The sequence below is a fragment of the Eleutherodactylus coqui genome, chromosome 3 (assembly GCF_035609145.1).
Source record: "Eleutherodactylus coqui strain aEleCoq1 chromosome 3, aEleCoq1.hap1, whole genome shotgun sequence".
Taxonomy (NCBI): Eukaryota; Metazoa; Chordata; class Amphibia; order Anura; family Eleutherodactylidae; genus Eleutherodactylus; species Eleutherodactylus coqui.
This window is the reverse complement of record NC_089839.1, coordinates 3,960,653-4,170,652: the sequence shown is the minus strand read 5'-3', so window position 1 is coordinate 4,170,652 and position 210,000 is coordinate 3,960,653. Positions and strand designations below refer to the sequence as shown.

The 210,000-nt window shown below is 46.5% G+C and overlaps 1 protein-coding gene across 2 annotated transcripts; it reads right to left on the bottom strand.

Annotated features, from left to right (window-relative positions):
- Window positions 1-39,351: 39,351 nt before the first annotated feature.
- On the bottom strand, window positions 39,352-206,274 carry KCNK2 (potassium two pore domain channel subfamily K member 2). Of its 2 annotated transcripts, none has more exons than XM_066594460.1 (7): window positions 206,082-206,274; window positions 184,229-184,539; window positions 135,594-135,711; window positions 85,343-85,503; window positions 82,582-82,768; window positions 78,329-78,468; window positions 39,352-40,255 (listed from the first exon to the last, which is right to left on the bottom strand). In XM_066594460.1, exons 1-7 carry the CDS (start codon window positions 206,086-206,088, stop codon window positions 39,938-39,940), a joined length of 1,242 nt encoding a protein of 413 aa, XP_066450557.1. In that variant the 5' UTR covers window positions 206,089-206,274; the 3' UTR covers window positions 39,352-39,937. The 2 variants fall into 2 exon arrangements, with proteins under 2 accessions (XP_066450557.1, XP_066450558.1); XM_066594461.1 differs by lacking the exon at window positions 206,082-206,274 and adding an exon at window positions 205,233-205,319.
- Window positions 206,275-210,000: the final 3,726 nt, after the last annotated feature.

The window sequence follows — 210,000 nt, the reverse complement described above, 5'->3', positions numbered from 1 at the left end:
GTCCAACCCCCTGCACAATGTAGGACCAATCATCCCAGACAGATGTCTGTCCAGCCTCTGAACACTTTAATTGATGAGGAACTCCCCACCTCCCGTGGCAACCTGTTCCACTCATTGATCCCCCTCACTGTCTAATATCTAATCTGTGTCTCCTCCCTCAGTTTCATCCCATTGCTTCTAGTCTTTCCTTGTGCAGATGAGAATAGGGCTGATCCCTCTGCACTGTGACCGCCCTTCAGGTATTTGTAGACCGCTATTAAGTCTCCTCTCAGCCTTCTCTTCTGCTAAACATTCCCAGATCCTTTAACCATTCCTCATAGGACATGATTTGCAGACCGCTCACCATCTTGGTAACTCTTCTCTGAACTTGCTCCAGTTTGTCTATGTCTGTTATAAAGTGGGGTGCCCAGAACTGGACCCAGTATTCCAGATGGGGTCTGACTAAGGAAGAGTAGAGGGGATAATGACCTCACGTGATCTAGACTCTATGCTTCTCTTAATACATCCCAGAACTGGACCCAGTATTCCAGTTACGGCATATCCTAACCTGGGAACCGGCCCGGCGTTCACTCCTTGCATCAATTCCTGGTCTCCAATCATGCGCATTCCCAAGTCTAAGTGGTGGTGAGTGGATTTGTGTATTTCTACTTCCTGCTTATCCTGGGTGTGACTTCTCCTTCTGATTGACAGCTCCGGCCAGCAATGCTCTTCTGATGTCATTGCACTGCTTGCCTGAATGAGCGCACTCTCGCTGCCAGTATACAAGCTGTTAGCAGTATGGTTAGCATGAAAACCTGCCTGCAGGGTGCAGCCAGCAATAATAGTGATTGCCTCATTCCTTGTTACGTCCAGAGCAGACATGCTGGATCCGTAAACCTGAAATACCTATTCTACTGCGCACCAAACAGTGCTAAACAATAAAGCCAACAGGAAAAACACTGTTCTTAATGAACCTTACCCAGGCAAGGGAGCTGCCTAAGTGCAGGTAACCCGCCCTGACAAGAACGAACCTGACCACATACCTCGGCCACTATTAAACCCTATGTGGGACAGGGGAATAACACAGGAAACAATGTGGAGCCTAGACGCAGGTAAGTAGGAGATCCAGAATGAAGCTGTGTCTGCTATCACAGAGACTGAAGATTAAGCAGCAATTGAGCTAAGCACAAGGCAAGGCTAAATAACCCTGACAAATACCCACAGGTGAGACCAAGCACCTTTCACCTAATACCACTCCCACAAAAGATGGAGAAAAACCTACTAAACCTGCACCAGACTAATAGCAAGGCATCGATCCTAGAACCGCTGCAACAATCAATGCAATATGTGCTGCTGAGCCAAAGGTGTGCGAGGACTGACCTGCCGACTGGAACCACATATGGAGTTACACTGTATAACTTACATATATAGATACCAGTCTGCAGACAGGTGCCCTGTGAGAGGTCAGCAGTGACAGGGGGATGGGAGAGCTCTTTAAGTCAATAGGACAGCTTCTATGACATCGTGTATGCCCAGAAGTAGTGATGAGTGAACTTAGGAAAAGTTCATTTCAGCCAATTCACCAAATTTCAGCAAAAACTTTGGTTCAGCCAGAATTAGTGCAAACTGAACCAAAACTTCACTAATACCCCTGAAACTGGTGTATAATGCTGTCTAAGAGTAATAAAAGCCCTGTATAATACAGTTAGGTCACCGTGGAGGGTATCTGAGGACCTTTGAGCTGTTTTTATGGCAAAGTTAATGAAGAAAAAGAAGGAAGAAGAAAAAAGTAGGAAAAAAAGACGTAAAATTGTCTCTTTCATTTTCCTTCTTTTAACAAGGTTTGACCAGAGAACAAGATTCCACTGCTTCAACCCACTCAACACTACCAAGAAGTCATCCCATTGAGATGAATGGCCCAACAGTGCCTGGAATGAGAGTTTACTGTACATGCCTATAGAATCGCTTCCAAGATCCTGGCAGTTCGTGAAGAGACCGCTTGGAAGAATTTGCGCCAATAATGATGGCCGAACGCCATGACAACCAATGGTAAACAAAGACTATACAGAGACAAGAAGATCAGGAGAATGGGGCAGTTTAGAAAGAAGAACCTTATGGGCAAGAAAGTTATATTTACATTTGGAGCGCATTTAAAGGGATCTGGATGGCCCAGATGGGAAAACCCCTTTAAGATAAGATAACGTGTTGCAGAAAGTTTTCACAGTCAGATTAAACTTTTCTGCAGCTCCACTTACATGGTCCTCTTATAGCGGCTCACCGCGGAGGAACATCCCAGATAACAGATGGGTTTTCATCTCTACTTTTCCCTGTAGAAGACGCAACAATGTATCCGGGAACATCAGAGCTCAAAAGTGGAAATACAGAATGACAATCAGTGTTTATTGCTATCCGTCTCTTCGTCAGTCTGGGGGCGTTCCCTGTCGCTCCCCTCTGCAACAATTTAGCAGATATCGGCGTTCCATAGGATACAAATTAATTAAAAAGTCTACAGAACTGTTTTCTTCATCACAGCCGAGGGAAATAAAGTCAGCGAGCGTCTGTCTCAGTCCTGAAGTGCGGCGCTGCCCGCGGCTGATAGATGCCCTCCAGGTCCGTTGCTTCCTCTTTCGTGGCACAGATAGAGTTATAATGGATCCTGCAGCTGTTGTTGGAATCACGGCGGTGTGAAATTAACAATTCCGAACTGTAAATAACACGGTTTTCATTACCGCTGCGCCGGCCTGCGACGGCAAGACAGAGAACTGCGCTTTCTTCCCGGCACTTTATGAATGAAGTTGTATTTGCCTTGAGACAATTCCCTGAGATCACATTAATGGGATGGCGTTTATCTTCAGCTCGCGACATTTTTCAGAATATGTTTGCGAGATAATTAATGTGTCTGCAGTGGAACTGGAGCCGACCAAAAATCCATTACATTCATATGGATATCTGATCTTACGGATACAATGACTGGAAGGCGTTACAAAAAGCTGGTACATTATACAGGCAGCATAAAGCCAGCCCAATACATGCACTGAATGGCCCTACTAGAGACCCCACTCCTTTATTATAGACCCCACCCTTTTATTAGAGCCCCCGGCCCTTTATTAGAGACCCCACCCCTTTATTAGAGACCCCACCCCTTTATTAGAGCCCCCGGCCCTTTATTAGAGACCCCACCCCTTTGATAGAGACCCCACCCCTTTATTGGAGACCTCACCCCTTTATTAGAGACCCCACCCCTTTGTTAGAGACCCCACCCCTTTGTTAGAGACCCCACCCCTTTGTTAGAGACCCCACCCCTTTATTAGAGATTTCACCCTTTTATTAGAGACCCCACCCCTTTATTAGAGATTTCACCCCTTTATTAGAGACCCCACCCCTTTATTAGAGACCCCGGCCCTTTATTAGAGACCCCACCCCTTTATTAGAGACCCCGACCCTCTCATGGTTGGTGCTTCCTAAAATCACGTGACAAGTTTTCAGTGTGAATCCACATTAGATGGGTAAATAGGCCAATCTGAGCGACTTCTAACGAGGCCGGTCAGGACTAGCAAGGACACAATGGGGAACATCTTCCTGGTCCGGTATTTGATAAGCAGGTCTAAATAAAGTATGCACCCGCAAAAGTGTGACAGATGTATTAAGAGGTGGAGTGGGAGGAGTCGCGTGAGGCCCGGGAAAGGGAGCTAGGGGAAGAGGAAGTGAGTCCGCAAGAGAAGAAAGAGTGCAAAGCAGCCGGAAGGGGGGAGTGGGGAGTCAGCGCGAGAAGGGAAAGGAGCCAGGGAGCGAGAGAGCAGTGCCAGAGCGGAGTGCCATTGACCCGACAGTGCCCGGAGCGGGCCCGGAGCCTTATTCATCCCTGCTGGAAGGAACCAGAGCCAGGGCAGACCCTGCAAAGGCTGTACGGAGAGTAGTCAACACAACCGTGACTGCAATTTATCCCTGAATAGTAAAGCCACGGCAGAGCCTGAACTAGTTCCTCCATTCATCCACAAATAACCTCCTAATTCAGCAAGACTGCAACTTAGTCTGGCAGACGCCACGTTAGAGAGGGAGAGCGAGTCAAGGAAATCACTGGGTGCTAATGCATGTACTTCAACAGCTGTGGAAGTTCTAACTGCATGCCAAGATCCCAATTGTGAACTGTGTGCTTGAATCCACTAGAATCAGTAAACTGTGTGCCTTCGGTTTTACTGCAGCCTATTTGGATTTATCTCTTTATTGCTCTACCGCAAGAACACTAGCATTCAAAGGCACCACTGTCACATTAGACATTACACCAACCTCAAATGGCTACGCCAAGACGCCCCTGGACATCCAACTACTCCGCGAACCACCATCTTTGGTAGAATAGCTACCACCGTGACACGATTAGAATTGGCACAACTGCTCGTGCTACCCTTCTGTAGACTCCTGCTCACTGCAGTATGGGGAGTTTTGGTGTCACAAACAAGATTGAAACCTTTGTGACCTATTCTGGAATTGTGCACACAAATTCTCAAAATTTAAAGGGCCAGCGTCCTATTTACAAAAGTTGTATTAAATGTGAAGCGGATTCTAAGTAACACCTCAACATATCTGATAGTAGTGATTTGGAGCAGGCTAACCCTCCTCCAGCCCCTAGTTCCTCTGGTTTTACACCTCTGACGATGTACTATTGTCTTGGCGCCCCATGGCTGCCGCTTTACAGTGGAGAAAGGCATATGCTCCAGGCGTTCAAGAGTAAGATAGGAGCCATCTTCCAGCTCTAGCAGCTTGCCATGATTCAAAAGGTTGAGATGCTAGTGGGTCGACCGGAAAGAATTAAAAACCTGACCCTGAGAGCAGAAGAAAACAGTGGAACAGATCCCAGATAAATTACAAGGCATCTTTAAGGTCCACACTATGGCCGAAATTAAAAAACATTTCTTCAACAAAAGTCAGGCTAGTCTCTCAGGGATTACGCCCTATCCCAGCAAGAAGACATGAAAGCAGTGGTCCACGCTGACCATAAAGAGGCTGACAGGGGAGATGAAGCCCTCTGTGAACAGTTTATAGAGGGAACATAGATGAAAAAACTCTGCAGCCAGTTAAAAGCGCTGTCAGTCCAGCTTTCTGGATTTCAAAGAGCTGGACATCCAGGTACTGGAAACGGGAGCCCAGGCGGCCGAGACAAAAGACCCCAAAACCTTCACTGGCTACTTCATCCCCGCAAATGGGACCAGCACTGACAGGCCACCCAGGCTGGTGCGCCGGCAGAAGAGCCACTGTAGGAGAAGAAAATGTAAAAAGATGGGGAAACTGGAGAGCCAGATGTCATCCCCACAGTCGGTGCCCCCAGAGTGTAGGTCCCCTCCTGGGTCGCTGCGACCTGCAGGGAGTTACCCCCAAGGACAGCGACTGTACTGCTAAGACTGCCACCGCTACAGTCATCAGGAGAGTATGTGCTGGGCGTTAAACGGGCATCCCCAGGTGGAACAAAAAGGTAGGTCCAACTTCATCCAAATCGATATCAAAGTATGTCGGTCCTTGTCCCGAAATCATTATGTACGTGGATGGCACACCTCTTTGCTAGATACTGGGTCCCAAGTGACCACCATTAACCCCTTCCCGCTCCATGACGAACCAGTACGTCATGGAGCGGCAGGGTATGTATGAAGAGAGGTTGCGTGGCAACCTCTCTTCATACAGTGCGGGCGTGAGCTGTTTATAACAGCGGACACCCGCAGGCAATAGCCGCTATCGACCGATCGCGGCTATTAACCATTCAAATGCCACTGCCAATTCTGACAGCGGCATTTAAATCCCCCGAACGATGTTCGGGGGTCCTGCACGGCCCCCGCCGCGGTGAGATTGGGCGAGCCATGCAGGTGTCATGGCAGCCGGGGGCCTAATGAAAGGCCCCAGGGCTGCCTTACCAGACTGCCTATCAAGCTATCCCCGTGGGGTGGCTTGATAGACTGCCTGTTAAATTGCAGTATGACGTAATGCTATAGCATTACGTCATACTGCAGGAGTGATCAAAGCATCGCATGTTAAAGTCCCCCAAGGGGACTTCAAAGTAAAGTGAAAAAAAAAAAATCAATAAAGTTTTTTTAATTGTAAAAAAAAAAAAGTTAGAAAAGTTTAAATCACCCCCCTTTTGCCATATGTATTATTAAAAAATCTAAATCATAAAATAACACAAGCCATACAGAAGAAAACATGACTGCTCACCCTGGACACCAAACAGGTATCGACAGGGGCCTGTATTTATATATGAGCTCAGACCCTGGGGATTGGCTGGCAAGAGCAAACCACACCCTGCCAGCTAAACTATCTCTCACCTGTGAAGGTGTGCTCCTAAAAAACCCTGTAGAACAACAGACTCTAGCAGCACAAACCTGACAGTGATGTTTGTTTTTACTTCTTATTTGTCTCTGAAAGACACAGTATTCGGGGACCGCAAGGTGCATCCTGAACTCATGGTCTGTGTGCCCCTTTAAACCAGGGAACGATCTTCATATTTGTGATAAAAAGGCAGTCACCCTCAGGACTCCTGATAACAGTGAGGTTTATGTGCTTTTCCCTTCTAGGTTGTCTCCTTTCTTTGGACTTTTTGGGGATTTATAAGGTATAACCTTTGTCTACAGTTAACCTATGGATTCTTCCTTTCCAGGTTACTTGACTTACAATTCATTGGAAATGTCATTGTATGCATAACTGTGATATATGCAATCTTCAGAATGTGGGGAGAAGAATAATGTAAAGGCCCCATATCCAGCTGGGACCTAAGACCTCATCCTAGCCCAACATGTTACATCAAAAACATATACTTGCAAGCAGTCCAATTCTCTTTCCAATAATAATTAACTGTCATTAATATAGGTTGGTAACCTGGCTTGTCCTTTGGATCTAAGTTCATACTGAGGACGACTGTGTTTTAAATAGGGGGGGAACTTTAGTGACCTGAAGGGTCCTACAGGGAAGTCAAAATGGTTAATAAGTCCTAGGGAAAAGGTTGTGAGCCCTCTGGGGTCATAGGTGGCACCCTGCAGGAGAAAGACATCACAGGCTGAAGCTAATCTGCCTAGCAACACCTAATTTGCTGATTGGCTGCTTACACTCGATTTTCTGAATGGTGGAGTAGGAGGAGTCAAGTGAGGCCTGAGGAAGTGAGTTAACAAGAGAAGGAAGAGTGGGAAACAGCCGGAAGGGGGGAGAGGGGAGCCAGCACAAGGAGGGAGAACAGCTAGGGAGAGAGAAACAGCACCCGAAACGGGCATGGAGTCTTTCTTATTCCTGCTGGAAGGAATCAGAGCCAGGACAGACCACGCAGAGGCTGTACAGAAAGTATTCGACACAGCCTGTAGTAGTTCCTCCATTCCTCCACAAATAACCTCCTAATTTAACTTAGCCTGGCAGCCACCATGTTAGAGAGTGAGAGAGTGAGTCAAAGAAATCACTGGGTGTTAATGCCTGTACTTCAACAGTTGTGGAAGTTCTTACTGCATGCCAAGATACCAAGTGTGAACTGTGTGCCTTTTTTACTGCAAGTTTTACTGCAACCTGTTTGGACTTATCTCTTTATTTCTCTACCCCAAGAACACTAGCATTCAAAGGCACTGGCGTCACATTAAACATTACACGAACCACAAACAGCAACACCAAGAACCCCCGTGCAATCCAGCTGCTGCATGAGCCACCATCTCTGGCGGAGTAGTTACCACCGTGACACAATTAGAATTGGCACAACCGCTCGTGCTGCCCTTCTGTCGACAGAACGCCCACTGATCAGCAGGTTATTCTCTATCCTGTGCCTAGGAGATGACTTGTAATTCTGGTATGACCCCTGTAATTCATATGCCCCTCTGTTCTGTTTCATTTATTAATGTAGTGAAACCTCTTTGAGACGAACACCACAAATTGTAGTGAAAAGTGGTCTTCTAGGGAGGTTGGGTGGGGGTCTTCTCCAAGAAGATGGCCCGTATGGGGAACATATGGAGGAAATGAAAATCTGGTCTGGATATGGGGGGTCGGCATGCAGAAAGGATTCACTTTCCTTACACAGAATCCGTCCAACGACATGGCTCCCGATACCTTCCTAGTCAAGATGAGGATGGAACCAAAAAGTCAGTGGATGGAGCAGAACGAGTCTAGAATCTTAATAAGCCGCACAATATTTAGATCTGCTGATATCATCTTTGTTTCCAGCTCATTGCTTGTAGTTTTATGTTACGAAGAAGATGAGGTCGTTTCCAAGCAAAGCTATTTCCAGTGTCTGTTTAATATGGAACAGTCATAAAATGTGGGGCCGACACACAACCATTCGGGCCCTAAAATATCCCGAGTATCCAGGATGATCTGTCCATCTCCAATTACAGATATATAGACTTCTGAGGAACTCATTTATTATAAACCTCTTAAGAATGTGCAAGAATAGACTTGAGGAAGAGGTATGGAGAGTGAATCCACTCCATTAATCATCTGCACTCTCATTAGTCCAGTGAATGGCACCCATGGTGATTAATGTATGAAGACGTACAACACCAGATCGCAGCTGCGTAGATTACATCAACGGCATACGAAGATATGAAGGGCCGGCCAACTAAATACACATGATTGTTTTGTAAACATTTTGTTGGGAAGTGATTTACCGCACTGATCCACGGACAATATGAACTTTGACATAATCAAAATGTTATTTTTTGGGGGGTGCATGCTTTATTACAACTCTAATTCAAAAAAGTTAAGCCACTGTCTTAAAAACACTGTAAAAAAAAAGCCTCTACTGTGAATGAAATATGGTTGGATGAGATTTCCAAAGCATTCATTCTTTATTTCTTTACATTTATATACATTTTACACAGCTCCATAATGAAACCAATAAAAACTACAGGCCACCCTGCAAACAGCGCGCCCTCAGACAGCTGCATCGGAGGACAAATAAGAACATGGGGTCAGAAGATGGTGACGGAAGGGACATTTTTTAAAGTAATTTTTAAGTAGTATTACAGAAAAAAACTTTATGACTTGAGCATTGCCCAATCGTACTGACCCACGGAAAAAATATATGATGTCACTTTTACTGCATCGTGAATCTCATAAAAAAAAAAACTAAAAAGGGTGCAATTACTTTTTATTTCATTTCATAGAACTTTTTTTACATTTTCCTATACATTAAATGGCATGTAAATAGTTCCATTGAAAAATGTAACTCATCCCGTAAAAAATAAGCCCTCGTGTAGATGAGCCCCAGGAAGAGTAAAAGAGTTATGAAAAACAAAAATGGCTGCAGTGGGAAGAGGTTGAAGCTGCATGAGGGACCACCCAGGTCGGGGTTACACTGGGGAGAACATAAAGCACTGCACCAACATTACCCTGTGTACAAAGGCCTTAAAGCGACTCCGATTTGGGGAAAAAGTTCTAGAATGGAGCGGAATGTGTTTCTTGCAGTCGTTGAGATCTGATGGTTCTGGGCCCTGTTTTGGCCATCCAAGATGGATGCAACAATATTTCAACTAACTAATACACACTGTGCACTGTTCTCTGATTGGGCAGTACTGATCACATGAGTAGCTCTGGCCAATCAGAAAGCAGGTGTCGTGCATTAATAGCGTAAACCCTGCAATGTACTGTAGGGATTAGGTTGTCTGGAGATTCTGTTGGCGATGTTGGATGGCTGGGAACAGGAACCAAAACCAGTGAATTGAAGAGACATCAGAAAAGTGAAGCTGCAGGTAAGGACAGGATTCTGCCCTAAAACTGGAGGTCACTTTAAAGTATCCAGGACTTTGATGTGGGGCGAGTGTTTTTCTTAATTAAGGGTTTCTCTATTTTGGCACCTTGGAAAGTCCAAAAGGACTCGGACAGCTGAGAGGAGAACACGTTAGCGCCTCCTTTTATGTTATATCTATATGCAGTCTCTAAGACCAAAGTATCATCTGATCAGACACTATTATTATACGGATTCTGAGGCGAGAAGCCAGAGGATTTCCTCTCCTGTCTTCCCTGATAATAACCCGACTCCCCGCAGAGCTTTTATCAGAGCATTTGTTCCTGTGATCCATGAACATGGCAGATGAAATCCCATTAGAGGGCCCTCTTGTTCGTGACGCCACCTGTTCTTGCCGATGGTTTAGTTTTCATCCATATCCAATTTTAAAGCAAAGTTGCCTGTTATAGTCACTGATACTATTCATGCGGTATTACCGGGATGTCACGTCTGTAATAACACCGCGGGGATAGGAGGGGATGTCTAGCAATCCAAGTAGAAGTTCTTCAGCTTTAATAGTTTTCTGGTATAACTGCATTCATTCTGAGCCGCCATCTGTGCAAGGCCACTTTATTGAATATGGCACCCTGGACAAGAAGCAAAAAGTGTCACCGCTCAGAACGTTTAGTCAGTTTCTCTCATAATTTCCACAGCTGTATGTATAGATACCTGTAAACTATTTATACTTAAGACTTCTATACAATGCTCACACAATACACTCATCCAATGCCCAAATAATACCGCCATACAATATCCTAGTAATATTACCATATAGTGTCCATATAACACTGCCATGTATTTCCAGCACAATAACACTATTCAGTGCCCAAATGACACTACCATACAGTGCTTATATAATACCGCCATACAGGATCCAAATAATATTATCGAATAGCATCCACATAGCACTGTCATGTATTACCGGATCAATACTGCCATTCAGTGCTCAAATTAAACTGCCATTCGGTACCCAAGTAATCATGCTCAACTTCACCTTCTTCCCTTGCAGAGATCGTACAGAGCAGTACTCAGCTGGGGACAGGATTGTACAAATTGAACAACCTAGGATACTGAAGGAAGCAGCGGACGTAATTGCTGAACCACTCGCCATAATCTGTGACAATTCCTGGAGAACAGGAGAAATCCCAGAAGATTGAAAAAGGGCAAATGTTGTCCTTATCTTCAAAAAAGGGAAGAAGGTGGATCCAGGAAACTACAGACCTGTGAGCCTGACTTCTATACCGGGAAATATTAAACAGCATGTATGCAAGTACCTGGATGAGAATGGAGTAATTAACCAGAGACAGCATGGGTTTGTAACAAACAAGTCATGCCAGACTAATCTAATTTCCTTCTGTGACAGAATCACCGACTGGGTTGATCAGGGAAATGCGGTGGATATAGTATATCTTGACCATAGTAAAGCATCTGACAAAGTATCTCATACCATATCCAGTACCATTACCCATATTGAAAAAATGCCCAAATCTGGGATTGACAAGGCAACTGTTAGGTGGATTCACAACTGGCTGAGTGATCGTACTCAAAGAGTGGTCATAAATGGCTGCACATCCAAGTGGAAGAATGTATCAAGTAGGGACCACAAGGCTCTATCCTAGGCCCAGTGTTGGTCAACATTGTTATAAATAATCTGGAGGAGGGAATTGATGGGAAACTGATCAAATTTGCTGACAACACAAAGCTAGGAGGGATAGTTAATAGAGATGAGCGAGCACCCTCGGATAAGTCAGTTACTCAAGCGAACCTCGCTCTTCTCGAGTGAGTGCATTCTTGTCCTAGCATGCTTGGGGGGCCAGTGGGGGTGAGCAGGGGGTTGTGGGGGGTAGCGGGGCAAGAGAGAGAGAGATCTTTCTCACTCTCTCCCCCGCTACCCCCTGCTATCCCCCGCCCCCTCCCCCCCCCCCCGCTCCCCGCCGCCCCCCCGAGCACACTCGGACAAGAATGCAGTTACTCAAGAAGAGCGAGGCTCGCTCAAGTAACTGACTTATCTGAGCGTGCTCGCTTATCTCTACTAGTTAACACTAAAGAAGAGAGAGAGAGTATTCAAAAAGATCTAGAAAAGCTTTAATTGTGAGCGGTGACTAACAATGGTATTTAACAAGGAGAAATGCAAAGTCCTACATCTGGGCAAAAAAAATGAAGAAAGCACATACAGAATGGGAGGAATTGGGCTAAGCAGCAGCACATGTGAAAAAGACTTGGGTATACTAATAGATCATAGACTGAACATGAGTCAACAATGTGATGCAGCAGCCAAAAAGGCAAACCCAATTCTGGGATGTATTAAGAGAAGCATAGAGTCTAGATCACATGAGGTCATTATCCCCTCTACTCTTCTTTAGACAGACCTCATCTGGAATACCGGGTCCAGTTCTGGGCACCCCACTTTCAAAAAGACAGGCAAACTGGAGCAAGTTCAGAGAAGAGTTACCAAGATGGTGAGCGGTCTGCAAATCATGTCCGATGAGGAACGGATAAGGGAACTGGGAATGCTTAGCTTACAGAAGAGAAGGCTGAGAGGAGACTTAATAGCTGTCTACAAATATCTGAAGGGCTGTCACAGTGCAGAGGGATCAGCCCTATTCTCATCTGCACAAGGAAAGACTAGAAGCAATGGGATGAAACTGAAAGGGAGGAGACACAGATTAGATATTAGACAGTGAGGGGAATCAATGAGTGGAACAGGTTACCACGGGAGGTGGGGAGTTCTCCTTCAATGGAAGTCTTCAAACAAAGGCTGGAATAAAGTCTCCAAAATACTTCCCAAAATAACACTGGGGCATCATGGTGACTTCAGACCTCGTGTCCATGATATTCTGGACCTCTTTATTTTTGAAGTAGCCTAATAAAAAGGGGCATCCAGCAACTAGGTCTACTGAGCATTGTGGTTCGCCTTGATTCCTAGAATCCCTGTAAAGCCCTGCACTATCACAAGGGACAATCATTCTTCTTTTAGGCATAGGTTCTCAGACTGACACTGCCGGTCAGTGTGCCCCTATTCTCCACAGCTCCAACACTGAAATCCTCTTCAGGCACTTCTACCTTCACATCCTCTTCTTTGAGGCTGTTTGAGATTTGGCACGTTGAAGTGAACGGTTGTCTCACTGCACCAGCCGGCAACTCCTGTGATACCTGAGTACCTACAGAATCTGTGTTTTGACTTGACTTAAAATCTGAGAGAGATTCATGTGATTCTTTTACTAACTTTTCCCAGACTACTTCTTTCCTCTACAATTTTTTCACAAGGGGGATGGTACTCGTAATTACAGGCCACCAAAACTTGAATATCTGGCTGTCGGTCTACCTTCTCTTGCTGCTGGTCTCTCTTCCGGTCACAGCTCAGCACTTGTGAGCCGTAATTGCAGCTGATGTTTCATTGGATGATGGGCAGACCTTCTTCTGGCACTCACATTGCAGCAGCTGGGTAGCACAACTCCAGGATGAGCATGAAACCTCTCCCTGATACAGTATAACCAGCTCTCCAGCAGCATTGGAGCAGCTCACTCCTCGCAAGGCTCTCTGCAAAAACTGTTGAATCACACCAGAGCCTGGGAACAGCACCTGCATTTTATACCCAGCCCATCAACCAATCAGCATTCAGCTCAGTCCTCTTAATAGATATCAGCAAAGTTAGAGTAAAAAACAGCCATGTGACCTTGCTGATGGTCCTAAAAGGGACATATATAAAGTCCACCAATAATATGTATAGATATGTATGCATGGGTATATAACCGCTTACATGTGCATGGCAGCAAGTGTTTCATTCCCCTATAGTGCACCCACAGGTGAGATGAAGCATTACGCATACGCAGTCTCCATTGAAATCAGTGGGTCCTCTGTAATGCACGGATGTGCTGGGTCCTCCAGAATGAGAGACACTCTTTGTACCTTTTCTGGCTAGAGGGTTTTAAATGGGAACCCTCTCCCTATTAGCTCAGCGCTCCCTTACAGGGTGTTTCAAAATGTGATTTCTAATCCAAATAATGTCTTTAAGAATCTGATTTTACTGCAATTAAATTAGAAGTTGGCGACCGACCGAGCCGCATGCAGATGGCGAGGACTGCAATCCTGTGCCATAAAGCAGTAAGCCGCGCCACCCAAGAATTTTCTTCAAAACCTTGGCTGCCTGCCTTGAGAGTGGATCCCAGGTGTTCCGTCTCCGAATCAAGCGGCTCCTGACCTCAAAAGAAACTTTCTCAACTTGTTCTTAATTTTTAAGCTTAAAATGATACAAACAGAAACATTGAGTGAGCGGCGGACATCTGTGTTCTGAGCTCTCCCGGTATCCGGGCCATATGGCACTTCCTCTGCGGCTTGTTTCCTCTTATGTTGTTGCACGACGCAGTAATATTGTATCTTGAGACGGATAATCCTGTTACCAGTGAGCATGTCTTGTACAAGACTGCAGGAAATATTCCAATGGAGAAGTAAGAAAGTCACTGAGGCAAAACAACTGAAACATCAAACGTATCCTGTATGCGCAGTAAAACAAAGCGGCGCTCTGGTCAGCGGCATAAAAGACAAGGGGCCTCGTAGCAAACATCCCAGCGGGCTCCGCACTATGATGCCAGACTCTGCCACCAGTGATCAAAAATCAAATCAAATCAAATCATGGTATTTGTATAGCGCCAACTTATTCCGCAGCGCTTTCAGGTAATTATTACTTATTACCCCCCACCAAGCTGGGTTCTCATTTTACCGACCTCGGAAGGATGGAAGGCTGAGTCAACCTTGAGCCGGCTACCTGATTCTTGCGGGGATCGAACTTGCAACCTTCAGAAAAGATTAAAATGGGTTGTCGCACACAGGAGGGGCGAGGAGAGGAGACGATACCTATCTCTGTCCCCGATTACTCACAGATGGGCTATTCCGAGCGCACTCGCCGCTACCAACCGTCACGGCCGAGCCTCGATCCTTCACTCTACAGTGTTGCAAGCGTGAAGTCATTAGAGTACAGGCTGATTTGCATCCAGCTTTCCCGAGGTGCTGCACATGCAGAATGGAAGCACAAATCACCACCTACCTGTTCTGGCGCCTAGCAAGGGGGAATTCAAGTCCTAGTGTCCTGAACGGCAGCTGATTGATACTGGACAGCTGGGGGACACTTTATCAATCTCTTTATATCACATGGACATATGGTCAGAAAAAGAAGAATCTGCGCTCAAAAATGGAGTAAACTAAGGACGAATTCACATGAAAGTAATAGTGAGATATGACACTTACTTGAAAGGAGGGGGGTATGATGCACAAATGCCCCCTCCACAGAGTGTCCTCAACACAGTGCAGAGCTATGCTCCAAGATGCAAAGTAGTAGTCCAGGAGTTTTAGAGTCAGAAGAAACTTTTAATAAGGCGACGCGTTTCAGGGTTGTGTGGTTTCAAATGATACCTTTTTTCTGACTGGGAATAGGTTTAAATAAAAAATAATAGCACGTACTCACCTGTCTTCACCACTGCTGGCTCTGCTGCCCCTCTGATTGGCTGAAGAAGTCACCTGGCTTCCGGCGGCAGAGGATGGAGACAGGGCAGCAGAGACAGGTCAGCAGTACGCAGGAGGGCCAGAGACAAGGAGTATGTGTTGTTTTTTTATTTTAATCCAAGCCCAACAGATTAAATGTTTCATTTGAAACCAAACAACCTCTTTAAGACATTTCCAACTGCTGTGTGTTTGAGTAATTCAGGTCCTCCAAAGAGGGGGGGGGGGCTGCAGTGGTGCCAGCCGGTAGAAGAGGGGCTGCAAGCAAACGTCCCTGGGCTTCCTCTCTCCATGGACCCCATAGCAGGTCTATCTTTATGATAAATATGCCTTTGTTTGTGACTCAAGACGGGTATGAAGAGCATCTCTATCTCTGGAGGACCCAGTATGTCTGTGATTTCAATGAGAGCTGTGCAATGCTTCAGTTCTCCTGTGGGGGCTCTGTAGGTGTATTGAACTCTTGCTGCAGAAGGACATCCTGTGATTAGCTTATCTTTGAACGGCTATTCTGATAAAAAGGGACTCTTCAAAGCAGACACAACCATTTGGGGCTCCTTCACACTAGCGGTTTTTCGACACATTATGTGTTATTAATAGAAATAGAGATGAGCGAACGTACTCGTCCGAGCTTGATACTCGTTCGAGTATTAGCGTGTTCGAGATGCTCGTTACTCGTAACGAGTACCACGCGATGTTCGGGTTACTTTCACTTTCCTCTCTGAGACGTTAGCGCGCTTTTCTGGCCAATAGAAAGACAGGGAAGGCATTACAACTTCCCCCTGCGACGTTCAAGCCCTATACCACCCCCCTGCAGTGAGTGGCTGGGGAGATCAGGTGTCACCCGAGTATAAAAGTCGGCCCCTCCCGCGGCTCGCCACACATGCGTTCTGAGATAGCTGAGGGACAGTGGTATCGTGTTGGAGCTGCTGTAGGGAGAGCGTTAGGAGTTATTATAGGCTTCAAGAACCCCAACTATCCTTCTTAGGGCCACATCTAACCGTGTGCAGTAGTGTGGAGGCTGCTTTTAGCAGTGTTGCACATTTTTTTTTTTTTTTTTGGTATATCGGCCGTGCAGAGCATTGCACCCTGCAGCAATACTCCAGGGATAGAATTGTGTAGGCAGGGACAGAAGACATATATTATAGATTGAATATACGCAGTGGTCCTTTAGAAAAAAATATTTGAAAAAAATCTATTTGGCCTGCCTGTCACTGTGCTCAGTGTTCTGGGTCTGTGTCTGCTGGGGGTAGTATTTCTCCAAATAAATACGCAGCCAGCTAAGTGTTACAGCAGGCGTGCGCCAAATTATTTCCTGGCGTTCCGTAAGCGAAGTCATCCTCCAACCACAGGCCAATAAGCGGCACATTTAATTACAGCGTTCTGTTTCTGCACTACTGCTAATACACCATGCTGAGGGGTAGGGGTAGGCCTATAGGACGTGGGCGAGGACACGGAGGCCCAAGTCAGGGTGTGGGCACAGGCCGAGCCAGTGCGGTGGCCAGGGGTAGAGGCAGGGCCAGACCGAATAATCCACCAACTGGTTCCCAAAGCGCCCCCTCGCGCCATGCCACCCTGCAGAGGTCAAGGTGCTCTACGGTGTGGCAGTTTTTCACAGAGACGCCTGACGACCGACGAACAGTGGTGTGCAACCTTTGTCGCGCCAAGATCAGCTGGGGAGGCACCACCAACAGCATGCGCAGGCATATGATGGCCAAGCACCCCACAAGGTGGGACGATGCCCGTTCACCGCCTCCGGTTTGCACCACTGCCTCTCCCCCTGTGCCCCAACTTGCCACTGAGATCCAACCCCCCTCTCAGGACACAGGCAGTACCGTCTCCTGGCCTGCACCCACACCCTCACCTCCGCTGTCCTCGGCCCCATCCAGCAATGTCTCTCAGCATAGCGTCCAGACGTCGCTAGCGCCACAGTTTGAGCGCAAGCGCAAGTACGCCGCCACGCACCCGCACGCTCAAGCGTTAAACGTGCACATTGCAAAATTGATCAGCCTAGAGATGCTGCCGTATAGGCTTGTGGAAACGGAGGCTTTCAAAAGCATGATGGCGGCGGCGGCCCCGCGCTACTCGGTTCCCAGTCGCCACTACTTTTCCCGATGTGCCGTCCCAGACCTGCACGACCACGTCTCCCGCAACATTGTACGCGCCCTCACCAACGCGGTTACTGCCAAGGTCCACTTAACAACGGACACGTGGACAAGCACAGGCGGGCAGGGCCACTATATCTCCCTGACGGCACATTGGGTGAATTTAGTGGAGGCTGGGACCGAGTCAGAGCCTGGGACCGCTCACATCCTACCCAACCCCAGAATTGCGGGCCCCAGCTCGGTGGTGGTATCTGCGGGGGTGTATGCTTCCTCCACTAAACCACCCTCCTCCTCCTCCTCCTACGCAACCTCTGTCTCGCAATCAAGATGTGTCAGCAGCAGCACGTCGCCAGCAGTCGGTGTCACGCGGCGTGGCAGCACAGCGGTGGGCAAGTGTCAGCAAGCCGTGCTGAAACTACTCAGCTTAGGAGAGAAGAGCCACACGGCCCACGAACTGCTGCAGGGTCTGACACAGCAGACCGACCGCTGGCTTGCGCCGCTGAGCCTCCAACCGGGCATGGTCGTGTGTGACAACGGCCGTAACCTGGTGGCGGCTCTGCAGCTCGGCAGCCTCACGCACGTGCCATGCCTGGCCCATGTCTTTAATTTGGTGGTTCAGCGCTTTCTGAAAAGCTACCCCCACTTGTCAGACCTGCTCGGAAAGGTGCGCCAGCTCTGCGCACATTTCCGCAAATCCCACACGCACGCTGCCACCCTGCGGACCCTGCAACATCGGTTTAATCTGCCAGTGCACCGACTGCTGTGCGACGTGCCCACACAGTGGAACTCTACGCTCCACATGTTGGCCAGACTCTATGAGCAGCGTAGAGCTATAGTGGAATACCAACTCCAACTTGCGCGGCGCAGTGGGAGTCAGCCTCCTCAATTATTTACAGAAGAGTGGCCCTGGTTGGCAGCCATCTGCCAGGTCCTTGGAAAATTTGAGGAGTCTACCCAGGTGGTGAGCGGCGATGCTGCAATCATTAGCGTCACCATTCCTCTGCTATGCATCTTGAGAAGTTCCCTGCAAAGCATAAAGGCAGACGCTTTGCGCTCGGAAACAGAGCCGGGGGAAGACAGTATGTCGCTGGATAGTCAGAGCAACCTCATGTCTATATCTCAGCGCGTTGAGGAGGAGGGGGAGGAAAGTGAGGAGCATGAGGAGGAGGGGGAAGAGACAACTTGGCCCACTGGTGAGGGGACAGATGCTGCTTGCCTGTCATCCTTTCAGCGTGTATGGCCATAGGAGGAGGAGGAGGAGGAGGGGGAGGAGCATGAGGAGGAGGGGGAAGAGACAGCTTGGCCCACTGCTGAGGGTACAGATGCAGTTTGCCTGTCATCCTTTCAGCGTGTATGGCCTGAGGAGGAGGAGGAGGAGGAGGATCCTGAAAGTGATCTTCCGAGTGAGGACAGCCATGTGTTGCGTACAGGTACCCTGGCACACATGGCTGACTTCATGTTAGGATGCCTTTCTCGTGACCCTCGCGTTACACGCATTCTGGCCACTACGGATTACTGGGTGTACACACTGCTCGACCCACGCTATAAGGAGAACCTTCCCAGTCTCATTCCCGAAGAGGAAAGGGGTTCGAGAATGATGCTATACCACAGGACCCTGGCGGACAAACTGATGGTAAAATTCCCATCCGACAGCGCTAGTGGCCGAAGGCGCATTTCCGCGGCCCAGGTAGCAGGGGAGGCGCAGAGATCAGGCAGCATGTACAGCGCAGGCAGGGGAACACTCTCTAAGGCCTTTGACAGCTTTATGGCTCCCCAGCAAGACTGTGTCACCGCTCCCCAGTCACGGCTGAGTCGGCGGGAGCACTGTAAAAGGATGGTGAGGGAGTACGTAGCCGATCGCACGACCGTCCTCCGTGACGCCTCTGCCCCCTACAACTACTGGGTGTCGAAGCTGGACACGTGGCCTGAACTAGCGCTGTATGCCCTGGAGGTGCTTGCTTGTCCTGCGGCTAGCGTCTTGTCAGAGAGGGTGTTTAGTGCGGCTGGGGGAATCATCACGGATAAGCGTACCCGCCTGTCAACCGACAGTGCCGACAGGCTAACACTCATCAAGATGAACAAAGCCTGGATTTCCCCAGACTTCTCTTCTCCACCAGCGGACAGCAGCGATACCTAAGCAATACGTAGGCTGCACCCGCGGATGGAAGCATCGTTCTCTATCACCATCCGAAACGGGGACATTTCTGCTTCATCAATCTGTGTATAATATTCATCCTCCTCCTCCTCCTGCTCCTCCTCCTGAAACCTCACGTAATCACGCCGAACGGGCAATTTTTCTTAGGCCCACAAGGCTCAGTCATATAATTTTTCTAAACAATTTTTATACGTTTCAATGCTCATTAAAGCGTTGAAACTTTCACCTCAACCAATTTTTATTTTAACTGGGCTGCCTCCAGGCCTAGTTACCAATTAAGCCACATTAACCAAAGCGATTAATGGGTTTCACCTGCCCTCTCGGTTGGGCATGGGCAATTTTTCTGATGTACATTAGTACTGTTGGTACACCAATTTTTGGGGGCCCTCGCCTACAGTGTAATCCAATAAATTTTTGGCCCACCTGCATTACAGCTGACATAACATCAGCTGTGATGGGCAATGCAATGGGACATTTTTATGTACCGCCGGTGGGTTCCAGGGAGCCACCCATGCTGTGGGTCCACAGGGATTTGTAACTACATGTGTCCACTTCTAAAGAATCCCGGTCTGACTGGGGCATGCAGTGTGGGCCGAAGCCCACCTGCATTAAGCACGACATTACATCAGCTGTGATGGGCACTGCAATGGGATATATTTATGTACCGCCGGTGGGTTCCAGGGAGCCACCCATGCTGTGGGTGCACACGGAATTCCCATTGCGGAGTTGTACCTGCCTGTGACTATATATAAAAAAACGTGGTCTGACTGAGGCATGCAGACACCTTGACAGAATGAATAGTGTGTGGCACATAGGTTCCCCATTGCTATGCCCACGTGTGCAGCTCCAGATGGAGGTGGCACAGGATTGGATTTCTCATTGCTTCTGTACAGCATTAAAGAGGGTCGCTGCCTAGCCGTGCCAACCCTCTGCAGTGTATGCCTGCTTTTCCTGTGGCAGACGCACTTATAAATAGACATGAGTGTGGCGTGGCATGAGGGCAGCTGAAGGCTGGGCAGGGACAGTTTGGTGTGCGCTGTGGACACTGGGTCGTTGGGGGGGGGGGTTGGCAGCATCTAACCCAGGAGAAGTGGCAGCGGAGTGTCATGCAGGCAGTGATTGTGCTTTGTTGGAGGTAGTGTGGTGCTTAGCTAAGGTATGCATTGCTAATGAGGGCTTTTCAGATGTAAAAGTTGTTGGGAGGGGGGGGGCACTCTTGCTGCTATTGTGGCTTAATAGTGGGACCTGTGAACTTGAGATGCAGCCCAACATGTAGCCCCTCGCCTGCCCTATCCGTTGCTGTGTCGTTCCCATCACTTTCTTGAATTGCCCCGATTTTCACAAATGAAAACCTTAGCGAGCATCGGCGAAATACAAAAATGCTCTGGTCGTCCATTGACTTCAATGGGGTTCGTTACTCGAAACGAACCCTCGAGCATCGCGAAAAATTCGTCTCGAGTAACGAGCACCCGAGCATTTTGGTGCTCGCTCATCTCTAAATGGAAAGCATCCATCATCTCTCCACTTCCATCTGTTTATGAGCATTTACAGCAGGCCTGTTTCTTGTGCAGCTGCTAGACATGTGGAGGTTGTTTTGTAGTTTTGGGGATTCAATGAATGTGGCTTAGTGGTTAGCACTGCGGCTTTGGAGAGGAGAAACACAAAGAGAACTTAGAGATTCCATGCAAATGTTGTCTATGGTCGAGTTTGAACCTAGGACCCCAGCGTGACAAGGCAGCAGGGGGAATGACTAAACCACCATGATTTTTTTTTTCTTTTTTGCTTTCTTTCTCCTCCAGAGGAGATGGAGAAGAAGAAAGTAAAAGAGAAGAAGGAGATCTCTTCCTCCGAAGAACCTAGCGGAGCGGCGAGGGAGCGGGCGGGAGAGAGGGAGAGGGAGATCTCTCTCTGCCTCTCTCCCGCCCGCTCCCCACCACTCCCCACCGCAACTCACCTGTCACCCGCGGCGGCTCCTGAATCTTTAGAGACGAGCGGGGAGATACTCGGCTAAGGCGCTACTGGCTCGAGTAATGTGCCTTAGCAAGTATACTCACTCATCTCTAGACACAACACGTCTTTCCTGCGATCTGCTACGATTACAACAATACCTCATTTTTGGGGGGGGGGGGGTTTGCACTTTTGCACAATAAAACCTCCTTTTTGAAAAAATATTATTGCATCGTTGCATTTAAAGTCCCATAATGTTTTTATTTTTCCTTGGACGGAGCTCTGTGAGGGCTTTTTGTTTGCATGATGAGCTCTAGTTTTCATTAATACCATTTTGGGGTACGTACGGCTTTTTTGAACACTTTTATGTGTTTTTTTGAGAGTCAAAACTTAGAAAGTAAGCGTTTTGCCTCTGTATTTTAGGGTTTTCCTCCATGCAGGATAAATACATGTACGGGTCGTTATGGATACGATGATACCAAATATGTAATTATTTAAAAAATTGTTTCTATACAAAGAGGAGAAAGTGCGCAAAAAAGCTTTTTTTTTTTGCTATTTTTTACACTTTTAACTTTTACATTTTTTATCTCCCTGTACTTTTGTACTGCGATGCATTATCACTCACATTAGTGATCACAGGCCATGACAGGCTCGGATAGCAGTGTTTGGCATCCAGTTGCAATGGCCGATGTAGTTACAGAGGAAGCACTCTTCCTCTGTGAACCATTTGCATGCCATGATCTATATCATCGGGGATTGCTGTACTCACTGATCCCTGCTGTTACAGAGAGAGGCCGGCTGTCAGCAAAAGCCGACTATCACTACGCGATGGCATGGGCTAACTTTTGAGCCTGTGCAATCCACAGGACATAAGTTTTCATCCTCCTGCATAAAGTCCTGCAACGTGCATCAAACGGAAAAAGGCCAGAACTCTCAGAGCGGTTTCTAAGAGGAGCCGTGACTTAAGGTCTCTAAGTGGCTGAGGAGCCGTGTCACGGTTGCGATGAGTGCAGCGCTCTCTATACAATTTTGTGCACAGTTGAAGGTAGATAACAGGATATGGATGACTAATGGAATTAGGTGAACGTGACACCAGTGCCTGACTTAAAAGATCTTGGTAGAGGAATAAGACCTAACACATGTATTTGAGTAAACTGCAGGCACACCATTTACTTTTGGAACATCTGCAAGAATATTAAACAGTAGAACTTGCATATACACAGTTTAACAATTGATACACAGATAAACAAGCCCTGGGGAGGCAGAACCTGAGACAAGAAAGAGCTATAGAGAGTGACTGACTATGACGGGCAAAACCCCTATCAATCCCTACTGACAGCAATCGCCAACCTGAAAACATGAGTGAAAATTCTCCAGTACTCACTCTGCATAGTGGGTGATTGATTAGCTGTACACAGCATTTCTTGAGGTTAGAAATAAAAGTCTTTAGTTACAGGACAGGGGAGGGAAGCAAGTCACACAGCTTCACCTAGCTGCAAACATCCCCCCCTCCCTACTTCTGTCTCTCTTGCTCTCTTTCCACTGACTCTACACAGCTCTGCCTCCAAACACTTTTATAATTATCTCCTAGCCACAGATGAGAGGAACCATACAACGCCTCTCCGTCTAGCCCCACCCCTCAACCAATCAGGGAACTTCTTCCTTTTGCTGGGTCACGTGATCTATGAGAATGGAAGGTCTCTTAGCCAGATACAGACAGTTTTTCCCCAGGTCCTTCAGCCATTACAGGGAAATAACTAAGCTAAATTAACTATTTAGTTCCCTATCCTGACTCCATCTTCTTATTAAATGAAGTCCAGCATAACTACCCTTTGCTAAATGAATTGTAGTTAGGACAGTTGCTCTTGACTTGCAGTTAGGTACTTTTATACTGTAGTGCCACACTTCAGGTCACTATTACCCTGCCAGGATGTAAACTTATGTACTGTGGCATTAAGGGGTTTAAAGGAGTCTTTCGATCTTGGCCAAACATGCAATACAAGGATGATGAAAATATTTGAGTTTGGCTGAGCTATGTTGTTAATATAACTCTTATAAAAGACAATGGGAGTTATGCAAACAGTGTAGCACAGTGAGCTCCGCTGTTTCTGCAGCTCTTGAGTCAAGGAAATAGTGTAACACGCTATGCTATGCTGTTTGCGTAACTCCCATTCATCTTACAGACATTGAGAGTGCCAATACACACGATACCAAACACATATTTGAACCATTGAGACTTGTCTGAAGTGCAAAGTAACAGTACCATAGTAATAGCGACCCATTTAGTGGCCGCAGTAGTGATATTGAACCACTTAGTGGCCCCAGTAGTGATATTGAACCAGTTAGGGGTCCCAGTTGTAACAGTACCCCCCAGTAGTGGCTCTAATAGTAATAGTGACACCTTAATTGCCCCAGTATGAGTCCCATGTGGCGCACAGTGGTAAGTCCAGCAGAAATGCAGTCCTAGACTTCCACCTGTGACCTGAGAGGTTCAATCCCCACTTGGGTCAGGTAGCCGGCTCAAGGTTGACTCAGCCTCCCATCCTTCCGCGGTTGGTAAAATGAGTACCCAGCTTGCTGGGAGGTAAGAGATGACTGGGGAGGCAATGGCAAACCTCCCGCAAAAGCAGTCTGCCAATAAAATGTCACAATTTGACCTCACTGTCGAAGCTAGTCATGACTCAGTGCTTGCACTAGGGGACTTTTACCTTAATGGCCCCAGTAGTAATGGTGATCCCCGTAGTAATAGCGGCCTACTAGTGGTGACAGACGGAGGCAAATACTGGAACAGTATAAATTACATTTTGCTCCTTAGGAGGGTGAGTGTACTTTGCATAATAATGCATGTCATAAACTCTTAAAGACACAGTAATCAGTTTCTTGTTGTAATCCAGAAATGACATGCTCACCACCTGGTTCATCACACAGTCCTTCACATCTCCGTACCTCCTTCCACCCTATCTACAGGGTAGGTCATAAGTAGTTGATCGTCTGGGGTCCCATCGCGTTGATTTCAATGAGAGCCGTGCCTGCAGTTCCAAGTGACGGCCGCTGCACATAGGTTGGCATGGAGACTTCCGCTGCTTACGCTCCGACCTCTGTGTATTTGCAGTGCTGACAGCATACGCCCGTTCTGCTGATTGGTTGGGTCGATGGACCCCAGCCGATCAACTATTGATGAGCTGCCCTGAGGATAGGTCATCAATAGTATTTTCCGTGAAAAACTCCTTTAAGGCAGGAATTATTGAGATTTCTTCTTTCTTGTATCGCCGGATGCTTCATTACTCACATTAAACTTTAAGGAGCCGAGACCTAAATTATAACCTGCGCGGCACCAGCGACCCGCGGCGCATAAATAAATCACACGTTTTACCCTCCTAGATGTTTTCTGCTTATGTTTTCATTCTGCACAAATTCCTGCAAGATTCGGCTGACGTTGTAGGCAGCGACTTGATTATATCAGAAGGAAATTTGGTATTTAGTCTAGAAAAATGCCCAAAAGTCGGTTCCCTCCAGTTACGCAGTAGAGCCGCGCAGGGGGGGAGGGGGGGCGTATTTCCTGAGACCGGTGTTTTATATGTGTTTAAGCAAAGTACAAACCGACAGAAGTGCAACGAATGTATGAAGGCCGGCGCACACAGGCTGCAGCGTATTAGCGCTGCAGATCTGCATGTCGGCGCGGTATTTTTGCACGCTCTGTGTGTATTTCACTGCAGTTTGGCACACCTATTGCGCTGCCTATTTGCACGTGACATAAACCACACAAGCACGCTCCCTTTTATATCAACGGACAATTCAGTTTAATTAGTTTAATTTGGGCTATTTTCATGCGCAATACACACTAAAATAGGACACGCTGCAGTTTCTTCTTGCATGATTGTGAGCGCACAAAATGCACGTGTGTCCAAACCCATAATGCGCAGTGCGAATGCATACGTGAGAACAAGCCCTATGGGGCACCAGCCTGGTGATACAGCAGTCTCATGTAAAGGGGCACCGTGCCAATGTGAAATCTACCCCAGATACGAGTTGGTGAAACCGTCGGTTATAATTTATGTCGCTCTCTGGGATAGATTATAGTCAATTTGATGGACTGTCTGCGGTCACCCCAACACTATGCGCCCCCCCCCCCCCCAACACCACCACCCATACTTTTCTTTAAAACATGTCAGGGGAGTTTTTAACCCGTCTTTGTCGGATCTGGTGGAGGTCAGATGATACATTTGTTCCATCAGCAAAGCGATGCGTTTTTAACATTAGAAAGTCCTATTGATATTTGTGTTAAAAAAAAATCTCAGCGACATCGCGATCGCCAGCGTGAAGGCGCCCAACGGAACAAATCGCGTAGTCTGCACAGGCTTCTACCAGTTCTCAGCTGAGGGCTCTGATGGACATCTTCCGATTCATCTGCTGCACTAAGTTTCCTTGGCCGACCGCTGTGTCTACGGTTCTCAACATTGCCCATTTCTTTGTGCTTCCTCAAAATAGCTTGACCGGCACATCCTGAACCCCCGTCTGCTGGGAGATCTTTGCCTGGGAGAGACCTCGCTGATGCAGTATAACCCCCTGAGTTCTGTGGCTGAGCTCAGTCTTGCCATGCTGTATGACCTGTGACATGAAACTGTCTTCCACAACCTCACCTTTTTTGCTCACCCAGTTTAAGCCTCATACACAGCTGCTCTTGTTTCAGCCTAATGATGATGATCATCACCTGTTTGGTATAATTGGTTAATCACACACCTGACTATAATCCTACAATATCCCTGACCGTGTGCGAGTGTTCCTAGAAGGACTGATGAAGGTAAAGGGTGCTCGCACCAAATACTGATGGCATTTACATATGGGCAGTCACTTTGCATTTTGCTAATTGACAAAAATAAACTATTAGCACTTTTATTTTTGAAAGCATTCTTACTTTGCAGCATTTTTTTTCACGCCTGCCTAAAACATTTACCGTATAGACTCGAGTATTAGCCAACCCGAGTATAAGCCGAGTCAATAAGTTTTACCACAATAAATTGGTAAAACTTATTGACTCGAGTATAAAGTAAGTAAAAAAAAAGCAATACTCACCTATCAGCTGACGTCTGTGTCCCCAGCGCGATGCTCTCCCCCGCAGTGCGGCCAGCTGCTGCAGTCTTCTCCCCGCTGTCTTCTCCCTGGCTTTCTTTTGAAATCCCTGCCATGAGCACTGTGATTGGATCAAGCGCTGGCCAATCACAGCTGGCGCTTGATAAACCAATCACAGCCATTTAGAATGACATCACTGAATGGCTGTGATTGGTTTATTGAGCGGCAGCTGTGATTGGCCGACGCTCAATCCAATCACACCGCTGATGGCGGGGATTTCAAAAGTAAGCCAGGGAGAAGACTGCAGCCGCTGGCGGCACTGCGCGGGAGAGCATCGCGCCGGGGACACAGACGCCGGCTGATAGGTGAGTATCGAGGTTTTTTTTTTAGTATAAGCCAAGGGGAGCTTTATCAGCACAAATTTTTGTGCTGAAAAACTCGGCTTCTACTCAAGTATATACGGTATATAGTAGTGTATATATCATATATATATATATATATATATATATATCATTCAGTATAACTTGTATTGTATGCCTTTATATCCCTGCTGATTCGGTGATGAAGAGTCCGGTGGGCGGTCTGATCAGGAATTTGCCGGCTTTCCTGTATGACTGTGCAGACAGCGAAGGCAGCAAATAGAATAGAATGAGCCATTATTGGGGGATTTTCTTCTACAACTTTCATGGTGCAGAAAAACTGACTTGTTACCTTTTTTCTGCACATCATTAAGATTACATTTCTATAGGTTTTTATGTTTACTATAGTACTTTTAAAGGGGCGCAGTCCAGACTCTGATATGGAGCCCAATGATTGCTATATACCCGCTGCTCACAGAGGATTGTCTGTACTGGATGTAAATGTAGTAGTTACAGTTTTAGGGATTATTCACAGGGGCGTATATTGGACGCCGTTTTCACAGCTGGCCGATATACGCTTCCATTTGAGCTGTCTTACCCCTTCGCTCCCTCACCAACTCTCTGCCTCTCTCCTCCCTTTCACTGCTTGCAATGGAAGGGGGCAGGATGGGGCAGAGCTAAGCCCTCGCCCCCTCCCCGCCCCTTTTCCGCAGCCAGCAATGGGAAGGGCGGAGGCGGATCTTAACTCCACCCCCATCCCGCCCCCTCCCATCACAAACAGCCAGAGGGAAGAAGAGAGAGGCAGAGAGCCAATGAGGGGGAGGGATGGGGGGACTGCTCAGGTGGAAGCGTATATTGGCCGGCCGTGAAAACAGCAGCCGATATACGCTCATGTGAATAAGCCCTTATAATGAATATGGCTGCCTGTGCTATTCACTGACAGCAAACAGATATTTTGACCATTTTAATATCATGAGTATTATTTGTGAAGGGCATATAAACAGGCATACAAGATGCAGCAGATGGGTTTTCCAGGGTTCTCCGGTTTCATGATGCTGAATTGAAATTGTCCGCACTGTGTGTCCGAGAAAAGGAAATTAATTTAACCCCAACGGCAGCAGCAACTGATGGCCATCACTGTACAGGATGCAGAGTATGTTGGTACTATGGGTCAGTGGCACACTCCAAGCTGTTCTCATGGCAGCACACACCTCTTAAATAAACTGACATCTTTTGTATGCCTTCACAGTAATAGCGCCCCTCAGTGACCCCCTGACAGTAATAGTGCCCCTCAGTGACCCCCTCACAGTAATAGCGCCTCTTAGTGACCCCCTCACAGTGATAGTGCCCCTCAGTGACTCCTCACAGTAATAGTGCCCCTCAGTGACTCCTCACAGTAATAGTGCCCCTCAGTTCCCCCCTCACAGTAATAGCGCCCCTCATTGACCCCCTCACAGTAATAGTGCCCCTCAATGACCCCCTCACAGTAATAGCGCCTCTTAGTGACCCCCTCACAGTGATAGTGCCCCTCAGTGACTCCTCACAGTAATGATGCCCCTCAGTAACCCCCTCACAGTAATAGTGCCCCTCAGTGATCCTCTCACAGTAATAGTGCCCCTCAGTGATCCCCTCACAGTAATAGTGCCCCTCAGTGACTCCTCACAGTAATAGCGCCTCTTAGTGACCCCCTCACAGTGATAGTGCCCCTCAGTGACTCCTCACAGTAATAGTGCCCCTCAGTAACCCCCTCACAGTAATAGTGCCCCTCAGTGACTCCTCACAGTAATAGTGCCCCTCAGTAACCCCCTCACAGTAATAGTGCCCCTCAGTAAACCCCCTCACAGTAATAGTGCCCCTCAGTGACCTCCTCACAGTAATAGTGCCCATCAATGACCCCCTCACAGTAATAGTGCCCCTCAGTAACCCCCTCACAGTAATAGTGCCCCTCAGGGACCCCCTCACAGTAATAGTGCCCCTCAGTGATCCCCTCACAGTAATAGTGCCCCTCAGTGATCCCCTCACAGTAATAGTGCCCCTCAGTGATCCCCTCACTGTAATAGTGCCCCTCAGTGATCCCCTCACAGTAATAGTGCCGTTTAGTGACCCCCTCACAGTAATAGTGCCCCTCAGTAACCCCCTCACAGTAATTATGCCCCTCAGTGACTCCCTCACAGTAATAGTGCCCCTCAGTGACCCCCGCACAGTAATAGTGCCCCTCAGTGACCCCCTCAAGTAATAGTGGCCCTCAGTGACCCCCTCACAGTAATAGTGCTCCTCAGTGACCCCCTCACAGTAATACTGCCCCTCAGTAACCCCCTGACAGTAAGAGCGCCCAGTGACCTCCTCACAGTAATAATGCCCTTCAGTGACCCCCTCACAGTAATAGTGCCCCTCAGTGACCCCCTCACAGTAATAGGGCCCCTCAGTGACCATCTCACAGTAATAGTGCCCCTCGGTGACCCTATCACAGTAATAGTGCCCCTCGATGACCCTCTCACAGTAATAGTGCCCCTCGGTGACCCTCTCACAGTAATAGTGCCCCTCAGTGACCCTCTCACAGTAATAGGACCCCATTAGTGACCCCCTTACAGCAATAGTGCCCCTCAGTGACCCAATCACAGCAATAGTGCCCCCACAGTAATAGTGCTCCTCAGTGAGCCCCTCACAGTAATAGTGCCCCTCGGTGACCCCCTCACAGTAATACTGACCCTCAGTGACGCCTCTTACAGTGATAGTGCTCCTCAGTGACCCCATCACAGTAATACTGACCCTCAGTGACCCCCTCACAATAATTGTGCCCCTCAGTGACCCCCTCACAGTGATAGTGCTCCTCAGCGACCCCCTCACAGTAATACTGACCCTCAGTGACGCCCCTCACAGTAATAGTGCCCCTCGGTGACCTCCTCAGAGTAATAGTGCCCCTCAGTGATCCCCTCACAGTAATAGTGCCCCTCAGTGATCCCCTCACAGTAATAGTGCCCCTCAGTGACTCCTCACAGTAATAGCGCCTCTTAGTGACCCCCTCACAGTGATAGTGCCCCTCAGTGACTCCTCACAGTAATAGTGCCCCTCAGTAACCCCCTCACAGTAATAGTGCCCCTCAGTGACTCCTCACAGTAATAGTGCCCCTCAGTAACCCCCTCACAGTAATAGTGCCCCTCAGTAAACCCCCTCACAGTAATAGTGCCCCTCAGTGACCTCCTCACAGTAATAGTGCCCATCAATGACCCCCTCACAGTAATAGTGCCCCTCAGTAACCCCCTCACAGTAATAGTGCCCCTCAGGGACCCCCTCACAGTAATAGTGCCCCTCAGGGACCCCCTCACAGTAATAGTGCCCCTCAGTGATCCCCTCACAGTAATAGTGCCCCTCAGTGATCCCCTCACTGTAATAGTGCCCCTCAGTGATCCCCTCACAGTAATAGTGCCGTTGAGTGACCCCCTCACAGTAATAGTGCCCCTCAGTAACCCCCTCACAGTAATTATGCCCCTCAGTGACTCCCTCACAGTAATAGTGCCCCTCAGTGACCCCCGCACAGTAATAGTGCCCCTCAGTGACCCCCTCAAGTAATAGTGGCCCTCAGTGACCCCCTCACAGTAATAGTGCTCCTCAGTGACCCCCTCACAGTAATACTGCCCCTCAGTAACCCCCTGACAGTAAGAGCGCCCAGTGACCTCCTCACAGTAATAATGCCCTTCAGTGACCCCCTCACAGTAATAGTGCCCCTCAGTGACCCCCTCACAGTAATAGGGCCCCTCAGTGACCATCTCACAGTAATAGTGCCCCTCGGTGACCCTATCACAGTAATAGTGCCCCTCGATGACCCTCTCACAGTAATAGTGCCCCTCGGTGACCCTCTCACAGTAATAGTGCCCCTCAGTGACCCTCTCACAGTAATAGGACCCCATTAGTGACCCCCTTACAGCAATAGTGCCCCTCAGTGACCCAATCACAGCAATAGTGCCCCCACAGTAATAGTGCTCCTCAGTGAGCCCCTCACAGTAATAGTGCCCCTCGGTGACCCCCTCACAGTAATACTGACCCTCAGTGACGCCTCTTACAGTGATAGTGCTCCTCAGTGACCCCATCACAGTAATACTGACCCTCAGTGACCCCCTCACAATAATTGTGCCCCTCAGTGACCCCCTCACAGTGATAGTGCTCCTCAGCGACCCCCTCACAGTAATACTGACCCTCAGTGACGCCCCTCACAGTAATAGTGCCCCTCGGTGACCTCCTCAGAGTAATTGTGCCCCTCAGTAACCCCCTCACAGTAATAGTGCCCCTCAGTGACGCCCCTCACAGTAATAGTGCCCCTCGGTGACCCCCTCACAGTAATAGTGCCCCTCGGTGACCTCCTCACAGTAATAGTGCCCCTCAGTGACGCCCCTCACAGTAATAGTGCCCCTCGGTGACCTCCTCACAGCAATAGTGCCCCTCAGTGACTCAATCACAGCAATAGTGCCCCTCAGTGACCCAATCACAGCAATAGTGCCCCTCACAGTAATAGTGCCCCTCACAGTAATAGTGCTCCTCAGTGACTCCCTCACAATAATAGTGACCCTCTAACAGTAATAGTGCCCCTCAGTGACCCCCTCACAGTAATATTGACCCTCAGTGACGCCCCTCACAGTGATAGTGCTCCTCAGTAACCCCCTCACAGTAATATTGCTCCTCAGTAACCCCATCACAGTAATACTGACCCTCAGTGATGCTCCTGACAGTAATAGGGCCCCTCAGTGACCCCCTCACAGTAATACTGACCCTCAGTGACACCCCTCACAGTGATAGTGCTCCTCAATGACCTCCTCACAGTAATACTGACCCTCTGTGACCCACCACTCCCACAGAATTAGTGCTCCTCAGTGACCCGCTCACAGTAATGCTGACCCTCAGTGACGGCCCTCACAGTGATAGTGCTCCTCAGTGACCCCCTCACAGTAATACTGACCCTCTGTGACCCCCTCACAGTAATAGCACCCCACAGTGACCCCCTCACAATAATAGTGCTCCTCAGTGACCCCCTCACAATAATAGTGCTCCTCAGTGACCCCCTCACAGTAGTAGTGCCCCTCAGTGATCTCCTCACAGTAATACTGACCCTCAGTGACCCCCTCACAGTAATAATGACCGTCTGTGACCCCGTCACAGTAATACTGACCCTCTGTGACCCCCTCACAGTAATAATGACCGTCTGTGACCCCTCCCGCAGTAATAGTGCCCCTCAGTGACCCCCTCACAGTAATACTGACCCTCTGTGACCCCTCCCGCAGTAATAGTGCTCCTCAGTAAACCTATAATATGGTTACAAAGAGTCGTCGGCTGGTTGTGTCTATAGATTTGCAATTGCACCAAATTTGTGACACAAAAGTGAGGTGCAAAATCAGGCATAAACTAAGCCAACTATAAGGCAGCATAAAGTTATACTGAGGTGTGGAGCCAGCTTCATCCTCCCGCAGAGCCCCTGTGATACATGCAGGGCATGCTAAGGTCCCATCTGCATCGAAGCCTCCGGCTCAGATTTGGCGCACAATCCAGAACATAACACGCTGTGCTATCCTGTCCGGGAAAATGTCTTCCCACGTGCCGCAGGGACCTCATTATAACGCCCCCGGTCTGGCACTCTGCAAGGCCCACATATGCCGGATCTGGCGGCTCTGCCTTCTGCTGTTTGGTTCCAAGGATGGAGATGCACAACGGAAGGAAAGGCTAAGTGTGCGCCCTACTATACGGAGCTGGTAACTGCTGCCTTGTGTCCCCGGGCGGCTGTATGCCGGACATCTTCAGCACGAGGCCAAAACTCCAATATAATAAATAATATAATAAAATGAATAAACAGGAGGATTTTGTTTTGTAAAATATAATTTAATAACATTAAAAATTCTTCCATGAGTTCCGTAAATCATCGCTGCGCCTCCCGGCGGGCGGCAGTACAATCTCTGCGGTCCGGTCACTACTTGTGCTCGCTGCTTCAGCCTTCTACCTGGAAGCCTTGCTGACTCGAAACGACAGGAGCTAAAACAACTAAAATTGGCAAAGTCCTAAATCCAGGGGAAATAACAGTGCGCTGCCTGCGGGTATTGCTCATCCTGGATGCTACAAACTGCAGGCCGCCGCCGGCGCCTTATTGCAATGTAGCTGTGGTCTTCCTTGGAGACTCATCGGTTCGCAGTTGGAGCCATCGGATACATTTGGTCTGCTGCGGTGACTCGCCGGCGTTCGGGTCGCTACCGTCTCACTAGGATGGATTAGAAAACTTGCATATTATAAGCAGGAAAGGACGCGACGCGTATTTAAGCGGTCGGCACCATCACTTTAGATGTAGCAGAGCTGAGCCCACCCTTGGGTTGCAGTAAGTTTACCTGATGGCCTGCTAAAACCAGAAGTGTTATGGCAATGGACAAACTGAACTCTGCTACATCTGCACCGCTGCGCAGCGCTGGAGCTCCAGGATCAGTTTTTGTGGCCCTATGATTATGCAATGCATGGAGGAAAACCGTCTCTTAAAGGGGTTGGCCGCCTTTTATAGAACTAGTAGAGGGCGTAGATGTGCGGTATTTGGGCAACTAAGGCTGGTGTCACACAAGTTTATTACAAGCACATGTATGCGTTCCAAGGCCTCATTTACATATTTGCGTTCCGTATTATATATTCTGGACGTAATACGGAGAGCCTAAACCCCACTGATCTGCATTGGAGTATTTAGACATGTAGCTTTCACGAGCGTAAAACAAATGGCAGCCCGTCCTGATTTGGTCCGTATAACGATATTGGGTAAATCCGCATTCACTGCATATTTATACATCAAGGCGGAAGAAATTAATTGGCTTTCTTGCAGTTTCTTTGTGCGTGTGAAAAACGCAACGACCGCACCTACAAAGAAATGCGATATGCAATGAATACACAGAGAATTCCCGGACCGCAGCCGCATGCATCCATGTAAATGAGGCCATATTGCGCTTGTATCAGGGCGCACACACTCCGCTCATGTATCAGGGCGCATGCACTCCGCTCAGGTATCAGGGCGCACGCACTCCGCTCAGGTATCAGGGCGCACGCACTCCGCTCGTGTATCAGGGTGCACGCACTCCGCTCGTGTATCAGGGCGCACGCACTCCGCTCGTGTATCAGGGCGCACGCACTCCGCTCGTGTATCAGGGCGCACGCACTTCGCTCGTGTATCAGGGCGCACGCACTCTGCTCGTATTTTAGGGCGCACGCACTCCTCTTGTGTTTTAGGGCACACGCACTCCGCTCGTGTATCAGGGCGCACACACTCCGCTCGTGTATCAGGGCGCACGCACTCCACTCGTGTATCGGGGCGCACGCACTCTGCTCGTATTTTAGGGCGCACGCACTCCACTCGTGTATCAGGGCGCACGCACTCCGCTCGTGTATCAGGGCGCACGCACTCCGCTCGTGTATCAGGGCGCACGCACTCCGCTCATGTATCAGGGCGCACGCACTCTGCTCGTATTTTAGGGCGCACACACTCTGCTCGTGTATCAGGGCGCACGCACTCCGCTCGTGTATCAGGGAGCACGCACTCCGCTCGTATATCAGGGAGCACGCACTCCGCTCGTGTTTTAGGGCGCACGCACTCCGCTCATGTATCAGGGCGCACGCACTCTGCTCGTATTTTAGGGCGCACGCACTCTGCTCATGTTTTAGGGCACACGCACTCCGCTCGTGTATCAGGGCGCACGCACTCTGCTCGTATTTTAGGGCGCACACACTCTGCTCGTGTATCAGGGCGCACGCACTCCGCTCGTGTATCAGGGTGCACGCACTCCGCTCGTATATCAGGGAGCACGCACTCCGCTCATGTTTTAGGGCGCACGCACTCCGCTCGTGTATCAGGGCGCACGCACTCTGCTCGTATTTTAGGGCGCACACACTCCGCTCGTGTATCAGGGCGCACAAACTCCGCTCGTGTATCAGGGCGCACGCACTCCACTCGTGTAAAGCTGGCCTTGTCAATGTAATTAGGAGGCATGCGACGCTTTGTGAAGCCATTGAAGTCGTCCTCCTGTAAAGTGTTGCTGCTCTGTCCTGAGAGCTGCTGCAATGGAGGGGGACATGATGCAACCCGTCCATCATTGCCCCCCACTCTGTGCCTGCAAGCAGGAAGACAACTAGCGCAGGCGCAGAGCGAGCAGCACCGATGGACGGGGATCATGTGCGACGCTCTGCACCAGTTTCTTTCCTGGATGCGGTCCAGATGGGCAGGAAAGGGGTGCGGGAGGAGAGTGGGGGGCACTTATGGACAGGGTCTCATCATTGGCCCCTCCATCAGCGTCAGCTTGCAGGATGGCACGGCAGCACTGTGCAGGAGGATGATTTCGATGCTGAGGGGCGTGGCTTTAGTTGCATCATGTGCCCCTCCATCAATGACCACTTGCAGGATGGAGGTACAGGAGGACAAGGGGCGTGGCTTCATAAATGAAGAAAATAGCGCTCAACTCCTAATTGTATTAAATCAGTAAGTTGCCCACATACCACAATATGCCGCCCTGTACTTATACCATATAAGGTAGCCGACCCCTTTAATGGTGAACGGACACCACAGAGCCTAGAAAGGCGGAAAACTAAAAATGTGGGGTCCCAGCCAGAGGATTGCTGTGCTACAGTAGAGTTTATTACATGGTGATGGAGAGTCTGATGTAGGGCTGTGGATTGCAATGGTGTTGACCCTCTAGAGCTCCCCATGGTCATTACCGCCCTGATATGTAAGAAGGGGAACCGTGCCTCTCCGACCCGCCAAGAGTCCCAGTGGGTGGAATCTGCATGCAACAAGCGGGATAGCCTATCTGGAAAGCTGTGTAAAGCGGTTGTCCACTATGGAGAGTGGTCTGGTCTCCATGGAGCTCAGTAGAGGGGGTCCTACTGCAGGGATCTCCATGGAGCTCAGTAGAGGGGGTCCTACTGCAGGGGTCTCCATGGAGCTCAGTAGAGGGGGTCCTACTGCAGGGATCTCCATGCAGCTCAGTAGAGGGGGTCCTACTGCAGGGATCTCCATGGAGCTCAGTAGAGGGGGTCCTACTGCAGGGATCTCCATGGAGCTCAGTAGAGGGGGTCCTACTGCAGGGACCCTCAGCTTTCTACTATTTTTATGTGGAAAATGTGGCATCACACAGTTCTCATTGTGACCAGAAAGCAATAAATGGAGGTGTAGCTTCAACATAACACCCATAATAGGGTCCCCCAAATATCATGCATCAATCACAGAACTGGCCTCCTCCCATGGGGTAAAGGGGCTTTTTGGCCTTTCATAGGCTTCAGAATCCTTCATAGAAACAGCAATAGAGACGGCAGTTCTATCCCTCATATTGGACCACCATTATATACAGTTGAACCGGAATGGGTGGTTATAACAACCACAACATAACTATTATCACATACGGTAAAATCATTGGTGGAACAACACAAAATAATAAAGTTACTGTGCCGAAACCATGAGCGCAAGTACGGCAGCAGAAGATAGCCACATCATGTAGACATCAGCAGCGTCACATACCTAACCCAATGCAAGACGGTACCAGAATAAGTCCGGATGCATCAGTGATGGTGATTTAGTTACGGTGGTGACAGAAATATGACAATCACTAATCAATCACCAAATTACTGCCAGATACTTGGAAAATCCTTCTGTAAGGAACTGTCCTACGCGTCTCGCAGTGTTTATGGTTGGACGTTCCCAAGGACCTCATCTTCCTGCCCACTATGGTCCAACACGTCTCGCCCTGATTAGGGTCTCATCAGAAGACAGATGTAAAGAACAGCCGACACAGCAGAGGTGACATGTTCAGAGAATACACTGCGCACCTGAATGTGTAGGTGACATATGATGCATCCGGGGGCGATCTGCATGGACTTATTCTGGTACCGTCTTGCATTGGTTTCTGTATGTGACGCTGCTAATGTCTACAAGATGTGGCTGGTTGCTACCGCCGTACTTGTGCTCATGGTTTGGGCACGGTAACTTTATACTATTGTGTATAATAAAAGTTTTGTTTTAATTGTTAGACTCCCCCATTCTGGTTTTGGCCCCACTTCCATAGAGATCTTGTCTGCAGCCACTTTAAACCTGACTTGTAGAGAGGAATCCAAATAGGAGGCCCTCCCTCCCATAATACCTCATGGGTGGAACTATAGTGGATGCAGGCGGTGCAGAAGGAGCCTTGGGGGGCCATAAGGCCTTTCACCATTGGAGGAGACCAGTACTATACGTGAAGCATTAAAGTTAGGGGCCCTGATAGAGATTTTGCCCTGGGGCCCCACAGCTTCAAGTGATGCCTCTGTCCTAACAGAGCATCCAGAAAAGGGATACCCAAAGAGAATACTGCGGAAAAGTTGATTCTCCGGGGGAGATTTATTAAGCTAGATGTGTCACAATTCTGGCTCCAAAATTTGCTTAAAAAAATTGCCATACGTGGCGGGCGTCAGATTTATTACTAGATGCTCCTTGTGCCTCACTAGACGCGGCTTAGATGAGAAGGGGCAAAGCGGAAAGACCGTGTGGCTGAAAACGCATGCCAAAATTTTGGAGCTAAAAAACTGGTCTAAGGGAATTCAACCAGGAGGTGTCATAAAGTTAGACGTGTTTAAAGATATGCCAAGTTAATTTACTGGCGTGAGCCACTGTGATAAATATGGCGCATCTAATCTAGTTCTAAGCCATCCACATTTAAAGGGGTTGTGCCAAGATGGCATCCCCTCTCTATGTGTCCATACTTAGAGCCATTGGATACATTTATCTGTTGTGGTTACTTGATACTGTAGTTACAAGATGGCATCTTGGTACCCCCTCTATAACTGAAACAGAGAGTTGTTCTTACACTGCGGTCTCCTGCCCAGGAAGACCTCATGCCATCCTTGTACTTACAGGACAACCATTAAAGTGAATGGCCATCCGGTAACACTACATCCCCATGCAGCAGCCACTACAGGGCAAATGTCTCGTTGGTGGCGGCTTCCCCTCCCACTATCAGCTGCTAGGCCAGGGATGCTGGTAGCTGGACCCATGGCATTCAACTGTTCACTCTGGTCTTCGAATTCTAAAAGGGGTTGTACAAGTTGTTACAACCCCTTTAAGACAGTACAAATAAATGTGCTCCCCTGTGTTATTCCTGCTGCAGGGCCAGATGGGGTGGAGCATGACACAGGCATTCAAAGAAAACCAAAGAGAGGCTCCCTGTGTCATGCTCCGCCCTCTCAGGGCCTGTAGTAGCTATGACACACTGTTTCAAATTTGCCCAGAGTCTTTCTTTAAGTAGCATTGGATATTATGTATCATATTTTTGCTCCATTTCATCTACAAACATTAGCATTTTCCGGTCACTTGTGTATTGTCACAGGTTCCCCTGCTAAGATATTCTATATTAGATACTTGTATGTGCCTAAATGTCTTCTCTGTAAGCTGACCGGTTATCATTGGTCTTGTTGAGGACTTTTTGGTTTACTAAAAATAATCTCAGATTTAGTATTATTATTCCCATTAGTCTGAGGCCGACCCTTAAAATGCATCAGAGTCCCAGACGGTTCTTTCCAGTATAAAATTGCAAAACCAGGTAAGAATGAGAGCTCAGAGCCTTAAAGTGGATCCACCATCACCCAAACTTAAAGCACCCTCCCACCTCAGGACAACATTCTGTCCACGGGCCGAGGTTTTCTTACCTTGGTCTTCTGTGCTCTTGTCCTTCTCATCCACCAATTCTGGACCTGTATTTGGTTGTCCAAAATGGCAGATACAATTTTCCAACTATCTAATCCCCACAGTGCACGGTTGGTGTTGGACTACCAATGTACTACGCCTGTTGTCCGATCGGCCAGCACTGCACACATCATTAGTACTGGTTAATCAGAGAGCAGTACAGTGTGCATTAGGGAGTTAGAAGATTGTGGAGGCCATCTTGGACAACTGAAGTGGTGGATTGCAGAGACAACAGCACAGAAGACCAAGAGGCTGGTAATTTAACCTCCCTCTTCCGGTCCCAAGACCCAGAGGGTCAGTTTAACGTAGGCAGCCATTTTTGTGTGTCAAACATTGAGACATTACTGGTTCAAGCAAGACAAAAATGGCCATTTCCACTGTGTTTGGTCATAGATCCCATATTGATATGTGTTAACATGTTCTATTAGCACTAGGGGCTTACATAAAGGGGAGGTGACTTTATTGAAAATAATGGGTGCTTACGCCTTCACTTGCCTACATTCTCTGAAAGAAAGGCAGTGTGTTATCTGGGCCGGTTCCTCCTCACTTGTTTCCTAAAATTGTTATACCCGTGGAAAGGAGGAGCAGCCAGAGGTTCACACCCATGAGGAATTTAAGACAAGCTTCTCATGTGTCTTTGGTCACCTTCGACTACCAATAAGGGAAATCAAGATCATGGCTTCGAAGAAGACACTATGATTCCTCATCAGGGCTAGATAGGTTCACCAATTATTTCAGCAATATAGATTTAAATATCCCCCCCCCCCCCAAAGGAGAAAAAAAAAACATGAACATTCTTTAGCATTCCACTAATGACTGCCGTGGCTTTAAAGTTTCAGACATCTCTCATGCTTTCCTGACCAGTGCATTGAGGCACCATTGTATGCCTTTTTCAAGCAAAATGGATTTGCCAAAAAAATACATTCCTCAGGCCTAAATTAAAAAAATAACAGCTATGGAGGTTGTATGTCTAGCGGAGTAAGGCACTGATAGAAAGTTTCTTAGGTTAAAGGCTGTAGAGTAATTCGTAACGACTTCTCCAGTTACAGAAACTTCGTCCGCGGACTGTCCGTTCCATTTGCCAGTTGGATCCCGATTTGTAGGTTTTTGTGTTTTTTACCAAAATCATTAAGATTATATTATATAACATTGCATGTATTATGGCACGTTAGAAAAAACTGAAAACAGTCTGGGCACCGAAAGGCATCAGACGTCGCGGGATTGAAGAGTCTTCTGGAACTACATATTGGATCGTCTTAACAGTACTGATCGGCAGTCTTTGTACGTCATTTTTCTGAGCTCATGCAGGCTTTAAAAATGCTGGTAGTCTTAATTATGGCAAATGTAGTATTTATGCGACAGTGGACCCGGTAGGTGGAGCTACTTAAAGTTTTCAATGACAGCGATCTCTTCGGTGGCACAGTGCGGAGTTAGACCATTCAGGTAGATGCTGTCACATTTCATCACCGAGGACAGCATTTCCTTCTCGCTGGTCAGGTGGTTGACGGATAAGGTTCTCTTGCATGGAGTCATTTCTTGACTCGGACTCATGCCAAGCTCTGCCGATAGCTTTCGTTTAACAGAGGTAGCCCGTTGGAACTTGTCGTAGATCTCAACACTTAGACGCCTTCGGGTCTCTTTGAACTCTGCTGTCACATTTGCCGTCCACTCGGCAGCGTGCGCCCTGAACTCTCCAACCTGCAGAGAGAAATGGAGGAGAGTATAAACATGAAATGGTCATTGAAGGGGCCGTCCGGACTAGAAAAAAACATTCTCTAATACTCTATTATGCATTTTTAGTTTGGGACCCCCATCTGGAGGACTTGGCACAAGCAAACATTACATCAAAAGCTCATTGATATCGATAGCAGCCGTGTGATACTTCACTTCCCTGGTGGAGGTGCTGTAAAAGAACTGATCACTTCTTGTTAGGTTCCCTAGCCAATCATAGGTCATCGTTGGTGGTCCCTGCAGCAGGTCAACATGAGACTAACTTACTGTTGGGGTCTAATCTATCAAAAAGGGATTATACATAGAGGAAGACGACCCCTCTATAAAAGAAGCCGGTCTGACGATTGGTTGATCACCGCACGTCTCACTTCCTTAATCTCCATCTGTTAGGGTGTGTTCCCATGTAACAAACACACTGAGATCCTGCCCATCCGCTGCAGCCAATGGCAGCACAATCTTATGGTTGGCAACATCGTGTGGCTATTGGTAGTCACAGGCTGAGTCTCAACCGAAACAGTTTTTTGTTATGTGGAAACATACCCCTATTCCTGGGGAAAAGACCAATGAATGGCCGTCCATGTAATGCCTGCAGTAGAGCGGGGGGCAGTCATAGAGCATCTCCTGTCTGTAGCTCATATATAGTGGTCCTAGGCAGCCGACCCTCCTCTGTGAGCTCTGTATGCACAAACAATGCTAATCACACATATGGACAGGTGTTATGCAAGGGTACAAACGTTTCATTATTCAGGTACTTGTAATACAGTGGGTGTGGACTCGGATTTGTCTTTGGGCTAATCCTAAGGGCAGCTTGAAGACGTCTCCTGGTTTTCACCTTTTAAACCCTTTTTCGATGGCTCTTCGTTTCAGAGAACCTCCTGGATGTTACCTCAGTAGTAAACTCAGTTCAGTGACAGCTGACCCGGACAAGTAAAAAGGTACCGAAGCGAGGTACTAGAGATCAGGCTAGGATGGAGTCAGGTAGCAGGCCGAGGTCAGGGCAGGCACAGCTTGAGCACTACGGTAGGGAGGCAGGAGGTCAGGGCAGATAGTGTTGAGGGAAAACTGGATATTCAGGCAACAGGTGAAGACCAGCAAGAAAGCATGATACAGAAATACCTTTGAATATGGTTGCTCATCGTGATCACCAGCGGGTAAACTGGGCTGATATTTGCAGAATTGGATGGGGTCAACCCGACCGGATCTTTGGCTAAATTCATTGGAAAATCAGCTTTCCCATAATGCATGGTGAATGATGATGATGAAGGTGGTGGCTCTTTAACGAATGGGGCTCAGTGGTTAGCACTCCCGCATTCTTCATATGTCTGGGCTGTGGGGTAGGGGGGCAAGATATAAGTCTTTTCTAAACAAAGAAGAACATCCAAGCCCAGCTATGTTTTGCCAAAACGTCCATAAAGCCTGCCAGAAGTATGCGGGGGAACATGTTCTGGTCTGAGGAGAAAGAAAGCTGTTCTGAGCAACATGACAGAAGTATCCAAGGACCTTCATCAGCTGCACCAGGCTTCAATCAAATACAATTCAACGACCTCATAAGAGACAAAAATCTTCCAAAGAAAGCGTCTGAGTTGTCGGCTTCCCGGCTGGCAGAAAAAAGTCTACTGTTTACCGGGGACTAAAATCACAGTTTACCGCAACCGAGAAGAAGAGTTTCTGCCGTTCTTCACAAAAGAACATGATTTTGTTTTCTGCAACAACCGGCAAGAGTTCCTCATGAAGCTGAATGTGAGCGAATGCACACCAAGACAATGGCGGTTGTTCTTCACTCCAAACGCAGCCTGAAATGTGCACTACTATATAATGGAAACAGATTCAGGCCAATTCCTATTGGTCACTCAGTAAGATGCGGGAAGATCAGTTAACAATAGCCAGAGACCCACAGAACACAGCGTATCGCCATCACCATGGATCATCTGGTGGATGTCCTTCTAGGCCAGCAGGGCGGGTACACGGAGTACCATGCTTTCTATGTCTGCGGGACAGCTGAAGATCAACACCGGGTGAGAAGACAGCGGCCTCTAAGAGAAAACATGGATCCTGGAGAAGAAAAGATCACAAACCCTTTAGGGGACGGAGAAGAGATTATATTGCCACTAGAGATGAGCGAACGTACTCGTTTAGGGCGATTTCGCAATCGAGCACCGCTTTTTTCGAGTAACTGACTAATCGGGCGAAAAGATTCGGGGGGCGCCGGGGGTGAGCGGGGGGGTTGCAGAGGGGAATAGGTGGGGGGAGAGAGAGAGAGCTCGCCCTGTTCCCCACTGCTACCCCCGCTCCACCACACCCCCCGGCGCCCCCCAAATCTTTTCGCCTGAGTAGTCAGTTACTCGAAAAAAGCGGTGCTTGATTGTGAAATCGCCCTAAACAAGTACGTTCGCCCATCTCTAATTGCCACCATTGGTTGGATGAAGCTATTTGTAAAGGCTCTCAGGAGAGACAGATATGTTTCCTGGGCTGAGCATGGAGAAACTAAAAGCAGGTAAATTCAATGGAACGCAAATCAGGGAACTCATGAAAGACCGGCGTTTCCAAGATTCAATGAACAATACTGAGGCGCGTGCGGTCGTCGTTCTGTGCGGTCGTCGTTCTGTGCGGTCGTCGTTCTGTGCGGTCGTCGTTCTGTGCGGTCGGCGTTCTGTGCGGTCGTCGTTCTGTGAGGTCGTCGTTCTGTGCGGTCGGCGTTCTGTGCGGTCGGCGTTCTGTGCGGTCGGCGTTCTGTGCGGTCGTCGTTCTGTGCGGTCGTCGTTCTGTGCGGTCGTCGTTCTGCGCGGTCGGCGTTCTGCGCGGTCGGCGTTCTGCGCGGTCGTCGTTCTGCGCGGTCGTCGTTCTGCGCGGTCGGCGTTCTGCGCGGTCGGCGTTCTGCGCGGTCGGCGTTCTGCGAGGTCGTCGTTCTGTGCGGTCGTCGTTCTGTGAGGTCGTCGTTCTGTGCGGTCGGCGTTCTGTGCGGTCGTCGTTCTGTGTGGTCGTCGTTCTGTGAGGTCGTCGTTCTGTGCGGTCGGCGTTCTGTGCGGTCGTCGTTCTGTGCGGTCGGCGTTCTGTGCGGTCGTCGTTCTGTGCGGTCGGCGTTCTGTGCGGTCGTCGTTCTGTGCGGTCGTCGTTCTGTGCGGTCGTCGTTCTGTGAGGTCGTCGTTCTGTGCGGTCGGCGTTCTGTGCGGTCGTCGTTCTGTGCGGTCGTCGTTCTGTGCGGTCGTCGTTCTGTGCGGTCGTCGTTCTGTGCGGTCGGCGTTCTGCGCGGTCGGCGTTCTGTGCGGTCGGCGTTCTGTGCGGTTGTAAAGAGTTTTCTTGGAAACAACAAGGCCGCTAACTACAGGGCACTCATGGAGAAGAGGCCGATGCATTCTGTACACTTGATTGCAACATTTGTATCAGAGTTCCTCTATCTGTACAGTCATTTGGATCGATTTCCATTGTCTTGGTGATCTCAGCGACGAACATGGTGGATTTCACCAAGAAATGAGAATTATTAAAGGAAGGTACCGTGGACGATGGCATACACACATGAGGGCAGACCACTGTAAGCGTCATGGAATACATCCCTCCAATACCATAGAGATTTAAATAATAGAGTTATTAATAGTTAATGGGGGTATAAAATGGCAATCAAATAGTTTGTAGTGAAAAGGAGACCCGATGGGAAAAAAATGACACTACGACCCAGAAATATCCAATAAATGTTCTGGCATCTCAGGCAGGAAACGTTGTGCTGCCCCGTGGAATGATAAGGAGTGCTGTGACCCCAAGTGTAAGTATGCCGACCCTCCTGGGGGTAATAATGTCAAGAATGTTTCAGTGGAGTTTCCTTTGATACAAATGTGCTGCTCCATCTCCGTCGGTCATCGCCCGTCACGTACCGCCCGCTTGTTACATATGGCCCACTTGGGATGGCTCATTGACTGGAGGCGAGCTACCAGCTATGGTTTGGCTGCCACTCACTGCCTCCCATGAGCAGCACGTCTGACGCCTCCGGCACGACCACAGGGGCCAAGTGCACTATTATATTCCTGGAAATAACAGACAAATATGTTTAACTCCGGTTCCAGGTATTCCGTTGCTGCGTCCTCGGAGTCAATGAACACTAATGAGTGAAGCGCCCGGATAAGAGGGTCGGGGGGGGGGGGGGGCTTTAATACTCGGCTCACATCACGGCCATAAGCATTATTTTTGAAAGGCTTGTATCCCGGAACGCTGGACAGCAAATCATATTGAGGTTCTCTCGTCTCTTCTACCCATTTGCTTCACGCCATAATTACGGGAGCACTCAGTACTCAGGTTGATCAAGCGAACATTTGTTGCATTAGGGAAGATTGGATTTAATTTGCCTGGCGCACGCGGCCGCTATATATCCTCGGAACACGGAGATAAATGGCGGCGGAATTACATCTCATTTCTTTTCCATTAATATAAAGCATTTCTTAATGAAGGAGTGCAGCGACCACAGAAAGGATGGCCGGGTCTATAATACTGTGCACAGAGGGAGCGGGGTGCACAGATCTAGCAAACTTGAAATTGACTCTTGCCATGCAGGTCTTTTTCCCTCTCAGGTCTTTTTCAGAGGCTTTTGCAATGCTCCAACATAAGATAACTTGTTGCAAATAGTTAGAACAGTCAAGTTCTACTTTGCTACTTCTGTAGCTGTAAGGACCTCCCATATGGCAGGACTTGGGGTCCCATTTTTGTGCCGTCATCTATAACACACATTATGAGCCCGTGGCGCCTTATAGTCGCTCATATTGATTTGTGATACGGCTGTGAGCATGACAACCAACCAGAGACGCGCTCAGTAATATGACCTGGGGAAAGGCAGATAGCGGCCCGTGTCAACTACATATACTGCAAACGGGAAGATGGAACAATTCCTCTACAGCGCCACCTATTGGAAGGCAGCATTCCTGCAAGTCAATGTCAGACCTTTTAGCAAGTCTTGTAACTATGACTGGGAATCTGAGCCAGAGTCTTCTCCAGAAGGATGCTAGCCCCGGATTGGCTAGTGAGAGACCTATAAATGTGGCTCAGGGAGGGTATGGTTTCTCCTTCGGGAGAGCATCTTGTAAGGAGACATATAGGCTAGCAAAGCAAACAAAACCCCCAAACAGTCTGCCTGTACACGGTTATCTTTTCCTTCTGGAGAAGACTCTGGCTTCGTCTTATATGCCCAATCATTATTACAAGACTTGTTAAAAGGTCTGACATTGACTTGCAGGAATGCTGCCTTCCAATAGGTGGCACTGTAGAGGAATTGTTCTATCTTTCCATTTACATATTTCCCAGAGGAGCATGCACGGCCTTATAAGTCTCCTCACACCTTGTGTTCTCCCTAAGGAGAAGCCACACCTTCCTGACCTACATACACTGCCGACACCTGACTTCATGGGATAACAAAGCTCCAGTAGGTGTCCCTAACCCTCCAAGGATGGCCCAACACTATCCTGCATGACTCTTATAGCGCACAAGTCACATTGTCATCAGCGACCAACAATGAGGGGACTTTATTAGGACTGATACTCATATGCTGGAGTAAGACCACCCAACGCCTCATCATATATTAGGACCCTCTAGGCTATCCGGCACCTTTATAGACTTTAGCTTGGGTTGATTTATGCTATAATTTAATCTCTCGCCGCGGGGCGGCCACGTTCCCCTCACAATCTACGGCCATTTCTTTAAGGTAGTGCGAGTTGGCATATATTTAAAAAGCTACAACTTTGTGCTTTAACGATGCTTTCACCAAAAGTCCAGATAAATAGTTCCATACATACACGGCCCAGATAAATGGCGCCAAACGTCTCACGGTGACTGTAAAAAGAAAGCTGAGCCGTACAAGCCACCGATCAACTGCCCCTTTAATAGTATACTCCACCAATTAGGGATACATTGCCCAGATAATTAGTGCTAGTCTCATAGAGGGCCTGTATGCGAGGCCATACAAGCCACCTTACTAGTGTCCCTTCAATGGTATACACCGACAATCAGTGGGATACAGCGGACAGACTGCCTGCGTGCACCGGGGCCCCTAAACCTGACAGCCTATGAAAAGTAAAGCTACCCCATAGATGGGCCAAAAGTAATTCCAAGAAGCAGCCAGCGGAGGAAGGTTATATCTGAGCATATGGGCAGAATGTCCACCGTGTGGGTAACGCAGCGGCCGGGGGTGCAAACTGTTACCACAATCACCCCTCAGGCCGGCAACTATTCTCCGAATAGTCGAATTACCCAAGTGAGTTGTTGGCATTCGAGGGAGACGGACACCAAGTAAAGTCATTCACAAGTCGGCCAGATACAAACCCCTGTGATGTGGAAACAAAACAACTAAGGACTTGTAAGTGAATTATTGCTCCTCGCCCTGTTGGTGGCCGCGTTCACATGGAACAACTGTCATTGGATTTTGCTTTTACAAACAATTATGTGGTGGACAGTTGTCTCATGTAAAGGGACCTTTAATTAGTGAAATAGTGTAGATGTCACTGGCTCTATGTTGACAAAAGTATGCCCCCCCCCCATCAATCCTGCGCTGTCAGGTGAAGGGGATATGCAAATCAGATGTGTGAGCAGAAGGTACAGAGGAGGGGATCACACAGGGGATCCCAGTACAGAAACCATCAGATGCCCCCATGTGAAGGGTTACCAGGGACGAGTGTCGGTAAATGCACAGCGGTGCCTGCGAGAGGGCTTGGAGCGACGGACTGTAAGTGAGTGGAAGCAAGTGTTGTGTATAGCTGAATCGCAGGACACCATCTTCCAATCGGATGGCTGCACTTGGGTGTGGCAGTTGCCTGGAGAGTGATTTTTACATGACTGCATCGTCCCTTAAGTTTGGAGGAGGTTCTTGTTAGGTTGGCTACCCATGTCTGCCATCCTCTTGCTAGTTCAGGCTAGCACAGGCATCACTCTGCTCCCCCTGTATGATTGGACTCTTCTAGCTTCTACTTTCCATCAGCACTGCAGGAGTTAATTCTCCACAGTGCTATCAGCCCAGCTGCAGGGTAATAGGTTATTGCCCTCCTATTTAGTTGAGCTGGGAATCGTCTCCCTTTGCCTGAGTGTTGGTGTGAGTTTGCCGCAGTCACCCAGCAAAAGTCTCCTGTCTCCGACTTCTACGTCAGCCCTCATTCCTGGACTTTTACCTGGATAACATGTGTTCTCTGCCTGCCCCAGCCCGGACCAGATTCTGTTTATACTTCGGCCTGTTTCGTGGTGCTATGTACTGGTGTATGAATCCCATGGGTCAACTGCCAACCACACCATGCCTACTCCAGGAGCTAGTGGCCCACTCGGTTTCCAGCAGCAAAGTTCAGATCCCTGTACAGGGACTAAAGGGTAAATGCCAGGGAACCATCAGGATAACGCCCTTAGGATTAGCCGAAAGCCAAACCAGTTGATTGGCACAGTGGGTCCACACTCACTCTCCGTAACAGTTCTGTTATGATGTGGGGGTGTTTCTGCTGGGAAGGACTAGGGCCATTAGAGTAAAGTCTGGTTAGAGTGAAGTCCAGCCTCAATGCCAATGGGTACAGAGACATCCCGGACAATGTGGCATCCCCTCCCCTGTGGTAATACTTTGGTACAGCTCAGTGTCTCCACCAACATGACCGAGCGCCATGTCATACGGCACACAGTGTGGGGAGCAGAACGTCTGCAGACTTCATGGGCTGCCCAAAGTCCAAATCTAAATCCCATCGAGTGGGGCGAACTAGAATGCCGTATCCGTGCGCCCAACACACCCATCATCGCCCCATCACTATCTGAGGTTCCTCCAGGAATGGAGGCAAATCCTCCACACATCTATGGGGATCTGGTTGGAAGCTGAGGGGGACTGCAGTCATGGAGGACGATGGTGACCCATTACAGGGGGAAAATGGGAATTTCTTCCAATTTCTCCCCCTTCTATGCGTCCTGATACTTCTGTTAATATAGTGTATTCGTCTGTCATCTGCAGATCGGCACAAAGTAGTTCTTCTGTAACGGCGACTGAGCCACTTCAAGCAGACGTAATAATGAATCTTAATTACACAGAGCGGCGGCGGCGGTAATACGGTATATACTTAATAGACAAGAGAAGACGTTTTTCTTGCCAGCAGCACATGCTTTGCTCACAGTTAGGGAACAGCTTGCTTCATTAACAAGTATGTAATGTTCTCCATATCCATTATGTAGAGTGAATTAATTCCTCGTGGGCTGTTAATCCACCTGCGATATGAGACGTGGGGAGAGAAAGATGCAGAAAGAACTCGGCACCATGAAATGTCCCTAAAGCCGTATATATGTGCATGGGTTATATATAAAACACATGGATAGAAAAGCTCTTCAACAGCTCAGTGAATGGACAGTAAACATTTGGTTTTGACCTTTACACATATATTTATACTCCACTGCTATGTGGGCGCCATGTACACCACCGTCCCCACCAATCACCAACCAGCATCTGCTATATCGGGCATCCTTCCCCTAAGCAATTGGTCTATTACCATTGTGATAAAGTTTTGTAAGAGGGGTGAGAAGTGCCCAACCCCCTCTTATGGATACAGCTGCACTGCTGCCATCTACTGAGCTCTGGAGCGAGGTCCCGTCCTCTGCCTCTGTCAGTCACTCTGTGGCATCTGGGACTGCTAACTACAATATCAGCTTTGGCCACAAGAGGGAGCTCCAACACAGCCGAAAGCTATTACTAATACAAGTGAATAGAACAATTGGACTACATGAAAAATTTTCCAGAAGGAGTTCTGATTGGTTGTGAGACCCCATGTGGGGACAAGCCAGCAGACATCCTGGAACTGTGATGCAGCTGAGAATTCAGGGTGTGTGCGAAGAGGGGGCAGCACTGAGAGGGTGAAAGTAGTGGCGGAGGCCGTGACTAGGGACAGTGCAGCAGGCAGTGTCCTCATGCTGGCCAGCTGCCAGGGATGGCGCTGTCAGAGACCAAACGGGCACTGACAAACCAGGGACTGAAGAGACGGGTGAATCACGGGGTCAAAGGATCTCGCAGCACGTGGGAGGGCGTCTCCCTCCCCGCAGATGATGGATACTGAGGCTGCGGTTTTGACCGGACTATGAGCTGCCGTTAGTCGTGATGAGATGCTGGCACTTGTAAGTGTGCAAATTCCCACCGGAACCATTATTGGTAAATCCCTGGCCAGCGTGTGGAGGTCCCAGACACAAGGCAACCGAGGCACCGCTACTGTCCCAACACTGGATGCCGTTAGTCAAGCAGGACCTTGCAGGGGTTCCAGGTTGCAGAATTACAGTTAATGTTTATGTAAAATGTAACATCAAGGTGTATTATGTGATGTCATATGTTACATAGGGGCGCAGCAAGGACCTGAGAGCGAGCCACGTGTGGGCTAGAGCCGGGCGTTACATGGACGTTACAAGAGTGTTCAAGGCACAGATTGTGTCCATCCTCACAATAAGTCACTCTAGTAGGGCCGCTGCTCCCGTCCAGCTACCTTCTTCATCCTCTATCTATGTCATGTGACCCTCCACTTCCTCTGACATCTTGTCTGCATTTGCTGCAGTCTGTTGTTACTCCAGAAGTGATGCATGTAAACACGGCGGCAGATCGGCGGCGGCATGGGATGAAGAAGCGGCCCGGAGCTGCAGATAACGGGGATAGGTTGCCACTTCTAGGCTCAACCTCCTGAATTTCAGCATTTTCTGTCTTGCCAGCCCTGACCTACAGCCCGGACCGCCTATAGCTACATTCTTGCAGGACTTTGTAGAGAAGGCAAAGGGGGAGAGAGAAGGCACCTTGGCTTAAAGGGGTGTTCTGGACTTGGATATTGATGCTTATCTTTAGAGTTGGTCATCAGTAGAATGGTTGGGGTCTGCGGCTTGGCCTATCATCTGAAGGGTGAGAGCTGCGGCCTCTACCCTACATACCGGGCACAGTGCCATTCATGTCGTAGCGGCTGTGCCCGATTGGACGGAGCTGCACACATTCTTGTGACAAACCGCTGTCTGTGGATGGAGTCTGCCTCGGTTTTCAATTCCAAATTCTTGTTGTGAAGACCTGTATAAAGGGTGTGACATTGATTTGCAGGAATGCTGCCATCCAATAGGTGGCGCTGCAGAGGTATTGTTCCATCTTCCTTATTTGCATACATTACCCAGAGGAGCATGCACGGCCTTATAAGTCTCCTCACTCACCATCTAGGTGCTCTCCTCAAGGAGTGATGATAACCGACAAATGAACCTGACATCACTGACCACAGAAGAGGCCACAGTGCTCACCTGAGCGCCACGGATTCTTCCATCAGCTGATCAGCGGGGATCCCAGCCAGCGAGCCTCTTATAACCTGTCCTAAGGAGAGCTCATCCGTATTTTAGGAGGCGGACCCCACGATGCCAGCGGGCACAGACCGCGTTTGCAAACAGTTGCTGATATGATGGTAACATTTACGGTTTCTATATTCATAGTAAACAGATCCGACTATAATGTGATAAAGCGAAGCGCTCTCCGTGTAGCGGCACTTCAATCAATTACATTTTCCAGTTCATCGGCTCTTCGGCTTCCAATTAGACATCCTGCTTGTGTTTAGTTACAGATCTCTAATGAGTTTTCACTAATGCCATTCACTACGCCGAGGAGTCGGAGCGCCGCGCTCGAAGCGGTAATGAATTCAGAAGCTTCCCCTTCATTCATCTGAAGCCGCTGTTTATAGAACCCGATGTTCTCGCAGTTGATGACAAGCGACATTTTTGTGTATAAAATCACATTATCCTTTAAACAAATATATTTACGGCTCGCACTGAATCTTCTGCAGGCGCCATTTATAGTGATGAGATGGAGAAGAATGATGGCTGCGCTGTCTTTTATGGAGGAAGCGGCGCGGGGACATGTTTTATTCCGACTTGCAATGACTCCGCACTTCACCTCCCGCTCACCTACAAACCGCTGAACCCGATTTGTCATCCATTATGCCAGTTTTCATATTTGTGACATAGACGGCCCGTTCTGTTCTCGCAGCTATCTGCTGAGGTGCAGAGCTGAGTCTGTCATTTGGTATAATTCATACTTTTGTGGTATCATAAATTATAAATCTAGCCGTGAGATACATTTACATATCATGCTAGCGGGCATCTCTGTGGGCTGCAATGTCGATGACATTTATGGGCAACTACAGTACTGCTCCCTCTAAGCACAACTGCGCAGCTCCGAATCTACCCCTACTCGGAGAAAGACTTGTAGACTCCTGGGGCTCTTCCTTTAATGATCAGGCAGAGCACTTCTGAATCACTCTGCCCAATCAGAGAAGAGAGAATTGAGCAGCACTCATACAGTTACAGCAGCACAGTCTTCTCTATTCCCTGCCTGCACTCATCTGTATTTTCAGTGCGGGGTGGAATCATGAAGCCGCACCATCAGAGTTCAGCCTCTTTCTACAGCTTGGACAACACTGGAGTGGTGAGTAACCAACTGGACCTCGATGTGAAGCATTACCACTTCCACTGCCCTCCACCAGGGATCTTAAAATTAACAATGTTGACTGCCCTAGACCACCAGGGATCCTTCACTGCTGTAGGCCACCAGGCATGCATGTGTAGTGTACAGGACTGTACACTCCATAAAGGACTCTGAGAAGATGTCATTAAAAATGTTCATGTCACCTTAATATGTAAATCTACTGTTCGTCAACCACACTTCATTGGTACAAAGTGCAGCCTAGTGTAAGGGCATGAGTCGGGTATTTAGATGAGAAATAGCCTGTGATAGGAAGAAAGGTTCTACACATGGGTTGGTGGAGTGTAGAAAGGTTGGAGGAGTCTAGGGGGTCTGTGGGGGGCACACTACAGACTGGAAGACAGAGAAGACCAAAAGGGTGTGGTGGAGAGACGAGAGAGAGACTGCGAAGGAGAGGAAGAGATGGAGTACTAGGAGAGAGGAACAAAAGCGGAGTACCAGTGCAGTGGGGAGGAGAGAAACAGTGCGAGTACCCTGAGAGTTCTATCATTCTAACTAAGAGGACAGAAAGGAAGAGAAATAAATCAGCTTTAGCAAGAATCTAGAGTAACTGAAAATCACAAGGAAATCACAGTGCTTGAAAGAATAGAAGAGAATCAACCAAAGACTAAAGTAACTGTAACGCTCGCTAGGAAAGGAAGCCTAGAAATCAAGAGAATAGAAGAAAATAGGGAAAGAGAAGCAGGAGGGCAAAGCATAGAGGATGCTTATTCACTGAAGAGCCCATGTGTAGCCCAGATAGAAGGTCTGCACCTCATACCTGCACGGGCTCTAATTGTGCTGTTACTGCCACTCAGTAAACTAAGAAAAGCACCATAAAGAAACGTCAAATCTGAATTGTGCTGAGAAAATGCAAAGTAAAGTAAAACTGCACTAAAAAAGCTGACGCTGCTCGTTGTTTGAAGGTAATAACTAATAAACTTAAATGTTTGCACCGTTCCCTCTGCCTCCGGGAGTCCCTTCCCACCATTCACCATCTGCGCTTTAGGGGAAAGAAAAGTTTTATTCTAGTTTTCTCATTTTATATTCCTATTTTGCCCGGCACAGGCCTCGGCTTGTATGCAGACTGGCATCACAAACTTCACAATTACCCTTTTTCCCTGTGAAAAGCCGCACCAGAAACGCACCTTTCCTAGTGTGAGAGAGCAGCGGCGCCACCATGACAACCCTGTTCTTTTCCGCTGCTCCCCACCTGTCTGGTCTGGCTACCTGCACACATACTAATCCATTCACTGTGATAAATGACCAAGAATATTGACATTAAATCTTTCACTGCCCTAGACCATCAGAAATGTACAAATCAACCCCTTCGTTGCTCTAGGCCACCAAGAATGTTGACATTAAACCTTTCACTGTCCTAGACCTCTAAGGATTCTTACATTAATGCAGCCACTGCCCTAGACCACCAGGGATACACACATTAACCCCTTTCACTGCCCTAGACCTCCAGGGATACACACATTAACCCTTTCACTGCCCTAGACCTCCAGAGATACACACATTAATCCTATTACAACTGTAGACTACCAAGAATATTGACACTAAGTCTTTCACTGCCCTAAATTACCAGGGATACTTATTTTAATCTCTTCACTGTTCTATACCACCACGAATACACACATTAACTCCTTCACTGTAAAAGATGACCAAATATGCACAAATCAACCCCTTCGCTGCTATAGGCCACCAAGAAAGTTGACATTAAATCTTTCACTGTCCTAGACCTCTAAGGATTCTTACATTAATCCAGTCACTGCCCTAGACCACCAGGGAAACACACATTAACCCCTTTCACTGCCCTAGACCTCCAAGAACATTGGCATTAAGCTTTTCACTGCCCTATGCCCCCAGGAATGCTGACAGCAACAATTTTACTGCCATAGACAGTGAGACATACAGGCATTAACACCTTCACTCCCCTAGACCACCAAAAATCCAAACCATAGCCATTACTGCACTAGACGTGCAAGCTAATTAATATCATTTGCTTGGATGCTATGTGGTCCTTGTATACCTGGCAGCTTATTGCATTTCTGTATTGCTGAGCGACAATTGAGCAACGATCATGCCCCTTCTACCCTGCTTACTAGCTACAAACTTTAGAGAGAACATTGCCGGCAAATTACAGTTCTGACCATCGAGCCAAAAATAAGTGTCCGCTGTCCCCCTCTGCAGGCAGAGCAGTGAGGAGGAGCTTAAATGGAGCAGCAGATGAGCAAGCACACTGCTGCTCCATTCATTTCACTGTGATTGTTCTCAGCAAGAGAAACGACGTAATCTTGTAGATATGATACCTTTTAATGGCTAACAAAAATACATGATGTAATAATAGCGAGCTTTCGTACCAACGCAGGGTACTTCTTCCGGCTTAAATGGATTGGATCTGAAGAGGCATGCATATTTAAACACACTTATAACATACATACTTATGACAAGGCACAGATATGGATGTGATTGGTTCGCACTTAAAAGGAGTTCTGCAAAACAGAAAACAAACTTTTTTTGTCTAGGCACTGACAGCGGAGTGAAAGTTTTATGGTCTCTAAATTACTGTTGGAGGGGGGGAAAAGGTCAACAGGCTCGAATTGTTATAAGAGATACACAAACATTTTTAGCTAAATACTGATAAGGGAGTGAAAGTTAATGGCCCCTGAATTACTGTTGATGGGGGTCTTATCTGTGCAATCAAGTCTCACACTTCCCATTCACGCATAAATCCTGGGGAATAATTTAACCCCGTATTCAGCGTGTCAAAGGTTGTTATCAATTTATATTCCCAAATTCTTCTGTGGTTTTGTGACTTGAAACCACCCTTCAATATCAAAACTCTCATATCTCCTATGTCATGTCCATGGTTAGAGAAGTGCTCGGCCACAGGTAACTCTCTTTTTCTGTGTTCAATCGTGTGGCGATGAGATCTCATCCTGGCTTTGAGTTTCTGTCCTGTTTCTCCAACATAAAGACCCCCAACAGGACATTTACTGCACATGATTAGGTACACAACATTGGACGAGGAACATGTAAATGTCCCAGGGATCTTATAGTCCTATATATATGTTGGAAAACTTTCACTCCGCTGTCAGTGCCTAGACAAAAAAAGTTTGTTTTCTGTTTTGCAGAACTCCTTTTAAGTGCGAACCAATCACATCCATATCTGTGCCTTGTCATAAGTATGTATGTTATAAGTGTGTATAAATATGCATGCCTCTTCAGATCCAATCCATTTAAGCCGGAAGAAGTACCCTGCGTTGGTACGAAAGCTCGCTATTATTACATCATGTATTTTTGTTAGCCATTAAAAGGTATCATATCTACAAGATTACGTCGTTTCTCTTGCTGAGAACAATCACATTTTGCTCTACTGGCTAACACGGTACCAGATCTTTGTTTTCATTATTCATTTCACTGGAACTGCTGGAGATAGACAACTATAGGCACTTGGCTATCTCCGACAGTCCCGCAAAGTTGAAAGCAACAGCAACATGCATTGTTTGTCCAATACTGCATTTAAGCTCCTCCTCACTTTAGGGCACCCAATGAGGAGGCGGGAGGACTCCTGACCAATGGTGAGAACCCCGCGATAAGACTTTTATCAGCTAACCTGTGGTTAGGTGATTGTTTCTCTTTAGGGAGAGCACCTAGAAGGTGTGAAGAGACTTATAGGGCCATGCAGGCTCTTCTGGGAAATATGCAAATAGAAAGAAAGAGCAATGCCTCTGCAGCACCACCTATTGGAAGGCAGCATTCCTGCAAGTCAGTATCTGGCCTTTTAACAAGCCTTGCAACCATGACTGGGAAATGTGAAGCAGAAGGAGAAGGTAACCGTGTACAGACAGCTGCTTTGGGGTGATTAACCCTCATCAGTGTGCAGCAGGTTTCTGGTTAGGCTAGTTAGAGGCCTGTATACATTTATGGGTTGGGAAGAGTATTGATTCTCCTTAGGGAGAGTACCTAGAAGGTGTAAAGAGACCTTTGGGAAATAAGCAAATGGAACAATGCCTCTACAGCGCCACCTATAGGCTTCTCATTAGCCAAACCAGGAACCTACTGCACAGGAGGGAAAGAGAGACCTGCTGCTGAAGCTAATGGGGAGGTATCTGCTGCTATTTATTCATATCTCCACTGCTCAGTCCTTCTGTATTCTGTCAGACGTAATTAAGTTTTTTCTCCCTGACTGTGTTACAGACGGTTAGAAAGCAGAATCTGCAGTTCTCTGCACAGTCTATAGGACACAGTACACATAGCACAACAGTCAGGCTCCTCCCACCAGTCCAGAGAAGCTAGAAAATCATAGGTTTATCCTGCAGAAGGAAAATGGATAAAAGTCATATAATGGACTGATACAGGGGGGAAATGATTAAGGTTGGCATTTCAAACACCAGTCCTAATATTTCCACTGGCACATGATGCGGCTAATACATGAAGAGGTCATATATTTGGCGTACATCAGCCACTCCGTGGATCTGAAGAGAAATGTATGTCAGATCTGATCTAATGTTCATTTCTGGCATAATTTACGCCATTTTCTTTGCCCCCTAAAGACAAGACACGCCCCCTTAAAAAAAGTGGAAAATGACAGTGGAGACAGCAAAAAGTTGCAAATTGTTGCACAAATCCCCACTAGTGCAAGAATTTGCAACTTTTTTTCACCAGAAAGTGGCGTAAAAGCCTGTATGAGTGTCCCCCGTAGTGTTACTGCTCACACACAGCAGCTTATACTAAAAAGCCATCGGAAAAGTCTAAGGAAATCTTCCCCGGTGACGCGTCCCTTTAAGATCAGCTTAGCTATAAAATGCTTAAAGGTCTATTTGCATATTTAGAATTTATTATTATATCGCCTGTTTGTTCTTTTTATTTCCAGCCACGAGAAACGCAACCTGCAAAGCAAAGAGAAAGAGCATGAAAATACATGACGGCATGTGATAATCTGCAGCGCCTTCCAGCATCACCTCCCCATCGGCTGCTGTTTACCAAGCAAAATGTGTCTCCGCGCACAAGGCGCAGGCCGCTTATTAACTCGACACGGAATTCTCCTCAGGCGTAATACATTAATTGCTTGGACTCTTTTCAGCGGCATTAAGGAAAAAAATCCTTCAACATGAAGCGATTATCACAGAGTACACCGGCCCGCGGGGCTCCGAACAATCACTGTGCGCAGTTTATCTAGTTGTGTTCCGATCCATATATCCACAACCCCGCTATATAACTTGTATCTCTCAAACGCATCTGAGATGAGCAACAAAGTCACTCTGCAAACAATGTCCTGTTATGTGGCCCCTCTGACAGGGTAGGCCCCCGGACTTTACGCTGCTTGAGGTGAAGTGCGATCTGCCCCCCCCCCTTCCCGCAAAAGAAACCATTACTCCTTACAGGCATTAAAAGTGCCAATATACAAGACACCGAACAAGTATTTGAACCACTGAGACTTGTCTGAAGTGACAGAGTGATACTGACCACAATAATGGCCCAAATAGTAAGTGTTCCCCTCCGTGACCCCGAAAGTAAGTGTACCCCATAGTGGTCCAAATAGTAAATGTAACCACCATAATGGCCACAGTAGTAATAGTGCTCCCGTTAGCAACCCCTGTAGTAATAATGACCCCAATAGTGTCCTATAAAAGCCCGGGTAATAATAAAGACCCCATTAGTTGCCCCAGTACTAATAGGGACCCCCTAGTTGACATTGGGCAGCAACCTGAAAATCATCAAACTCCCTCATCCGCAGCTCACTTCTGCTGTTGTATTCAGTCTGCGACCCCTTACCTCTCCCCCCAGTGCCTGTTGTGCATGCATATATATTGGCGGGAGAAGTCAGGGGTCACCGACCGATTCCAACAGTGGCAAATGCTGGGAGGCAGCTGAAGACAGAGTGAGTTCAATAATTGTCACGTTGCTTCCTGCCCTTTGATGTCCAGCAGAGGCAGCAGTCTCAGGTCACCTCATGAAAGGGGCGCCCCTGGTTGCTGCTTATCCGTGCTGCTGGGAGTGGCTCTGGACAGAATCAGTCTCCTTTCCCCTCTGGCAGCTGACAATATACTCCTTTCTTACTTTCCCTGGAGGAGTCTTATCATCTATAATGCCATGTACTACAGAGATTCTACTCCACCTGACAAGCAGGCAGGCAGCTACTTCTATTGGTCAGCAGAGAAGAGAGGATCACTATGCAGAGACCTGGTTATGAGGAAATGACTGAGCATGTGTGTCCACCAGCCTCAGCTCATTACTGTACTGTGTGAACACCAGGTGGCGCCATACTATAAATGTCATAACTATTCAACGGGTCGTTTACGTAAAGGGGTATTTCCATCTCAGCCAATCATGACTGATGAGAATACCCGTCTGCATGCCCCCGGTACCCAGGATTATAGAAACAGCTGACCTGGCCGCTCTTCTTCCAACAAATGATCACATCCACGTATCCTTTTTCCGAGAACAGATGAACGCAGATTGTTTAAGACAGACAATCTATTTTTAAAATGAAGTCAGTGCGGCAATCAACTGATCGCCACGGGCTTCTCCAACCCTGGCAAACAGCTATTACTGCTAGGTAAAAAAGGGAGATGGAATAATACCTCCACAGTGCCACCTATTGGAAGGCAGCATTCCACAGCCAGGGCCATTTTAATACCCAAGTGGGCAAAGTACCCCACCCCCTTTACTACTGCCCCGCCTCTGTACCCAAACTTTTTTGTGGCAAAAAAAAGCTCCCGCTCACCTAACCCAGGCGGAGCAGTCTGCTAGCTTTCCTGCGGTCTCTGCTCACCTCTGGATCCAGCAGTCATGTGGCCAACTAAGCACATGACTGCTGTGGCCAATCAGTTGGCATCTGCAATGGGAACTGAGACCAGTGATTGATCTCAGTGGTTGAGTGGGCACATGACTGCTGGGCCCAGAGTAGAGATCAGTGGTGGATACACAATAGGCCAATGTAGTTTATTACTTCTTTAACAGCCAAATACTTTTCTACTGTATCTGCACCCAGAAGAGCGGGATACAACGGAGATTGTTGCCACAGCCGGGGGGCTCATGCAGATGCGCCGTCCTCCCCATGGACATAACAGGCACACATTCTGAAGAGCGTTACAAGAGGAAAACAAGAGTGGTGATGAAATGCCTGGAGGAGGGGGAGACTCCTGGAAGAGGGAGAGACCTCCTGGAAGAGGGTGAGACTCCTGGAAGAGGGGGAGACTCCTGGAAGAGAGGGAGAACTCCTGGAAGAGGGAGAGACCTCCTGGAAGAGGGGGAGACTCCTGGAAGAGAGGGAGACCTCCTGGAAGAGGGTGAGACTCCTGGAAAAGGGAAAGACTCCTGGGAGAGGGGGAGACTCCTGGAAAAGGGGGCGATTCCTGGGAGAGGGGGAGACCTCCTGGAAGAGGGTGAGACTCCTGGAAGAGGGGGAGACTCCTGGAAGAGAGGGAGACCTCCTGGAAGAGGGAGAGACCTCCTGGAAGAGGGGGAGACTCCTGGAAGAGAGGGAGACCTCCTGGAAGAGGGAGAGACCTCCTGGAAGAGGAGGAGACTCCTGGAAGAGAGGGAGACCTCCTGGAAGAGGGTGTGACTCCTGGAAGAGGGGGAGACTCCTGGAAGAGAGGGAGACCTCCTGGAAGAGGGAGAGACCTCCTGGAAGAGGGGGAGACTCCTGGAAGAGAGGGAGACCTCCTGGAAGAGGGTGAGACTCCTGGAAAAGGAGGAGACTCCTGGGAGAGGGGGAGACTCCTGGGAGAGGGGGAGACTCCTGGAAAAGGGGGAGATTCCTGGGAGAGGGGGAGACCTCCTGGAAGAGGGAGAGACTCCTGGGAGAGGGGGAGACTCCTGGGAGAAGGGGAGACCTCCTGGACCCCCCATTCAGTATTCTCCTGCATGGTGGCCACACAGTTATTGAGGCTAGAAGTCGGCATTATATGTTGCCTGCTCTAATCCTTGCCCTACAGACACACGTCATGAGAGGGGGCGGGACCAACAAAAATTTGTATGAAATGGACATTCCAGGGCGTTTTAGGGTCCACCTGGGTAGATTGGAGGCAGGGCTTAGAAGTTACCTTGGAGTGGCCATACAAGGTGTTGGAAGGACTGCTCTGCCCATGTCTATGTTATACGTTAGAGGAAGCACTCAGCTTGTTGTGCTACTAGGCGGCTGCGGTCACTGTATGGGCTGCTGGCCTGTGTGGGTGTCCGGTGTCCGGTCTGGTATCTTAGATTGGTTTTTGGCTCATACTGTCACATGCTACGCCAATTATGTGGCTGTTCGCTACTCAACTTCTTGGCGCATCTCTGGAGGTTGCACCACGTCTCTAGGACTACCGTACACACAGCTGCATTCTTGGCCAGGACAATCAGGTTTTGACACCATGGTGCACTGTGGCAATGCACTGGTTAACTCTCCCCAGTCTTTGGTCTCTATTGCCAGAGTTGTTCCTGATTAACTCATGAACTACTTTATCTGTATCTTGGAGATTCAGGCAAGCCTTGCCCAAGTATCAATGCAGTTCCTTGGTCTGGTCGTGTTACTGCTACACCATGTCCCCCTCTGTTACCTGCTTGGCTCAGCTACATCACCCTATTACCTGCGCAGCTCTGCTACATTAGTCTGCTACTTGCCTGGATCATCATCAAGTCCCGGCTGCCCGCCTGCACTACTGGGCACTCTATGATCGGGCATCTGATCACAATTCCAAGTGCCCACGAATCAGCGCCTAAGGTTGGTGTCATAACAGTAACTTATCGGAGTGTTTGGTACAGATCAAAAAAACAACTTGTGGTTGTGGGCGTGGCCTATACATGGGTGGGCGGGGCAGATCTGAAGACAGTTTTCAAATGCAGTCAAGTACAAGACACTTTGAGTCTTTTTGTCTCTACTGATCTGCGGTTATTTGGAATTACCCAGTAAAGGCACGGCATTAGTAACGGCTCTCGGTAGTTCCTGACATGATGTTCGCTGATCCTTTCTCTCTTGGATGTAAGGCTCCCCCCCTCTGCGCTAATTGGCTTCCAGGTCCATCAGTCAGACTTAATGAGATAGTATATTGCTTGGAGACTTCCAAGCCACAACAGGTGGGTGAGATGAAGCTAATAACCATCTCCATCAGTGCCAGCTAGTCAGGAGGTGAGAGCCGCTCATCACCCACCGAGGAAGGAAGAATGGCATTATTGTAACACGAAACCCCATGGGTGCCCGCAGCACCGCTCTACCCGCAGGCTGATCACCGCTAATTGCTGGGTGGAGCCTGAATTTGTTATCCAAGAGATTTGCATGTAGTTAGAACAGATTAACCTCAGTATCTATCTATCTATCTATCTATCTATCTCATATCTATCTATCTATCTATTTATCTATCTATCTCCTATCTATCCATCTATCTATCTCATATCTATCTATCTATCTATCTCATATCTATCTATCTCCTATCTATCTATCCATCTATCTATCTCATATCTATCTCTCTATCTATCTATCTATTATATCTCATATCTATCTATCTATCTATCTCATATCTATCTATCTATCTATCTATTATATCTCATATCTATCTATCTATCTATCTCATATCTATCTATCTATCTATCTCATATCTATCTATCTATCTATCTATCTATCTATCTATCTATCTATCTATCTATCTATCTCATATCTATCTCATATCTATCTATCTCATATCTATCTATCTCATATCTATCTATCTATCTATCTCATATCTATCTATCTATCTATCTATCTATCTATCTATCTCATATCTATCTATCTATCTCATATCTATCTATCTATCTCATATCTATCTATCTATCTATCTATCTATCCCATATTTATCTATCTCCTATCTATCTATCTTCTATCTATATATCTATCTATATCATATCTATTTATCTATCTCCTATCTATCTATTTATCTATCTAATATCTATCTATCTCATATGTATCTCATATCTCTCTATGTATCTATCTAATATCTATCTATCTATCTCCTATCTATCTATCTATCTATCTATCTATCTATCTATCTATCTATCTATCTATCTATCTATCTATCTATCTATCTCATATCTATCATCCATCTATCTCATATCTATCTATCTATCTATCTATCTATATTTGTACCTATATATCTCTCTATCTCATATTTATCTATCTAATATCTATCTATCTATCTATCTATCTATCTATCTATCTATCTATCCATCTATCTATCTCATATCTATCCATCTATCTATCTCATATCTCCTATCTATCTATCTATCTATCTATCTCATATCTATCTATCTATCTATCTATCTATCTTATATCTATCTATCATCCATCTATCTATCCATCTATCATCCATCCATCTCATACCTCTCTATCTATCGATCTCTATCTTTGTATCTATGTATCTCTCTATCCCATATCTATCTATTTATCTTATATTTATCTATTATATATATATATATATATATATATATATATATATATATATATATCATATCTATCTCATCTATGCCCGCAGCACCGCTCTACCCGCAAGCTGATCACCGCTAATTGCTGGGTGGAGCCTGAATTTGTTATCCAAGAGATTTGCATGTAGTTAGAACAGATTAACCTCAGTATCTATCTATCTATCTATCTATCTATCTATCTATCTATCTATCTATCTATCGTTCCCATATCTATCTCACATTTACCTATCATATATCTATCTATTTATCTTATGTTTATCTATTAGATATATATATATATATATATATATATATATATCATATCTATCTATCTATCTCATATTAATCTATCTATATATCTATCTATCTCATATCTATCTATGTATCTATTAGAGATGAGCGAACGTACTCGTCCAAGCTTGATACTCGTTCGAGTATTAGGGTGTTCGAGATGCTCGTTACTCGAGACGAGTACCACGCGATGTTCGAGTTACTTTCACTTTCATCTCTGAGACATTAGCGCGCTTTTCTGGCCAATAGAAAGACAGGGAAGGCATTACAACTTCCCCCTGTGATGTTCCAGCCCTATCCCACCCCCCTGCAGTGAGTGGCTGGAGAGATCAGATGACACCCGAGTATTAAAATCTGCCCCTCCCGCGGCTCGCCTCAGATGCATTCTGACATAGATCAGGGAAAGTGCTGCTAATGCTGCTGCTGCTATAGGGAGAGTGTTAGGAGTTATATTAGGCTTCAAGAACCCCAACGGTCCTTCTTAGGGCCACATCTGACCGTGTGCAGTACTGTTGAGGCTGCTTTTAGCAGTGTTGCACAATTATTATTTTTTTGTATATCGGGCGTGAAGACCATAGCGTCCTCAGTCTGCAGTCATTTTACTCAGTATAGGGGCAGTACTGGTGAGGCAGGGACAGTGGTACAAGGAAAGAGGTATACTGGCTATATAGGCAGTGGGCTTTTTCCCAAAAACTTCCAAAAAATACAATATTAGGCCTGCCTGTCACTGCCTTCAGTTTACTGCGTCTCTGCTGGGGGTAGTAGTTGTTGAATTAATACCCAGCCTTGTGCATAATTGTTGCCTGCCTCTGCAGTGCGTTACGTACGCGAAGTCAGCCTCCAACTATAGTGGAATAGCCTCCAGCTATAGTGGAATACCAACTCCAACTTGGGCGGCGTAGTGGGAGTCAGCCTCCTCAATGCTTTACAGAAGAGTGGGCCTGGTTGGCAGACATCTGCCAGGTCCTTGGAAACTTTGAGGAGTCTACCCAGATGGTGAGCGGCGATGCTGCAATCATTAGCGTCACCATTCCTCTGCTATGCCTCTTGAGAAGTTCCCTGCAAAGCATAAAGGCAGATGCTTTGCGCTCGGAAACGGAGTTGGGGGAAGACAGTATGTCGCTGGATAGTCAGAGCACCCTCATGTCTATATCTCAGCGCGTTGAGGAGGAGGAGGAGGGGGAGGAGCATAAGGAGGAGGGGGAAGAGACAGCTTGGCCCACTGCTGAGGGTACCCATGCTGCTTGCCTGTCATCCTTTCAGCGTGTATGGCCTGAGGAGGAGGAGGAGGAGGAGGATCCTGAAAGTGATTTTCCTAGTGAGGACAGCCATGTGTAGCGTACAGGTACCCTGGCACACATGGCGGACTTCATGTTAGGATGCCTTTCTCGTGAGCCTTGCGTTACACGCATTCTGGCCACTACGGATTACTGAGTGTACACACTGCTCGACACACGGTATAAGGAGAGCCTTTCCACTCTCATACCCGAAGAGGAAAGGGGTTCGAGAGTGATGCTATACCACAGGACCCTGGCGGACAAACTGATGGTAAAATTCCTATCCGACAGCGCTAGTGGCAGAAGGTGCAGTTCCGAGGGCCAGGTAGCAGGGGAGGCGCGGAGATGAGGCAGCATGTACAGCGCAGGCAGGGGAACACTCTCCAAGGCCTTTGCCAGCTTTCTGGCTCCCCAGCAAGACTGTGTCACCGCTCCCCAGTCAAGGCTGAGTCGGCGGGAGCACTGTAAAAGGATGGTGAGGGAGTACGTAGCCGATCGCACGACCGTCCTCGGTGACGCCTCTGCCCCCTACAACTACTGGGTGTCGAAGCTGGACACGTGGCCTGAACTCGCGCTGTATGCCATGGAGGTGCTTGCTTGCCCTGCGGCTAGCGTCTTGTCAGAGAGGGTGTTTAGTGCGGCTGGGAGAATCATCACGGATAAGCGTACCCGCCTGTCAACCGACAGTGCCGACAGGCTAACAGTCATCAAGATGAACAAAGCCTGGATTTCCCCAAGACTTCTCTTCTCCACCAGCGGACAGCAGCGATACCTAAGCAATACGTAGGCTGCACCCGCGGATGGAAGCATCGTTCTCTATCACCATCAAAAACGGGGACCTTTTAGCTTCATCAATCTGTGTATTATATTCATCCTCCTCCTCCTGCTCCTCCTCCTGAAACCTCACGTAATCACGCCGAACGGGCAATTTTTCTTAGGCCCATAAGGCTCAGTCATATGACTTTTTTTTTTTAATTCGTTTTATTTATTGGTAATATGCAGTTTGCGAAATACACAGTAAGATAAACTTTGCATTGTACATGGTAATGTAAACAGAAATGGTTGCATACATTGGATTAACATCGCTTTTGGTTGCTGTGTCTCTCAGACTGTCTGTTCGTATAATATAACTTTAAACTTTTTAAATTTATAGAAGAAAAAGGGAACAATAAAATAAAATAAAGTAACACAACATCAGGCTCTGCTCTTCCTTTTTCCTTTTGGAGTTAGGGGATTCGGGGTTGTGGATCTTCCAGGCGCTTATCCATGGGGGGGGGGGGGGAACGGGGGGGGGGGGGGGGGAGGGATTGGCGTGGGATAAGTTTTAGTCTATGGTCAAAGTAGAGTGAGATTCTAGCCAGGCTCCCCATACCTTTAGGAATTTGGTCGGGCATCCTCTTTTTTGATAGATAATTTTTTCATATGAGGTTACTGTGTTTACGGACTGGACCCATTGTGGGACCGAGGGGGGCTCTGTTGCCATCCATTTCATGGCTATTTCTTTACGGGCTAGGAATAGTGTTTTTTCGAGAAAAACGCGGGTATGATATGGCCACACTTCCTCTTCTAGCAAGCTGAACAGCACCACCTTGGGGTCTAGTTCTATGGATAGTGGGGGCCGTAGAAGTGAATTCACGAGGTTTGTCACCTTTGACCAAAACTCCCCAACGAAGTGACATTCCCATATCAGATGCCAAAAGTCCGCCCTTGGTTGGTGGCATCTCTGGCATGAGTCTGAGGTGGTGCTACGCATTTTGTGTAATCGGTTGGGGGTAAGGTAGGCTTGGTGAATAATGTACAGTTGAGTTAGCTTATTGTTTACAGCTGGTGACACTGATAGGTGAGATTCAGAGATATCCTGCCAATCTTCAGGTGTGAGGGAGGTGATGGCAAGTTTCCATCTGTCATATGCTGGAGGAGGATTAGGATTTATCTTAGCTGAAAGGAGGTGTGTATATAAAGCTGATATAAGGCCTTTGGGTCCTTGGGATCTGAGGATGCCTATTGTGGGGAACCTGGATATCTGGGCCGAGGGGGGATGGAATTGGGAGTTTAGTGCATGTCTTAGTTGAAAAAACCTGAATAGCTGGAGGTGTGGGGCTTGCAGCTTATCGCGCAGTTGTGTGAATGTGGGGAGTGTTCCATCTATGTATATATCATTTAGTGTATGTGCCCCTTGAGCGATCCAATATTGTGGGTCTGGGACTGACTGTAATGCAGTGAGGCCCGGGTTGTTCCAGAGGGAAAGTTCTGGCAACACCCCTCGATAGTTCTGCAGTGCCTTCACTTCTTTCCATACATTGAGAGCCAGTTTGTGAAATGGGATTAATTCAGTGGTTTTGGTGCGTTCCGGGAATTCTAAGAAGTTCAGGAGATTGTGTCCAGTTACTTGTTTCGCCAGTTGTCTGTCTGCTATAGGCAGTTCCTTTCCCAAAACCCAGGGCCTGATGTTTCGTAATTGTCCTGCTAGGTAATAGAGCCGGAGGTCCGGGAGGGCCATCCCGGCTTGGTCTTTGGGTCTTTGCAGGATCGATAGGCTCAGCTTGGAGCGTGAGGAGTTCCAAATAAATGTTGTAATTAGGGAGTTTAAAGTCTTGAAAAGGCATTTGGGGACACTTACTGGCATGTGTTGCAATATGTATAAAGATTTGGGCTGGATGACCATTTTGATAAGATTTATACGCCCGGCTACAGATAGTGGCAGCTTAGCCCATCGTTTCAGTTTGAATTTTATGTTTTCTAAAAGTGGATTTATATTGTCTGTTATTGCATTGTTGTGGTCGTGCGACATAATAATTCCCAGGTATTTGAATTTGGAGACTGGTTTTAGACCATATTTCTCGACATGGGGGTCATTTTTTGGGTTAGCCTCTGTGTAAAGGATTGTTGATTTGGTCCAATTGACATGTAGTCCGGAAAAATGGGAGAATCTGTCTATGTGTGTCATGGCTTGGGCGAAGGAGTATGATGGGTTCGATAAGAATAGGATAGTATCGTCTGCGTATAGTCCTAATTTGCTTTCGTAGTCTGCCCATTTAATACCTGTCACATTAGGGGAGTCTCTCAATCTAATTGCCAGTGCCTCAATGGCTATGGCAAACAAGGCCGGGGATAGAGGACATCCTTGTCGGGTGCCTCTTGTCAGTTGGAATTCTGCCGATGGGATACCATTGACTATGACATTTGCGCTTGGGGATTTATATATAGTTTTGACCCATTGTCGGAAGTTAGGTCCGAATCCAAAGCGGATCAAGCAGGCTTCCAGAAAAGCCCATTCCACCGAGTCAAAAGCTTTTGCCATGTCAAGCGATACCAGGGCCCAGGGCATGTTGTATTGTGTGCCTAGTTGGATGGCTGTCTGGACTCTGCGGATATTTATAGTTGTGGATTTTCCTGGCATAAAGCCCGTCTGATCAGGGTGTATGATGGAGAGGATCACCTGATTCAGTCTGGTGGCCAGAATTTTGGTTAGGATCTTATAGTCTGCATTTACCAGTGATATCGGCCTATAGGAGCCACAGTCTGTAGGGTCCTTTCCAGGTTTCAGAATCACTACTATTGAGGCTTTGTAAAATGAGGTTGGAAGTGTTTTGTCTAGCTGCGCTTGGTTTAGTACTTCGAGGAGTTGCGGGCCTAGTTGTTCGAAGTATTTGCGATATGTCTCTATTGGGAGACCATCGGGGCCTGGTGATTTGTTAAGGGCCATTTCTTGAGTAATTAGTTGGATCTCTTCCAACGTGAAGGGCGCCTCTAGGAGATCGACCTGCTCTTCGGAGAGGGTTGGAAAGTTTAGGTCGCTTAGATAATTCAGAATGTCTGTCGTCGTGTTGTGGGAGGAGGAAGTATATAGGTTAGCGTAGAAGTCTTTAAAGCTGTTTGTGATGGATGGGGCGTCGGTGACCTCTGTTCCGTGTTGATTTTTAATCTTAAGGATCGTGTTTGTATGGTTTTCTCGTTTTATGAGATTGGCGAGTAGATGGCTAGATTGGTTTCCTAGTTCAAAGTAATGCTGTTTGGTGAAGAATAGTTGGCGTTTGGCTTTGACGTGTATTTGTTGTTTATGGAGTCGGGATAAGCTAAGCCAAGCTGCTTTATTGGATTCGGTGGGGGTTGATATGTATGTTTTTTCGGCTTCTAGGGTTTGATTTTCTATCTCTTCATCGGCTTGGGACGTTGTTTTTTTAATGTATGTGATGGCAGATTTAAGGAATCCTCTGATATAGGCCTTAAGAGTGTCCCATTTCAGGGCCGGGTGAGTGTTATCTTGGTGGGCGTCCATAAATAGGGAGATGTGAAATGGCATCTGGTCATCCGTTCCAATAAGTTTGAGCCAGAATGGGTGTAGCTTCCAGGTGGGCCTTATTTTAATTTGGGGAAATGTTAGAGTTAATAAAATGGGGCTATGGTCTGAGATGCCTCTCGGGCAGTGTGTTATGTTTGTGAGGAATATCGCCAGTTCTGTGGAACTAAATATATAGTCAATTCTTGTCAGCGCGTTGTGACCCGGTGAGTGGCAGGTGTATTCTCGTTTTTCGGGGTGGTGGTGTCGCCAGAGGTCAACCCATCCGACACTCTCTGTTAGTTGTTTTAGGGGAGAGTTTGAAGTAGGGGCGGGTTTAGAGGGTGTGTGAAATTTGTCTTTCGTAGGATCCATTATCATATTAAAATCGCCTAGGCAGATTACCTCCGCCAATGGGTAGTGGTGTGCGAACGCAATAGCAGTTTGCAGGAGGTGTAGGTTATTATGGGGTGGGTTGTATATAGATAGGATTATGTATGGTTTAGAGTCTATTTCTCCGTATATGAATATAAACCTTCCTTCAGGGTCTCTGCGGGTGACAATTGGGTTCCAGCGCACCGACTTATGAATTAGTACGGATACGCCCCTAGAGAAAGAGGTATGAAAGGAGTGGGAGGCCCATTGGATCCATGGTTTTAAAAGGGTGTTGGCCTTTTCTCTGATGAGATGAGTCTCCTGCAGGCTAATAACATGTGGACTCAGTTGTTTAATATATGAGAATACCATTCTGCGTTTGAGTGCTGTGCCGAGTCCACGGACGTTCCAGCTAAGACATTTTAGAGACATCATTGTTTGCGTGGGTGTAGATTTTAGCTCCCATGTCTATGATTTGGGGGTCGGGGGGGAGGGAGGGTGTTGGTGGATGTGAGAAGAGGGGTTGTGTGGGCGCCTGTTTGTGAGGGGTTCTGGTGGAGAGCAGAGCATAACAATTCAAATCAATAAACATTGACATCTTGCTAAACTTATACCGCAGATATCAAAAATTCAGCAACAATGGAAAAGTTGTGGAGGGGGGAGGAAAAGGAGGGAAGACAGGGGGAAAGACAGGGGAATATTAGGGGAAAGGAAAACCGGAATGAAAAACAATTTAGCTACACTCTGATTAGAAGTAGCAGTTGTTGTGTTGTTAGGGGGGGAATTCTGGATGGCCTTTAGAGGCTTAAGATTGACCGTTGGGCTCCAATAATAACTTTAAAGGTGTCTCGGTCATGTTGCGCATCGATTATGCATCAAGGGATGTTGAAGGTCCAAATCGCGACAAAGCTTAGAGTCCTTCCAGCGAGTGTGGGGGGGGGGGTTGGTCATCCCTTGGAGGTTTCGGCGTGCATCTCCAGCCACTCCATGGCTTCCGAGGGGGATTGGAGGAAGACCACCTTTCCCTGGGCCACTATTCGTAGACGTGCAGGGTATGCCATTGAGTAGGGGATCTGTCTTTCTTTAAGTTTCTTTTTCGCCTCTGTGAAGGTGGCTCTTTGTTTTTGTAATTCGGCCGAGAAATCAGGAAATATGGAGACCGTTGTGTTGTTATATTTTAATGGGCCTTTTAGTCTGGCCTGACGTAGTGCTGCATCCCGATCTCTGCAATTCAGAATCCTTACTAGGAAGGGGCGCGGGGGGGCTCCCGGCTGCGGTGGTTTTGCGGGGACTCGGTGGGCTCTTTCTACTGTGAAGTGGGTAGAAAAGGCGTCTTCTCCCAGTAGCGTTTTGAGCCAGGTTTCTGCAAATGTTTCTAGGTGGGAGCCCTCTGATCTTTCGGGCAGGCCTATTATGCGCAGGTTGTTTTCCAAATCATCTGTTTTTGATTGGCAAAATTCTATTGCTCTTGTTGCTTTTTTGACCGCTGTAGTTAACGGGCGTAGTGTGTCTTCTGCGTTAGAGACGCGGTCCTCCATTTCCCGCATTCTGTCACGCATGTTGTGTAGGTCTTGTCTTAAGAGGGAGACATCGGATTTAATTTCCTCTATTTTGTTGGTGAGAGAGGATTTACAGATGTTAATCGCGTCTAGGAGTTGACGCATAGTGGGTTCTGGGCTTTGCCCCGTTTCACTTTCGGACTCTTTCGCTTGTGTGGGTCGCGTTGCACGCGGGGTGTGGTCAGGGGTTTCAGAGCGAGAAAATTCTTTTAATTTTTCGGCGGCGGAGCCGCCTTTCGCCCGTGTGCTCATGTTGAAATTCTTTGGGTTGGTATGACGGGTTATTGTTGTAGTATAGACGGTATCAATGCTTGCTCGCAGAGATCGGGAGTTTATATCTTTGTATTATTATGGGCTGTAACGGTGTGCGGGTTGCGCGGGGAATAACAGTCCGCCACCGCGGTTCAAAGACAGGGGTAGGACGTTGTTCACTACGGGGACCTTTATTTGTGGTCCCGGTGCAGTAAAGTCCGTTCGTAGGAGAACAGTAGGGTGGTCAGTCTCTTGGTTGTTCCCTGGGGGGGGGCAGGGTGGTCTTATTCCGTCGCATGCCCCCTATTCAGGGTCTGCAACTGTGAGGGGTTTGTACAGTCCTGCGTGTTGTCCCCTGGCCCCCCGCAGAAAAAACTTACGTTTTCAACGTCGCCGGCTCCGCAGGGCCGGTTTCGAGGGATGATCTTTTCCAAGATAGTGTTTTGTGGTCCGGCAGCGGCAAGGCGGTCTGGAACCGGAGCGGGTCGCCGTGAGAGAGTCGTCAGGATTAGCCGGGTGCGCCGCAGGCGGCGATGGACGCTGACAGATTGGCTTTATCGGCCCACCAAAACAGGAGAGGAGCGGACCAGCCCGCAGGTCCGCGCTCGGTGCGCCCCGAGGCGCAAGGTGTTCCGCTATATAGCGGTAGTAAAGTTCTCATGCGGTGGGTCTTGCCGAGTGCAGTCCGCGGCGGGTCCTGCGGCAGTCACACCGGTCCGGAGGTGCTCTGCGCCGCCCCCTCAGGTGTCGGGGACCCGACGGCAGCGCTCCGGAGCAGGGTGGAAGAAGCGCGCGGCTCCGTCACAGGTGCGGCTGGGAGCGGGCGTTCGCCGACAAGGAGCGGGCGGTGAGCCTCGGATCACTGAGCCGGGTGCCGGTGAGTAACGCCGGGAGGGACGGAGTCGGCAGCCAGTCCGCGGCTCCCACGGCAGCGGTCACGGCTCGGGTGCGCAGGGAGCGGGGCGCCCTTCCCCTCAGGTGTGAGCCCGGCCGTTTCAGCAGGGGGGGTCGCCCCCAGCTGGTTCGGAGTCGGCGTCGGCTCCCGCGGCACGGAGACAGCGCAACGGGACCTCGGTGTGGGTGAGGTGAGGTGGGGGTGGCGGAGCCGGTCCCGATCGCCAGGGAGGTCCTCCGCTGGGTGGTAGGTGAGGGGATGTAGCTCACCAGTACTTCACTGCAGCCAGGCGACAGGGCAGGATGGGGAGGTAATCCGTGTGTGAGGCGCAGGAAAATGGCGGGTGTTGGCGCCCTTTCTCTCCCGTGGCTCCGCTGCCGGGATCAGAGGTCCGTACCCGTTTTCAGTCGTGGTCTAAACCGTCTCTGGGGGTTGAGGAGCCCGCTGGTCTTGGTTGGGTCGTTCTGGTATCAGTTAGGCCAGGATTTTAAAGGATTTTATCGTTCCCCCTGGGGAGCACCTCTTATGTGCGACTGCTCATGCTGGTCGCAGGCCACGCCCCCCAGTCATATGACTTTAGTAAACAATGTTTATACGTTTCAATTCTCATTAAAGCGTTGAAACTTTCACCTCAACCAATTTTTATTTTAACTGGGCTGCCTCCAGGCCTAGTTACCAATTAAGCCACAGTAACCAAAGCGATTAATGGGTTTCACCTGCCCTCTTGGTTGGGGATGGGCAATTTTTCTGAGGTACATTACTACTGTTGGTACACCAATTTTTTTGGGCCCTAGCCTACAGTGTAATCCTAGTAATTTTTATGGGCTTCGCCTGCACTCATGGTACAGCAAGGTGTCTGGGGTTGGCCTACACGTTTGCTGCATAAATGTAACTGGGGCCTTGTCTATACTGCAACTACTGAAATGTGAAAGAGACTGTTATCTCCCTAAACTGCTGCAACGGGAATTGTTACTGTGGCCTGTCTTGACTGCTACTACTACTGAAATGGAATACTGTGCTCCCCCTATACTGCTGCTAGTGATATGTTACTGGGGCCTGTCTAGACTGATACTACTACTGAAATGGAACTAAGACTGTGCTCCCCCTATAATGCTGCTAGTGATATGTTACTGGGGCCTGTCCAGACTGCTACTACTACTGAAATGTTACTAATTCTGGGCTCTGCCTATACCGCTGCTAATGCTATGTCACTGGGGTGTGGAAACGGAGGCTTCCCAAAGACATGATGGTGGCGAGGCCATTTCCCACCAACGCGGTTACTGTTAAGGTGCATATAACCACGGACACGTGGAGAGGACACGTAGTGCCTCAAAAACATCCTCCTCCTCCTCCAACAATGAAAACATTCTTGGCAAATACCTTTGCATTGGTCCGTCTGGTGGCAGTCCAAGAATTTCACCTTTACCGACACAACAAGAGAGCCCCCCCACCATCCCCCCGCCACGGCCCACTTAATCCTGGACACATTCCGAAAACCAACTAAATAAAACCGCGCTACTAGGTCCGCAGTCGCCACCACATTCCCACCAACGCGGTTACTGTTAAGGTACATATTACCACTCTGACTGGGGCATGCACTGTGGGCCGAAGCCCACCTGTATTGTATCTGACGTTAGCTCTGCTGAGCAGGGCACTGCAATGGGATACATTTATGTACCGCCGGTGGGTTCCAGGGAGCCACCCATGCTGTCGGTCCACAGGGACTTCACATTAGGGATTTGTACCTGTCAGTGTCTATGTATTAAAAACCCCGGTCAGACTGGGGCATGCAGTGTGGGCCGAAGCCCACCTGCATTTAATCGGACGTTACCTCAGCTGTGATGGGCAATGGAATGGGATATATTTATGTACCGCCGGTGGGTTCCAGGGAGCCATCCATGCTGTCGGTCCACACGGAGTTGTAACTGCATGTGTCCACTTCTAAAGAACCCCAGTCTGACTGGGGCATGCAGTGTGGGCCGAAGCCCACCTGCATTAAACCTGACGTTACCTCAGCTGTGCTGGGCACTGCAATGGGATATATTTATGTACCGCCGGAGGGTTCCAGGGAGCCACCCATGCTGTTGGTCCACACGGACTTTACATTAGTGAGTTGTACCTGCCTGTGTCTATGTATTAAAAACCCCAGTCAGACTGGGGCATGCAGTGTGGGCCGAAGCCCACCTGCATTCCATCGGATGTAACCTCAGCTGTGCTGGGCAATGCAATGGGATATATTTATGTACCGCCGGTGGCTTCCTGGGACCCACCTATGCTGTCGGTCCACACGGAGTTGTAACTGCCTGTGTCTACTTATAAAGAACCCCAGTCAGACTGGGGCATGGAGTGTGGGCCGAAGCCCACCTGCATTTAATCTGACGTTAGCTCTACTATCCGGGGCACTGCATTGGGACAAACTTCAGGAGCAATACAGCGCTAATGAGACGTGCACAGCTACGCTAGCATAGGAGTCCGCTGTAGGCCTGTGATTGCTGACGATTTGTGCAGAGGCCTATGTCCTGGGTGCAGTGAAAGTCCGCTTCCTGCCTAGGATTGCTGAACCTGTGGGCCGAGGCCTATGCCGTGGGCGCGGTGCAAGTCTGCCATGTTTGGCCGCTCAGATCAATTTTTTGCTCATGTCTTGGGCTTCCTAGGACCCCCCCCCCCCCCCCCCCCCTATGCTGTTGGTGCAAACTTAGTTCCCATCGCGGTGTTTGACCTGTCTGGCACAAAGGCACTGACTGACTTGGGTAGGGGGCAGAGCGCAGACGGCTTTCCCCTTGCAGTGTGGATTGAGCTATGCGACACCTTGACAGAATGAATACTGTGTGGCACATGGATTCCCCATTGCTATGCCCACGTGTGCAGCTCCTGATGGAGGTGGCACAGGATTATATTTCTCATTGCTTCTGTTCAGCATTATGGGCTATCGCCCCCCCCCCCCCCTTTTAAAGAGGGTCGCTGCCTGCCCCTGCCAACCCTCTGCAGTGTGTGCCTGCGGTTCCTCCTCATGGCAGACGCACTTATAAATAGACATGAGGGTGGCGTGGCATGAGTGCAGCTGAAGGCTGCGCAGGGACACTTTGGTGTGCGCTGTGGACACTGCGTCGTGCGGGGGGGGGGGGGGGGGGGGGGTTGGGCAGCATGTAACCCAGGAGAAGTGTCAGCGGAGTGTCATGCAGGCAGTGATTGTGCTTTGTTGGAGGTAGTGTGGTGCTTAGCTAAGGTATGCATTGCTAATGAGGGCTTTTCAGAAGTAAAAGTTGTTGGGAGGGGGGGGGGCACTCTTGCCGCTATTGTGGCTTAATAGTGGGACCTGGGAACTTGAGATGCAGCCCAACATGTAGCCCCTCGCCTGCCCTATCCGTTGCTGTGTCGTTCCCATCACTTTCTTGAATTTCCCAGATTTTCACACAAGGAAACCTTAGCGAGCATCGGCGATATACAAAAATGCTCGGGTCGCCCATTGACTTCAATGGGGTTCGTTACTCGAAACGAACCCTCGAGCATCGCGAAAAGTTCGTCTCGAGTAACGAGCACCCGAGCATTTTGGTGCTCGCTCATCTCTAGTATCTATCTATCTCATATCTATCTATCGCATATCTATCTATGTATCTATCGATCTTATATTTATCTATCTATCTATCGATCTCATATCTATCTATCTATCTATCTATCTATCTATCTATCTATCTATCTATCTCCTATCTATCTCCTATCTATCTATCTATCTATCTCCTATCTATCTCTCTATATATCTCCTATCTATCTATCTATCCCATATCTATCTATCTCCTATCTATCTCATATCTATTTATCTATGTATTTTATATCTATCTATCTATTTCTCATATCTATCTATGTTTCTATCTAATATTTATCTATCTATCTAATATCTATCTATCTCATATTTATCTCATATCTATCTATCTCCCATATCTATTTATCTAATATTTATCTATCTATCTACCTCATATTAATCTATCTATCTATCTATCAATCTATCTATCTATCTCCTATCTATCTATCTCATATCTATCTATCTCCTATCTATCTATCTCCTATCTATCTATCTATCTATCTATCTATCTATCTATCTATCTATCTATCTATCTCCTATCTATCTATCTATCTATCTATCTCATATCTATTTATCTATCTAATATCTATCTATCTCATATCTATCTCATATCTCTCTATGTATCTATCTAATATATATCTATCTATCTATCTATCTCATATCTATCTCATATTTATCTATCTCCTATCTATCTATCTATCTCCTATCTATCTCCTATTTATCTATCTCCTATCTATCTATCTATCTATCTATCTATCTATCTATCTATCTATCTATCTCCTATCTATCTATCTATGTCATCTATCTATCTATCTATCTATCTATCTATCTATCTATCTATCTATCTATCTATCTATCTATCTCCTATCTATCTATCGATCTCATATCTATCTATGTATCTATCTATCTCATATCTATTTATCTCATATCTATCTATCTATCTCACATCTATCTCCTATCTACCTATATATCTATTTGTCTCATATCTATTTATCAATCTAATATCTATCTATCTCATATGTATCTCATCTCTCTATCATCCATCTATCTATCCATCTATCTATTATCCATCCATCTCATATATCTCTATCTATCTATACATATAATATCTATCTATCTATATTTGTATCTATATATCTCTCTATCTCATATCTATCTCATATCTATCTATCTCATATCTATCTATCTATCTATTTCATATCTATCTATCTATCAATCTATCGCATATCTATCTATCCATCTATCATCCATCCATCTCATACCTCTCTATCTATCTATCTATCGATCTCATATCTATCTTTGTATCTATGTATCTCTCTATCTCATATCTATCTATTTATCTTATATTTATCTATTATATATATATATATATATATATATATATATATATCATATCTATCTCATATCTAGCTAGCTATCATCTATCTATCTATCTCCCATACAGTATCTATCTAATATTTATCTATCTATCTAATATGTATCTATCTATCTATCTCATAGCTATCTATCTCATATCTATCTATCTATCTATCTATCTCATATCTATCTATCTATCTCATAGCTATCTATCTCATATCTATCTATCTATCTATCTATCTCATAGCTATCTATGTATCTATCGATCTCATTTCTATCTATCGATCTCATATCTATTTATCTCATATTTATCGATCTCATATCTATCTATCTCATATCTATCTATCTATCTATCTATCTATCTATCTATCTATCTATCTATCTATCTATCTATCTATCTATCTATCTATCTATCTATCTATCTCCTATCTATCTATCTCATATCTATCTATCTATCTATCTTATATCTATCTATCTATCTATCTATTTATGTGGAAAGACATCAGTGGGGCTGTTTTCAAAGGGCCGCTTCCTTAATTTTTATTCCTTAATTATATAACTATGCTTGTTACAGTCCTGGGTATAATAGATGATGGAGAGATCTCTGTACTGACCTCTGATATATCTATACATAGTTATTAGAGCGCCCCCTTGTTACAGTCCTGTGTATAATAGATGATGGGAGAGATCTCTGTACTGACCCCTGATATATCTATACATAGTTATTAGAGCGCCCCCGTGTTACAGTCCTGGGTATAATAGATGATGGGAGAGATCTCTGCACTGACTCCTGATATATTATACATAGTTATTAGAGCACCCCCTTGTTACAGTCCTGGGTATAATAGATGGTGGGAGAGATTTCTGTACTGACCCCTGATATATTATACATAGTTATTAGAGCGCCCCCTTGTTACAGTCCTGGGTATAATAGGTGATGGGAGAGATCTCTGCACTGACCCCTGATATATCTAAACATAGTTATTAGAGCGCCCCCTTGTTACAGTCCTGGGTATAATAGATGATGGGAGAGTTCTCTGTACTGACCCCTGATATATCTAAACATAGTTATTAGAGTGCCCCCTTGTTACAGTCCTGGGTATAATAGATGATGGGAGAGTTCTCTGTACTGACCCCTGATATATCTATACATAGTTATTAGAGTGCCCCCTTGTTACAGTCCTGGGTATAATAGATTATGGGAGAGCTCTCTGGGTATTAAAGCCCGCCCATTCCATTTATTACTTAAGTTGCCACTTTTGTACCCGCTCAAGCTCTTCCCCTCTGTGTTACCCCACTAGTATTGATGACCCCTCCAATACTGCCTGCTATGGTTCTCCACAAGTAACTTCTTAAATACTGACCCCTCCAATACTGCCCCCTGTAGTACCCCACTAGTAATGGTGACCCAATCAGAGTATGTACCATTTATAACCCCCTCTGCTTTCTATCACTGACCAGTTACTTACCCCCTTACATACATTCTCCCCCAGACCAAGCATTCTCATGTTATATACTGATCTTTTATGCGGCACAGTATCATTAAATTGTTCCCCCAGCACGCAGAAATGGTATAAACTCTAGGTATCGCTGTGGTGATGCCTCATGGGATAGATGTAAAACTAAAAGTAAACAAAACTCACTTTCAAGATGGTGGTTAAAAGCATCAGACAGGGGGCTGCACTGCATGAAAGTGGCTGCAATACACAAAGGAAAGCTCCAGAGTGTGGAGATGGATGGAAAATTGTTTTCACAAGACTGGCCCTTTAAATGTTTTCATGGAAGGGGTTTCTTAAAGGCGTCTTTCCAAAATTAGAGAAGTTCTTTGACAGGGGATTCCCACAATGGGCATTTCTAGCCGATGTCCAGCATCTGCAATGTATCTGCTGCTTGTAGAATATTCTTACCACAGACCGCCAACAGACACAGAATCCCGCTTGCATGCCGTACACGTTATCACTCACTGGGAAGGCTTTTCCATTGATAATCTGTCACACTGGTGCACAAACAATAAACCTCGGTGTGCGTCCGCGGGCCAATTCACCGCCTCAAAATGAAGATAAACTCAAATCCACTGAACACTGGAAATTAAATTACATTTGCGGGTCGTCCGCTCGTAAACAGATGATGCAAAGAAAGGGATCAGCAACCAGACAAGCACCATATTCCATGTAGGTAAAGAGATCAGTAACAGCCAAGTATCCTCCTTGAATAGTAAATAGGAAAGCAGACAAGTGGGCCGGACCAACGTAGAAAACAGCTATTAGAGCACCTATTAATGTTTTGGACTATCTCTTACCTCTTCCTTTGTCTTTTTTGATAGCACCCTCAGCCAGTCGCCGATCATGCTAAGCACAGCAGCAAAATAGGCAAGACCCACCAAGATCCAGAACCACACCACAGGCTTGTAGAAATCAAGGTACTCAACATCTGAACCACCTAAAAGAAGAGAGGACAACCAAGTGAGTAGACAGGATAGCAAATGTGATGGACATTTAGAAATACTATGACATGTAAGGTGGCTAGCCATAGCATCGTGGTTAGGTTCACGCTCTCGAGTGTAGACGGTTCCCAGAAGATGACATGTACGGACCACAGTAGTGGGGGGTGAGGTTCATAAAATCATAGAATGGTAGAGTTGGAAGGGACCTCCAAGGTCATCAGGTCCAACCCCGTGCTCAGTGCAGGATTCACTAAATCATCCCAGACAGATGTCTGTCCGGCCTTTGTTGGAACACTTCCATTGAAGGAGAACTCCCCACCTCCTGTGGTAACCTGCTCCACTCATTGATACCCTCACTGTCTAATATCTAATCTGTGTCTCCTCCCTTTCAGCTTCATCCCATTGCTTCTAGTCTTTCCTTGTGCAGATGAGAATAGGGCTAATCACTCTGCACTGTGACAGCCCTTCAGATATTTGTAGACAGCTATTAAGTCTCCTCTCTGCCTTCTCTTCTGCTAAACATTCCCAGATCCTTTAACTGTTCCTCATAGGACATGATTTGCAGACTGCCCACCATCTTGGTAACTCTTCTCTGAACTTGCTCCAGTTTGTCTATGTCTTTTTTAAAGTGGGGTGCCCAGAACTGGACCCAGTATTCCAGATGAGGTCTGACTAAGGAAGAGCAGAGGGGGATAATCACCTCACGTGATCTAGACTCTATGCTTCTCTTAATACATCCCAGAATTGTGTTTGCCTTTTTGGCTGCTGCATCACATTGTTGACTCATGTTCAGTCTATGATCTATAAGTATACCCAAGTCTTTTTCACATGCGCTGCTTCTTAGCCCATTTCCTCCCATTCTGTATGGTTTTTTTTTCATTTTTCTTGCCCAGATGTAGGACTTTGCATTTCTGCTTGTTGAATACCATTCTATTAGTCGCTGCCCACTGATCAAGCTTTTCTAGATCTTTTTGAATCCTCTCTCTCTCTCTTCCCTTGTGTTAGCTATCCCTCCTTGTGTCGTCTGCAAATTTGATCAGTTTCCCCTTAATTCCTTCCTTCACATCATTTATAAAAATGTTTACCAACACTGGGCCTCGGACAGAGCCTTGTGGTTCCCCACTTGCCACATTCTTCTACTGGAATGTACAGCCATTTGTGACCACTCTTTGAGTACGATCCCTCAGCCAGTCGTGAATCCACCTAACTGTTGCCTTGTCAATGCCAGATTTGGTCATTTTTTCAATAAGTATGGTATGAGATACTTTGCCAAATGCTTTACTAAAGTCAAGATATATTATATCCACCGCATTTTCCTGATCAACGCAGTCAGTGATAGTATCATAGAAGGAAATTAGATTCGTCTGGCATGACTTTTTTGTTACAACCCCATGCTGGCTCTGGTTAATTACTCCAGTCTCATCCAAGTACTTCCATACATGCTGGTTAATAATCTGTTTAAAGATCTTCCCCGGTATAGAAGTCAGGCTCACAGGCCTGTAGTTTCCTGGATCCAACTTCTACCCTTTTTTGAAGATAGGGACAACACATACCATTTTCCAATCTTCTGGGACTTCTCCTGTTCTACAGGAAATTTCACAGATTATGGCGAGTGGTTCAGCAATTACCTCCGCTGCTTCCTTTAGTATCCTAGGATGTAATTCACCTGGACCTTGAGACTTGAATTCATTTAAGTTAGCTAAGTGTTCCCTCACCATCTCTCTGCTTACAGATAGCCTGCATTCTTTTATTCCCCCAATAGCACAGGGAAGATCAATTGATGATACATCTACTTTCTGAGAGAAAACAGATACAAAATAGGATTTAAAAGTCCGGCCTTATCAACATCATTCTTAACCAATTCACCATTTTCATCCTGTAAGCATCCAATAGCATCTTTGGTTTTTCTTTTGCTTTTGACCCCCAAAATCCTTTTTTGATTTTGGCCTCTGTTACAAGCCTCCATTCATTATCAGCTTTGGCTTTTCTGACACTTGCCCTACAGTTTCTGCAGACCCCATTATATTCTTCTTTAGATATTCCCCCCTCTGTCCATTTAATAAACATATTTTTCTTCCTCTTTAACATGTGTACAAGTTCTGTGTTCATCCATCCTGGTCTCTTTAAATCCTTCCAATTCTTCCTTCTTTTAGGGATTGGTAACGATTGTGCTTTGAGAATCTCATTTCACAATATTTCCCAACCTTCTTGGACATTTCTGTCCTTAAGAACATCCCGCCATTGGATTCTTCCTCTCCTCTTTCTGAGTTCATTAAAATCTGCCTTTCTGAAATCCCACCTTGAGGTCTGAGTCTTCTCAGGTCTTCCTCCCCTTGTTATCCAACATCCAAGGATATAATGATCACTACCTCCTAAGGTCCCAGTCACCCTTACTTCCTCAACTATTCCCTCCTTGTTGGTGAGAATTGGGTCCAAGATAGCAGATCCCCTTGTTTTCTCTTCGACCTTCTGGAAGATAAAGTTGTCAGCAAGAGCGGATAAGAATCTGTTGGATCCATTACTTTTACCTGAGAGATTCCCAACAAATGTCTGGATGGGTAAAATCTCCTATGATCACTATGTTGGGCTTCCCTGAGAGCTTGGCCATCTGATGTAGAATGAGTTCCTCCATATCTTCTGCTTGTCCAGGTGGCCTATAGTAAATGCCTACAATGGTGTCCTTTCTGTTGTTCTCTCCTTGTATTCTTACCCAAACAGTTCCTACAGAACTCCCAGCTCTGAAGCTTGAATCTCAGTGGAGATGAATGTTGTCCTAACATACAACACAACACCTCCTCCCCTTTTATTAGGTGTGTTCCTTATAGATAAGTTGTATCCTTCAAGCCTTGTGTCCAATCATGTGTATCATCCCACCAAGTTCCCGTGATGCCGATGACATCATATTTCTCTTCCTGTGTTAGAAGCTCCACTTCTCCTTGTTTGTTTCCCATGCTCTGGGCATTTGTGTAGAAACATGTTAGTTTAGTTCTACTGGTGCATCAGAGGACTAGGAGATTTTTATGGTGGGCCAAGCCTTTATAATGATAATGGACTCCAGCCTCAACAGGACAGAACTAAACAGCACCGGACAAGCAACTGCTCACCCTTCCTTCTTCCAAGAAGCAATAAGCAACCCTCCAGTCTTCAGTAGTTTGGCTTAATCTTAGGCAGCATGTAACATAAATCTAATGTACATTAGAATATATAAACTAGTGCCGGCTGACTAACAGCTATGAACAGTGTAGAGATCGGTCACAGGATGCTGTTGCACTATTATAACGGGGAGCCTATGGACGTACAGGAAGGAGTCAGGAAAGGGGAAACATGACCGGGCTGGGAGGAGTCAGGATCAGGAGAACATAGAAGTATTGGGAAGAGTCAGGACGGGCAGGCCATGGATATACAAGGAGGAGTTCGGATGGGGACAGTATAGACATGCAGGGAGGAAATAGGGCGGGGAGGATATGGACATACTGGGAGGAGTTAGCATGGGGAGAATATGGACAGAGTGGTAAGAGTCAGGATGGGCAGTCCATGGATGTACAGGGAGGACTTAGGATTGGGAAATATAGACATACAGGGAAGAGTCAAGACTGGGGAAGATATGGACATAGTGGGAGGAGTCAGGACGGGAACAGTATAGACATGCAGGGAGGAAATAGGGCGGGGAGGATATGGACATACTGGGAGGAGTTAGCATGGGGAGAATATGGACGGAGTGGTAAGAGTCAGGATGGGCAGTCCATGGATGTACAGGAAGGACTTAGGATTGGGAAATATAGACATACAGGGAAGAGTCAAGACTGGGGAAGATATGGACATAGTGGGAGGAGTCAGGACGGGAACAGTATAGACATGCAGGGAGGAAATAGGGCGGGGAGGATATGGACATACTGGGAGGAGTTAGCATGGGGAGAATATGGACAGAGTGGTAAGAGTCAGGATGGGCAGTCCATGGATGTACAGGGAGGACTTAGGATTGGGAAATATAGACATACAGGGAAGAGTCAAGACTGGGGAAGATATGGACATAGTGGGAGGAGTCAGGACGGGAACAGTATAGACATACCGGGAGGAGTTAGGTAGCATCTGTGATGTCAACAACTTACCAGCCACATAGTCTCCAAATCCAATTGTGGTGAGAGTGATGACCACAAAGTAGAAGGCGTCCAACGTATGCCACTGCTCAATGTGCTGGAAGATGATGGCCGGGATGGCAACAAACAGAATACATCCGAACAAGATGAAGATGACGGTTGAGATGATGCGGATTTTGGTTTGACTTACATTCCACTTCTGTAAAAACAAAGAAAACAGAACTGTTAGCGCTGCTGTAAAGAGGCGCCGGGGGAACGCTACGTCTCATCACATTGGCAACCGCAGTCCAGCTGACTGATCCACCCGCTGGGGTTCTTCTCTCTTGCCCAATCTGCAGTATCTTTACCGAAGTCACCAAAAGAAAAAGTGTTGAGAAATATTTGTCATTTTTGTTTCAAGACTGGATATTCCCGTGTATCCATCATTAACCCCTTCAGGACCAGAGAATGAACACTTTATTTATTATAGTCATTCGGCGGTCCTGGAGAAGTTAAAGGAGTTCTCTACTTTGGACAACTGCTTTGTATAAAGCTTAACACGGGTTACTCCTCAGCAGTGAATTGTGGAACCTATGTGCAGGCCTTCATTCCTCCTGTGGGGGCGCTGCGGGTGAACTGGAGCGTTACTCAGTAGAAACACGCTAGTTCTTCCATAGTGAGAGACACTCTACGTAGCTAATAAATGAGGGTCCTGAATGGGAGCCCCTCTATTAACTCAGCAGATCCTCGTAGGAGATTTAAAACAAGGCTTTCTAAACTGGACAACCCCTCCAAAGGGTCATGGTTGGAATTGGGAGAATATTTTGGGTGGATTAGGATAATTCTATAGTGACCGCCAATATGGCATCACATCCTGTTGTCACAAAGAGGGGCTTCACAAATATATATGAAAAAAGACAATATTCTGTAAGCAAAACCCACCTGGCAGCTTTTGAGAAGGGACATCATCCTGAAAAGTGGAGCACCAAACGTGCACTTCAGGGCTTTTACTCACAAGCGGTTTTTTAACGCTGCGATATCAATGCAATTTTTCTACTGCAAATGTCAATGGGACTTTCTAATGTTAAAATCGCGTCGCACAAAAATGGCAGGTTTGCGCTTCTGCGATGTTAACATTAGAAAGTCCCATTGACATTTGCAGTAGAAAAATTGCATTAATATTGCAGCGTTAAAAAAACGTTAGTGGGTAAAAGCCCTTAGGTGTTGTGCTAGCTTTTTGACCTTATGCCCTGCCCATTTATATAGGACACGCCCCAAATTTATGGTTCCTAATCTACAAATGTATATATGACCCCTTCTTTACCCCAAATGCATGCAGAACCCAAAGTAAAGAGACACAAAGGTAAGAAGGCTCCTGTAGGGGAACGTGCACACAGGACTGAACAGAGTCCGATTTTCGTGTGGTGCCCTGACTTTAGAGGAGGACAGCGCTGGATTGTAGGAGCGGGTGAGTATAACAACATGAGCGCCAACGTACAAGTCAGATGACATCCAAGAAAAACAATGAGACAAAGGAAAGAGGGGTCCACAAGAGCTGACAGTCTGACTGGAATGGGGGCTGTGACACAAAGCTGCATGTAAGGGGGAAAGTTTTAAAACTGTCCAAAAGAAAAACTCTGTCGCCCATAGCAACCAATCACGGAGCAGCTCTTATTTCTCAAGCTGCTGAGTTAAGATGAAGGCTGTGCTGTTGGACAACAACAACAACAAAAAAAAAAATTATTTGTATAGCGCCAACTTATTCCGCAGCGCTTTCAGGTAAGTCATTTATAAAGTTTCAAGACATGCTTAAAACTGCAGCACGAGAGAAGTCCTGAGACCGAGGGGATGTACCAAGGGAGGATGCGGGATGTATGTCACTGGCTGAGTGAAGGCCACTGGTGGGAAGGTAGATGGATACGAGAGCCCAGAGATGTGATGGAGCATCGGGGAGACTGGTAACCTGTGTAATGAGCGACAGAGAGCAGATAGGGGTGTAAGTTAGGGGTTTGTGCTCAGCAGTTCAGTAGGGATTAATATCCTAAATACTTTGTATATGAAGCTTCCAGGAATTAGCGATTGATTGAATGTAAGGGAGAAAGGAGAGATCTGAGTGAAGTATAACTCCAAGACAGCGGGCTGCAACTCTAGGTAGGGTTGGTGGATTACGGATGGAGGCATCAGGTTCAGGTGAAGAAGATGTTGAAGACATCTGAAGAAGCTACATTTTGGAAAGATTAAGCTTCAGATATAGAACTGAAATGACAGCGAAGCCCTACAACTCGCAAGTATGGAGCCATGCTGTGGATTGGGTCTGGGGTGACGTCATGGCATCAGCCCTGGTCCATGTGATCCACATGCTGGCGCATGCTCAGTGTCATTTCAGTGTTGGATGCCAACATAATCCCTTTCCTGTGTTTCAGACACATGTCTGTCCTACATCAGACCAGTGATGCACCCTCTCCAACATGACTGATGAAGGGGTCACCCCAAAACGTGTATTATTGCTGGTTTTAATTAACTAGATAGAAGAGAAGGATTCTTCATCCTGTTGTCTCACGACTTGTTTCCGGAGTGTTGCGCCAATATAACAGCTCTTCGGATCTTTGGTTCAGCCATACAGTCTGCTCACTGTTGGAGAGTTCACCTGGTTGGGCCCATATAACGCTCCCTTGGGTCTCGGTCATGGGCTCTTGCCTTTTTCATAGTTTCTGTTGCTTCACCCCTTCTTTTATCGGTCTACGTCTATCACGATAAATATAATACTCAATAATGAAATAATGTATCTACTTACTACAAACATGTCCTCTACTCGCGCTATCCCTTTGCCAAATATGGTTCCTAGTTGGTCTCCAACACCGGCCAATAAGAACCCGAACAAAGGGATTCCTAGAAGAGCGTAGATAATGCAGAAGATCTTTCCGCCTTTTGTTCGTGGTGAGATGTTCCCAAAACCTGCAGAAGAAAATAAGAAAAATGGAAACTGTTACAATTTCTATAAAAACTTGCAGCTTAGATGGTGATAAAGAGTTACATGTGATGTCAACGGCAACAGATGCAGCACACGGTAACAGGCATGAAGAGCGGAGCTAATAGAGTTATTTACGCTAGCTCGTAGATGGAGGGAAACGACCGTCCAGGAAGGTATGAAGAGACCGTACCAAAATGTTGTGACAGTTTGTTTGGGTTACGGTTAAAACAAAGGACATGAGGTCAATAGCTGCCGCTGGCGGTGGAGACGGTGACTCTTCAGTTATGATTGGGAGAAGACTGGCACAACCTACCACATGCTGCAGGAGTACTAGTCGATTGTATGAATGTAATGGGAACGCTCCACTTTACGTTCTGCTCACATGCGTATCGCCGCCTCCGTTCGCAGTCCCTGGCGCCAAATCAGGGACAAAATACTGTAGCAAAGCACGCTGCGCTATTTTGTCCGGGAAAATGCTGAGCAGCATGACAGAAGCCAACGGACACCATTATAGTCTACATAGAACGGATCCGTCCCGGCTGGCATTCCTATGACGGAACAGACAAATACCGGAAGTGTGAAGGAAGTCTTGTTTCTATTTTCCACTTCTGACTGCCTGGCGATTATATAAGATCCTTTCCTGACAAATTAAAATTATCTACCAAACAACATAAGAAATACACTGTACCACATGTGAGCGAATCCATGTCTCGCCCTCTTTTCCCCACGTATCCGGGGAGACCAGGCATGCGGGTGGCATCCCTGGCGGGGTTTGAGCCCGGGACCCCAGTGCTGCAGGGTGACGGTGCTGGCTGTTGAGTCGCTGTGCCACTCATTCACTTCTTCACTCTTTTCAAGTTTCAGTATTCTCTAACTACCTAATGCACACTGTGCTCTGCCCTCTGATTGGCCAGTGCTGATCACATGAGCTGCTCCATCCAATCTGAGAGCAGGTATAATGCACTATGAATGGACTGCGGGGACTGGGTAGTCTGAAGATTGCATTAACCATCATGGATGACTAAAAAGGGGACCTGGAACCTGCAGATCACCGGGAGAGCAGAAAAGCATACGGTAACAGTGGGCAATGTACTCCCTGCTCTCCCGGGACAGAATGTTGTCGCTCTGAGGGGAATAGTAACGTTATGGTCCCATGAGTGTGATTGGGATACATCCACTGCGCAGCCAAAGGTTCCAACTATCTGAGGACCACCAATCATTAAAGTGATTATAGCTGTTCCTAGCTAATGGCAGCCCCATTTATTGACAAGACCGAGCTCCCATTGGCTGCAGCGGCGAGGCGGCGGCTCTAGCGTTATGTAGGAATGCATTCTTATGCAAACCATGTGGCCATTAACGATGAGCAGCCAGTAGGCACTTAAATCATTAGTAAACTGCAGCTTCCACCCGCATAGTGTCCCCATTACAGGTATGCAATGCATGTTTTGTGGAACCATACCCTGATATGAGTGTTACCTGCTACAGGTTATACTTGAAATTAACCCCTAATTGCCAAGATGCACCTGGACTTGCAGCTGGAAAAAGGATTGCACACAAGCATTAACCACAGCTGCTGCCGCTCATGTACTAACACCCTAGGGCCCTAATGGAGGTGGCTGCCCATATTTTTGCACCCTTTTTGAGAGCAGCACATAATAGTGACATGCTTGCTGATTACAGTGATATGACTGTTGTGTGAATCTGTGCGGTAATTTGGGAGACACTGGCACTTTATCAGTAGCAGCACATACATAGAGGACTACAAGAAATACTCCTGGATATTCATGCGCTATAGCTAGTCACACCAACCCTAATCTACAGCTACTGAATGGCAGCAATCTCTCTATGTGTAGTGGCCCGGAGGGTCCTCCAGAGTAGTCACACTAACATTTGTCCAGTCCCACCTGTCTATGTGCTTTCTGGAGACATAGAGGGTGCCGCACGTTGGAGAAACCTTGTTTCTCCCTTCCTAAGTTAAGAGCTTAGTGCTGGCAATAGCTGGTTGCCTATTGGTTGTACATCAAGCCTCTGCTGATTGGTGTGAGAGTTCAGAGCGGGAAACCTTAGTATGGGTCCCTATGCAGAGGGGGAGGAGACCAGAGAAAAGTGCAGGAAGGGAGAGAAAGTAAAGGAGGAGTCAGAGCAGCTGGTGGAGAGGAGAGTCCGCAGCAAGGTCAGAGGAGGAGGTCTGTCAGCAGTGCAGCCGAGCATGCAGTGATTTAACAAGCTTTTCAAGGGTAGTGACATCCCTTTCTGCTCCCTTGTTCTTGCAGCAGTGAGGAGATCTGAGGAGATCTGAGTTGGTAGTCATCATTCCACAAAACAGTGAGTTAAACTACGGTGAATTCAAAGCCAACTCCCATGCAACACCTGCTTTATACACTTCCAGTACACCCATCAGCTAATCAAACCTGTGGGGAAATGATCACTGAGTAGCCTCTGAGAAATAGAGAGAGCGTTGAAGAAAAGTGTTGTTTAAATTGCAAATCTACTGTTTTCAACATGTTAATTTACTGCATCATTGTCGGCTCTGCTACATCCTTGTAGCGCTGCAAAGTGTAAGTGGATTCCAACTGTTTCAAAAGCTTCAATAAAACTGCGTGCTCCCAGTTTACTAAGACAAGCTACTGGAAGCGTGTCAAGTTATTTCACCATCGCTGCACTGAAGAGTTCAGGTTGAAGTACTGGCGTCACCCGTGACAAAATAACTGTTTATCTTAAATGTACCCTTGTATGTTATTTGTGCCACTGTGTGAAAGCTGAGCAAAGCACCATTATTGTCACTGTTCGGAGCGATTACAGAGCCACCCGCGACAACCATCTTGATTTCCCCATTGTCTCCCCCACTTTGGTGAGCTCAGCTTGGCCCTTGCATATGCATAGTAATAGGCAGACAGCAGTCAATCAGTGGCTTGATAGTGTGGTGGGCATGGCTAGCTGCAGCTCATGATTATCAAGGACTACTTCTTGTAGTCCTCTATGTATGTGCTGCTACTGATTAAATGTAAGTTTCTCCCAAACTACTGAGATACATATAGTAGATATATCACTGTAATCAGCAAGCTTGTCTCTACGTCCTGCTGCTCGCAGAGACGGCTGTGACGAGATGATGGCAGCCTTGATAAAGAGCTTTGTTTCTAGTCTTATTTTAAGGGTCTTTACAGCTCCAACAGGAACTGTTGCAGATAGATGGTACTATGGCTTGGCAGTTGTGCCGCTGTAAACTGTGTAAGGGGGTGCGGGGCACCGCTCACCCTCCTTGCAGAAACATTTTTCTTCCTTTTGGAGGAGAGCTAATATGCATTCTTTTTCCCAGGGAGCATTGCCTTAACACCTCATCAGTACAGCGTAGGACACTGGTTGGCTGGGGAGACGCCTTCAATGTAGCTATCAGGCAGCACTGTTTCTCCTTGCAGAGGCTTCCAGAAGCCATAGGAAGTCTTACAAGCAATGCTCTCTGGGAAAAGGTATGCAAATTAGCTCTCCTCCAGAAGGAGCAAAACTGTCTTTACAGTGCCACCTATTGGAGGTGACTGCCCTATAAGTCAATATTTGACCCATTAATCAGCCTTATCTCTAATCATTCTTCAAGGTGCTTTAACATCTCTGGCATTAACTTACAGGGCAGCTGCTTCTAGGATGTGGTACAAAAGAGCCAGCTTTCTTCTTTCTGGAGGAGCACTCACCTTTTCCCATGGTGCGCTGCCTGTAAGACTCTCTACACCAGTTGATGGTTTCCATGAGGAGAAGCAGCCCCCCCCCCCCCCCCCTGAAGTTTACAATTCCCGCCAGCAATGCAAAATCCTCTCTCAAGGCAATTTGTCTCTTCCACCTACAGCACTACGGTAAATTAGGTGCCACTGATAAAGTATGTGAATCTCTCCAGGAGGCTCAGAACAAATAACTGGAGATGTGATCTCAAGTTCCATAATATTCTACAGCGTTGAAGCCCTCAGGAAGCGTTACCGATTCACAAGGCATCACTCCATCAGAATATACAAGAAGCCGCCCGGCATCCTGACCCCATCCTGTTGTATCATTCCATCAGAGTCCTGAATTACCACGAACACAGAATAATATCTCCTCATCCAGACAGACTAATGCCGGCGTCACCGGGGGGACGTATTCTTCACTGACTGATACTCCAGCCCACACATCAGTTTTTATGAAGCACAAGAGAAGAAGATATCATTATGTTTTAGCCGATAGCGATCTACAGAGTCAGCCATGTGAAGACTCCGCACTACCGTCACAATGTACAGCACCACGCCCCACATGGACACAAAGCAGTGATCACACGGCACAAATAAACTCCAGATAGTCCGACATAAAACACTAAAACAAACCCCCAACACAAACAGGGGGGAAAGATGGGGGATTCTAGCCCTACCAGGTGAAGGGGCGAAATACCCCTGCCTAAAGTGGAGCCATCGTCTCGACAAGGACGACCCCACGTTGCGAAACTTTGCCAACTATACTGACCCTAGGAACTAAGGAGAGCGCTTTGGTTTAAAATAAATGCACAAAACTATATACAATATATGCACTTCTACTCAATCTGGCAATATACTTTATATCCACTAAAAAGTGGGGAGCAGCAGATCCAGTAAAGACCGGAAGCCCGCAGGCGATCAAGGGGACATAAATGTAAGAGCACAAAGTGGAAAAGATACATCGTGGATCTGCGGTACACAAAATGAAAAGAAAAACGGAACTCACTTGACCAGGGGAATCCTTATGCTCAAGAGACTCCCCCTACATGGATAATATGGTGCAATCCAAATGCTGGGAGAAGTGTGTGCAAAGGAGCACAACAGTCCAAATCAAGGCTCAAACGTTTTTGAGTGAATTTAATATAAGATACTTGACAAAAAAAAGGCTCAATGACACAAAATATATAAAATTAGAGAACATGCAAAGTGCCGTGCCGAAACGTGTTGCATGTTGTCTAATTTTACATATATTTTTGATATATATCCAGCATTTGGACTGCACCATATTATCCGTGTAGGGGGAGTCTCTTGAGCATGAGAATTCCCCTAGCCAAGTAAGTTTCATTTTTCTTTTCGTGTAGCACAGATCCGCTGTGTTTCCGTTACATTTATACTGACTATAGGTAGCGACGTGTCAGTAAGCGGGTGGGAACAACTACTGACACGTCGCTACCTATGGTCAGTATAAATTTGGATTGTACCACATTATCCATGTAGGGGGAGTCTATTGAGCATAAGAATTCCTCTGGTCAAGTAAGTTCCGTTTTTCTTTTCATTTTGTGTACCGCAGATCCACCATGTACCATGACAACCCCAACACCACCCTGTAAGGAGGGTCTCCATAACAAAACAAAGCAATTTCTTCTCAATGAAACATTACAATTTCCAACCAAGCATCTAATTCCAATTCTATTCGTTCAGTCGTGTCCGACTCTTGGATACTCTGTAGGCCGGTCCTCTGCATGCTTCTCTACCATTCCCGTATCCTTAATGGTGCCCAGCCAATGTGTCTTTCGTCTTCCCTGTTTCTTTTACCACTAACCATTCCAAGAAGCATCTCTTTTTCCAGCAAAAATGCCCTCATGACGTGTTCAAAGTCAGTCTGTTTGTCTTGTAATATTGACCTTTATGTGGACTTTCTTGTTGGCAGTGGTCATAATCTTAGTCTTCTTAGTGTTCGGGTGAAGTCCCATCTTCTCACTTTCTTTTTTAGCTTCAGGATCAGCATCCTCAGATGTTTAGCTGTTTCTGCTATCAGAGTCATATCATATTATTCAGCGCTGCGAAATAAGTTGGCGCTATACAAATAAAGATTAATATTTATTACATTATCTGCATATCCTAGATTAGTAATGATTCATCCACCTATTTTCAACCCAATGCCCTAATAATTTAAGTCCAGCCTCGTGATCACTTTCTGCAGGTCCTCCAGATTGTCCGGCATAGTGTTGCAAGTGCAGCTCTTGGGACTGGTTTGAGCAGCTTCACAGGGATTCCATTGATGCCAGGCAGCTTTCTCATCACCCCACTTCACTTTCCAGCAGGTCTAGTCCCAGATCATCTTGGCCCGATGTCACTGCTAGCACCAGCATATAGTTCTTTATAGAACCATAGAGTTGGAAGGGACCTACAGGTCATCTGGTTCAACACCCTACTCCATGTAGAATTCACTAAATCATCCCAGATGTCTGTCCACCTCTGAAGACTTCCATTAAAGGAGAACTCATCCCCTCCTGTGGCAACCTGTTCCACTCATTGCTTCTAGTCTTTCCTTGTGCAGATGAGAATAGGGCTGATCCCTCTGCACTGTGACAGCCCTTCAGATATTTGTAGACAGTTATTAAGTCTCCTCTCAGCCTTCTCTTCTGCTAAACATTCCCAGATCCTTTAACCGTTCCTCATAGGACATAATTTGCAGACCGCTCACCATCTTGGTAACTCTTCTCTGAACTTGCTCCAGTTTGTCTTTTTTAAAGTGGGGTGCCCAGAACTTGACCCAGTAATCCAGATGAGGTCTCACTGAGGAAGAGTAGAGGGGGATAATGATCTCACGTGATCTAGACTCTATGCTCCCCTTAATACATTCCACAATTGTGTTTGCCTTTTTGGCTGCTGCATCACATTGTTGACTCATGTTCAGTCTATGATCTATTAGTATACCCAAGTCTTTTTCACATGTGCTGCTGCTTAGCCCAATTCCTCCCATTCTGTATGTGCTTTTTTCATTTTTCTTGCCCAAATGTACGACTTTACATTTCTCCTTGTTAAATACCATTCTATTAATTGCCGCCCACTGTGCAAGCTTTTCTAGATTTTTAAAAAATCCTCTCTCCCTCTTTCCTAGTGTTAGCTATCCCTCCTAGCTTTCTGTCATCTGCAAACTTGATCAGTTACCCCTCAATTCCCTCCTCCAGATCATTTAAAACAATGTTGACCAGCACTGGGCCTAGGACAGAGCCTTGTGGTACCCCACTTGATATATTCTTCCACTTGGATGTGCAGCCATTTATGACCACTTTTTGAGTACGATCACTTAGCCAGTTGAGAATCTACCTAACAGTTGCCTTGTCAATCCCATATTTGGTCATTTTTCCAATAAGTATGGTATGAGATACTTTGCCAAATGCTTTACTAAAGTCAACATATACTATATCCACCACATTTCCCTGATCAACCCAATCGGTGATTCTGCCAAAGAAGGAAATTAGATTCGTCTGGCATGACTTGTTTGTAACAAACCCATGCTGGCTCTGGTTAATTACTCCATTCTCATCCAAGTACTTGCATACATGCTGTTTAATAGTTTGTTCAAAGATCTTTCCCGGTATAGAAGTCAGGCTCACAGGCCTGTAGTTTCCTGGATCCACCTTCTTCCCTTTTTTGAAGATAGGGACAGCATTTGTCCTTCTCCAATCCTCTGGGACTTCTCCTGTTCTCCAGGAACTTTCACAGATTTCGGCGAATGGTTCAGCAATTACCTCTGCTGCTTCCTTTAGTATCCTAAGATGTAATTCATTTGGACCTGGAGACTTGAAATTATTTAAATTAGCTTAGTGTTATCTAACCATATCTCTGTTTATATATAGCCTGTATATTGTTTCCATCTCTTCTTGATCTTCTGCTGGTCACTAACTTCATTCTAGTCATGGTTCTTGATGGCTGCTTGGTGGGCGGAGAAAGGTTTTTTCACCTGTTTCACAGTTGCAAATAATTCCCTGGTGCGACCCTTCTTGTAGGCTAATATAACGCTCATGCATTGGGCATTCAGGAATTTGTTCTTGTCTTTCCTGGCTTCTCTTTGGAATTTAGCATTGAGTCAAATTCTCTAGCCTTTCCTTAGCCTTAAGGCCCACTTAGACAGGACAAATGTCAGACAAACGATGCCCAACACCCATCCCCAGAAGTACCGGCTCACATGTGGTTATCGTTGCTTCACAGCAGGGCGGCTGCAGGAGATTTCTCTCCTCGCTCTCCCCCGCTCCTCTCCATTGACATAACATAGCGGCCATTCACTATTGAGCAGCTGCTATTTACACTCATCGCTCATCATTCAGAATTTCTGAACGATGATTGTAAATAGCAGCCGTTCAGTACTGAATGACCGCTATGTTATGTCAATGGAGAGCAGTGGGGGAGCACGAGGAGAGAAATTTTCAGCAGCCACCCTGCTGTGAAGCAACGATACCTGCTTCTGTGCAAAAGCACGTGAGCCGGTACTTGTGGGGACGAGTGTCGGCCATCGTTTGCCCAACATTCGTCCCCTCTAAATGGGGCTTTAGTCTCTCTCCTTGTATCAGCAATCTGAAGAGTGGTTGCAATTAGCCAGCTCCCACTGCTAACTGCCTTCTGGCACGGCAGGTGTTCTTGAGCGATTTCAGTGACCTTTCCCTTTATCTCTATCCACAATTTGTTTGAGTCTCCACTTTCCTGCATGAGCGAGTCAAACCTGTTTCTCACCTTGACTGCGTATTGTGCAGGGATCTTGCTGACATCAAATTTCCTCTGTATGGCAGGATGCTTGAGCTTGCATAGTCTGACCCTGACTTTGGCTATAAGGAGTATTGGTGATCAGACCGGCAGTCTGCACCTGGTAGTGTGTTTGCAGAGCAAATTGAACCTTTCCATTTCTGGCAGAGGATACAGTCGATCATCAGGAATACAAACTTCCAAATATCTTGAAGTAGAATTGATGGCTGAAACAGGAATGGGATAATATAAAGGTTTCAAGAATAATCCAAACTGTTTCGCCACATCTTGGTGGATCAAATTAATCCCAGCACCCCTATCCAAATATAAAGTCACTATATTCAGAATTATCACAGCAGGAAGAACCACCCTGGAAGATTATTGCAAGCAGTTTGTGAATTCGGAGGAATCTCCCCCTTAACCTTCAGGCCAGTTAATTTCTCTGGCTAACAGCTCCAAAATGGGCACACCTAAAAAAATGGTCTTGTCCGGCCATAATAAAAGCAGTGGCTCTCGAACCAACATTTCCCCTAGCATTTATTCTTCATGGACAGTGCACCCAAATGCATGGGTTCCTCTGAATGTGAGGTCACCAAAGACTTGACCTCTAAACACTCACTTATTCTCTCTCTCTTACCCAATGACCAATAAAGATGGCCAAAGTCAAAGCTTCATTGAGAGTTTTAGGAATGGGATACTGAATCATTAAATCCTTAATTTTGTCAGATAAGAATCCAAAACATAAATGACTTTTTAGCGTCGGCCCGTTGCATTGGGTCTCTGTAGCCCACCGAAGAAACTCTGCACAGAAGTCTTCTACAGGCAACCTCCTCGGCCAGAACTTACTAACTTTATTTTGAAAAAGAGTGATCCTATCGGGATAATCAAAGTAAAACCTTAATGAAGAAGAAAAATTGTCCACAGATTAGAGCATCTTAGAGGATGATGGTAAAGAAAAAGCCCAAGCCTGATGGTATCCCTGTAAGCAGGGTATAAGGATCCCCAACCTTTGGGACTCATTACCGGAGGACGAGGGACGGAGATTAAAATACAACCTGCAGGCCTCATGAAAATGATAAGCTCCTACCTGTTGCCAGGTTAGGCAAATCTAATTTAGGCTCCTTACAAAGGACCGGCCAAACCATTTGTGGCTTAATATTAGCCACCTCCAGTAACAGAGACTTAAGCTTATTAACCAATAACTCAATGGGATCCATAAGAACACTAAATAAAAGACCCCACAGGTAAAACTTCAACCACAAGAGATGAATAATCAGCAACTAGTGAGAGTAGGGATAGAAATATACAAAGCCCCTCTCAACTAGATGGGCCAGCCAAGGAAAATACAAACCACCTAGGGGAATTTCAACATACGACTCCAATGACCCTTCATCAACGACGGGGGTAACCCAAGGAGATAACAAATATACAACCCCAAAAATGTCATAACGTGTCTCGGACATATCATATTTAAGAGCTGAGAGAGAGTCTAGAGAGCAGGATCTCCTATTCTCCATGTATCTGTAGCACACCCTCATATGTAGCAGCAGCATAGAGGACATTATGCAGCAGTACTGAGCAGTGTAGATGCAATTTCAGTAGCTGTGACACAGTAAATGCTTAAAACCCCAGTTCCAAAAAGTTAGGAAGCTGTTTATATTGTAAATAAATGTTGAGAAAAAAAAAGAGTGCAAAGATTTTGAAATCTCAAATAAGCATATCTTGTTTGCAACAGAACACATCAGAAAGGGAAAGGGAGAGATTTTTTCCAATTTATTAAAAAAAAAATACATAATTTAGAAATTGATGGCAGCAACACATCTCACAAAAGTTGGGAGAGGGGTAACAAAAGGCTGGAGAAACAGCTGAAGAGTCAATTTTCTACCAAGTTACATGACTGTGTATAAAAACAGCATGATAGAGAGGCCGAGTCTCTCAGAAGCAAAGATGGTCGGAGGTTCACCAAACTGTATCTACAACGGCATCTACAATTGTGGAACAATTTCAGAAAAATGTTCCTCAATGTAGAAGTGAAGGCCAGAGAAGACTGAGAGCCTGTAAAACGACAACAGAGGAGACTCCTTAGGGTCCTGCCTCACACGGGCTGCATGAGGGCTTGTTTTTTTATTACTTTTTATTCCTGTTCTGGAAAAGCGAAGTGAACCAAAAACCTGCATTTTTGGCATCTTCTTTTTTTTTGGCCCCTTAGAGACCAGCCTATTTGTGAATTAGAGACCAAGTGATTTTTGATCATCATACTCATAACTCATTAACATAGTTGAAGGAGGGCTTGTTTGTAGTGGGACAATTAGCATTTTTTAATTTGACCACTCTGGGGTACTTATAATGTGCTGCAGATGAGGAAAAAATGTCCAGAAATTCCGCCATTGTTTTGGGGGTTTTGATTTTACAGCGTTCACCATTCCGTAAAAATAACCTGATAACTTTCTTATCTGGATGATCACGATTTCTGCAACTCCAAGTTTATAAAGATTTTTCTACTTCTTACTAATAGTAGTGGTGAGGCAGGGACAGTGGGAAAGGTGAAAGAGATATACTGTCTGTAAGGACTGGTGGTTCGCGGGTCCGTCGTGCCCGCACCGCCGGTCCTGTCACACGTGCGGCTGCTGTGCGGCGCAGGGGGACCCCGGTCCTCGTCACTTCCTCTGGCCGCAGAGCTCTGCCTCGCCGCTGGGTTGCTAGGGACGCGGTGGGTGTTGCCCCGCGCCGCGTCCTAGGTATCATAGCAACCGGACATGTGTCTCCTTCCCTGCCTTCTGCAGGGCTGGGAGGTGGGTTCCCCAGTGCTGCTGTGCACTCAGCTGCTGTCAGGCTCCCCGCCCCAATCAGCTGCTGGGGCGGGAGCTCTGACAGCATTTAAACCTGCTGGTGTCTGCAGACCAGTGCCAGTGTTAGTTTGGATTTCCTGCTACACCAGCGTACTTCCTATTTCTGACTCCTGATACTGACTCTCTGCCTGTTGACCTGACGTTGCCTTTGCCTGACCCTCTTGTACTGCGTACGCTCTCGTTGCTGACCCGGATTGTCTGACTCTCCTTGCTGTTGTTTGTTCCAGTGTCTGTCTGTTTGTTTTGTCCCAGTGTCCCCCTTCCTTAGTGAGTGTAGGGACCGTCGCCCAGTTGTCGCCCTGGGGCTTAGCCCAGGGGGGCAAGTAGGAAGGGACAGGGGTTGCGGGTATTTTCAGGGACCTCCAGTTTCCCGGACCCCGAGTCCTGACACTGTCTATATAGGCAGTGGGATTTTTCAAACAAATTTGGGAAAAATACTATCTTTGGGCTGCCTGTGACCGTCTTGAGTGTACTGCGTCTCTGCTGGGGGTAGTAGTCCTAATTAATACGCAGCTAAGTGTTACAGCAGGCTTGCGCAAAATTGTTTCCTGGCTCTGCGTTGCCCGTTACATCACCGCCGTCATCCCGTCCAGAGGGAAACAGTATACATATATACGCTGCCTACAGTATCTGTCTGCTATCTCAGCTCAGCCTTTAAAAAAATAGAAGCAAAATACTTAAGGCCTACTAGTGGCCTTTGGACACTTGACTGCTTCTGCGCTGTGAATTCCACTAGCTCAGTCATACGCACCTACGTCTCACTACAGGCTTGCGCAAAATTGTTTCCTGGCTCTGCTGTGCGTTCCGTAAGCGAAGTCAGCCTCCAACCACAGGCCAATAAGCGGCACATTTAATTACAGCGTTCTGTTTCTGCACTACTGGTAATACAGCATGCTGAGGGGTAGGGGTAGGCCTAGAGGACGTGGACGCGGGCAAGGACGCGGAGGCCCAAGTCAGGGTGTGGGCACAGGCCGAGCTCCTGATCCAGGTGTGTCGCAGCCGACTGCTGTGGGATTAGGAGAGAGGCACGTTTCTGGCGTCCCCACATTCATCTCACAATTAATGGGTCCACGCGGTAGACCTTTATTAGAAAATGAGCAGTGTGAGCAGGTCCTGTCGTGGATGGCAGAAAGTGCATCAAGCAATCTATCGACCACCCAGAGTTCTGCGCCGTCCACTGCTGCAACTCTGAATCCTCTGGCTGCTGTTCCTCCTTCCTCCCAGCCTCCTCACTCCATTACAATAACACGTTCTGAGGAGCAGGCAGACTCCCAGGAACTGTTCTCGGGCCCCTGCCCAGATTGGCCAGCAATGGTTCCTCTCCCACCGGAGGAGTTTGTCGTGACCGATGCCCAACCTTTGGAAAGTTCCCGGGGTCCGGGGGATGAGGCTGGGGACTTCCGGCAACTGTCTCAAGAGCTTTCAGTGGGTGAGGAGGATGACGACGATGAGACACAGTTATCTATCACTCAGGTAGTAGTAATTGCAGTAAGTCCGAGGGAGAAGCGCACAGAGGATTCGGAGGAAGAGCAGCAGGACGATGAGGTGACTGACCCCTGGTTTGCTAAGCCTACTGAGGACAGGTCTTCAGAGGGGGGGGGGCAAGTGCAGCAGCAGGGCAGGTTGGAAGAGGCAGTGCGGTGTCCAGGGGTAGAGGCAGGGCCAGACCGAATAATCCACCAACTGTTTCCCAAAGCGCCCCCTCGCGCCATGCCACCCTGCAGAGGCCGAGGTGCTCAAAGGTCTGGCAGTTTTTCACTGAGAGTGCAGACGAGCGCCGAACAGTGGTGTGCAACCTGTGTCGCGCCAAGATCAGCCGGGGAGCCACCACCACCAACCTCACCACCACCAGCATGTGCAGACATATGATGGCCAAGCACCCCACAAGGTGGGACGAAGGCCGTTCACTGCCTCCGGTTTTCACCGCTGCCTCTCCCCCTGTGCCCCAACCTGCCACTGAGATCCAACCCCCCTCTCAGGACACAGGCACTACCGTCTCCCGGCCTGCACCCACACCCTCACTTCCGCTGTCCTTGGCCCCAGCCACCAATGTCTGTCAGCGCACCGTCCAGCCATCGCTAGCGCAAGTGTTGGAGCGCAAGCGCAAGTACGCCGCCACGCACCCGCACGCTCAAGCGTTAAACGTGCACATAGCCAAATTTATCAGCCTGGAGATGCTGCCGTATAGGGTTGTGGAAACAGAGGCTTTCAAAGGTATGATGGCGGCCCCGCGCTACTCAGTTCCCAGTAGCCACTACTTTTCCCGATGTGCCGTCCCAGGCCTGCACGACCACGTCTCCCGCAACATTGTACGCGCCCTCACCAATGCGGTTACTGCCAAGGTCCACTTAACAACGGACACGTGGACAAGCACAGGCGGGCAGGGCCACTATATCTCCCTGACGGCACATTGGGTGAATTTAGTGGAGGCTGGGACAGAGTCAGAGCCTGGGACTGCTCACGTCCTACCCACCCCCAGAATTGTGGGCCCCAGCTCGGTGGTGGTGTCTGCGGCGGTGTATGCTTCCTCCACTAAACCACCCTCCTCCTCCTCCTCCTCCTACGCAACCTCTGTCTCGCAATCAAGATGTGTCAGCAGCAGCACGTCGCCAGCAGTCGGTGTCGCGCGGCACGGCAGCACAGTGGTGGACAAGCGTCAGCAGGCCGTGCTGAAACTACTCAGCTTAGGAGAGAAGAGGCACACGGCCCACGAACTGCTGCAGGGTCTGACAGAGCAGACCGACCGCTGGCTTGCGCCGCTGAGCCTCCAACCGGGCATGGTCGTGTGTGACAACGGCCGTAACCTGGTGGCGGCTCTGCAGCTCGGCAGCCTCACGCACGTGCCATGCCTGGCCCACATCTTTAATTTGGTGGTTCAGCGCTTTCTGAAAAGCTACCCACGCTTGTCAGACCTGCTCGGAAAGGTGCGCCGGCTCTGCGCACATTTCCGCAAGTCCCACACGGACGCTGCCACCCTGCGCACCCTGCAACATCGGTTTCATCTGCCAGTGCACCGACTGCTGTGCGACGTACCCACACGGTGGAACTCTATGCTCCACATGTTGGCCAGGCACTATGAGCAGCGTAGAGCTATAGTGGAATACCAACTCCAACATGGGCGGCGCAGTGGGAGTCAGCCTCCTCAATTCTTTACAGAAGAGTGGGCCTGGTTGGCAGACATCTGCCAGGTCCTTGGAAACTTTGAGGAGTCTACCCAGATGGTGAGCGGCGATGCTGCAATCATTAGCGTCACCATTCCTCTTCGATGCCTCTTGAGAAGTTCCCTGCAAAGCATAAAGGCAGACGCTTTGCGCTCGGAAACAGAGCCGGGGGAAGACAGTATGTCGCTGGATAGTCAGAGCACCCTCCTGTCTATATCTCAGCGCGTTGAGGAGGAGGAGGAGGAGCATGAGGAGGATGAGGAGGAGGGGGAAGAGACAGCTTGGCCCACTGCTGAGGGTACCCATGCTGCTTGCCTGTCATCCTTTCAGCGTGTATGGCCTGAGGAGGAGGAGGAGGAGGATCCTGAAAGTGATCTTCCTAGTGAGGACAGCCATGTGTTGCGTACAGGTACCCTGGCACACATGGCTGACTTCATGTTAGGATGCCTTTCTCGTGACCCTCGCGTTACACGCATTCTGGCCACTACGGATTACTGGGTGTACACACTGCTCGACCCACGGTATAAGGAGAACCTTTCCACTCTCATACCCGAAGAGGAAAGGGGTTCGAGAGTGATGCTATACCACAGGACCCTGGCGGACAAACTGATGGTAAAATTCCCATCCGACAGCGCTAGTGGCTGAAGGCGCAGTTCCGAGGGCCAGGTAGCAGGGGAGGCACGGAGATCAGGCAGCATGTACAGCGCAGGCAGGGGAACACTCTCTAAGGCCTTTGACAGCTGTAAAAGGATGGTGAGGGAGTACGTAGCCGATCGCACGACCGTCCTCGGTGACGCCTCTGCCCCCTACAACTACTGGGTGTCGAAGCTGGACACGTGGCCTGAACTAGCGCTGTATGCCCTGGAGGTGCTTGCTTGTCCTGCGGCTAGCGTCTTGTCGGAGAGGGTGTTTAGTGTGGCTGGGGGAATCATCACAGATAAGCGTACCCGCCTGTCAACCGACAGTGCCGACAGGCTTACACTCATCAAGATGAACAAAGCCTGGATTTCCCCAGACTTCTCTTCTCCACCAGCGGACAGCAGCGATACCTAAGCAATACGTAGGCTGCACCCGCGGATGGAAGCATCGTTCTCTATCACCATCAAAAACGGGGACCTTTTAGCTTCATCTATCTGTGTATAATATTCCTCCTCCTCCTCCTGCTCCGCCTCCTTTCTTAGGCCCACAAGGCTCAGTCATATAATTTTAGTAAACAATGTTTATACATTTCAATTCTCATTAAAGCGTTGAAACTTTCACCTGAACCAATTTTTTATTTTAACTGGGCTGCCTCCAGGCCTAGCTACAAATTAAGCCACATTAACCAAAGCGATTAATGGGTTTCACCTGCCCTCTTGGTTGGGCATGGGCAATTTTTCTGACGTACATTAGTACTGTTGATACACCAATTTTTTTGGGCCCTCGCCTGCAGTGTAATCCTAGTAATTTTTTGCCCACCTGCATTAAAGCTGACGTTACATCAGCTGTGCTGGGCACTGCAATGGGATATATTTATGTACCGCCGGTGGCTTCCTAGCACCCACCCATGCTGTCGGTCCACACGGAGTTGTAACTGCATGTGTCCACTTCTAAAGAACCCCAGTCTGACTGGGGCATGCAGTGTGGGCCGAAGCCCACCTGCATTTAATCGGACGTTACCTCAGCTGTGATGGGCACTGCAATGGGATACATTTATGTACAGCCGGTGGGTTCCAGGGAGCCACCCATGCTGTGGGTGCACACGGAATTCCCATTGCGGAGTTGTACCTGCCTGTGACTATTTATAAAAAAACGCGGTCTGACTGGGGCATGCAGACACCTTGACAGAATGAATAGTGTGTGGCACATAGATTCCCCATTGCTATGCCCACGTGTGCAGCTCCTGATGGCGGTGGCACAGGATATTTCTCATTGCTTCTGTACAGCATTGTGGGCTATCGCCCCGCCCTTTTTAAAGAGGGTCGCTGCCTAGCCGTGCCAACCCTCTGCAGTATGTGCCTGCGGTTCCTCCTCATGGCAGACACACTTATAAATAGACATGAGGGTGGTGTGGCATGAGGGCAGCTGAAGGCTGCGCAGGGACAGTTTGGTGTGCGCTGTGGACACTGGGTCGTGCAGGGGGGTTGGGTAGCATGTAACCCAGGAGAAGTGGCAGCGGAGTGTCATGCAGGCAGTGATTGTGCTTTGTTGGAGGTAGTGTGGTGCTTAGCTAAGGTATGCATTGCTAATGAGGGCTTTTCAGAAGTAAAAATTGTTGGGAGGGGGGGTGGGCCCACTCTTGCCGCTATTGTGGCTTAATAGTGGGACCTGGGAACTTGAGATGCAGCCCAACATGTAGCCCCTCGCCTGCCCTATCCGTTGCTGTGTCGTTCCCATCACTTTCTTGAATTGCCCAGATTTTCACAAATGAAAACCTTAGCGAGCATCGGCGAAATACAAAAATGTTCTGGTCGCCCATTGACTTCAATGGGGTTCGTTACTCGAAACGAACCCTCGAGCATCGCGAAAATTTCGTCCCAAGTAACGAGCACCCGAGCATTTTGGTGCTCGCTCATCTCTAGTTAATACCGATTATATCTTGTTTTCATGAACAATTTTGGGGTATTTTATCCATTTTTTTGTAAGGAAAAATGCTTATTTTTTTTCTTTAAATTAAACTTTATTGAATTGTGTTACACCACTTTTTAGTCCCTGAAGGCGACTTGAAGATGCGATCATATAGGATAGTACACTGCATTACCTATGTAGTGCATGCTACTAAGCCAATGGCAGCAGCCTATTAGACTCCAGGAGGCAGGGCTGAATAAGCTGAGTTACATGGCAGACATGGAGGCTTTTGTTAGGTTTCCAGCTACCATGGAAACCCATTGTCACTCTGTGATCACAATGCGGGGTGTTGATGGATGATAAAATGAGCCCTCTTCCCCTATCATCTGCAATGGGTTTAAATGCCAGGATCTGAGGTTTCTCCACTGCTGGTAGTTACAGCAAGGAGTCAACCAATCCACCGGCTTAAAAAGATTTATGTGCTGTAGAGGTGCACTACAGAGAATGGCCTGTAGGGGGCAACAGACAGAAAAGGGAAAACACCCATAGGTGGGGTCAGGAAGTTGGATATAAGGGTACATTCCTGCTATACCTAGGGAGATGTTGGCTGAGAGAGCCAGAGCGGACCTGTGTAGCAGAGCTGAGGTGCTGCAGGCCGGTGGCCTAGGACAGGCCAGAGACCGACAGTGGTGACCACCCTAACCTTAACACCCAGGTAGGGTGTGTATGTGGACTTTCATGTTTTATTGAACGTTATATGGACTCTGTTTATGTTGGTGGTACTGTGAATGAAGACTGGCAGGAGCCATGTTTAAAGGAAATCCGTGTCTGCAGAGAATATTTCTACATGGTCAGTGCCCATTCTGGTCTGAGAGTTGACGATCCGCAGGCGAGTGCACCCCGCTTGCTACAGTGCAGATATAAAGCCCATTAGTGAGGTCAGTAAAAAGGTGTATTGGCGGTCAGTAATGAGTTAATGGAATTACACATGCCATATAAATGTAGTATTTTATAGCACTTTGGTTTTAAATGATACCAAACCAAGCTCAGTTTGTCCAACACTGTAATATCCTTTTTCTGCAGAACCATCTCTGTTCTGGTAGTTTGGCGCCCCCTCCCCCCTGAGCGCTGACTGCACCTGGGGCACATGCCCCGCCTGCCCCCCATCCTCCAGCTGCACTGCTGAATATGAGATGGATAGATAATACACTGCCGTTTTATTTCAGTATATTTCAAGTCTTGGTAGGAGATTTCGCTCTTACAACTGTTTCTCTTGTTCCACTCAGAGAAGCTCCTTGTAAAATATCATTCATTCTCCTTGTATTATGAAAGTTTCATGCTGGGATGTGAATTTTGCTTGGTGTCTCCATCCCGCCTCTACTGGAGCTTTCTGCAGCCATTCCATTATGCAGTAACATCAAGGACTCGACTGGATATTGTGTAGAAGACATTTACTGCGAAGCTATTACTTAAAGGGAAGCTCCACTTAAAGCAGAATCATCTGCGTTAATAATTCATAGATGAGTCCTTCAGATTCCCTCATTGATACTCTGTCCCTAACAGAAGGGAGCGGCACACAGATGCAGGATCAGACTAAATAGGGCTTGTTTGTAATCTGTAACCATGGAGACATATACTATAAGTTGACAAAAGTATAGGTCCCCACCAATCCTGTGCGGTCAGGTGATGTATGAGCATGAGGTATAAAGTTCATTTGTAGCAGAGCAGGCTGGTAATGTAGCTTGACTACGGCTGTGGAGCACAATAATCAGGCAATGAGGGAGTGGCAGGGCCAGGCTTTAATAGTTTGCCTAATCAGGATCCGGGCAGAGCTACAACAGGGACCGGGTTTGAAGAATCTGGGAACAAGTCAAAGAGTCATGCAGGGAAACTGTCCAAGAGCTGGATGGCTCAGCAGGGAGAGCTACTGACTGGAGTACAGTAGGTCCCGGGCTCGTACGAGCTGTAAAGGAATCACGCACAGCATTTGCGTTGGCTCAGGAGGTCTCACAGGCCATTTGGACATCTATTACCGGTAGTACCAGAACTATCCGTAGGAAACTGCATGTGAAAGGTCACCATAGATGATGCTCACTCATGTTGGTGGAGACACAGAGCTGTACCAAAGTATTGCATGCAACATCACAGCATTGAATGGGGCTTGGAGCGCCGGACTGTAAGTGAGTGGAAGCAAGTGTTGTGGATGAATCATGGTACACCATCTTCCAATCGGATGGTGGCACTTGTGTGTGGCGGTTGTCTGGAGAACGGTTTCTACATGACTGCATCATCCCAACAGTGAAGTTTGGAGGAAGGTCTGTTATGGTGTGTGGGGGTTCCACCCTCAACACCAACGGGGACAGAGACCCTCCAGACAATGTGGCATCACCTACCCTGTGGCAATACTTTGGTACAGCTCTGTGTCTGAGTGAGCATCAAGTCATACGGCACGCAGTGTGCAGGAGCAGAACTTCTGCAAACTCTGGATCTCAATCTCACCATCTTTGGGATGAACTATAGGAGCCATAGGAGACCATGCAGCGCCCGAAGTATTCCGGTCCAAATAGTTTCAGGGCTCTCTTTTGGGCCTGACGTAAAAATGCCCGGTGCTATATTGGCCTGGCCGAGCGCTTTGACGTCTCAGGAATACGGCCATGTGATCTGATGCATTGAATTCCAATGCATCAGATCACAGCGTATAACAGCCGGCCGTGAAAACAGCGGGCCAATATACGCTCGTGGATAAGAAGCCTAACTCACAGAGTTGAAGTAGCATATAAGATGATTTTTAGAACCTCATGTGTATCTGATTTCATGATGTATTTTTGATGAATCGTGTTCCCTTTTAGACTTCGGCACACATGATGATATAATTGTGTAATGAATAGGAAATTACGGACGTGTAAACTAATGCAATCAAATAATAATGACATTGTGGTGCTACACGGGGGGCACTGAGGAAGTCACCGCCGGGATCTGGATCCACCAGAACTGCGTCCTCTGCTTTGTGTCTCATCCGGACTGCATGGAGCTGCCGAGTCGGACCCGGAGATAATTATCCTTCCACTGACTTCTTCATTACATCCTGCTGGACGTTTTAGTTTTGAAGCACTCGTAACACACACACACGACGGCCGTAGACCAACAAACCAATAACCAGGGTTTATTAATGCTCTGTCTTTCAGGAGTAGGCCCATGTCTGGGGGGGGCCCTGAAGTAAGGACATAATCAATCCCACTTTCTGGGACTCTGAGCCGGATGAGCGAGGCCACATCCGAAAGTACAATCTACATGCCTGCTGAAAAACAAAAAACTTGCTCCTCTCCCCTGAAAATACCTCAGGAAGCAGACACTTGGGCTCAGGAATAGAAGGGGCGGTAGAAACATGCACTTACTCCTGCTGCTCCTGGGCCACCATACGACTGGACAGGTCTTGGATCACGACCACTAAACCCTGCAGCTGACTTGTGAGGGCACTCATGGCCTCCATTGGAGAGCAATTTTAAGGGCCAGTTATTATGTTATGGCATACACCCTTGATACGCCAGCCCGGGTGCCCTAGATCTCACCCACCACCCTGTCCCTGCCTGCTTGCCTCCACTCCTGGCTAACCCCAGGCGGGCAACTGGGCGGCGGTCCCTACTCTCACTAGGGACCGAAAAAGGGACGCTGGCGTACCTGGATGGAAAGAGTAGAATACAGACAGAAAAGGCAGATGTAAATAACCAACATGAACAATACTAAGCAGAACTGAGGCAGATGGAAAAACCTGGCGGATAATAGTAAGGTATAGCAGACAAGCTGACAAGAGCAGGAGACCAACAGAGGCAGACTAGCTAGCACACTGAGGGAAACCAATAACTGACAGTGATTGTAAATCTCTGCCCGACCTTTAAACAAAATCCTCCAGCCAGGGGCGGAGAGAGGGATACAGCCAACTCCTAACAGTCTTCCCAAGGTTGAGTGAGGTCTCATTCTGCTCCCTTGGTGTTCCACAGCAGAGAGGAGGAGAATCTATTCTAAGGTTGATTCTATTCTAGAATCTATTCTAAGCTTCTACAAAACAGTGAGTCTAAAGTTACCTGGTGAAACTCAAAGCCAGGATTAGTCTAGCGACCACCTTACACTCTGCTTCATCTACACTTTGTTAAATCTATTTATGCCTCCAGCTAAAGCAGCTAGTGGGGAATTGGCTTACAACATCAGGTTCAGCTAGATACAGGAGAGAGCGTTGAAGTAAATTGTTATTCAAGTCACTATTGCTATTATCTCCATCGTGTTCAATTTACTGTATACTGCTATCTCTCCTTGTAACAAGCACTGCATCTGGAATTCTGTATTTTCAACTGTTACAAATATCAGCTTAGTAAATCTGCATACTCCCAGATTACTACCACAAGCTACCGGACTCGTCTCAGTTATTTCATCGGCTTTCCATCCCGAGGGTCCCAGTTGGAGTAACGGTGTCACGACATTCTTTGGGCTACTGCACAAACCCCGAGCAGAGCACCCTTAGCGCCACTGTCGGGAGCAACCACAGAGCCACCCGTGACAACCCTTCTGTAAACCCTGTGGTCTCCCTCACTTTGGTGCACTCAGCTCGGCCGTTAGATAACAGTAGGTGGACTGACCAAACAAGAAACTAGAGAAATAAAGGCATTCTTATCGGAGTCCTGATAACTACAAATGAAAACAGGAGATGCAGCAATAAAAAATGTGTCACATGAGAGACGGAGTCATGGGAATAAACACATAAAAGATGGAGTCCGGCTCACTTCCTGAAGTCCACAGGAACATTCAATCAAATTACTTACAAAAGCAGACCCTCTGTTCAATAAGGGCTGCATTGTGAAGGATCCTGAGGTGACCGCGAGCGCGAAAGACCTGCGTTTATACGCAATATTGAGGCGCATAGACAGGGATTTGTACCACATTGCATAAACCAACCAAAGATGGTAGCAAATCGTCTGGGGCTGAGAGGTCATAAAGTGATGGACTTACGGAATGGGATTTCAGAGATCCAGGTGATGTTAAGGCGGCAAGCAAGAGGTCGCTGAGCAAATAGTTGTAGTCAAACCCCGGAATGAAGTTGTGGTTAAAAGGCCGGCCATCGACAGAAGATGGAACGTTTGCAAGCAGCCAGCCTAAGAATGATGCCTCCTTTTATGGCCATTCTTTATCAAGCCTTTAGGATGCTGCTTTTGCCCAAAACGGTCATTAAGAATACTTGCTTGCTGCTGAAAATCTTTGTTATCTGAGCAATTTCTTCTTACCCGCTTAAGTTGCCCAAGGCGAAGACTTAAACATTGGAAGTATGTTATAGTGCGAATTGAATTGTCTGGATTGTGGGTAAGATGGAGGTCAAGGAACACCGGGGGAGCGTGGGCAGTGGTGGGGCGGTGGTGGGGCGGTGGTGGGCTTTATAAAGGACTTTCCTCATCCGCAGTATTTTGTTCCCTTCTTCCCGCATTACTGAACTGTTAGACATTACCGCTCTCCCTCCATCGGGGAGGCTGCAGCCAGTATTCGACAGGTTCTTCAGCACGTTGTGCCGCGAGTACAGCTGCTTCAGATACCAATATCCGGCTTGTTTCTTAGCCTTTTTTATACTGTGCCACCCGATGCAGCGCTGCTTTTCTTATTTGACAGTGCATTGCAGAGTGGCCTGCATCAGAGACGCAACTTGAAGCTTTTGGGACCCAATACAAAACCTGTAACAGGGACCCCATCTATAATGCTTTATTCCTAGTACTGGGCTCCCTATATGGAGAAGAGAAGCCTTATGGGCCTCCAAGACTCCTGGGCCCGGGTGCAACCGCATCCCCTGTAGTTATGCCAGTGGCCTCCATTCACTTCAATAGCACTCAGCCTGCAGTACCTACCCAGGCCACTGCACAATGTACTGCGCTCTCTGCTTTCTTCAGCAAAACAGCAAGTAGGACAACCCCTTAAAAAAAACATTAAAAAAATGATGGAAACGAGCCCTCCAGCGATGGAATCAAAAGCAGTATTCCTTTAAAATTTGGATATCTTAGAAATCTCCATATAAGTTGTATCAAAACTAGCAGCCATTATTCTAAATTCCATTTCCCTCCAATTTCCTTTCCTTCAGATGACTGTTGGGCTTCTCAGGGTTGGACCCCACAGATAACCCCTGATGACCTTCAATCTTATATCCCATAAAGCCCCTTTAATGTCTCCCCGTTGCCCCTTCCCTATTTCCCGTATTCTCCCCACCAGTAAAGGGCGAGTCCAGAAAGGAGCGAGTGTTTCCAAAAATTCTCCAGTTACAAAAATATTTTTCGCAGCTGGTTCCTGTGACTTCACCTTAAAAAACATTCTGAGAGTTGTGAGTTACTGGAAGAGACTGGATATTTCCCTCGACTAATGGCGATTGACTGATGTGACGGCTGACCGTATCCGGCAGCGAAGGTATTTTCGAGCTCACTTTCTGTTGAGTAAATCATACGGAATCACGCCACGATGACTCACCTGTTATTACAGATGCCGGACGGGCGTTATTAGAAATCACGTGTGTTTTTCTTTCTTTGGAGATGTGCAAACAGCGAGCGTTTCCAAAAAATCGTTACATAAGCAGAGATAAGCGGTTAACATTATCTCGCTGCGAACACTCACGCCCGGAACGTGCCCTGAACACACTCATCAGAATAATAGTCCTTGTGTGGCAGGCACCCCGCGCCCTGGCGCTTGAGGGGCCCAACGGCCATGGAAGGGTCAGGATGCCCATCTTTAAAAAAATGTGTTTATTAACTTTTCATAAGATTCATCAAAAACAAAGGAACGGCATATTTGTTTGCGCATATTCTGCATACAGTAAAGACGGATTCCACAAATATAGTCTGTTGCTTGCATTACGGGATGAAAGTCCGGTACTTTCACTACTTGATATGTAATAGAAAACATAGGCAGTTGGAAAACTAGAGGCGCATCAGACATCATCAGATGAACCGAAGGATGAAATCCTCATTATTACATGAACTGACTGGCGGACGGACGCAGAACAAAGCAGAACTAAGGCAAGAGTAGAGTCAGACCAGCCATCATGCCGCCAATATCCTGTACTCCTTCCCTCTAACCGCCTTCACGGGAGCCGATAGGAAAAAATGAGAACTAAGCAAATAAAGTCCGTCCGGGGATTGGTGATATGGATGCGACCCCCACACCCCTTCTTCAGAGAAGTGATCCTCCCAGTAATATTTGTTCTGTTTATGGCGCCTGGATGGAGCTTTCCCACGTGGCAAAGATTCCATTTTTTCCTTAAAAGTTGACGCTTCAGTCCAGTCCATTTGGAATAAAAAGGCTAATTTCTCAAGGAATAAGCTAAAAGGGGTGCGGTTGGCTGCAGCCCCGTGCGGAGGAGGGCGGCCAATCTTGTTGCAGGTATAAAATGCAACAATTTGCACCCCTTCCCTCCCACAACAGCAATATCTGACCCAAAGATGACCCATGTGGGTGCTTGCGGACAGAGTCGCCAGGCGTGTGGTGGTATAAGTGTGACTCTGTGATTGGGCACACCCGCAAGCAGTGATACAGGTTGGCATTGGGTGTGCTGCACTTAAAGGGATCCTGTCACCAAGCTTTTACTATCCGGTCCACGATAAACCTTTCCCAGCGCGGCTGATGAGATTTCCTCTTCGCTGTCTGGTTCTGTGATCTGCGCTGTATTTTGCACATCCCCTTCCACATTGCCTGCACATTTGCGCACCCTCCGTAGACTTCTATGGGGCACTTTGATGCACAAATGCTCACAGAATAGAGCATGCTCTACTCTTTTGCACACATCAGCAGGGTTGGGGGTGGGAATTGAGGCCAAACACCCCCCCCCCCCGCCCTGTACTCCACAGTGTAGAGGAGAGCGGTTCCTGCATGTTTGGCTCAGCAGCTTCTTCTTCACCAAACTGCAACCGGCCTCTCCTGCTGCATTCAGTGCCCACATCGAAGCGCTCAACAGGAATGTGCGGCATGATGTGGGCGTTAGCAAGCAACAGCCAGTCCATTCACAGCGGCTCCTGGGCGAAGCAGTTCCTGCCCTTCAGTGTGTTACCCTGTTTGAACAAAGTGGAACGAGGAGACCTACCGCCTCACTGAATGGGCTTGTAGATTAGTTTATCAGTGCCGGCACCCGGGATGGAGCCACCAAAGGATCTCTTCCCAGGAATAACAGTAACTATACTGACATATCAATTACGGCTATAGCGTTAACTTCATAGGGATATTTGTGTTAATAGCAGTACAGACATAGATTACACTTAATATCACAATAACGAATGCTCTAATAAGAAGTCTGAATATACTGAACGTATATACCTGGGTATACATAATGTGGCAATGCAGTACACAGAATGGCCTGCAGGGGGCTGTAAAACCAGCATTCTGTGTGCTAATCAGCAGGGACAGCTGTATGGGTGAGTCTGCAGGAGATAAACCCCCCAGCCACACTGAGCCATAGAGCTGCTGCGGGAGCTCCTCCCTGGGATATGAGCCTGATGTCTGTGGTAGACCAGGCTGAGGTACCACCACGAGTCTGACAGGGAAGGACGCCCCCGGACTGACACCTGGTTGGGTACGCTGTTGGATATTGCTGTGATGTGTAGTGGTGCTAGACCACTGTGTTACATAGGAGAGCGTCATATGTCAGTTAGAAGCCAGACGGATAGGCTTTCAGTTGTTAGTGCATGTTTGCACTGTGACTAAACAGCAGCGTGAATAGTTGTTGTTACCGTTGCAACTATTAGTTGTGTCAAAATAAAATGGACTTCCTGAATGTTACCCCTTTCATGTCTGAATAAAGGTCATTGAAGTGCGACCACCCAGCTAGGTGGAGGAAAGGTGGCCACCCTGCAAGGTGACTAAACCCCTAATTGTCACATATGGTGTCAGATGTGGGCTTGGAAAATGACGCGTTACCCAGCGGTGTTTTGAACGGCCAGAAGTCGGTGAGTGGAGAAATGTTCCAGGGACTGGTGAAAGGGTGCAGTGTAGACTTGAGAAGACTGATAGACACAATGTTGCAAACGGTTTACAGGAAATGTCTGGTGCAAAAGATTATGCTGAAAAGGACACAAAAAGAAAACCTGATAATGTCAATGCAAAGACATCATGTGATTGTTCCCAGCAAGAGAAACCACGGAATCTTGTAGATATGAGACCTTTTAATGGCCAATAAAAATACATGATGTTAATGCGAGGTTTCGGACCTCACAGGGTCCTTCATCAAACTTGGAGTAAGTCCGAAAGCTCACATTAACATCATGTATTTTTGTTGGCCATTAAAAGGTCTCATATCTACAGGGTTACTCGGTTTCTCTTGCTGGGAACAATCACATTTTGCTCTCCTGGTGACACCGGACCGAACGTTAGATTTCATTATACCTAATGCAGGGACATGTGATGCGTGTAATATGTTTGCTTTGCAGGATGGTGCAGTGAAAGCTGCACAATGTGCATTGGTGGTTGGTGAAAACATATCTGAAGGGTATTGATAAAAATGTGTTGCAGGAATTTTTTTCTAACGATACTGACACAGAATCCTCATATGCTCAAGGTGTTGGAAATATATTAACCTGTGTAAGAAATATCTACAATTGGTGAAAGCACTCCGCAATCTGTATCAGTGTGAACAGGCTGGTAGAGAAAGCTCAGCCACAGACCATGTGGGAATTAGCTCAAGTATGCTCCAAGTGGTAGAGTGTAAAAGTAACGAAAAGACTGCATGTAATAATAAGAGTGAAGGCAAACTAAAGAGTGGTGTTGCCAATGTAGCTTCCTGTCAAACTAAGGTAGTTGCTAGTAGCAACCAAATGTTCACTGGGACTGCAGATAATACAGATGCAAAGAAGGAAAAGAGAAAGAAGATTGCTTCTCTTAAGACAGAAGATGCAGTCAGTGAAGATCATGAGGTCCAAAATATAAAGGAAAGTGAGCAATTGCACAAAGTTTAGGAGAAACTTGTGCAGATGCGAGCTAGCATGGACAGTCTTTTGAAGGGCAAAATGATTGCAGAAGATGCATGTCAAGCTGCCATCAATGAAGTTACACAGTTGAAGACAGAAGTTGAGGTCATGTTAAAGGAGAATGAGCACCTCAGAAGATTATCTGAAGCTGATCACAGGTTGTTACTGAATGCGCAAGCCACTGAGTGGAAGCAAGACTCGGAAGAGTTGAGAAGTGAGAAAAATAAATATGAGGGATATCATCAAAAGCCCACGAAAAGATGCAACATCTCAGGATGCAAATGAGAGCCCAGGAGTTAGAGGTGACCCAGTTGAAGGAAAGCTTAGGTGAGAAAATAAAGTGCAGGAGCTTAAACAGAAACGTGCTCAAGCTATGGAGGAACTGCCTGAACACCTACAGCAAGCTAAACAGGCTCTGGAAAGTGAGCGTAATGGGTTGACCAATGAGGTAAAGGGACTTCTGCAAGACAAGAGTGACTTTGAACACAAGAGGAAAAGGGTAGAGACTCAACTTCAAGAGCTACAAGAAGAAAAGGTGACAAATTACAGGCAGAGCTGTCTGAGAAGTTGTAGAACACGCAGGTGGAACTAAGAGCTACAAATCGGCAGAATAAAGAAAAGGCCACTGCTTATGACAAACTAGAGAAGACTAAAACTAGACTTCAGCAGGATTAGAGGATCTTAGTGTGGATCTTGATCTCCAACGTCAGATTGTCTTCAACTTAGAAGAAACAGAAGAAGTTTGAGTTGCTTGGTGAGGAGAACACCATTTGTGCTAAAGAGATGCCAATGAACATGACCGTGCTGTAGCAGAGACTCGTGAAGAAGAAATCGGAGCGCTCTCTGTGGCACACACCTTAGAAGAGACCCTTAAAATGAAGGCTGAAGTAGAACGGCTTAACAAGCAGCTGCGTACGGAAATGGAAGATGTGGTTAGTACCAAGAAGGATGCTGAAAACAGAACTCTGGTACAAGAAAAGCCCAAGAGCGTCTTCCATCAGCAGTAGAAGAAATAAAGACCCAGTTGGAGGATCTTATAAATGAGTTGCAAGCAACAAAGCATGCCAGGTTATACGTAGAAGGTAGTCCGGGAGCTACAGGTGAACGGTTTGTGAAAATTAAAGTCTTGCAAATTGAAGAAAAAACTTTAGAATTAATTAAGGTAAAGGCTGAAGAAAGTGAGTCTAGAATCAACTGAGGCCAAGTCGACAGAAGTTACTCCTGCACTAGATAATGAAATTGTACAAATGGATGAATGTGTCTCTGTTAGATGTCACACAGACTGAAAGGGCTGCACATGCGGCTACTGAAGTGAGGACTGAACAAATAGCTCCCGCAGCGCTTGAACAGAGGAGTGATCTACAATCTGAAGTCTCCAATATGGAAGCTGAGACGGTTACAGTTTCAGTTGAAATGCTGGATGATGAAAAGCCAGTGCTGCTATAAGTGAGAAACAGAGTGAAGAAGCGCTTATTGTGAAGGATGTACACACTGAAGGAAATGTGGCTGAGAATGTGCAAGAAAGTGGAAACGTTCTCAGCTTTAGAGAGCTAGAAGAAAAGTAGAGAGGTTGACTACAAAGGCAATGGAGCATAGCCATGCCTGTTTTACTGCCCCCTGCAGGCCATTCTGTGTACTGCATTGCCTCCACTCAGCTTGGGAGGATTTGTAATCAGGCTTCCTATTTAAACCCTCCAGTCTGTGCCCATGATGTCGGCTCTGGATGTCATTTCCTTTATGATTGAATGCAAACTGCTAGCTCACTGGTTTGGTCTTCCTGTCTGCGTTATGTTCGTTGTGTGTTCCAAACCAGCGTATTTTTTTTATCTTAGAGTGCCCCCAGCTTCTTGTGTGTTCTTTCTGCTGGGTCATGTTTCATTTGTTCTTTCTCTGTGTGTATTTTCTGCTCTGGACTGTTTCTGGTTCCCATGTTACCTTCACTCCAGCATATTCGCGTGGCTCGGTGGATATGACCCTGGATTCCCATAGCCATCAGGCAGGCAGGGACATCTAGGGACCAGGGTCAGGAAAGGTGGCCTGGACCTCTCCACCATCAGGAGTACCTCCAGGACAGAGACACTTCCTCCATCTGAGATCCGGGTAAGACTCATTTTCCATTCTTGCACCGAGTCCTCGCATTTGTCCTGTCTTCACCTTGGTGTCAGCTGTCTCCCTTGCCAGGTGGTTCCATATGGCGGGGAGACCGAGGTTTTTGCCAATGTTGTGTTAATCAGTGCATCTTGCATTTTGAACTCCTCCCACACCTCTTCATATCCAACCAAGCCAAGGTCACCTTCATCATGTCACACCTTTCCGGCCAGGCATTAGCATGGATCAATCCCCTGTGGCAGCGGAACGATCCATTGGTGAACAACCTCACTCTCTTTCTGGAGACCTTTCGCCAAGCCTCCGCCCTTCTACGACTTCACCAGATTGATCTGACAGTAGGCCAGTATGCAATATGATTCCACACTCTGGCTTCGGAATTAGCCTGAAATAACAAAGCTCTGGTGGCCACCTTCTGGGAGGGGCTTACTAGCCATATTAAGGCTGAGTTAGCCAGGTGAGAAGTTCCAACTTCTTTAGATGTCCTGATCGTGTTGGCTACTAGGATTGACTTGCGGTTCCAGGAGAGGTCCAGGGAGGTCCTACAAGAAAGAAGGACCTGCCGGTTGACTCCTGAAGTTCATAGACCCCTACCCTCCGCCCACATGGTCCAATCCAGCAAGCCGGAACCCATGCAGATCAACCATCTCAGTTTGTCCTGGAGAGATCAGTCGGAGGGGTTACCCTAGGTGAACATGCCTCCTCTCCCCAGTTGAACCTCCCGGTAAACTTGGTTCTGTCTGGTGTCCAGGTTGCTCTGATGGCCTTCCTTGATTTTGGTGCCGCTGGGAATTTTTTACAGCAAGGATTTGTGGACCAACGTCAGATTCTCATTCAGTGTCTAAAGAGCCCTCTGGTGGTCACCACGGTGGATGGTACTCCCCTGTCACAGAACATTCAGTGGACGACTGAGCCCTTAGAGATGAGAGTTGGTACTCTTCACTCCGAGACAATATCTTTTTTTGATCCTTCCGAAGGCCACCAGCCTGCTACTTTTGGGATTACCCTGGCTCCGGGATCATAGTCCTTCCCTAAACTGGAAGACAGGTGAGGTGCTTGAGTGGGGAGAGCCTTGTCACGCCAGGTGTCTGCATTCTGTTCATCCAGTATGCACCACCCACTTATCCTTTAAGTCCACAAAGCATTCCAAAGGCTTAAAAGAATTTTGCAGATGTCTTCGATAAAAGAGAGGCTGAATGTCTGCTACCACAGGGTCTGTACGATTGCTCTATTGAGCTGATGCCAGGTTTCATGCCACCATGGGGCAGAGTTTTTTCCCTGTCTCTTCCGGAGACGCAGGCTTCCGCCGAATATGTGAAGGTCAACTTGCAGAGAGGATTTATTCGCAAATCCACCTCTCCAGGTCTTCACCAAATTTGGTCTACGTGGCACCTACAATCTCATCCGCATCCGAGAGATTGATGAGTGGAAGATGGCCTTTAATACCCATGACAGGCACTATGAATGTCTTGTGATGCCCTTTGGTTTAGTCAATGCCCCAGCCGTCTGCTAGGATTTCGTTAATGATATATTTTGGGATCTCCTTCATCTATGCGTAGTGGTTTACTTGGACAACACTCTGGTCTTTTCCCTGCATATTCCTACTCACCAAAGTCAGGTCTGTACCGTTCTTCAGCGTCTGAGAGAAAATATATTGTACGCCAAACTAGAGAAATGCCTTTTCGAGCAAGACTTGCTACCTTTCCTCAGCTACATTGTCTCCACGTAGGGTTTGGAGATGGACCGTGAGAAGGTTTCCGTGGTTTTGAATTGGCCTCACCCTTCTGGCCTCAGAGCTATGCAGTGATTCTTGGGATTTGCCAATTTTTACCGACAGTTCATACCGCACTTCTCCTCCCTGACAGCGCCCATATCTGCTCTTACTAGAAAAGGAGCTGATGCCTGGCACTGGTCTCCACAGGCAGAATCTGTCTTCCAGGCTCTTAAAGAGGCTTCCTCATCAGCCTCAGTTTTACATCAACCTGAGGAGGAGAGACAATTTTGTTCTGGAGGTCGACTCATCTTCATCTGGGGCTGGGGCGGTCTTACTACAAAAAGCCACATCAGGAAAGAAAAGAACCTGTAGGTTTTTTTCAAAATCTTTTACCCCTGTAGAGCGGAACTACTCCACTGGGGATCGGGAGTTGTTGGCCATTAAAATGGCTCTGGAATTCTGGTGATATTTGGAGGGAGCCACTCATCCTGTTATAATTTATACAGACCATTAAAATCTAACCTACCTGCAGACTGCTCAGCGGCTTAACCCTCGGCAGACTCAATGGTCTTTTGTTTTTTTGCACGCTTTGACTTCTATCTGTATTTCCGACCCGCTGCTCAGGACGTCAAAACAAATGCACTTTCCAGAGCCTTCGATGTTGAGGACATAGAGGAGGCTCCTCAGCACATCATCGATCCTGCTAGGTTGATAACCGTGGCACCCGACTGGTTAAGAAGTGTGCCACATGGGAAAACCTACATACCCAAGGCCAAGAGAAGGAAGTTTTGGTCTGGGGTCACAGGTCCAACTTAACTGAACACGCCAGATAATGAAAGATCAATTAACTCATCCGTCGGTAGTACTGGTGGACATCCATCGGCCAAGATATCCATGAGTTTGTGTCGGCCTGTACCGCTTGTGCCCAGAACAAGAGTCAAGACCCACAGGCTTGCTATGCCCATTACCCATTCTAGAGACCACGTGGCAACACATCTCCATGGATTTCATTACGGATCTATCACCCTCCAATAAATACACGGTCATATGAGTAGTGGTGGACCGCTTCTCCAAAATGGCGCATTTTGAGCCTCTACCTGGGCTGCCTTCCGTAGGACAGCTGGCTGAGAAGTTTATTCACCATGTTTTTCGCCTTCATGGATTCCTCAAACATATGGTTTCGGACTGAGGAGTGCAGTTTATGTCCAAGTTCAGAAGATCCATTTGCAAATTGCTAGGTATATCTTTGGCCTTCTCCTCGTCCTATCACCCACAATCCAACGGCCAGGTTGAGCGAGTGAATCAAATTCTATCAGGGTACCTTCATCACTTCATTAATACCCATCAGGATGATTGGGTCAGCCTTCTGCCATGGGCAGAATTTTCCTACAATCAGAACGTCAGCAACTTCACTAAGGCCTCCCAATTTTTTTATTGTCTATGGCCAGCAACCCGGAATTTCCCTGCCCCTCTCTACCACCTCTGATGTTCCTGCAGCTGCATCCTTGGTGGAGAATTTTTCCAGGATATGGCAAGAAACCAAGACAAATCTTGAAAGATTGGTGGTGGCCATGAAGAGGTTTGCCGACCGCAAGTGAAGGGCATCTCCCAACTTTTCACCAGAGGATAAGGTCTTCCTGTCCTCAAAGAATATTAGGTTGAAGGTACCCGCTTACAAATTTTCTCCATGTTTTTTAGGTCTGTTTGAGGTGATTCAAAGAATCAAATCTGCTTGTTACAGGTTGAGACTCCCTCCCTCCCTATGGATTTCTAACTCATTTCTCTGCTCAAGCCCCTGGTACTAAATAGGTTCTCAAAAAAACCTAGACCGATATCACCCCCAGATCCAGGCAGAGAACACCTTCTAGATGCCAAGAAGGTTAGGAGAAAGCCTACTTTTTAGTAGACTGGAAGGGCTATGGGCATGAAGAGCAGTAGTGGGAGCCCCCTGAGAATATCAATGCGCCACGCCTCATTCAGGAATTTTTTCAGAGGACAGGTAAGAGGAGAGGAGGCCTTAGAGAGGGGGGTACTGTTAGTTCCAGGAGACCAGGGCGTCGTCTGGTCTCCTGATTCTGTTTCTTCCAGCAGTCACAGGGTTACTGTGGCTGGCTCCTCCACTCAGCTTGGGAGGATTTGTATTCAAGCTTCCTATTTAAACCCTCTAGTCTGTCCCCATGATGCCGGCTGTTGATGTGGTTTTCTTTATGATTGAATGCAAGCTGCTGGCTCACTGGTTTGGTCTTCCTGTCTGTTATGTTCGTTGTGTGTTCCAAACCAGCATATTCTTTATCTTAGTGCGTCCCCAGCTTCTTGTGTGTTCTTTCAGCTGGGTCATGTTTTATCTGTCCGCTCTCTCTATGGGTGTTCTCTGTTCTGGACTGTTTCTGGTTCCCATGTTACGTTGACTCCCGAATATCCATGTGGCTCAGTGCATATGAACCTGGATCCCCATTGCCATCAGGCAAACAGGGACACCTAGGTACCAGGGTCAAGAAAGGCGGCCTGGACCTCTCCACCATCAGGTGTACCTCCAGGACAGGGACACTACCTCCATCTGAGATCCTGCTAAGGCCCATTTTCCATTCTTGCACCGAGTCCTCTCATTTGTCCGGTCTTCACCGAGGAGTCAGGTGTCTCCCCAGTTGGGTGGTTCCATTTGGCGAGGAGACACAGTGGATCCACAAAACCCTTAACGGATAGTAGAGCATCCTATGTAAGTTAGTAGCCAGACGGCCAGGATTTTGGTTGTTAATGCATGTTTGCCCTGTGACTAAACAGCAGTGTGAAGACTTGTTACCTTTGTATCTATTATATGCTGCCAAAATAAAATGGACTTCTTGAATTTATCACCTACCCTGGCCTAAATATGGTTCATTGAAGTTTGTCCACCCACCTAGCTGGAGGAAAGGTGGCGATCCAGCGAGGTGACTAATCCCCTAATTGTAACAATGTGTGTATATATATATACATATATGTGTGTGCGTCTGGAGAGTTCAGCTCGCACCCCTCCCCCCCCCCCCCCCCCCCCCCCCCGGTTTTTGATACCTTTTTTAATTCTGTACAAAGTTTGCAATTTTACACAGGAGATACCCAGGTTATGCCAGCATACTGCATATCACTATATACAAGAGATGTATAACTTATACCAGCTGGGCATATATAATCATATACATGAGATACTCGGGTTGTACCAGCATGCTCCATATCACTATATACAGGGAGATGTATAATTTATAAATATATACAGGAGATACCCAGGTTATACCAGCATGCTCCATATCAATATATATAGGAGATGTATAACTTATACCAGCTGGGCATATATAATTATATACATGAGATACCCAGGTTATACCAGCATGCTCCATATCACTGTATACAGGATGTATAACTTATACCAGCTGTACATATATAATTATATACAGGAGATACCCAGGTTATACCAGCATGCTCCATATTACTATATACCGGTGATGTATAACTTATATCAGCTGTAGATATATAATTATATACACAAGATACCCAGGCTATACCAGCATGGTCCATATCACTATATACAGGAGATACATTACTTAGACCAGCTGTACATAATTATATACAGGAGATACCCAGGTTACACCAGCATGGACCATATCACTATTTACAGAAGATGTATAACTTATACCAGCTGTAGATACCCTGTTGTACCACCTCGAGCTTAGATACAAGATGTGATATGCATGGGAATGGAGGCTCTAGTAACCTGTTGTACCACCTCTAGCTTGGATACAAGATGTGAGAAGCTGTGGAAGTTGGCACCCCAAATGGTCCCATACATGTTGTATTGGCAATAAATCTGGCAACCGGGCAGCCACGGAAGTGACAGTGTTGTGGGGGCTCCTGGGACCCCCTTGTGTGTGCGGCTGAGCATTATCCTGCTGGAAGCCGCCATGAGAGGAACACATGTGGCTGCAGGATGTCCTGAACATTGTGCCTCGTACCACTACTGTTGTATGCGATAACCCCCAGACCATCACACCAGCAGGGGCAGAATTGAGGCGCTCAGCCGGAGGTCTCTAGACACGAAGACGGTCATCAGGAGTGTCCAAACTAAACCTGGATTAGTTGCTGAACACAACTAGGTTCCACTCTATAGCGTCCAGTTTCATCCTTTACAAAACCACTGCAAACGGAGGTGAAGGTGAGTGACTGTCAAAGGCCGCACATGTATTGGGTGCCGTAAGACCAAATGTCCTTCAGACAAGCACCTGGAAATGGTTACAACAGACACAGGGAAGTAACGATAGCACCACCTGTCACTGCATGATGGATGACAAAACAGCTTGGAGCTACTCATGCTTCTCAGATGCTCCTCTCTACTGGTGGTCTGTAGGGGGCGTTCTGAGCCCAGTCACCTTGTGTACCCTCACACATCCACTGGTCCCAACACCTCCTAACAAACTGGTCAGATGGTCATCTCTACTGGTGGTCTGTAGGGGGCGTCCTGAGTCCGGTCACCTTGTGTGCCCCCATCCACTGGTCCCAACACCTCCTAACAGTCTGGTCAGACACTCCTCTCTACTGGTGGTCTGTAGGGGGCGTCCTGAGCCCGGTCACCTTGTGTGCCCCCATCCACTGGTCCCAACACCCCCTAACAGTCTGGTTAGACGCTCCTCTCTACTGGTGGTCTGTAGGGGGGGGTCCTAAGCCCAGTCACCTTGTGTGCCCTCACACACCCACTGGTCCCAACACCTCCTAACAGTCCGGTCAGAATGGCCCGGTGGGGGACAATTCATTGATGCGACCATCCAGCTTCTCACATGCCAATAATGCGCCCCCACTGGTAACGGGATGAAGTCTCTTCTCTGCGTCGTAGAGGCGTCTAGTGGCCAACAAGCTCTACAAGCAGAAGAAGAGGTCACTACACACAAGGAGGCTCCGAGAGCCTCTTACAGGCCAAGGGGGAACCACTTTTAGGGTCTCTGGTGGGAGGACCGTCCACCTAATCACCACAACTCTCATTATCTACAGATCTGCTTGAGATGGAACCGCAGGACGGGGTCTGCAACAAAACTACAACTTCATCTACAAAGAGTGTAGATTCCATTTAAAATGAATCCGATTCTTTCATGCTGCAATCACAGCTTCCTGTTGGGCCAACACAATATATAAGGCAGGGTAGCAGGCGTGCAGAAAAAATACTTCAATATGAAATACACATTATGTCGGCGCGACGAAGAGCGGAAAATCCATTAGCAATTAATATCTGAGACTTGTATAATCATTAATGGGGCGCGCACACAGGTTCATGAATGCAGTATGATGCAGTAGTACTTATAAAGCGTGGAAGAACTGCTATTGATTTGTGTTTAGTACAATTAGATGATCTACAGACTCCGTATAACAGAATGAACATGGCTAATAATTAGGCGGATTTTGCTCAAAAGGACTCTGAATACCGTTAAAGGGACAATTATATTCCTACGTAGGAAGAGTAGTTACATTCTTGTACATAGGGGGCAGTATTATAGTAGTTATATTCTTGTACATAGGGGGCAGTATTATAGTAGTTATATTCTTGTACATAGGGGGCAGTATTATAGTAGTTATATTCTTGTACATAGGGGGCAGTATTATAGTAGTTATATTCTCTTACAAAGGGGGCAGTATTATAGTAGTTATATTCTTGTACATAGGAGCAGTATTATAGTAGTTATATTCTTGTACGTAGGGGCAGTATTATAGTAGATATATTCTTGTACATAGGGGGCAGTATTATAGTAGTTATATTCTTGTACATAGGAGCAGTATTATAGTAGTTATATTCTTGTACATAGGGGCAGTATTATAGTAGTTATATTCTTGTACATAGGAGGCAGTATTATAGTAGTTATATTCTTGTACATAGGGGCAGTATTATAGTAGTTATATTCTTGTACATAGGAGGCAGTATTATAGTAGTTATATTCTTGTACATAGGGGGCAGTATTATAGCAGTTATATTCTTGTACATAGGAGGCAGTATTATAGTAGTTATATTCTTGTACATAGGGAGCAGTATTATAGTAGTTATATTCTTGTACATAGGGGGCAGTATTATAGTAGTTATATTCTTGTACATAGGAGCAGTATTATAGTAGTTATATTCTTGTACATAGGGGCAGTATTATAGTAGTTATATTCTTGTACATAGGGGGCAGTATTATAGTAGTTATATTCTTGTACATAGGAGCAGTATTATAGTAGTTATATTCTTGTACATAGGGAGCAGTATTATAGTAGTTATATTCTTGTACATAGGGGGCAGTATTATAGTAGTTATATTCTTGTACATAGGGGGCAGTATTATAGTAGTTATATTCTTGTACATAGGAGCAGTATTATAGTAGTTATATTCTTGTACGTAGGGGCAGTATTATAGTAGTTATATTCTTGTACATAGGAGCAGTATTATAGTAGTTATATTCTTGTACATAGGGGCAGTATTATAGTAGTTATATTCTTGTACATAGGAGCAGTATTATAGTAGTTATATTCTTGCACATAGGAGCAGTATTATAGTAGTTATATTCTTGTACATAGGGGCAGTATTATAGTAGTTATATTCTTGTACATAGGGGCAGTATTACAGTAGTTATATTCTTGTACATAGGGAGCAGTATTATAGTAGTTATATTCTTGTACATAGGGGGCAGTATTATAGTAGTTTTATTCTGGTACATAGTGGCAGTATTATAGTAGTTATATTCTTGTACATAGGGGCAGTATTATAGTAGTTATATTCTTGTACATAGGGGCAGCATTATAGTAGTTATATTCCTATACATAGGGAGCAGTATTATAGTAGTTTTATTCTGGTACATAGTGGCACAATTATAGTAGTTATATTCTTGTACATAGGGAGCAGTATTATAGTAGTTATATTCTTGTACATAGGAGGCAGTATTATAATAGTTATATTCTTGTACATAGGGGGCAGTATTATAGTAGTTATATTCTTGTACATAGGAGCAGTATTATAGTATTTATATTCTTGTACATAGGGGGCAGTATTATAGTAGTTATATTCTTGTATGTAGGAGGCAGTATTATAGTAGTTATATTCTTGTATAATGAGGGCAGTATTATAGTAGTTATATTCTTGTACATAGGAGGCAGTATTATAGTAGTTATATTCTTGTACATAGGAGCAGTATTATAGTAGTTATATTCTTGTACATAGGAGGCAGTATTATAGTATTTATATTCTTGTACATAGGGGGCAGTATTATAGTAGTTATATTCTTGTACATAGGGGCAGTATTATAGTAGTTATATTCTTGTATATAGGGGGCAGTATTATAGTAGTTATATTCTTGTACATAGGGGGTAGTATTATAGTAATTATATTCTTCTACATAGGGGGCAGTATTATAGTAGTTATATTCTTGTACATAGGAGGCAGTATTATAGTAGTTATATTCTTGTACATAGGGAGCAGTATTATAGTAGTTATATTCTTGTACATAGGGGACAGTATTATAGTAGTTATATTATTGTACATAGGAGGCAGTGTTATAGTAGTTATATTCTTGTACATAAGGAGCAGTATTATAGTAGTTATATTCTTGTACATAGGGGGCAGTATTATATTAGTTATATTCTTGTACATAGGGGGCAGTATTATAGTAGTTATATTCTTGTACATAGGGGGCAGTATTATAGTAGTTTTATTCTGGTACATAGTGGCAGTATTATAGTAATTATATTCTTGTACATAGGGGGCAGTATTATAGTAGTTATATTCCTTGTACATAGCAGGCAGTATTATAGTAGTTATATTCTTGTACATAGTGGCAGTATTATAGTAGTTATATTCTTGTACATAGGGGGCAGTATTATATTAGTTATATTCTTGTACATAGGGGGCAGTATTATAGTAGTTATATTGTTGTACATAGGAGCAGTATTATAGTAGTTATATTCTTGTACATAGGATCAGTATTATAGTAGTTATATTCTTGTACATAGTGGGCAGTATTATAGTAGTTATATTCTTGTATATAGGGGGCAGTATTATAGTAGTTATATTCTGGTACATAGGGGGCAGTATTATAGTAGTTTTATTCTGGTACATAGTGGCAGTATTATAGTAATTATAGTCTTGTACATAGGGGGCAGTATTATAGTAGGTATATTCTTGTACATAGGAGCAGTATTATAGTAGTTATATTGTTGTACATAGGAGCAGTATTATAGTAGTTATATTCTTGTACATAGGGGGCAGTATTATAGTAGTTATATTCTTGTACATAGGAAGCAGTATTATAGTAGTTATATTCTTGTACATAGGGGGCAGTATTATAGTAGTTATATTCTTGTATATAGGGCGCAGTATTATAGTAGTTATATTCTGGTACATAGTGGGCTGTATTATAGTAGTTATATTCTTGTACATAGGGGGCAGTATTATAGTAGTTTTATTCTGGTACATAGTGGCAGTATTATAGTAATTATATTCTTGTACATAGGGGGCAGTATTATAGTAGTTATATTCTTGTACATAGGAGCAGTATTATAGTAGTTATATTGTTGTACATAGGAGCAGTATTATAGTAGTTATATTCTTGTACATAGGATCAGTATTATAGTAGTTATATTCTTGTACATAGTGGGCAGTATTATAGTAGTTATATTCTTGTATATAGGGGGCAGTATTATAGTAGTTATATTCTGGTACATAGGGGGCAGTATGATAGTAATTATATTCTTGTACATAGGGGGCAGTATTATAGTAGTTATATTCTTGTACATTGGAAGCAGTATTATAGTAATTATATTCTTGTACATAGGGGGCAGTATTATAGTAGTTATATTCTTGTTCATAGGGGGCAGTATTATAGTAGTTATATTCTTGTACATAGGGGGCAGTATTATAGTAGTTATATTCTTGTATATAGGGAGCAGTATTATAGTAGTTATATTCTTGTACATAGGAGGCAGTATTATAGTAGTTATATTCTTGTACATAGGAGGCAGTATTATAGTAGTTATATTCTTGTACATAGGGGGCAGTATTATAGTAGTTATATTCTTGTACATAGGGGGCAGTATTATAGTAGTTATATCCTTGTACATAAGGAGCAGTATTATAGTAGTTATATTCTTGTACATAGGGAGCAGTATTATAGTAGTTATATTCTTGTACATAGGGAGCAGTATTATAGTAGTTATATTCTTGTACATAGGAGGCAGTATTATAGTAGTTATATTCTTGTACATAGGGGGTAGTATTATAGTAGTTATATTCTTGTACATAGGGGGCAGTATTATAGTAGTTATATTCTTGTTCATAGGGGGCAGTAATATAGTAGTTATATTCTTGTACATAGGGGGCAGTATTATAGTAGTTATATTCTTGTACATAGGGAGCAGTATTATAGTAGTTATATTCTTGTACATAGGGGGCAGTATTATAGTAGTTATATTCTCGTATATAGGGAGCAGTATTATAGTAGTTATATTCTTGTACATAGGGGGCAGTATTATAGTAGTTATATTCTTGTACATAGGGGCAGTATTATAGTAGTTATATTCCTATACATAGGGAGCAGTATTATAGTAGTTTTATTCTGGTACATACTGGCAGTATTATAGTAGTTATATTCTTGTACATAGGGAGCAGTATTATAGTAGTTATATTCTTGTACATAGAGAGCAGTATTATAATAGTTATATTCTTGTACATAGGGGGCAGTATTATAGTAGTTATATTCTTGTACATAGGGGCAGTATTATAGTAGTTATATTCTTGTACATAGGAGCAGTATTATAGTATTTATATTCTTGTACATAGGGGGCAGTATTATAGTAGTTATATTCTTGTACATAGGAGCAGTATTATAGTAGTTATATTCTTGTACATAGGGGGCAGTATTATAGTAGTTATATTCTTGTACATAGGGGCAGTATTATAGTAGTTATATTCTTGTACATAGGGGGCAGTATTATAGTAGTTATATTCTTGTACATAGGGAGCAGTATTATAGTAGTTATATTCTTGTACATAGGGGGCACTATTATAGTAGTTATATTCTTGTATATAGGGAGCAGTATTATAGTAGTTATATTCTTGTACATAGGGAGCAGTATTTTAGTAGTTATATTCTTGTATAATGAGGGCAGTATTATAGTAGTTATATTCTTGTACATAGGAGCAGTATTATAGTAGTTATATTCTTGTACATAGGGGGAGTATTATAGTAATTATGTTCTTGTACATAGGGGCAGTATTATAGTAGTTATATTCTTGTACATAGGAGGCAGTATTATAGGAGTTATATTCTTGTACATAGGGGGCAGTATTATAGTAGTTATATTCTTGTACATAGGAGGCAGTATTATAGGAGTTATATTCTTGTACATAGGGGGCAGTATTATAGTAGTTATATTCCTGTACATAGGGGCAGTATTATAGTAGTTATATTCTTGTACATAGGAGGCAGTATTATAGTAGTTATATTCTTGTACATAGGAGGCAGTATTATAGCAGTTATATTCTTGTACATAGGAGGCAGTATTATAGTAGTTATATTCTTGTACATAGCGGCAGTATTATAGTAGTTATATTCCTGTACATAGGGGGCAGTATTATAGTAGTTATATTCTTGTACATAGGGGACAGTATTATAGTAGTTATATTCGTGTACATAGGGGGCAGTATTATAGTTGTTATATTCTTGTACATAGGAGGCAGTATTATAGTAGTTATATTCTTGTACATATGGAGCAGTATTATAGTAGTTATATTCTTGCACATAGGAGGCAGTATTATAGTAGTTATATTCTTGTACATAGGAGGCAGTATTATAGTAGTTATATTCTTGTACATAGGGGACAGTATTATAGTAGTTATATTCTTGTACATAGGGGGCAGTATTATAGTAGTTATATTCTTGTATAATGAGGGCAGTATTATAGTAGTTATATTCTTGTACATAGGAGCAGTATTATAGTAGTTATATTCTTGTACATAGGGAGCAGTATTATAGTAGTTATATTCTTGTACATAGGAGGCAGTATTATAGGAGTTATATTCTTGTACATAGGGGGCAGTATTATAGTAGTTATATTCCTGTACATAGGGGCAGTATTATAGTAGTTATATTCTTGTACATAGGGGGAGTATTATAGTAATTATATTCTTGTACATAGGAGGCAGTATTATAGTAGTTATATTCTTGTACATAGGAGCAGTATTATAGTAGTTATATTCTTGTACATAGGGGGCAGTATTATAGTAGTTATATTCTTGTACATAGGAGCATTATTATAGTAGTTATATTCTTGTACATAGGGAGCAGTATTATAGTAGTTATATTCTTGTACATAGGGGAAAGTATTATAGTAGTTATATTCCTGTACATAGGGGCAGTATTATAGTAGTTATATTCTTGTACATAGGGGGCAGTATTATAGTAGTTATATTCTTGTACGTAGGGGACAGTATTATAGTAGTTATATTCTTGTACATAGGGGGCAGTATTATAGTAGTTATATACTTGTACATAGGGAGCAGTATTATAGTAGTTATATTCTTGTACATAGGGGGAGTATTATAGTAGTTATATTCTTGTACATAGGAGGCAGTATTATAGTTGTTATATTCTTGTACATAGGAGCAGTATTATAGTAGTTATATTCTTGTACATAGGAGGCAGTATTATAGCAGTTATATCCTTGTACACAGGGGGCGGTATTATAGTAGTTATATTATGGTAGTTACAGTCTATTACCCGTATATACCCATATGTTTTTAATGAGCACAGATGAAAGATTTAACCTGGGTCCAGAGAAGATGAAGTCTATCCTTCGTCTTCAAAATGTATTTTCCGTGTCTCCTATATTTACGGTCGGTAATGTTGATGACTATTCTGTTCTCATCTCTTCGCATATTTCATGTTTGATATGAATAATATTATGGATGTTATATGGCTACACTTCCCACTAGAAGAGCTCGGTCAGCTTCATCATCTCGGTATTATAGCTGTCCTTGGGCTGCAGCGCTCTCCATCTCCAGATTTCACTACTCTACTTCTGACTTCAGCAGTAAATTATCTCCGTTATACTTCAGTTAACAATAGACTTGCCATTTCTCTTGCGCCTCCTGGTGTGAAGCAGAACAATGAATATGAGGAACATGGTGGTCGATGGCCTCGAGGTCTGGCGGTTTATATAATGGGGATGTAGATCAGATTGAGGGAGCCGAGTACAGTACGTGTTCTCTGCCCCTATTCAAGACACTGGAAGATGGAAGAAAGTAAAAGCAGACAGCTGGGTCAGACTACGTGGAGTATTGTTAATGCAGGAGAGCAATTGGAATAGTAGAAGAAATGTGCCGGGTCTTTAATACCTCAATATAAATATATATATAAATATACCGTCTCATATTCCAGTGAATATCTCAGTTATCAAATAATGACTCACCAGGATACAGACAGACTTTCATCGTATGCCTGGAACAAAGCACGGGGCGGCCACCATAGATACAAAGTCTGCCCTCTCACAGATGAATGTGGATAATAGCTGATCGGCAGAAGGATCAGCCACCCCTCCAGAAGGAAGAATTAGGTGAGATTATGTGATAATGCACCAACCACAACGCTGGACCATCTGACTGTTTGGGAGTTTCTGGTGAGTAGGTAAGAAGCTTGGCTGGAAAAAGTCCTGTGGGGAAAAAAGCATTTGGCTGTTCTGTTCGGGGTGGCAAAAGGAAGCACTCAAATGTGGCGGGGGCAGATATACCACCTGTTCAGTCAGATCGGCCCAGAAGGTGAGGGGAGCCCGGTCTGCCAGGGCCGCTACACCAGCCTAGGTCTCCTTGAGTTTAATTTTTTTGATCTTTAATTAACTGGGCAAGAATATTAAAAAAACAATCATATGTCTAGGCTCACCTGTCCTTTTGTACCCCCCCCCCCCCCCAGCTTATTTTGGTCCTTCACTCACTTCTAAAGCACATAAGGGCAGTAACTGGGCACAGCATTTAGCTGTATCAATACTGAGTCCAGGGATTGGCCAAAGTTACCGCAAGATATGATCAAGCTACAAGGAAATAAGTGAGGGACAAAAGCAGCGTGATAAGGTGGGGAGCAAATGTGGGGTGATTATGGGCAGTTTTTTGTTTTTTTTTTATTTGCAACAAAAAATTGTGCATAAATACTGAATGGGGCCATTTTTACTGATGGGGGCTTAAGGTGAACATTATTCTCAGAGCAGAGTAATGGGACAATCTGTAAAAGCAGGACTCACTACATGGGGCCTACAGGGGGCATAAAAAATGGGAATACTATAACTGTGTGGGGCACCACAGGTGGCATTATTACTATCTAGGGGACTATGATGGGGAGATTGCGTGGAGCTGTGGAAAACAAAGGCACATAGCTGGAAAATTGAAGAGCCAAATATATCTGTCTGTCAAATTCTGCAGAGACAAGTTGTGGCTGGGAGAAGTTGTCATGGTGATATGAGACGGATGGAGAGGAAAAGGGAAGGTGAGCTACTCCATTCAAAGAAGACATCCCCTATAACACTGGATATGATGTGATTGTTATCAATAAGAGAAACCCAGTCGTCTTGTAGATATGATAACTTTTAATGCCAAACAAACATGATGTTACAGCGAGCTTTTGAAACTATTTATGGTTCTTCTTCAGGCTTAAATGGAATAGATCAGAAGAGTTATATGTATATACTTATGACAAGGCAGAGACATGATGTGATTCCTTTGCACTTAATTTTTTTTTATCAGAACAGGATGAGAAGAGAAGTACATAAATGCTTAAATAGTCCATTAAAGATGTGAAAGTTTTATGGTCTCTGAATTAGTGTTGGGGGTCACCAGGCCAGAGTGTTATCTGTGCTATAGATTGCTCATACCTCCCAGTCACGCATGAATCCTCATGAAGAATTTAGGCCTCTGTTGAAAGTGCCAAAAGTTGTTATAAGTTTGTACTCCCAAATTCTTGTATGGGTTTGTGATTTGAAATTGCGTTCTATGTTGTGTCCGTGACTAGAACAATGCTCGACCGCAGGTAATTCTCTCTTTAATTGAGTGGTGATGAAACTTCATCTTTGCTTTCAGTTTTTGTCCTGTTTCTCCAACATAAGGCCCCCCAACAGGACATTTACTGCCCCGGATCAGGTACACAGCATCAGACGTGGAACATGTGACTGTACCCCGGGATCTTATAGTCCTGCTGTGTTGGGGATTTGTATCCTGTCCGCGGTCCGTACATGTCAGCAGGTCTTATAGTTCCTTTTTGTGTGTTGGAGGACTCCTGATTATAAAGTTCCTCAGACTTGGAGGTTGCCTGTAACACAGAAGCGGAGGGTCCAGGAATATGGTGTTCAGATGGTCATTCTTGTGTAGGTATGATGGAGGTTCTTTGCAGTTTTCCTTAGTACATCTAGCTGTGTATTGTAGGTCACTAATAGAGGTACACGGCTGCTTCCTTCCTTCTCCATGTATTGGAGTAGTTGATTCTTGGGTCTCCTGGTGGCTCTGGTCATTCCCGGGTCTGCTGGTGGCTCTTGTGATTCCTGGGTATCCTGGAGGCTCTGGTGATTCCTGGGTATCCTGGTGGCTCTGGTGATTCCTGGGTATCCTGGTGGCTCTGGTGATTCCTGGGTCTCCTGGTGGCTCTGGTGATTCCTGGGTATCCTGGAGGCTCTGGTGATTCCTGGGTATCCTGGAGGCTCTGGTGATCCCTGGGTATCCTGGTGGCTCTGGTGATTCCCTGGTCTCCTGGTGGCTCTGGTGATTCCTGGGTCTCCTGGTGGCTCTGGTGATTCCCTGGTCTCCTGGTGGCTCTGGTGATTCCCGGGTCTCCTGGTGGCTCTGGTGATTCCTGGGTCTCCTGGTGGCTCTGGTGATTCCTTGGTCTCCTGGTGGCTCTGGTGATTTCTGGGTCTCCTGGTGGCTCTGGTGATTTGGTCATCAGTACACAGACCTTTCTATGGAGTAACAGAATGTACAGAATGGTTTTGCTCAGTATATAATAACCGTCTGTCACCGCCGCGTCATCGCATATCATCCAACTGCTTCAACTCCATGCTGTGTAATTCAACTAAAAATGTCACTGACTTCTCTCGGATGAAGCACGACCGTAGATTGGATTGTCCTTTCTGCACCTTAGGTACAACATTAATTTCTCACCTGTTTCTCAATCTGCACAAGTTCTACGGGACTAATTATTAAAGGGGCTCTCCACTTCTTGCATAAATATCATAAATGCCATCCACTGACTTGTGATATCACAAAAAACTGATAAATCACTTCAAGGATTAAATTAGTTTGTATGTAAAGCCCCCCCGCAACACCTATGGAGAGCAAGATAAACCAGTTGTCTATAGCGTCAAAAGATAGCAGGCAGGTACTGTTGTATCTTGTCTACACTGGATGTACGGCTGGAGACATGGGTTGGCAGGGCTAAGTGACAGGTCATACCCCCATATCTGCGGATTGGCTGCTGTACACCTCTTAGCGCCCACCTCTCTGACAAGTTAACACATCGCAGCCTACACTAGCATGTGCGCTGCCGTCCCCGCTGACAGTCTTCTACACCATCTCCCTGACAAGCTCACATGTATGGCAGCCAGACTGCCATGTTCGCTCATGTCCGCCCGATCAGCCGCCCCGAGGTCTGTCTCCTTGCTCTGCGCCGCTCTCATTCCACCCCCCTCCCCATCAGCCGGCCCCACGGTGAGTCTACCTCCTGTGGTCGTCCAACTATGTCACTCTCTGCTTCCGTCGCCCACATCAGCTGTCTCCGCTGTGAGTATCCTGGCTGTGGTCTGCTGCTTTTGAACGCTGGCATTGCTGGCATGGCCACGGACAACCCCGATAGCACTGCGATCGCTGTCGTCCCTGCTGCTGCAGCATGGAGCCGATGGCAGTCCATTGGGGTGACTGTCAATGCAGGAGCCGGAAGGGGAGAAGGGACATCGGCTGCAACAGTGACAGTAGCCAGGAGGGGAAACGATGATGGTAGAGCTGCGAACATATTTGCTGCAGCTGAGCTCAGTGCAGGTGTATATCTGGCAGCCAATCTGGAGCTGTGGGCATTTACCTTAGCTCCACCAGGCCAGCCAATGTCCCCACTCATAACTCTGGTGGAGACAAGATACACCAGTACCAGTACTGTGTACAGTATAGGTGCACATGCATGGTGTCCATAGAGTCCCTACTCTGTGAGGGTCAACGCAAGCCCTATGGTGATTTAGCATGTAGTGAGTGTGACACAGCAAGTAAGAGAGTGAACCCTCAGATCGGGCACCACCATGAGAGACAGCAGTCTGGCATATGAGAAGCTGCGGAGACAGAGAAAAAGTGCGGGTCAACATAAAGTGACCCGGTGAAGGTTGCTAACTGTCTTGTACCATCCAGCCTGTGGACTGCACATTGTGTCCACCAGACTGTTTGCTGAGTTGAATAAAGTTGTTGCAAGTGCATGGCCACCTATGCAACCAGATGGTGCGGATACTGAAGGGGAGCCTTCAAGATACCGTATCTACTTCCCTCTAGGCGGCATATCCTAGAACCTGGGAGAGTCTCCATGCCAAACCGAGACTTTACAAATGTAATAGACTATTCTACATATGTGGCACCATGATGGGGGGGGGGGGGGGGGGGGAAATACTCTATATAAAGAAATATTCTTCTGAATTCTGAAAAAAGTAGTCATTTTCAATGGGTTAATGGGTCATTGAGTTTAGAAAACCCAAATCAATAGAGGGATTCCTTTACTCAGGATCCTCATCCCTTGACTGGAGTGCGGAGCTGGTATAAAGAGCGCGTCTCCCTCTCTATGGAGGATCCGTTCTCTCCTACATTATACAGACTGTGTAATACTTAATTTCTCCTGTGGGGGTGCTGCTTAGAAATGAATCACTTACTACCAAGTTTCCCCACAGCTAGCTCTGATTGCAGCAGTTAAGTCTTTAGATGCCTTGGTCAAAGCTGACTACATGTATAACAGTCAGTGGAAGGAGGGACCCCAATCTCATGCCCCATTGGCGTACCCCACAACGAAATCGGAGGGATTCAATTGGCCAGCATGACAATCAGTAGTCTACTGGAGGCTCAGAAGGCTGCTATGCATAGATGCCTATCAAGCCCTGCCCATGGCAAGTGTCATAGGCAACATCACAAATTGCTATATACTGCAATACTGGGGGTTAAATAGGAGTGTAAAAAAACATTTAATACAGTTTTGGTTTTTTTACCAACATTAAAGCATTTAAAAGCATTTTTTTAATATTAAAAGTTCAGAAAACTTCCCTCTTCTCGTTTTCCCATAAAAGAAAAACTAAATAAATAAAACCCCACATATTCGGTATCGCTGTGGACGTAAATGTCTGAGCCATCAAAAGATCACAATGTATCACGTAGGGTTAAAAAACGTTAAAAAAAAAGTGGAAATTGTAAAGGTTTTTTTTTGCATCCCAACAAACAGACAAATGTTTCCCACATAGTATAAATAAAAGCTTCAGCTCAGCACACCGAGAGCCTCACAGTCCGAGCGGGAAGGAAAGGAAATTCGGCAATGGAAAGCAAGTTTTTTAAAGAAAAAAATTGAGTTACTTTTTAAAAATAGAAAGACATTAAACCTGCAAACATTCGGTATCGCTGTAAACATTTTTTATGGCTGTAAACATTCGGTATCGCTGTAATCAGACTGACCCGCAGGACAGAGTTCATGTCATTTGTAATGCAGTGCGTACGCTGAAAAACCAAACCCACCAAAAAGGGCGGAATTGCATTTTTAAAAGTTTCTCCCCACTTAATTTGCTTTTAACGTTTTTCAGTCCATTATACAAAAAAAAGGTTTTGTTCAATGTTGCCAGTAGAGCGATGTGTGATTGTTCTCCGTGAGAGAAACCAAGTCATCCTGTAGATATGAGACCTTGCAATGGCCAACAAACATACATGATGTTACAGCAGCTTTCAGGGATATCGCGCCCCCTTCGTCAGGCTATTGAATGAAACTAGTTTGGAATGGCACATAATTATCACATACAGATGCGGGGGGGGGGGCATTCCTCTTGATTTAAATAAATGATCACACAGAAATTTGGGACTGTTTTGCACTCAAAACTTAAAACTACAGACATTTTGAATTTTTGCTTTAAAACTACATAAAAATTCACAACTTGACTTGTAATAATGTTGCCATCCACTAGGTGGTGCTGCATCTCCTTCCATGTGCAGGTTAAAGGAGAGTTAGGACACATCATAAAACTGTCCTAAGCCCAGTGGACTGATTTACCATATATGTCTCCACTCTATTTGTCTGTTTTAAGTTTTGAGTGCAAAACAGTCCCAAATTTCTGTGTGTGACCATTTATTTAGATTCAGGAATTTGTTCTCCTCCCCTCTTCATCTGTATGTTATAATTGTGTATCAGCCAAACTAGTTTCATTCACTGGCCTGATGAAGGGGGCGAGATCCCGAAAGCTTTCTTTCTGTAACATCATGCAATTTTGTTAGCCATTAAAAGGTCTCATATCTACAAGATGACTTGGTTTCTCTCACTGAGAACAATACCGCCACGTCAAAGGGAACATTACAAAGTTATGGCTCTTGGAAGGATGGGATGAAAAAAATGAAAAATCTCTGCTCCTCCAAGGGTTAAAGGGCTTGTCCTCAGTAATAAGCAAGTTAAACAGTCCATTCAACCACAACTATGCCGTGGAGCCCCCCATGGTACTACTGAAGAGGCCTTAGATCAACAGAGACTCACACAGGGTCCAGCTGCTGCTGTGGTCTAAATATGGACCCCATTATAGTCGTCTCAAACTGGTCTCAGGTCCAAATGAATATTGTTCCCCATCCTGGGACTTTTCAACTGTAAAACTACAAGTCCCAGCATGCCCTGGTAGGCGACTGTTCAGGTATGCTGGCAGTTTTCAAACAGCCACAGATTAGACATCACCGCGATAGAGGAGCTGCCAGAACTTATCATGTGATGATTTTAGCCAATCACAACATAACCTGGGCTTTGTATGTTATGTGATTGGCTAGAAAGCACCACATGACACATTCTGGCAGCTCCTTTCTGCTATGGACTCTTAGAAGCTTAATTCAGCAGGAGAAATGTGAATAGTTCTTGTACAGCACTTTACAGAGGGTGCTGAGGGGACGCCAAGTGCGAATCAGAGAAACCGTAACATTGAGGAAACCTGCTGACCGACTGTCCTTAGGAACACAATGTGAAATAACGAAACCCGTAAAGCGGGCGCTTACCTATAGTAGTGATGACCGTTCCCGCAAAGAAGAAGGAGCTGCCCAGGTCCCAGTGGCTGTTCTGACCGGAGGAGTTTCCAAGCGGTATTATCCCTGCGTTTATCGCCGCCATAACGTGCTGCCAGGTGAAATAGAAGCTGTTAGTAAACATGAAACACGCGATATCCGGCGCTACTGGGGAGAGTCAGGAAAATGCTTCTACCTCTGACATTCTCATCACATTCAGCCCCCGACTACAGGAGCGGCAGACTGTTGTGTAACGGTGACAGCAGGGACGACAGCGCAGTGGGGTACTGACCTCTGGGACGGCAGCGGGGTACTGACCTCTGGGACGGCAGCGGGGTACTGACCTCTGGGACGGCAGCGGGGTACTGACCTCTGGGACGGCAGCGCGGTACTGACCTCTAGGACGGCAGCGCGGTGGGGTACTGACCTCTAGGACGGCAGCGCGGTGGGGTACTGACCTCTGGGACGGCAGCGCGGTACTGACCTCTGGGACCAAAGTCACAATTCAGACCAAACTGACTTCTATCAAATTTCTACTGATATCTCATATAATTGCATTATGGAAAAACTCATTGAGACATTGAATTAAATTGGATGTGCAAGATATAAAGTTATCATGGTGGTCCAACTGCTGAGACCCCACAGTCCTGGGAACAGAGGTCCTGAAGTTCCCCGAATGGATGCTGCTGCGCCGTTCATTTCAGATTACAGGCAGTCAGCAATCTGTTCCCACTGACATGAATGGAGAGGAGGCACACGGGTGATTGGCCCTCTGTTCATGTGGGGACCTTCAGGTCCAAAGTTCTTGGGCTCATTGGGGGTCCTAGCAGTTGGACCAAGACCACTCATGAAGCCATCCTCTATTCTGTGGATATCCTGGGGAGAGGGGAGATACAAGTTTACCTATCTACAACTGCCACTACAGCAGGAGGGTCAAACTCATTTTCACCGAGGGCCACAATCAGCCTTATGGTTGCGTTCAAAGTGATAGTAATTGTAAGACTGTAGAGAAATGGTGACCCCCATAGTGGTCGGCAGCAGTTATAGTGACACGTCCCCCCCCCCATAGTGGCCCCAGTAATAACAAGGTCCCCTATAGTGGCCCAGGTAGTAATAGTGACTCCCATACTAGTCCCAGTAGTATTAGCGATCCCTCTATTGGCCAGGCAGCATCCCAACAAGCATTCTACTCACTAAGCCTACAGCTCTGATCCGGCAGCGGTGGGCCTGGTGCCTACAGGTCAGCACACACAGATGCCGGGGAAGAAGTCAGCAGTCACAGACTCCGCACTGCCAGCAGACCAGAGCTGCAGGCTGTTAGATTGTTGCCTGGCCAGTGGGCCACATGTGCTCCCGCAGATGTATTAGTACAGGATCAGGGAGGATATGAAGAGATTTTTATTCCTTTTCAGTCTCTCAGCCGGTTCTGTCTGCGGTATAACGGGCCGCCCCGCCCCGCTGCGCTGCACAGACTTGTGTCGCTTGCTTTCAGGCCATGAAGATCACAGGTGACATGATGCTACTCCAAGACATCATATAAACAAGCAGAACAGGTTCATAGATCTACCTGCCCCATCTCGGTGATGTGCCCACCCCCTCCCGGCTGCTCTTTGGCAGGTAGTCTGACTGTCTGACCAATCACTGCCCCAGATCCTCATCTGTTAGACAGTAGCTAAAAAGAGTGTCTTTCTTTTTAGGGGACCCGACACATCTGTACATTACACGGACAACCCATCCATAACAATAACAGAAATCGTGTAATGCCTCATTTCTCCTATGGTGGCGCTGCTGGCAATTCAAGCACATTGTTCGCTGATCAGTGGGAATCCCAACAGCACAACGCCCTTTGATCTGTTTATCTCTGTGGCACCATGAAAACAGAGAAGTGTTACAGATAATAGTTATATAAATTAAAGCATAAGTGAGTGTGCGAGTCGTGTGCCAAGTGCGCTGTGTCTTAAGTGTGGAACTGGAGATTCAGGGACTTTGGAAAAGTAACATTTATTTACTGTTTATATATTTGAAATTTTGCATATAACACTCTCATCTAATCTGTCTATATGATCCCCATTTGGAATGAGCTCCATGACTGACAATGCAGTCTGGTGTACACCTTGTGCCATGTATGCGATCCGGTGTACACCTTGTGGCATGTATGCAATCCGGTGTACACCTTGTGCCATGTATGCCGTCCGGTGTACACCTTGTGCCATGTATGCCATCTGGTGTACACCTTGTGCCATGTATGCCGTCCGGTGTACACCTTGTGCCATGTATGCCGTCCGGTGTACACCTTGTGCCATGTATGCCGTCTGGTGTACACCTTGTGCCATGTGTGCCGTCCGGTGTACACCTTGTGCCATGTATGCCGTCCGGTGTACATCTCGTGCCATGTATGCCGTCCGGTGTACATCTCATGCCATGTATGCCGTCTGGTGTACATCTCATGCCATGTATGCCGTCTGGTGTACATCTCATGCCATGTATGCCGTCCGGTGTACACCTTGTGCCATGTATGCCGTCCGGTGTACACCTTGTGCCATGTATGCCGTGCGGTGTACACCTTGTACCATGTATGCCGTCCGGTGTACACCTTGTGCCATGTATGCCATCGGGTGTACATCTCATGCCATGTATGCCGGCCTTGTACAGCCGGCTGCATACTGCTGTACCGGATGTGAGCGTGTTGCACATTTGGAAGCCCAGACTCTGGATCTAAATGAGCAGCTTGTAACACTGAGATCCATTAACACCATGGAAAGGAGTTTGCTGTTCACTGAGCACTCACTGGGTTGGATGCGGGGGATTCCATTACACAACCAGCACTGCTGCAGCACGACATGCCCTCCGACCACCAGGGGGATGACTGCCCCAGTGAGAAGAGGAATAGGAGCGCAGGGCAGGCTAGACAGGTCCCGGTAGTGGGGGACTCAATTATTAAGGGGACGGACAGGGCAATCAGCCACAAAGACCAGCATCATTGAACGGTGTGTTGTCTTCCTGGCACTTGAGTTCGGCACATCAAGGATTAGGTTGACAGATTACTGTGAGGAGCTGGTGAGGATCCAGCCGTCATGATGCATATTGCCACCAATGACAAAGTTAGAGGTAGGTGGAAGGTGTTTAAAAATGATTTGAAGGACCTAGGATGTAAGCTCAGGGCGAGGACCTCCAAAGTAGTATTTTCTGAAAGACTACCTGTACCACGTGCCAAACTAGAAAGCCAGCGAGAGATTGGGGAGGTAAACAAGTGGCTCCAGAGTTGGTGTTAGAAGAAGGGATTTGGGTTCCTGGAGAACTGGGCTGACTTTGCTGTCGGCTACAGGCTCTACTGTAGGGACGGGCGGCATCTCAATGGGGAGGGGACAGCTGTGCTGGGGGAGAAGATGGCTATAAGGCTGGAGGAGTGTTTAAACTAGGGGCTGTGGGGGAAACCAGAGAGATAGACAGGAAGATAATGTAGATAGTAACCTAGGATTAAGTAGAGGGAATTGGGGTGGAGTGGTGGGAGGAGTTAGTACAGTTAGAACTGACAGAACAGGTGTGGTATAAAGATACTGATAAAATGTCCCCCAACTGTCCATATTAATTTTGGCATTCAGGACCCTGGGAAAGCTAAGTGGACTCAATATTAATTCCTCCCTCCTCCCCTCACATCTATGATATGCATTCTTCCTCAGGAAGCCTTTGATCAGGATGGCAATAAAGTTAGCTAGTGACAGATAGATGTTACTTGACCCCCTGCCAGTGAGGCTTAACACCTCGGATAGTTCTCGCAGATACCTGTTACTGAAAGTCAAAAATAATAGAAAATCTCTTGATAAAGATTATTGGTTGTGTGAAGGTCCTAGCCTTATATAAGTTATGTTTTCAGGATTCAGGCAGACCGGCTGATCAAAACGCATCCACACACGGAGGTGCAGCCCCTGAACACTCCAAAATGGCATATCACCGTACCCGGTCATAATTTATATATCGTTGAATGGATAAAATCATGCCTGGGAATATGCCAGGCATATGTTCCCGATCGGAGGATCTCGTGCAGAGATATGGCTGAAACGGAGAATTATGATTTTTCCAGAAGGGATGCATGCCCCCACCCCAACTCCCTGATTGACATCACAGGGAGTAGGGGAAGGTGTGTTCTGAGGGATCCTTTATAACTCGGTGCTCAATAAACCCCTATCATCAGACTTCAGAGATACGCTACTGCGTAAGGCTTTCTAATTTGTTTAGTGACTCCGTAAAAACAGAACTTTGGGCCAAGTATCCTAATTCTGGTATCTTTTTATACTTTCTGCTTGTTTTATTTTAAAATACAGCCTGTTGTGTATGCCTTTAAACCTTGTCTCCATTGCAACATCCTTTTCTGTATATACTTGTATACATATAGATATTTAGTCCCGTTAGTCTTTTTTAAAATAAATCTGCAATTTATTAGTTAAGCCTTGTCCGTTTTTAAATGTAACATAACTTTGAAGATTGTGTTCATAACTCATAAGTCTTCGGTTCCAGCTTACCCATAAAAGCTGGTTGTCGTAGTGATAGCGTGTGGGTATTGTAGAGTGCTAGATATGTTAGACCGACCAGGGGGTGATTTGAGCTTTAGCTCTGCATGCATGTAGGAGCTTGGGAAAGCTGGGTACAAACCCACTTATATTCTAAGGACTCTGCAATTGCAAACCCCGGTACAGTGAACGATCGAGGCTGTGCCATGAAAATTGGTAGTGGTGGGAAAACTCGGATTAGTCGATCCATCACAAATCGGCAATAAAGGTGAGATCGATTGGGACTCCCCCTCTCTCATCATAACAGGTACTAGGGATAGACTGAAGATGAAAAATAACCCAAACCTTCTAATCTGTATGGTGACTAATACTAGAAGTCTGACCAATAAGGGGACTAATACTAGAAGTCTGACCAATAAGGGGACTAATACTAGAGGTCTGACCAATAAGGGGACTAATAATAGAGGTCTGACCAATAAGGGGACTAATACTAGAGGTTTGACTAATAAGGGGACTAATACTAGAAGTCTGACCAATAAGGGGACTAATACTATAGGTCAGACCAATAAAGGGACTAATACTAGAGGTCTGACCAATAAGGGGACTAATACTAGAGGTCTGACCAATAAGGGGACTAATAATAGAGGTCTGACCAATAAGGGGACTAATACTAGAGGTCTGACTAATAAGGGGACTAATACTAGAGGTCTGGCCCAAAAGGGGACTCATACTAGAGGTCTGACCAATAAGGGGACTAATACTAGAGGTCTGACCAATAAGGGGACTAATAATAGAGGTCTGACCAATAAGGGGACTAATACTAGAGGTCTGACTAATAAGGGGACTAATACTAGAAGTCTGGCCAATAAAGGGACTAATACTAAAAGTCTGGCCCAAAAGGGGACTAATACTAGAGGTCTGGCCCAAAAGGGGACTCATACTAGAGGTCTGGTCAATAAGGGGACTAATACTAGAGGTCTGGTCAATAAGGGGACTAATACTAGAGGTCTGACCAATAAGGGGACTAATACTAGGAGGTCTGGCCAATAAGGTTGACAAACTGGAATTAATAATTTCTGAGGAAACTACAACATAGCGAGATTAACTGAGACCTGGTTGGATGAAAGCTGTGACTGGCCGATGAATTTACAGGGTTACAGTATGTTCAGAAGGGATCGTAAAAAATGGAAAGGAGGAGGGGCTTGTGTTTATGCAAAATCCTGTTTAAAGCCCACATTATGGGAAGATACATGGCAGGGAGATGAACATGTGGAGTCTGTGGGTTCAGATGCATGGGGGAAAACAATAATAAAATCCTCCGAGGGGTTTCCTATCGACACCAAATATAACAGAAGCCACTGAAAACCTATTACTGAGGCAAATAGATGAAGCAGAAATTCATAATGAGGTTATTATGGGGGACTTTAACCCTTTAAGGAACAGGCTGCTTTTTACTTTAAGGACCAGACACTTTTTAGGGATTTTACCCCTGTGGCGGTTTTACTGCCCTATTTTTTTTCCCCTTTAGCTACCAAAATTATTTTTGGTGCGTTTTTTTTTTCTGTCACACATCGGGCAATTTTTTTTTATATATATATTTTTCAATTACTTCTTTTTTTCCGCTTTTTTAGCTTTATTGGGGATAAAAAGCTAAAAAAAAATGTTTTTTTTTAACATTTATAGTTATTTTTTTTAAAATTCGTATATTTATGCTAAAACAAAGTACGGGAACGGGTTCCTCTATTTCTTGAGCACTGTGTACTCGGGGGAAGGAAAAGGCAGAAAGGGTTAATATTACTATTGGCTGGGCTTTAAGCCCGAGACCAGGCGCCATATATTTACGGCGCTTGGCCCTTAATGGGTTAACTATCCGGCTATAAACTGGGAAGCCGAAACCTGCTGATCTCATAAAGGCAACAAGCTTCTGTCAATTTCTAAAGATAATTACCTAACTTGTACAGGACCCGACTAGAGGGACGGCCATTTTGGACCTAATATTAACCACAGACCTGACAGAATAACAGGGGTGCAGGCGGGTGGGCACCTGGGAAATAGTGACTATAACATAATATGTGGTGACCCGGAGGGTCTACTCGCGATACGAGGACCACGCAGAGGAGCTGGGAGGGTATAATGGTCATGGCACCACTCACCAGTTTCCTTCCCGGAGGGCTACACGCGACCTCAGCCCAAGTGCCACCAGGCCCCTAGGATAGGGATGGCCAATAAACATTTACTGAGATTTTTAGGTTGTCATGGGTGACGCCACCGTTCCTTTCCCATCAGTATAGGACGTTGGTGGTAAAAAGCAGAGTCCACACACTGTTAAATATTTAGTACCTCAGTCCCTAGGAACAGTCAGGGCCTGGGAAAACCAATAGGAGAAAACCAAAGATGTAAAGGGGGCAATAAACAGCAAAAAGAAAGCGTTTACTAAACTACTAAAATACGAAGGCAGCGAAGAAGAACTGAAAACCTATAAGGAAAAAAATAAACTATGTAAAAAACAGATAAAAACAGCAAAAGGGGAGACAGAGATTTATTACCAAAGAGAGTAAAACTAACCCTAAACTTTTCTTCAATCACATAAATAGTAAAAAAATGAATACTGAAAGTGTTGGCTCTTTTAATAAATAATGTAGGAAAAATTGTAGCGGATAATGAGAGGAAAGCAAATCTATTAAATAGTGTTTTCTCCAGTGTATTCACAGAGAAAAACTAAATGTCAGATGAGATGCAGAGTGATAAAGTAAACTCTCCCGTAAATGTCACCAGTTTAACCCAAAAAGAAGTGCAGAGCCGCCATAAAAAGATTAAATAGACAAATCGACAGGTCCCGATGGCAGACACCCCCGGGTTCTAAGGGAATTAAGTAATGTGATTCCCAAGCCCTTGCTTCTTATACATAAGGACTCTATAGTGATGGGGTCTGTTCCACTGCATTGGTGCATAGCCAATATAGTGCCGATATTCAAAAAGGGGTCAAAAAGTGACCCTGGAAACTACAGGCTGGTAAGTCTGATTTCTACTGTGGGTAAAATATTTGAAGGGTTTCTAAGAGATGCCGTCGTGGAAGACCTCAAGGAAAATAGCTGCATAACTCTGTATCAGCGGGTTTATGAGAGTTCGCTCCTCTCACACCAACCTGATCAGCTTCTACGAGGAGGTAGGTTCTAGACTGGACCGGGAAGTCACTGGATCTTGTGTATCTAGACTTTTCCAAAGCGCTTGATACTGTGCCGTATAAAGGGTTGGTATATAAGATGAGAATGCTCGGTCTGTGGGAGAATGTGTGTAAGGGGGTAAGTAACTGGTCAGTGATAGAAAGCAGAGGGGGGTTATAAATGGTGCATATGTTACTAGTGGAGTGCCAAAGGGGGCAGTACTGGAGGGGGCACCGTTACTAGTTGGACACCACAGGGAGCAGAATTGGAGGCGTGACCATTACTAGTGGGGTACAACAGTGGGCAGTACTGGAGGGGTCACCGTTACTAGTGGAGTACCACAGGGGGCAGTACTGGAGGGGTCACCGTTACTAGTGGAGTACCACAGGCGGCAGTATTGGAGGGGTCACCATTACTAGTGGGGTACCACAGGGGGCAGTACTGGAGGGGTCACTGTTACTAGTGGGGTACCACAGGGGGCAGTATTTGAGGGGTCACTGTTACTAGTGGAGTACCACAGAGGGCAGTACTAGAGAGGTCACCATTACTATTGGGGTACCACAGAGGACAGTATTGGGCCCTATTCTTTCATATATTAATGCTCTGGTAGAAGGATTGTGCCTTAAAATATCAATATCTCACAAAACATAAATGCACAGCAACGCTCAAAAAGAATGGCAAACGTCTTCTGACAATCCATGCCCCAGTGATGTCACGCCTCAGTAGGCTGGATCCAAGCCTAATTCCTTTGCCAGATAGCAGCGGCATACTGCTGTGAATTCCATTTATATATGCTGTTGGAACCATAATGGATTAAAGTTCCTTTTTATGCATAAATGTGCCGCTGATGCTGCCTCTGACTAGAAGGACTACCTTAAAATATCAATATTTGCAGACGATACAAAACTATGAAAAGTAATAAACACGAGAGAGGATGCAAGGAGATCGCAGGAGGATCTGGATAAGTTGGAACAGAACAGTGACAGATGAGGTCTACCACTGATACATGTAAGGTTCTGCACCAAGCAGGAAATACACTTCACCATTACACACTAATCGGAAACCACTGGGGAACACCGACAGGGAGAAGTACCTGGGGGTTTATAACTGTAAGCTTAACTGGAGCAACCAGTGTCAGGCAGCTGCTGCCAAGGCAATTAGGATCATGGGTTGCATCAAAAGGTCTAGCGGTACATGATGAGAACTTGGTTCTTCCTCTTTACAAGTCACTGGTCAGACCACACATGGAATGTTGTGGACTGTTTTGGGCACCAGAACTCAAGAAGGACATATCAGAGCTTGAGTGGGTACAAAGGTGGGCAAAAAAGTAATAAATCGATGGACTACAATACCCAGAGAGGCTATCAAAAGTGGGGATATACACTTTAGAAAAAAGACAACTAAGGAGCAACCTAAGTCGCGGGTATGTATTATACGCCAGACTGTGCGCTCTAATATCTATATATAATATATCAGGGAATAGTACAGAGATCTCTATTATACCCAGGACAGTAACAAGGGGGCGCTCTAATAACTATGTATAGATATATCAGGGGTCAGTACAGAGATCGCCCATCATCTATTATACCCAGGACAGTAACAAGGGGGCGCTCTAATAACTATGTATAATATATCAGGGGTCAGTACAGAGATCTCTCCTATCATCTATTATACCCAGGACTATAACAAGGGAGCACTCTAATAACTATGTATAATATATCAGGGGTCAGTACAGAGATCTCTCCCATCATCTATTATACCCAGGACTGTAACAAGGGGGCGCTCTAATAGCTATGTATAATATATCAGGGGTCAGTAGAGATATCTCCCATCATCTATTGTACCCAGGACTGTAACAAGGGGGCGCTCTAATAACTATGTATAGATATATCAGCGGTCAGCAGAGAGATCTCTCCTCTTATCTATTTATACCCAGGACTGTAACAAGGGGGCGCTCTAATAACTATGTATAATATATCAGGGGTTAGTACAGAGATCTCTATTATACCCAGGACAGTAACAAGGGGGCGCTCTAATAACTATGTATAGATATATCAGGGGTCAGTACAGAGATCGCCCATCATCTATTATACCCAGGACAGTAACAAGGGGGCGCTCTAATAACTATGTATAATATATCAGGGGTCAGTACAGAGATCTCTCCTATCATCTATTATACCCAGGACTATAACAAGGGAGCACTCTAATAACTATGTATAATATATCAGGGGTCAGTACAGAGATCTCTCCCATCATCTATTATACCCAGGACTGTAACAAGGGGGCGCTCTAATAGCTATGTATAATATATCAGGGGTCAGTAGAGATATCTCCCATCATCTATTGTACCCAGGACTGTAACAAGGGGGCGCTCTAATAACTATGTATAGATATATCAGCGGTCAGCAGAGAGATCTCTCCTCTTATCTATTTATACCCAGGACTGTAACAAGGGGGCGCTCTAATAACTATGTATAATATATCAGGGGTTAGTACAGAGATCTCTATTATACCCAGGACAGTAACAAGGGGGCGCTCTAATAACTATGTATAGATATATCAGGGGTCAGTACAGAGATCTCTCCCATCATCTACTATACCCAGGACTGTAACAAGGGGGCGCTCTAATAACTATGTATAATATATCAGGGGTCAGTACAGAGATCTCTCCCATCATCTATTATACCCAGGACTGTAACAAGGGGGCGCTCTAATAACTATGTACAGATATATCAGGGGTCAGTACAGAGATCGCCCATCATCTATTATACCCAGGACTGTAACAAGGGGGCGCTCTAATAACTATGTATAGATATATCAGGGGTCAGTACAGAGATCTCTCCCATCATCTATTATACCCAGGACTATAACAAGGGAGCGCTCTAATAACTATGTATAATATATCAGGGGTCAGTGGAGAGATCTCTCCCATCATCTATTGTACCCAGGACTGTAACAAGAGGGCGCTCTAATAACTATGTATCGATATATCAGGGGTCAGTAAAGAGAACTCTCCCATCATCTATTATACCAGGACTATAACAAGGGGGCGCTCTAACAACTATGTATAATATATCAGGGGTCAGTACAGAGATCTCTCCCATCATCTGTTATACCCAGGACTGTAACAAGGGGGCGCTCTAATAACTATGTATGGATATATCAGGAGTCAGTACAGAGATCTCTCCCATCATCTATTATACCCAGGACTGAAACAAGGGGTCGCTCTAATAACTATGTATAATATATCAGGGGTCAGAACAGAGATCTCTCCTATCATCTATTATACCCAGGACTGTAACAAGGGGGTGCTCTAATAACTATGTATAGATATATCAGCGGTCAGCAGAGAGATCTCTCCTCTTATCTATTTATACCCAGGACTGTAACAAGGGGGTGCTCTAATAACTATGTATAATATATCACAGGTCAGAACAGAGATCTCTCCCATCATCTATTATACCCAGGAATGTAACAAGGGGGCGCTCTAATAACTATGTATAGATATATTAGGGGTCAGTACAGAGATCTCTCCCATCATCTATTATACCCAGGACTGTAACAAGGGGGTGCTCTAATAACTATGTATAATATATCAGGGGTCAGTACAGAGATCTCTCCCATCATCTATTATACCCAGGACTGTAACAAGGGGGCGCTGTAATAACTATGTATAGATATAACAGGGGTCAGTACAGAGATCTCTCCCATCATCTATTATACCCAGGACTGTAACAAGGGGACGCACTAATAACTATGTATAATATATCAGGGGTTAGTACAGAGATCTCTCCCATCATCTATTATACCCAGGACTGTAACAAGGGGGCGCTCTAATAACTATGTATAATATATCAGGGGTCAGTACAGAGATCTCTCCTCTTATCTATTTATACCCATGACTGTGACTGTATCCAGGGTGCACTCTAATAACTATGTATAGATATATCAGGGGTCAGTACAGAGATCTCCCATCATCTATTATGCCCAGGACTGTAACAAGGGGACGCTCTAATAACTATGTATAATATATCAGGGGTCAGTACAGAGATCTCTCCTCTTATCTATTTATACCGAGAACTGTGACTGTAACAAGGGGGCGCTCTCTACATCTAGAGGATAGAAGGTTTCTACACAACATAGAAAGGGGTCTTTACTGTAAGAGCATTGAGTCTGTGGAACTCTCTCCTGAGGACTTCGTGACGGTGATACGTTTTAAGAGGTTCTGGACGTCTTTCTTGAGTGTTACAAAATTACATGTTATATCGCTGATTAATCAGAAGGCTCCGATTGTTCCCTTATAGAGATGAGCGAGCACCAAAATGCTCGGGTGCTCGTTACTCGAGACGTATTTTTTGCGATGCTCGAGGGTTCGTTTCGAGTAACGAACCCCAGTGAAGTCAATGGGCGACCCGAGCATTTTTGTATATCGCCGATGCTCGCTAAGGTTTTCATTTGTGAAAATCGGGGCAATTCAAGAAAGTGATGGAAACGACACAGAAATGGATAGGGCAGGCGAGGGGCTACATGTTGGGCTGCATCTCAAGTTCCCAGGTCCCACTATTAAGCCACAATAGCGGCAAGAGTGGGCCCCCCCTCCCAACAACTTTAACTTCTGAAAAGCCCTCATTAGCAATGCATACCTTAGCTAAGCACCACACTACCTCCAACAAAGCACAATCACTGCCTGCATGACACTCCGCTGCCACTTCTCCTGGGTTACATGCTGCCAATTCCCCCCCCCCCCCCCCCCCACGACCCAGTGTCCACAGCGCACACCAAACTGTCCCTGCCCAGCCTTCAGCTGCCCTCATGCCACGCCACCCTCATGTCTATTTATAAGTGCGTCTGCCCCAGGAAAAGCAGGCACACACTGCAGAGGGTTGACACGGCTAGGCAGCGACCCTCTTTAAAAGTGGCGGGGCGATAGCCCACAATGCTGTACAGAAGCAATGAGAAATCCAATCTTGTGCCACCTCCATCTGGAGCTGCACACGTGGGTATAGCAATGGGGAACCAATGTGCCACACACTATTAATTCTGTCAAGGTGTCTGCATGCCCCAGTCAGACCACGGTTTTTTATAAATAGTCACAGGCAGGTACAACTCCGCAATGGGAATTCCGTGTGCACCCACAGCATGGGTGGCTCCCTGGAACCCACCAGCGGTACATAAAAATATCCCATTGCAGTGCCCATCACAGCTGAGGTAGTAATGTCATGTTTAATGCAGGTGGGCTTCGGCCCACACTGCATGCCCCAGTCAGACTGGGGTTCTTTAGAAGTGGAAACAGATGCATTTACAACTCCCTGGAACCCACCGGCGGTACATAAAAATATCCCATTGCATTGCCCAACACAGCGGATGTAACGTCAGCTGTAATGCAGGTGGGCTAAAAATTCATTTGATTACACTGTAGGCGAGGGCCCCCAAAAATTGCTCTATCAACAGCACTAATGTACATCCAAAACATTGGCCATGGCCAACCAAGAGGGCAGGTGAAACCCATTAATCGCTTTGGTTAATGTGGCTTAATTGGTAACTAGGCCAGGAGGCAGCCCAGTTAAAATAAAAATTGGTGGAGGTGAAAGTTTCAACGCTTTTAAGAGCATTGAAACGTATAAAAATTGTTTAGAAAAATTATATGAGTGAGCCTTGTGGCCCTAAGAAAAATTGCCCGTTCAGCGTGATTACGTGAGGTTTCAGGAGGAGGAGCAGGAGGAGGAGGAGGAATATTAGACACAGATTGATGAAGCAGAAATGTCCCCGTTTTGGATGGTGATAGAGAACGTAGCTTCCATCCGCGGGTGCAGCCTACGTATTGCTTAGGTATCGCTGCTGTCCGCTGGTGGAGAACAGAAGTCTGGGGAAATCCAGGCTTTGTTCATCTTGATGAGTGTTAGCCTGTCGGCACTGTCGGTTGACAGGCGGCTACGCTTATCTGTGATGATTCCCCCAGCCACACTAAACACACTCTCCGACAAGACGCTAGCCACAGGACAAGCAAGCACCTCCAGGGCATACAGCGCTAGTTCAGGCCACGTGTCCAGCTTCGACACCCAGTAGTTGTAGGGGGCAGAGGCGTCACGGAGGACGGTCGTGCGATCGGCTACGTACTCCCTCACCATCCTTTTACAGTGCTCCCGCCAACTCAGCCTTGACTGGGGACCGGTGACACAGTCTTGCTGGGGAGCCATAAAGCTGTCAAGGGCCTTAAAGAGTGTTGCACTGCCTACGCTGTACATGCTGCCTGATCTCCGCGCCTCCCCTGCTACCTGGCCCTCGGAACTGCGCCTTCGGCCACTAGCGCTGTCGGATGGGAAGTTTACCATCAGTTTGTCCGCCAGGGTCCTGTGGTATAGCAACACTCTCGAACCCCTTTCCTCTTCGGATATGAGAGTGGAAAGGTTCTCCTTATAGCGTGGGTCGAGCAGAATGCGTGTAACGCGAGGGCCACGAGAAAGGCATCCTAACATGAAGTCAGCCATGTGTGCCAGGGTACCTGTACGCAACACATGGCTGTCCTCACTAGGAAGATCACTTTCAGGATCCTCCTCCTCCTCAGGCCATACACGCTGAAAGGATGACAGGCCAGCAGCATGTGTACCCTCACCAGTGGGCCAAGCTGTCTCTTCCCCCTCCTCCTCATCTTCCTCCTCCTCCTCCTCCTCACTGCGCTGAGATATAGACAGGAGGGTGCTCTGACTATCCAGCGACATACTGTCTTCCCCCGGCTCTGTTTCCGAGTGCAAAGCGGCTGCCTTTATGCTTTGCAGGGAACTTCTCAAGATGCATAGCAGAGGAATGGTGACGCTAATGATTGCAGCATCGCCGCTCACCACCTGGGTAGACTCCTCAAAGTTTCGAAGGACCTGGCAGATGTCTGCCAACCAGGCCCACTCTTCTGAAAAGAATTGAGGAGGCTGACTCCCACTGCGCCGCCCATGTTGGAGTTGGTATTCCACTATAGCTCTACGCTGCTCATAGAGCCTGGCCAACATGTGGAGCGTAGAGTTCCACCGTGTGGGCACGTCGCACAGCAGTCGGTGCACTGGCAGATTAAACCGATGTTGCAGGGTGCGCAGGGTGGCAGCGTCCGTGTGGGACTTGCGGAAATGTGCGCTGAGCTGGCGCACCTTTCCGAGCAGGTCTGACAAGCGTGGGTAGCTTTTCAGAAAGCGCTGAACCACCAAATTAAAGACGTGGGCCAGGCATGGCACGTGCGTGAGGCTGCCGAGCTGCAGAGCCGCCACCAGGTTACGGCCGTTGTCACACACGACCATGCCTGGTTGGAGGCTCAGCGGCGCAAGCCAGCGGTCGGTCTGCTCTGTCAGACCCTGCAGCAGTTTGTGGGCCGTGTGCCTCTTCTCTCCTAAGCTGAGTAGTTTCAGCACGGCCTGCTGACGCTTGCCCACCGCTGTGCTGCCACGCCGCGCGACACCGACTGCTGGCGACGTGCTACTGCTGCTGACACATCTTGATTGCGAGACAGAGGTTGCGTTGGAGGAGGAGGAGGAGGGTGCTTTAGTGGAGGAAGCATACACCGCCGCAGATACCACCACCGAGCTGTGGCCCGCAATTCTGGGGGTGGGTAGGACGTGAGCGGTCCCAGGCTCTGACTCTGTCCCAGCCTCCACTAAATTCACCCAATGTGCCGTCAGGGAGATATAGTGGCCCTGCCCGCCTGTGCTTGTCCACGTGTCTGTTGTTAAGTGGACCTTGGCAGTAACCGCGTTGGTGAGGGCGCGTACAATGTTGCGGGAGACGTGGTCGTGCAGGGCTGGGACGGCACATCGGGAAAAGTAGTGGCGACTGGGAACTGAGTAGCGCGGGGCCGCCGCCGCCATCATACTTTTGAAGGACTCCGTTTCCACAACCCTATACGGCAGCATCTCCAGGCTGATAAATTTGGCTACGTGCACGTTTAACGCTTGAGCATGCGGGTGCGTGGCGGCGTACTTGCGCTTGCGCTCAAACTGTGGCGCTAGCGACGTCTGGACGCTACGCTGAGAGACATTGCTGGATGGGGCCGAGGACAGCGGAGGTGAGGGTGTGGGTGCAGGCCAGGAGACGGTAGTGCCTGTGTCCTGAGAGGGGGGTTGTATCTCAGTGGCAGGTTGGGGCACAGGGGGAGAGGCAGCGGTGCAAACCGGAGGCCTTGAACGGCCTTCGTCCCACCTTGTGGGGTGCTTGGCCATCATATGTCTGCGCATGCTGGTGGTGGTGAGGCTGCTGGTGGTGGCTCCCCGGCTGATCTTGGCACGACAAAGGTTGCACACCACTGTTCGTCGGTCGTCTGCACTCTCAGTGAAAAACTGCCAGACCTTTGAGCACCTCGGCCTCTGCAGGGTGGCATGGCGCGAGGGGGCGCTTTGGGAAACAGTTGGTGGATTATTCAGTCTGGCCCTGCCTCTACCCCTGGACACCGCACTGCCTCTTGCAACCTGCCCTGCTGCTGCCCTTGCCTCCCCCTCTGAAGACCTGTCCTCAGTAGGCGTAGCAAACCAGGTGGGGTCAGTCACCTCATTGTCCTGCTGCTCTTCCTCAGAATCCTCGGTGCGCTCCTCCCTCGGACTTAATGCCCTTACTACTACCTCACCGATAGACAACTGTGTCTCATCGTCCTCCTCACCCACTGAAAGGTCTTGAGACAGTTGCCGGAAGTCCCCAGCCTCATCCCCCGGACCCCGGGAACTTTCGAATGGTTGGGCATCAGTCACGATAAACTCCTCTGGTGGGAGAGGAACCACTGCTGCCCAATCTGGGCAGGGGCCCGAGAACAGTTCCTGGGAGTCTGCCCGCTCCTCAGAATGTCTCATTTTCATGGAGTGAGGAGGCTGGGAGGAAGGAGGAGCAGCAGCCAGAGGATTCTGAGTTGCAGCAGTGGACGGCGCAGAACTCTGGGTGGACGATAGGTTGCTGGAAGCACTTTCTGCCATCCACGACAGGACCTGCTCACACTGCTCATTTTCTAATAAAGGTCTACCGCGTGGACCCATTAAATGTGCTATGAATGTGGGGACGCCAGAAACGTGCCTCTCTCCTAATCCCGCAGCAGTCGGCTGCGATACACCTGGATCAGAAGCTCGGCCTGTGCCCACACCCGGACTAGGGCCTCCGCGTCCTCGCCCGCGCCCACGTCCTATAGGCCTACCCCTACCCCTCAGCATGCTGTATTACCAGCAATGCAGAAACAGAACGCTGTAATTAAATGTGCCGCTTATTGGCCTGTGGTTGGAGGCTGACTTCGCTTACGGAACGCCAGGAAATAATTTGGCGCAAGCCTGCTGTAACACTTAGCTGGCTGCGTATTTATTTGGAGAAATACTACCCCCAGCAGACACAGACCCAGAACACTGAGCACAGTGACAGGCAGGCCAAATAGATTTTTTCCAAATATTTTTTTGAAAAGGCCCACTGCGTATATTCAATCAATAAAATATGTCTTCTGGCCCTGCCTACACAATTCTGTCCCTGGAGTATTACTGCAGGGCGCAATGCTCTGCACGGCCGATATACCAAAAAAAAAAAAAGTGCAACACTGCTAAAAGCATCCTCCACACTACTGCACACGGTTAGATGTGGCCCTAAGAAGGACCGTTGGGGTTCTTGAAGCCTACACTAACTCCTAACACTCTCCCTATAGCAGCTCCAACACGATACCACTGTCCCTCAGCTATCTCACAAGGCATGTGTGGCGAGCCGCGGGAGGGGCCGATTTATATACTCGGGTGACACCTGATCTCGCCAGCCACTCACTGCAGGGGGGTGGTATAGGGCTTGAACGTCGCAGGGGGAAGTTGTAATGCCTTCCCTGTCTTTCTATTGGCCAGAAAAGTGCGCTAACGTCTCAGAGAGGAAAGTGAAAGTAACTCGAACATCGCATGGTACTCGTCACGAGTAACGAGCATCTCCAACACGCTAATACTCGAACGAGCATCAAGCTCGGACGAGTACGTTCGCTCATCTCTATTCCCTTATATGGGGAAAATTGGCTTTTACCTAATTGTTTTTTTCTCCTTCCTCTGGATCAACATTGGGGTAGTAGGCTGAACTGGACGGTCATAGGACTTTTTTCTGGCCACATTTACTATGTAAGCAGGAGGGATTGTCTGAAGCGGAACAATAGGGAATTGTATTGTAAATGTATCTTCCATATTGATTAGTAGGAGGGAGTACCAGCCGCAGCGAGTGCTGGACGCCATAATATACAGACACAATATAATCCCTGCTAATTGGGTGATAATTACGTGATTAAATGAGCCTCTAAACCATCTCTGATCCATCTGCATGTGCGCCGCGTCTCCTCGTGTAATGGCGGTGTTCGCTCTCGCCGCCATCAGAGATTGTTTCATTAACGCTCTGCCCCCGTGCGGATTTACTGCTTTTCTGCACTGCGGTGGGATTGATGGCCAGTTTGGCAATCAGTGCGGCCCTATTCACGCAGCTGATGTCCTCATGCGAGTGTCACATGATGTGCAGAGCCCGGCCCCTCGCGCAGCGCCCGCATGGGGTGTCCAGGTGTTGTGGGGAGTCGCTGCACCCAGGAATCTCAGCACAACTCGCTGTTGTCCGTGTAAATATAACCTATGGGCGCATTCACACGGGTGAATGTATGGTGCGAGTTTTGTGCCTCGTAAGATGCTGCGAGATGTAAAAACTGCAGTCCATCCTATTTTGGGGCGATATCACCCATTATGTCCTATGGAAGGCAAAAATCGCATCCCACTGGAATCACACTTCATGGGAAGCGCGCGGGAGATGCGATTTTTACCAGTACTGGAGCACCGTGCGTCAGACTCGCGGAAACACTGCATGCTTGTAATAGTGGGATCGGCCCGGGACAACATCAGACTCGCCCGCCAAGTGATGCTGCAGTTACTTGGGCATTATCCTTCACAATTTCTGTGCATTGCCAGATCTACATAAATCACGCGGCAAAAGAACCCTCTGCGCTTATTGGGTCTATTTACATCAGAATGGTTTTTCTCGCAGTGATGCAAAAAGAAGCGACGCGAAAGAAAAATTGCAGAATCTCCTATTTCTGCTGAAGAATCGCCCAAACTTCTCTGTGAGAGCAGAAATAAAACCCATCACTCAGGTGTACATGCAAGATTCATGTGAGTGGAATGAGTTTTTGCTCAATCCAGTATCCAAGCTAGAGGCGGTACAACAGGGTACTAGAGCCTCCATGCCCACCCATATCACATCTTGTATCCAAGCTAGAGGGGGTACAACAGGGTACTAGAGCCTCCATGCCCACCCATATCACATCTTGTATCCAAGCTAGAGGCGGTACAACAGGGTACTAGAGCCTCCATGCCCACCCATATCACATCTTGTATCCAAGCTAGAGGCAGTACAACAGGGTACTAGAGCCTCCATGCCCACCCGTATCACATCTTGTATCCAAGCTAGAGGCAGTACAACAGGGTACTAGAGCCTCCATGCCCACCCGTATCACATCTTGTATCCAAGCTAGAGGCGGTACAACAGGGTACTAGAGCCTCCATGCCCCCCGTATCACATCTTGTATCCAAGATAGAGGTGGTACAACAGGGTACTAGAGCCTCCATGCTGCCTGTATCACATCTTGTATCCAAGCTAGAGGCGGTACAACAGGGTACTAGAGCCTCCATGCCCACCCATATCACATCTTGTATCCAAGCTAGAGGTGGTCCAACAGGGTACTAGAGCCTCCATGCCCTCGTATCACATCTTGTATCCAAGCTAGAGGCGGTACAACAGGGTACTAGAGCCTCCATGCCCGCCGTATCACATCTTGTATCCAAGCTAGAGGCGGTACAACAGGGTACTAGAGCCTCCATGCCTGCCTGTATCACATCTTGTATCCAAGCTAGAGGCGGTACAACAGGGTACTAGAGCCTCCATGCCCACCCATATCACAACTTGTATCCAAGCTAGAGGCCGTACAACAGGGTACTAGAGCCTCCATGCTGCCCGTATCACATCTTGTATCCAAGCTAGAGGTGGTACAGCAGGGTACTAGAGCCTCCATGTCCCCTGTATCACATCTTGTATCCAAGCTAGAGGCGGTATAACAGGGTACTAGACCCTCCATGCTGCCCGTATCACATCTTGTATCCAAGCTAGAGGCGGTACAACAGGGTATTAGAGCCTCCCTACAAGAGGTCGGTTCTCTATAATAAATTCTCCTTTTGCCTTGATGTTACACAGAGTTTCATCCCAGCTGATAACTTCTGGGCGGAGATGTTACTGATGATGAGCGCACATCATAAGCTTTACCTACACCAACGGGCAGACCCGTGAGGACAGACACCATTGCTGCTCATATGCGATTATTAGGCTGGCAGGGATACTGGCATTACCCAGGTTTAAAATTTGAACCAAAGATATATTAACATGGATTGAGATTGTAAAGATAATCTGGGTTGCACGTAGCGACCAATCACAGCGCAGCTTTTACTTCACCTCCACTGCATAAAGGCCCGTTTACACGGGATGAATGCCCAACACTCGTCCCCGCTTGTACCCGCTCTGCTGCTGTTACACAGGAGTGAGTATCACAGGCGGCCGGGACGGCTGCAGGAGATTTCTCTCCTCACACTCCTCGCCCCTCTTTATGCACTTCAGCAGCGGCCGCTGTTAAAGTGAATGGAGAGGAGCGAGGAGAGAAATCTCCTGCAGCCGTCCCGGACGCCTGCTGGCCGCTCTGTGAGAGCCAGCGGTACTCATTCCTGTGCAACAGCTTGGGAGCGGGTACAATCGGGGACGAGTGTTGGGCATCGATAAATGACAGCTATGTGGCGGCTCACGTGTATACGGCCCACAAAACCTTTATATCAGAGCAAAAGATGACAAGACCAAAACGGTCCTGAAGGGCGCTGACAGCGGATCGCAGTTACATTCCTCTCACTAGTTCAACTTTTTTTTTTTTTAACTTGTATTTTATTAAGGTTTTACAATTTTACAACAAAGTGGTAGACATTTCGCTGAAAAGTGGTACAATCATGCAGATTTACAATAAGCAGTGTCTACAATGAAATGGAGGAGACTGAGGGGATGCACACCAGAGAGCCTTCAGCATGGTGTTTTTTGTAGTATCTCAGCTCAGTCTTAATTTGCAGTATTCATTAAGAGAAACAGTGTATAGAATAATCGGCCTGGCCAGGGCCCAACTTGGTGATGTAGAAGGGTAGAAGGGGTTGGAGAACATGAGGGGTAGACAAGGCAGGGGAGGTGACGAGGGGGGGGGGGGTGACAGGGACAGCTTGGGTGTTTCCCGCGGGGCGAAGATTGCCAGAGACAGTCCTGGTCCATGTGTTTTGCTACAGTGTAGCTTTTCAGTTGGTTGAGAAGGTTTTCCCCTTGTTATTGTTTTGTTTGTTTATTTCCCTCTCTATTTCGTAACTCTTATAGTGAGGGCAGGAACCTATTGTTTTGTGAGGGAAGTGAATATTCCAACCATGGGGACCATATTTTTAGGAATTTTTTGTGTTTGTCAGATAAGATGGAGGTTAGTTTTTCATTTGTTAGGTACCAGTCTAGTCTACGTTTAACTTCGGTGAAGTCTAACGAGGCTTTTTGCCATGAGTGTGCAATTACCTGCTTCGTGGCTAGGAAGAAAAAGGATATTAGTTTTCTGGAGTCAGAAGGGATGTTATTTATACGTTTGTTTAGGAGGGCCTCCCAGGGGTCCTTGCGGATGTTGTAGTTTGTAACTGAGTATATTAGAGAGTAGACTCTAATCCAAAGCCTTTCACTCTAGGACAAGTCCACCAGATATGGAGCATGTCTCCTGAGGTTAAACATCCACGAAAGCAGTTGGGAGACCTTCCAGGGATCGCGTGGGCAACGCGATCTGGGGTTAGATACCAGCGGAATAGGACTTTAAAGGATGTTTCCATCATTAATATGTTTCTAGCGCTACTGTTGGTGGCGTCCCATATCTGGGCCCATTCCTCCTCTGAGAGGGTTTTTCCGAGATCTCTTTCCCATCGGGTTGTATATGGGAGTTGTGTTCGGAAGGAGGAATGTATTAGTTCTGAGTAGATCGTTGATATGAGGCCTTTCGCATGTGGGTTTTTGTAGCAATGTCTTTCAAATGGTGTTAAGGTTAGTGGGGAGTCTACGTTTTTGAGAAGAGTGGAAATAAAGTGTTTTATTTGCAAATACCGGAAGATTTCCGATGATGGTATTTTGTGCCTTTCTTGTAATGAGGGGAAAGAAATTGGTCCATTTGCCATATATAGTTGGTATACTTTAGTGAGACCTGACATTGTCCAGTTTGCGAATGATTGTGGCGACTCCTTGCCTGGCAAGAACATAGGGTTGCGTATTAGTGGCGCAAGGGGTAAGTGGGGGGATATCAATTTCCCCGAGTATTTTATGGAGTCCCATATATGGAGGGAGTGGTTGACTATTGGGTTAGTGATTGTTGGTCTATATTTGGGAGGGGTCCATAGCAGGGCGTCTATTGTGAGGGGGTGTATTTCCGTGGCCTCCAGGGATACCCATAGTGGGGTGTTGTGAGTAGAATGAAAAAGGGCCAATTGGGCCACCTGGGCCGCCTGGTAGTATTTTAAATAGTTTGGGACTCCCAGACCTCCTCTCCGTCTGTGTCTGTATAAGGTGGATCGTGTTACTCTCGGGATCGTTCCGTTCCACACAAATCGGAGGGATATTAGTTGGAGAGTCTTTAGTAGGTGGCCAGGTACTCGAATCGGGAGTGCTCGAAAGTAGTATAGTAGTTTAGGAAGGAGTGTCATTTTCAATGCGTTAACTCTTCCTATCCAAGAAATGTGATAGCGACTCCAGCTTTCCAGAAGTATCCTCATCTTACGGAGGAGAGGGATATAGTTTTGGCCATATATAGATGCGTAATCGTTCGTTAGTTGGATGCCCAGGTAGCCCAAGGAGCCCGTCGCCCATTGGAAGGGGAAGTTCCCCTGGAGTGTGTTTAATGTTTCGGGGGGTAAAGTAAGATTGTATGCTTTTGATTTAGTTTGGTTAATGGTTAAACCCGATATTGACCTGAATCTGGATAACTCTTGCATAAGGTTAGGTAGGGAGATGTGGGGGGAAGTTATTAGCATGAGTAGGTCATCAGCAAACATTGAGAGTTTGTGATGAACTGAGGCTATTTCAATTCCTTTTATGTTTGTGTTGTTTCGAATTTTGATGGCTAATGCTTCCATGGCCATGATAAAGAGTAAGGGGGATAGTGGGCAGCCCTGGCGAGTCCCCCGGTAGATCCGGAATGTATCCGAGCAAAAGCCTCGGTAGCGTACGGAGGCTTTAGGGTGAGTATATAGTGACCGGATCCAGGAGAGGAACCCGCCCGGGAGCCCCCAGTGTTCAAGGGTCGAGAACAGAAAGTCCCAACTCAGTGTGTCAAAAGCTTTGTTGATGTCGAGGGATAAGAGCATCGCTGGGATTTTTCTAGTCCTGCAAAGGTGTGTGAGGTGAGTGATTCTTCTGATGCTGTCAGGGGCTTGTCGACCAGGGACGAAACCTACTTGGTCTCCTCCTATTATTGAGGGGAGGGCTGTGTTCAGGCGTTCCGCAAGAATTTTCGTAAGGATTTTTACGTCGACATTTATTAAAGATATGGGACGATAGTTTTGAATGTTTAGTGGGTCTTTATCTGGTTTCGTTATCATAGATATTGTGGCCAGTAGAGCTGTTTGGCCGACGTGGTTACCTTCCTTTATTGCATTGAAGTAGTTTACTAGGTGGGGGGTTAGGATTGGGGAAAATTTCTTATAGTATGGGGCGGAAAAGCCGTCTGGGCCTGGTCGTTTGCTGCTCTTAATTGTTTTGATCACGTTTATCACTTCTTCGTGGGTGATCTCAGAGGCTAAGTGTTCAAGAGTTGTTGTCTTTAGTCTGGGGAAGGATATTTCTTGTAGGTAAGAAGTAATTTCTTCTTGTGGGATGGCGTGTTGTTGGGAGTAAAGTTTCTTTAAAAATTTTTGAAACTCTTGAGTTATAGTAATTGGGTTGGCCGTTATTGTATTTTGGTTTGTGCGTAGTTTGTAGAATGATGTTGTGTCTGGTTGTGTACGTAGTCTACGTGCTAGTGGCGTAGTGGGTTTGTTGTTAAAGACGTAAAACCGTTGGCGTGACCATCGTAGTTTCCTTTCTATTATGTCTGTAAGGCAGAGGTCTAGTTCAGTTTTGGCGCGTGAGAGTGCCTGAAGGTTTTTTTTAGTTGGGTGTTTTTTGGCAGTTTCTTCTAATTGAGAGACTTGTTGTTCTAGTTTTTCACTAGTTCAACTTTTTACGCTTCAATATACAGCAAAGCACAGTTGGGAAGCCTGTCACAGCGCACTGTGTACACCGATACAACTGTAGCCATTCCTCATTTGACAGTTGAACCAGCCATGTGGCCCAGAACATCTATCCCGGGCCCTCCATAAGTGGCATGCATGTAATGCCCTGTGTAGACGCACTGTGCAGAAACTGTCTAGTCATTTGTTATGGGCATTATACAGCTGCAGCAAATGAAGAGTTAGGCCGCCTGCACACGGGCGGAAATCCCGCGGCAGGACTATCCGCGGGATTTCCGCCACTGAAAGCCTGCATAGGAGTGCATTACAATACGCACTCCTATGCAGACTGCTGCGGTTTGGCCGCGCGAAATGTTGTGCGGCAAACAAACCGCGGCATGTCCTATTTCTGTGCAGGGCTCGCAGAGCCTCGCACAGAAACGTCACTCACCCGGCCGCCGGCTCCGGTCTGCGCATGCGCCGGCTGCCTGGCAGCTGGCACATGAAAGAGCCGGGGCCGCCAGGTGCGGGTGAGTACGCGCTGCTCCCTGCAGGCGCTGGGGTCGGGTCCCGCGGCGAGAATTCTTGCCACCGGATCCGACCCGCCCGTCTGCAGGCGGCCTTAATGTCTGCATGGGGCTGGGATATGTCTGCAGATGTAACAATTCATGTTCTGCCATGTGATATGCTTGAGATTATAAGTATAAGTGATTTGGGTGTGGTAGTGAGTCTGAAAGAGCGGGCAAAAGTGAGAGATCTATCAGAGAGTCCATCCGAGTGTGGGGCTCTGGTCTGACCTAGTCTTGGTTTTTGACTGGAGTGCCAGCCACATGGGGGTACCATCAACTCCCATGTGGTGAATAATGGAGGAAGAGGAGCAGTTCCTTGAAGCCTGCTATGCCTGGGACCACTGAGGAGTAGAGAGAAAGAGAGAGTGAGCGACAGAAGAACCCGATCACTGTGCGGAGGTATTGTGTCTAGAGTGTCTCTGTGGAGAGTCTATCCCTTCCCCCATCCAGGAGCGGTCCCAGACAGATAACAAGGACTGTCGGGCCGCTGTCATCCTGAGTAAAACTTACTGCGTGGACCCTCAAACTAATAAATTTAAAATATAACTTTTATTCGCAATACTTAAAAGAAAGAAGAACAAACACACATACATATATCGTATAAGATGAGGACGATCGATGCCACTTATAAGTGGGTGTGGACCAATCAAGTGTGGTAGCAAAAAAGTTTTTCTTTGCACTCAACTGTTCTGTAATGATGGTCCTGAGTCAATAAGATGGAGAAAAATTATTGCTCAGGTGTCATCCTAATAATTAGGGACGACATCACGGAAAACCTGAGCGATGGTAAAAACCCTACGCGTTTCCGGATAATGGCTGTAATAGATAAATACCAGCAGAAGGTAATATAGATGGGTAGAGGCTTCAAAAAAGACAAAATCTTCAGAAGATAACGTATCTGTTATCCCTCAGCGATAATAAAATAAACATCTACTCTCCTAGGTCATCTGAGACCATAAATATGGTTCCCAGTCAATAGAACGCCGTTTTTGTTGCAAAAAAAAGGAGACCAGCTAGGGTTAAATTAGATCTAGATATCCCAACCAGACGATACTAAAGCTCTAGCCAGAATAGAGTATCCCCACTCGATGCTAATATCATCAGTAAGGAGACAGAAACACAATTAATAAAGAAAATGAAAAACCAGCGGCATGTCAGTCCTGGTGGTGGGCTGACAGGAGGTGTCATCCTGGCTACATCCCTGAGTACACTGAGTGCATTGCTGTATTGTTGTGCTTTTGTAAAGTGTTCCAGTTACCTACAGTAAAGTTTGACCAGGCCCTGACTGTTCCCAGGGACTGAGGTACTTAACTAATATACAGTGTGTGGACTTGTCTTATTATCGCCGAAGTCTAATTCTGGTGAAAAGGGAACGGTGGCGTCACGCGTGACAACCTACAATTCAACTAAATGTTTATTGGCCATCCCCATCCTAGGGGTGTCCGGAGGAGGCCTACTGTTACTCAGGGCGAGGTTGCGTGTAGCCCTCAGGGAAGGAGACTGGTGAGTGCCGCTGTGACCGCTTTACCCTCCCAGGGAAGGAGACTGGTGAGTGCCGCCGTGACCCATGACCGCTTTACCCTCCCAGGGAAGGAGACTGGTGAGTGCCGCCGTGACCCGTGACCGCTTTACCCTCCTAGGGAAGGAGACTGGTGAGTGCCGCCGTGACCCGTGACCGCTTTACCCTCCTAGGGAAGGAGACTGGTGAGTGCCGCCGTGACCCGTGACCGCTTTACCCTCCTAGGGAAGGAGACTGGTGAGTGCCGCTGTGACCCGTGACCGCTTTACCCTCCTAGTGAAGGAGACTGGTGAGTGCCGCTGTGACCGCTTTACCCTCCTAGGGAAGGAGACTGGTGAGTGCCGCTGTGATCCGTGACCGCTTTACCCTCCTAGGGAAGGAGACTGGTGAGTGCCGCTGTGACCCGTGACCGCTTTACCCTCCCAGCTCCTCCGCGTGGACCTCGTGTCCTGAGTGAACCCTCCAGGTCACTACATATGTACAGGGTTAGGGCGGTTGTACATCCGCTCGGAAGTTTCATCGCAGATCCAGCTGAAAATACCGGAAGAAAACATGCTGAACGCAGCACTTTTTCTTCTGTCCAGGCGCCGGGCATCGAAGCCTAAACCGAATGGATCCCATTCTAGTCAATAGGGTCCTTCTGTGCCGTTTGGTTCCGTCCAGAGACTGAGCCGTTCGGCCACAGGGGTCCACCTTTGCTGTTCCCCCCGAACAGAGCAGGTAAGCAGAGTCCCGAGCCCCGATGTGAGACTCATTCACTGACAGCAAACTGATATCTAGACAATGGTGAAGAAACTAAACACAAAGTCTTAGAAAGTTCTAGAATGTCTCATTTCTACAGCGATTAAAGTTTACTTCTATGACACATAAATATAATAATAGTCCATATCCTGTACTGCCGAGTCCGTATAACGCATCTACCCATGTAATGGCCTTATCATGCTTGACAAAGTCCTCTATAGGACGAAACGGCGCAAGCTTTGTTGTTCACGCTGATGGAGTTTTTAACTCAATAAAGATGATAATTGGATTTGGATTCCCTGAAGATTCCAGGACGTCTTTCTGAAATCGCTTCTCCTGGATGCTGCTCTCCAGACACATTTTCCTTATCAATCTGTCAAAATACACTAAATGGCCCCTTTATTAGAGCCCCCGGGCCTCGCTGGAAGTCGCTCCGATCGCTGGATCTTCCATCTAATGTGGATTCACACTGAAACTGATCCGCGGAAAGCTTGTCACATGATTTTATGCTCCGGGGTCACGGGGAGGATTACCATAAGGGGGCGCCAATCGTGAGAGGGGGTGGGGGGATCTAATAAAGGGGCTGACAACTAATAAAGGGGCCAGAGCTCTAATAAAGAAACTGGGGACTATATTAAAGGGGCCAGTCAGAGTATATTCTCAATGCATCCCAAGATTATGTTCCACCGGTAGTCAGCGACTCCAAACTCTATTCCAACTGGTTGCTAGGAGACGATGGCTATGCCCCCGTAAGCCTTGGTACGATGTCTTCTATGTGCCAGCTGCAGAATCTGATGATATGTGGCACCTAGATATAACATGAGCTGAGGATACTTCACTCTTCTTACTAGTTCTCGGGATCCTCTTGTCTCCGGGCGACGCCTGAGGCCGCTCGTCTTACAGAAGACATCGAAGAGCCGCGCGGCTTTTACTTTCTTGGATCAGTTCTGAACAAAAAAACGTATCCAGCTGTCATGAAATAAAAGATAAACCGGAGGCGGGCGGAAAAACGCAAATGTGATCCATGTGGGTGGAGGATGAGACGCTGCGCGATGGGCAATGAGACGGCACGCTGCACCATGGGCAATGAGACGGCACGCTGCACCATGGGCAATGAGACGGCATGCTGCACGATGGGCAATGAGACGGCACGCTGCACGATGGGCAATGAGACGGCACGCTGCACCATGGGCAATGAGACGGCACACTGCACCATGGGCAATGAGACGGCACGCTGCACCATGGGCAATGAGACGGCACGCTGCACGATGGGCAATGAGACGGCACGCTGCACGATGGGCAATGATACGGCACGGTGCACGATGGGCAATGAGACGGCACGCTGCACCATGGGCAATGAGACGGCACACTGCACGATGGGCAATGAGACGGCACGCTGCACCATGGGCAATGAGACGGCACGCTGCACGATGGGCAATGAGACGGCACGCTGCACGATGGGCAATGAGACGGCACGCTGCACGATGGGCAATGAGACGGCACGCTGCACGATGGGCAATGAGACGGCGCGCTGCACGATGGGCAATGAGACGGCACGCTGCACCATGGGCAATGAGACGGCACGCTGCACGATGGGCAATGAGACGGCGCGCTGCACGATGGGCAATGAGACGGCACGCTGCACGATGGGCAATGAGACGGCACGCTGCACGATGGGCAATGAGACGGCACGCTGCACCGTGGGCAATGAGACGGCACGCTGCACCATGGGCAATGAGACGGCACGCTGCACCATGGGCAATGAGACGGCACGCTGCACGATGGGCAATGAGACGGCACGCTGCACGATGGGCAATGAGACGGCACGCTGCACGATGGGCAATGAGACGGCACGCTGCACCATGGGCAATGAGACGGCACGCTGCACGATGGGCAATGAGACGGCACGCTGCACGATGGGCAATGAGATGGCACGCTGCACCATGGGCAATGAGATGGCACGCTGCACAATGGGCAATGAGACGGCGCGCTGCACCATGGGCAATGAGACGGCACGCTGCACGATGGGCAATGAGACGGCGCGCTGCACGATGGGCAATGAGACGGCGCGCTGCACGATGGGCAATGAGACGGCGCGCTGCACGATGGGCAATGAGACGGCGCGCTGCACGATGGGCAATGAGACGGCACGCTGCACGATGGGCAATGAGATGGCACGCTGCACCATGGGCAATGAGACGGCACGCTGCACGATGGGCAATGAGACAGCATGCTGCACCATGGGCAATGAGACGGCACGCTGCACCATGGGCAATGAGACGGCACGCTGCACCATGGGCAATGAGACGGCACGCTGCACCATGGGCAATGAGACGGCACGCTGCACGATGGGCAATGAGACGGCACGCTGCACGATGGGCAATGAGACGGCACGCTGCACCATGGGCAATGAGACGGCACGCTGCACCATGGGCAATGAGACGGCACGCTGCACCATGGGCAATGAGACGGCGCGCTGCACGATGGGCAATGAGACGGCACGCTGCACCATGGGCAATGAGACGGCACGCTGCACGATGGGCAATGAGACGGCACACTGCACGATGGGCAATGAGACGGCACGCTGCACGATGGGCAATGAGACGGCACGCTGCACGATGGGCAATGAGACGGCACGCTGCACGATGGGCAATGAGACGGCACGCTGCACGATGGGCAATGAGACGGCACGCTGCACGATAGGTAATGAGACGGCACGCTGCACGATGGGCATGAGACGGCGCGCTGCACGATGGGCATGAGACGGCACGCCGCGCTTCGGGCCAATTAGGATGCAGCAAAACTGCACATGTTGCTAAATGACTCTGATTTTGCAATGTTGTTTTTGGCTGCGCAGTTTTTTCAGGCGAAGCTTATATTATATCATACTTTACTGCCAGGGGTGCCCCTACCATGAGGCCAGCTGAGCCTGCAGGGTGTCAGAGGGGCGGCACTAGTGGTTCACTCATTCCATCCGCAGGTCCAGTTGGGCAGCCACTGAGCTGTAATCAGTCTGTGACCCTTGACCTCGCCACCGAGCGTCTGCACTGCGTCCAGTCCGGCATCTGCATACAAGAACACAGTCCTAGGGGTGGGGATCAGAATTACCACTGAGGCAACTATAGGGGACACTATTCCCATACAGTAATGGGACCAGTAATGGGGGGTCACTATAACTACTAGGGCCATTAAGGGAGTTACAATGGGGGCCACTAAGGGGAACACATATTATTGGGGCCACTACTGGGGTCACTATTACTACCAGGGCCACTACTGGGGTCACTATTACTACCAGGGCCACTACTGGGGTCACTATTACTACTAGGGCCACTACTGGGGTCACTATTACTACTAGGGCCACTACTGGGGTCACTATTACTACTAGGGCCACTACTGGGGTCATTATTACTACTAGGGCCACTACTGGGGTCACTATTACTACTAGGGCCATGACTAGGGTCACTATTACTACTAGGGCCACTACTGGGGTCATTATTACTACTAGGGCCACTACTGGGGTCACTATTACTACTAGGGCCACGACTAGGGTCACTATTACTACTAGGGCCACTACTGTGGTCACTATTACTACTAGGGCCACTACTGGGGTCACTATTACTACTAGGGCCACTACTGGGGTCACTATTACTACTAGGGCCATGACTAGGGTCACTATTACTACTAGGGCCACTACTGGGGTCACTATTACTACTAGGGCCAATACTGGGGTCACTATTACTACTAGGGCCACTACTGGGGTCACTAATACTACTAGGGCCACTACTCTGGTCACTATTACTACTAGGGCCACGACTAGGGTCACTATTACTACTAGGGCCACTACTGGGGTCACTATTACTACTAGGGCCACTACTGGGGTCACTATTACTACTAGGGCCACTACTGGGGTCACTATTACTTTGTTACTTAAGACGATTCTTAATGGTTTTAATATACAATCCTTCTGCCAAAATGGCTCGGGGTTTTTGCCCGTTCAGCGTGTGCGGGCGCCAGGGGGGGGGGGGGGGACACCCATTGGTGTAGCTGGATGCACGTTCATTTGCTCCAGCGACCGGAAATGGTTGGCGGATCAATAAAATTATGTAGCGGAGAAAAGGTCTTTATATAGTGAGCTGTTACAAACTAAGTCAGAGGATGATAACATGCGGGGAAGAATAAGGCGGCACAAAACTGCGTGTTTGAAACTGTGGCGTTTTACCGCGATTCCGTGCGCCGTTTCTGAAGCCATTGTGCATTTAACGCACCACAAGAGGCGCATTAAAAAGGGCTAAACCGCATAAAACTAAAGCAGACAGCGCGCGAACAATGATCTGCGAGGCCCCAGGAAATCAATGTGTTATAGCTAAACACTAAAGAGCGGTCGGTGTGAGCGCGGCCTATAGGGGGCAATACATAAAGGGAAACAAGAGACAATCATAGCCCCTCCCCCAACAGCCTCTAATCAGCAGACATTGTATCCTATAGCCGGAGTGCTCGCTCCTCCTCTGATTGATAGAAGGAACGTCCTCCGAAACGCGCGGCACCACGTGTATTCCTCTGTTATCTAGTAATAAAATAGGGTTCACTTCACAATTTGGGGTCCTCCTTCCACTAACCGATACAAAGAGCGCAGCTGGGATTTGGGGGATTCTTGAGCTAGGAACCCCCGAAAACATGGGTGCCTTTACCTTTCTTCGTATGCCGTCTTCTTTTGGATTACGTCAGCTGTTTAACCTCTGGAGCGCTGGAGCTTTTTCCTCCTCTTCATATTTTGTCTGTTTGTACTCATCCGGTATGGATTCCCCCCACGGAGCTCCATAGACGCTTCCATCCTTGGGTGTCCCAACCAAAAGTGGATTTATATTGATCTCAATGCCATCTTAGACGGAGGTGTGATGGCATCCCGGTGGAGGAGAGGTGGGCACCGGAGGGGAGGGTCACCTGCATATACATGGAGGATCTTTGGAGTGCTGCCCTGTTTTAAAAATGGTGGAGACATGTGTCGGGTATCGTGTGTATTGGCACGTTCAATGCCTGTAATGTTTTACTTTTGGCCGGGGAGGAGGAGAGCCATTTCGCACGGCACGCGGTCGCTACATGAGAGCCCAAGAGGAGAGGCAGGAAACTATTCTACTGAACAGAACGTTTTCTTGCAGGACAACTTGTAGATCTTTTAGCAACTATGTAACCTTCAGTTTATTTTATGAGGGAAATACAGAAAATCCCATTAAAACACAAGGCCTCCACTGGCATTTTTCGTCTGCACTTTTATTCTAGTGGAGGAGCCGGGGTTTGAACTCAGGAACAGGAGATGAGCATGAAGGAGCCAGAAGAAGGGGAGATCACGTAAGTAGGAATAGGGGACAGAACACTCTAAAGGGAGGAGGAGAGTACAAAAAGCTTTTAGGGTAAGCTTACCCCCCAACCCTCCATGCTTTTCCTGCAATGTGGGTGGAGTTTATGTAAATGCATATGCCGTATCGCCTAGAAAATAAGGGAGATGGAATAAAACCTCTACAGTGCCACCTATTGGAAGGCAACATCCCAGTCATTGTTGCAAGACTTGTATAAAGAGTCTGACTTTGGCTTGAAGGAATGCTGCCTTCCAATAGGTGGCGCTGTGGAGGTTTTATTCCATCTCCCTTATTTGCATATTACCCAGAGGAGCGTGCATGGCCACTTGAGTCTCCTAACTCACCTTCTAGGTGCTCTCCCCAAGGAGAAAAGATAGCGTTTCCGACCCTTCGAGGCAGAATTCACATGGAAAATTCTGCAGTGAATCCCACCGTGCGAACGCCCCCCCCCCCTACACCGCAAAGTCCTTCCCGCAGAGCATGGAGCGCAGACGTATCGCTCTGTAAACGGCTATAAATCCTCAGCGGTACACAATGTGCAGAGCCAGAGGCGGCGCAGCAGGGCAGTCGCTCATTGCAATGAATCACCAAGGTTTGGTGGTCTCACGATCCATCACCATGGGCACAAATCTAACCAGGCAGCGATATTCCATAACCCGGGTGCCCTGCGGGCAAGCTGCTCCTTTCTAGCTCAGCAGCTCTCTCGCTTCTCTTCCTACGTGCTGCGTCATTCAGGGGGGCCCAAGCCTTTATGCTGCCTGAGACGGACTATGAAATGGTGACCCCCCCCCCTATATAAATAATAATGTAATCATTGTACAGGCAGTGAAAGCGCCAAAACACAAGATATTGAGACTGAAATGTTAACAGCTCCCCTAGTAGTGGCCCCATAGTATCTCCTTTAGTGATCCCCATAGTAATAGTGACCAGTTAGTGGTGCTAGTAGTAATAGTAACCCCCCTTAATGGCCCCAGTAAGAATAGTGACCCCTTTAATGGCCATAGTAGTAATAGTGACCCGCATTAGTGGCCTCAGTAATAATAGTGACCCCGTTAGTGGTCCCAGTAGTAATAGTGTTCCCCACAGTCATCCCTGTAGTAATAGTGACCCACTATGGTAGCTCCCGTGGTAATAGTGTCCCCCATGGTGGCCCCAGTAGAATATGTAATAGAAATAGGTGAAGAGAGAAGTGGAGCAAACCCACAATGAAGACTAAGACTAAAGGCCTGGGAAGATACCCTGATCTTAAAGTGCTTGAATTGGATGTGGTAGATAACAGGAGGTGCTGCCCCCCAGGTTAACCCACCGATGGTGGGAGGGTAGTATATGCTAAAAGAAAAATCTGTAGCCCCAGTAGTAACAGTATCCTCTATAGTGGCCCCAGTAGTAACAGTATCCTCTATAGTGGCCCCAGTAGTAACAGTATCCTCTATAGTGGCCCCAGTAATAACAGTATCCTCTATAGTGTCCCCAGTAGTAACAGTATCCTCTATAGTGGCCCTAGTAGTAACAGTATCCTCTATACTGGCCCCAGTAGTAACAGTATCCTCTATAGTGGCCCCAGTAATAACAGTATCCTCTATAGTGGCCCCAGTAGTAACAGTATCCTCTATAGTGGCCCCACTAGTAACAGTATCCTCTATAGTGGCCCCAGTAGTAACAGTATCCTCTATAGTGGCCCCAGTAGTAACAGTATTCTCTATAGTGACCCCAGTAGTAACAGTGTCCTCTATAGTGGCCCCAGTAGTAACAGTATCCTCTATAGTGGCCCCAGTAGTAACAGTATTCTCTATAGTGGCCCCAGTAATAACATTATCCTCTATAGTGGCCCCAGTAGTAACAGTATCCTCTATAGTGGCCCCAGTAATAACAGTATCCTCTATAGTGGCCCCAGTAGTAACAGTATCCTCTATACTGGCCCCAGTAGTAACAGTATCCTCTATAGTGGCCCCAGTAGTAACAGTATCCTCTATACTGGCCCCAGTAATAACAGTATCCTCTATAGTGGCCCCAGTAGTAACAGTATCCTCTATAGTGGCCCCAGTAATAACAGTATCCTCTATAGTGGCCCCAGTAGTAACAGTATCCTCTATAGTGGCCCCAGTAATAACGGTATCCTCTATAGTGGCCCCTGTAGTAACAGTATCCTCTATAGTGGCCCCAGTAATAACAGTTTCCTCTATAGTGGCCCCAGTAATAACAGTTTCCTCTATAGTGGCCCCAGTAGTAACAGTATCCTCTATAGTGGCCCCAGTAGTAACAGTATCCTCTATAGTGGCCCCAGTAGTAACAGTATCCTCTATAGTGGCCCCAGTAGTAACAGTATCCTCTATAGTGGCCCCAGTAATAACGGTATCCTCTATAGTGACCCCAGTAGTAACAGTGTCCTCTATAGTGGCCCCAGTAGTGACGGTATCCTCTATAGTGGCCCCAGTAGTAACAGTATCCTCTATAGTGGCCCCAGTAGTAACAGTATCCTCTATAGTGGCCCCAGTAGTAACAGTATCCTCTATAGTGGCCCCAGTAGTAACAGTATCCTCTATAGTGGCCCCAGTAATAACAGTATCCTCTATAGTGACCCCAGTAATAACAGTATCCTCTATAGTGACCCCAGTAATAACAGTATCCTCTATAGTGGCCCCAGTAATAACAGTATCCTCTATAGTGACCCCAGTAATAACAGTATCCTCTATAGTGACCCCAGTAATAACAGTATCCTCTATAGTGGCCCCTGTTGTAACAGTATCCTCTATAGTAGCCCCAGTAGTGACAGTATCCTCTATAGTGGCCCCGGTAATAACAGTATCCTCTATAGTGACCCCAGTAGTAACAGTGTCCTCTATAGTGGCCCCAGTAGTGACAGTATCCTCTATAGTGGCCCCAGTAGTAACAGTATCCTCTATAGTGGCCCCAGTAGTAACAGTGTCCTCTATAGTGGCCCCAGTAGTGACAGTATCCTCTATAGTGGCCCCAGTAGTAACAGTATCCTCTATAGTGGCCCCAGCAGTAACAGTGTCCTCTATAGTGGCCCCAGTAGTGACAGTATCCTCTATAGTGGCCCCAGTAGTAACAGTATCCTCTATAGTGACCCCAGTAGTAACAGTGTCCTCTATAGTGGCCCTAGTAGTAACAGTATCCTCTATACTGGCCCCAGTAATAACAGTATCCTCTATAGTGGCCCCAGTAGTGACAGTATCCTCTATAGTGGCCCCAGTAGTAACAGTATCGTCTATAGTGGCCCCAGTAGTAACAGTGCCCCCCATAGTGGTCCTCAGTCAGCAACCAACAAGCACTGAACTCACTCCGTCTGTAGCTCCTCCAAAGAGAGCTGTGGATGGAGTAAGTTCATCAAGATATGTAACGGTGTCTTCAGCAGCATCCAGGGTTGTTGAAAAATTTGCAGTAACTTCTTAGAAATTTAAAACTTCACCTTTAATCCATTTCGCATATAAATACAGCAACGTTTCGACTGTATAGTGTACAGTCTTTATCAAGCCAAGTAAGTTCATCGGCTGCCGGTTGCTACCCCACCGGCTCACAGATCACAATTACTTTTTTATTTGCCATTAATATGGCCAGTAAAAAATAAATATTGGCCGGCTGGCCACCGACCACTGCACCACAAATCCTCAGCAACCTGCAATGTGCAAATGTGGAACAGAAGCTGCAGTATAATGGGGTTATCCAGGACTTCTATACGACGACTCCTCAGGGCTCTCAGCACCCCGACAACCTGTGGGACCACCTCACTGCATACTAGGCACAGGGCCGCACGTTAAGTGAGACTAAGCTGCACTTAGTCCATGTGACCCATGAAAATGATATGGGTCCCTATGGTGGGTTTAGAGTGGTCAGCTCTGTGTTCAGAATGTGACCCCCGACCTCACTCCCCGGCGTCTGCATGCAGGAATGTGGCCGCTGGGGGAGAGGACAGGGTTCATACATTAATAAGGACGATAACAAAATAAATGGTGTCTGGACAGCAACCCACCGTCCACCTGAGGCCCGGCAGTCTTGGGTTGTCTCATGATAGGGGCGCCCCTGTGTACATGCGTGTTTCATGGCCTCTGCCCTTGATGGGCTCTCATGGTAGGAGCGCACCTGTATGCATGCGTGTTTCATGGCCTCTGCCCTTGATGGGCTCTCATGGTAGGGGTGCCTCTGTGTACATGTCTGTTTCTTGGCCTCTGCCCTTGATGGGCTCTCATGGTAGGGGTGCCTCTGTGTACATGCCTGTTTCTTGGCCTCTGCCCTTGATGGGCTCTCATGGTGGGGGTGCCTCTGTGTACATGTCTGTTTCTTGGCCTCTGCCCTTGATGGGCTCTCATGGTAAGGATGCCTCTGTGTACATGCATTTTTCTTGCCCTCTGCCCTTGCTGGGCTCTCATGGTGGGGCGCCCCTGTGTACATAGGTGTTTCTTGGCCCCTGCCCTTGATGGGCTCTCATGGTAGGGGTGCCCCTGTGTGCATGCCTGTTTCTTGGCCTCTGCCCTTGATGGGCTCTCATGGTAGGGGTGCCCCTGTGTGCATGCCTGTTTCTTGGCCCCTGCCCTTGCTGGGCTCTCATGGTGGGGGTGCCCCTGTGTGCATGCCTGTTTCTTGGCCTCTGCCCTTGATGGGCTCTCATGGTAGGGGTGCCTCTGTGTACATGCCTGTTTCTTGGCCTCTGCCCTTGCTGGGCTCTCATGGTAGGGGCGCCCCTGTGTACATGCCTGTTTCTTGGCCTCTGCCCTTGATGGGCTCACATGGTAGGGGTGCCCCTGTGTACATGCATGTTTCTTGGCCTCTGCCCTTGATGGGCTCTCATGAGACATGCCTGCTTTATCTCTTCCGCTAATTTACACAATACAAAACATTTGTTTAAAGGGACTTCCCATTATTACACAGTAACATTAATACCCTCATTACCCCTTAGGCACAGGCCAAAGCAGACACACCGTGACCGTCCGAGTGCTGCGGCTCCTTCAAGCTGCTGAGATTGATGATCTATGCTAAGGACCGGCCATTAGTATCCAAGTCCAGGGAAGCCCATTGAAGCAGCAATTTGGTGGTGACGCCCGGGCACAGCGGACCGTTCAGCATGAGCGAACCCAAGATAACCCGGAAGGAAGTAGAATGCAAGTGCAGCAGTGTTTGGGGCAGATCTTCTAAATCTTTTCTATCTCATCCTTAACATGAAGATGTCGGCCGTGGCCACCGGTCAGAAATATATGGAGCTTCATTGTGCTGACATGAGATCTGTGTATTGTAAGAGGTGATGGAAAGGGTGAAGCACAGTTACATGGACGCCCTCAAACCTGCCGTTGGCCATGATTTTGCTTCGATCAATAAAGGATCTGCAGAGAAATGCATTGAGAACCCCTTATTATATACAGGGGATTCCCAGGTTATACCAGCATGCTCCATATCACTATATACAGGACATGTGTAACTTATACCAGCTGTATATATATAATTATATACAGGAGATCCCCAGGTTATACCAGCATGCTCCATATCACTATATACAGGAGATATATAACGTATACCAGATGCACATATATAATTATATACAGGAGATACCCAGGTTATACCAGCAGGTTACATATCACTATATACAGGATGTATTACTTATACCAACTGTACATATATAATTATATACAGGAGATACCCAGGTTATACCAGCATGCTCCATATCACTATATACAGGAGATGTATAACATATACCAGCTGTACATATATAATTATATACAGGCGATACCCAGGTTATACCAGCATGCTCCATATCACTATATACAGGATGTATAACTTATACCAGCTGTACATATATAATTATATGCATGAGATACCCAGGTTATACCAGCATGCCCCATATCACTATATACAGGAGATGTATAACGTATACCAGCTGTACATATATAATTATATACAGGAGATACCCAGGTTATACCAGCATGCTCCATATCACTATATACAGTAGATATATATGTACAGCTGGTATAAGTTATATATCCTGTATATAGTGATATGGAGCATGCTGGTTTAACCTGGGTATCTCCTGTATATAATTATATATGTACAGCTGGTATAAGTTATACAATTATATAGAGGAGATACCCAGGTTAAACCAGCATGCTCCATATCACTATATACAGGATATATAACTTATACCAACTATACATATATAATTATATACAGGAGATCCTCAGGTTTTACCAGCATGCCTCATATCACTATATGCAGGAGATGCATAACTTATACCAGCTGCACATATATAATTATATACAGGAGATACCCAGGTTATACCAGCATGTTCCATATCATTATATACAGGATATATAACTTATACCAGCTGTACATATATAATTATATACAGGAGATCCCCAGGTTATACCAGCATGCTCCATATCACTATATACAGGAGATCCCCAGGTTATACCGGCATGCTCTATATCACTATATACAGTAGATGTTTAACTTATACCAGCTGTACCTATATAATTATATACAGGCAATACCCACGTTATACCAGCATGCTCCGTATCACTATATACAGGAGATGCATAACTTATACCAACTATACATATATAATTATATACAGGAGATACCCAGGTTATACCAGCATGCTCCATATCACTATATACAGGATGTATAACGTATACCAGCTGTACATATATAATTATATACAGGAGATACCCAGGTTATACCAGCATGCTCCATATCACTATATACAGATGTATAACTTATACCAGCTGTACATATATGTTTATATAGAGGAGATACCCAGGTTATACCAGCATGCTCCATATCACTATATACAGATGTATAACTTATACCAGCTGTACATATATAATTATATACAGGAGATACCCAGGTTATACCAGCATGCTCCATATCACTATATACAGGAGATGCATAACTTATACCAGTTGTACATATATAATTATATACAGGAGATACCCAGGTTATACCAGCATGCTCCATATCACTATATACAGGAGATGTATAACTTATACCAGCTGTACATATATAATTATATACAGGAGACACCCAAGATTTACCAGCATGCTCCATATTACAATATACAGGGGTGTATAACTTATTACTGCTGTACATATATAATTATATACAGGAGATACCCAGGTTATACCAGCATGCTCCATATCACTATATACAGGAGATGTATAACTTATACCAGCTGTACATATATAATTATATACAGTATATACCCAGGTTATACCAGCATGTTCCATATCCCTATATACAGGGAGATGTATAACGTATACCAGATGTACATATATAATTATTTATATCCTGCCTGTACAGGGAGGGGAAGAGGTGAGCTGTGACTATTGTGAATGGTGGATCCTGTGTTATCTATATATAGGTATCTGCTCTCAGTGTAATTCTGTCTGTACAGGGAGGGGAGCAGGTGAGCTGTGACAACACCTATTGTGAATGGTGGCTCCTGTGTTATCTATATATAGGTGTCACCTCTATGTAATCCTGTTTGTACAGGGAGGGGAGGAGGTGAGCTGTGACTATTGTGAATGGTGGCTGTGTTATCTATATATGGGTGTCTCCTCTCAGTGTAATCCTGTCTGTACAAGGAGGGGAGGAGGGGAGCTGTGACTATGGTGAATGGTGGGTCCTGTGTTATCTATATATAGGTGTCCCCTCTCAGTGTAATCCTACCTGTACAGGGAGGGGAGGAGGTGATCTGTGACTATTGTGACTGGTGGGTCCTGTGTTATCTATATATAGGTGTCTCATCTCAGTATAATCCTGTCTGTACAGGGAGGAGAGGAGGTCAGCTGTGACTATTGTGAATGGTGGCTCCTGTGTTATCTATATATAGGTGTCCCCTCTCAGTGTAATCCTACCTGTACAGGGAGGGGAGGAGGGGAGCTGTGACTATTGTGAATGATGGTCCTGTGTTATCTATATATTAGTGTCTCCTCTCAGTGTAATCCTGTCTGTACAGGGAGGGGAAGAGGTGAGCTGTGACTATTGTGAATGGTGGGTCCTCTTATGTATATATACGTGTCCCCTCTCAGTGTAATCCCGCCTGTGATGATGATGAGATGACGGATGAGCATTTCCCCCAGAGTACATGGCAGAAGCTGAGAAGCATCTTGAAGTGACAGCCTATCGTGGGGCTCAGTGGTTCGTGTGACAACAGAAAACTTGAGGTATTATTTTTAAACAAATTGACTAGAAAATAAAGAAACACTCCGTTCCTCCTCCGATCAGCGATTCGTCGTGGAGTTTTAGCTAAACAATTCTAATCTACAAACACAAATATTTTAAAAATACAGGAAAAAAAGTTAATATGCGACTTTCCTGCAGAGCGCGGCGGAGTCACGAATCTGTGCGGAGAAGCTGACAGGCGATGAGTGTCCCTGCATCAGAGACAGATCACAGCGCAGGAGCCGCCTGAAAACAGAATATCATCAAACAGGGAATCGCCTCCGGTGAAGCCAATGTAAGAGAACGCAGGAGGCCGCGAGGGCGACATGAGAGAGAGCCGACCGTGACGGGAGAAATACTGGAGGAGAGGCGACTGCGGGCGTCCGAGGGGCGAGAACAGCAGATCGAAATGTGCGGAATAAGAGAGGCGACTGCGGGCGTCCGAGGGGCGAGAACAGCAGATCTAAATGTGCGGAATAAGAGAGACGACTGCGGGCGTCCGAGGGGCGAGAACAGCAGATCTAAATGTGCGGAATAGGAGAGGCGACTGCGGGCGTCCGAGGGGCGAGAACAGCAGATCTAAACGTGCGGAATAAGAGAGGCGACTGCGGGCGTCCGAGGGGCGAGAACAGCAGATCTAAACGTGCTGAGTGCGGAATAAGAGAGGCGACTGCGGGCGTCCGGGGGGCAAGAACAGCAGATCGAAACATGCTGAGTGCGGAATAAGAGAGGCAACTGCGGGCGTCCGAGGGGCGAGAACAGCAGATCTAAACGTGCGGAATAAGAGAGGCGACTGCGGGCGACCGAGGGGCGAGAACAGCAGATCTAAATGTGCGGAATAAGAGAGGCGACTGCGGGCGTCCGAGGGGCGAGAACAGCAGATCTAAACGTGCGGAATAAGAGAGGCGACTGCGGGCGTCCGAGGGGCGAGAACAGCAGATCTAAACATGCTGAGTGCGGAATAAGAGAGGCAACTGCGGGCGTCCGAGGGGCGAGAACAGCAGATCTAAACGTGCTGAGTGCGGAATAAGAGAGGCGACTGCGGGCGTCCGGGGGGCGAGAACAGCAGATCTAAACGTGCGGAATAAGAGAGGCGACTGCGGGCGACCGAGGGGCGAGAACAGCAGATCTAAACGTGCGGAATAAGAGAGGCGACTGCGGGCGACCGAGGGGCGAGAACAGCAGATCTAAACGTGCTGAGTGCGGAATAGGAGAGGCGACTGCGGGCGTCCGAGGGGCGAGAACAGCAGATCGAAATGTGCGGAATAAGAGAGGCGACTGCGGGCGTCCGAGGGGCGAGAACAGCAGATCTAAATGTGCGGAATAAGAGAGACGACTGCGGGCGTCCGAGGGGCGAGAACAGCAGATCTAAATGTGCGGAATAGGAGAGGCGACTGCGGGCGTCCGAGGGGCGAGAACAGCAGATCTAAACGTGCGGAATAAGAGAGGCGACTGCGGGCGTCCGAGGGGCGAGAACAGCAGATCTAAACGTGCTGAGTGCGGAATAAGAGAGGCGACTGCGGGCGTCCGGGGGGCAAGAACAGCAGATCGAAACATGCTGAGTGCGGAATAAGAGAGGCAACTGCGGGCGTCCGAGGGGCGAGAACAGCAGATCTAAACGTGCTGAGTGCGGAATAAGAGAGGCGACTGCGGGCGTCCGGGGGGCGAGAACAGCAGATCTAAACGTGCGGAATAAGAGAGGCGACTGCGGGCGACCGAGGGGCGAGAACAGCAGATCTAAACGTGCGGAATAAGAGAGGCGACTGCGGGCGACCGAGGGGCGAGAACAGCAGATCTAAATGTGCGGAATAAGAGAGGCGACTGCGGGCGTCCGAGGGGCGAGAACAGCAGATCTAAACGTGCTGAGTGCGGAATAAGAGAGGCGCAAGCGGCCGTCATCCCGCTCCACTGCTGTCCTCCCATCGGCCGGCTCACACCTGGCTTCACACTTTGCACAAAACAAGCATGGTGCGGGTCCCAGGGCAAACGATGGTATGTGAGGTGCTGCGGTGCCCTCTGCCCGGGGCACCAGATCAGGAAGAAGCGGGCTGCTAGTGGAAGAGTCAACGAGACATCACGCTGCGGCGCAACCCAAAGAGGCTGCAGAGAGCATCATAAACCGCACAAACAAGCTCCAGCCCATGCTGCAATGCCTGGTAATGGGTGGGGCACTGACCGACAGGGTAGGTGCCTGCCAATAGATGGCGCTAGAGACACCATTTCCTTCTTTGTGGCAGGAGAACTACTCTGCAGACCTTTCTCCCCAGGGAGCATTGTACGGCCTATAAGATTGCCCATGCAAATGTAGGCAGTTAAATCCCTCTAATGTTCCTCTCTACCAGGGTGTACTTGCATATGTTTGAGGACCTTCATAGAGAGGTCACATGACTTTACACACTGTGTTAAAGTGGTGGAGGCCGCCCCCAGATGAGTGCTACCACAGAAGTCCTGAGCCTGAGGGCTGAGTAATGTGTGATGTTTATGGTAGTTAGTAGGATTGTAATGGCGCAGCAAGACACGTGGTTAGGAGATGCTGCTGATCCGTAATGGAGTGGCCGCTGGGGACCCAGATGAAGGTCACCCTTACACAGGCGTTTGTAAGACCCGCTAAAAACACTAAGCTGAGCCTGCATTCATTTCAATGGGACTTCTCAGACAAGCGTTTTAGCGAAGAGTTTCTAACGCGTCTTTAAACGAATGCTGTATGTTCTATTTTCGTGCGTTCAGTGCGTTTGTGACGCATCACATGACCCACTGAAATGATGGGGTGCATTAAAAGCGCTGTCAAACGGCATTCTAAAACACTGTAAACGTATTTAAACGCTACGTTTTTCCCCCAAACGCCTCTGTCAGAGTGGCCCTAGAGAGTTGAGGTCGAGTATCATCCTGCTCCCGGGGCATCTAAACCGTTAACTGCTGCAAACAGAGCTAACTCTGATCGTGGCAGTTAGTCAGCGACCAGAAACTGCTGATGGCTGCCGGGTACGGAGCGGACTTTCTCCTGAGCCCGCTCCATACACACTTCAGGGCCGCAGACCGCGTAGATACGTTGGACGGTCCTGAAGGGGTTAAGATGACAAATACCTTGTTACTCCAAAAATAGGCGATTCTGAAGTAAAAGCGCCAGCCGCGTCGGAGACGTCTCACATATTGCGTTGAGTTTTCCACCTGCACTGAGGACTCAGCGAATCTACTGGGAGCCTGCAGAGAGCCTGAGGAAAGCGGTTTTTCCGTGTCTCTTTATGTGCGAGGCCACCGCACGGCTGTCACACCGGAGTATTATGGAAATGTCTCCGTCTCTCGCCGCGCCGCCATCAGTAGCAGCCAACACAAACAATTATTCATCTATCGCACGTTCATTTCTCTTTACAGAAAATGGAAAATCAGCTGAAGAGACGAGAAACCTGATAAACTGAAGAATAGAGACCGCCACGAAGAAGAATCAGCCTCCGCCATCACCCAGCACTGCCGGGTCGCTGTAATAAGTCAGATCGCTTGTACTTCCATACATGTCGCATTACTGCTCTCTAATATAGAGTCCCATGTAAATAAGATCGCTCCTCCATGATACAGTTTTACCCTGCAGAATGGTGGAGCTCCCCTTTATTTACAGGCCTGTGAGCCTGACTTCTATACCAGAAAAGATTGTCCACAAATTATTAAACAGCATGTATGGAGTAATTAACCAGAGCCAGCTTCTTCTTACAAACCCATGCTGGCTCTGGTAAATGACTCCATTCTCATCCAAGTACTTGCATACATGCTGTTTAATACTTTGTTTAAAGATCCTTCTCTGGTATAGAAGTCAGGCTCACAGGCTTGTAGTTTCCTGGATCCATCTTCTGCCCTGTATTGAAGATAGGGACAACATTTGCTCTTTTTCACTCTTCTGGGACTTCTGTTCTCCGAGCACGGGGGAGATCAGTTGATTTTACATCTACTTTCTGAGAGAAAATAGGAATACAAAAGTTCGTCCTTCTCAACATCATTTTTAACCAATTCACCATTTTCATCTTATAAACATTCAATAGCATCTTTGACTTTTCCCGTCTCTAGCAAGCAGTCCATCATATAGGTAATTCACTCCATGGTCTAGAAATCTAAATATTTGCTGACGGCACCATCAACGTAGCCAGTTGTTCACCTTTAGAATCCTGTTCCATCTTCTTATTCAATGGCCATCCACTGGGAGGATAGATGAGAAGACCACCTGAGCTCCTAGTTCCTTCACCTTCTTTCCAAGGTCTTCAAAGTCTCTGCAGATACTTGCAAGGTCCTTTTTTGCAATGTCATTTGTCCCTACATGTATTAGTAGGAATGGGTGGTGTTCTGGAGGACTGAAGAGTCTTGATGGCCTATCAGACACATCTGTGATTTGTGCACCTGGAGGACAGCAGCCCTCTCGTGAGGTGTCAGGTCTGCAGACAGCGGCCTCTGTTCCTCTCAGTAGGGAATCCCCCACAACCAGCACTCTCCTCCTCTTCTTCACAACAGCACTTCTTTTTCTGCATCCAAGATGATTCTGAATCCTTACTAGATTGTTTTTTTGTTGGCAAAGTCATTTCTTGATGTAGCTCTTCCATTCCTCGGCTTCAGCGTGAGTACCTGGTACCCGAGCAGTATGGGTGCTGGCTGACTCCTGATCCTCCGGCTTCTTTGGGTCACATGCTTCCATTCCTCGGCTTCTGGAGATACACGGAATGTTTATTGTCCTTCTACATTCCGAAGACTTACTTCTGCTGTCAAGGAAATTCTCCTCTTCCTTAAAGGGGTTGTCTCGCGGCAGCAAGTGGGGTTAAACACTTCTGTATGGCCATATAAATGCACTTTGTAATATACATCGTGCATTAAATATTGGCCATACAGAAGTTATATACTTACCCCCCCCAATGTTGGCGTCCCCGTCTCCATGGCGCCGACCGAAGCCTTCTGCTCCTTCGATTAGATGCGCTTGCGCAGTCTGCTCTTCTCTCCCGTTGAATGGGGCCGCTCCGGCGTGCTCGCGCCGGAGAGCTGGTCTGCGCATGCGCAGAAGACCTGTGCAGCGCAAGCACGCCGGAGCGGCCCCATTCAACGGGACAGAGAGGCAGACTGCGCAAGCGCGTCTAATCGAGGGAGAAGAAGACTTCGGTCGGCGCCATGGAGACGGGGACGCCAACACCGGGGGGGGGGGGGGTAAGTATATAACTTCTGTATGGCTCATATTTAATGCACGATGTATATTACAAAGTGCATTAATAAGGCCATACAGAAGTGTATACCCCACTTGCTTTCGCGGGACAACCCCTTTAATGAGTTACAATGTATCTTTTCTCTTCTGAAGACTATGTACCTTTTCCTCCAGTAGAGACACAAGGTTACATTTCTGTCTGGTGAAGTTTGGCTTTTCCTCTGGTCGGTCTGTACATATAGCATGTGTTGCAGCTCAACATATGGCTGCTCTCCTCTTCCATGTTGTCACTTCCAAATTTCTAAAAGTCAAAATTCTTGTGATGACATATACTCTACAAGATGTTACTTAAGGCCTATTTAGACCCAACGATTATCACTCAAAATTCGCTCAAAAGCCGTCTTTTGAGCAATAACTGTTGTGTCTAAATGCACGACCATCATGCACTGTTCGTTCATCGCTCACTTCTAGTTTTTTTTAGAAATGAGTTAGGACTCTTATCAGCGGCGCAGGCTGATATCTCAGCCAGCAGCGCTGATAAGATTCTCTCAGCTGGTATCCTGCCGGCAGTTCCCAGCGGGACATCAGCTGAAAGCGCGGAGAAGAAAGGAGCTGTATACAGAAGACAGCCCTCCAGCTGTCTACTGCATACCCTGCTCAGCTGGTTACAGCAGCTATATACAGAAGACAGCGCTCTAGCGGTGTTCTGCATACCCCGCTTGGAGCGCTCAGCTGTATACCAGCTGAGCTCTCTGAGAACACAGCAGCTGTATACACAAGACAGCACTCCTGCTGTCTTCTGTATACAGCAGAAGCCATTTATTTAGACACTAATAAGCTCTTAATTAGCTACTTAAGAGCTTATGCAAAGTGAACGCTCAAAACTGTCACTCAAACTGCTGTTTAAGTGAATTTTGAGCAATTATCTTGCAGTTTAAATGCACACAACGATTATCGTTCAAAAGATGGCTTTTGAGTGAATTTTGAGCAATAATCTTTGTGTCTAAATGGGTCTTAAGTGTATAACTTTGATGCACCATCATGCGACGTCCTTCAAGCAGCTAGACCAAGCTGAACCCAGCCCCCCCCCCCCCCCCCCAATTGTCTAACTCACAGCGACTCTTCACTCTTTCCAGAATGCACTGGGAATAATCAAATCTGGAGCTCCAATCTCTGGTCTCCACAACTTCACAACTTGGAAGGAGATGTAGGGCCACGTTCCTTCTACATTATTGATCTCCCCTTTGAAGTCAGCCACCCTCTTGTTAAAGGGAATGTGTCCTCAGAAAATTACCTAATATGGTTACGTTATTTTTTAAATTTTTGATCATTACCTAGATTTAAAAAAAATCCTGAAATCCTGCAGTTCTCACATTGACCACTAAGCCTAATAGTAGTCTGACACAGCTGACCTCCTCCCCTCTCTGCAGAGGTCACAGAGCATGCCTACAACACTCTCCCATAAACGTCAATAGGTTCCCTACTGTCTATTGTGTCTATGACCCATGAGGCTGCTGTAAAGCACATCTCTAAATGCTGTTAGCTTCAGCTGAGACAGATGGCCGCCCCCATAGTCATGTACAGGCAAGATGGCTGCCCCCATAGTCATGTACAGACAAAATGGCCGCCCCCATAGTCATGCGCAGACAAGATGGCCACCCCCATAGTCATGTACAGACAAGATGGCCACCCCCATAGTCATGTACAGACAGGATGGCCACCCCCATAGTCATGTACAGACAAGATGGCCGCCTCCATAGTCATGTACAGGCAAGATGGCTGCCCCCATAGTCATGTACAGACAAGATGGCCGCCCCCATAGTCATGCGCAGACAAGATGGCCACCCCCATAGTCATGTACAGATAAGATGGCCGCCCCCATAGTCATGTACAGACAGGATGGCCACCCCCATAGTCATGTACAGACAGGATGGCCGCCCCCCCATAGTCATGTACAGACAAGATGGCCGCCCCCATAGTCATGCGCAGACAAGATGGCCGCCCCCATAGTCATGCGCAGACAAGATGGCCGCCCCCATAGTCATGCGCAGACAAGATGGCCGCCCCCATAGTCATGTACAGACAAGATGGCCGCCCCCATAGTCATGTACAGACAATAGAACAAAATCAGCAATCAGAAAATAAAAACGGATAGGAAAAATAAATAATGTTTCGCAATCTGGTTTTCGTTAGTAAACCAGGGTTTTTAAGAAACTGTTGATGCGGTGCAGAGAAAATCTGCAGACTAAACTGACCTGCGCGGCGGAAGCCCTCACTATGTCAGTCTCTGGGTTTTACAAGTAGAATTCACTCACTTAAAAATCCAGACGATTCGATGAGTATTTTCTGTTGTGGATTCGCTGCACAGAGAATCCACCATGTCAGAACGTCCCCTTTAGGTGCTCAACTCTCCTGCAGAGCCCCCACAGGAGAAAGGAAGGATTACATGGCGCTCGCTGCAGGCAGTGTGTCCTCTCTATAATGCGGGCGTCTTGGGTCCTTCAGAGACAGAGAAGCTCCTTCTATCTGCTCTCTATTTAGTCTAATAAATAGAGGTCCAGATGGGGGCGCCGCTTAGTTGATGTAGAAGACCCTAGTAGGTTATGTTTCTGTAAATTAGGAGACCTCTGTAATGGCGCAAAAACTACTTTGTTAGATTTTAGGGGTCTCTGATCACCCCCTAACTCACAACAAATTATTTAACATTAGAACATTAAAGCCCCGTCTACTTGTAAAGATGATCGCTCAGCATTCAGTATCAGTTTGAGCGATCATTTTGCATAAGCTATTAATAGGCACTAATGCTTATTACCTTCATTTGCATGTAAATGAGCCTCCCTGAGCTGCATGCAGAGTAGAGCTGGTGGTCTGTTATCTGCATACAGCCCCTTTGTTCTGCTGATGGACTGCAGCTGAATACAATGTTACCAGCGCTCCCATGGAAAATTACAGCATGCGCTCCCTGCTATCAGCTCTCCGGCCAAATAATGGATTTTAAACTCAACTAAAAATCATCGTTCAGATGAAAAGCAAATGATGGTAGCATTTACACACAGCGCTCCATGTGATCTGCGAATAATCTCCAGACATACAAATAATTTGCATACATTTACATAAACCACCACAGAGTGCATTAACGAACTATGAGAATATCCAATTAACAAGTAAATAGCGACAATTACCCGAATGAGGTCATCCAGCTCGCTGGCGTTTACACACGAGTGTTCCGATACGAAGCTGTTCTTCCTGATCACAATCTCCGTCCGCTGGGAGGTCTCATAAGGCTGTTCCAAGGCTTTAAAGACGGTGGCGCCAATGATTAAGTACAGGACGACCACGAGAAAAACCGTAGAGACCGTTTTCCATTTCATCACATTGACGGTGATGTCCCTCTCCTCGCGGACGGACAGGACGGCCGGCTTGGCGGAGAAGGAGAGTCTCGGTTTGGTGTTCTGAGCGGCTGCTTTTGGGTCCAGCAAATCAGGAGCTGCCACTGCGAAAAGACATAGGATCAAGACATAAGGATGTGTGCTGGATGGTGCGCAGAAGAATACATCAGCGATGGACACTAACAGCCCCTTCATTAAAGGTCCCTAATTACAGATGAGTGACCAGCCAACGGTTCAAAGGTCAATTTACTATCAGGAAAACATTGCTTATTGAGAAGACAAGGGAACCCGACGGGCGCCGCGGTCACCGATATAAGGAGATCCCAAAGACAATCCTGCGCAAACTAATCTACAGGGGACCGCGGGACGAAGCTGATGGTGGAACGTGTGCATCGGGGCGCAGGGGTTACCAGATCCTCGGTCACATGGTAACACTTCAGGACGGCTTCACACTAGAAAATTGGGCGATTTGCGTGCGATGTGCGACTGAGTGAAAAGCAGAATTATGAAACCAATGATTTTCAATGGTTTCCCTCACATTTGCGATGCATGGAAAAGAAAACACGCGGCATGCGCTGTCGTTCTGCGTTTTGTTTTTTTATCTCCCATGTTTCCCTATGGAGCCTATTTATCGCATTGCAAAGCACGAACTTGCGATTTTTGTGCGATGTGTTTTCAACATCAGAAAGTCCTAATGACTTTCGCACTAAAAAAGTGCAGCAAAATTGTGCAATAAAAACGCGCAAGAAAATTGCAAGCTGCAGTGATGTTTTGCGAGAAAAAGCAGCGTTGACTCTTTTGCCACTATTTTCTCACAGTGATATCACAAATTTACAAATCCCACCTCTTGAAAGTGCTGACGCTGATTGGTCACAGCGCTCAGCCAATCAGAGGCCGCACTTTTAAGAGGTGGGGATTTTTAAATGCCAGGCCAGAAGAGAAGAGGAGTGACGGGGACCTGTTAGAAGACGCGCCAGAGATGGCTGTGCTTCCAAGGTGATGCATTAATATATATATATTTTTCTACAGTTCATGGATCATTTTCCGGGGGGGGGGGGGGGGGGGGGTCTTATATCTCAAGCCCCAACCTGCCAAAAATCCTCGCCACGGAAAGTCTCCTGCTGTCACTGCAGTGGCAAAGGATCGCTAGCATCTCCCATTGATTTCAACGGGGCTGGCGCTGCTGCGGCCGGCGCCATAGGAATCAATGGAAGATGAACACTATCTCCTGCCGCAGCTGTGACAGCCACAGAGGGAGATTCCTTCAGCCCCGCTGGGATGGGAGGCCTCGCCTTCATGGCTTCAAGAAGGATTGCGAGAGCGATATCGGGGCATCTATCACATCCTGATATCGCTCTCGCCGGTGTGCAGGAGGCCTTAGACGAGCGTATTTGGTCTTTATTCTGCTGGCTGTAATTCGCAGCGAATGTTGTATATCTATGTATCTTCACATGGCCGTATTTTTCACAGTCTATAAACTGCAGCATTCACTACTTTTGTCCATTTTTGCCTCCATATTTGTTGTCATTGGTAATCAAACTACGAACGACCACTTGTCTGTGAGTATGTATGTATGTGTGTGATTCTTATGCTCCACCCCTGGTGATGTCCTCGCTCAGCCTCCTCGTGATGCCATTGAAGGTCCTATAACATATATAAAACACAGAGCCTGACCGACAGAAGAGTAACACAGTCAGGGCTCTTGGAAGGGGAGGACAAAAATAACAAAATGAGAATTCAACTGAACGGCTATTATGTCAGACACAACTCAGCAGTCCTGACACAAGACACCGACCTACCACCACTACAGAGATCCGGTGGGCTGAAGGACCTGTGGTGATGTCACTGCTGTGGGAGGAGCCAAGCTGTGTTTGTCTTGTGTGGTAATCAAGCTGCTGTGTTTGTGATGTGTGGGGATCATAATGGATGTACTATGTAGCAGAGCTGTGTGTTTGACATGCATGTAGCAGAGCTGTGTAGGGATCATAATGGATGTACCATGTAGAAGAGCTGTGTGGTGAATTGCACCACCAGAAACACTGGTACCATAATTTCCTAATATTTACTAGTATTTTCTATTGGGCAAATACAGATCCGTTTCCATCCAGCAGAAAGTAAACCTAGCAACATGGAGGTAAATACTAATGACACCTGCAACCTGTCCACATTATTAATCCGCAACCACGAACGCAGGAAAATACACTTTCCGCTTGTCTGTTGCTGCCTGTCCTTAGCAGGCGCCGGGGGCTGTTTCTCCCAGCATCCTGTGATTGGCTCCTGATGCTGTCAAGCTCCCCGCCCCAATCAGCTGCCGGGGCGAGAGTTCTGACAGCATTTAAACTGCTCAGTTTCCTTCTGAACTGGCCAGTGTATGTTTGGTCTCCAGCTACATGCGCTTTACCTTGAATTGATGCCCTGTTTGACTCACTTGCTTTGGACCTGACTTCCTCTTCGCCTGACCCCTTGTACCTCGTTCTCCTGTTACCGACCCGGTTCCAGTTAGACTCGGGAAGAGGCAGTCGGAGGAGGAAGACGTGCAGGAGGAGCTCTGCAGTGTGAGCAGAGATAACATGTTCTGAAGGGGGAAGTCAGGATTTACAAGCTTCCTCATCAACAGCAAAGTGGAGGAGAAAGTTTGGGACCGGTCTACTAAACAGTGAGTTACACAAACCCGGTGAAGTCAAAGCCAGGGAAAGTGAATGAGGCCCATCTTAAAATCACCTTCATTATCTGTCTTCTAGTCTTCCAGTGAAACCCCAACAATAACTAGGACTGTGGGAATTCTACAAACAGAGAGAACATTGAAGATTTACTTGTGTTATACGGAATTCAACTGTAGATCAACGTATCATTTGCTTCAAAGTAATATTTCTGCCATTGCTGCAAGACAGCCATTGTTTTATTTGTTGTAATTACAAAACTAAGCTGAAGTAAAACTGTGCACCTCCAGTTTACTAATCCAAGCTACCAGTACTTGTGTCAGTTATTTCGTCATTAACTTTTGGAGTCCCGGATGAGGTACTGGCGTCACGTGACAAACCACCGTTAGTATTCAGAAACTGTAAAACCCTTTTTGTCACTGTGCGGCAATGGAGCCAGGCCCCTTTGCCGCCATTGCCAGGAGAGATCACAGAGCCACCCATGACGTTGCATACATGCTTTTAGCATCACAAACAGGATACAAATGCCTCTGTGCCGCACACACGTGGTTGCGGTAACACAAAAATTTAAAGGAACCATAATTGAAAGTAAAAGACTGTTTAAAAATGTCGGACAGCGAAGCAAATCAACCCGGCAACCAACAAGCACTTGCTAATGCTCCAGTAGCTGCCCCGGACCCCGCGCTTGCTGCCGCTCCAGTTGCCGCAGCGTCTGCAGATGTCGCTCAGATAGGCCCTGGCGCATCTGGTTCCGCGCCATTAACCATGCCGTACTGTCTAGGTGCTCCATGGCTGCCCAAGTATAATGAAGTGAGACATACCCTCAGAGATTTCAGGGGAAAGATGGGAGCTGTATTTAGATTATATCCACTAGGAGCAGAACAGAAAGTTGAGATCCTAATGGGACAGTTAGAAGGAGCTGCAGCTAGAGAGGTAAAAACATGGCGGCGTGACCATAAACGGACAGTGGAGGATATGTTTGAGCATTACAAGCTATATTTGATATGTGTGAGATAAAGAAGAGGTTCTTTAATAAGAAGCAGAAGGTGGGTGAGACGCTCTGAGAATATGCATGGTCCTTGCAGGAGGATATGAAGGTGGTAATACCCTAAAGAAGCCGATGGCGCTGACCAGGCTCCGAGGGAACAGTTTATAACAGTAGATGGTGTCTGTGCGGCATCCAGACCGCAGTTTTCTAAAATTCAAAGAGTTGGCTATAGAAGCACTGGGTACAGCGCCCCCGACCGCTGAGGAGGAGTCCAACCCTGCATGAGTCTAATGGGGGATGATAAGATGCCCCCACAAGCGTGACATATGCCGGCAGGCTGAACAGTGTAATGCCCCTGCTGACGAGCCCCTGCTAGAGGTGCAGCGGCAGATGGCGGAATTAACCCGCAATTTGCCGACTGTGTAACAAACTGCTAGCGGCTACTCTGATGCATCACCAGTTTGTGAACATTGTCGCAGGTATGGACAAGAAATAACACGTTATGCTTTAAACGGGTGACCCGCTGGGAAGAAGGACCGTACCCCGGGCGGACAAACAATAGGTCCAAAACCCACTAATGGGATTTCTATGTGGGCCCCCGTCCAGAGGTAATCCTCTATGCGGATGGCTTACCGTTGCCGGCTTTGTTAGACACCGGATCACAGGTGACTACAATACAAAAACTTGATTTTGAAAAGTACCGGTCCCAAAACAGTTGCTGAATGTCATAGCCAGCCATGGACTGCCTGTAGTAATAGTCGGGTACTGGGAACCCACAGTTATAGCGAAAAAGCTGAGCTACTCAATCAAGCACCCATAATAACGCTGGTGTAGTGGCCCAGCGGGCACTACTACACACAGCACCCTGCCCTGCCCTACCTGTCTGCATGCCATCCTTGGATACAGAAGGTGCCGCCTGTGGCAGAGACCCTGTGTCCCCCCTTCTGCTCTAGCAATGAGCTCATCCCTGATCTCAGCTGGCTCCTCATTGGCTGACAGGCAGGTTTAATCTCACTGCTGCAGAGCCCAAGGGCCATGAAGCGTCTCTATTAGTCCCTATGCAGGAGGAGGAGTTTAGAAAGTGCTGGAAGGAAAGAGGAGGTGATAAATAGAAGAAGACGGGGGAGTCGGGGAGTCGTCAGAGTCAGGAAGGAGGAGGACGTCAGACAGAGAGCGAGGAGGGCAGCACGTTTTGCCCCAAGGTTCCAGCCATTTATCCTTCTGCTTCAGTAATTCTTCAGTTCATCTTAATCATTTCTTCAGTCAAATCTACTAGTGGGGAGATTGTTCAAGTCGTCAATCTACAGTAAATATAATAGAGTGTTGACGTTAAAGCGTCATCATTGCACTGCACTCTGCCCGCTGCTGCACTGTATTCCTGCTCAACTACGTTTTCATCAAGTACTGTAATCCACTGTGTTCATTGCAAATTACCCAAGTTAGTAAATCTGCCCACTCTCATATTACTAATCATACTGGACTTGTCTCCGTTATTTCTGCAGCATATCATCCGGAAGGTCCAAGTAGGGTGTGGCGTCACCGTGACAAGGACTAGGCCTCAGCCGTACACACAGTTAGTGTATTGGGGTGTTACACTGGGTATGAATAGCCTCCGTACCTGTTATGCAGAGATGTTGGAGGCTTTACCATCCCCGCAGCATCCCAGGCTCAGCAGGCTCTTCTGAAGACCGCTATAAAGGCACTAATGGCCCATCAGAGGTTTGCCAACCCGCAGGGTTATGAGGGAAGAGCCGTGTAAAGGTTATCAGACCAGTTGTAGTCCCCCTTGAGTCTAAATTCCTATTGTGGTGCCAGACACGGCTCATCCTTGAAGGACGAGAGTATGAGGACTTAGTGGAGCCCAGACACATTGACGGACACCCTTTCTTAATGGCTGTCCAAGTTTAGCCACAGTCAAAAGACGGGAGAGGACCCAATCCGTCTGCTGAATATTGGAAACGTCCCCATTCAACTAAAAAAATACACGGCCGTTGCACAAGTGTCCTTACTGTCACCTGATGATGTGTTGGATGGTGAGACAACTAGTGTCCAGCAGGGGGCGCAGTCAATCCATGCAGAGCCAAGTAGTTCACCACCCTGGCTGAATTTATCTTCATATCAGAGACACTCAAACTTCTGTCACCCAAATTCAAGGTGTCAGAGATGTTGCTATAGAGAAGCAAGCTGCCTTTAGTCAACATAGCATGGACTTTGGTAAAGTAAAAGGCATCTCCCATACGATACCCACCAATGGCCATGCTCCCATTAAAGAAAGGTACCGAACTGTACCCCCTTCATCCTATCAGCAAGTAAAGACTATTATACAGGAAATGAAGGAGAATGCGATCATACCGGAGAGCTACGGTCCCTGGGCTGCACCAGTAGTCTTACCAAGAAAGAAAGACGGGGCCATTAGATTTTGCATGGATTACCGCAAGTTAAATGAAGTCACACATAAGGACGCTCATCCTTTGTCACGCATAGAAGAGTCTTTCACCGCCCTAGGTTCAGCCAAAATCTTTTCTACCCAAGATCCAACCAGCGGTTACCGGCAAGTTTCTATGAGTGAGGTAAATAGGAAAAAGACTGCTTTCAACACTCCAATGGGGATATTTGAATTCAATCGCATGCCATTCGGACTTTGCATGCCCCGGGAACATTTCAAAGTTTAATGGAGAGATGCTTAGGTCACCAAAACTTCAAGTCAGTCCTCTTAGACGACGTCATTGCCTACTCAACAAATGATGAGAACCACCTATAGCATTTGAGAAAAGTGTTTCAAACCCTTGTAGATCACGGCCTAAAAATCAAGCCCTACTACACACAAAGGTACTCTATCTCGGGCACATCGTTAGTGCTGAGGGAGTGTATCCTGACCCCGACAAGACAGACACAGTCAGAAATTGGCCCATTCCTAACGCTTCATACTTAATTTCACCCAGGTAGCTGCCCCTCTACGAGAAGTCGTGAGGGGGCACTCCAAAGAAGTCCACAAAAAAACCCTACAAATAAATTGGGAAGAGGAACAAGCCTTTTAGATCCTCAAAGAAAAACTACTTACCCCCCATTTCTACCGTATCCAGATTATACTCTCCCCTTTAATTTATATACAGACGCTAGCTTTAAAGGGCTAGGCGCAGTACTCAGTCAGGTCCAAGAAGGCAAGGAAAGAGTAGTTGCCTATGTTAGTCGCTCACTGAAGGGATCCAAATAAAATGACCAAAACTATAGTTAGAATATCTTGCATTCGTTTGGCTAGTAACTGAAAAATGTAAAGATTACCTAGCAGCTGCAACATCCACCGCCTACACGGATAATAATCCAGTGGCTCATCTAACTTCAGCAAAACCCGGAGCTCCAGAACAAAGGTGGCTCTCCAGACTGGCAAATTTTAATTTCAGTGTTAAATACAGAGTCGAAAAGACCAATACAAACACTACCGCTCTCTCTATGTTACCCAAAGCAATCGACTACTTCCCTGAGGAAAATCAGTAGGAAGAAATAGAAATGCCCAATTTTGCAACCCATCAGGCTCAACAGCATTTTTATTCGTTTACTATGACACTAATTCTCCAGGTGAATCCGGAGATACGCTTCAGAGATGGCTCCTGTTGCAACGGGATAGCAGGACTTTTGGTGAGTTACAAGAACATTTGTTATCTGGAGCTAAGTCTTCTGATGCAGAACTACAATGGCTATGGAGACAAAGAAAAAGACTGTCATGTCCATGTGGCACAAGAGCACCATGCTAAGCACGGGCGCAGGGTGACGTTTACACTTAATACAATAGTAGTACACCTCACAATGCTGGACCGTGAGCACCACTCCAGGAAGATAGAAACCTGTCCCTAACCTAACAGGGAGGTGAAGGATCCCTGCCTGAAAGCGGAGTTGTTGTCCTGATAAGGACAGCCCCACTGTCTTCTTCCTGGGCTCTGACTATCCCTATAGGAACCCCTGGAGAGATGAACTAACACTGCAAAGCAAGACAATAAAGGTAACCAAAACACAACTGACAGGATAAAACAGCACTTATCTGAATAAGGAGCAATTCATCCAGCCCAGAGGAACAGCAAACTCCAACCTCTCCTCCAGAAAACTAAATAAGCAGCAGGGAGTAAAGGGAGGGGTAAGAATATAAAGCTCTCCACACCTGCTGATTAGAAGAGCAACTAGAGAACCACAACCCCAACCCTCTCCCAGGAATGACTAATAGTCAGCATGCAGCATAGAGAGACAGCAACCAGCAGCCTCTGCACATGGTGCATTAACCCTTGTCCTGCATAACAAGGCGACAGGTCTAAGCCTGAATCGAGGCCACCATGCGACAATGCTCTCACGACCAACAAGCCGCACAAAGACTTTTCCTAAAAAGAATCTTATAATCAGGAGTTCTACTGATCCTGCATTCAGAAATCACATTCATCAGATTCTAATTCCTCTCAGAGATGCCAAGCAAGTACTGTTAGCTTACCATGATCAATCCCGTCACTTTGGAGTGTACAAAACAGAAGGTACAATAAGACAGAGGTTGTACTGGATTGGAATGCGCAATGATATTGAGAAATGGTGTCAGGAATGCACTGTTGGTGAAACCTGCAGAAAAGCTAAGAATGACCAAAAGGCTACTCTACACCCCATTGTTGCCACCAAGCCTCTTGAACTTTTAGCAATCGACCATCTCAAAATAGAGACCAGCTCATCCAGCTATAGTTATGTTCTCACTCTCATCGACCACTACACAAAATACGCTCTGGCCGACCCCATAAAAGACTTAACTGTGAAAACTACAGCAGCGTGTGGAAACACTTTATCCTGAACTATGGAGACCCAGATAAAATCTTCTCTGACAGAGGTTCCCCTTTGAATCTCAACTATTTCAAGAGCTATGTGACGTTTATAATTGCAAAAATTTGAGAACTGCAGCGCATCATCCCCAAGGAAATGGATTGTGTGAGAAAGCTAATCAGATCATCTTAGAATTGTTGAAAACCCCTCCTCAGAAACAAAGATCTTATTGGCCAACCTTGTTACCAGAACGAATCTATACATATAACACTCCACACCGCTCAACTGGCTACACACCCTATTATCTCATGTTCGGAGGGCAAGGAAGACTATCAGCTGATCTCAAGCTAGGAATCCAAGTCTCAGATGATACAAATACTATGCCTAAAACAGAATGGGTTCAAGATCAAGATATCATGGATACTAGTCTAGAAGGAGTGCAAGATAAACAATCCAGAGACAATCCAGGTATAGCAACTAAACGCAGGGTAGTGCAAACCACCATTTTCCTCAGAGCCATGTATGGATGTGAAAGCTGGACTGCGAGGGAAGCTGATAGGAGGATTGAAGCATTTGAGCTGCTGTGTATGCCCTGGATGGCGAGAGTAACAAACAGAGAAAGTCCTGAATCATATAAGACCCAAATATATCACTGGAGGGCAAGATGGCCAGGCTCAGACTCACGGAGGACAAGATGGCCAGACTCAGACTCGCGAAGGACAAGATGACCTGGCTCAGACTCACAGAGGACAAGAGGACCGGGCTCAGACTCACGGAGGACAAGATTACTGGGCTCAGACTCACGGAGGACAAGATGACCGGGCTCAGACTCACGGAGGACAAGATGACCGGGCTCAGACTCACGGAGGACAAGATGACCGGGCTCAGACTCACGGAGGACAACATGGCCAGGCTCAGACTCACGGAGGACAAGATGGCCAGGCTCAGACTCACGGAGGACAACATGGCCAGGCTCAGACTTAAGGAGGACAAGATGACCAGGCTCAGACTTACAAAGGACAAGATGGCCAGGCTCAGACTCACGGATTTTGGCCATGTAATGCGAGCAGAGTCACTAGAAAAAAATCTATAATGCTTGGACAGATCAGTGACAAAAAATGACCCAACCGCCAAAGAACACGATGGCCGATACTGTCAGAGCTGATACTGGCATGGATATCACACAACTGAAAGAAGCAAAACCAAAAAAACATGGAGGGAGCTTGCCTTTAGGGTCGCCGAGGGTCGTGAATGACTAAACGGCTAACAACAACAACGTGTGGATTTCACCCTTTGCAATGCACTGTGATAATATGCCAAGATTTAAAATCCATACCACATGTCACTTTCTATGTGGCTGAGGTTTGTCCACCTTGCTGCTACTGTAATAATCTGTGCATTGTCCTTCTGCAAATCTGGACAGAAAATCTGCAGCGTATCTACATGTGAACCTACCCCTAAAGGGTCCATTTAGGATCCTTATTTCAACTTCAGTCCTCAAGTCCCTTCAGCAGGTCATGATTCCAGGATATCCTACAGAGAGAACACCAGCGGCCGTTTCTGAGAGCCGACAATAATGATGTGTCCTGTGCAAACCTGACCTGTTGGGGAGACTCAAGGTCTGGAGCTGAGGAACTATGTGTAAGGGAAGTGCTGTAGCTGCAATTCTCTCCTATATGACGAAGATTCACAAAAAGCGTGAATTTGTGATCACACCTGATCGGGGTGGGGGTGGGGGGATGGGGGGGTTGGCAGAAAAGATTTCCTGAATTCACTCATCTGATGTTCCTTTTCCTGTTCCAAATAAGAGCAGAATTCTAGACATGATGGTATTAAAAATGACGCTCTATAAAAACCCACCCTGCAGGTCATGAGCGCAGCTCCTGAGCAGGAGTCCAGGTTACACCATTTAACCCTTTTTAACCCTTCCATTTGCCTAATCTAGAATGTTTGTCAGTATCCAGGAGCACTGAAAGAAATACTACCTGCACTGTCAGCTGACTCTTAAGGATAAGCTGCTCAGTGTACATGAGGAATAACACCGTTTCTGGTTATTATGTGACTTGTATCCTGTATTTATCACTTGTTTCTCCCTCTGCAGGCTCCAGCTCTAATTGTCAGTTCTCTCTAAGATGAAGGGGGGGATCCTGCTGCTTTGATGTGTCCTACACACTGCACATAAAGAGCACTGCAGATTCTGTTCCCTAATAGAGATGAGCGAGCACGCTCGGATAAGGCAGTTACTCGAACATCGCTCTTCTCGAGTAGCTGCTTACTGGTCCGAGCGTGCTCAAGGGGGCGGCGGGGGGGGGGGAGAGTGAGAGAGATCTCTCTCTTCCCCTGCTACTGCCCATCGCTCACCCCTGCCCCACCGAGCACGCTCGGACCAGTAAGCAGTTATTTAAGAGCGATGCTCGTTTGAGTAACTGCTTTATCCGAGCGTGCTCGCTCATCTCTATTCCCTAACTCTCTGTAGCACACACACCAAAATAACAGCATCATAGCGGACACAAGAGAGCGGTACTGAGCAGTGGAGATGCGATTTAAAAAGCTGTAAGACAGTAAGTTGTTTAATATTATCTGCAGCTGATGAGTCTGTGTGAGTCTCTGCTTCTGTTTCCCTCCTCCCCCTTTTTCTCTCCCTTGATTTCTATGGGTGGCATCACCCTCTTCCACTTCCTGTAAAACCGCCTTGGTGTCTCTGTTACAAGAGACGGACTTCACATGACAACAAACAGTGGACAGCAAACTAGAAGGAAGGGATACAGCTAGTGGTAGCAGTTTAGGTATACTTGTTAAGCATGAAAACATAATTTTAGGTAAATAAAGGGATTTAAACTTTTGCTCATTATTACATTTGCTATTATATTAACACAATTTGTTTCAAAGTACACTGACCCTTTAAAGGTTTTCTCCAGGACTAGAATATTGATGGCCTAAGGTTAGTGGGAGTCCAGTTCCAATACCTCAACAGATTAAATAAGCTATGGTGCTCCAGAGAGTGCTGCTTCCCCTTAATTGTTTATTAAGCACAGTGCCATACTTTTCATAGTGGCTGTGCCAGGTATTGCGGCTCTGTCCCATTCACTTAAATGGAATGGAGTTGCGGGAAGCTGCAATACCGGGCACAGCCACTATGAAAAGTACGGCACTGTGCTTGATAAAGAATAAATCAGTGCTGGTGCTGGAAGTCGGATCCCCAACAACAATCCTTAACAATCCAATATTAATGGCCTTTCCCATGGATGTGCCATCAATATTCTAGTCCTGGAAAACACCATTATCAGTCTGGGAATATGCCAACGTTTGAAATGAGCATTTGTGTTCTTATAGAGGGTGAAAGTCTCTTTCCATATGTGTCAGGTAGTGTGAGGCCCTGTTGGAGAGAGTGTAGTGGCCCAGAACAACATCCTGGCCCCTCCATAAATGTCATACGTTTTGTCTCATGTGGATGCACTTTGCAAAGTGTCATGTCATCTTCTGTGTGTGTGTTGCACAGCTGCAGCGTCTGAAGCATTAACTCTAATAAAATCATTGCATGCCTGTAAATGTATCAGTTTGTCTCGTCACGTGGTACAAATGAGGTTATAAATGTGAGTAATTGAGAGCGGGAAGAGGTCTTCAATCTTGCCTGTGACAGGGTGTTAACACAGAGCCGCATAGAAGCACCTTTAGCTTCCATGTAGGTAAAGATGGACGAAGAAGAGCGATTCCTGTAGAATGTGGAGATCGGAAGAGAGAGAAAGAGAGAGAAAGAGAGGGAGAGAACTACCCCAGTTTTTGGAAACAGGTACCTGTTCACACCACAGACTTTTCCTGTGCGGCCATCCTACGCTAGGATCACCACACAGAGGTACTCTAGTAAGACACCCACGCATCTGCCATTCGGGGAGTATATGGGCTTAGCCTTCCTGAGTAATTGTCTGCCAGAGTGTCTGTGGAGTGACCGCTACCCCCCTTTCCTCCTCCGGAGTGCTCCCAATCCAGGACCGGTGACATACCGATAACGTGGACTGTAGGGCCGTATTGATCCTGTGTATCCCTACCTCTAAGCTTTAACCTGTCAGTACGTAAAGTGAATTGTACCTGCATTACCTGTAAATCAAGTTTATTATTCAAGTAAAAGTTATACCGGGCCCTAACCGGTCCTAGGGACCCGAGGTACTATACATAAGGCCGCCTGCACACGGGCAGAAATCCCGCCGCGGGATTTCCCGCGGGATTTCCGCCACTGAAAGTTTGCATAGGAGTGCATTACAATACGCACTCCTATGCAGACGGCCGCGGTTTGGCCGCGCGAAATCTCGCGCGGCAAACAAACCGCGGCATGTCCTATTTTTGTGCGGGGCACGCACTCACCCGGCCGCTGGCTCTGGTCTGCGCATGCGCCGGCTGCGCGGCAGCCGGCACATGAAAGAGCCGGGGCCGCCAGGCGCGGGTGAGTACGTGCCCCACACAAAAATAGGACATGCCGCGGTTTGTTTGCCGCGCGAGATTTCGCTGCCGGATCCGACCCGCTCGTCTGCAGGCGGCCTAAGTCTCTGTGTTCATTTCTTCGCTGCATAAAATATCGGTGTGTTGGAACGGTGGTGTCATGAGTGATTAGTACTACTACAACCCCCCCATCCCATTTATTGGCATTCCCTGCCAAAGGAGTGTTGAGGCTGGCCTGCGATCCTGCTCCGGCCTTGGCAGCGTGTCATCCCTCCGTGACCAGAGCCTGGAAAGTGCCACTATGAGGAGACAGCACTTATCCCTCCCAGCTCTTCACGTTAGCCAGGTGCCCAGGGTCGCCCCTCTGGAGTGTTGCAAGAGATGGTAGCTGCACTGCTGGTCCCTAGAGCGAGGTGCCAGGCCAAGCTTCGGCTACAAGATAAAGGACACGACTGTCCAACTCAGGTCTCCAGAGTTCATCAGTGAGAAACATGTGAACGTGGCGGATACCCAACGCAACTCCCACCCTGTAAAGAATCACCACTGCAGCCTTTGACATACAAATCCAGTTGTCTGCAGCAGCAACATGTGACGCAGTGATGCTTCAGCCTAGGGAGAGTTGTAGCTGGAGGGTCGCGCCAACCACGTGGTCTACCCATTACTGAGGAAGTTGTTTGCTAGCCCCCTAGCTCCCAAGGGCAGGTGTGATCTCTGCTGAAGCCCCCGTGACCCCAGCCTGAGTCCTGGGAACCCCTCCGCTTTACTCATTCATTCTCTCCCCTATGGAACTGAATGCAAATTATGGAAGAGGTCAAGTGAAAGCACTCATTTCATGACCCCCTAAGTACAGGCCGATGATCGAGCACAAACATTCACATGATCAGCTGACAAACATGCAAACACCAGTTCACGCCTGATTGTGTATTGTACATGGACACAAAATGTTCTCTTGGTGGTGGGTCAGACTCCGACAGCAATTAGTAGAATGGGGGACCCTGAGCATGACCACGACCAAAGCATAGCGGGGGTCAGCACATTGCTACACTGAAGCTCCGTGGGAGTCACACAACCAGTGGTCGGGCCCTTATATGCAGTGGATAGGTTGACAGTGTTTTGGGCTGGAATACCCCTTTAAGACCATTCTCTTACATTGTAATATAAATTCTCTGAGGGTCGCCATCTGTTATCTTGTCAATAAAAATGTTTCTGCTCACTGCAAAACTATGAAGTCTGCACTATGAACAGCTGCGGAGATGCTTATAGATGGAAATCCGGATTTCCAGTCATAAGACGGCAGATATTCGTATTATTAGACAGGGGAGGCGATATAAGAGCACATAGTGATACCTGCTGATTCACGGACAGTATAATGGTGGCCGGTCAGGACCTGGGATGCTCATTACTGACTGAGATGCCTCGGTTAAAACTTATGAACGCGGCCTTTTCTTTCCACGGCCACCTGCTCTCATCCCCTCTATGACCCGCATGACATGACTTCCCTTGCGTTCTACTGAGGACCGTTCATCTTGTAAAATTCTATTAAGGAAAGGGAAATTCATTGCTTAACTTCATAAGCATCACCATGACTTTACGCTGCCTCCTCCTAACCCGAGCCATGACCCAAGTATGACTCTTACAGAGCTGCTCGCCAACCACCGGCATACACAACTCCGGCTTCTACAATTACCGCAATATACAAAACACTGAACTACCAGCAAAAACACAAGTAAGAGCAAAGAACATAAGAACATAGAATTATAGAATGACTGAACAAAACTGGTCCCAGGCAGAACGTGGGAACTCCAAGAACTGAGGTCCATTACAGCAAAAACCCAGTTAGACTTGATATTCAGTAGGATATCAGGAAAATACAAATACTTTCTGTAGCATAAGGGAAAAAGACCAAACACACCAGAGTAACTCCAATTTATCAATTTCCTGTACGTGAAATATGTGAAGAGTTGAGAACAGAATAGTCATCAACATTACCGACCGTAAATATAGGAGACACGGAAAATACATTTTGAAGACGAAGGATAGACTTCATGTTCTCTGGACCCAGGTTAAAACTTTCATCTGTGCTCATTAAAATATATGGGTATATACGGGTAATATACTGTAACTACCATAATATAACTACTATAATACTGCCCCCTATGTACAAGAATATAACTACTATAATACTGCCCTCCTATGTATAAGAATATAACTACTATAATACTGCCCCCTATGTACAAGAATATAACTACTATAATACTGCCCCTATGTACAAGAATATAACTACTATAATACTGCCCCCTATGTACAAGAATATAACTAATATAATACTGCTCCCTGTGTACAAGAATATAACTACTATAATACTGCCCCCTATGTACAAGAATATAACTACTATAATACTGCCCCCTATGTACAAGAATATAACTACTATAATACTGCCCCCTATGTACAAGAATATAACTACTATAATACTGCCCCCTATGTACAAGAATATAACTACTATAATAATGCCTCCTATGTACAAGAATATAATATAATACTGCTCCCTATGTACAAGAATATAACTACTATAATACTGCCCCTATGTACAAGAATATAACTACTATAATACTGTCCCCTATGTAATAGAATAAAACTACTATAATACTGCCTCCCTATGTACAATAATATAACTACTATAATACTGCTCCTATGTACAAGAATATAACTACTATAATACTGCCTCCTATGTACAAGAATATAACTAGTATAATATTGCCCCTTATGTACAAGAATATAACTACTATAATACTGCCCCCTATGTACAAGAATATAACTACTATAATACTGCCTTCTATGTACAAGAATATAACTACTATAATACTGTCCCCTATGTACAAGAATATAACTACTATAATGCTGCCTTCTATGTACAAGAATATAACTACTCTAATACTGCTCCTATGTACAAGAATATAACTACTATAATACTGCCTCCTATGTACAAGAATATAACTACTATAATACTGCCCCCTATGTACAAGAATATAACTACTATAATACTGCCTCCTATGTACAAGAATATACCTACTATAATACTGACCCCTATGTAAAAGAATATAACTACTACAATACTGCCTCCTATGTACAAGAATATAACTACTATAATACTGCTCCTATGTACAAGAATATAACTACTATAATACTGCCTCCTATGTACAAGAATATAACTACTATAATACTGCCTCCTATGTACAAGAATATAACTACTATAATACTGCTCCTATGTACAAGAATATAACTACTATAATACTGCCTCCTATGTACAAGAATATAACTACTATAATACTGACCCCTATGTAAAAGAATATAACTACTATAATACTGCTCCTATGTACAAGAATATAACTACTATAATACTGCTCCCTATGTACAAGAATATAACTACTACAATACTGCCTCCTATGTACAAGAATATAACTACTATAATACTGCTCCTATGTACAAGAATATAACTACTATAATACTGGCCCACTATGTACAAGAATATAACTACTATAATACTGCCTCCTATGTACAAGAATATAACTACTATAATACTGCCCCCTATGTACAAGAATATAACTACTATAATACTGCCCCCTATGTACAAGAATATAACTACTATAATACTGCCCCCTATGTACAAGAATATAACTAGTATAATATTTCCCCCTATGTACAAGAATATAACTACTATAATACTGTCCCCTATGTACAAGAATATAACTACTATAATACTGCTCCCTATGTACAAGAATATAACTACTATAATGCTGCCCCCTACGTACAAGAATATAACTAGTATAATATTGCCCCCTATGTACAAGAATATAACTACTATAATACTGTCCCCTATGTACAAGAATATAACTACTATAATACTGCTCCCTATGTACAAGAATATAACTACTATAATACTGCCCCTATGTACAAGAATATAACTACTATAATACTGTCCCCTATGTAATAGAATAAAACTACTATAATACTGCCTCCCTATGTACAATAATATAACTACTATAATACTGCTCCTATGTACAAGAATATAACTACTATAATACTGCCTCATATGTACAGGAATATAACTACTATAATACTGCCTCCTATGTACAAGAATATAACTACTATAATACTGCCCCCCTATGTACAAGAATAAAACTACTATAATACTGCCCCCTATGTACAAGAATATAACTACTATAATACTGCCTCATATGTACAGGAATATAACAACTATAATACTGCCTCCTATGTACAAGAATATAACTACTATAATACTGCCCCCCTATGGACAAGAATACATCTACTATAATACTGCCTCCTATGTACAAGAATATAACTACTATAATACTGCCCCTTATGTACAAGAATATAACTACTATAATACTGCCCCTTATGTACAAGAATATAACTACTATAATACTGCTCTCTATGTACAAGAATATAACTACTATAATACTGCCTCCTATGTACAAGAATATATCTAGTATAATACTGCCCCCTATGTACAAGAATATAACTACTATAATACTGCCCCTATGTACAAGAATATAACTACTATAATACTGCCCCCTATGTACAAGAATATAACTACTCTAATACTGCCTCCTATGTACAGGAATATAACTACTATAATACTGCCCCTATGTACAAGTATATAACTACTATAATACTGCCCCCTATGTACAAGAAAATAACTACTATAATACTTCCTCCTATGTACAGGAATATAACTACTATAATACTGCCCCTATGTACAAGAATATAACTACTATAATACTGCCCTCCATGTACAAGAATATAACTACTGTAATACTGCCCCCTATGTACAAGAATATAACTACTATAATACTGCCCCCTATGTACAAGAATATAACTACTATAATTCTGCCCCTATGTACAAGAATATAACTACTATAATACTGCCCCCTATGTACAAAAATATAACTACTATAATACTGCTCCTATGTACAAGAAAATAACTACTAAAATACTGCTCCCATGTACAAGAATATAACTACTTTAATACTGCCTCCTATGTACAAGAGTATAACTACTATAATACTGCTCCTATGCACAAGAATAAAACTACTATAATACTGCTCCCTATGTACAAGAATATAACTACTATAATACTGCTCTCTATGTACAAGAATATAACTACTATAATACTGCTCTCTATGTACAAGAATATAACTAATATAATACTGCTCCCTATGTACAAGAATATAACTACAATAATACTGCCACTATGTACCAGAATAAAACTACTATAGTACTGCCTCCTATGTACAAGAATATAACTACAATAATACTGCCTCCTATGTACAAGAATATAACTACTATAATACTGCCTCCTATGTACAGGAATATAACTACTATAATACTGCCCTCCATGTACAAGAATATAACTACTGTAATACTGCCCCCTATGTACACGAATATAACTACTATAATACTGCCCCCTATGTACAAGAATATAACTACTATAATACTGCCCCTATGTACAAGAATATAACTACTATAATACTGCCCCCTATGTACAAGAATATAAGTCCTAAAATACTGCTCCCATGTACAAGATTATAACTACTATAATACTGCCCCCTATGTACAAGAATATAACTACTAAAATACTGCTCCCATGTACAAGAATATAACTACTATAATACTGCCACTATGTACCAGATTAAAACTACTATAATACTGCTCCCTATGTACAAGAATATAACTACAATAATACTGCCCCTATGTACAAGAATATAACTACTATAATACTGCCCCCTAGGTAGAAGAATATAACTATTATAATACTGCCCCTATGTACAAGACTATAACTACTATAATACTGCCCCCTATGTACAAGAATATAACTACTCTAATACTGCCTCCTATGTACAGGAATATAACTACTATAATACTGCCCCTATGTACAAGTATATAACTACTATAATACTGCCCCCTATGTACAAGAAAATAACTACTATAATACTTCCTCCTATGTACAGGAATATAACTACTATAATACTGCCCCTATGTACAAGAATATAACTACTATAATACTGCCCTCCATGTACAAGAATATAACTACTGTAATACTGCCCCCTATGTACAAGAATATAATTACTATAATACTGCCCCCTATGTACAAGAATATAACTACTATAATTCTGCCCCTATGTACAAGAATATAACTACTATAATACTGCCCCCTATGTACAAAAATATAACTACTATAATACTGCTCCTATGTACAAGAAAATAACTACTAAAATACTGCTCCCATGTACAAGAATATAACTACTTTAATACTGCCTCCTATGTACAAGAGTATAACTACTATAATACTGCTCCTATGCACAAGAATAAAACTACTATAATACTGCTCCCTATGTACAAGAATATAACTACTATAATACTGCTCTCTATGTACAAGAATATAACTACTATAATACTGCTCTCTATGTACAAGAATATAACTAATATAATACTGCTCCCTATGTACAAGAATATAACTACAATAATACTGCCACTATGTACCAGAATAAAACTACTATAGTACTGCCTCCTATGTACAAGAATATAACTACAATAATACTGCCTCCTATGTACAAGAATATAACTACTATAATACTGCCTCCTATGTACAGGAATATAACTACTATAATACTGCCCTCCATGTACAAGAATATAACTACTGTAATACTGCCCCCTATGTACACGAATATAACTACTATAATACTGCCCCCTATGTACAAGAATATAACTACTATAATACTGCCCCTATGTACAAGAATATAACTACTATAATACTGCTCCCTATGTACAAGAATATAAGTCCTAAAATACTGCTCCCATGTACAAGATTATAACTACTATAATACTGCCCCCTATGTACAAGAATATAACTACTAAAATACTGCTCCCATGTACAAGAATATAACTACTATAATACTGCCACTATGTACCAGATTAAAACTACTATAATACTGCTCCCTATGTACAAGAATATAACTACAATAATACTGCCCCTATGTACAAGAATATAACTACTATAATACTGCCCCCTAGGTAGAAGAATATAACTACTATAATACTGCCTCCTATGTACAAAAATATAACTACTATAATATTGCTCTTGTGTACAAGAATATAACTACTATAATACTGCCCCCTATGTACAAGAATATAACTACTATAATACTGCCCCCTATGTACAAGAATATATCTAGTATAATACTGCCCCTATGTACAAGAATATAACTACTATAATACTGCCCCCTATGTACAAGAATATAACTACTATAATACTGCTCCCTATGTACAAGAATATAACTACTATAATACTGCCCCCTATGTACAAGAATATAACTACTATAATACTGCTCTTGTGTACAAGAATATAACTACTATAATACTGCCCCCTATGTACAAGAATATAACTACTATAATACTGCCTCCTATGTACAAGAATATAACTACTATAATACTGCCCCCTATGTACAAGAAAATAACTACTATAATACTGCTCCCTATGTACAAGAATATAACTACTATAATACTGCCCCCTATGTACAAGAATATAACTACTATAATACTGCCTCCTATGTACAATTATATAAATACTATAATTTTGCGCCTTCTTTACAAGAATATATCTACTGTAATACTCCTACTATGTGCAGGGATAGATAGATAGGAGATAGATAGATAGATAGATAGATAGATAGATAGATAGATAGATAGATAGATAGATAGATAGATAGATTGAAACGTGTAACATAGATCCATTTGTAGGTAGATTGATAGCTTGATGGATTGATTGGTTGATCACATTTTGTAGATTATGTCAGTCACTTTATGCTCCTCTAAGTAACAGGCAGCAATTAATCGAGTTTGAAATCACATTACTGTACAGATGTTGCGTCCCCCAGCAGCCCTTGCAGCCCCTGCAGCAGCTCTCCATTAGCACATGCTTCATTCTAAGCTTTCATTGCTCTCGGAAATCTCCTTCTGTATGATACTGATTGCTGATAATACAGGGGGCGAATCTCCTGCCTCTCCAGATCCCTCATACACGACTCTGCATTATGGAAGGATCTTCTAGCTGCCTCCTCCTTCTTCTAACATCTGAATTTTTCAGCAAGTATCCCAGATGCTCATTATTCCAGCACATAGTCACACAATGCAAATCCTACACACCCTCCATATCCATGCAAGTCCAGCTGGTAGAATAGTCTCATCTGCTGCCTACACCTTCAACAAACAGCATGTTACAAAGGAGTCAAAAAGCATTAAGCAGTAAGCATTAAACAAGCAAGAAGCCAAAGTGTAAAATGCAACAGCAACCTGCTGTTAAAAGCTCATATATGATGTGTGTATAAGGGGCTGGCAGTGCAGGAGTTAAATCCTGTTCAGCATTGTTGCACTGGTTTATAAAGAAACCATAGATCTGGTGTACAGTAACAGTATGTATAGAGAAAGGGCACGAAGGGGTTAAGCCCTATTCACTGTAGAATGGAAACATTGTTGCAATTGTTTACATTCTAGTATTGAAATTTGTAAACAAGCCCTATCGTCTTATGAATTCTGATACAAAAGTAACAATGTGATACAATGGGCACGCAGTATATGACAACCTGTAGCTCCAAATTTAGCCCAGGACACGTGGTGTTCTATCTGCTACTTGTAGTTCCCCAATAGATGCCACTATAGATACATTCAGTTGTCATTATATGGTCTAGACTGCACTTACTTTTCATTTCCAGGCTCTTGGCAGGTTCTTCTCTGGGAAGCAAGGCATTGTTTGATTGTTGCTATTGCTTCAACAACAGGAGACTGTATACAGAAATCACCAGAAGAGACGGTATATAAAGAGTCCACGGAGTGCTGACTGCAAAGAGACAGAGATGCTGGAGGAGAGAGAGAGAGGAGTCCAGGAGCAGCTACTGTGGAGAGTCAGGGGATGTGGAGGATGATGATTATTGGGAGGGAGGAGGCAGATCCAAGGGGATCTGGAGAAGAGACTGGTGTGAATGAGACTACAAAGAGCAAGCTGAGCATTCGCTGAGAAGGAGAGAGAGGAGAGGAGGCAGGTGCAGGGAGACAGAGGCAGGAGATAAGAGAGAAGCCCTGAGAATCAGCACCTGCTTGCCTGCTCCCTGCACTGTAGTCATGCACTGCCAGACTCTCACTCCCCTACAAGGTGCAAAGTGACAGTGTGACTGGCTGCTCCCCCTGGGGATGTGTTAGTGAGTCCCGGATTCCTCATTGCATTGCATGTGATAATAAGAAATGACAGACGATAAATGAATGTGTTTAACTTATTGTGCAAGTGAAATTACAATGCAAGGGAAATTCTGTGCATTTGCCACAGATTTCACCCATCAGAAAGTGATATGGGAAGTCTCATCCAGATGGCATGTGGGATACATGCTGCATATTTCCCAACACAGATTTACATGCTGAAAATATAGTATTCAGTATCTTACACAGTAGTGGCAGCAAAATGAAGGGGATTTAGGCTATATTTACATGGGCAATCTTCCTGTGTGAGTTTTCTGAATTGCAAGACGCACAAAACTCGCATGGAAACAGCCCATTATTTGCAATTGGTCTATAAACATGTGAATCATAGAATCGTAGACCGGTGGAGTTGGAAGGGACCTTAGGGGTCATCGGGTCCAACCCCCTGCTGAGTGCAAGATTTACTAAATCATCCCAGACAGATATTTGTCCAGCCTTTGTTTGAACACTTCCATTGAAGGAAAACTCACCACCTCCCGTGGTAACCTGTTCCACTCATTGATCCCCTCACTGTCTAATATGTAATCTGTGTCTCCTCCCTTTCAGTTTCATCCCATTGCTTCTAGTCTTTCCTTGTACAGATGAGAATAGGGCTAATCCCTCTGCACTGTGACAGCCCTTCAGATATTTGTAGACAGCTATTAAGTCTCCTCTCAGCCTTCTCTTCTGCAAGCTAAACATTCCCAGATCCTGTAACCGTTCCTCATAGGACATGATTTGCAGACCGCTCACGATCTTGGTAACTCTTCCCTGAACTTGCTCCAGTTTGTCTATGCCTTTTTTAAAGTGGGGTGCCCAGACCTGGACCCAGTATTCCAGATGAGGTCTCACTAAGGAGGAGTAGAGGGGGATAATGACCTCATGTGATCTAGACTCTATGCTTCTCTTGATACATCCCAAAATTGTGTTTGCCTTTTTGGCTGCTGCATCATATTGCTGACTCATGTTCAGTCTATGATCTATTAGTATACCCAAGTCTTTTTCACATGTGCCGCTGCTTAGCCCAATTCCTCCCATTCTGTATGTGCTTTTTTCATTTTTCTTGACCAGATGTAGGACTTTGCATTTCTGCTTGTTAAATATAAATACTATTCTGTTAGTCACTGCCAACTGTCCAAGCTTTTCTAGATTTTTTAAAAATCCTCTCTCCTTCTTTTCTAGTGTTAGCTATCCCTCCTAGCTTACTGTCATCTGCAAATTTTATCAGTTTTCCCTCAATTCCCTCCTCCAGATCATTTATAGACATTTTTAACAACACTGGGCCTAGGAAAGAGCCTTCTGGTACCCCATTTGAGACATTCTTCCACTTGGATGTGCAGCCATTTATGATCACTCTCTGAGTATGATCACTGTGAATCCACCTAACAGTTGCCTTGTCAATCCCAGATTTGGTCATTTTTTCGATAAGTATGGTATGAGATACTTTGCCAAATGTTTTACTAAAGTCAAGATATACTATATCCACTACATTTCATAGAAGGAAATTAGATTAGTCTGGCATGACTTGTTTGTTACAAACCCATGCTGGCTCTGGTTAATTACTCCATTCTCATCCAAGTACTTGCATACATGCTGTTTATTAGTTTGTTTAAAGATCTTTCCCGGTATAGAAGTCAGACTCACAGGCCTGTAGTTTCCTGGATCCACCTTCCTCCCTTTTTTGAAAATAGGGACAACATTTGCCCTTTTCCAATCTTCTGGGATTTCTCCTGTTCTCCAGCAATTTTCAAAGATTATGGTGAGTGGTTCAGCAATTACCTCCGCTGCTTCCTTTAGTGTCCTGGGATGTAATTCATCTGAACCTTGAGACTTGAATTCATGGAGGTTAGCTAAGTGTTCCCTCGCCATCTCTCTGTTTATAGATAGCCTGTATTCCTTTATTCCCCCAATAGCACAGGGAAGATCAGTTGATGTTGCATCAACTTTCTGAGAGAAAACAGCTACAAAATAGGAATTTAAAAGTTCGTCCTTCTTAACATCATTCTTAACCAATTCATTGTTTTCATCATGTAAGCATCCAATAGCATCTTTGACTTTTCTTTTGCTTTTGACCCCAAATCCTTAAGGCCTCATGTCCACGGGGAAAATCAGGCCCGCTACGGATTCTACATGGAGAATCTGCAGCGGGTCCCTCCTGCCCCGCGGACATGAGCGCTGAAAATAGGAATTTAAAAGAATTTACTCATCCGGAGCGGGCGGGGAAAGTCTTCTCTTCCTCACGGCCGGATCTTCTTTTTCGGCCGGCGGATGAACTCGACGTGCCGCGCGCATGCGCCGGGCACATCCGCCGAGCCAAAGCAAGAAAGATCCGGCCGTGAGGAAGAGAAGACCTTCCCCGCCCGCTCCGGATGAGTAAATTCTTTTAAATTCCTATTTTAGGTCTCCCGCGGATCCGGACGGCTTCCATAGGCTTCAATAGAAGCCCGCGGGAGCCGTCCCCGCGGGAGACCCGCATGAAAATGGAGCATGGTCCAGATTTTTTCATGCTCCATTTTTTTTAAAATCCCTTTTATTGACGATCCGCGGGTATTTATCTACCCCGCGGGTGGTCAATGCATCCCTATGGGGTGCGGATCCGCGTGCAGGAGAAGAGTTAAAATCTGCTGCGGATTTTAATTCTTCTTTTGCCCGTGGACATGAGCCCTTATTATTGCTTTTGGCCCCTCTTACAAGCCTCAATTCATTATTAGCATTAGCTTTTCTGAAACTTGCCCTACAGTTTCTGCAGACCGCATTATATTCTTCTTTAGATATTCCCCCCTCTTTCCATTTGATAAACATATTTTTCTCCCTCTTTAACATGTGTACAAGTTCTGTGTTCATCCATCCGGGTCTCTTTAAATGCTTCCCATTCTCCCTTCTTTCAGGGATTGGTAACGATTATGCTTTGAGAATCTCATTTCACAATATTTCCCAACCTTCTTGGACATTTCTGTCCTTAAAGGGGTGGTCTCGCGAAACCAAGTGGGGTTATACACTTCCGTATGGCCATATTAATGCACTTTGTAATGTACATCGTGCATTAAATATGAGCCATACAGAAGTTATTCCACTTACCTGCTCCGTTGCTAGCGTCCTCGTCTCCATGGTTCCGTCTAAATTCGCTGGCAGCTTGCTTTTTTAGACGCGCTTGCGCAGTCCGGTCTTCTGCTCAGCGCGAGCCGCTTCAGTGTGTTAGACGCTACAGCTCTTCTGCGCATGCGCAGACGAGCTGTAACCTCTCGGGAGCGCGCTGGAGCAGAAAGGTGCAGAAAGTTCAGCAGCCCAGCCGAGCGGAGACGAGAAGCCCAGCCGAGAAGCCGCCCATGTAAGTCGCCTGTCCCCGGAGCCCACCGCCTGCCCCCGGAGCCCACCGCCTGCCCCACCGC

Coding starts and splice junctions, on each gene's coding strand:
- KCNK2 (XM_066594460.1), bottom strand. Junction 135,712..184,228: donor AGCTGGATGACCTCATTCGG/GTAATTGTCGCT, acceptor TTCACCTGGCAG/CACGTTATGGCGGCGATAAA. Junction 82,769..85,342: donor GAGTAGAGGACATGTTTGTA/GTAAGTAGATAC, acceptor TTGTTTTTACAG/AAGTGGAATGTAAGTCAAAC.